Genomic DNA, 204,466 nt, shown 5'->3' with positions numbered 1-204,466 from the left:
ATTGAGAGGTAGAAAGCATAGTTTCTATTAGTAGCCCTTAGGAGGCTCTAGCGGGGAGTCGGGCGGTAGCACAGCAGGTTAAGCGCACATGGCACGAAGCGCAAGGATTGGCGTAAGGATCCTGGTTTGAGCCCCCCAGCTTCCCACCTGCAGGGGAGTCGCTTCACAGGCGGTGAAGCAGGTCTGCAGGTGTCTATCTTTCTCTCCCCCTTTCTGTCTTCCCTTCCTCTCCATTTCTCTCTGTCCTATCCAACAACGACATCAGTAACAACAAAAATAACGACAATAACACAAGGGCAACAAAACGGAGTAATTTTTTCCCTTTTTTTTAATATTCCCTTTTATTGTTGTAGTTATTGTTGTTATTGATGTCATCGTTGTTGGATAGGACAGAGAGAAATGGAGAGAGATGGGGGAGACAGAGAAGGGGGATAAAGACACCTACAGACCTGCTTCACTGCTTGTGAAGCGACCCCCTGCAGATGGGGAGCCAGGGGCTCGAACCAGGATCCTTAAACCGGTCCTTGCACTTTGTGCCACGTGCGCTTAACCTGCTGTGCTACTGTCCAACTCCCAGAATAAATATTTTTTTAAAAAAGAAAGTTCTAGGGAAGGCTGGCAAAACAGCTCCCTGCTATGCCATGCGTATGACCCAGGTTTGAGCACAGCCACCACTGTACCGAAAAAAGGTTTGTTATTGTGGTATGTATCTGGCATGCTCTTGCATACTCGCGCCCCCCCCCCCCCCCCAATAAAGTCAGTCCAGAGCAATGAATCCCTGAGATGACAAAAACTAGGGGTTTAGTTTCTCTTGTGCTTAGTTACCCTTGCCATAGAAATAAGAGTGCACATGATCCTCATAAGGGCCATCTCCTCAGAAACCATATACTAGAGATGGGGTGAGATGCCAGTAGGTAGTCTTCAGGCTATCCCATAGGTATTTGAAAATTACTGAAATTACTGTAGGACCATGTGGTATAGGTATTTCAGAATACAAGTAGGAAAGATTTCTCACCCCAAAAATGCCTATAGGTCAGGACTACCTATATTCAGAAGGTGTTCATAGATTGTACTTTGCAGCCAACACTCTGAACGAGTGTCAGGCTCCCTTTTTCCTGCTCAGATCCTTGGGTTTACAGAGTATAATAGACCTGCTTTCAAACTCAAATTGGTGGCAGAACTAGCTCCTTAAGACCATTTTCCCAATAGGGGCTTCTGTTTTTTATTTGTATTTATTCATCTTGTGTCAGTTAATTTGTCAGTGGCAAATTAAACCTTGTCTTTTCCTTTCAGCCTCCACCCCCCTGGATGTCCTCCCAATACTGCTCAGCTTGCAGTCATGCAGGGAGCCAATGTCCTTGTTACTCAGCGGAAGGGAAACTTCTTCATGGGTGGCTCAGATGGTGGCTACACCATCTGGTGAAGAACCAAGGCCACCTCTGTGCCGGGAAAGACATCACATACCTTCAGCACTTCTCACAATGTAACTGCTTTAGTCATATTAACCTGAAGTTGCAGTTTAGACACATGTTGTTGGGGTGTCTTTCTGGTGCCCAAATTTTCAGGCACTTTTCAAACTTAATAAAAAAACCATGTAATGGTAGCAGTACCTCCCTAAAGCATTTTGAGGTAGGGGAGGTGTCCATTCATAAAATGAATGTGGTTGAAGGCAGCCCTAAGGATCTTCCTTTAATTCCTCTGGAGTAATACTATACCATACTGGTTTTTGCTTTTAGTAATAAAACATCAAATTAGGTTTGGAGGGAACTTTGATCTTCCTAAGAATTAAAGTTGCCAAATTATTCTGATTGGTCTTTAATCTCCTTTTAGGTCTTCAATTTCTATTACTTGTTATAAGTGAAATGCATTAGTTGTCTGCTTTTCCTTTCCCTCCTTTGCCCTGTGTCCTATCTATCCTCACCCCTAGTCTCCCATCTCACCCCTCCATCTCCTTTGAATCAATGGTGCAGGACAGAAAGCCAGTTAGACTAATTCCCTTCTCTCCTTGCACTTTTCCCCACTTGCCATGTTTTAACTAGCTTTTCACAAGGATCCTCTGAAACCCCTTCTGTGCCCCAAGCAAAGATCCCATTACTTCTTTTGCATCTCCTCAGGCAAAAGCGGAGGGTTCTTTTGGACTCTCCTTATAGGTCGTTTCTTTATACATGAACCAAACTCAAATTTGCTTTGGTGCCAGAAAAACTGAGCTTTGTTGAACAAAATGTAATACTGCAAACTGTACTGTAAACAGTTTGTTAAATTTGAGGGGCAGGGAGGAAGATGTATTTCAAATGCCTGATGACTTCAGAGCCAAATTAGGGGGAATTTTTAGATTAAAAAAAAAAATTGGTTACCATTTAATCTCAAGAGTTTCTGATGAAGTCACTGGAGCTCCCAGAATTTCTAAGCTGGCTTCATGGGGCCATATTGAGAATGCCTCATGACCGGATGACTTGAGTCCAGTGAAAGCTTGGTAGGGTGGAGAATATTTCAGGGATCCTTAATATTTTGACTTATGTTTTCTGAAATTGGATTTTATTTTATTTTATAATTTCAGTTCATCTAAATTTTGTGTTCTGTACATGTGATGTTTGACTGTACCATTGACTGTTATGGAAGTTCAGCGTTGTATGTCTCTCTACACTGTGGTGCACTTAACTTGTGGATTTTTTATACTAAAAATGTAGAATAAAGACTATTTTGAAGATTTGAATAAAGTGATGAAGTTGCATTACACCTCACTTCAAGTATTCTTTGCTCAGCTTGTTTTTTTAGATTTCTCCCATAGGAACCATGGCAGTGCACCTGGCTGAGTGCACACTTTACCATGTGTAAGGGCCTGGCTTTGAACCCCCACTCTCCCACCTGCAGTGGGGAAACTCCATAAATGGTGAAGCAGGTCTGGAAGTGTCGCTCCCCTGTCTCTCTCTCCTTTCCCTCTCAATTTCTCTTGGTCTTATCTAATAAAGGTTTTTTCCAGAGATTTTTTTTTTTTTTCATTTTTATTTGAAGGGGGACTCCGCAGGTAGGAAGATAAGACTACCAGTGAAGCATCCTTCTTGCAGGTGGGGAGCAGCCAGGGGCTTGATCCTGGGTCTTGTGGCATGGCAGTGTGTGAGCTCAACTAGGAGCGCCACTGCCTGGCCCCTCATAGATCTTTCTATCTTGCCTAGAATTCAGATAAATTCTGTTGTCATCCTGGTAGTCTTTTTCCTTTGAGATAAATACATGAGTTTGAGGCTAAGATTTGACCATTTTCCATTCTACCTGTACATCTTTTCTTTGTAAGCCCATTTAGATCTTTCTAAATTTATTATATCAGGGGACTTAGAACATATAAGAAATACTTTCCCAATTTTTTTTCCAAGTTTGGCTTGAAAAAAGAATATATTTTAAACCAGAGCATTGATCAGTTTTGGGGTATTATAATGGTGAGGGAGATTGAACCTGGGATTTTGGAACCTTAGGTATGAAAATCTTTTTTGCATAACCATTATACTATCTCCCTTGCCTAGATGAAAATGTTCTAATATAATAATTTGTGTGTAAGTTTAGAGTGATACTCTTTCTCTGTTTTCTGTAGAGAAATACTGGTAACTCCTGGAGTCTCTGATGCCCAGATTGGTTCCTCAGCTCTTAAGCCTTATGTTAGCATGGAATTAAACTTGAACAGTGGAGACCACACATTTCAGACCTCTAAACAATCTGGGTTGCTAATGATTTCTACCACAAACATTAAGCCTTTTAGACATAGCTCATTTTGAGACTACATTAGATCTAAAAAGCTTCCTTGGAATTAATTCAAAGGATACCAACCTGAAAGATGATAGGTAGACTTTTCCAGGTTCCCTCTATATACACAGTGGGTTCAGGAAATTATGGATTTATAGAGATTAAACCAATTATCTCTCAAAATGTACTTTTTTAATGATAGAGACAAATAGGACGAGAAGGAAAGAGCACTGTTCCATTAGTCATGAAGCCCCCTCCCCCCAGCTGGGGGGTGGTAGTGGGGTTTTGAACCTGAGTCATTGCACGTGGTAGTGTGTAAACTCTACTTGGTGTGCTACTGCCTGACCCTTCTTAGTTTATTTTTAGAAACCATTCCTTGAGGTAAGCTTCCCAGGCTCATCTTTGTTCTAAACCCATTAAGATAGCTCAGGAAACTTATAAAAAACTTCCCTAGTGTTCTTTTTGCTTAGGAGGAGAGAACATTATACCAAGGGGTTAAATAAGGTAAAAAAAGAGAAGCTTAAACAGGAATAATTTAAAATGTAAAGGCAATTATTTCTTACACATAAAAATCTAATTTGAGTCAATGAGAAAATTTTAATTCTGATAAAAACAGTCTCATATACAGTTGTTTGGGGCGATAAGAAAAGGCTCAGATTAAAGGATGTAGTATATTCACCAGGGGTGAGTTTTCCATAGTCTTAATACCCCTCCTGGCCTGGCTTCTGAGAACTTCTGTGGACACTGTCCACTGGGGCTGCCACTAGCTGGCCAGGTAGGAGACAAAGGAGCAGCTAGTGGCCCTAACTCTTCATTTGCACCTGTGCAAAAAGCAAAGCTGACTGGGCACATACTCAAATATTACCTGGTATAGACTGACCTTGTTACTCAATCACAAACATCATCTGTATTACAAATGTCTGGCTAAAGACATTGTAAGCAGTGTTCTCCATGTCCCTGGCCCATTAATGATGCTGGCATTTGGGCTGGTGTCCTAGAAGGAGCTTAGATTTGTCCATATCCATTAATGCTTTTCACTGGTTTTAGATAAAATTTCACTTAATAGTGAACCAGCTAGAACTGGACCCTAGATACACTGGTGCCCAGGAATCATTAGATGAAATATTCCTCCTTCTCCCTGTTTTTGGTTGAGTCAGTCTCCATCTGGAGGACGGCACTGGGCTCGCCTTCTGCAGGTTCATAGGTGACATAGCTGCCTTTGTTCTTGTAGAGGTAAAAGAAGATCAAGATCACGACTGAGAGCAGGGTGAGGAAGACCACGGTGATAACAACTTGAAAATGAGAGGGAAGATGTAGAAATGTTTTAGGATTGAGTGTGTCAATAATCTGGGCAACTTAGATGACTCCCTCAATTTTTTTTTTTTTTAATTAGAATGCTGATCTAGTTATCAAGTATCTACTTGTAAATTTGTTTCCCACACAGTTCAACTTCTACACTACATGACAGGGAACTCAGGACACAAAACTTCTGATTTCTGACAAAACTAAAGTCTCTTTTAACTAGTTCCTAGTGATGATTATGATAGAAACAGGAAGGACGGAAACAGGAAATAGCTTATCCCACAACAGGAATTGTTTTCTAAATCCAGTGCCCTCTCTGTAAGTGTCTCTCTGTTCCCACCCATCCTCTTCCTCACATACTGAACAAATCAAGGTTGTCCTCATTCCAACTCACACAGTCTAGTGTCCATGTGCACCTCTTCTATTTGTGGCTACTTTCCAACCTCTCGTTTACTGACAGTGCTTCTAAAAGCAGTGAGTCTGGAGCGTATGTGTATGGAATGAGAGCCTGCATGGGAAAGCGGGCCTGTTAATGGAGTTGGCTTATAATAATGGGATCTTTCCCATGAAGATGAATCCTAATTCATCACACGGGGTTCTAGGCTGTCTCTGGATTGAGATGGTCCCTGATGAGGATGGATTTGGCTCAGCGCCTTTCTTACCTGCAATGAGTGCTGTGCTGGCTTCAGCTTCTGGGGACAGGGCCTCAGTGGGATGCAGAATTGGGGTGGTCATTAGTTCTTCTGGAAAATTGAAAAGTGGAAAAGAAAATGGGGTAAATTTTCCTGTCCTAAGGCATCTTTTTAAACTTCACCACTCCACTTTCTTCCCTATTCTAACATTCAACCCCTTTAGTAAATCTGGGAGTAAAAGCTAGAGAACAGAGGTGAAAGTAACCTTCCTGTATGAAAACCTTTCCTAAGTTCCAGAGTAGATCCTGCAATTTGAAAGGTTCTGAAACAAGGGTTTTTCTACCCTGAAGATTTTCCTCACCTTGTGCTATTGATCAATTATAATTATACATCACAGCTTAAAAACCCTACTCCGTAAGTCATGAACCAGGTGCATGGGAACATTGCAAAAACAGTGGGTCCCAGAATACTTTTTTTTTTTCTAACCTTTTATGAAATCTACTATGCATTGGATAGAAACAAACTGAAAGGGAGGGTGAGATAGAGAGGGAGAGGGAAAAGCAAAAGGGAGAAAGAGATTTGTAGCACTGTTTCACCACGTGTGAAACATTCCCCCTAAAGGTGGGAACCAGGGACTTGAACCTTGGTCCTTGAGCACTGCAACATGTGTGTTCAACCAGGTGTTGCCACTGCCCAACACACACCTTTAAAAGTTTAATTAAATTAATTGACTTATTTAGTGAGAACAGAGCACCGCTCTAGCATATGGGATCTTCTTCTAGCGTTTGCCAGCATATGGCATGATGAGGATCAAACCGGGGCCCCATACATGCAAATCCTGTGCTCTATCCACTTAGCTATTGCCCCAGCTGCCACCAGTCCCTTCTAAGTGTTTACATAGGTTAAAAAGTACCTTAGTTCTTCCCTAGTTAGTATTTTTATGTAAGGGTTTGAAAAGGTAATAATTAAGTAAAGGTTACTGTAGGACAGAAGTATCCTGGGCAAAACAAGTTGGCCAAGACTGAAATCACTCAACAAATAATAATAGCAACACTCACAAGCTGCCAACTCTTTCTCAGGTCTTATGCTAGGTACCCTGGGGACATGGTGAGCAAGACAGACACAGCCCATCTTCACATCACAGATCACAGTTCCTAACAATCACCCAATGACCCTGGCCAAAAAAAAAAAAAAAAAAAAAATCTGGGTACTTAGCCTTTTGTCAGGGGAGATGGATCTTGTCTTCCAGTAACTTCCACAGGAAGTAAGGTTTTAGGGGCCAGGTGGTGGCACACCTGGTTAAGCACACGCATTACAGTGCACAAGGACCCGGGTTTAAGCCACCAGTCCCCACCTGCAGGGGAAAGCTTCACGAGTGGTGAAGCAGGGCTGCAGGTGTCTCTCTGCCTCTGCCTCTCCCTCTTTATCTCCCCTCCCCCTCTCAATTTCTCTCTGCCTCTAATAAGTTAAAAAAAAAAAAAAGGAAGTAGAATTTGAGATGGAAGTTGACTCAGGAGTTAACTAGGCAAAAGAAGTGGGGAGTAAAACTCATTATAAACAGAAAAGTTTGGGTCAAAGCTCCAGACATGAGGACTCAGAGGCCAGTGTGGCTGAAGCCTGTGGTATAAGCACACTAGACACTCACCCATTCCAAGTAAAGTGAAGTCAAGTCAAGGGTGGTGCTCTGATAAGCCTGGGAGCAGTGCTAGGAGGGCTCACTAATATTGCAGGGTCTTTTCACACAGGCCAAGGGCAAGTCTGATGAATCGTCTGGTTCTGCATCAGAGAAAGCAGAGGTGGGCCACGTAAGCACCTTCCTCTCCCAAGATCAGGCCTAATTACTATTTTCTTCTCTTTAAGGATGGTGATACACTCAGGTACTCTGCAGCCTTGGTCAATACTGTATCTCTTGATTCTTTCATTTATTTTCATCTGTTATTTATGAAGGCTATAATAAACTTTGCACAGCTTTATAGTGTGGAGAAAAATGAAAAAAAAAAACAAAAAACAACCAAAATAACCAAATAGGAATTACTATTTAAAATGTCGTTTAAAATGACTTTGTTAATATGCCTAGTGATTAAAAGGGAAGCTGATCTAGGTTTGAATCTTACTCCAGTATGTTTTACTAGGCAACTTAGAATACGAAGCTAAACCCCTCTAGGCCTCACTTCCCTTTCTTCCTACCTATTTGAGAAAAAGAGAATGACCAGAGCATCACTCTGTACACTCTGTCCGGAACTGAAGATGGGCTGTGGTTTCTTGATCTGAGAAACTGTTGGTGGTAGCCTCTAAGAGGACTCCCAGTGATTCCCAGTCATGGTATTGATAGTGTTGTACAAGCCTCTCTGTGGGGGCTGAACGCAGTTCATTTCTTTTTTATTGTCACCAAGGCTATTGCTGGGGCTTGGTGCCTGCATGACAAATCCATTGCTCCCAGTGGCCATTTTTCTTTCTTTCTTTTTTGATAGGATAGAGAAATTCAGAGGGGAGGGAGAGAGACACGCCTGTAGCAGTGCTTCACGACTTGTGAAGCTTCCCCCCTGCAGGTGGGGACTGGGGGCCTGAATCAAGTTCTTGTGCATAGTAGTGTGTGTGCTCTATCAGGTGTGTCACCACTGGGCTCCCTGCCTTTCTTAAACGTTTCAGAACTTAAGAAAAAGGAACAAAGAACCAAGAGGAATAACACCTGTACAAAAGGTTAAATACAGAAGTAAGTTAAGATTCAATTCAACCACTTAACACTTTGCTTTGCATCTGTTAAGTACAAGATGAGCACTGACAGATGCTGGGAAAGCAGCAGCATGTCAACTAGGGACCTGATCATGGAGCTAGGTTTAATGAGTGTTCAGAGAACAGGGGGCTATGACTCCTTAGAAAGAGAATTTGGGAGGGAGAATGATTACTGTTGAGAAAATCTACAGAGGTTTCCAATTATAATAAGTGCTTTAGAAACATAATTATCGATCCTTAATATACTACCCATTTCAAAGCAGGTGTTTTTATTTGCTAATGTGACTCCAGGCTCAGAGAGAACTGAAGTACATGCCTCAGGTTACACATAAAGGAACAGTGGATGAAGCTGAGATCTGAATTCGAGACCACCTGCTCAAAAAAACAAGAAAGATTTGCACTAAACTTAAAATTTTTTTTTTTAAAGTTTCTATTTTATTGGATAGGACAGAGAGAAATTGAGAGAGGAGAGGGAGATAGATAGATAGATAGATAGATAGATAGATATACAGACAGAGAGACCTGCAGACCTACTTCACCACTCATCAAGTGTCCCCTCTGCAGGTGGGAAGTGGGGACTTGAGCACAGGTCCTTGCACATGGCAACGTGTGTGTGCAACTCCCGCATTAACCTTTCATAATATGGTCCTTTGAAACATCAATAGGCAACAGAAGTTTCCAAAGAGTTCAGGATTGTAAAAAAGTTACGATAGGGGGTCAGGCGGTAGCGCAGTGGGTTAAGTGCACGTGGTGCAAAGGGCAAGGACCAGCGTAAGGATCCCGGTTTGAGCCCCTGGCTCCCCACCTGCAGGGGAGTCGCTTCATGGGCGGTGAAGCAGGACTGCAGGTGTCTATCTTTCTCTCCCCCTCTGTCTTCCCCTCCTCTCTCCATTTCTCTCTGTCTTATCCAACAACAAACAAAATCAACAACAACAATAATAACCACAACAAGGCTACAACATGGGCAACAAAAGGGGGAAAAATGGCCTCCAGGAGCAGTGGATTCATGGTGCAGGGACTGAGCCCCAGCAATAACCCTGGAGGCAAAAAAAAAGTTACAGATAAAGATAGAACAAGAAATGATCACAAACAAATTCAGGCTGAGTGGAGAGAGATAAAAAGAGAGAGAGGGTGCTGGGTAGTAGCACATCCAGTTAAGCACACATAGCACTAAGTACAAGGACCTGGGCAAGCATCTGGGTTCGAGCCCACCCACTCCCCATCTGCAGCAGGGTCTCTTCACAAATGGTGAAGCAGGTCTGCACGTGCCTATCTTTTCCCTCCTCTCTGTCCTAACCAACAACAATAACAACAACAGCAACAATAATGAGAAAAAGATGGCCTCCAGGGACAGTGGATTCGTAGTGCCAGCACCAAATCACAGTGATAATCTTGGAGGCCCGAGGGGGGGAGAACCCTGCCACTGTTCCACCATTCATGAAGCTTTCCCTGGTGCTGGTGTTCCTATGTGGTGCTAGGGCTTAAATCCAGGGCTCAACACATGATAAAATGAGTACTGGGGGCCAGGTGGTGAAGTGCCTGGCTGAGTGCACATGTTACAATGCACAAGGGCCCGGGCTCGAGCAGGTCCCCACATGAAGGGGAAAAGCTTCACATGTGGTGAAGCAGGTCTGCAGGTGTCTCTCTGTCTTAATTAAATATATTAAAGTTTTAATCAAGAGATTACATATATGAGAGAGAGAGAGAGACAGACCGACAGAGATGTGGACAAAGACTAGAGCACTGCTTAGTTCTGGCTCATAGTGGTGCTGGAGATTGAACTGGAACCTTTGTTAACTGAAATAAGTCAGTTACAAAAGGATTAATATTTTATGGGCCAACAAAACAGCCCACTGGGATTGTATGTTGCTTTGCCATGCATGTGACCCAGTTTTGAAGCCTAGTCCCCACTGCACTGAAGAAAGATTTAGTGGTCTCTCCTCCATCCCCTTCTCAAATACACACACACACGCATACATATATATAGGCTTAACACATGATAAAATGGGTACTGGGGACCCAGTGGTATATGTATGTACCTGTATACGTATGTATGTGTGTATATATATATTTCCTATGAACCTGGAGGTAGCACAGTGAATAAAGTGATTGGCCCTCAAGCATGAGGTCCTGAGTCCCCAGCATCATATGTGCCAGAGTTTATGCTTATGCTCTGGTTCTCATTCATCCTCTCTCTTTCTCTCCATCCTCATTAATAAATTTAAAAGCATACAGTCATTCACATGAGATATACTGCATAGTAATATTCATAGAGAGAAAGTAGAATTGTGGTATCAAGAGCTGGGAAGTGGGGAGAATAGGAGCTATTATTATTATTACTATTATTTTTCGCCTCCAGGGCTGTTGTTGGAGCTCGTGCCAGCACTACAAATCTACTGCTCCTATGGCCATTTTTTCCATTTTATTGGATAGGACAAAGAGAAATTGAGAGAGGAGAGGAAGATAGGGGAGAAAGACACCTGCAGACCTGCTTCACTGCTTGTGAAACGACCACCCTGCAGGTAGGGAGCTGGGGGCTCAAACTGGGACCCTTGGGTGGGTGAGTTCTTGCAATTAGTACTATGTGTGATTAACCTGGTGTGCTACCACCCAGCCCCTGGAGTTATTGTTTTTTAATATTTATTTATGACAAAGAGCAGAGGAGCAGGGGGTGAGGTGGAGGAGAGGAATGAGAACCCGAACGTCACTGTGGCATATGCCACTCTAGGGGATGGAACGCTTTATCCACTACACTATCTCCCAGGCTGTGGGAGTTACTGCTGAGTGAGTTTCAATTTGGGATGTTGAAAAAGTTTTGGAGATAAGTGGTGGTAGTGGTTGCATAGCACTGAATTATTTAAATTCACTGAACTGTATACTTAAAAATGATAGATTTTGATCTCATATATAATTTTATAAAGATTTTATTTATTTATTCATGAAGATAGAAGGAGAGAGATCCACTGTGCCACCTCCCGGACCATGATCTCATATATAATTTTACCACAATCAAAATAAGCCCTTTTTTCATACAATTTACATTCTGAGAAGAGGAAGAGGAACAATAGACATGGCCTAGACTTTTTTTTTTTTTTAAACCAGAGCACTGCTCAGCTCTGGCTTATTGTGGTGTGGGGGATTGAACCTGGGACTTGAGAGCCTCAGGCATGAAAGTCTCTTTGCATAACCATTATGCTATACCCCCACCCAACAGACATAATAAGTAGGTAAAGGGTACACTATATGTGGTTCTGGAGGTGGTGCAGTAGATAAAGCACTGGATTCTCAACCATGAGGTCTGAGTTCGATCCCAATCAGCACATGTACCAGAGTGATGTCTGGTTCTTTCTCTCCTCCTATCTTTCTCATGAAAAAATTCTAAAATAAATAAAAAGAGTACACTATATTAGATGCCAATCAGTTCTATGTAGAAGAATCAAGGAGAGTTAAGTGGGATGTGGCTGGGAAAGTCCCCAATGAAGGACGTACAGAAGGTGAGTGAGGCAAGCATGCAGAGAGGAACTTTCCAAGCAAAGGGAACAGGAATCCAAGGTAAGGCTAAACATAATATTGAAAAGCACCTGGGTTGTAACAAGCTTGGCATATTACAAGCACAACACAGAGGTCACTTGAAGGGACCAAGAAGGAAAAGTGAGGTTTAAGGGGACTCTATGCCATGGCCACTATAGGTCATGGAAGCACTTAGGAGATATATATCTAGAATGAACCTAGAGCCTCATGCACACGTGATACCTCTGCGTCTCCACGCTTGCCCAATGTGCATTCTATTTTTGTGAGAGAGCAGTAAGACAGAGCAGAAGGCTATCAAAGCAGCACTCCACAATCCAGAGTTCCCTTTGCGCTGTCCTTAGTGTTCCTACCTGGCTCTGGGAATCAAATCTCATATAAAATAACAATGCACATTTAACCCGCTAAGCCACCTCCTGGCCTCTGGATTTATGTTTTAAAGTGGTGTGTTTTTTGCATGATTTTTTAAGTCTTACTTGTTAGAGAGAAATTGGGGGGGGGGGATAGAAAAGGAGAACTGCTTTACTGTTTGTGAAGGTCCTTGCTGCAGGCAGGGGATTGGGGGCTTGAACCCCCATCCTTGCACTGATCCTTGTGCATAGTCATATATGCATTTAACCAGGTGCGCCACCACCTGGTCCCCCACATGAGATCTTTTAAACATGCATATTTTGCTTTAGTAGTTCTGAGGTGAGGCTTGAAATTCCAAAGACTAGACTTTTACAACTCTAGACCACCATGTTGTAAAGAAGCCCAATCTAGACTAATGAAGGAGAAGTCACAAGAAGGGAAACTAAGGCAGCCTAGGTTTAGCCAACAGCCAACTACCAAACATGTGGAGAAAGTTATTTTGGACTTTCCACCATGTTACATCTGCATGAAACAGCACAGGTGAAGTCAGCAGAGGTATGATAGGTCAACTCACTGAATCACATGAGGCAATAAACAGCTATTGTTTGTGATGTGACATACTACAACAGGCAACTGAAACACAAACAGATTTTTGGCTGCAGTGTGAACAGTTGACTGTGAGAAGGTAGGGGCAAGAATGGGAGTGGGTTGTGCTTCATAGAAGTATTCCGCTAACAGGGAAGCTTTTGTTGCACTTTGCATGAAAGCACTGATTGGGTAGCTCAAAGAGGAAGTGACAATTCTGGCCCTAAGAAAGAAAAGGAGTAGGCATGGGCAGAGTTAAGGATGACACCAAGGATGTGAGTCTGAGTAACTGGAGGGAGGGAAGGCATGTGGGAAGGAAGAGCCAGAGTTCAATTTTGGACATGACTGCTTATTAAACATCCAAGTGTAGATGTCAAAACTGGAAGTTTGAGAAGAGATCTGGACTGGAGATTGAAGAAGCCAGCACGGGTCGGGGAGACAGTGCCAGTGAAAGAGCACCAGACTTGCGAGTTGGAAGCCCTTGATTCAATCTCTGGTACCACCACAAGTTCAGTACTGCAGCAAGGCTCGCCACTCTCTCCTATGAAAATAAATAATCTAAAAAAAGTATACTTCCTTAAAAAAGCTTTCTTTCTTTTCTTTTTCTTTTTTTGCCACTAGGGTTTATCATTGGGACTCAGAGCCTGCAAGACTACTACTACTCCTGGAAGCCATTTTCCTTCCTTCCTTCCTTCCTTCCTTCCTTCCTTCCTTCCTTCCTTCCTTCCTTCCTTCCTTCTTTTCCCCCTTAGATAATAGTGGGACATAAAGAGTTAGAGGGGAAGACACACAGAGGTGAGGCCGCTGCAGCACTGCTCTACCCCCTGTGAAGCGTCTCACCTGCAGGTGCTCCCATGTTGTTGCCCAGGGCTGGACCCCAGGTCCTTGCACATGGCAATGTGTGTATTCTACTGGGTGAGGCACCTGCTGGCCCCCAGGTACAGATAAGAGGACCAAAGACTGAGTCCAGAGAGGAAACAGCAAAGGTGACTAAGAGTAGCAGCCCCAGGAGTCGGGCGGTAGTGCAGCGGGTTAAGTGCACATGGCACAAAGCTCAAGGGCTGATGTAAGGATCCCAGTTTGAACCCCAGGCTCCCCACCTGCAGGAGGTTGCTTCGTAAGCAGTGAAGCAGGTCTGCAGGTGTCTATCTTTCTCTCCTCCTCTCCATTTCTCTCTATGACAGCTATGACAACAATAACAACTATAACGAGCACAACAACAAGGGCAACAAAATGGGAAATATAGCCTCCAGGAGCAGTGGATTCATGCAGGCACCGAGCCCCAACAATAACCCTGGAGGCAAAAAAAAAGTAGCAGCCCCCCAAGTCAAGTATGAGAATACCTGATTTTGCGATATGAAGATCATCAATGACCTTAACAAGAGAAGCTTCGGTGAAGTGCTGAGCATAACCCCCTGGTCTAAAGTGGGTTTAGGCCATGGAGCTGGACGGTGATGCACTAGTAGTTCACAGATACAGTGCACAAGAACCCCAGTTCAAGTCCCTAGTCCCCACCTGCAGAAGGGAAGCTTCACAAATGGTGAAGCAGTGCTACAGGTGCCTTTCTTTCTCCCTCCTCCCTCCCAATTTCTCTGTCTCCATCAAAACCAAATAAATTGATTAATAAAAAAATAATTAAAAAATAAAGTATGTTCAGACTGACACGCAGTTCACTTGGATAGTGTGCTGTCTAGGTGTGTGTGCGACCCAGGTGAGAGCCTGGCCCCTGCTGCACTGAAGCAAGCTTGGGTGCTGTGGTCGCTCTCACTTTCTCTCTGCCTTTCTGTATCTAAAAAACAAATCAGTAAAGGGGCCAGGCAGTGACGCACCTGGTTTAGCACTCACAGTACAGCGCACAAGGACCCAGGTTCAAGCCCCTGGCCCCCACCTGCAGGGGAAAAGCTTTATGAGTCATGAAGCAGGACTGCAGGTGTCTCTGTCTCCCTCTCTATCTCCCCTTCCCCTGTCAATTTCTGTCTCTATCCAATAATAAATAAAAATATTAAAATAAATAAATAAAGCGTGTTCAAGGAAAATGTGGAAGGAGAGAAACTAAAGACAGAATAAAGATTCTTTCCTGTAATGGTGAGCAGAAAAAATGAGACCGTAATTGGAGTAGGGAAAGAGTTCAAGTTTTTGCTGTTTTGTTTTTTTTTTGCCTCCAGGGTTATCATTGGGGCTCAGTGGCTCAGTGCTTGCACCACGAATCCACTGTTCCTGGAAGTCATTTCCCCCCCATTTTTATCGTCCTTGTTGTTGTCATTACTGTTATTGTTGTTAGACAGGACAGAGAAATTGAGAGAGAAGAGGAAGACAGAGAAGGGAAGAGAAAGATGGACACCTGCAGACACTTCGCCACTTAGGCAGTGTCTCCCCTAAAGGTGGGAACTGGGGGTTCACACTCGAGTCCTTGGATATGGTAGGTAACAGGTGTGCTTAACTGGGTGTGCCACTGCCCAGCCCCCCTTTCTTTAATAAATTAACTAAATAAATCTTTTAAAGAAATAATCAAAACATTTATTATCCTTATTTATTTATTTATTGGATAGAGTTAGACAGAAATCAAGAGAGAATGGGAAGAGAGGGAGACAGGTAGAGAGGCATCTGCAGCCCTGCTTCACTACTTGCTTATGTGTCTATTGGCTTTGGTTCTCATGATTACTGCAGATGAACAGTGTTTACTGTAGCACTGTTTGCAAATACATATCTGAATGCCCACTGGCAATGGAGTACTTAAAAAATTATAAACCATTTATTCTGGAAAAAAATATATATATATTTGTTTAAAAAAAAAAACTGTGTGGTCCGGGAGGTGGTGCAGTGATAAAGCTTTGGACTCTCAAGCATGAGGTCCTGAGTTCAATCCCTAGCAGCATATGTGCCAGAGTGATGTCTGGTTCTTTTTCTCTCCTTTCTCATAAATAAATAAAATCTTAAAAAAAAACAAACAAAAAAAACTGTGGTAAACACACACACACACACAATCTTAGATCTGCAATTACTGGAACAGGTTATCTAGTTAGATGAAGAAAGAGAGGCAGATAGCATAATGGCTATGCAAAGAGACTTTCATGCCTGAGGCACCAAAGTCCCAGGTTCAATCACCCAAAAAAAGGAGAAGGAGAAGGAGGAGGGGAAGGAGAAGGAAGAAGAAGAAGAGGAAGAAAGTACATTACTAGGATGGTATGTGTAACATTTTCTTGTTGGTTTTTTGCGTCCAGGGTTATCACTGGGGCTTGGTGCCTGAACTACAAATCTACTGCTCTTGGAGGCCATTTTTCCCATTTTTTTGTTGCCCTTGTTGTGCCCTTGTTATTGTTGTCATTGCTGTTGTTGTTGCTGGATAGTACAGAGAGAAATTGAGAGAGGAGGGGAAGACAGAGAGGGGGAGAGAAAGATAGACACCTGCAGACCTGCTTCACCGCTTGTGAGTGACCAGCCCCTGCAGGGCTCAAACTGCGATCCTTATGCCGGTCCTTGCACTTTGTGCCATGCGCACATCATTTGCTTTTTAAGAAGTCAATTAAAATATAAACACATATATATAAAGCACACAAAAGGTCTAGAGGTCTATTCTCTCAAGGGCATGTAATACTTTAATGAACTAACAAACAATAAGAACAAAAAAGGGCTGGGGAGATAGCATAATGGTTATGAGTCTCTTTGCAAATTCCTGGGGTTCAATTTCCTGCACCACCATAAGTCAGAGCTGAGGAGTGCTCTCATAAAAAAAAAAAAAAGCGGGGGCTGGGCAGTAGTGCAGCAGGTTAAGTGCACATGGGGCAAAATGCAACAACTGGCGTAAGGATCCTGGTTTGAGTCCCCAGCTCCCCCACCTGCAGGGGGATCGATTCACAAGCTGTGAGGCAGGTCTGCAGGTGTCTATCTTTCTCTCCTCCTCTCTCAATTTCTCTATGTCCTATCCAACAACAACAGCTGTAACAACAGTAACAATAACAACCACAACAAGGGCAACAAAATGGGAAAAACAGCCTCCAAGAGCAGTGGATTCATAATGCTGGCACTGAGCACCCGTGATAAGCCTGGAGGCAAAAAGAGAGAAAAAAAAAAAAAAGGAAACTAAGTTTAGGAAGCCTAACAGGCTGGAAGTGGGAGATGGTTTTTCAACTCTCTTTTCGTATCTCCTGTGTTCTCATTTAAACAAAGGAATAAAAATGCCCCCTTCTCAGGCTTGGAAAGACTAGGATGGTTTTTCTTTCAGATGGGAGGCAGGGGTAGAGAACCATTAAGGTTTATAACTCCATCCAAATCCTGACTAGCCACAAATGACCTTCCATAGCTGTTTTGTTCACCACCCCCCTTTTTTTTAACCCAGATCCTGGTTGGTTTCTTTGTAACCCTTGTTTCCAGGCTGAATCTCTTATCCCTGAGGCATCAGATCCTTTGCCACCTGAGCCTGCCAACCTACTTATTTGCTCTAGACATGCCCAACAACGGACGGCTCCCCAATTCTCCTTTCCACGGGAGCCTGTCCTGGAATTCTCCTCCCTTTCTCCTTCCTCCTCTTTCATGTTTCTGACCAGGGAGGTGGAGTGAGACCTTAAAAGAAGTATACCATGAGACAGAATAAACACAGACTTTAAAGTCAATTGTGCCTGTCATTATTCATCACATGACCTTGGGAAGATTTCTTAATCTCTGAAAATCTTTTATCTTCCTGGAGGTTCAAACTCAGGTCCTTGCATATATATGCCCAGCCCTCTCTCTATTTCTTTCTTTCTTTCTTTTTAATTTTTAAATATTTATTTACTTATTTTCCCTTTTGTTGCCCTTGTTGTTTTTCATTGGTGTTGTAGTTGTTGTTGTTATTGATATCATCGTTGTTAGATAGGACAGTGAGAAATGGAGAGAGGAGGGGAAGACAGAGGGGGAGAGAAAGACAGACACCTGCAGACCTGCTTCACCGCCTGTGAAGCGACTCCCCTTCAGGTAGGGGGCTGGGGGCTTGAACCGGGATCCTTATGCTGGTTCTTGTGCTTTGCGCCATGTGCGCTTAACCCGCTGCACTACCGCCTGACTCCCCCCCCTTTCTTTAATAAATTAACTAAATACATCTTTTTTTAAGAAATAATTAAAAATGGAAACAGTAGTGACACCTGAAAATAATTATCTTTATTTATTTATTGGATAGTTAGCCAGAAATCAAGAGGGAACAGGAGGAGAGGGAGAGAGACAGAGAGACATCTGCAGCCCTGCTTCATCATTTGCTTATGTGTCTATTGGGTTTGGTTCTCATGAATTTTACGATAGATAAAACCTCAGTTTCTGCTTCTGCAAAATAAGAATAAAGTCTGCTCACAAGACTATGGGAAGGAATAAGGAAGGTGAAAAGTGCTGAGGGCCTAATCCAGACTGAAGACAAACAAGGAGGAAGTCAGTGTAATACTAATATTTTATTTTATTCTCTCTCTCTTTTCAAGATGTACTAGTGAGAAGAAGAGGGAGAGGGAAAGAGAGACAATATCAGAGCATTACTCTGGCATATGTAATGCTGGCGATCAAACTAGGGACCTCATTCTTCAAAGAACAATGTTTTAAACACAGAACCACCTCCCTGGCAGCTATTTAATTTTTTTATACCTATGTAGTTATAAGATACAGCTACCCATACATACACACACACACACACACACACACACACACACACACACACACACACACAGCAATCCCATAATAGCAAATGTTCTAAGGGCCATGAAAGCCAGTGTGGCCTTCACTTTCCACATTCCCAAGTGATATCCTGTATGAATTTTTAAAAATTTATTACTTTATTTATAAAAAGGAAACTGACAAAACCATAGGATAAGAGGGGTACAACACCACACAATTCCCATCACCAGAACTCCCTATCCCATCCCCTCCCTTGATAGCTTTCCTATTCTTTTACCCTCTGGGAGTATGGACCTAAGGTCACTGTGGGATGCAGAAGGTGGAAGGTCCCTGCTGAACATGGGTGTTGACTGTATGAATTTTTTACAGAAAGACTGGGGGAAAGAGATGTTGGGAGTATAGCTAGAGAGGTGGGGCAGGGTGGGGGTGGAAATACAAAATGAGGGTATAAGATTTGACTATCAATTATCCTTTCTTTCTTTCTTTCTTTCTTTCTTTCTTTCTTTCTTTCTTTCTTTCTTTCTTTCTTTCTTTTAATGAGAGGTATAGAGAGAGGGAAGAGAGACCAGAGCTCTGCTCAGCTCTGGCTTATGGTGGTGCGGGGGACTGAACCTGGGACCTTGGGGCCTCGGGCATGAGAGTCTCTTTGCATAACCATTATGCTGTCTCCCCAGCCCAATTATCCTATTTTTCAAAGTACTTGTCTGAGGCTTCTATTCTTTCTCTATTTCTGTCTTTGAACTTACACTTGGTTGGGACCAGTGGGAAGGGAGGGGACTGTGTGTGCTCTAAATTACCACCTCACTCTTATCACTCACTGGATGAAGTCGGTAAGTGCACACTCAAAACAAGTCAATTAAAAGCAATGGAGGGGGCAGGTGGTGGCTCACTTGGTTAAGTGCACATATTACAGAGCCAAGGACTGAGGCCCTGGTGCCCACCTACAAAGGGAAAGCTTTAAGAGTGATGAAGCAGGGCTGCAGGTGGCTTTCTGTCTCTGTCCTTCTCTATCTACACCTACTCTCTCAATTTCTGTCTGTCCCTATCTAATAATAAATAAATAAAAATGTTTTTAAAGTGATTTAAAAAAAAATGGAGGGAGGGGCCAGGCAGTGGTGCACCTGGTAGAGCACACACATTACAATGCCTAAAGACCTGGTTCACCCATAGAACCTTGTCCTCAACTTGGATCAACAATGGTAGAGAATGTTCCATCCTCCAAAGGGAGGATGGACAACATACTGTATGTTACAACTGAGGAAGATGGGTCCTGATATTGGGGCAGCTTGGAACATTCCTACTCATGACCACAGAATGTGAGCTCAGATCTACAGGGGTGCAGAGGTCACATAGGCTCCTAAGCTGAATATGGGCCCCAGATCACATCAAATCAATAGGGGTTACACTCAACACTTATACCCCTTTCCTCTATTAGGGAGCTACTCTCTTCCTTGATCCAGCTTTCTGGTCCTTTTTCCAGCCATGACATCATCTCCCCAGACAATAACTTGGATCCACCTGACTATCAGATTTCAGGCTCAGGGGAAAAAAGAAAGAAAAAAAAAAAAAAAAAAACCCAAAAACTAGTCTAGCCACAGGCCCTTTGGAATATAACTAAAATATGCTACTAGCTATCTAGAAATGGAGGAACCCCCAACTCTTCATCTGCACTATTCCAGCCTTTAGGTCCATGATTGGTCAACAATTTGTTTGGCTTTTTATGTTAACTCTCTTTTCAGCCACCAGGTTCCAGGTGCTAGCACGATGCCGACCACACTTCCCTGGACAGACAATTCCACCAATGTGTCTTGGAGCCCCGCTTCCCCAGTGCCCTTCCCCACTAGGGAAAGAGAAAGACAGGCTGAGACTATGGATCAACCTGTTAACGCCCATGTTCAGCAGGGAAGCAGTTACAGAAGCCAGACCTTCCACCTTCTGTACCCCACCATTACCTTGGGTCCATACTCCCAGAGGGTTAAAGAATAGGAAAGCTGACTAAGAAGATCTGAAAGGGAAACTAAAAGCAGGACCTGATCAAATTGTAAGTAGGGCACCAAAGTAAAAACCCAGTGGTGAGGGGTAGGCATGTAGCTTCCTGGGCCAGTGGGGGGTGGGAGTGGGCGGGAGGGATGGGTCACAGTCCTTTGGTGGTGGGAATGGTGTTTATGTACACTCCTAGCAAAATGTAGACATATAAATCAGTAGTTAATTAATATGAGAGAGGGAAATCAATTGTATGTCTCAAAGTTTCTCAAAAGACAAACTGAATCTTTTTAATATATAGGCTATGTATTTGATATGCGGACTCTCTCAAAAGCCTAGACCAAGTAGATTAGAAGCTTCCAATAGCACAGCTATATACAAGATACTGGGTACTGTCCAGCAAACCATAACAAAGGGACTTTTCAAAGTTAACCCAATTAACAAATAATGTGATGATAATATTAACTATTGATTGTCTTTTTGAACCCTAAGACAGCAGGAACCTCACATCTTCACTATAGAGCCCCTACTTCCCCCAGTCCTGGAACCCTTGGATAGGGCCCACTTTCCCGTATGCATCTCCCAATCCAAACCAAATAACATTGCATCTGCCGATCACAACCTAACCAAAGCAACGATTGCTACCTCAACATGCTTCACCTCAGAATGTATCCAGAGACTTCACGTGTGGAATGACAACCCTTCAGCTTCATTACTCGGGTGAGACCTTTCCTTTAATAGTACACTCTAATTTCATCTCAGGTAGTTCACTTTCTAACAAAGTCCCATAACCTAGATATACACCAGTTTCTGTGAGAGAGAGCTTATGTACACACGTATCCATAAACTACTGCAAAATATATACCTGAAAGCAGGACTGCACTAGAGTTTGCAGTGAGTACCTCCCTAACACTTCCTCTCCACTATTCCAAGCTTGGGATCCATGATTGCTCAACAAATTGTTTGGCTTCATATGTTAACTCTCTTTTCAATCACCAGGTTCCAGATGCCACCAGGATGCTGGCTAGGCTTCCCTGGATTGAAGACCCCACCAATGTGTCCTGGAGCTCTGCTTCCCCAGAGTCACACCCTACTAGGGAAAGAGAGAGGCAGACTGGGGGTATGGACCGACCAGTCAACGCCCATGTTCAGCGGGGAAGCAATTACAGAAGCCAGACCTTCTACCTTCTGCAACCCTCAACGACCCTGGGTCCATGCTCCCAGAGGGCTAGAGAATGGGAAAGCTACCATGGGAGGGGGTGGGTTATGGGGATTGGGTGTTGGGAATTGTGTGGAGTTGTACCCCTCCTACCTTATGCTTTTGTTCACTAATCCTTTCTTAAATAAAAAATTAAAAAAAAAAAAAAAAAAAAGAATAGGAAAGCTATCAGGGGAAGGGATGGGATACGGAGTTCTGGAAGTGGGAATTGTGTGGCATTTTACCCCTCTTATCCTATGGTCTAGTCAATGTTTCCTTTTTATACATTAAAAATAATAATAAAAAAAAGACCTGGGTTCAAGCCCCTGGTCTCCACTTAACAAGGGGGAAGCTTCACAAGCAGTGAAACAGTGCTGCAGGTATCTCTCTCTCTCTCCCTCCTATCTCCTTATTCCCTTTCAGTTTCCTTGTCTCTATCCAAAATAAAAATAAGTGAATAAAATACCACAGAAGAAGAGGAAAGATAGCATAATAGCATAAGATGCAAAAAGACTGATGCCTGAGGCTCTAAGGTGAGAGGTCTACTATAAACCAGTGTTGAGCAATGTTGGGGGGGGGGCAGTAAGGTGGTCCAGGAGGTGGTGCAGTGAATAAAGTATTGGACTCTCAAGCATGAGGTCTTGAGTTCGATCCCCAGCAGCACATGTACCAGAGTGATGTCTGGTTATTTTTCTATCTTTCTCATAAATAAAGAAATACAATCTTAAAAATAAAAGGGCTTTAAGAATTTGAAAGTAAAATGGAGCCATTGCTGTTGAAAACAATATGACAGTTCCTAGCAATTCAACATAAAATTATCACACAATTTAGCAGTTACACTTCTGAATATATTCTAAAAAGAAATGGGAGGAAGGGGCTTAGAGATCTTCTGCACACCCATGTTTATAGCAGTATCATTCACAACAGTGAGAAGATGAACACAATCTAAGCATCTGTTGATGGGTGAGTTGCTTCACCGCTTGTGAAGCAATTCCCCAGCTCCCCACCTGCAGGGGAGTCACTTCACAAGCGGTGTAGCAGGTCTGCAGGTGTCTGTCTTTCTCTCCCTGTCTCTGTCTTCCCCATCTCTCTCCATTTCTCTCTGTCTTATCCAACAATGACAACAACAGTAATAACTACAATAATGAAACAAGGGCAACAAAAGAGAATAAATAAATAAAAGAAGTTAGTTTGGGAAGATGAGCACACCTAAGGAAATAAAAAAACTTCTGATGTTGGAACATATAACCAGAGGAATGGAATTAGACAGCAGGAGTAATTAAGGAAAAGATGGATTTCTAGGAAGCACTCAATAACAACCATGCTAGTGCTTACTAAAGGCACTGGGCTAGGTAGGCATCTTATAGGAGCTATAACTCATTTGATCCTTACAAAAACCTTCATGAGATACTATGAGGAAACTGAAGCTTGGAGGTGAGTTTACTCAAGGTCACAACTTCGGGGGGCAAGGAAGGTATCAGGGTCTCAAACTCACCGTGCATGCCTTCAACCACTTAGCTACACCTCCCATCAAGAGGTTGCAAGTTGTTTGTCGTCATTTCTAGAACTTTACAGTTCTGGGATTTTTCAGTACAGAGAGAGAGAGGGAGAGAGAGGTTACAGCACCAAGCTTCCCACATTGCTATGGGAGCCAGGCTGGAACCTGGGTTGCACAAATAGCAAAGCCAAGCACTATCCAAGTGAGCTATTTTGCAGGTCACAAATTTAAAGTGTTAGTGCCAGGAACTGTCCCAAGTCCACAGACTTCAGACTCAAAGGGCACCAAAGCACACTCTATCTAGCTGCCTTCTGTGTCCTCCTAAGGCTCTTTGGTGTGAAGAGGCAGAGGTGAGTCCTCCGTCTGGATAATTCCATGAGTGCCCCGGGCTGGGGGTGTTGAGCAAATTCTCTGCCTTTTGGATTAGGAAAGGTCTTCACTTACCTCCGGGAGAAGGTGTGGTTGAGAGGTTGGACATTGCCGCCAGAGGATGAGCACCTCAAGAGAGGAGCAGATCTGTAGGAAGAGAGATGAAGGATACAAGAACGAGGTGGCTGGGCTTCTACCAGGGCCTGGAATGGCTGGGGGGAAAAAAAATCACAGGGGAGTCTTGGTGCCTGGTTTCCCTGGATCCCTTCCCTTCTCCATTCTGCCCCCGACCCAGTCCTGGAGAAGCTTGTCCTAAAGTCTTTGAGGTTCCCTGAGCATCTCCTCTGGATTCAGGTACCAACAGAGTTCCGTGTGACCATTTATTTCTACCTGAGATCTTTTTGTTTTACTGGCTCAACCATATTCACCCAAAGGATTCTCAAGGCCACCCGTCCTTCCCCGGCCCGGCGCTGGGCTGAGCGTCCGAGAGGTGGCAGCAGAGAGGCGGGGCGGCAGCACCCCCCCGTCCAACCCGGGGGGCGTCGGGGTACATGGTCTGGGGGTCGGCTGGTGGAGTCGGGCCAAAGGAATGGAAACTGAAAGGTTTCCGCCCCTTTGGGGCCGCCTCTGCCCGTCTGGGATGGACGTGCTGCCCTCGGTTCTGGCCTCATTGTCCACCGCGCCTCCTGTCCGAGCCCCGGACTCGCGAGCCCCGGAGACCCCCCACAGCTAGTCGTACGCGGGGGTCCCGAGGCCGCGCGCCCCCCGCCCCCGCCCCGCCTCCGCCCCCCGCGTTACCAGCGCCCGGAGGGGCGTCCCCGCGCCGGCTCCTGGCAGCCACGACGGCCGGGCTCGCCGCTCTCGGTTTCGGTTCCCGCTGCGGCTGCGGGGCCCCGAGCGGAGTGTGGGAGCCTGGCGCGTCCGGCCCTCCCCCTTCCCCGCCCGGCCGCCGCGCTCACCTTTCCAGTCGGACGGGCCGCCCGCGGGCTCGGGGCTCGGAGCTCGCGGTCCCGGGGAGCCGGCGGGGCGGGGCGGGGCGGGGCGCGCACCCGAGGCCCCCGGACCCCGAGCTGGAGGAAGCGGCCGGGAGGCGTGCGGAGCGGGGAGCGGGCGGCGGGCGGGTGGGGGTGGGGCGGGGGGCCGCCGACTGGGTGGGACAGGAAAAGCGGAGAGAAACCGCCCTCTGCAGGTTCCCTCGGCCAGTCGGCCGGCGCTCCCTCGGGAGGAAAGGCCGCCTTTCCTCCTGCACCGTCGCTCTACTCCTGCCGCAGCGGCTTCCTCCCTTGCCCGCAGGCTCCAGAGGGCATGGCATCTGCGGCCCTCGGGGGGCATCCGCTCCCCCCCAATATACACACACTCCCGGGTTGACGTTATATGAGTTTTCAGCAAATCTGGGAAGTGACATCTACTTGGGTTTGCATATGACTTATGCAAATAGGTCCAGAAGTTTGGAAGCTAAACTTAGTTGACTGGCCCAGCCAGAGAGAGGGAGCCCGGTCCAGATCTTGCTTTGTAGTGAGTTACTCGAAGCGGTGGAGTGTGGAAGGTAAGAGCACCATGGACTTTGGATACAAACAGTCCCAGCCCCGCTGCTTTGTCAGCCGTGCCTTTGGGCAGATGATTTCACGGGATGTAAAATGATCGTGCTTGTGAAGTCATTTCATAGCCAGGGTCTTAGCACGTGGCTAGCACAAGTGCCACATTTCAGCCACCTCTTGACTCCTCTGTGGCAGGAAATGTTTCCTCCAAAGTGAACAACTCGGTGACGCTGGGTGAGCGGTATACACACAGGCTCTGGAATCTGTTCTGCCGTGTCACCTTGACCTTGTTACTTTTGCTTTTACCTGGGGCAATGCCTGTTACACAGAGTTGCTGTGAAGAATGTGTTAATATTTCCAAAACAAATGTGTGAATACATGGAAAATGTTAGAACCTTGTCTAAGCATATAATAGTGATCAACAAATGCTAGCTATTGCTAGCTTGGTTTTCTACTTAGAACACACCTGAAGTCTATGCTTCTTATTTTTGTGAGTTCTCTAGGATTGGAAATTAGTGTTTAGATTGGTTGATAAGTATCGTATATGTGCATGTGGGGAATAAAGACTGAAAGAGAAAAATCTCAGCATAGTATGGGGGGGGGAAGCAAAAACAAACAAAATAGGCAGGGGTAGTTAGTTATCTTCATTCCTAAAATGTCATTTGCTTGGTTAAAAACAAACCTAAAATCAGACCTACATATTTTTTCCCCACCTTATTTTGGGAGAAATGAAGAGTCACTACAGACAGCACCAGAGCTTTCCCTGTGCCATGGTGCTTCCATGTGATGCTGGGCCTTGAACCTGAGTTTTCTGAGTAGCAAGGCATATAACTCACCCTCTATATAGCCCTTGGCCCCTAGATGTGCTTTTAAAGGCATAGCAGGTGAGGCTAGTTAGTGATGAAGCTGGCTGAGTGCACATGTTATCATGCTCAAGGACTTGGATTCAAACCACACTCCCCACCTTCAGGTGAGAAGCCTCACAAGAATCTGTCAGTGTCTCCCTTTCTTGCATTACACCATATTCCATTATGTATTGAAGATTGTTAGGACTATAGACTCTCACAGTCCACCCAGACCAACTGACTCTCTACTGATCTACTGTGTTACTTTCACAATGAAATGTGATGGCTAATAGCCTTTTACAAGCATCTTTTTCTCTTTAGCATGTAAAAGGAAATAATATTTATACAGGTGATAAATGAAGCATGTAGTTGTGGTAAGCTACCACCCCACTATTCTCCAAGGGTTATTTAAATCTCAGAAACAGGAGCTGGGAGATAGCTCACTTTATTGTGGTGGAGTGCACACTTTATCAAGTGAAAGGACCCAGGTTTGAGCCACTGTCACCACATGGGAGCACATGCACAGGGACATAGTATAAGAGATAGTCATCTCAACCCAAGTTCATTGGCTTTCAGCTCTTTCTTGTGTTGCTGCTGAAATGCCATCTTGTAAGTTTTAGCCTTTTCTCTGGACTTTACCATTTTGTAAACTAGGGTAAACAAATTGGTTTCTAGCTAGGACTATCTGTTCAATATAAACACATTGACCCTGAAACCACCAGGAGGGCTATATGCAAGTGAATGTCAAACTTTACAATAGAATAAAAATTTCAACTCTAGTTGTGTCTCTGTTGGAAAAATTACCCTAGGTGCTTTCTCTCCCACCTGACAGTGATCTCCTAGAATGTTCTCTCTGGTACACTCCTCCAAAAGAATCAGTGACCTGAGACAAGGTTCAAGAAAAGTCCTACAGAGAAAAAGCTTGAACTGGTTTCTGCCAGAGGAATGTGGGAGAGGCATTCTGAGCAGATAATAGAGGGTTAGGTACAGATAGGGATCTCTGTTAACAACATTCATTCCCAGTGATGCATTGGATCGACCTTCCCGTGGTGCATCTCGTGAGTACCCATTCATTGGGGAAACTGACGATCCTTCCTAGCCGACTGAATCCACATGGATCCCAGTCACTTTCAAAGCCAGCAACAAGCAGCTCCTGCCAGCTTTCAAGCTGTTGGTCCTGCTCTTCGAGTCCTCCAACTTAATGTTGAGGGGCTGTCCTTTGCCAAACGCATTCTTATTGGTCAATTGGCGATTCAGCATCAGGCAGATGTTATCTGCCTACAAGAAACACATATAGCAGTTGATGAAGCTGCTCGATTCACCATCAGTGGATTCGATTTAATATGCTATAATCTCCATCCTAAACATGGCTGAGCCATCTACGCCAAATCGTGTCTTGCGGTCGTTTACCATACGGCCTCTTCGACCTTCTACGACTCCATTACTATTGGAACTATTCAGCTCGTCAACGTATATATAAGCCTCCCAGTGCCTCATGGGATAACGAGGTCCTGCCTAGCCCGAATCACCCAGCTGTTTACGTTGGAGACTTTAATAGTCATCACCAAGACTGGGGATATTCCTCCACTCGTGCTGACGGCTCTATCTTAGCCAACTGGGCTTCAGCGAATGACCTCTCCCTATTATATGATCCCAAACAGCCAGGCTCTTTTCACAGTGCTAGATGGAATAAAGACTCGTCACCCGACCTGTGCTGGATTAGCACAGTCAACGGCCAAGCCTTTCCCGCTACGAGACAAGTTCTCAAGATCTTCCCGCACAGTCATCACTGCCCAGCTATCATCCACATTGGTCTCCAGCTCCCACTGATTCTGTGCTCGGAGAAACTAAGATGGAACTTTCGGGAAGCAAACTGGCATCTGTTCAGTGATCTTACCAACAAATCTATTCCTGCAATTCCAATTAACTCTATCCCCTCTGAAGATTCCTACAGGCGCTTCCGCCAAGCCATCTTCAAAGCAGCTTCCCAAGCCATTCCTTGTGGGAGACGTGCTAACTATACGCCTTGTCTTGATGCTGAATGCGAGCAACTACTAAAGCAGTATGATGAGTCGGGCGACCCAGATGTGGCTGACCATCTCATTGCCTCCCTGGATGCAGCACGCCAAGCCCGCTGGCAACAACTCACGGAAAGTCTGAACTTCACCCACTCAAGTAGGAAGGCCTGGAAGCTTCTTCATAGTCTGGGTGCCGGTAGCCAACCCCCTCCCGTCTCCCATCTTCCCGTATCTCCAAACTCAGTGGCCAGTCACCTAACTCAAGTTGGACGTGCTAGGATCAACCCAGTCTGGAAAAGAGAAATTTCCCATGAGTGGTCATCCCACTTCCGGTTATCTTGTCCATCTCCAAAAATCTCTCCCTTTACACTGTCTGAACTGGAAGACGCTTTGAAGAGGGTTAAACCGGGAACAGCTGCTGGCTATGATAACATCACCCCAGAACTCATTCTTAACCTGGGCCCCGCGGCAAAGAAGTGGCTCGCTTCATTCCTGTCCCACATCTTGGAATCTGAGTCTATGCCCAAAGTTTGGCGTCGTGCGAAGATTATAGCGGTTTTGAAACCAAAGAAAGACCCAACACTGGCCACCAGCTATAGACCAATTTCTCTCCTCTCCGTGTGTTACAAACTCCTTGAGAGGCTGCTTCTGTCACGTATTTCTCATCTTACAGAGAAATTCCTATCACCCGCCCAAGCTGGTTTCCGCCCAGGAAGATCTACCTGCGAACAAGCCCTGGCCCTCTCAACTTACATTGAAAATGGATTCCAGAAGAATTTAAAGACGGGTGCTGTCTTTGTTGATCTCACAGCAGCCTATGACACGGTCTGGCACCGTGGTCTCCTAGTCAAGATCTCAAGATGCCTGTCTCCATGGGTGGCCAACACTATATCGTAAAACAGAAGTTTCCAGGTACATCTGGGTAACAAGTCTAGCAGATGGAGACTTGTCTCAAGTGGCCTCCCCCAGGGCTCTGTTCTGGCTCCTACGCTATTTAATATTTACATCAATGACCTCCCAGAAACTTCTTCAAGGAAGTTCATCTACGCCGATGACATCTGCTGTGCAACTCAGGCATCCAAGTTCGACATCCTCGAGGAAACACTCATGAAAGACATGTCTCTGATATCTGATTACTGTAAAAAATGGCGACTAATCCCTAGCACTGCAAAAACGGTATCATCTGTTTTCCATCTACACCATGCCTCGGCCTCGCAAGAGCTTAATGTGCAGCTTGGCGGTACGAGAATCCGGCATGAAGCCCAGCCAGTCTATCTTGGCCTTACTCTTGATTGCACTCTGTCATTTCACAAACATCTCATAAAAACTGCAGCAAAGGTGGGCGCGAGAAATAACATCATTGCAAGACTGGCCAGCTCCTCATGGGGCACGAGCGCTTCCACACTACGATCATCATCTCTGGCATTATGCTATTCCACTGCAGAATACTGTGCCCCAGTATGGTTCCATGTCCACTTGGTCAATTCCAAATTATATTCCTCCATGAGGATAATTTCTGGAACCATCCGTTCCACCCCGGTTCCATGGCTGCCAGTTCTTAGCAACATCGCCCCGCCAGATATTCATCGGGATGCGGCATCATCTAAGTTCATTTCCCACGTCTACGCTCGACTGGACCTGCCAATATACGCGGATATCTTTGCCCACCCTGTTCAACGCTTGACGTCTCGTCATCCAATCTGGTCCCCTACGCCTACACTGAACTTCTCTGTTCCAGACTCTTGGAAACAGAGTTGGCAGTCAGCTGAGGTAAAGAACAAACACCTCATCACAGACCCCTGCAAGCATCAACCCGGCTTTGACCTAGCACGTTATGATTGGGCCCTCCTCAATCGCTATCGAACAGGCCATGGCTGGTGCGCCGCTATGTTCCATCGCTGGGGAGCCAGAGACGACCTGAACTGCCCCTGCGGCTACAGACTATGACCCACATAGTCAACGACTGCCACCTCTCCAGATTCAAAGGAGGTCTCGAAACTTTACATCAGGCTCAACCTGATGCTGTTGACTGGCTACGGAAGAAGGGCAAACACTAGAAGAAGAATTCCCAGTGATATTCCCAGCAGTGACTCTGAATGCCTTATATCCAATGCTTATATGGGACACCTAGTAAACTCACTGTATGTAATGTAAGCAACGTGTTAAGTTTTGCTATATGTACACACTCATTAAAATATCACAGTAAAAATTATGAACATTTTTATTACCCAAAAGTTTCTTCCTGCCTCTTCATCATCCCAACCACCACCAGTCATTGTAGATACTGTCTTTTCTCAAAAATGGACTCATTCTTTCTGAATTTTGGTCCATACTCCCCTCCCTGAGGGGAAGAAATGTTAGGGGAAGAAGACTGACTAGAAGGCTCTGAAACTCAGCTTCATCAGGACCCAAGATAGAGAAGAGGAAAAAAAGGGAAGACATTTGGAAGTAGTAATAGGTGTAGGTGTGACCTAGAAAGGAAAAGAAGGCAGGGCCATAGAAAAGTGTGCAAGAATATGAATATATATATGTGTGTGTGTGTGTGTGTGTTAATAGTTATAGAAATAATAGTCAACCTGTATCTGTGACCTGGGAGAACCACTGGTTTCCAATGGAGGGAATGGGGTCACAGAACTCTGGGGTGGGAATGGTGTGGAATTATACCCCTGCTATCTTATAATTTTGTAAATCAATATTCAATTACTAATAAGTAAAATAGTGACAAAAGGTGGTCTTCCAGTGACAGCTTCCTGGAGCGGCAATCTAACCTTTCTGCTGTCGACAACATGAGCTGGTTCTTGCCTTGAAGTCTGGTGGGTCGGCTCCATGAGCTGCCTTGTCTAATATTAATCTAACATATTTAACATATCCTTGTTTCATTGTATCAGATTAGTTTTTCAGCTAGAGAATCCACATATAGTGCCTTCTCTTTATAATAATCATTTCAGGGAAGGGTACCACCGAGGCCTTATCTCTCATGACCAACCCAGATTGTTCCTTAAAACTTGTCTTCATTGGGGGTCAGGCGGTAGCGCAGCGAGTTAAGCGCACATGGCGCAAGCACAAGGACCAGCTTAAGGATCCCAGTTCGAGCCCCTGACTCCCCACCTGCAAAGGGGTCGGTTCACAAGTGGTGAAGCAGGTCTGCAGGTGTCTATCTTTCTCTCCCCCTCTGTCTTCCTGTACTCTCTCGATTTCTCTGTCCTATCCAACAACAATATCAATGACAACAATAATAATAATCACAACAACGATAAAGTAAAAAGGGCAACAAAAGGGAAGGAAGTGGCCTCCAGGAGCAGTGGATTCGTGGTGCAGGCACCGAGCCCAGCAATAACCCTGGAGGCAAAAAACAAACAAACTTGTCTTCTTTATGTCTCCCATTCTAATCTATTGCTAAATTGCGCTCCATCGACTCCCGTTCAACAGTCTGCCTCTATATTTTCCTCTGGCTGCTATTTTTCTAGTAACTAGTATAGTACTTGGCAATGTGTATATATAACTATATATGTTTGAACAAATGAAGACATTGCTCATTATGCTTAAACATGAGGATGAAGATGAGCTGGGGAACAAAGCATACTGATTCGCAGCGGGTTAAGCGCACGTCGCTCAAAGCACAAGGACTGGCAAAAGGATCCCAGTTCAGCCCCCGGCTCCCCACCTGCAAGGGCCGCTTCACAGGTGTTGAAGCAGGTCTGCAGCTGTCTTTCTCTCCCCCTCTCTGTTTTCCCCTTCTCTCTCCATTTCTCTCTGTCCTATCCAACAGCAACGACAACAATAATAGTAACAACACTGATAAACAACAAGGGCAACAAAAGGGGAAAAAATGGCCTCCAGGAGCAATGGATTCGTAGTGCAGGCACCGAGCCCCAGCAATAACCCTGGAGGCAAAAAAAAAAAAGTATACTGATTATGCAAAAAGACTCTCATGCCTGAGGTACCAAGTGTTCAATCCCCAGCACTACCATAAGCAGTGTTGAGCAGTATTCTGGTTAAGAAAACAAAACAAAACAAAAACAAATTCATGAGTCTGTGTATTTAACAGGATGTTCTAACTACAAAGTTACTTTTTACTGTTTTCACAGAAGCAAATGTTAGGAATTTTTTACTCCAAATTTCATGCCGTTTCCATTATGTCCATTTCCTTTACTTGGTGTTCCATTTCTCCCATCCTGCTCAGATCCTTATCTGTACCAGACTGTAAATGCCAGACTGCAAACAGAAGAGACAGTTCTATACTGTTACCCTTTCCCCTGGGTGATGCTTATATATGCTTTTTTTTTTTTTTTTGCCTCCTGGGTTATCACTGGGGTTTGGTGCCTGCCACCCTGAATCCACTGTTCCTGGAGGCTATTTTTTTTTTTCCTTTTTTGTTGCCCTTGTCGTTGTTGTGGTTATTATTATTGTTATTCATGTCATCATTGTTGGATAGGATAGAGAAATGGAGAGAGGACAGGAAGGCAGAGAGGGGGAAGAGACAGACACCTGCAGATCTGTTTCACCACCTGTGAAGCGACCCCCCCCCCACAGGTGGGGAGCCAGGGGCTCGAACCGGTATCCTTACGCTGGTCCTTGTGCTCTGCACCATGTGCTTAATTAACCTGCTGCGCTACCACCTGACCCCCTTATATATGCTTTTTAACCAAAGAAGAGGGTATGCATTGTTAGCATCTGGAATGAAGACAGAGGACCGTGCCTTGGGCATCATCAGTTACTGTTACTGGCAGGAGGTGGGGTGCGGGTGTGGGTCAGGGATGTGACCAAAGCTTTCTACACATAGGGCAGAATAGGTAACTTTGCCTAAATGAAGAACAGTGTGCTGGGCTGGAACAAATACCTGTGTCAAACAAAGAATCCATACATAATCTGAGTCATAGTTTATTGAACAGTCTGAAAATAAGCTTTTGGCTGCAAATTTTGTAAAATGGGTGGGTAAGCAAAAGGTTTGTTCACTGTCTTCGGAGTGTGCATAGTTATCTGTGTCTTGAACAAGTGTCTGTGCCTATAGATGCTTTTGCTTTTTATAGTCATGCTTGCCTGTATATAAAGCCTTACTATTATTCTAACAGTACTAAAATTGAACGAAATGTTTCATGAGTCTGTTTCTCCTCTCAAGCTTACCTCTCTTCCTGTCTTCCTCCCCTAAGTCTATTCCTCAGTCTATTCCTCATTAAGGCTAGGCCTTCAGAGACCATCAATTTTCAAACTTTGAGAACCTAAAAATGAAAACTGTATCTTGCATCCCTTTGACCTATACATCTTAAGCTCCACTAGCTGAGGAGCTTCTCTGGGGAGGTGTGTGTATGGGGAGGTCACGACACTTCCTCTTCAGAGCTCTGTATTTTGCACTGTAGACACCTGAAAAGGAAACAAGATTGTTTTAGATGCTGACCTGTCCTCCCATCAGCTGAATCAAGCAGGATAAAAACTCAGTTTTCAGGAGTCGGGTGGTAGTGTAGCAGGTTAAGCGCACATGGCGCGAAGCAGCAAGGACCAGAGGAAGTATCCCGGTTTGAGCCCCTGGCTCCCCACCTGCAGGGGAGTTGCTTCCCAGGTGGTGAAGCAGGTCTGCAGGTGTCTATCTCTCTCTCCCCCTCTCTGTCTTCCCCTCCTCTCTCCATTTCTCTGTCCTATCTAACAACGACAACATCAACAACAACAAGAATAATTACAACAACAATAAAAAACAAGGGCAACAAAAGGGAAAATAAATAAAATATTAAAAAAAAGAAAAAACTCAGTTTGCTTTGAGGTAATAAAGCTGGGTTTAGGGGGATTATCATAAAGATGTGACATATTAGTTATTAAATTTTCAGCACCTCTTTATGAGGCTTTTACAAGAAAAAATTTTCTTCTTAGTAGCAAAGTTGTCCTCTGAAGGAATCAGGCATAATGAATTGGGTGAACCTAGTAGGCTTTTTCTCCTTTTGGATGTTCAAAAGTCTGGAACAAACTTTGTGGTCCATCCTCAGTTATCTTATTTTGTAGAATGGATTTTTGCTCTTGCCCAATTCATGGCCCATTTTATGTCATGGTCATTCATACTTATTTTGATGTATTATGTGTATGTTTATATGCTTTCTGTATGTCCCTCAACTCATTTTTGAAAACAAAACAAAACTTTTTTTTAATTGATTGGGGAGGTTAATGGTTTTATAGTACAGTTGTTGACATGTGAGTACCATTCTCATCTCCCCATGCTGTGTCTGCAAAACCTTTTCGCCTCCAACTTAGATCCATCACGCATTGGGACCCCAAAATCCCCTCCTTCTCCCAGCCTGTTCCATTTCCTCCTTCCCCAGAGACCCTTGCTTCAGTGTCTGATATAAATTCTGACATAAATATAAAATAAATACTTAGGAGATAGGGTTAATGTATGAGGTCAAGAGTTCAAGGCCAAGTACTGAGGAGCAGACAAAAAGAAATGATAATGTCCCGGTTTGCTCTTGGTTTATCAGGCTCCCATCTGGTTTTCTTTGCTCTAAGGATATTGTTATATATATCTAAGAATATTATATATAATATCATATAATATATAATATTATATAATATATATTATATATAATATATTACATAATATATCTAAGAATACTGCTGGATTCTTGTAGCCCATAGCGATAATTCAAGCCAGTAATCAAATCTCTATCTTCCCAATGCCCAGACTTACTACTTATCTTGTTCTCTGTTTAATCTCATCTCCTTACTTCCTCTTTTTTTTTTTAAAAGAATTTATTTATTCATGAGAAAGATAGAGAGAAAGAACCAGACATCACTCTGGTACATCTGCTGCCAGAGATCGAACTCAAGACCCCATGGTTGAAAATCCAGCGCTTTATCTACTGTGCCACCTCCCAGACCACACTCCTTACCTCTTCTTGAGGCTCAGGTGCTATGCTGCTACTTTCTTCTGGAACCACAGAGACATGATCTTGGTTCTACAAAAGGAAAAGTTCCACCAGTGAGTATGGCTCAACCTCTCCAGCCTTTTGGCTTAGAAGGGATTTTTATAAATTGTAATGCCTTACAATTTATAAGGGTCAAAGAAAATAAATACATAGGGCAAATATACAATGCTATTTCACTATATCATAAAGACACCAGAGAAGGTGTTACTATCATTCTTTTTCACTGATTAAGAGACCAACATTGGGGTGTGGGTGGATAGCATGTTGGTTATGCAAAGAGACTCTCAAGCCTGAGGCTCTGAAGTCCCAGGTTCAATCCCCAGCACCACCATAAGACAGAGTTGAGCAGTGCTCTGGTTAAAAAAAAAAAAATCAAGATTCAGAAGGTAAAACTGGGTCTTTGGATTCCACAGCTGTTTCCATGACTAGACATCTTGTGATCTATGTGACTGTGTTTGCATGCTTAAGAATTTGTAATGGTATGAATATATAGTTCTTTTGTTTGTTTGTTTTACCAGAACACTGCTCAGCTCTGGCTTACAGTGGTGCAGGGCATTAAACCTGGGACTTTGGAGCCTCAGGCATGAGAGTCTCTTTGCATTACCATAATGTTATCTAGACTCACCCTAGGTCTTTCTTTTTCCTAAAGATTTGTCTTTTTTTAACGCGGTGCTGGCCTTGCACATATAATTGAGCGGCCTGGCCTCCCTGCCCAGCATTTTATTCAATTTTGTTTTTGAGAGGAAGGGAAAAATATCAGTGTACTTACTGCCTTACCTCCAAAGAGCTCCCTTTGTACTTACTGTCCATGGTGCTCCCATGTGGTGTCAGGGAATAAACTTAGGGTATCAAACATGGTAAGGTTTACCCATGAAACCATCTCCTTGCCCCTAAAGATAGGTTTTTAAACTACTACCCACCACTTTTAGACTAACTTGCCTCAAAGATGCACTATAACTCTGACAATTATAGTCTATGATCAGCAGTTAGACAAACCAAATGCTATAATGATTTTTTTTTTTTGGGAAAAAGTTCTAGGCTGTGAGATGAGAACCCAGGGTGTGGGAAGGCCTGTGTAGGCTAAGCCAGGGGACAGGCTTGCTACTCAACAGTTTAGAATTAAATCTTTAAACACTGAAGTTTGATTCATACATTATAAAATTCACCCTTTTAGAGTCTAGTGCTTTAGCCACTGTGCCACCTCCCGGATCAAAATTCACCCTTTTAAAAGGGAACTGATTTCTAAGAGGGAAAAATAAATAAATATAAAAATATTAATAAAAAAAGATGATATTGTGTTCTCTGGGCCAAAATGGGTAGAACTGGAGGTTAACTGCTTACTGAAGTAAGTAAGGAGGTGCCGGATGATTTTATTCACATGTGGAATATGGAGAAATGCGGCACATTACAAACAGAAGAAGATAGTGAAGAAGCAGAAGCCGCTGCCACCAAACTCGAAGACTTTCTGAGAACTATGGTGGAGGTGGGTGAAGTGCGGAACTATATCTCTGGAATTTCATAATCTTATAAACCACTATTCAATCACTAACAAAAAATTCAAAAATAGGGGCCAGGTGGTGGCGCACCTGGTTAAGTGTACACATTGCCGTGTGAAAGGCCCCAGGTTCAAGGCCCTGGTCGCCACCTGCAGCGCTACAGGTGTGTCTCTGTCTCTTCCCCTCTCTATCTCCTCCCTTCCCTCTCAGTTTCTCTCCGTCTCTATCCAGTAATATAAATACAAATATTGTTAAAAATAAATTGTAGTGATTTAAAATCTGAGAAACTGCAGGGCAATGTGACTCTAATGATGACTTAGATGGAGGTTACAAAAGGAAACAGACACTCAGTCAGATTCATCCTCACCTGAGAGTTCACTGAGGTAGGCGAAGTACTGAGTTCTGGGTTCAGATTGTCCGTGCTTTCCTTTTCTTTGACCTTAGGAGTTCTTACTTGTTTTTCTGGTAGCTGTGGATCATGAACAGACTCTAAGGAGGCCTGAGGACTTGGAGTCTCAGCTCCCAACAAGGCCGTGGGGCTGCTGGGTGAATCCCTTTCAGAGGCTGTAGGGCTAGTGGGTATGCTCCCTGAGGAAGACCTGGGGCTGGGAGTGGTTCTGGGTGGAGGAGGCCTACTTGGGGGTGCTGAGGCCCTCTGGATGGATTTCTGTTTTGGCTGTTCAGAACCTTCACTTGAGGTTCGGTTTCGAAGGATTACTTCTGGGGGAGATGAAGGCTGCTCTGTAGGGCTCGAGGTTCTGCCTGGTGATGGAGCTGGAGAGCCAGGGAGAACTTCCTCCTGAGACTCGCTACTCTGACTGGGAGCAGGTCGGGCCTGGGTTAGGCCATTGCAGGTTAGCTGAGACTCTTCCTCCTCAGAAGAGGAGCTTGCTTCAGACTCTTCATCGTCTGTTTCCTCCTTACTTATGGGCTCTTCTTTGTTCTCAGCACTGCCTTCTCCCTGGGCCGGATCAGGAGCCAGCTCTTCATTTGCTGAGATAGATCCCCTCTCACTTTTCAGATAAAGTGAAGAAGGACTGGTAGGTGACATAAGAGGACTAGACACCGTAGAAGCTCCAACTGGGGAAGAGATGACTAAAGAGCGCCTGCTGCTACTACAGAAGAGAAAAACATTCAGATTTAAAAGAGCTAAAATCCAGAAGTAATCTAGACCCTCCCCGAACAAATGATAACACAATATTTTCCCTAGGGTAAATAAAGATTCATGATCGTGTGGTTTATGTATGTGCAAATTCACTTACTCCCTAAAGATGTGTAACCCCCAGATCAACACAACTGGTGTTTCTATAGTCATTTCCAGACACCCATAACAGATGAAAAAGGAAGGCAGGTGAGCATTTCTTTTTCTTTTCTTCCCTTTTGTTGCCCTTGTTGTTATTATTGTTGTTGTTGATGTCGTTTGTTGTTGGATAGGTCAGAGAGAAATCGAGAGAGGAGGGGAAGACAGAGAGGGAGAGAGAAAGATAGACACCTGCAGACCTGCTTCACTATCTGTGAAGCGACTCCCCTGCAGGTGGGGAGCCGGGGCTGGTCCTTGCGCTTTGCACCACCTGCACTTAACCTGCTACGCTACTGCCCGACCCCAGGTGAGCATTTCTAATGGTTAACACCCTGCCTTGATTCAGCAGTCACACTGGAAATGTGTCCTTTGTACTTTTATTTATCTATTTATTTATTTATCTTGCACTGATGTGATTTTTGTTGTTGTGATTTAGCTGCTTAAACTGTTCTCCAAGAATGGTGCCAAAGTGCTGTCAAAGAACAAGACTGTGATGTGCCTCAAAGAGAGAAAAAAAAATGTTTGACAGACTTTGTTCTAACATGAATTACAGTGTTGTTGACTGTGAGTTCAGTATTAAAGCATCAATAATATAAGTGTTTTTTTTTTTTTAAAGAAACCAGAAACATACACAAGACAAGGTTCTCTACTGTTAAAAGTTAATGAGAATTTTGAGGGTTGGGAAGATAGTTCAGTGATTCAGCATAGGATGTCTGAAGCTCCAGGTTCAATTCCCAGCACTGGTATATGCTAGAGCTGAGCAGAGCTCTGGTCTTGGTCAGTCTCTCTGTCTCTCTTTTCCCCCTTGCCACTCCTTCCTTCTCTCATAAAAACAAACAGACATTAAGAAAAGAAAGGAAAATGTTGGGATCAGGGGTTCACAGGAATCTAACACTGTGTTACCCCTAAGGAGCAATGGTTCAACATTCACTAACTCAGTGCTCATTTGTGACTTCATAGAAGACACCTGCCATAAGTAACAAAAGCTGATTATGGTATTTATTGAGTGTGCTGGATGTTGTGGAAGAATTAAGAAATCTGGCAACATCACATGCAGCAAGAGTAGAGAGCAGTGAAGGCTTTGCACTGCTGGCAGGTTACAAATTGGAGCAATCACTTTGGAAAGCAGTTTGGCAAGGGCAGTACCTACTAAGACTGACAAAACCCAAAGACACAGAGACTATGACTCAGCAATTCCATTCTCAGTATACACCCTAAAGAAACTCTTGATTGTTTGCAAAAGAAATATAAAACGTAATTGTTTTGAAAAATTGGAAAACAACCCAAATGTCCTTTATCAGGAGACTAGTGGACTAGTCATACAATGGCATCCTTTAATAACAGGGAAGATCAGAGTAGTGTCATGCAACAAGGTTAAGTCTTACAGACAATACTAAATTAAGAAAACAAAAGAACTCAGAGGGACATATGTCTCCCACTGTGGAAGAAACCTAAATGCCCATCAATGGATCACTGGATAAAGAAGTTATGGGATATATACACATTCATATTTATCAATGGAATATTACTGGGCGGTTTCAAAAGACGATATTGTATCCTTTGGAACAAAATGGATGGAACTGGAGGTGATTATGCTTAGTGAAGTAAGGAGGTGTAAAAAGCTAGCAGATCTTGAGAGCCTGATGGTAGCGCAATGGGTTAAGTGCACGTGGCACAAAGTGCAAGGACTGATGAAAGGATCCTGGTTCAAGCCCCTGGCTCCTGGTTCAAGCCCCTGGTTCCCCACCTGCAGGGGAGTCACTTCACAAGCAGTGAGGCAGGTGTTTGTCTTTCTCTCCCCCTCTCTGTCTTCCCCTCCTCTCTCCATTTTTCTCTGTCCTATCTAACAACAACATATCAATAACTATAATAATGAAAAACAACAAGGGCAACAAAAGGGAAAAAATAATAAAAAAAAAGTTAGCAGATCTTTTTGCTCAGATGTGAAATATAGAAAACTGAAACACATGAATGAAAAAACCCCTCAGAATTAGCCGAATTTTAAACTACCTCAAAGACTGTGAGGACTATAGTGGTTATCAGTGGAAGTGGGTGTAGGAGACAGAAATGTGCTGTGATATGGAACTATATATCCTTGTAATTTAATAATCTTGTAAACCACTCTTAAATCACTAATAAAATGTTTAAAAACAAAAGACACAGAAGAAGGCATACAGTATAATTACATTTGTAGAAAAGCTTAAAAATACAAAATATATTTTCTGTGTGTGAATATATATAATTAAAAAGTAAAAACAAATGATGAGAACAGTAAACATTTAAGATAATAATTTTAATGACTTAATATATATGTGTATTTTATTTATTCATTTATTTTGCCTCCAGGGTTATCACTAGGGCTGGGGTATGTGAGAACTGAATCTACTGCTCCTGGAGGCCTTTTTTTTTTTTTTCCATTTTATTGGATAAGATTGAGAGAGGAGGGGAGATAGAGAGGGAGGGAGACAGAGAGACACCTGCAGACTTGCTTCACCCTTTGTGAAGCGACCCTCCTTCAGGGGGGATCCATCCTTGCATGGTCCTTGAGTTTCGCACTATGTGTGCTTTGCACTATGTGCACTTAACCTGGTGCACCACCTCCTGGCCTCCCAAAATATATTTGATTTACTTATTTATTTGGGATAGTGACAGAGAGAAACTGAAATGGAAGGGGGAGTTAAAAGAGGGAGAGAGAGAGGAGAAACAACTGCAGCACTGCTTCACCACTCATGAAGCCCGAAGATGGGGACCTAGGGCTTGAACCCAGGTCCTTGTGCACTGTCATGTGTGCACTCTACCAGGTGCTCTACTGCCTGGCCCTGATATTAATATTTTAGTGATTATTATCTTCTTGGTAAGATTTATTTGCTTTAATTTATGAGATACATATAGAAAAGCCAGAGTATTACCCTGACATCTACAGTGCTAGGGAGTAAATTCAGAATCTCACAGCTGTGAGTTCAGAGCTCTAACAGTTTTGGTGTGGGGCAGAAGAAAAAGTGAGTGGGGAAGAGACATGGAGAACTTCAGTTCTTCAGTTAGATATATTAGTTGTTGATTTCTTAAATTTGATGACAGATGTATAGCTACTTTTTAAATTTTTTCCTTTTGTTGCCCTTGTTTATCGTTGTTGTTATTATTGCTATTGTTGTTGTTGTTGGATAGGACAGACAGAACTCAAGAGAGGAGGGGAAGACAGAGAGGGGGAGAGAAATACAGATACCTGTAGACCTGCTTCACTGCCTGTGAAGTGAACCCCCTGCAGGTGGGGAGCCGGGGGCTCGAACCAGGATCCTTACTCTGGCTCTTGCGCTTCGCACCATGTGCGCTTAACCTGCTGCGCCACCACCCAGCTCCTTTACTTGTTTTATTCTTTTTTTCTTTTTTCTTTTTTTTTTTTTTTGCCTCTAGGGCTATTGCCAGGGCTCAGTGCCTGCCCCACAAATCCACTGTTCCTGGAGACCATTTTTCCCCCCTTTGTTGCCCTTGTTGTTGTTGTTTTTAATCACTGTTGTGTATATTATTGTTGTTGTTGCTGTCTTTGGATAGGACAGAGAAAAATTGAGAGAGAAGACAGAGAGGGGGAGAGAAAGATAGACACCTGCAGACCTGCTTCACCGTCTGTGAAGCGACACCTCTGCAGGTGGGGAGCCGGGGGCTAGAACCAGGATCCTTTCTCTGGTCCTTGTGCTTTGCGCCAACTGCACTTAACCCACTGCACTACCGCCTGACTCCCTATGATGATTTTTTATGTAGGAAATTAATTAAGAGCCTGGCACTGATCTCACTGAGTGACCTCCCTGACTCAATTTTTTTAATTCTACATACTTAGAGAAATGCCACAGTATCACTTCACTGTCCGTGGAATTACCTTTGATACTATTCATGGTGCCTCATACATGGAAAGGCATGTACTTTACTCAATGTGTTAGCTCCTGAATCCTGTTGTGTTATTATTTTTTTTTACTTCTATTTATAGCTGAAATTACTCATTAAAGGAGGAAATCGCATGGGGGCATAATAGAAACAATAAACAACATGCACATGAATAAAAAGAAAAGTCTGAGTTTGAATTAGAGATCAGAGTTCTGAATATGTTCTCACACAGGACAAGCAGAGCAGAAAAGAACTTGCTTACCTTGACAGTCCCTTCACTACAAAGACTTTGTTGGAATGTTGCTTGTCCAGTTTGCTCATCACCTCATAGAGATTGTGGTTCAGCTAAAGTCAGCAAAAAGAATGGGAGGCTAGCCAGATGGGAACTTGAGATAGGTTTACCCTTTTTCTCCTTTTATTCAGACAGCTCCCCAGAGCGAAAATCTCCCTCCTTTTCAACTTTAAACTATAAAATTCCTCCTACTCTCTAGTATTAGTTCCCAGGGTCCTATCCTGACACCCCCTCTTCCCTGTCTGTGTCTTATGTCCTATCTCTCCTATCAGATTAGTAGTTCCCTCAAGGCTGGGTCCATAACTGATGTTTAAAGTTCTAGTTTCCATCAGGTGACCCAGGTAATGAAAACTCATTGTTATATTAACTAGATAAATTATAATTTAGCCAAAGAAACTGTAGAGAGGAATATGTGTAAACCTGTAGTATAATTAATACCACAACAGAAGGAATTTTACACTCCCAGGACTAGGAAAGACCCGATGACAGCATGTTCTATGACTGCCTCTCTCTAACCAGGACTGGGCCTACTCAAGATCAACTACCCAAGAAACTAAGCTGGGCTTAAATATTGCCTAATGACCTGTGTTTAAACACTACTCTCCTCCCTCCCCAGCAGCAAATGACAGATATTTCACAACTTGGTTCCCTATTTCAGGTTCTTTTTTAGGTCTCATTTATTCAGTTGAAAATGAAGCCTGAATGCACATTCAGTCGTTCATGTAGCTGGAAAAGGCCCTCTGGTAGTATTTATATATGCTTTCAGATGGTTCAACACAATAAGTTAAGTGTTATTATTCACAGTGAGAAAAAAGGGGGGAAGTGTGGTGCCAATATGTATAGTTGATGAGGCTGTGCAAAACAGGGATACTTTTCACTGATTAGAAAACCCTACCTGCATATTTAAGTTGACCAGATTTCTCTCACCTTGCTCATCTCCTTGTAGAAGACGTCCCTCAAGTTGGAAATGTTTTGAAAGATGGTCACATAACAGCCAATTCGACTACGAAACAACAAAATACATGTGAGGGATGGTAACAAGGACTTCTTTGTGATTTATTTATTTATTTATTATTGTATAGAGAAAGAAAGAACTTGAGAGGGGAGGAGGAGATAGAGAAGGAGAGAGACAGAGAGACACCTGCAACCCTGCTTCACTACTGGTAAAACTTTCCCTCTGTAGGTGGGGGCCAGGGGCTTGAACCACAGGATTTCTTTGTTAATTAATTAATTAATTTGTTATTTATTTATTTAACAGAAAGAAAGGGGACATAGAGAGGGAAGGGAAAGGAAGTGAGATACCTGCAGTATTGCTTCATCATTTGTGAAGCTTCCCTCCTGTTAAGTGGGGACTGGGGGCTTAAACCTGGGTCCTTGCATATTGCAACATGAGCACTATACCTGGCACACCACTGCCTGGCCCCATGAAGACTTTGAAATGTAATGTCAGAGCCTAAAGCCAAAGACAACTACTGCCAAGGTTTCTCAGAGAACAGTTCCTTATATACTAGACTCAGGATTTCTGGGGTCTATCTGACTGTCTCAAAAGCAGGTCTAGAGTCCACTTATCTCTCAGGAAGGACAAATGAGACACTATTGGCCTAGGATGATTAATTCTCTAATTTCATGAAATTATCTGATTTGGGTTCTAGATACTGAAATTGACATAAAAATGCTTTGAAGACTTTAAAATTACAATAATAATAATACTTGGACTTTTATGAAGCTGGAACTATACTAATGAAATTTTGCTACAGATGAAGAGGAGAACCTTATATTTAAGGAAAGTATTAGATTTAAATTCTATTTGGAGTCACATAATTAATGTTTTAGAATACATGTATTCATTTAAAAAGCTTCATTTTATGTAGACTAAGGCTAAGTGATAACAGAAAATGCTCTGACTATAACTGTATTTTACATTACAGAATATTTTATACTACAGTGAAAATAGAATTTCAGTTCAGATTCCTTTTCTAATGTGAAAAATCACACCTAAAACACTTTTACTTGCCATGAAACAGGCATCTTAATTAATGGAAATAATCATCCCATGGTATATCTTTTTTTTTTTTTTTTTTTTACTACCACTAGGATTATTGCTGGGGCTCCGTACCTGCACACAATCCCACCACTAGGATTATTGCTGGGGCCCCATACCTGCACACAATCCTACCACTAGGATTATAGCTGGGGCCCTGTACCTGCACACAATCCTACCACTAGGATTATTGCTGGGGCCCCGTACCTGCACACAATCCCACCACTAGGATTATTGCTGGGGCCCCGTACCTGCACACAGTTCCTACCACTAGGATTATTGCTGGGGCTCCATACCTGCACACAATCCCACCACTAGGATTATTGCTTGGGCCCCGCACCTGCACACAATCCTAGCACTAGGATTATTGCTGAGGCCCCTACCTGCACACAATTCCTACCACTAGGATTATTGCTGGGGCTCCGTACCTGCACACAACCCCACCACTAGGATTATTGCTGGGGACCCGTACCTGCACACAATCCCACAACTAGGATTATTGCTGGGGCCCCGAACCTGCACACAATTCCTACCACTAGGATTATTGCTGGGGCTCCGTACCTGCACACAATCCCACCACTAGGATTATTGCTGGGGCCCCATACCTGCACACAATCCCACCACTAGGATTATTGCTGGGGCCCCGTACCTGCACACAATCCCTACCACTAGGATTATTGCTGGGGCCCCATACCTGCACACAATCCTACCACTAGGATTATTGCTGGGGCTCCGTACCTGCACACAATCCCTACCACTAGGATTATTGCTGGGTCCCCGTACCTGCACACAATCCCACCAGTAGGATTATTGCTGGGGCCCCATACCTGCACACAATCCCACCACTAGGATTATTGCTGGGGCCCCATACCTGCACACAATCCCACCACTAAGATTATTGCTGGGGCTCCATACCAGCACACAATCCCACCACTAGGATTATTGCTGGGGCCCCATACCTGCACACAATCCTACCACTAGGATTATAGCTGGGGCCCCGTACCTGCACACAATCCTACCACTAGGATTATTGCTGGGGCCCCGTACCTGCACACAATCCTACCACTAGGATTATTGCTGGGGCTCCATACCTGCACACAATCCTACCACTAGGATTATTTTGGGGCTCCATACCTGCACACAATCCTACCACTAGGATTATTGCTGGGGCCCCATACCGGCACACAATCCCACCACTAGGATTATTGCTGGGGCCCCGTACCTGCACACAATCCTACCACTAGGATTATTGCTGGGGCCCCATACCTGCACACAATTCCTACCACTAGGATTATTGCTGGGGCTCCATACCTGCACACAATTCCTACCACTAGGATTATTGCTGGGGCTCCATACCTGCACACAATCCCTACCACTAGGATTATTGCTGGGGCTCCGTACCTGCACACAATCCCACCAATAGGATTATTGCTGGGGCCCCGTACTAGCACACAATCCCTACCACTAGGATTATTGCTGGGGCTCCGTACCTGCACACAATCCCACCACTAGGATTTGCTGGGGCCCCGTACCTGCACACAATCCCTACCACTAGGATTATTGCTGGGGCCCCATACCTGCACACAATCCTAGCACTAGGATTATTGCTGGGGCTCCGTACCTGCACACAATCCCTACCACTAGGATTATTGCTGGGGCTCCGTACCTGCACACAATCCCTACCACTAGGATTATTGCTGGGTCCCCGTACCTGCACACAATCCCACCACTAGGATTATGGCTGGGGCCCCATACCTGCACACAATCCCACCACTAGGATTATTGCTGGGGCCCCATACCTGCACACAATCCCACCACTAGGATTATTGCTGGGGCTCCATACCAGCACACAATCCCACCACTAGGATTATTGCTGGGGCCCCATACCTGCACACAATCCTACCACTAGGATTATTGCTGGGGCCCCATACCTGCACACAATCCTACCACTAGGATTATTGCTGGGGCCCCATACCTGCACACAATCCCTACCACTAGGATTATTGCTGGGGCCCCATACCTGCACACAATCCTACCACTAGGATTATTGCTGGGGCCCCATACCTGCACACAATTCCTACCACTAGGATTATTGCTGGGGCTCCATACCTGCACACAATCCCACCACTAGGATTATTGCTGGGGCCCCATACCTGCACACAATCCTACCACTAGGATTATTGCTGGGGGGCCCCGTACCTGCACAGAATCCTACCACTAGGATTATTGCTGGGGCCCCGTACCTGCACACAATCCCACCACTAGGATTATTGCTGGGGCCCCATACCTGCACACAATTCCTACCACTAGGATTAGTGCTGCGGCTCCATACCTGCACACAATTCCTACTACTAGGATTAGTGCTGGGGCTCCATACCTGCACACAATCCCACCACTAGGATTATTGCTGGGGCCCCATACCTGCACACAATCCTACCACTAGGATTATTGCTGGGGCTCTGTACCTGCACACAATCCTACCACTAGGATTATTGCTGGAGCCCCATACCTGCACACAATCCCACCACTAGGATTATTGCTGGGACCCATACCTGCACACAATCCCACAACTAGGATTATTGCTGGGGCCCCATACCTGCACAATCCTACCACTAGGATTATTGCTGGGGCCCCATACCTGCACACAATCCTACCACTAGGATTATTGCTGGGGCCCCATACCTGCACACAATCCTACCACTAGGATTATTGCTGGGGCCTCATACCTGCACACAATCCTACCACTAGGATTATTGCTGGGGCCCCATACCTGCACACAATCCCACCACTAGGATTATTGCTGGGGCCCCATACCTGCACACAATCCCTACCACTAGGATTATTGCTGGGGCCCCATACATGCACACAAGCATACCACTATGATTATTGCTGGGGCTCCATACCTGCACACAATCCTACCACTAGGATTATTTTGGGGCTCCATACCTGCACACAATCCTACCACTAGGATTATTGCTGGGGCTCCATACCTGCACACAATTTCTACCACTGGATTATTGCTGGGGCCCCGTACCTGCACACAATCCTACCACTAGGATTATAGCTGGGGCCCCATACCTGCACACAATCCCACCACTAGGATTATTGCTGGGGCCCCATACCTGCACACAATCCTACCACTAGGATTATTGCTGGGGCCCCGTACCTGCACACAATCCCACCACTAGGATTATTGCTGGGGCCCCGTACCTGCACACAATCCTACCACTAGGATTATTGCTGGGGCCCCGTACCTGCACACAATCCCACCACTAGGATTACTGCTGGGGCCCAGTACCTGCACACAGTTCCTACCAATAGGATTATTGCTGGGGCTCCATACCTGCACACAATCCCACCACTAGGATTATTGCTTGGGCCCCGTACCTGCACACAATCCCACCACTAGGATTATTGCTGGGGCCCCTACCTGCACACAATTCCTACCACCAGGATTATTGCTGGGGCTCCGTACCTGCACACAATCCCACCACTAGGATTATTGCTGGGGCCCCGTACCTGCACACAATCCCACCACTAGGATTATTGCTGGGGCCCCGTACCTGCACACAATCCCACCACTAGGATTATTGCTGGGGCTCCATACCAGCACACAATCCCACCACTAGGATTATTGCTGGGGCCCCATACCTGCACACAATCCTACCACTAGGATTATTGCTGGGGCCTCATACCTGCACACAATCCTACCACTAGGATTATTGCTGGGGCCCCATACCTGTACACAATCCCTACCACTAGGATTATTGCTGCGGCCCCATACCTGCACACAATCCCACCACTAGGATTATTGCTGGGGCCCCATACCTGCACACAATTCCTACCACTAGGATTATTGCTGGGGCTCCATACCTGCACACAATCCCACCACTAGGATTATTGCTGGGGCCCCATACCTGCACACAATCCTACCACTAGGATTATTGCTGGGGCCCCATACCTGCACACAATCCTACCACTAGGATTATAGCTGGGGCCCCGTACCTGCACACAATCCTACCACTAGGATTATTGCTGGGGCCCCGTACCTGCACACAATCCTACCACTAGGATTATTGCTGGGGCTCCATACCTGCACACAATCCTACCACTAGGATTATTTTGGGGCTCCATACCTGCACACAATCCTACCACTAGGATTATTGCTGGGGCTCCATTCCTGCACACAATCCCACCACTAGGATTATTGCTGGGGCCCCATACCTGCACACAATCCTACCACTAGGATTATTGCTGGGGCCCCATACCTGCACACAATTCCTACCACTAGGATTAGTGCTGGGGCTCCATACCTGCACACAATCCCACCACTAGGATTATTGCTGGGGCCCAATACCTGCACACAATCCCTACCACTAGGATTATTGCTGGGGGCCCATACCTGCACACAATTCCTACCACTAGGATTAGTGCTGGGGCTCCATACCTGCACACAATCCCTACCACTAGGAATATTGCTGGGGCCCCATACCTGCACACAATCCCTACCACTAGGATTATTGCTGGGGCCCCATACATGCACACAAGCATACCACTATGATTATTGCTGGGGCCCCATACCTGCACACAATCCTACCACTAGGATTATTTTGGGGCTCCATACCTGCACACAATCCTACCACTAGGATTATTGCTGGGGCTCCATACCTGCACACAATTTCTACCACTGGATTATTGCTGGGGCCCCGTACCTGCACACAATCCTACCACTAGGATTATAGCTGGGGCCCCATACCTGCAAACAATCCCACCACTAGGATTATTGCTGGGGCCCCATACCTGCACACAATCCTACCACTAGGATTATTGCTGGGGCCCCGTACCTGCACACAATCCCACCACTAGGATTATTGCTGGGGCCCCGTACCTGCACACAATCCTACCACTAGGATTATTGCTGGGGCCCCGTACCTGCACACAATACCACCACTAGGATTACTGCTGGGGCCCAGTACCTGCACACAGTTCCTACCACTAGGATTATTGCTGGGGACCCGTACCTGCACACAATCCCATGACTAGGATTATTGCTGGGGCCCCGAACCTGCACACAATTCCTACCACTAGGATTATTGCTGGGGCTCCGTACCTGCACACAATTCCACAACTAGGATTATTGCTGGGGCCCCGTACCTGCACACAATCCCACCACTAGGATTATTGCTGGGGCCCCGTACCTGCACACAATCCCACCACTAGGATTATTGCTGGGGCTCCATACCAGCACACAATCCCACCACTAGGATTATTGCTGGGGCCCCATACCTGCACACAATCCTACCACTAGGATTATTTATGGGGCCTCATACCTGCACACAATCCTACCACTAGGATTATTGCTGGGGCCCCATACCTGTACACAATCCCTACCACTAGGATTATTGCTGCGGCCCCATACCTGCACACAATCCTACCACTAGGATTATTGCTGGGGCCCCATACCTGCACACAATTCCTACCACTCGGATTATTGCTGGGGCTCCATACCTGCACACAATCCCACCACTAGGATTATTGCTGGGGCCCCATACCTGCACACAATCCCACCACTAGGATTATTGCTGGGGCCCCATACCTGCACACAATCCTACCACTAGGATTATAGCTGGGGCTCCATACCTGCACACAATCCTACCACTAGGATTATTGCTGGGGCTCCATTCCTGCACACAATCCCACCACTATGATTATTACTGGGGCCCCATACCTGCACACAATCCTACCACTAGGATTATTGCTGGGGCCCCATACCTGCACACAATTCCTACCACTAGGATTAGTGCTGGGGCTCCATACCTGCACACAATCCCACCACTAGGATTATTGCTGGGGCCCAATACCTGCACACAATCCCTACCACTAGGATTATTGCTGGGGGCCCATACCTGCACACAATTCCTACCACTAGGATTAGTGCTGGGGCTCCATACCTGCACACAATCCCTACCACTAGGAATATTGCTGGGGCCCCATACCTGCACACAATCCCTACCACTAGGATTATTGCTGGGGCCCCGTACCTGCACACAATCCTACCACTAGGATTATTGCTGGGGCTCCATACCTGCACACAATCCTACCACTAGGATTATTGCTGGGGCTCCATTCCTGCACACAATTCCTACCACTAGGATTATTGCTGGGGCCCCATACCTGCACACAATTCCTACCACTAGGATTAGTGCTGGGGCTCCATACCTGCACACAATTCCTACTACTAGGATTAGTGCTGGGGCTCCATACCTGCACACAATACCACCACTAGGATTATTGCTGGGACCCGTACCTGCACAAAATCCTACCACTAGGATTATTGCTGGGGCTCCGTACCTGCACACAATCCCACCACTAGGATTATTGCTGGGGACCCGTACCTGCACACAATCCCACGACTAGGATTATTGCTGGGGCCCCGAACCTGCACACAATTCCTACCACTAGGATTATTGCTGGGGCTCCGTACCTGCACACAATCCCACCACTAGGATTATTGCTGGGGACCCGTACCTGCACACAATCCCACGACTAGGATTATTGCTGGGGCCCCGAACCTGCACACAATTCCTACCACTAGGATTATTGCTGGGGCTCCGTACCTGCACACAATCACACCACTAGGATTATTGCTGGGGCCCCGTACCTGCACACAATCCCACCACTAGTATTATTGCTGGGGCCCCGTACCTGCACACAATCCCTACCACTAGGATTATTGCTGGGGCCCCATACCTGCACACAATCCTACCACTAGGATTATTGCTGGGGCTCCGTACCTGCACACAATCCCTACCACTAGGATTATTGCTGGGGCTCCGTACCTGCACACAATCCCTACCAATAGGATTATTGCTGGGGCCCCGTACCTGCACACAATCCCACCACTAGGATTATTGCTGGGGCCCCATACCTGCACACAATCCCACCACTAGGATTATTGCTGGGGCCCCATACCTGCACACAATCCTACCACTAGGATTATTGCTGGGGCCCCATACCAGCACACAATCCCACCACTAGGATTATTGCTGGGGCCCCATACCTGCACACAAGCATACCGCTATGATTATTGCTGGGGCTCCATACCTGCACACAATCCTACCACTAGGATTATTTTGGGGCTCCATACCAGCACACAATCCTACCACTAGGATTATTGCTGGGGCACCATACCTGCACACAATTCCTACCACTGGATTATTGCTGTGGCCCCGTACCTGCACACAATCCTACCACTAGGATTATTGCTGGGGCCCCATACCTGCACACAATCCCACCACTAGGATTATTGCTGGGGCCCCATACCTGCACACAATCCTACCACTAGGATTATTGCTGGGGCTCCATACCTGCACACAATCCTACCACTAGGATTATTTTGGGGCTCCATTCCTGCACACAATTCCTACCACAAGGATTATTTCTGGGGACCCATAGTTGCACACAATCCTACCACTAGGATTATTGCTGGGGCTCCGTACCTGCACACAATCCCACCACTAGGATTATTGCTGGGGCTCCATACCTGCACACAATTCCACCACTAGGATTATTGCTGGGGCCCCATACCTGCACACAATCCCACCACTAGGATTATTGCTGGGGCCCCATACCTGCACACAATCCCTACCACTCGGATTATTGCTGGGGCCCCATACCTGCACACAATTCCTACCACTCGGATTATTGCTGGGGCTCCATACCTGCACACAATCCCACCACTAGGATTATTGCTGGGGCCCCATACCTGCACACAATCCCTACCACTAGGATTATTGCTGGGGCCCCATACCTGCACACAATCCCTACCACTCGGATTATTGCTGGGGCCCCATACCTGCACACAATTCCTACCACTCGGATTATTGCTGGGGCCCCATACCTGCACACAATCCCACCACTAGGATTATTGCTGGGGCTCCATACCTGCACACAATCCCACCACTAGGATTATTGCTGGGGCTCCATACCTGCACACAATTCCTACCACTAGGCTTATTGCTGGGGCTCCATTCCTGCACACAATCCTACCACTAGGATTATTGCTGGGGCTCCGTACCTGCACACAATCCCACCACTAGGATTATTGCTGGGGCCCCATACCTGCACACAATCCCACCACTAGGATTATTGCTGGGGCCCCATACCTGCACACAATATCTACCACTAGGATTATTGCTGGGGCCCCATACCTGCACACAATCCTACCACTAGGATTATTGCTGGGGCTCCATACCTGTACACAATCCTACCACTAGGATTATTGCTGGGGCTCCATACCTGCACACAATCCTACCACTAGGATTACTGCTGGGGCTCCGTACCTGCACACAATCCCTACCACTAGGATTATTGCTGGGGCCCCATACATGCACACAATCCCACCACTAGGATTATTGCTGGGTCCCCGTACCTGCACACAATCCCACCACTAGGATTATTGCTGGGGCCCCATACCTGCACACAATCCCACCACTAGGATTATTGCTGGAGCCCCGTACCTGCACACAATCCTACCACTAGGATTATTGCTGGGGCTCCATACCTGCACACAATCCCTACCACTAGGATTATTGCTGGGGCTCCATACCTGCACACAATCCTACCACTAGGATTATTTTGGGGCTCCATTCCTGCACACAATTCCTACCACTAGGATTAGTGCTGGGGCTCCATTCCTGCACACAATCCTACCACTAGGATTATTGCTGGGGCTCCGTACCTGCACACAATCCCACCACTAGGATTATTGCTGGGGCTCCGTACCTGCACACAATCCCACCACTAGGATTATTGCTGGGGCCCCATACCTGCACACAATCCCACCACTAGTATTATTGCTGGGGCCCCATACCTGCACACAATCCCACCACTAGGATTATTGCTGGGGCCCCATACCTGCACACAATCCCACCACTAGGATTATTGCTGGGGCCCCATACCTGCACACAATCCCTACCACTAGGATTATTGCTGGGGATCCATACCTGCACACAATCCTACCACTAGGATTATTGCTGGGGATCCATACCTGCACACAATCCTACCACTAGGATTATTGCTGGGGCTCCGTACCTGCACACAATCCTACCACTAGGATTATTGCTGGGGCTCCGTACCTGCACACAATCCCTACCAGTAGGATTATTGCTGGGGCCCCATACCTGCACACAATCCCACCACTAGGATTATTGCTGGGGCCCCATACCTGCACACAATCCCACCACTTGGATTATTGCTGGGGCCCCATACCTGCACACAATCCCACCACTAAGATTATTGCTGGGGCTCCATACCAGCACACAATCCCACCACTAGGATTATTGCTGGGGCCCCATACCTGCACACAATCCTACCACTAGGATTATTGCTGGGGCTCCATACCTGCACACAATCCCACCACTAGGATTATTGCTGGGGCCCCATACCTGCACACAATCCCACCACTAGGATTATTGCTGGGGCCCCATACCTGCACACAATCCCTACCACTAGGATTATTGCTGGGGATCCATACCTGCACACAATCCTACCACTAGGATTATTGCTGGGGCTCCGTACCTGCACACAATCCTACCACTAGGATTATTGCTGGGGCTCCGTACCTGCACACAATCCCTACCTGTAGGATTATTGCTGGGGCCCCATACCTGCACACAATCCCACCACTAGGATTATTGCTGGGGCCCCATACCTGCACACAATCCCACCACTTGGATTATTGCTGGGGCCCCATACCTGCACACAATCCCACCACTAGGATTATTGCTGGGGCTCCATACCTGCACACAATCCCACCACTATGATTATTGCTGGGGCTCCATACCTGCACACAATCCCACCACTAGGATTATTGCTGGGGCCCCATACCTGCACACAATCCCACCACTAGGATTATTGCTGGGTCCCCGTACCTGCACACAATCCCACCACTAGGATTATTGCTGGGGCCCCATACCTGCACACAATCCCACCACTAGGATTATTGCTGGGGCCCCATACCTGCACACAATCCTACCACTAGGATTATTGCTGGGGCTCCATACCTGCACACAATCCCACCACTAGGATTATTGCTGGGGCCCCGTACCTGCACACAATCCCACCACTAGGATTATTGCTGGCGACCCATACCTGCACACAATCCTACCACTAGGATTATTGCTGGGGCCCCATACCTGCACACAATTTTACCACTAGGATTATTGCTGGGGCCCCATACCTGCACACAATCCCACCACTAGGATTATTGCTGGGGCCCCATACCTGCACACAATCCCTACCACTAGGATTATTGCTGGGGCTCCATACCTGCACACAATCCCTACCACTAGGATTATTGCTGGTGCCCCATACCTGCACACAATCCCTACCACTAGGATTATTGCTGGGGCCCCATACCTGTACACAATCCTACCACTAGGATTATTGCTGGGGCCCCGTACCTGCACACAATCCCTACCACTAGGATTATTGCTGGGGCTCCATACCTGCACACAATCCCTACCACTAGGATTATTGCTGGGGCTCCATACCTGCACACAATCCTACCACTAGGATTATTTTGGGGCTCCATTCCTGCACAGAATTCCTACCACTAGGATTATTGCTGGGGCTCCATTCCTGCACACAATCCTACCACTAGGATTATTGCTGGGGCTCCATACCTGCACACAATCCTACCACTAGGATTATTGCTGGGTCCCCGTACCTGCACACAATCCCACCACTAGGATTATTGCTGGGGCCCCATACCTGCACACAATCCCACCACTAGGACTATTGCTGGGGCTCCATACCTGCACACAATCCTACCACTAGGATTATTGCTGGGGCTCCATTCCTGCACACAATTCCTACCACTAGAATTATTGCTGGGGCCCCGTACCTGCACACAATCCCACCACTAGGATTATTGCTGGGGCCCCGTACCTGCACACAATCCCACTGTTCCCAGTGGCCATTTTCTTCCATTCCCCCTCCCCCATAAGGAAATTTGACAGGACAGAGAGAAATTGAAAGGGGAGGGAGAGAAAGAGGGAGAAAACTTCCTGCCTGCAGGTAAGGACAGGAGGCTTGAACCTGGATCCTTGAACATGGTGGTGACATGCATGCTCAAGCTGGTGTGCCACAGCCCATCCCCTCCCCCCATGTCTTATTTCCTTTGTAAATCTGGATGTTCATGGATCAAGGCCATTTTCCCCTGAATACCGATCATTACCTATTATAGAGAACAGGCAATTCTTCTAGTAGTTCCTGGTTCAAATCTTCAAACACAGTCTGAGCCTTGTTGAACTCTTCCTCTGCCTGGGTAGTAAAAGAAACAGGATACTCCTCTTAAATCTTAAACCAAGGCTAGATGGTGCCTCCTCATCCTCTTCTCCCCCACCCCCACCCCCACCCCAGAACTAAGTTCATCTGAAATCATGCCTCTCCTTCCCTACGCCCATACACTTCCCAGCCTAGAGACTTTGCTCTTACAATATTAAGAAACAGGATTTCCTGAATGCTGGATGCCATATTTATCATTTCCTAAACCCAGCTTGGTCTAACCACCTGCCAGGCAAAGGGAAGGCCAGGAAGGTTTTATCAGGTTTAATTAATTAATTAATTAATCAATCAATTATTTTTTATTACCAGAGCACTGCTCAGCTCTAGCTTATGGCAGTGTGGGGGATTGAACCTGAGACTTGAGAGCCTCAGGCATGAAAGTCTCTTTGCTTAACCATTATGTTATACCCACACCCTTTATCAAGTTTTTTTGTTTGTTTTGTTTTTATACCTTGGCAGTCTTGGCCTCATCTTTCTTCTTGGCGTTCTGCACTGCTTCCAGGTGGTGTCGTGCACTGTCATAGTCCACAAGTTTCCGACCCCTCTTGGCAATTCTTTCCTAACCCAGAGTCATAAGGAAGGCCATAATACTTACTTTTTAGTAGCCAGGATGCAGGTAATAGTATCAAATGGGGAGGCAATATTTCTGGGGTCTGTTAGAAATTTTCACTCTCTCTCTCTTTTTTTTTGAAGGTTTTATTTATTTATGAGAAAGATAAGAGGAGAGAAAGAAACAGACGTCACTCTGGTACACATGCTGCTGGGGAATGAACTCGGGACCTTATGCTTGAGAGTCCAGTGCTTTATCCACTGCACCATCTCCCGGACCACAAAATTTTCACTTTCTAAGAGGGTTTTGTATCCAAGGAATCACCCTCACTATCTGAAAGTATAGGGATTCTCAGAAGGAGGTAGAGTAAGGGGCAATTTCTTTCAGAGCCTTAATAGCCTTATATAACTCTGTAGTATTACCTTAAACTTCACATGCTGAATATAAAGTGTTTTGAAAATCTCAGAGTACCATACAATAGTAGATTGTTATTAGCAATGAGAAAGTTCACTCAGTCTCATCCAAACTACAAATTATATAGGGAAAAAGAAGCAAACTACACAGTTGGTCTCATCCTCTCAATCACAGAATCTGAAAGAATCTTAATGATTATCTGGTTCAACTTTATATACAATACAATATATGAAGCTTCTCCACAAAGGAAATATGTCGTAGGAACTTTAGGAACTAGACAACTCAATACCTCATAGTACATTTCATTTATATTTGGAAAGCATTAACAATGAGAAACTTTATTTATTTTTATTTACTTATTTTTAATTTCTTTAATTGCCACCAGGTTATTGCTGGGGCTCTGTGCCTGCACGATGAATCCATGGCTCCCAATGGCCATTTTTCCCTTTTTAAAATTCTTCCCTTTCTATTTTATTTGATAGGAGAGAGAGAAATTTGATAGGGGAGATAGAGAAGGAGAAAGATAAGACACCTGCAGACCTTCTTCCTGGCTTGTGAAGACCCCCTCTGCTGGTGAGGAGTGGGAATTGAACCTGGGTCCTGCACATGGTAATGTGTGCACTCAATTGAGTGTGTCACTGCCTGGCCCCCAATAATGAGAAACTGAAGTCAGGCTCCTTCTAATTCTTTCCTATTAGTCTAAAATCAGCATAGTGCCTGACAGAGTAGATGTTATATAGATATGAGCTTAATGAATAAATTTTCTTTTTTTTTTTTCTGGAATAGCTTAGTATAGGCTGATTTCCTCTTTTGCTAAGCAGACATTTAAATCATTGAAGATAACCATAAGATTCCTCCAAGTTTCCTCTTCTCTACGATAAACATCTTAGTCCCATGAGCTGTTTCTCACAAGTGAGAGTGATGCCACTCTAGAACTCAATCAAAACCAAGTTCAAGGGGTCACCATAAGGAGCATGCCTTGCCATATAAGCAGCCTTCTTAGAAGGGCTAGCACTACATGGGAAGGTCACAGTACCGTGAGGAGCTCCGGAACTGTGGTATCTCTCCTCTCTCTATGTGTCTCTTTCTATCTTAAATAAAAGGAATGAAAGAGTTGGTACAGGAGCAGTAAAATTATGTACAAGCAAGGCCCTGGCAAAAAACACGTTTGCGTATACACACATAAATCACATTCAGTTTGCTGAAATCTAAGTCTCAACATAACCACAACAGTTTATTTATTTTATTTTATTTTAATTTATTTATTATTCAATAGTGACAGAGAGAAATTGAGACGAGAGGGGGACACAGAAAGGGAGAGTGATAGAGAGACACCTGCAGCCCTGCTTCATCACTCGTGAAGCTTTCCCTCTGCAGGTGGGGACCAGGGGCTTGAACTCAGGTTCTCAAGCACTGTAGCTCGAGTGCTTAACTAGGTACACCAGCGTTTGACCCCACCATAACAGCATCTCTAACCCTCCTCTGTAACCTCCTGTCTATGCTCAGCTTTAATCCTTCTCCTTTCATTCATTCATTACCATGGGCTCTAACTCTGCTTACTCATAACTCATTACTTACTAACTCAATAAATTCTCTAACATATATGGACCATTCACAACCCATCCTTGATTCTGTAAAGTACCTTAATCTCACTGAACTGGGCTACGTAGTTTTCCATGGTCCTCAAAGCCTGGTCAGCTAGTTTCTCTTCATAGTCTTCCCAAAGGAGATCATTATTCTGTGGGTGGGTGAAAGGTAAAAGACAATAGTGACGACTCTACTTTTATTTATTTTTTCTATTACCAGGGTTATCATTGGGGTTTGGTGCTAGTATTATGAAATCACCGCTCCTGAAGGCCATTTTTTTCCTTTTTTTTTTTTAATTGGATTGAACAGAAAAATTGAGAGGGAGGGGGAGATAGAGAGAGAAAGAGAAAGAGAGATACCTACAGGCCTACTCTACCCAGGCCCCTGAGCATGATAATGTGTGTGCACCACAGCCTGTCCCCTAATACTTTTTTTTTTGGTTATCACTGGGGCTTGGTGCCTGCATGACAAATCCACTGCTCCTGAAGGCCATTTTCCCATTTTTGTTGCCCTTGTTATTGTTGTTATTGCTGTTGTTGTTGGATAGGACAGAGAGAAATGGAGAGAGGAGGGGGAGACAGAGAAGGGGAGAGAAAGACAGACACCTGCAGACCTGCTTCACCACTTATGATGCGACCCCCCTGCAGGTGGGGAGCCAGGGGCTCAAACCGGGATCCTTCCACTGGACTTTGTGCTTAATGCCATGTGCACTTAATATGCTGTGCTACTGCCAGGTCCCTGGGACTCTACTTCTTAACAGAAACTGAAAATCAAGTCAACACCCAAGTTCTCCCTGTAAACATCTATCTTCTGAGAGCATTGAGGAAGAGACCTGAAGAAACAGTTCCTCCCTAAGGGAATGTCCTATAGGAGACTGGACATACGATCAGATAAGGAACAGGGACTCATGCTCAAAGTCTTAGATTCAGGAGCTTGGAGGATAGAGAAGTTTGAGAATATATATAACTGTAACTTTTCCAGACAATTAATTGGGCTTTGTGCAAGTAAAACTTACGTAAGATTTTAATGAAAGGAAGAAGTTAAAAAACAGGAATCCAGAGATTAGGGAAAACTTGTTTTATTTTACCACTCATGACTGAGAATATTTACATATAAAGTTCTCTCTATCTAAATCTATTATTATGAGAGACAGGAAGAGAGAGAGAGAGAACACAAGAGCACTACTCTGCTGTTTGTGATACCAGAGGCCAGGGATCAAACTTGGGACCTCATTCATGAGAGTTCAACACCTTATCCACTGAGTCACCTCCTAATTCTGTCTTTGCTGTGTGTCTGAATTTGAATTCTCATTTTTTAAAATTAAGACTCCCAAATACAGACTAAATCTTCTGCCTATAAAGAAGGGATAGGAAGGTAAATTTGGAAATTGAAATCTCAGTTCAACAAAGGAGCTACTTTATTTAAACTGGTAAATACCTATGAGCATTATGTGAACTCTCTTTTTTCCCATATGCTTAGATGGAGAAGCTGAGATGAGGCTCAGAGGCTCTTCAAGTTCTGAAGAGCTGTCAAGCCCAGAACACACTTACCCCTACGATGGCCTCTAGCTCTTCGTGACCTTCCCACTCGGAACTGTAGATCTCCTGTAGAGTTTCTGATACTCTTTTTGAACTTTCATGCATCACTGAAAGGAAAGATTCGGTCTTATACAGCTTTATTTCAACAGCACAAAGTCAGAAGGTCTGGGTTACAAGTAAGGGAAGCTAGATTGAAGTGTGAGAGGAAAAGTTAATCTTTCTTTCTTTTTCTTTCTTTTTTTTTTTTCTTGCCTTCAGGGTTATTGCTGGGGCTCAGTGTCTGCACTATGAATCCACTGCTCCTGGAGGTTATTTTCCCCTCCTTTTGTTGCTCTTGTTGTTTATTGTTGTTTATTGTTGTTGGATAGGACAGAAAGAAATCGAGAGAGGAGGGGAAGACAGAGAGGGGGAGAGAAAGACACCTGCAGACCTGCTTCACCACTTGTGAGGTGACCTCCCTGCAGGTGGAGAGCTGGGGGCTCGAAGTGGGATCCTTACGCTGGTCTTTGTGCTTCGCGCCATGTGTGCTTAACCCGCTGCACTACTGCCCAGGCCCCCAAGTTAATCTTTTTTTTAATATATAAATTAAAAAAATATTTATTTACATATTTATTCCCTTTGTTGCCCTTGTTGTTTTTTATTGTTGTAGTATTTATTGTTGTTGTTGTTATTGATGTCGTCATTGTTGGATAGGACAGAGAGAAATGGAGAGAGGAGGGGAAGACAGAGGGGGGAGAGACAGACACCTGCAGACCTGCTTCACCGCCTGTGAAGCGACTCCCCTGCATGTGGAGAGCAAGGGGCTTGAACCAGGATCCTTACTCCGGTCCTTGTGCTTTGTGCCAAGTGTGCTTAACCCACTGCACTACCCCAAGTTAATCTTTCTATACCCACAAAGGTCTAACAGGCAGGGACAAGTAAGTGATAAAAACCTTGAGCATGGCTATTTTTTCCCCCAGCTACCCCAACCTCTGAGTAGCAACATAAACATCCTCTGAATTCTCTGGTGCTGCAATACTCACCTTTGACTGCACTAAGAAAGTTCTTCAGGTCCTTGTATAACTTGTAACCTTCTGCCTAAAAGAGAGAAGTGTCTATGGTAACATAAGATGCTCCAGATGCCAAAGTAGGAAAGTAGGTCAAAAGCAAAAATGAACCCTGGAATTCCTTTAAATATTTGCATATTGTGCAGACCCATGTGTATACTGTTTAAAACCAGAAGGGGCTATTTGACACTTCCATAAAATGTGCCTTCTACTCTTCACTGCACAGAAAAGCCCGGTTTTATCTCTGTGTTTTGGAATTAAGCCTCTTGATCAGTGTTTTCCTTTATGCTCTTATTCTCCTCCTCCTCTTCCTCCCCCTTTCTGAGGAGACAGAATGTACATGTTTCTGGTGGTGGGACTATGGGGTAGAGTGGAATAGGACTGGGTGTCATTTTATTTCTCTGACCTGTCTACCCTCCTCTGAAGTGTTGCCAGTATGAATAATCCTAGCAATTTTCTTCATGAGAGACATGACAATCATAATAATAGATTCTCGGGAGTCGGGCTGTAGCGCAGCGGGTTAAGCGCAGGAGGCGCAAAGCACAAGGACCGGCGTAAGGATCCCGGTTCGAACCCCGGCTCCCCACCTGCAGGGGAGTTGCTTCACAGGCGGTGAAGCAGGTCTGCAGGTGTCTATCTTTCTTTCCTCCTCTCTGTCTTCCCCTCCTCTCTCCATTTCTCTCTGTCCTATCCAACAACGACAACAACAATAATAACTACAACAATAAAACAACAAGGGCAACAAAAGGGAATAAATAAATAAAATAAATATTAAAAAAAAATAGATTCTCACTTGTTTGGAATTCAAAAACTTGTCTCTACCACCAAGCAGCAAGCTACTCCACTTCTCTGATTTTAGTTTCCTCATTTTTAATGCTAAGTGAGGCCATTTCTAGTTCTAAATCTTGTGATTTTATCAGTATTGCTTTCTGAACTCTTGTCAAATTCTTGGCAGCACCATAAAATCTTGAGTTAGACTTTCCCACCCCTTATACAAACAGTCCCAACCCTCAGTTAATGAGCCAACCACTTACTCTGGAAGCTGTCCTAAGCACTCAGATAGAAAATGCTATGTCCTAAGAAACTGGGGTATGAAGAGGGAGAAGATGGTCCCTGTCCTGGGGTTTGAACTCCTACTTGCTAAAGAAAAACAAAGTCAAAGAAACTCTAACATTCAGCAAAACAACTGTAAATAATATGACTAAATCCCAAAACAACTGCTGAGAGTACTTATCAATTGGGCATTCAAGAAGAACAGATGAAGCTGACTACCAGATATTATTTACTTTGTGGACATGGGATCTGGAAATTCCACCACTCCTTATGCATATATAAACACACACACTTGAGATTTTACTTATTACATATGAAAAAGGGAAGGGGCTCACATGAGACAGAGAGAACCAGAGTACCACTTTGGCATAGGGTGCTAGAGCTGGCACTGAAAACCTCAGGTCTGCAAGTCTGATGCTCTATTAGTTGAGTCATCTCTCTAGTTGCTAAAGAGAGGTAGGGAAGGAGGGAAGGATACCATATTACCATTCCACTCTCTGTGGAGCCTCCCCCAATGGTCTGTGATGCTCCCCAGTGGTGCTGATTCTATCCAGAGGACTCACTAGGGTAAATCCTACCCCAGGCAAGCAAGCTCCCAGATCCTTAGATTTGATTTTAAAGGAAATTAGTTAGTAATTTGTGTGCTTTACTGGTTGTGTCACTACCTGGGCCCTAAAGGAAATGATTTGGAACAAGTCTTACTTCAGAAATGAGATTAAATTTTGTTTGTGGAAAAGAATGCTTCCTATGTAGTAGGTTTTGAAGAGAGGCAAAGGGCGAAGCAACCAGAGCCCTCAGGAAAAATTATCTATGGAAACTGAATCAGGCACCTGTGCAAGTGGCAAGGCCTTTTTGAACTCAGGCTGGGAAATTTGGGGGTAGTATTTATTTATTCATTTTGATTTCTTTATTGGGGGATTAATGGCTTATAGTAGACAGTAAAATTCAATAGTTTGTACATGCATAAGAATTCCTAGTTTTCCACATAGCAATTCAACCCCCACTAGGTCCTTCTTGGCTATCATGTTCCAGGACCTGAACCCACCTTACCCCAGAGTCTTTTATTTTGACTCAACAGGTAGTGCTGGGAAATTGTGCAGATGCAGTCACATCTGCCATGTTGTCCCCTCGGGCTACTGCTAGTTCCCGTGAGAATTGGGACATTCTCGGAGTGCCTGTTCAGCCATGTTGTGCCCTCAGGGCATTGTCTACATCCCCGCGATATTTGGAGTGCTTTGGTCACTCCTCCCCCCTCCCATTCTCATGAGAGTTATTATCCTATCCTGGAGTGCTATGGTTACTCCTCCCCCTTCCCATTCTCACGAAAGCTACTCCTATAAAAGCCCTTCTTCTTCCGCACCTCGTTCTCTTGCCAGCGCTCCACTCTGGTGTTCAGATGCAGGAAAGGTTACTGCGTGAGGCGGCCATTTTCACTACCTCCACGTGGCCCAACATGTCTCTCTAGCTCCCAACTCTGAGGTGCCAGCGCAAATAAAGATTTGTGTTTCCTCTTTGCTCTGGACCCCCTCTCTTCTCCGCAGCCCGCGCACAACAACATCTGGCGCCCTACGTGTCCCGCACTCACGCCCGGCCTGAGGTCCAGAAAAGCCACCCAGACTCTGTGGCCCTGCGTTTCCCCCCACCATGGTATTTTTTCCGTTTTATGAGGAGGTGTCCCAGTGATTCTATCCTTCTCTCCTGGGACAGGCTTTCAATCTCAGAGACGCTTTAATTTTCGCTACACCGTGGGTTCTCATGGCTATATTTACTATTTTCAGGATATGTACAAGGCCTCCTGCCAAAAGGTTAAGTGATCTTGAGGCTGAGATATGGGAGTTAAAGGATATTTGCTTAAGACTTAAACACCCTAAGCAATCTGCAGTCAGCCCCAAAACCACTGCCCCTGGAGACACGTGTCTGCTTTCTTCTGCAGCGGCTTCTGCTTCCTTGACCCCTCCCCCCTGCTGCCCCTGCAGACACGTGTTCGGCCACTTCTCTGACTCCTCCTCCCGCTGCCCCCACAGATACTGGTTCGGTTTCTCTTGCTGCGGCTTCCGCTTCTTTGACTCCTCCCCCTGCTGACACCTCATCATTAAGAGACCCTGTGGCTTCCTCTCCTTCGACTCCTCCCCCTGCTGACACCTCATCATTAAGAGACCTCGTGGCTGAGATATGAGAGTTAAAGGATATTTTTTCAGCATTTAGGGACCTTAAACCATTTGCAGTCCACCCCGAGAGCTCCATCCCTGTAGATAAGTGTTCAGTTTCCCCTGCCACTATAGCACCTTCCACTTCCGTAGATCTCTCCCCAGTGTCATCGAACCAAATTCACACCTTCCTGGTAAATGTGGCCCCAAGTAGACAAAATCCTCAGGTGTGGCATCCATACTCCTCCAAAGCGCTAAGAGAACTCAGACAAGCTGTGAAGGAGGATGGAATTCATGCGCCATGGACCAAGTCCATTTTAAGGAGTTTTTACCAGCACCTTAACACCCCCCAGGACTGGAAAGACCTGGTTTGTGCTGCACTTCCAGACCCCCTCTACCTACAGTGGACAGCATACTTCCGTGATGAATTCTCTAGACAATCTCAGGAAAATAGTAACAAACAGATAGCATGGAATTTTGATGCATTGTTTGGAGCAGGAGAGTTTGAATCTGGAACTCAGCAGGCAGAAGCTAAGTTTCCAACTGGTTATTTTGAACAGGTACACATCTGCGCAACACAAGCATGGGAAAGGGTGACCCCAACCAATGTAGATTCCTCAGTCCCTATTAACTCTCTTCACCAAAACACTGATGAAACCTTAGCAAATTTCATCTCAAGGGTGAGGCAAACCTTAGAGAGAAAGGTTTATAATCCTGAAATCCTCTCTTTCCTCCTGCGTTCTATTGTCTGGGATGGCATGATACCACAATTCTGTCAGGCATGCCTTAGTCTTAAACACCTACACCCAGATAATTGGATTTTAGCGACACAGGAACTTACATCAGGCAATTATGGGGCACCCACTATGACACAGGTTTATGCAGTTACCCCACGTAATCAAAACGGGGCCTGCTTTCAGTGCGGTCGCCAAGGACATTGGCGTAACCAATGTCCTGATAAGCTGCAACCACGCCTCCAGTCAGGGCAACCCCGCCTACAGTGAGAGCAACCCCGCTTTCAGTTAGGGAGCCAGAAGCCACGTAAGGTGTGTCCCAGATGCCGTAAAGGGTTTCACTGGAAGAGAGATTGTTGGTCCAAATTTCATAAAGATGGCATGCTCCTGAATGGTACAATTTGGGGGCCTGAGATTTTGTGGACTACCCGTTTTAGAACGCGGTCACCCTACTATGACAGTAAAGATTGAAATATTCCTTTTAAATTTTTGATTGACACGGGGGCAGAAAAGACGATTTTAAGGCAAGCAGAGGTTCCCCAAAATTGGGAACTCCTCCTGGGACCTCGTATACATGGCGTTGGAGGGGTGACCCAATCCTTTCTCACACGAGATTCGCTCATGTGGGAAGACCCAGAAGGTTCTACTGGACACTTCCACCCATTGGTAGCTGATATTAGCACCAACCTATTGGGCAGGGATCTTCTAGAATGTCTTGATGTTAGGATATCCACAGATTCCTCTGCAGAGCATAACACCCGCTCCCGCGAGACCAGATCTAATCAGCATCCCCAATACTAAATGCCACTGTTCGTAGCCAAACACCCCGCTTAAGCTGGCTTTCTAATAAGCCTGTCTGGGTGGAACAGTGGCCTTTACCTAGGGATAAGCTAGAAATTTTAAAAGAGCTTGTTCGAGAGCAGTTGTCCTTGGGACACATTCGTCATTCTCGAAGCCCATGGGATACTCCTGTCTTTGTGATTAAAAAGCGCTCGGGAAAATGGCGCATCTTCCAAGATCTCCATGTAGTTAATAAAACCATGCAGGTCTGGGGCTCCCCCCAAAGGTGTTTGCCTCTTGCTTCTGCAATTCCCACGGGAATTCCAATCATAGCTATTGATATACAAGATTGTTTTTTCTCTATTCCCTTGCATCCACAAGATTGTAAACATTTTGCCTTCTCTGTTCCTTCTATCAATAACGCCAGCCCTGCCGACAGATTTGAATGGGTGGTGCTGCCCCAGGGAATGGCCAATAGTCCTACAATTTGTCAAGAGGCTATTAAATCTGCCCTTTTTCCATATATCCATAAGGCCCTTAATGTTTTTCATTACATGGATAACGTAATTAATATGGGGAAAATCAGATACAGATCTCTATGCCTTATGTGATTTTCTCATTCCTGCATTAAAGAAAAGCGGCCTTAATGTGGCTCCTGAGAAGATACAGCTAATTCCTCCAATATCTTTTTTAGGTTCAGAGATTTCTTTAATGCAAATTCGTCCCTTAAAACCTAATGTCACCTTTCCTTCTAACCTTACTCTTGCTTCTTTACAAAGTTTTCTTGGAAATTTAAATTGGCTTAGGCAGTATCTTTATCTGCCTACAAGCTGCCTCCAACCACTGTTTGACCTGTTAAAAGGAAACAAATAGCCCTCCTCAAAACGTAGGTTAACTCCTGAGGCCTCCTCGGCACTGGAAAGGGTTAACCAGGCCCTCCAGGACATGCACCTTGTTCGATTCTCCCCCTCTGCTCCGGTAAACCTTCTAATCTTTAACTCCACCCCCACAGTAGTAGGGGCATTGTGGAAGAACCATGGGGTTCTTGAGTGGCTTCACACACCAGTAGGCGGAGCTCCAAGACTCCTCACTGAGATAGACGCATTAGCATTCATGGTTCGCCAAGGAAGAAATAGGTCTGTGCAGGTCTTAGGGAAAGAACCAGATTTAATTATTCTGCCCTTTTCTCTCACAGATACAGAGTGGCTCATACGCCATCATTCCCACTTTGCCATAAGCTTCGTGGGGTTTCTAGGACAAATAGATAACCATTTTCCTTCTAATAAATTGATAGCTTCTTTACCTCTTTTGCCTCTACTAGCACCTAAACTTTTCTCTCGAGATCCCATTCCTTCTGCTCCTACAGTCTTCACTGATGGTGGAAAAAAGGGAGCTGCTGCCCTCATATATTACCCGGACAAACAACCCCCTAAACCTCTCTTTACTGAGCTTCCTGAGAATTCCCCTCAGTACAAAGAACTTTATGCTGTTTTCCTTGCATTAAAAGCTGTACCAGAATCCTTCAACCTTTTTTCTGACATTGTGTATACTGTTAACTTACTTCCATGGCTTGCTCGTTCTTATGTGAAAATTGATGACAACCCACTTTCCCCTCTCTTGATTCAAATCGCCTCTATGCTCTCTTCTCGAACCCAACCACTATATATTCAGCACCTTCATTCCCACAGCCCTCTTCCTGGTTCCCTGTCCGAAGGGAATGCTGTAGCTGACCGCTTTGCCTCCACAGGAGCTCTCCTAGTCTCTGTCTCTGATCCTGCTGACTTTCATTCTCTAACCCATGTTAATCTTAAAGGCCTTCGAGCTCGATTTCCTGATGTTCCTTTACCACAGTTAAAACACATCCTAGCTACATGCTCTTCCTGTGCAAGTCTCATAAAAACACCTGCTATTCAGACTCTTGGTGTTAACCCCCAGGCTTAAAAGCTAATGCTATTTGGCAAATTGATGTCACCCACATACCAAACTTTGACAAACAAAAATATGTGTTTGTCTCAATTGATACTTTTTCTAAATTTATGTGGGCAACAGCTCAGACAGGAGAAAGCTCTAAAAAGCTTATAAGCCATATGCTCTCCTGTTTTGCTGTGATGGGCTTACCTCTTCAACTGAAAACTGACAATGAACCTGTGTTTACCAGCAATTTAAAGATTTTTGTTCCCTCTGGAACATTACTCATATCACAGGCATTCCCTATAATCCACAGGGACAAGACATTGTTGAGAGGGCCCATCAAACCCTTAAGGCTCAATTAAATAAAGATAAAGGAGGAATGTACCCCCCCAATATCCAGCTAGCAAAAGCCTTAACTACGTTAAATCTCTTTAATATTTACAATAACTCGGACTTACCTCCTATTATTCTTCACTGGCAAACACCATCTACTCTCCCATCTATTAAGGTCAAATGGAAAGACCCACTCGATAAAATCTGGAAAGGGCCTGACCCTCTATTGACCATGGGAAGAGGTTTTGCATGCATTTTCCCACATAATTACTCTAAACCTGTCTGGGTTCCTGCCCGCCATGTCCGACAATACCCTCATGATGGCACTGTTATCCCTGAAGAACAAGAAATACAAGAGGACTAGCTGCAGGATACATCCCAGGACCCATAATATGACATGGCAGAACCTACAAAAGTTGGCTCACAGAGCCCTCTCTCCTACCCCTTCCCTGAATGTCTTATGTTATGACTGGCCAGTTGTGTTTTGTGAGTGAGTGTGTTGAATGACCAAAAATTTTTGTATGACCCATCTGCTCAGAGTACTCTAAATGTTAAAACCATTGTCACTAACATGTGTTAACTCTCTAAGTAACCTGAGTCTGTTTATAGTCCAAAGTCAATTATAGTAAACCTCTAACTTGTTACAAGTTTTATTTTTTTTTTCACAAGTAAGTGATTACAGCTATCAAGCCTTCATATGAGGAATCATCTGTTCATATGGTAAGGTATTAAACTGTAAGAAGTTCCTCCATATCCAACCTATGTGAATTAACAACATTCACATATTCTTGTACACTTAACTGGTGTATCTTGTCTTGCCACCATAGGCCTGCCTTTGTCAGCCAATAATTTAAAGATGTTTCCCTTTATAACATCACCCATGCCACGGACATCCTTTACTACCCCCAAAGACAAATGGCTGTTCCCCTGGACATCACATCCACTGACTGCTTCCCTTAGACTTAAGATATGATCCCACTTCTTCATACCAATGGATACATTCCCCCTTCCTTACCTGTCTACCCTTAGTTGTGGGACCCTAGCTTGTTTTACTTCTTCTACTCACAATAGGTCCTATAATTCTTTTTTTTCAACATGTTAATTTATTTATTAATAAGAGAAGAGGAAAGAGAAAGAACCATATATCTTTCTGGTACATGTGCTGCCAGGGATCGAACCTGGGACCTCATGCTTGAGAGTCTAACGCCTTATCCACTGTGACACCTCCCAGACCATGGTCCTATAATTCTTAACAAGCTCATGGTCTTTTTGTAGCAACAGATTGATGCCATAAAGATGCAACCTATACAAACTCACTATCATAGGCTGGACATGGCAGAATATTGAGTTGCTGTGGAGGATTTGCCCCCCTCCATCAGAACGTCCACCATGTAGAGGGCTGGCTAGCCAATGACGGGTAAGAGGAAACTAGTGCTATCCAGTCAACCTAAGACAGGGCACCTGGTACTACTGGGCAAAAATGACCAGGTGTTCCAATGACGGGTAAGATGGAAGGCTGATCCCCAACCTAAGACAGGCACAGTCCACCCTGCCACAAAACAAAGTCCGCCAAACATCAAAACATGATATAAGACAGGGGGACATGTGGGGAGCCACATGTGCCCTCAAGGTTGCTATTGGCATGGCCATAGAGTTTATGTTAAAAGGTAGTACTGGGAATCGGGCAGTGGTGCAGCGGGTTTAGCGCAGGTGGCGCTAAGTGCAAGAACTGGCTTGAGGATCCCAGTTTGAGCCTCCGGCTCCTCACCTGCAGGGGAATCACTTCACGGGCGGTGAAGCAGGTCTACAGGTGTCTTTCTCTCCCCGTCTTCCCCTCCTCTCTCCATTTCTTTCTGTTCTATCCAACAACCACAATATCAGCAATAACAACAATATAATTACAACAATAAAACAACTAGGGCAACAAAAGGCAAGATACCAAAAAAAAAAAAAAAAAAGGGATAAGATAGTTCCTGCCTCCCTACACCTTAGAGTCTTTGTTAAAAGAGAAGTTCTTTTTCCCCATGAATATATAATAATAAATGAATAGGAAAGATACATCCCCCAATACTCAGTTGGCTAAGGCACTAAACCTCTTTTTCTATAAAGCATTCAAATTAGATGCCCTGCTAACCACGAGAAGCAGACTGTTTGTGTTTCTTCCACAGGAATCCCGGAAAAAACCATCTGGACTCCTGCACACCCTGACATCACGACTAGATGGCACGACTACAGTGGCACACCCCCCCGAACCCCTAGATGTCACCTGACGCGATCTGAAGAACCTGATTCACAGACTCCAAGGACAGAACTTTTTTACTGTCTGTCTGCCTTTCCTGTTTCTGCTTTGCCTGTCACGTTTTGGCGGTTCCAGCTCACAATCTACAGAAAAGCGGAATTCCAGAGGCTGACCTTCCTCATGCAGCATTTCATCCCCTGCCATTTCTTCCCCTAGTCGCCTACTTTGGACTGAGACTTCTATTGGACTTGCTGGTATACCCTTTGGACACTTTAGACAATTTTACAGCAGCTTCCTTCCCTTCACGTTGCTGGTTTTTCATAGACTGAACCTGAGTAGTTCATAGACTTTACACACTGTTGCCCTGGGCATTAGATAAAAGGAAAGGGGGAGATGCTGGGAAATTGTGCAGATGCAGTCACATCTGCCATGTTGTCCCCTCGGGCTACTGCTAGTTCCTGCGAGAATTGGGACATTCTCGGAGTGCCTGTTCAGCCATGTTGTGCCCTCAGGGCATTGTCTATATCCCCGCGATATTTGGAGTGCTTTGGTCACTCCTCCCCCCTCCCATTCTCACAAGAGTTATTATCCTATCCTATCCTGGAGTGCTATGGTTACTCCTCCCCCTTCCCATTCTCACGAAAGCTACTCCTATAAAAGCCCTTCTTCTTCCGCACCTCGCTCTCTTGCCAGCACTTCACTCTGGTGTTCAGATGCAGGAAAGGTTACTGCGTGAGGAGGCCATTTTCGCTACCTCCATGTGGCCCAACCTGCCTCTCTAGCTCCCAACTCTGAGGTGCCAGCGCAAATAAAGATTTGTGTTTCCTCTTTGCTCTGGACCCCCTCTCTCTCTTCTCCGCGGCCCGCGCACAACAAGGTAGTATTTATTTTACTTACAAAAAAATTCTTAAGTTATATGCTTGTTTTGCTATGTATGCAACCTAAGTTTAAGCTTCCAGTCTCCACAGCACTGAAAGAAGCTTCAGTGCCGTGGTTTCTTCCCCTGTGCCATTCTGTGTCTATTTGAAAAAGTCAGCCTGGAGTTACAAAGCACCATTACAAAAAAAAAAAAAAGTTAGATGGATGGGGGATACAGTGCACCAGACTTTTATTCTTGAGTTCAAGTCCCTAAACCACCATAAACCAAAACTGAGCAGTGGTCTGGTGTCTTTCATTAAAACAAAACAAAACATAACAAAACAAAATAAATAATCTTAAAAAAAGTTACCTACAAGCTGACCTTAGACAGTGAGAGGGCACATGTCCAGCCGGTATAGCTTCTGGAATACTTCACCTTCAGTTTTCTTGACCTTCTTGTTTATCTAAGACTTATATCTAATTATATTGTCATTGTTTTTCTCCTTAAGCTTTGAGAGCCTACAGTACTCTGGTACATGTGCTGCCAGGGATTGAACTCAGGACCTCATGCTTGACAGTCCAGTGCCTTAGCCAGTGTGCCACCTCCTGAATCACTATTTCCCTATTTCTATTTAAGCTCCAGCATGTACATGGTGCCTGGTGTGCAGTAGACACCCATGACATGCTTATTTAACTTACCAAGAAAGGTGTTTTCAAGCATGTTCTAACACAGGTTTGCTAGGGTAGCTGTGCTATTCTCTCACTTAGGACAGTTTTCCATATATCTTTTTTTCTGAATATTTATTTATTTATTCCCTTTTATTGCTCTTGTTATTTTATTGTTATAGTTGTTACTGATGTCATCGTCACTGGATAGGACAGAGAGAGGAGAGAGAGGAAAGGAAGACAGAGAGGGAGAGAGAAAGATACACCTGCAGACTTGCTTCACCGCTTGTGAAGTGACTACCCTGCAGGTGGGGAGCTGGGGGCTTGAACCGGGATCCTTATGCCGGTCCTCGCACTTTCCGCCAAGTGCACTTAATCCGCTGTGCTACTGCCTGACTCCTAGTTTTTCATATTTATTTTTTTTAAAGTGGCTTAGTGATGTTTTTAATAGTTTTTATTATCTTTATTTATTGGATAGGGGCAGCCAGAAATAGAAGGGTAAGGGTTGGATAGAGAGGAAGAGAGACACCTGCAGCACTGCTTCACCACTCGAGTAGCTTTCCTCCTACAGGTGGAGACCAGGGACTCGAACCTGGGTCCTTGCGCATTGTAATGTGCGCTCAAGCAGGTGTGCCACCACCCAGCCCCAGTTTTTCATATTTCTAAGCTAATTCTACTTCAGTTTTCTTCATTTTAAAAAGAGATTTATTTACTAGTGCAAGAGAGGAAGGTAGTGAGGGAGAAAGAATGAAACAGAACGTCATTCTGGCACTTGTGACTTGGAACCTCATGCTTGATTTAGTTACTGTGACCACTTCATGGGCTGTTTCACTTCATTAAAAAAGAAAAACTAGGGAGTTGGGAGGTAGCATAGTGGGTTAAGCACAGATGGTGCAAAGCACAAGGACCAGCGAAAGGATCCCAGTTCGAGCCACTGGCTCCCCACTTGCAGAGGAGTTGCTTCACAAGAGGTGAAGCAGGTCTGCAGGTGTCTTTTGTTCCCCCTCTCTGTCTTCCCCTCCTCTCTCCATTTCTCTCTATCCTATCCAACAATGACGACATCAAGAACAACAATAATAACCACAACAATAAAGCAAGGGCAAAAAAAGGGAATAAATAAATTAAAAAAAAAAAACGTAAGTGGTCCAGGACGTGGTTCAGTGGATAAAGCATTGGATTCTCAACCATGAGGTCCTGAGTTCGATCCCTGGCAGCACATGTACCAGAGTGATGTCTGGTTCTTTCTCTCCTCCTATCTTTCTCATGAATAAATAAATTCTTTAAAAAAAGAAAATATATTAATTTACTTTAATATCAGAGAGACAGAGACAGAAACATGCCAAAGCACTGCTGCAGTAGTGCTGGGGATCGAAAGCTGAATCTCTGGAGCCTTGGATATGAAAGGCTGGTGTTATACTGCTTCATATCTTCCTGGCCCTCTGACTCTACTTCTTATTCTCCTCCTTCTCCTTCTTCTTTTGCCACCAGGGTTATCACTTGGACTCATTGCCTTGACTATGAATCCATTGCTCCTGGTGGCCATTTTTTCCCCCCTTCTACTTTTATTTGACAGGACACAGAGAAATTGAGAGGGTACGGAAGATAGGGGGAGAGGAAAATAGACTCTTGCAGACCTGCTTCACTGCTTATGAAACATCCTCCTGCAGGTGGATAGTGGGAATTTGAACTTCATTCCTCAAATACATTTCCCTCCTGATGTGGGTTTGTAGAGAGAGTTCTGAGGGGATTATCTCATCAGATCCTTTTCCTTCATCTCTTACCCTTTTTACCTTCATTTCTGTTTTGGAATATTGATCCTCAAAGGCAGAGAGGGAGAGAAAGGACTAAGGGACAGAGTAGGCTATAAGTCAGAAACCTGTTCTTTTCATGCTGGACTTTGAAGTAGAAAGGTAACAAGAATTAAGAAGAGGCTCTGTGAGGCCTTTTAGTGAGGTACAGTGAAAGTCTGAATCCTAACTCTACAACTCTTGATTTATACTGTTACCTTGATTAAATTACTTCCCTCTTAAGCAGATCCTATTCCTCCTTGAACAAGTTAGATCTCAGTGCTTGCCAAATGCTGTTCTCAGGCTACCTGCTACTTAGAAAACTTAATATAAGGGAATTAATTCCCTAGTTTACCTCTGGCTGTTAGTATCATACACAAAAAGGAGACAACAAGATACTATATGTCTCCTGATGAAAAGAATGTAACATCCATAGTAACAATAAGCATTCTTGCTATTGAAACAAATAAAACCAAGTCTATCTTGTGAAGTCACTAAAACTACTATCAACTTACAGCAGAGACAGAGGAACAAGTTAACCAATACCCCTGAGATTCGGGTGGTGGCGCACCTGGTTGAGTGCTTATATTACAATGAGCAAGGACACAGGTTTTTTTTTTTTTAAAGATTTTAAAAAATATTTATTTATTCCCTTTTGTTGCCTTGTTGTTTTTTATTGTAGTAGTAGTAGTAGTTGTTGTTGTTATTGATGTCATCATTGTTGAATAGGACAGAAAAAAATGGAGAGAGGAGGGGAAGACAGAGAGAGGGAGAGAAAGATAAGACACCTTGCAGGCTTTCCTGCAGGTGGGGAGCCGGGGGCTCTAACCGGGATCTTTACACTGGTTCTTGCACTTTGTGCTACATGTGCTTAACCCACTGCGCTACCACCTAACTCCCTAGGACACAGGTTTAAGTTCCTAGTCCCCACCTGCAGGGGAAAGCTTCACAAGTGGTGAAGCAGTGCTGCAGGTGTCTCTCTGTCTTTCTCCCTCTCTACAACCCCATTCCTCTCAATTCCTGGCAATCTCTATCCAACAAATTAATAAAGATATTAAAAACAAAAACTATGATACAATTAATATTATGAATTCTGACTGAATTTTTCTTTATTATTAAGAACTTATGGGGGTCAGGCAGTGGCATACCCAGTTAACCATATATATAACTCAGGTTCCAGCCCCCACTCCCCACCTGCTGGGGGGCAACTTCATGAGTGGTGAAACATGTCTGCAGGTGTCTATCTTTCTCCCTCTCTGTCTCCCCCTCCCCTTTCAATTTCTCTCTGTTCTATACAATAAAAGGGAAAAAAAAAGGAAAAAATGGCTGCTGGGTGCAGTGGATTTGTGGTGCTTGTACCAAGCCCCACTGATAACCCTGGTGGCAAAAAAAAAAAGACAAAAACAATTAGGGTTGGGGAGATAGTATAATCTTTTATGCCTGAGGCACAGGAAGTCCTAGGTATAATCTGTGACATTACCATAAGTCAGAACTGAGCAGTGATCCGATTAAAAAAAAAAAAAGAGGAAGAAGGAGAGAGGAAAGGGGAAGAGGAAGATAATACTGGACCAGGGAGAGATCTTATTAGTAGAACACACGGCTTGCATGTATATAATCCCAGATTTCATCCCTTGCACTGCATATGCCAGAACTAAGAAATGCTCTGGCCTCTATCTCTCTCATGAAAAAAAAAATTATTGCTAGGGCTGGAAATATAGCTCAATGGTACAACATACCAGAGACAGAGAGGAGAGCTAGAGAAACAGAGAAGGTGAGACACCACACAACACATTGTTTCATTGTTATGAAGCTTCCCCTAGTGCTGTGCATGGTGCTCTCATGTGGTGCTGGGGGTTTGAACTTGGGTCCTCTTATATGGCAAAGTGTGTGATCTGTTGGGTGATCTATCACCTAAACCTCTGTGATTGTGTATGTATGTATATATGTGTGTGTTGAGTTGTCAGAAAACACACTTTTACAGAAAATAAAACACTAAAATATGTCATGACTTTTCTGACAAGCCAATATACATGTATGCAGATATATGTGTGCATATTCATCTTTAGAGACTGATAATGAAAGTTTTATGAAGATACGATCTCTAGAATTTTCTTCAAATAATCAAGTATAAAGCAAAATATGTTGAGGCGTGAATGAAACAAGATTCACAGGAGTTGATAAATTATTGAAATGGAATGATGGATTTGTGTGAATTCATTAATTTTTTTTAATCATTGGATAGAGACAGAGAGAAATACAGTGGGAAGGGGAGATAGAGAGGGAGAGAGGAAGAGAGAGACATTGGCAGCCCTGCTTCACCACTTGTGAATCTCTCCCCCTGTAGGTGGGGGCCGGGGCTTTGAACCTGGATCCTTGTGCATTGTAACATGTGTACTCAGCCAGGTGCACCACTGCCTGACCCCTATGTGAATTTATTATATGAATTTTACTATATTTGTTTATATTTAAAATTTTTATGTTCACATTGACTACACACACCAAAATTAAACAAGAGGATTAGCATGACTCTTGTGCAAGACAGACATGCAAATTCATGAGGCATTCCATGTTCTGTTTATTTTATTTTATATTTTTCTAACAAGAGCACTGCTCAGCTCTGGCTTATGGTGGGGCATGGCATTGAAACTGGGACCTCAGAACCTCAAGCATGGAGATCTGTCTGCATAATCATTATGCTCTCTCCCCATTTATTTATGTTAAAGAATTTATTTTATTTGTTCATGACAGAGATAGGAGAAAAGGGAGAAAAAGACCCAGACATCACTTAGATATGTGCACTGCCTGGGACTGAACTCAGGACTTCAAGCTTGAAGGTCCATTGCTTTATCCACTGCACCACCTCCCAGATCATGTGGCATTTTCAGAAACTAGTTTACTGTGGCCTGGGAGGTGGTACAGTGAATAAAAGTCTGGGCTTTCAAACAAGTTTGATTCTTGGGATGGAATGTGCCTGAGAGAGGCTTGTGCATGTTCTCTCACTCTCTGTGGCTCTCTCTCTCATAAATTAATAAATGAAAAATCTTTAAAAATTATTTCTGTAAAATCTGAGAAATTTTACACATGTACCAACAACTGTACTTACTATGAACCACTAATCACCCCAATTAAAAAATTACAATCTTGTGGGGAATCAGGCAGTAGCGCAGCGGGTTAAACGCACATGGCGAAAAGTTCAAGGACCGGTATAAGGATCCCAGTTTGAGCCCCCGGCTCCCCACCTGCAGGGGAGTCGCTTCACAAGTGGTGAAGCAGGTCTGCAGGTGTCTGTCTTTCTCTCCTCCTCTCTGTCTCCCCATCTCTCTCCATTTCTCTCTGTCCTATCCAACAACAACAACAATAGCTACAACAATAGGGCAACAAAAGGGAATAAATATTAAATAATTAAAAATCTTGTAAACCAAGGTTGCTTCAAAAAAAAGTAAGATCACAAATAATATTTGGTAATTTTAAAGTTTGAGAGGTATATTTTTGGTGATGTAACTACTAAGAATATTGTATAGACTATGACAATACTAGAATGATTTTTCATAAATTACTTTTAAAATATAAAATAATGGGAGTCGGGTGGTAGTGCAGTGGGTTAAGCGCACATGGCGTGAAGTACAAGGACCGGTGTAAGTATCCAGGTTTGAGCCCCCTGGCTCCCTACATGCAGGGGAGTTGCTTCACAAGCAGTGAAGCAGGTCTGTAGGTGTCTGTCTTTCTCTCCCCCTCTCTGTCTTCCCCTCCTCTCTCCATTTCTCTCTGTCCTATCCAACAACAATGACAACAATAACAGCAATAATAACTACAACAATAAAAAACAAGGGCAACAAAAGGTAAAATAAATGATAAATAAATAAATAAAATAAAATATATAAAATATTTTTTCTGTATTTGAAACTTATTAAAACAAGTTTAAGTGTACAGTTTCCTTGAATCTACTACCAAGGTTTTGCATTTAAAAATACTTCCCGGGGGTCAGGTGGTAGTGCAGTGGGTTAAATGCATATGGTGCTAAGTGCAAGGAACAGCACAGGGATCCCAGTTTGAGCCTCCGGCCCCCACCTGCAGGAGAGTCACTTCACAGTTGGTGAAACAGGTCTGCCGGTGTCTATTTTTCTCTCCCCTGTCTGTTTTCCCCTCCTCTCTCAATTTCTCTCTGTCCTACCCAACAACAATGACAGCAACAACAACAACAACAGTAATAACAACAATGAATATAAACAAGGGCAATAAAGAGGAAAAAAATAGCCTCCAGGAGCAGTGGATTCGTACTGCAGGCACCAAGCCCCAGTAATAACCCTGAAGGCAAAATAAATAAATACAAATAAAATAAATAAAAAATACTTTCCAAATGATTCTGATACAAAGTCTACTACTGAATTATATAGTTAATCTTTGTAATACTGTAATTCTCAATAGTTATTTTCCATGTAATTAACTGATATCATACAGTAGAGAATTTGGATGGACTCTGTCCTATTCTCTGGGAAATAATCTCTAAATCCTTGGGATTTCCTGTGGAGTGTCTTTGGTTACTCGTGATGGGTATCTCAGACCATATACCTGAGTTTATGCTAAACAAATGACTCAGGATGTTGGCTGGTTTTACTGGAAAGATGAGTCAGGTGAGGGTTGGGGATTTGAGACAAGTTATAATGGTCTAACTTCATCAGAAGGAGGGGTACGGAGCTAGTGATCAAATTAAATCATGACTAATTAATAAATTCACAATAATTACTCTGGACACATGAAGTTCAATTCAGTTCAGTTTCCTGGTTGGTAACATTACATGTGTCATATCACCCTGGAAGGATGACATAATCTAGAGATAAAGAAGCTTCCCAAGGTTAGGCAGTGGTGTACTTGGTTGAGTGCACATATTACCATGAGAGAGTACTCAGGCTTTAGTCCCCAGCCCCCATCTGTAGGGAAGAAGTTTCACAAGTAGTGAAACAGTGATGTGGGTGTCTCTCTCCTTCTCTATCTCCCCCTCAATTTCTCTTTGTCCTATCTAATTAATTGATTAAAAAAGGAACCTTGGGTCCATACTCCCAGAGGGATAAAGAATGGGAAAGCTATCAGAGGAGGGGATGGGATATAGAGATCTGGTGGTGGGAACTGTGTGGAGCTGTACCCCTCCTATACTATGGTTTTGTTAATGTCTCCTTTTAAAAATAATAATAAAAAAAATAGGAAAGCTATCAGGAGAGGGGATGGGATATGGAGTTCTGGTGGTGGGAACTGTGTGGAGTTGTACCTTTCTTATCCTATGGTTTTGTTAATGTCTCCTTTTTTAAATAAATAAAAAAAATTAAAAAGGAGCTTCCTATATGGGATCTTCTCAGACTTCATCTGAAGCATCTGATTTTTCTCCCATTTTGTTGCCCTTGTTGCCTCTGTTGCTGTTATTGCTGTTGGTGGATAGGAGAAAGAGAAACTGAGAGAGAGGAAGACAGAGAGGTGAAGAAAAAGATAGACACCTGCTTCACTGCTTGTAAAGTGACCCCCCTATAGGTGGGGAGCTGGGGCCTACATGTGATCCTTGCACCAGTCCTTGCACTTTGTGTCATGTGTATTTAACCCACTGTGCTACTTCCCAGCCCCCATGATTTTTATACTTTATAATAAAATTTACTTCTAAGTACAGTTCTTTAATCCCTTCTGGTCAATTATGGAAGCTTAGAGGTAGCATAGAAATTCTGTAGCTTGCCACTGGTATCTAAAGTGAGGACTGTGCCATTTAACCTGTGAACTTTGACTTAATTCTTGGTATTTAGTGTCAGAATTACATTGTAACTGGAGGATCATTTAAGTTAATAACTCTCTTCTATTATAAAAAGGGGGATAGGGGGGTCAGGTGGTGGCACACTTGATTAAGTGTACATGTTATAGTGTACAAGGACCCAAATTCAAGCCCCTGGTCTCCACCTGCAGGGGAAAAGCTTTGCAAGTGGTGAAGCAGTGCTGCAGGTGTCTGTCTCTCCTTATCTCACACCCTTCCCTGTCAATTTCTGCCTGTCTCTATCAAGTTAAAAAAAAAAAAAGGGAACTGTATAGTTCTGGGCTGGTGTAGGAATGAAACAAGTGTGTATAAAGCATCAAGCATGATGCCTGGAACATGGAGTGTGGGATAATTGTGAAAGCATGGTAAGAGCAGGGAACTCCCATCATAAAGATGGAAGTCTGAAAAGATAACCCACCTGTCAGCCTCTCCCTTTCAGGGGTCGAACATGGAGGGAAAAGCTTTCCTGACTCAGTTTCTACTTGTCAGTCTCCCAAGCATCACAAAGACCTACACCCCCTAACACTTAACTCATTCCCTTGTTACAAACCAAATGGTTGCCTGCTTAAAGTTCACTATAAGTTCACCATCTCTGATCATATACAAACTATACTACATCACCCTACCCTGCCAGCAGGATAATAGGAAGGCCCACACTCCATTTCCTCGTTCTTTGATCACATATACTCCATATATCAATATTCTGCTTTTCTGTTTACCTCTCCCTTGCTGTTATAATTAGCATGTTTTTCTAAAGACCTTCAGTTAATTAACTCTCTTACCCAATAACCACTAATCATCCCTGAACTCTCCTCTACTCTTATCAATTCTCTTCATTCCTTGGATCCTTCACCATGAAGGTTCTGACCTTTAGAAACCCATCATTATTGTCACATGTGAAAAATGTCCTTTGTTCCATTCTGCTATTTAAACCCTGCCTTCTGTATAATAAATTGGATTTGTTCATAGCTGAATAATCCTCTGGTCTCTATGTAGTTCCTAGCACTAGCATGAGAGACCAGCCCGGCTCACTCTGCTGTGAGGCCACCCACGCGAGTGCCAGCAACAGAGAAGGTAAGTCAAATATTATATGAAAAGTTAACCTTCTGTTATTAACTTATTTTTTAAAGTATATCTTTTTTTTCCACATAAAATCAATCACCCATCACAGAACACCACAGCATCAGAGGGAGAGTGCCATGGATGACAGAGCAGTGGTTGTAGTGTTTCTCTTTCATTATCTGAAACTAGAAGAATGATAAAATTGGTACTAGAGAAGTGGAATTATGCATGCATGAGACACCAAGACCATCACCATCACCTCTACCACACACACTCGCAACTACCCATAATGATAGTGCAAATCAAAGGTTCAATGAGAATTTATTTGTTGATGAGAATAACGAGTGAAAGATATACAGGTGTCATTTTAGAACAAAAGGTTTTAGGTGGGGTAGATGTGATAGGTAAGAGGCAAAAAGGAAAACATGAGGCCACTGAGATGAGAAAAGCCCAAGGATAGGAGAGGGGCACCAGGAGGAAGTGAGTCAGTCCAGAAACCAAAGTGGCAGTAGTTGATTTGGACTTGGTGATGTCACTATGCCCTGGTGGAAATCCCTGAAAGAAACACTTGTAGGATGCCAAACCCAAGGTGAGCAGGAACATTTCCACGGTCCCCAAGGGAAGAATGAACACCCTAAGTGGAGGGTGAGTTAGCAGGAATGCTTGCTGGATTGTAGAGCCCACTGCTTTTCTGTCTCTCTGTCAGTCCTCATGTTTTCTTTGTTCTTTCAAGTTCATTTTTACTACCCTCCAGATTACCTGTTGATGGTAGAAGTTGTTGGCACTTTGTTCAAACCGTTCATCTTTGGTTTCTACAGCCTTTCCCAGCTTCTGCAGTACCTGGGGATAGAAGTCAGAAAGGCCCATAAATTATAGTCAAACCTCTCCTCTTATTGATTTTTTTAAAAAGAAATATTTTAATTTTATTGATTACATGTGAGAGAAAGATGCACATGGGAAAGAGGAGAGAAAGAAGTCAGAGCACTCAGGTACATGAAATTGCTGGGGACTGAACTTGGCAGCTCAGATATGTGAGCCCAGTGCTCTACTAGTTGGGACGTTTCTCCACTCACCTCATATGGTCCTGGTTTATCTCAGAATTTCAGATGCAGTTAGATAGACATAATCATATTAGTCTAATAGAATTTGGGATGTGGGGGTCGGGAGGGAGCACAATGGGTTAAGCACACATGATGTGAAGCACAAGGACTGGCAAGGATCCCGCTGGAGTCCCTGCCTCCCCACCTGCAGGGGGGTCGCTTTATGGGTGATGAAACAGGTCTGCAGGTGTCTATCTTTCTCTCCCCCTCTCTGTCTTCCTCTCCTCTTTCTATTTTTCTCTGTCCTATCCAACAACAACAGCAATGGCAACAATAACAACAACAAGGGCGGATTCGACTTCCGGAGGCGGAGCTACGAGCAGCAGATCGCTTTCTCTCCTCTCCTCTCCTCTCCTCTCCCGGATCAACTAGGAATACCAAAGGAGACCACCCGGACCGAAACAAGACAGGACTAGAATGACCACAGAAACCCAGTAAATCACCCGTGAGTACAAACACGCGTGGCTGGTGACAGAGAGGAGAGAGGGGCCTAAGGAGAGATTAAGTGACTGCTAACAGTTCCACAGTTTGTCAGTGGAGACACCACCTCCAGTCTGCTCCACCAACAAGGGGACAGCTGAAGGGAGGAAAGGACTCCCCAGAGACTCACCAAGTGCAACTCTGAGTCTCCATTGCTACTACCCTCAGAATCTGGAGCAGCAACAGGGAGGGACACCAGGGCACAGAGATCTAACCAGGAAACTCAGGAGAAGACCTATACCTCGGTGGCATAGCTGAAGGGCTGTGAAAGTCTCTTTGCATAACCACTGGATTATCTCTGCCACACCCTGCTTTATCTCTTGGTCAGGAGTCATTGATTAAGCCAAGAAGCCTATTGATAGTTTAAAAGCCCTCAGGCTACCATAGCCTACAGGGGGAAAAAAAAAGGCTTTTACACCACTGAACTCCAACTCAGGGATTGAAAAAACTGTTAACTTATATAAAATGGTTAAAACAACAAGAAAAAATATTGGAGACTCGAACCAGGACAAGAGTCCAGCTAAAAGTCCTCCAGAGGGCGAAGCACAAAACAACGAGTTCAACATCCAAACATTAGCTAAGGAAATAATAACAGGAGTGAGTAAAGAATTTGAAAAAATTGTAATCAGAAATGCAGGAACAACAAATGAGAATATGGAAGAAAATTCTAATTATCTCATGGTTATTAGAGAGCTGAAAGCTGAAATTGCTGAGCTAAGAAGGCAACTAGCTGAACAAGCTAAAACAGTATCAGAGCAGGGCAACAAAATAGATGAACTCCAGAAAGCAGTAGAGGGCAGAGAGAATAGAATCAATGAGGCTGAAGACAGAATTAGCAAGATTGAGGATGAATTAGAGACAACTAAAGAAGAAGTAAGAGATCTCAAAAAGAGATTAAGAGATGCTGAAAACAACAACAGAGTCCTATGGGATGACTTCAAAAGAAACAATATACGCATTATTGGCTTACCAGAGGAAGAAAGAGAAGGGGAGGAAGAAAGCGTTCTCCAGGCCATAATAGCTGAAAATTTCTCTAGTCTAGACAACACCAAAGACATAAAGATTCAAGAAGCCCAGAGGGTCCCAAACAGAATTAACCCAGACCTAAAGACACCAAGACATGTCATACTTAGATTGGAAAGGAATAAGGATAAAGAAAGGATCCTCAAGGCTGCAAGAGAAAAACAAAGAGTCACATACAAAGGAAAACCCATAAGATTAGCAGCAGACTTCTCCATACAAACACTACAGGCCAGAAGAGAATGGCAAGATATCTATCGAGTGCTCAATGAGAAAGGCTTTCAGCCAAGAATACTATATCCTGCTAGATTGTCATTCAGACAAGATGGAAGCATCAAAACCTTCTCAGACAAGCAACAGTTGAAGGAAGCAACCATCACCAAGCCTGCCCTGAAAGAAGTTCTGAAAGGTCTCCTATAAATAGACCACCACAAATAGGACATATATCAAAACACTCTAAAACTCTACAAGAATGGCGTTAAAATATCTTCAATCTTTGATATCAATCAATGTGAATGGCCTGAATTCACCTATTATAAGACAGAGTAGGAAGATGGATCAGAAAACACAACCCAACAATATGTTGTCTACAGGAAACTCACCTAACGCAACAAGACAAACACAGACTTAAAGTGAAAGGATGGAAAACTATCATTCAAGCCAATGGCCCACAAAAAAGGGCAGGAACAGCTATTCTCATATCTGACATGATAGACTTTAAAATACATAAGATTAAAAAAGATAGGAATGGACACTACTTAATGCTCAGAGGATCAGTCAATCAAGAGGACTTAACAATTATTAATATCTATGCACCCAATGAGAAGCCATCTAAATACATCAAACTTCTACTGAAAGAGCTACAGCAATATATTAACAGTAACACAATCATAGTAGGGGACTTCAACACCCCACTATCTCAACTTGACAGATCATCCAGGAAGAAAATCAGTAAAGACATAAGGGAGCTAAATGAAGAGATAGATAAACTAGAACTATTGGACATTTTCAGAGTCATTCATCCCAAGAAACTGGAATACACATTTTACTCAAATCCACATGGATCATTCTCAAGGATAGACCATATGTTAGGCCACAAAGACAGCATCAGCCAATTCAAGAGCACTGAAATCATCCCAAGCATCTTCTCAGACCACAGTGGAATTAAACTAACACTTAACAATCAACAAAAGATTAGTAACAGTGCCAAAATGTGGAAGCTCAACAGTACACTTCTTAACAACTTCTGGGTCAAAGAGGAAATCAAGGAAGAAATCAAAATGTTTCGAGAGTTCAATGAAAATGAAGACACAAGCTATCAAACTATTTGGGACACAGCTAAAGCAGTCCTAAGAGGGAAGTTCATAGCTATACAAGCACACATTAGGAAACAAGAAAAGGCACAAATTAGCAGCCTGATTGCACATCTTAAAGACCTAGAAGAAGAACAACAAAGGAACCCTAAAGCAACCAGAAGGACAGAAATTACTAAAGTTAGGGCAGAAATAAATAACATTGAGAATAGGAAAACCATACAAAAGATCAATGAAAGTAAATGTTGGTTCTTCGAAAGAGTAAACAAAATCGACAAACCTTTAGCCAGACTCACAAAACAAAAAAGGGAGAAGACCCAAATAAATCGGATAGTAAATGAAAGAGGAGATATCACAACAGACATTGCAGAAATTCAACATATCATGCGAGGCTTCTATGAACAACTATATGCCACCAAGTTAGAGAACCTGGAAGAAATGAATGATTTCCTAGATACCTACCAACTTCCAAAACTAAGTAAAGAGGAAGTGGATAACATGAACAGGCCTATCACAGCTAATGAAATTGAAACAGTTATCAAAAATCTTCCCAAAAATAAAAGTCCTGGACCAGATGGTTTTACAAATGAATTCTACAAAACTTTCAAAGAAGAACTAATACCTCTACTTTTAAAAGTCTTCCAGAAGATTGAAGACACTGGAATACTCCTTGCCAGCTTCTATGAAGCCAACATCACCCTGATACCAAAAGCAGAAAGGGACACAACCAAAAAAGAAAACTACAGACCAATATCTCTGATGAACATAGATGCGAAAATATTGAACAAAATTCTAGCCAACCGGATACAGCAGTATATCAAAAAGATTGTTCATCATGACCAAGTGGGGTTTATCCCAGGCATGCAAGGTTGGTTTAATATACGTAAATCAATCAATGTGATCCACCACATCAACAAAAGCAAGACCAAAAACCACATGGTCATATGAATAGATGCAGAGAAAGCCTTTGACAAAATACAACATCCCTTTATGATCAAAACACTACAAAAAAAAGGAATAGATGGAAAATTCCTGAAGATAGTGGAGTCTATATATAGCAAACCTACAGCCAACATCATACTCAATGGTGAAAAACTGGAAGCATTTCCCCTCAGATCAGGTACTAGACAGGGCTGCCCACTATCACCATTACTATTCAACATAGTGTTGGAAGTTCTTGCCATAGCAATCAGGCAGGAGCAAGGAATTAAAGGAATACAGATTGGAAGAGAAGAAGTCAAACTCTCCTTATTTGCAGATGACATGATAGTATACATGGAAAAACCTAAGGAATCTAGCAAGAAGCTTTTGGAAATCATCAGGCAATACAGTAATGTGTCAGGCTATAAAATTAACATTCAAAAGTCAGTGGCATTCCTCTGTGCAAACACTAAGTTAGAAGAAATTGAAATCCAGAAATCAGTTCCTTTTTCTATAGCAACAAAAACAATAAAATATCTAGGAATAAACCTAACCAAAGAAGTGAAAGACTTGTATACTGAAAATTATGAGTCACTACTCAAAGAAATTGAAAAAGACACAAAGAAGTGGAAAGATATTCCATGCTCATGGGTTGGAAGAATTAACATCATCAAAATGAATATATTACGCAGAGCCATCTACAAATTTAATGCTATCCCCATCAAGATCCCAAGCACATTTTTTAGGAGAATAGAACAAATGCTACAAATGTTTATCTGGAACCAGAAAAGACCTAGAATTGCCAAAACAATCTTGAGAAAAAAGAACAGAACCGGAGGCATCACACTGCCAGATCTCAAACTATATTATAGGGCCATTGTCATCAAAACTGCTTGGTACTGGAACATGAACAGACACACTGACCAGTGGAATAGAATTGAGAGCCCAGAAATGAGGCCCCACACCTATGGACATCTAATCTTTGACAAAGGGGCCCAGACTATTACATGGGGAAAGCAGAGTCTCTTCAACAAATGGTGTTGGAAACAATGGGTTGAAACATGCAGAAGAATGAAGCTGAATCACTGTATTTCACCAAATACAAAAGTAAATTCCAAGTGGATCAAGGACTTGGATGTTAGACCAGAAACTATCAGATACTTAGAGGAAAATATTGGAAGAACTTTTTTCCGCATAAATTTTAAAGACATTTTCAATGAAACGAATCCAATTACAAGGAAGACTAAGGCAAGTATAAACCTATGGGACTACATCAAATTAAAAAGCTTCTTCACAGCAAAAGAAACCACTACCCAAATCAAGAGACCCCTCACAGAATGGGAGAAGATCTTTACATGCCATACATCAGATAAGAGTTTAATAACCAACATATATAAAGAGCTTGCCAGACTCAACAACAAGACAACAAATAACCCCATCCAAAAATGGGGGGAGGAATTGGACAGAATATTCACCACAGAAGAGATCCAAAAGGCCGAGAAACACATGAAAAAATGCTCCAAGTCTCTGATTGTCAGAGAAATGCAAATCAAGACAACAATGAGATATCACTTCACTCCTGTGAGAATGTCACACATCAGAAAAGGTAACAGCAGCAAATGCTGGAGAGGATGTGGGGTCAAAGGAACCCTCCTGCACTGCTGGTGGGAATGTCAATTGGTCCAACCTCTGTGGAGAACAGTCTGGAGAACTCTCAGAAGGCTAGAAATGGACCTACCCTATGACCCTGCAATTCCCCTCCTGGGGATATATCCTAAGGAACCCAACACATCAATCCAAAAAGATCTGTGTACACATATGTTCTTGGCAGCACAATTTGTAATAGCCAAAACCTGGAAGCAACCCAGGTGTCCAACAACAGATGAGTGGCTGAGCAAGTTGTGGTATATATACACAATGGAATACTACTCAGCTGTAAAAAATGGTGACTTCACCGTTTTCAGCCGATCTTGGATGAACCTTGAAAAAATCATGTTGAGTGAAATAAGTCAGAAACAGAAGGATGAATATGGGATGATCTCACTCTCAGGCCGAAGTTGAAAAACAAGATTAGAAAAGAAAACACAAGTCGAACCTGAAATGGAATTGGAGTATTACACCAAAGTAAAAGACTCTGGGGTGGGTGGGTGGGTGGGGAGAATACAGGTCCATGAAAAATGATGAATGAAATAGTGGGGGTTGTATTGCTAAATGGGAATCTGGGGAATGTTATGCATGTAAAAAAAAAAAAAAGAAGTAGAGACGCAAAGCAGAAATTGACTGAGTTTGGAGTATGGCACCAAAGTAAGAAAGCAGAAGTATACTAGAGTTTGCAGTGAGTACCTCCCTAATACTTCCTCTCCACTTTTCCAAGCTTTGGGTCCATGATTGCTCAACAATTTGTTTGGCTTTGTATGTTAACTCTCTTTTCAGTCACCAGGTTCCAGGTGTCATCAGGATGCCGGCCAGACTTCCCTGGATTGAAGACACCACCAATGTGTCCTGGAGCTCAGCTTCCCCAGAGACCCATCCTACTAGGGAAAGAGAGAGGCAGACTGGGAGTATGGACCGACCAGTCAACGCCCATGTTCAGCGAGGAAGCAATTACAGAAGCCAGACCTTCTACCTTCTGCAACCCTCAATGACCCTGGGTCCATGCTCCCAGAGGGATAGAGAATGGGAAAGCTATCGGGGGAGGGGGTGGGATATGGAGATTGGGCGGTGGGAATTGTGTGGAGTTGTACCCCTCCTCCCCTATGGTTTTGTTAATTAATCCTTTCTTAAATAAAAAAACAAACAAAAAAAAAAAAACAAGGGCAACGAAATGGGAAAAATGGCCTCCAGGAGCAATGGACTCATAGTGCAGGCACCAAGCCTCAGCAATAACCCTGGAGGCAAAAAAAGAATTTGGAATGTAACATGATGCTGAAAAAAGAAAAACATTTTGTAATTCTTCTTAAATCGAGGAATTCTATGGGGTATGCAGCAGTATGCTAGGGATATATATATGTATATATCAAATAAAGAAGGTATAATATCCTTAAATGACATTGTTATTTACAGTAGGGTTTTTTTTGGTAGGGGGCTAGTAGGGATAGAGATATATTAAAACAAAGATTAATGAAAAGGTAGTAAGGTGGCTCAGTCATTGAACATATGCTTTGGATGATGAAGCTCTGATTTCCATCCCTGACACTGCATAGAACAGAGGAGTGGTGCTCTGGTCTTTCTCCCTCAAAAGTTTTTTTTCATGAGAAGAATGCAAAATGTGCATTAATTTGATATGATTTTTATTTATTAAATTTAAGAAAGAAGAAGAGGGAGGGAGGCAAGCCAGAGCAACACTTTAGAACATGTAGTACAACCGGGGATCAAGCCAGGAAGCTCAGGCATGAAAAACTGAGCTACCTCTCCAGCACACATGTGCATTGATTTTAAGTATACGGCGTGAGACTTGAAGTGGTTTACCACTCAGGAGACACTTTTCCAGTTACAGCAGCACGGGTGTCTATAGAACCGGGCTAGGGAAGTGAGCCTTGTACATTTGAACAAGCTAGTACATATACAATGTGCAAGGATCCAGGTTCAAGTCCCTGATCCTTGCCTTCAGCGGGGGGATGAGTCATGAGTTTCTTTTTCTCTCCTTCTGTCTTCCCTTTGTATTTCTCCCTGTTGCTGGGGGTGGGGGGTGCAACAGGAACGGTGGAGTCATCATGCAGGCAATGGTGGTAAAGCAAAGCAAAAAACACTCAGCTATAAATTAAAGCTATCCATGTCCATTAAATCTCTACTGGAAACTGAGAGTCAAGCATCATCCTTAAGTCTCAGTGCTCATGCAAAGGACATGGCATAAAAAAGATATAGTACATTTTCATAGGAAACATTCATTTATAAATAATTCCTTTTTAAAATTTTTTATTTATAAAAAGGAAACATTGACAAAATTAAATAGTGATTTATATGACTGCAAATTGATAGGCGTATACATAAACACCATTCCCACCACCCAAAGACTGTGTGTCCCCCCCTACCCTACCCCAAGCCCCATGAAGCTGAACATTCACCCTCACCCTCCACCCAGAGTTTTTTCTTTGGTGCCCTACTCATAAATAAGTAATTTCTTTTTTTTTTATTTCTTTATTGGGAAATTAATGTTTTACATTCAAAAGTAAATACAATAGCTTGTACATGCATAACATTCCCCAGTTTCCCATATAACAATACAACCCCCACTATGTCATTTATCATCCTTCATGGACCTGTATTCTCCCCACCCACCCACCCCAGAGTCTTTTACTTTGGTGCAATATGCCAATTCCATTTCAGGTTCTACTTGTGTTTTTTTGTTTTTTTTTTTCTTCTGATCTTGTTTTTCAACTTCTGCCTGCGAGTGAGATCATCCCATATTCATCCTTCTGTTTCTGACTTATTTCACTTAACATGAATTTTTCAAGGTCTATCCAAGATTGGCTGAAAATGGTGAAGTCACCATTTTTTACAGCTGAGTAGTATTCCATTGTGTATATAGACCACAACTTGCTCAGCTACTCATCTGTTGTTGGACACCTCGGTTGCTTCCAGGTTTTGGCTATTACAAATTGTGCTGCCAAGAACATATGTGTACACAGATCTTTTTGGATGGATGTGTTGGGTTCCTTAGGATATATCCCCAGGAGAGGAATTGCAGGATCATAGGGTAGGTCCATTTCTAGCCTTCTGAGAGTTCTTCAGACTGTTCTCCACAGAGGTTGGACCAATTGACATTCCCACCAGCAGTGTAGGGAGGTTCCTTTGACCCCACACCCTCTCCAGCATTTGCTGCTGTTACCTTTTCTGATGTACGACATTCTCACTCAAAGGAGTGAAGTGGTATCTCATTGTTGTCTTTATTTGCATTTCTCTGACAATCAGAGACTTGGAGCATTTTTTCATGTGTTTCTAGGCCTTTTGGATCTCTTCTGTGGTGAATATTCTGTCCATGTCCTCCCCCCATTTTTGGATGGGGTTATTTGTTGTCTTGTTGTTGAGTTTGGCAAGCTCTTTATATATGTTGGTTATTAAACTCTTATCTGATGTATGGCATGTAAAGATCTTCTCCCATTCTGTGAGGGATCTCTTGGTTTGGGCAGTGGTTTCTTTTGCTGTGAAGAAGCTTTTTAATTTGATGTAGTCCCATAGGTTTATACTTGCCTTAGTCTTCTTTGTAATTGGATTCGTTTCATTGAAGATGTCTTTAAAATGTATGCGGAAAAGAGTTCTGCCAATATTTTCCTCTAAGTATCTGATAGTTTCTGGTCTAACATCCAAGTCCTTGATCCACTTGGAATTTACTTTTGTATTTGGTGAAATACAGTGGTTCAGTTTCATTCTTCTGCATGTTTCAACCCATTTATTCCAACACCATTTGTTGAAGAGACTCTGCTTTCCCTATTTAATAGTCTGGGCCCCTTTGTCAAAGATTAGATGTCCATAGGTGTGAGGGCTATAAATAAGTAATTTCATGTAGTCAGAAAGTCCTGAAATTTCTGCCAGAAATTCCCATTTTGGAAAAAAAACACTGCTGGGTGGTGGTGGTGGTGGTGGTGGTGGTGGTGGTGGGTAGATAGCATACTGATTATGCAAAGAGATTCTCATACCTGAGGCTCAATAGTCCCAGGTTCAGTCCCCCACACCACCATAAACCAGAGCTGAGTTGTGCTCTGGTAAGAAAACAAACAAACAAAAACACTGCTGTCCCCCAAGTCCTCAACTACTTCAATCACCTACTTCTCTTTCCTACTCCATCAAATCCTCACCATCTCCATCTATGAAAACCATGCTATGCTTTCTGATCTTCATGCCTGGCTTTAGTCTGAAATTTTACTGCCTCTCATCTGCCTGCTGTAGTAGGTTAGGCCCAAGATGCTTCTTAAAATATTTTAGTGACTCATCTTCCCAATACATTTTTTAATCAAATGTCCATTCACTGTCTACAAATTGTCAGTAGCACTTCTAGTTTCCTTCGTAAGGCATTCTGTTGCTAGTTGGAGATACTATTCCTTTTGGAGTGTCCTTCCTCATCTTGTCTGTTAGGCAAATATCTAAAACTATGCAATTCATACTCTATCCTTTGTGACATTAATGGTATTTACTTCATTCCATAAACTGAGTTAATCACAACATTCTTGTAACTTACTTTTGCAACTTCTATACCATGCATTTCTTCTCCTTTCTTTTTCTTTTCACCAGCTTTAGCTTATGGTAGAGTTGGGGATTGAACCTGAGACCTCTGGTGCTTTAGGCATGAGAGTCCTTTTGTGTATCTATCATGCTATTTCCCAGCCCCCTATACTTCTATAACTGCTTCATTACTTGTACCTATTTGCGTCTCCTTAAAAACTCTGAGCTCTTTTGAGGATTGGGCACTGACCTTACTTGTTTACATTTCCTTGTACTTAGGAAATAGATATTTATTAGGAAGGAGAATGAGACTGGTTTAGGAGAGGATGGATGGACTGAGCCTGGAAATAGTATTTTGTTAGATTGAAATGGAGTACAAAAGGTGTTATTTCAGTCAAGGCACATCCATCAAAGTACTAAGAATAAACAAACTGACATGTAGCATCATGAGGTCACTCAGCATGATTCAGGGCATGCTACAGGGAGTGATGAGTAAAGAAGCTAGAGAGATTAGAGTCTCATTGTGAAGGACTCTGAATCACATATAAGAGTGCCCAGATTCTGGGAGTGAGGCAGGCAGCATGTAGAAACTGTCACCCAAGTGTCTCCATTCTTAATCTTGGTAACATGTGTGTTCAACCAGGTGTGACACTATCCAGCCCCTTCATTCTTAATCTTTAATCTTGGTTCTAGCACTTCTTACTTTAGAGCTCTCTATATAGTGGTTAAGATCACAGGCTTCAGAATAAGACAGACAGATGTCCACATCTTCGCCTTCCAATTACTGGCAATATGCCTTTGGAAAAAAAATCACTTAAAGGGGCCAGGTGGTGGCGCACCTGGTTAAGTACACATGCTACCACGCACCTGGTTAAGTGCACATGCTACCACGCACCTGGTTAAGTGCACATGCTACCACGCACCTGGTTAAGTGCACATGCTACCACGCACCTGGTTAAGTGCACATGCTACCATGCACAAGGGCCTGGGTTGGAGCACCCAGTCCCCACCTGCAGGGGAAAGTTTTGCAAGTGATGAAGCAGTGCTATAGGTATCTCTCTGTCTCTCCCCCTCCTTATCTCCCCTTTCCCTCTTGATTTTTGGCCGTCTCTATCAAATAAATAAATCTAATAAAAATTTTAAAAATGAAAAAAATCACTTAAATATTGGAGTTCATTTTACAGAATGCTTCATCTTTCCATAAAGATAACATTATTTCCCGAAGATGTTGGGAGAATAAAATGCTACATGTGTAAATTGCTTTCACAGTGTGACCTGATAGTGAGTAATCAACAGAAATCTGCTATTCTGGAAAAGTGCAAGAGACTGGCACACTTTAGTGATGGCTTTTCTGGTCAGTATCAGGCTACCCCATCATCTGGGGCTCTAGTTAGGGAATCCTTGGATTCCCATGTAGATATAATGGGCCTAGATCTCTAACAGATCCCTCTTCCACTATCACTGGTCATTTCCATCAAGAACATCATCATAAGCCGCCCTGTGGGCCTCTCCGGGACCTTGCCCTCACTCTAGAGCAGCAATGATAGGTGCTGCCCTACTCTCTGAAGGGAGGCTGGGTCAACCCACTCTACCACTTGAGGAAGGCTGGTTCTGAAATGAGTACAACTAGAATGGTACTAGTTGTGACCATGGACTGCAAGTTCACACTGACAGGGACTCAGGTTAAACAGTCTTCTGTGCTAAATATGAATAGATATGGGCCCTAGGTCAGATCAGTAGGGTTAAAAGTTAATGGTATTTATATACTTTTCTCATATTTTGCAGCTACTCTCTACCCTAATCCAGCTGTCTAAGTTCTGTTCTCAACTCTGACACCATCTTCCCAGACAATACTTTTAGTCCACCTGCATGTTAGCTATTAGGCTCAGGCAAAAATTAATAAAGTCACAGGCCCCTCGGAATATACCTAAAATAGACTTCCTAGATTCTTCCAATACGAAGACCCCTATTTTTATCTGCTCTACTCTAATCTTTAGGATCCTGTATATGAAACATTTTGTCCTGCTTTGTATCTTACCACCTTTCAGCCACCATGTTGCAGATGCTACCTTAATGCCATCCTGACTTCCTGGGGAAGATGACCTCACTAATGTGTCCTGGAACCTCACCTCCCCAGAGGTCTCTCCCACGAGGGAAAGACAGAAATAGGCTGGAGGTACGGGTCAGCCTGCCAGTGCTCATGTCTAGGAGAGAAGCAATTACAGAAACCAGACCTTCCAGTTTCTGCACCCCATAAAGAATTTTGGTCCATACTCCCCGAGGGAAAAAGAATAAGGAAGCTTCCAGTGGTGGGGATGGGGCACACAACTCTGGTGGTGAGAACTGTGTGGAATTGTACCTGTTATCTTACAATCTTGCTAATCATTATTATTAAATGACTAAAAATTTTTTAATCTGCTATTATCAGTATCTAGTTCTACTCCCATATGAATACCTGTCATTATTATTATTATTATTATTATTATTATATGTGTTTGTCTATACCTATATATGTGTTATTCTCTATCTCCAATTCCACTTCACTAACACTGGGTTCTGAGTATGTTAGTCATCTTCTGTAGCTCCTCCTCCCATCCCTGCAAGCCTGCCCACAACAAGAAAGTTACAAAACCACCTTGTTTAGCGGTAAGAGCAGCTTTCACTTCCTTCCTGCTACCCCTCCCTTCCTTTGCCTCAGACCTGGGTTCTTAAGTGGAGTGGACTGAAAGGGTAGGTACGAGTCAACTTACTTTAGAGTCAATGTGGTGGCCAGGTGGTAGCACAGATTAAGTGCACATTTTACCTAGTGCAAGGACCTGGGTTCAAGCCCCCGCTCCCTACTTGCAGGGGGTCTGCTTCACAAGTGAGTGGTGAATTAATGAGCAGTGAAGCAGGTCTGCAGGTGTTTATCTTTCTCTCCCTCTCTCTATATCCTCATTCGCTCTCAATTTCTCTCTGTCCTCTCTAATAAAATGAAAAAAAAAAAAAAAAGGAAAAATGTCCTCAGGAGTGGTGGATTCATAGTGCCAGGCACCAAGCCTCAGAAACTGGAGGCAAAAAGAGGAATCAAAGTAGTAAATAGCACATCTCAGAAGCAGATTAATATCCCCAATACATAAAAACATCAAGGCAAAAAGGATTGGAGGATGTGGTAGCATGTGTCCTAAGGGACACATCTTCAATTCCCAAAGTGAAAAGAAGAGTATTAACATCCTAGAAACAAAACCCTCTAGCCATGGACTAAAGTCTTGTTGCCGTGGCAACAGGGTTATTTATGTGTTTGGACACTGTACATGTTGTATATATATTCTTCCTTGAGGGAAGGATATTCCAGATACTCCACAGATGTTCATTGAAAGAATAAATGACTCTTTTGTACTGTGGTGTGAAGGAATGAGCCTATGGCCTCACACGTTCACAACACCATTTCTAGACAGCCTCCTTAGGACAATTTCTTCAACCTTGTTATGTCAGGGAGAGGAGAACCCATGGGTGTGCTGTTACAGTCTGTGGTGCTTATTTAAAGCCAGCAATACTCTATTTGTCAAGCTTTCTTCCAGCCCAATAAATTCTCCTTTGAGGTCACATCCTAATAGAAACCCAGGTAATGCCAATCTCGTAAAGTTTTCTTGCCTTTAGAATTCTGCCAAATTTTGCTGAGTTTAGCAACTGAGAAACTAGAATACAGATATTTTGAGAGAAAGAAAATATGGCAAAAACCTAAAACTTGGTGGATACAGGTGAAGAATATGCCAGTATTCACTGACTTCTCTTAACTTTTGTATAGAGATGGGAGGATAAAGCTTTAAAAAACTTTTAAAGAACTGCATATATGTTTTGTGGCCACAGGTCCTCATCATAGTCATTTATCATATTTCAGTTCATTCGATTTAGTTAATGTCAATGGGCAATGACTATTTCAAAGCTACTACAGAATTTTATTTTAAGAATTGTCTTAGGGAGGCCAGGTGGCAGTGCACTGGGTTGAGCGCACGTAGTAGGAAGTGCAAGGAACTGCCCAAGGATCGTGGTTTGAGCCCCCAGCTCCCCACCTGCACGGGGGTCACTTCACAAGAGGTGAAGTAGGTCTGCAGGCGTCTTTCTGTCTCTTTCCTCTATCTCCCTCTCCTCTCCCAATTTATCTCCGTCCTATCTAATAAAATGGAAAAAACAGCCTCTAGTATAGGTGGATTCCTTGTGCAGGTACGGAGCCATGGAGGCAAAACAACAACAAATAAATAAATAAATAAATAAATAAACAATAATGTTCTTAGATGCGATAGAAGTATATAGCAATGAAATAAATCTTTATTTTTAGGATATGCTAAAGTCTGCTCTTTTTTATATGGGTCGACTATACTTACTATACTTTCCAGCCTTTCCCCTACCATACCCTGTGCTCAAAGTCAGATGTATTTCTCTCTATCCTGCCTAACAAGATTTCTAGACTCCGTGCCTTGCTCATACCTCATCTGGAATACTCTAACCACTTGCCTGAGGAACAATCACCCATTGCCCCTATCTCAAACTCAGGCTCCACTATAAAATTTCCTCCCACTTTTCTCAATCTTTCTGACACACGATCTTCAGGTAGGTCACTTACTTTATTTAAAACAAAACAAAATAGAACAAAAAATAGATTGTAAACTTCTAGCATGCAAGGAATGCCTCTTGCTCATCTCTAAATCCCCCTAGATCCAATTCAATCTTTAGGACAAAGATTTTTTCTTAAATAATTATTGATTGAGTCCTCTGGAATACAAGCTAAATACAATTCAATGTAGGGAAAAGACCAGCAAAGAATCGGTAAACAATGTCTTTTTTTTTTTTTTTTTTTTGTGGAGGCGGGTGGGAAGGGATCTGACAGGTTTGCCCCTGAGAAATCACAAACAGATGGTAAAATCATTAGTTTAAAATCTGAAGATATATCCCACTGTAAACAGAAAAAAAAAACCAGTTTGAATTCAGTGTTGAGTTTGGGTGGGAACTAGAAAGTAAGAAGACAAATACTTCACCTCCATTATATGTAAAAGTCACCAGACTTACTCATAGCTTTTCAGAGGGTGTGGCTTGAGCAAAAGGAGAGAGAAGATCAGCAGGAAGTGGGGAGGCACAGATGTTTGGGTGGTTTGGCAGGAACCTTGTAAAGAAAGTAGACTTAGGTTGGGATCCAAAGGCAAGAAAACTGGGTTTCAGTGATAATTTGACCGCTTGTCAATCTCTCTCTTTCTCTCTTTTTTTTTTTGCCTTCAGGGTATTGCTGACTACAAATCCACTGCTCCTGTCGCCTTTTGTTTTTTTCTTTGGATAGGACAGAGAGAAATTGAGAGAGAAGAGGAAGATAGGGAGACAGAAAGACATCTGTAGACCTGCTTCACTAATTGTGAGGTGACCCCCCCCCTGAGGTGGGGAGCCAGGGCCTCAAACTGGGATCCTTTAGTGGGTCCTTGCACTTAATACTATGTCAGCTTAACCTGGTGAGCCACCGCCTGGACTCCCCCCACACACACACACTTGTCAATCTCTTTGAGCTTATTTTCCTCACTTCTAAAATTGGGATACTTATAACATGCTTAATGGATTGAAAAGATGAAGTTAGATTCTATCAGGACAATGTTAGCTCTGTAAGGGAGGACTCGGGATTTTCTATTCCTGTGCTTCACCCTTAGTTGGTACTTCAGTAAGATGATCACAGCTAAATGCTAAATTTATCTATAGAAAAATCTGTCTTGGGAGAACTACTGCAGTCCCCAACAGAGGGGATGGGGACACAGAACTCTGGCGGTGCGAACAGAGTGGAATTATACCCTATTATCTTATAACCTTGTAAATCAATATTCAATCACTAATAAAAAAAGTATAAAAAAGGAGTAATTTTTCTATAGAAAATTTACAGTCCCAGGAAGTCCTTTCTTTTAACTAACTCACTACTCTTTATCTTCCCAAACTCAAGAGCCAGTGAGATAGTTCACATGGAAAAATACCTGCTTTGCCCCTGGCCTCCGTTGCACTGAGTGAAGCTTCAGTGTTGTGGTCTTTCTGTCACCCTCTAATGGAAAATGTCAGCTCAGCATGGTGAAAAACCCCTAGTTTCACAACAAAGCAAAACAAAGCAAGACTTCTTGACCTCAAGGTCTCCAGCAGACTGAGTTACATTCCAGGCCTTTTAACACAAAGTCCAGGTAGCACCTACTACTAGTGTGTCACCTGTACTGCTCCAAGTTCAACCTACTTGTCCTTATGTCTAAAATTGGGTTCAGAGTATGTTCTTGTTTTCTGCATAAACCTAGGAGCTAGTACTCCAGGTTAACTTTGAGTTTGCTCCTTTCTCTGCCTCCTTTGGCCAGTTCTCATCTAGGGAAATCTTTAATTCAGGATTCATGAAGCCCTCTCTCCTCACTTTGATGTCTTTACTGCACTGAGTTCCCGGATCATGGGATATCAACTCTGTCATCTCTCTGGTTCAGAATCTAAAGCCCAGAGCAGGTATATTATTTACCTAAGACTTCTATATCCATGCTTAGTTAGGAAAGGAGAGAAATTCCAAAGCAAGTCATAGTGTTGATGATAGGCTAGATAAGGACAGAAAGTGAAGGATTAAGGTAAAAATAATTAGTGTCTTTTAAAAAAATAACTATTGGGGCTGAGTGGTGGCACATCTGGTTGAGTGTATAGGTCACAATGTGCAAGGACCTGGGTTCAAGCCTGCAGCGCCCACCTGCAGGGGGAAAGCTTTGCAATTATTGAAGCAGTGCTGCAGGTGTCTCTCTGTCTCCCTCTCTCTCACCCCCTTCCCTCTCAATTTCTGGCTCTCTCTACCCAATAAATAAATAGGTTAAAAATTTTGGGGGGCCTGGTGGTAGCACAGTGGGTTAAGTGCACATGGTGCAAAGCACAAGGACTGGTGTAAGGATCCTGGTTACAGCTCCCAGCTCCCCACCTACAGGGGAGTCGCTTCACAAGTGTGAAGCAGGTGTGCAGGTGTCTATCTTTCTCTCCCCCTCTGTCTCCCCTCCTCTCTCCATTTCTCTCTGTCATATACAACAACAACAATAGCTATGGTGACAATAATAATAATGACAACAACAAGGGTAACAAAATGGGAAAAAATGGTCTCCAGGAGCAGTGGATTCGTAGTGCAGGCACCGAGCCCCAGCAATAACCCTGGAAGAAAAAAAAAAAAATTCTTTAAAAAAATAACTATTATCCATGATTTGTTTTGATTTTTTTTTTTTTTTGCCTCCAGGGGCTCAGTGCCTGCACCACGAATCCACTGCTTCTGGAGCCTATTTTTTCCCCTTTTGTTGCCCTTGCTTATCATTGTTGTTGCTATTACTATTCTTGTATTGCTGTCTTTGTTGTTGGATAGGACAGAGAGAAACCGAGAGGAGGGGAAGACAGAGAGGGGGAGAGAAAGACAGACACCTGCAGACCTGCTTCACTGCTTGAAGCGATGCCCCTGAAGGTGGGGAGCTGGGGCTCGAACCTGGATCCCTATGCTGGTTGTTGCGCTCTGCGCCACGTGCACTTAACCTGCTGTGCTACTGCTCGACCCCCTCAAATTTTGTTTTTTGTTCTTGTTCTTCTAATCCACAGTGTAGCTAGTTTACTCCTCTTTAGTGCCCTGTACATAGATAGCCCCTACACTTCTTCTAAAAGCAAGACCTTCCTATGTGCTCTGTTCTCTATCAGACTTGTAGCAAGACATCCTATGGAGAGATTAAAACTCTGATTAGAGGTGAAGTTAGGGTAGGGTCAAGTAAGAGAGTCTGGCTAAACAAACATTTTCCTCTGCTCTATCACATGACACAGCAACTTCCTCAGACAATGATAGAAAAACTCTATTTTTTCTTCTTCCCCCACCTTCCAGCAATTCTGTTGATAATCTCATTTGGGAGAGCTTGTACTTTCCTGAGTTGCACCCTTTTGGCTTCCTATACCATCTCATACCATCCCATATCATCTTCCCATACCATCTCACCTACCAGGGTGTTGACGGGTGGAGAGCAGAGGTTCAGGTGAGAAGCAAAGCCACCTACCAGGTTTTTCCCTTGGACAGGAAGACATAAAAATGCTGTGTAGAGAAGTGTTCCCGTAATCTACTATAGGCAGATACCTTACAGGTGACAACCAGTTTAAAAGGTTAGTGCTGGGGTAAGGCCATACAGGGCAATCTGATGGACTGCTACTTTTATCTCCAGGAGGAGGACATTAATAAGAAAGCGGTGGTACAGGAAGCAGATATGGGTTACTGCTTACTTCAGTGTAAACACTCACAGGCTAGGCAGGGTCAGGTACTGAGAGAATTAGGCTGATTACTCTAATTTTTTTTTTTTTTTAACCAGAGCACTCACGGTTCAGCTCTGGCTTATGGTGGTGCAGGAGACTGAACCTGGGACTTCAGAGCCTCATGCATGAGAGTCTCTTTGTATAACCATTATGCTATCTACCCCTGCCCTCTAATATTCATGGACGAGACCAAGCTGGTAGTCAGGGACAGCATAGCTGGCCATTGCCATCCTATGTCTTAGGGGTAAATAATCCATTTCTGAACCGTCAATTTCATCAGCTGTCAAATACCATCCTCTCTGAATTACCAAGGCAAAAGCTGGTCTACAGTCAGCCACCAATGCTGATTCTTCTTTCACCTTTTCTGGGTTAGCCTGAGCGATAAGGTTTCTCTCAGACTGTGTCTCCTCGCCTCTCTTATCCTTGGCCACGATCGGCGGATGCTTTCTTTCCCCCTGAGCGCTGCCCCTGTGAAGAGAAGCCTTCCTGCTCCCATCTCCTTGGAAGACAAGGGCCCCTCTTCAGCCCAGCTCTCCCGGGCCCCTCACCAGCCAGCTGCGCCCTCTGCGAGGCCCGGCGCCTACCTTCTCCTGGGCCCTGCTGAACTTCTTCTGCACCTGCTTGGCAAAGAGGCCCGCGGCGCCGCCAGACTTGCCCTCTGCCATCCTGCCGGCTCCCCGGGGGCCGCCTGGCCTGTGGTTTTCTGGTGGCCCCGACAAGGAAGTGAGGCTTCCCGGCATGCATCGCATCCGGCGATGGCGGCAGGGCTGGGGGCCGAGGCCACCTCACCGGGCCCTGCTCCCGCGTGACCTGCACGCCCCGCCCCTAAGGCCTCCAGGCCACCTTGATGGTTGACCCCAAACCGGTGCCACGCGGCTGCGTCGGTGACTCCATGAGGTCTATACTGGCAGAAGGTGACCCATTTGCAGGTCCACCCAGCACCCAGCACCCAGCACCCAGCCTGCAGCCCCTCTAGGCCCAGCGCAGCCAGGTCCGACGAGGTCCCCGGCGTCCGTCCGGCGAGCCCAGGCGAGCTCAGCCCAGGCCTGCCCTCAGGGCGCACGCACTCTAGACCCCCAGTAAGGCTCTCCAGGGCTGGGGTGTGGCAGCCCCCAGCCTGCTGAGCACTTTGCAAATGTGGACCTAGACGATGGTTCAGAAAGCCAGTTAGCTGGAAAAGAACTGCAACAAAAGGTGAAGACAATAGGGATTTCCCCACATTTATTGTATAAGAAACTCCTGTTTCACCCAGATGGGTATGTATCGCTTGGACGCCTGATAAAATGGGTTTCTTAACTCCACGTTGCAGGTTTTTTGTTTTAGCTCTTATTTTTTTTTCCTTTAGGTTGCAAAGTTAGAACGCCTCTAAGCAGCCAAGAGCTGGTAGGGACAGCATGGAAAGGTGACAGGACAACAGGGGTGGAGTTGAAAGGGAGGAGCAACTCTGCTAGAGGTAGAAACAGGTATCCTTAGGAAAAGAATGTTTAGAAGAATGAAGAGGAAAGTATGGAAGGTTTCGCTGAGGACTGAGAATGGTTAGAATAGCACAGTATACTGGATGCCAGTGACTGGTAAAATGTGAAGACAGACTCCATGTGAAAGTTACGGTGGGGTTGCTGAGATTATAATGTTCTCTAGGGAAGAGGTCTCCAGCTGGAAATAACTCCCTGACGTGTGTCAAGGAAAAGCTAGGAATTAAGCATTTTAAATTTGGAATAACCTTTTACTGAAAGGCTTTACAGTGACGTAAAATTTACTGAAGGAAAGGAAAAGAGTCAAAGTATGCTTTCTAAGGAGTGCAGAGGGAAGCTGGAGACCTGAAACAAAATTTGGAGATCCCTACCTGCTCTTGGTTTTCTTAAATTCTGCCCAAACAGACCTATGTCACTCAGGATGAACTGTATGGTAGGCATTGCTGGATGTTGGCAAGCCAAAGATGATTAAAAAAAAAAAAAAAGATTTACATATTTGTAATGAAAGAGAGTGAGAGAAAACCAGAGTATCAGTCTGGCCCATGCAATGCCAGGGATCAAACTTGGAACCTCATGCATACAAGTTCTATACTCTGCCACTGTACCACTTCTCAGGCTGCTAGGATGAATTTTTAAAATGTGATCCCTGGTGACCCAGCAGGTGGCTTAGTGACTTAAGTATTGAACTCTCAAGCATGAGGTCCAGGCATTTGCCATAGTGATGCTCTCTCTCATCTCTATTTAATTAACAAATAAATATTTTAAAAGTGCAATCCGGTGACACACCTAGTTGAGCACAAGTGTTGCCATGCACAGGGACCTAGGTTCAAGCCCCTACTCCCCATCTGCAGGAGGCAAGCTTCAAGGTGGTGAAGCAGTGTTATAGGAGTGTCTCCCTCTCTTCCCCTTCCCTCTCAATTTCTCCCTGTCTCTATCCTATAACAAATAAATTATTTTAAAATGCAATACCCTGTGGATCAGCCTGCCAATGTCTATGTCCAGCAGAGAAGCAGTTACAGAAGCTAAAACTGCTTCTGCACCCCAAAAAGAATTTTGGCCCATGCTCCTAGAGGGAGAGAAATGTTAAGGAAGATGAAAAAAGGAAGGACACTTGGAAGTAGTAATAATTGTAGGTGTTACGTAAAAGGAAGAGAAAGCAGACCATAAAAAAATGGGCAAATATATATGTGTGTATATATATATATATATATATATCCCATATCTGTGATCTTGGGAGAACTATTGCAGTTTACTGTGGAGGGAGTGGGGACAAAGCACTCTGGTGGCGGGAAAGGTGTGGAATTATGCCTCTAATTGTTTTATAATTTTATAAATCAATATTAAATCACTAATAAAGAATTTTCAGAAAAATGCAGTCCAAAAAATGCAACCCCTGACTTCAAGATGCTTAAAGTTGAGAGATACACTGATAATCATGATTATGATTGTTGTAATGTAATTAATTCACGTACAGAGATGGATATAACAATTTCAGATGATCCATTATTAGGGTTTAGTCTGGATGCTATTCTGGGGATGAGCTCAAGGGGTGGTTAAAGAAAATAGAGGTTCTTGATGTTAGTTGGAGAGAACCTCAGTGGATGGTAATATTGTGGGAACACAGAAGATCACTGTGGTTGTCCGGGAGGTGGCACAGTGGATAAAGCATTGGACTCTCAAGCATGAGGTCCTGAGTTCAGTCCCTGGCAGCACATGTACCAGAGTGATGTCTGGTTCTTTCGCTCTCCTCCTATTTCTCATTAATAAATAAATAAAATCTTTAAGAAAAAAAAGACCACTGTCGTAGCATATGTGTTATTTGCAGAAGGAGGTTGCTTTAGTCATATACTCTTCAGCTGTATAGCCCAAACCATTGCTTTTTTTTTTTTTTTTTGTCTCCAGGGTTATCACTGGCACTCAGTGCCTGCACTACAAATACACTGCTCCTGGAGGCTATTTTTTCCCTTTTGTTGCCCTTGTTTATTATTGTTATTGCTGTAGTTCTTGTTGGATAGGACAGAGGGAAATCGAGAGAGGACAGGAAGGCAGAGAGGGGGAAAGATAGACACCTGCAGACCTGCTTCACCACTTGTGAAGCAACCCTCCTGCAGGTGGGGAGCCAGGGCTCGAACCGGGATCCTTTAAGCTGGTCCTTGAGCTTCGCACCATGTGCACTTAACCTGCTGTGCTACCACCCGGCCCCCAAACTGCCTTTTATGACAGTTTTAGTGTCAATTTCTTGGGAACTGAAATTTATGATCACCAAATAATGTAGCATTTGAGCACAAACAGTCTTTGGAAGTTAACTGTTTAGGGGAAAAGAGTCACAGGATAGTGACTTGCTCAGTGTTGTTCTGCTCCTTACAGGAGGCACTGAGATGGGAGGAATACAGTCATCCTGATTCCAGTCGAGCTTTTTATATCATATGCATTGTTCTTGGAGACTTCTGCCAACATAGCAACCTACACATTCCAAGACTGGTTCTAGCTGGTTCTCCAGCTAGAAATGAACTACTCTGGTCTCTTATACGGTTCTCAGTGATGGCTGTGAAAGGCTGCTTCTCATCCTCTTACACTTCTCCTTTCAGTTCCCGCTTCACTGTATTCTAGGCCACTCTGACAGACTGAATCTTGGCCAGGATAGTACAGAATTAGCAGCTTCTCAGTCTCTGTTGTGTATAGAGCCCTGGATCCGGTTGCTTAATTTAGTTCCACCTTTGAAGTGCTGACTCACACTTTCAGGCTCTGCATTGTAGTTCTCCTCTTTCCCTCAACCGTTTCTTTTCTTCTTCTTCTTTTAATATTTATTTATTCCTTTTTTGTTGCCCTTGTTATTTTATTGTTGTAGTTATTATTGTTGTCTGTCTTCATTGTTGGATAGGACAGAGAGAAATGGAGAGAGGACGGGAAGACAAAGAGGGGGAGAGAAAGACAGACACCTGCAGACCTGCTTCACTGCCTATGAAGTGACTCCCCTGCAGGTGGGGAGCCGGGGGCTTGAACCAGCATCCTTACGCCAGTCCTTGCACTTCATGCCATGTGCGCTTAACCTGCTGCACTATCGCCCGACTCCCCCTCAACCATTTCTTTATTATCTTCTTTTCTATTCTTTCCTTGCTAGTCTTATCCATAACTTATCACTTTCTTTGTCTACTAGCATCTGACCTGCCATCTAGTCCTATATTCCTATCTCCATATTTTAGTAATTGCTATTACCAAAATGATGCCACCAGGTTGAGTACCTGTTTTAGTCTTTAAAGGGGGAAACAAAAGAATAATCCTACAGTCTACCTGGGAAAGTCAGGGTATATTTAACTACTTGGGAACATTTTAACAGTACTCTGTTCTTTGAATGTAGCAAATATTGATATACTAGGTTAATAGCTAGGTAGATTCTAAAACGATCCAAAAATCACTATGCAAAACTTTTTCTCCTTTTGCTTAGTTTGTGAACTGGTAGAGGTGGAGCAATGGGAACAACCAGTCCAGAAATGTGAAATGCAACTTTGGTCCAACTCCTTCCACTAGAAGGCTTACTTACAAATAGAAAACACAGAGGATGGTCATGTAATTCAATTTTATTTGCTTTTCTGTGTTTGGCTTAATGGTCTCTTAGAGTGTTTCTTCCTTGACGGCTTCAAGTCAGTACTGTAGATCTCAAGTCATCTTGGGGAGACAGTTGTCCTCACAGAGATGTTCAGTTATAGGCAACGACCTAAAGGAAAAGCCAATTATTCTATTGTGAGTAATTTCTGTTTACCACTGTCCTTTTTAAAAAAATATATATCAGGGTTGACCCTGTGCTGGGTTTATAGGGAATTGAGAGGTTGGGGAATAGGACAGGAAGTAGGTCTCCTCCATGTCAGAATGATTCAATGTTATAGGCATAGACCTCAGAATTAGTGGAAAAGGACAGACTTAAAAAATATTATGTTTTTATTTTATTGAGTAGACACAGAAATTGAGAAGGAAAGGGGAAATAGAGGGAGAGCAAGAGAGACACCTGCAGCACTGAGTCACTATTTGTGAAGCTTCCACCCCTGCAATTGGGACCAGGGGCTTGAACTTGAGTCCTTGCACATGGTAACATGTCACTCAACCAGGTGTACACCACTCAGTCTCAAAGAACAGACTTTTCAACAGTTGGGAGTCAAGACGCAACCCATAGACTTCAGAATGTGTTTTAAGGCTGGTGGGCACAGATGGGACAATTATAAGCCTCTACCACTGTCTCAGTGTAGGTAGAGTCTCATCTATCCCTCAAGCACTGTTTAAGGTAGAAAAAGAATGCTCTCCGAAGGGAAGAGCAAATTCTTACAATGCCATTAAAATAACTGGTGGAAGAGACTGTTGATTTTTTTTTTTTCTTTTCTCTCTCTTATCCAGGAACTTTTAGGTATTTCTGGAGCTGTTTTTCCTTGTCTTAGATCCAGGACACCACTGATATGGGTCTGGTGCAGATCTGCTGTTGTTATCAGTCTTACCCTCAGCAATAAATAAACACGATGGTGAGTCCTATTTACTGTAAAGGGGAATGTACTCGGACTGACAGTGTTATTGAGGGAGACTACACTATGGAGGGGGAAGGAGTAAATATGAACATGGTGAGGAAGAGAAAGACTTCCCCACCCAACTTCTGCTGTTCAACCCAGCCAGGACATGGGTTTCCAGTTGACCCTGTTTCAACCCATCATTTGGGAGGACTCACATTATTAATCCAAGAGATATAAGCAGAGACCCGTGTGAAGACTGTGGGCTTCCTGGAGACATTACAGCCCTGGCTGGATACAAAACTGGTCACTCCATGGATGGTATACTGGCCATTCACCATGCAATGGAGAGGGCCTCCAGAGTCACCCTGCAGGGAAGAGAAACACAGTCCTAAAACTCCAAATCATTTGCTTTTTAGGTATTTGCTTTTGACTACATCCCATTTGTAAAGTCCATTCCTGTAAAATCGTATAGTTTTGATGTTCGAATTGAAATCTCCACTTCCTTCAGATTGCCACAATTAGGATGGATTTCCTCTAAACAACTACAGTTGTTCTTTTCCTTTGCAGTATTTATGTCCTGTTCTGCCTTGTATTTTAATTTCATAATTTATTCTACCTCCCACTTATATTTGTGAGCTTCTTGAAAGCAGAAATATGCTTAACTGCTAGTTTTCCTCTCCACAAATGCTAGTAATAGACCTTTGAACTTCTTAAGCTTAATAGCTTTTATTGACTGAAATTGACCCTTGGGTGGAGGGGGTGGATATTCTAAGGATTTCTTTCTTTATTCACAGCATTTAAAGACTAATTGGCTTAGTTAGAATTTAGAAACAGTGTAGGTAGTCAGCACATGTAAAGCTAAACTGGGATGAAGAGGGATAATGTGATGTAGCGGACAGTAGTTATACATTCAAGCTTAGAATCAAAGGAACCTGGATTTACAGAGGACCTTGACACTTTTTTATTAAGTATTTTAATTTCAGACATACTAGAAACTATTTCTCTGGGTAATTTACTTAACATAAAAGAGGAGGCCTAAAGATAATGACATTCCCCAATAAAGTGGCCTTGTAAGATCACTTGACAGAGCAGTTCCTCATAGATGTACAGCCACTAAGGCTCAGAGCTACTAATCAGCTCTTTACCACTCTACTCTGAAATAAGAACAGACAGTGAGTATTACTGAGCATCTGGGTCAGAAAGGCTCTTGGGCAGAGGGTAGATAACATAATGGTTATGCAAACAGACCCTCATGCCTAAGGCTCCAAAGTTTCAGGTTCAGCCCCCCCATACCACCATAAACCAGAGCTAAACAGTGCACTGGTACAAAAAAAGAAAGGCTCTTAATATAAAAATAAAGATCAAACCAAAGAGAAAAAATGAAGGCAACAAAGATTATGTAGGGAGAAGAAAGCAAATATTAAAACTATAATTAGTATTGCATCTATGATAGAACAAAACAGCATGCTATTATGTTCTGAAGAGAACATTCAGAAAATAAAGAGAACTTTTGGAAATTATTACAGTAGAAATGAAAGATTGGAAGAACTGGAAGATAAAGAAGAATAAACAACATAGGAGGGCCAGTTTAGGATTTGTGTTTAGGATTTTTTCAAATTTGTGAATTTGAAAAATTCTCTTTTTAATTTATTTTTATTCCCTTTTGTTGCCCTTGTTTTATTATTGTAGTTATTATTGATGTCGTCATTGTTGGATAAGTTAGAGAGAAATGGAGAGAGGAGGGGGAAACAGAGAGGGGGAGAGAAAGATAGACACCTGCAGACTTGCTTCACTGCTTTTGAAGCGACTCCTCTGCAGGTGGGGAGCCGGGGGCTCGAACCGGGATCCTTACACTGGTCCTTGCGCTTTGTGCCACCTGCACTTAACCCGCTGCACTACTGCCTGACTCCCTGAATTTGAGAAATTCTATAAAGAGAAAATTAAATAGGAGGGGAGGAAATCATCACCAAATAAACATTTTCTAAACCAAAGGTCTGAAGTATCCAGAATGAAACAATCTACTAGGCATTACTCATATAGTGAATGCAAATAGGCCCATACCAAGACACTAGAACACTAGGGTCAAGAGAAGATAAAATGAAACACAAACTATTGGAGTGTGTGGGACTGAATTAGTGATAAGGAGAGTATATACTTTGCAAATAAAAAGATAATTATTAACTCCAGAGAAAACAAAGTTATGTAGGAAATAAAATTGCAGCATGAATACAATGTGGTCATGAATAGCATTTTGCATGATCATAATAAACAATATTAATCTCACTAAAACTATTTGGGAAGTTGAATCAGGGATTAGAAAAATTTATACTTAGGGGGCAGGTGTTTGTATGTAAAAAAAAAAAAGACAAATTTACATCTCCCCCTCAGTGCCTGAAGTAAAAAATTAAGTATATACATATATATTTTTTTTTTTTTCTTTTTTGAGAGAGAGAGAGGAAGAAATGGAGGTAGATTCTAAAGGAATAAGCTGACTAGAGTTCAAAGGGGTCCTCTCTGGTGCAGAAGAAAGAATACAATGAATAGGCAGAGACTGCTAGAGGACTAAGAAAAATGTAATGTGTTCAACTCTCTTATTAAGCCTCATAGTTTTGCTAGCTTAAGCAACTGAATTTATACAGCTTCAGTAAAACTGAAAACCTAAAAAAAAGAGAACTAGGGAAATAGACCAAAAGTTCAATTTGTGGATAGTTCTTTTAAAAGGAACTAATAATACCCCACCCCAACTACAGTTTAGGAGGTATTTTCTTTAGGTTATTACATTCAAGTCAAAATCTTTTTCATGCAAATTACAATCAGGATTTGAGAGTCTTTCTCTGCTAGAAGACAAAAACAATGATACTATTGTCTTATGCTAATTGTTCAGTCTAATTTCTACTTCAGGAGTAAATAGATGCATAATACAGAACACCTGTCAACCCCCTAGCTACCCAGTCTGCATATTCATTCAAGTTCATTTGCACTTTGTTTTCACCCTTCCTGTTCAAAGCCAACTCTGCCTCTGCTCTTGATTCCATTATCTTCTTTCTCCTCTGAGATCTTGTGCCATCCATTACTCTCTCTCTTGCAGTACCCATCACTCCACTGAATGTTTTCTTGCCATAGTTAAACTATTGACTCCTTTTGGTTTCTCGTTTCCTTCTAATTCCTCTTTCTTAAATCCTTGCGGGTTCTCTGTCCTCCGCCTAGTCTTAATGCTTTTAAGAATTTACCAGTATTCTTCCCCTAGCTCTCTGTTCTTTTCTCATTTTACAGTTTTCCCCTAATGTTTGTGTGAGGTGGGGGTGAGGTCTCATTTGCTACTAAAATCATCTATAGTCTAGCTCCACTTTCTTGTATCGAATTCCTTACTGGGTGATTATATTTGAATATCCCAATGAGATCTCAATTTCAACTTGTCCAGAACCAAAAAACCACCTTCCTTCATAACTCCTATGACTCTTGTTTCATTTGAGGCAACAAACCTCTCTCCCATATCACTTAATCCAGAAGTCTGTCTAGAAGTCTGACTTAAGACTGTCCTCTTTACTGTCTTAATTCAGGCTCTCAAATTTCTTGCCTAGACATTTGCAATAGTCTCCTAACCAGCTTTTCTGTCAGTGATGTCCTCTTTAAAATGTGCTTGTCATAAGAGAATGTTGCCAAAGGCAAACTTGACACTATGCTGTTCTCCTTTTTAAAATACTCTTCAGGGCCAGGTGGTTAAGCACACATAATACCATGCATAAGGACTGGTTTCGAGCCCCCATTCCCCACCTGCATGGGGGACACTTCATGAGAGGTGAAGCATGTCTGCAGGTGTCTCTCTTTCTTTCTTTTTGTTTTTACTTCCAGGGTTATTGCTGGGGCTCAGTGCCTGCACCATGAATCCACTGCTCCTGGAGGCCATTTTCCCCCCTTTTGTTGCCCTTGTTGTTGTAGATGTCGTTCATTGTTGGATAGGACAGAGAGAAATGGAGAGAGGAGGGAAAGACAGAGAGGGAGAGAGAAAGATAGACACCTGCAGACCTGCTTTACCATCTGTGAAGCGACTCCCCTGCAGGTGGGGAGCTGGGGGCTTGAACTGGGATCCTTATGTGTGCTTTGCGCCATCTGCGCTTAACCTGCTGCGCTAACGCCCAACCCCCGTGTCTCTCTTTCTTTCCCCTTCTGTCCATTCTATCTAATAAAAAGATTAGGGGAGGGAAAAAAAGGGAAAAAATGGCCGCTGGGAGCAATGGATTTATAGTGCCAGCACCAAGCTTCAAGTGGCAATAAAAAAATAATAATAACAAGTCCTGGTGGCAATAAAAAATAATAATAACAAAACATTCTCCAATGGTTCCCTAGTGCCTGAGGGATAAAATGTGGGCTCCCAACCATGGCTTCTGAAATTCTAAATCATGTAGCTCCACCTTGCTTTTGGTGTTACCTTCTATCATTTGCTATAATGTAATAATTTATGTCTTAATCCTGGACCAGCATACTATTTTTGAAAAGGCCAATTAGGCCCAATGGCTTTGCAGTCCACAGTTCACATAGTCTCTGTCTCAATCATTCAACTCTGCAAAACAACCAGAGTAAGATATAAATGAGGGGTGGGCATAGGCAGCATAATGGTTATGCAAATAGACTCTCATGCCAGAGGCTCCACAATCCCAGGTTCAATCCCCCACACCACCAGAAGCCAAAGCTGAGCAGTGCTCTGGTATTAAAAATAAAAAATAAAATAAGTTTAAAAAGAATATTTATAAAGAATGTAAATGAGTAAGTATGGCTGTGTGCCAATAAGGCATTTTTTATGAACATTGACTATATACATATGCATACTGATACATTATTATTTTAGGCATCTCACACATGCTTAATTTCACTGCTCTGGGCTTTTTTTTTTTTTTCCAGATAGAAAAACAAGCAGATAGGTGGAGAGTAGATAGCATAATGATTATGCAAACAGACTCTCATGCCTGAGGTTCCATAGTCCCAGGTTCAATCCCCCTGCACCATCATAAGCCAGAGCTGAGCAGTGCTCTGGTAAAAAAAAAAATTAATAAAAAAATAAATAAATAAATACAAAAAAAAAAAAAACCAAACTTCTCACAGGAAAAAAAAAAAAAGAAAAAGGAAAAAGAAAAACAAGAAGAGATAGACAGGAAAAAAAATCATAATAATTAAGTCTCCCCCTAGTACCCTGGTATTGCCTTGATAATCCCCTCCTCCTCCCCTGCTTCTTCGTCTTCCTTCTTCTTCTTTTGCCCAAATCATTTACAGATGAGAAATCACTCTTTGCTTATGGGCCACACACAGATAGGCAGCAGGCTAGATTTGGAGACATGTGGGCTCTGGATTCTGTTCCAGGAGTAGGTAACACTCTGTACTTTTCTACATGTTCTAAGTTGTTTCTTATTAAATACTTTTAAGGCTGCTCCCTAATTCTGAGTATATTTTCCTCCTTTATTTTGATCTGACTTTCTTCTACATAGTCGTCAGGACTTACTGACAGACTCCACTATCTTAGGGAAGGTAAACCTGACTTCAGTATGTAGAGGTGTCTATCTTTGGGAATACCACATAGCCTATGTATATCTTTCTCATTACATGTAACCGCATTGTATTACAGTGTGCTATCATGTCTGCTCTACCCATTCCTCCCACAGTCTCTGGGTCTAATTAATCTTTGTATTTCCAGCACTTAGCCCAGTGCCTGGCATATAACAGATAATCCAGAACATGTGTAAAACAGCTTTAAAAACAATCTGTACTTACATTAAGAAATCTGTAGGAAATTTTATCTATTACACATGTAAGCTATTATAAAACCATTCTGCATCCCCATCTTTGAACATACTTACCTGTCTGTACCTCTGTAAATACTGCTGGGGTAAAGGAGTGGTGATGAAAGAGTTACAAGAAAAGTTGGGATTATGAGAGAGGAGCTACCTTATACAATTACAACAACCACAAAGACCAGCCCCATTGTAGCCATCAAACACTTAGGTCATGTGGCCCAGGAAGTGGTATAGTAGATAAAATGTTGGACATGCAAGCAGGAGGGCCTGAATTCTATCTCTGGTATTGCATATACCAGAGTGATGCACTGGTTCTCTGTCATAAATACATAAGTCTTAAAAAGACTTAAGTCTGGCTGGGGTAGATAGCATAATGGTTATGCAAAGAGACTCTCATGCCTGAGACTGTAAAGTTCCAGGTTCAATGCCATGTACCACCATAAGCCAGAGCTGAGCAGTGCTCTGGTAAAAAATACAAGAGAGAGAGAGAGAGAGAGAGAGAGAGAGAGAGAGATTGAGAGAGATGCAAAGAGGGAGGGAGGGAGAGAGATGGACCATATGACCAAGGCTTCCTTCAATGCTGTGGGGGTTGGACTTGAACCTGATTTGCATCATGGCAAAAGCAGCTCACTATCCAAGTGACTATTGCATTTTGCCAGCCTGAGGGGAGGGACTTGATACTTGAAGTGTGCTCACCTGGCATCCAGAGCGAGCTCCATCTCCGCCAGCACACACCATGGTGTTCTTCACAGTGGAGCCCCAGTAAGAAGAGCTGGAGCAGATAGCATAGTCCACAGTGGGCAGGTAAGCCTGCTGCAGAGTCTGGGCCAGCTGTCCGTTGGCTGAAGAGGACACACACACAGGAGGTTAGCTCCATGTGCTGTCCAGGAGAAAACCTGTCCAAATCCTGCCAGATGCTCCCAAGACTAGATGAAAGCTGAACTCCGGACAAGCTTGTCTCTGCTCAGTGCATGCCATACATTCTCTTCTTTGCACAGAAGCTTTAGTCTTCTTCCTCCAGGGGGTCATCCTTGACTTCTGTTCTCAGGACCCAAACCACCAATTCTACTCTTATTTTTCCTTTTAACTCACAGATACCTTAGTTAAATAACCAGTATGGTCTTATTTGTTGATAACTTATCACTCTGCCCTGCTTCCTCCTTGCATTGTAAATCCCATAAAGCAGAACAGGGACTGTGCACCCTTGTTTTCATTTCTTCAGGTTTTTCTTTATCTGGCACTTTGATTTCAAAGCCTTCACACATGAATTATTTCTTTGGATCCTACAACAATCCTTTAATGTTGTAGATAAGGAAACTGAACCACAACGGCATGAAGTAAACCAAGAGCAGAGCTAGATTAAATGCATTTCTTTCTCTCTCCCTCTCCCTCTCTCCCTCTCTCTCTCTCCAGGTCTTCCTAGTAGACTGGCTGTTCACAATAGACTTGCCTCATGTTGACTGATGGCTGATAGATTCTGTGGCAGGTCTGATGTCTCTACCCTCCTTAGCTATCTCTCATATATATATATAACCACTTTATTTATTATATTTGATAGGACAGAGACAAACTGAGGAGGGTGTTAGAGAGGGAGATACAGTGAGCCACCTGCAACACTGCTTCACCACTCGTAAAGCTTTCCCCCTGCAGGTGGGGACCAGGGGCTTGAAGGTGGGTCCTTGTGCACGGTAATACATGTGCTCAACCAGATGTGCCATCATCACCTGGTCCCTCCTTAGGTATTTCTATGGGTAGCCCACTACCTTTGTATATTTTCTGAATCTTCTCATGAAGTCTGCCTTGAGTTCTTTGGACCTGCAGCTACTCTGGGTTCATTCAGTTCAACCCACAGCCTCAGTGACTATCCATGGTAGGTAATAGCATGGTTGTAATGACATCCACAGTGGGGACCAGACCACCTGGGCCTGGTCAAAGCTAAGCTAGTCATGACCTTGTATAGGATCTTTAACTTCTCTGAACTTTACTTCCCTCATGTATAAAATGAAAGTCAGGCACCAAGTAGTTCTTGAAGTAAATTAATTTTCAGTTACACGCATTTATAGACCTGGGAACTATCTCAGTGGGAAAGCATAGGTCTTGCATGCAGGAGGTCCCAGTTTCAATAACTGGCACCACAAATGCCAGGGCTGAGTGGTGCTCTGCTCTCTCTTATCAAGAATAAAAATAAAATTTAAAGAGTTTATAACTTCATTACCCCATGACCCTTTTTTTTTTTAGCTAGTTTTCAATTATTTATTTATTCATTCATTTTTTGTTGCCAGGATTTGCTTACTTTTCCAGATAGAGATAGAGAGATAAAGAGATAGAGAGACACCACAGCACTGAAGCATCCTTCAGTGTGGTGGGGGCCCATTCCTGAGCCCTGGTCATGCACATGGCAAAGCAAGTGCACCACCCAGGTAAGCTATTTTGCCAGGCCTGCACTGGTTATTTTATTGTCCATACTTTTGTTTCCTGGTCTTTGGCTATGAATGCCCAGGGCTATAGAGAAATACCCCTCAGAATAGCAATTATCTAGCCAAGGTGCAGATGGTAGGTGGTGCTAATGCAGGTTACTTACTTCTGGTTCTGCCCCAGCCTGTGATATAGCAGGGACTGTTGTTAGGCAGGATGGTTCCCTCCCGTGGCAGAACACCCAGCTGGACATAGCTGTTGAGGGTAACACTCTGGGCCAGGCGCAGCAGGGCGATGTCATAGCTGCAGGGGAAATGAGACTGCTCACTCCTGGTATCAGGTCTTCCTTCAGGTCAGCCTAGGAGTAGGCCCTCTCTACTGTCCTTATAGCATTGGAAACCAGTGACTTTGACTCCGTAGGGAGGGTTGGATTGTAAAACATTATATGTATAACAGCACCACCTGCTGGTGTGATCATGGTGTTATAGTAGGGCTCTGATACCTGCAATCCACAGGTGTGGAGCTTACATTTTTGAGTTCTGTATGGGAATCAGAAAAGAGAGGATGATGCGATCTTGCTAATAGAGACAACTTAGCATAGAAGAAAGATGTGAAATGTTGCATGGTTCTGAGGGCTCAGTAGAAATATTCCAGTAACTTGAACCTATCTTCACCCTTCCACACTATAGAATTAACCACTATTTTAACTACTTCCCTTCCCAATATTACCACCTCAGTCTTGTAGCCCCCTCTTTCTTTCTTCCTTCCTTCCTTCCTTCCTTCCTTCCTTCCTTCCTTCCTTCCTTCCTTCCTTTCTTTCTTTCGCCTCCAGGGTTAGTGCTGGGGCCCGGTGCCTGCATACGAATCCACTGTTCTTGCAGCCATTTTTTTTTTTCTGATTTTTTTTGGGGGGCAGGCAGAGAGAAATTGAGAGGGGAGGAGGAGATAGAGAGGGAGAGAAAGATAGACACCTGCAGGCCTGTTTCACCACTTATGAAGTGACCTCCTGCAGGTGGGGAGCCGAGGACTCGAACCAGGATCCTCACGAAGGTCCTTGCACTCTGTACTATGTGTGCTTAGCCCCGTGTACCACCACCCAGCCCCCTAGGAGTTTTCTCATGTAAGATTTGCTTTATGAAATTTGCTTCTTCTGATTGAGTCTATTCCATGTAATGAATAGTAAATGACAAGAAAAATGGCCCACAGTGCCCCTACCCGGCCGCCACGTTGTTGCTGTTCCAGTAGGGGTGCACCACAATCCTCTGTACGCTCACATACTGCTCGGTGCCGTCATTCTGGCTCAGGTTGTGGTCTCCAACCACCACACGGAAGGTCATCTGACTGCAGTGAGAGAAGGAAGCCGTGAGCAATCCAGAGGATTCACACCTTCTTTCCACCTTAGAGAAGCCATGCTACATCTTATCTTTAGGTCAGGAGCCTGTCTTATCGGCCTACGCAGCAGAGGGATGAGAGGCCCTGGATGATGAGGAAGTAACAAACTTTCTCATCCCCTAATTTACTAACTTGTGGGGTTCATGAGTATCAGCAACTTTGTTTTCCCAACTTAGTAAGCCAAACATATACTGAATATCTCATGGCTTGGAGAGGTGGGGGTGAACATAAACCATTAATTGCCCCAATAAAAAAATGGCGCTCAATTTCCAGAAGTATTTTATATATATATAGCTTCCCCACTACGAGTGGGGACTGGGGACTTGAACCCAGGCCCTTCAGCACTGTAACATGTACACTCTACCAGGTGCATCACTGCCTGGTCCCCATCCAAAAAGATTTTTGAGGGACATGTAAACATATAAACGTCTACATCAGTGGTTCCTAAAGCATCCACAGAATCTGGAAATTTGTTAGAGATGCAACCTGAATCTACTGAATTAGAAACTGCTGGGTGGGGCTCAGCAGTCTGCCTTCCAGGAGATCCTGATACATGCTCAAATTCGAGAACCACTGCTCAAGGCAAATATGAAAGAATGGTTACCAGCCAATGGTGAGGGCCTTAAATATTTACTCACTTAATCCTCACAAGAAAGCGACAAAGTATTAGTATCCTGTTTTAGAGATAAGAACATGAGGGCTTTGAGAAGCTAAATTGCTCAATGCCGATAGCTTGAAGAAGGTAGAATAGATTTTGAACTTGAACTTGCCTAACTCCAAAGTCTGTTCTTTTTATTATATTCTGTTACATCCTCAAAGCTCTTCCCAAGCATCCCTTTAGCATCTCGCCCTGAGAAACCAAAGACACATTTTCCTCCAGAAGGGCTAAACTCTTTCCCTCCCTGGGACTCAGAAAAACTTCTTTTTTTTTTGCCATCAGGGTTACCATTGGGGCTCCATACCTGCACTATGAATCTACTATGCCATTTTTTTCCTTTTTTTTCTTCTTCTTTCTATTTTTATTTTATTTGACAGGACAGAGAGAAATTGAGAGGGGGGAAAGGAGACAGAAAGGGGGAGAGAAAGATAGACACTTGCAGGCCTGCTTTACCACTCATGAAGCATTCTCCCTGCAGGTGGGGACTGGAGGCTTGAACCGGGGTCCGTGTGCATGTTGATGTGTGCACTAAGCAGGTGCACCGCAGCCCAGCCACAGGGAAACGGGTCTTTGTTTTTCTCACCTGTCTACGCAATGAGCAGCTGTCATCACCCAGTTCTGCCTGATGAGAGTTCCTCCACAAGTGTGATACCAGTTACCTCCAGACAAGTACTGGAGGGAAATCTAGATGGGGAGGGAAGAAAAGAAGGATAGTTTGATGTCTCTTTTCTTTCTTTTTTTGGTAAAGATTTATTTAGAACAGATGAGGGGGAGCAGAGGGTAGACAGCATAATGGTTATGCAAAGAGACTCTCCTGCCTGTGGCTCCAAAGTTCCAGGCTCAATCCCCTGCACCACCATAAGCCAGAACTGAGCAGGGCTCTGGTTAAAAAAAAGAAAAGAAAGAAAGGAAAGAAAAGAAAAGAAAAGATTGCTCAACAATTTGTTTGGCTTCGTTTGTTAACTCTCTTTTCAGTCACCAGGTTCCAGATGTCATCAGGATGCCGGCCAGGCTTCCCTGGCCTGAAGACCCCACCAATGTGTCCTGGAGCTCCGCTTCCCCAGAGACCCACCCTACTAGGGAAAGAGAGAGGCAGACTGGGAGTATGGACCAACCAGTCAACGCCCATGTTCAGCGGGGAAGCAATTACAGAAGCCAGACCTTCTACCTTCTGCAACCCTCAATGACCCTGGGTCCATGCTCCCAGAGGGATAGAGAATGGGAAATCTATCAGGGGAGGGGGTGGGAAATGAAGATTGGGTGGTGGGAATTGTGTGGAATTGTACCCCTCCTACCCTATGGTTTTGTTAATTAATCCTTTCTTTTTTTTTTTTTTTCTACCAGAGCACTGCTCAGCAATTAATCCTTTCTTAAGTAAAATTAAAAAAAAAGAAAAGAAAACTAAAGAGAAAAAAAATCTAGAACAGATAGAGAGTGAATTTCACCTAAGACAAAGAGAAGTCAGAGAAACACTTCCACTATGTGCAGTGCTGGGGGTAAAGCCAGGAAGCTCAGGCATGATGCTCCAGTGCTCTAATATTTAAGCTATTTCCCCAGTCAGGTTGTTGTTTCTTAAAAGGCTTTGTCCCAAACTACACATTAGCTCCTTAAATTTCTGCCATCCTTCCAAACACTCTCCAAGTTTCTGGGCCTGTGAATTGTAGTTGACTGGTTAGTTGTAGCTACTAGCAGTGACGGTAAGAAAGTATGAGATTAGCAGGAAAAAGTAGTCCATTGTTTGGTGATATTTGCTGTGTACATGGATGGCAGAGTAAAAGTTTACTGTATTTGGCATTGTGACTCTAGGTTGCTGCAAAAGATCCTGGAACCAAAGTCCTTCTGTTTTCATTCCCTCTTGGCAGGGAAATGTAGCCATGAAATCGCTCCATCATCTGGGACCCACAAGTTTAGATTTCTAGAGCATCCCTCTGAAGTTTTCTTCCTTTCCTCCTTCCTTCCTTTTTTCCTTCCTTCCTTCCTTCCTTCCTTCCTTCCTTCCTTCCTTCCTTCCTTTCTCTCCTTCTTCCCTTTTGTCTTTCTTTCACCAATTTACTGGGAGGTTACTGGACACTGTTAATGGCTTACAGTATAGTTGCTGGTCCATGAATACAACCTCTCATCTCCCTGTAATAGATGTCTGTGGCATACTCACACTCTCAAGAGATTTCCAAGATAAACCCTGTCTCCCCTGCTTCAGGGGATACTGAGAAATACCTCTTGAAGGGGCTGGATGGTGGTACACCTGGTTGAGCACAAACATTATAATGTGCAAGGACACAGGTTCAAGCCCCCAGTCCCCACCTGCAGGGGGTGGGAGTTCCATAAGTGGTGAAACAGTGCCACAGGTCTCGGTCTCTCTCTCTCCCTTCCCCCTCCCTCTCCCTCCCTCCCTCCTAGTCTCCCTCTCCCCTCTCTATTTCTATCTATCCAAATATATATAAAAGTCTGTAAGAAATATCTCTAGAATGCATATTTCTATCAGTTTATATCTTTTTCCACATCCATAATACCTAGTAGCTCTACTCCAGAAAGTTGGGTCTCTAAACTTGTAAATTGAATTACAATCTAACTATAGTGATTCCCCTCAAAGTGTGACTATTCACCTGCTAATTTGCTAGTTTTTATGTATTCTGAATTGCTTCAATCAGACAGCTGCTGTATCATGAAAGTGGAAACTTCAGTCAAATGAGCAACGTGTGTGTGTGTGTGTGTGTGTGTGTGTGCCAAGTTATGTGGAGCTGGAGGTGTGGGTCTAGCACAGTCTTGCTAGTGTGGCACAAGTGGTGTTGCTTGGAGCACAAACATGAGTGTGGCTGGTATGTAAATCTTCCACCAAGCCTTTTGCATTTAGAAAAATTAACCTAAACTGGGTTCCACCCATCTTTAAAATGTAAAATTCAGAATCCAGACGGAGAGTTTTCTGTGAATATCTGCAAACTTGCATAATAGTGTGTGTCAGGCGCAAGCAGCTCTCATTTTGCTGGAGGACTGGGATATGAAAGAACACCCACCTGAGAGGGCCAGGAATTCCTCCGAGCCTCAGTCCCTCCGACTACCCGGGCATTGGTTTCCGGAAAGTCCTGGGTGCTGTGTCCTTTGTGGAACAGAAGAAAAGTGAGTGATGACTAAGCATGGGGTCAACTCAGGGTTGGGGTGGGGGGTGGCAGTTGTGCTTTGTCTGCACATCCACAGTTCCTCCCTAGCAAAGAGGCCCAGCTGTGAGTTCTCAGAACCCTTTTTGAAAACAGGGGAGTTTGAGTGGCTTCTGCTTCCCCTCCCTACCTTTTCCCAGAACTCTGGCATGCTATGGAGAACCATCACCCGGTCACCCAGAGGGCCTCGGAGGGTCCTGTGATCTCAGCCTTATTTTGGGGATCATTCCTTGACCGGAGGGGGTTGCCCATGAAATGCTTTGACAAGATTCTTGGGGTAAAAGGAGAGCAGTGCATATTCCAGCCAGGCACTGGCAGGGATGCCGCCCTATCAATAGAGTTGCTGAGAAGTGGAGGCCTCAGGAGGATGCATCTTTCTGCTTCACAGAGACCTCCCAGCCAGAGAGGTCTGTATTTAGAGTGGCCCTGATCTTTGCTGTCATGGATTTCAGAGGGTGAAATTGTTGCTAGATACACAGGCAGTGTCCCATTCTACTCTGGGACAGAAAGCAGGCCTGGGCTTAGGGATAGCTTTTAGAGCTTCTTCTTCTTTTTTTATATTTATTTTTCCTTTTGTTACCCCTTTTTAATATATTGTTGTTGTAGTTATTATTGTTGTTGTTATTGATGTTGTCGTCAGGACAGAGAGAAATGGAGAGAGGAGGGGAAGACAGAGAGGGGGAGAGAAAGACAGACACCTGCAGACCTGCTTCACTGCCTGTGAAGTGACTCCCCTGCAGGTGGGGACCCGGGGGCTCAAACCAGGATCCTTACTCTGGTCCTTGTACTTTGCACCACCTGCGCTTAACCCACTGCACTACCGCCCAACTCCCCAGCTTTTGGGGCTTCTTATTCCAGTCCCCCTCCCTCTGCAACTTGGGCCAGAGCACTCACCATAAAGGACCAAGGAGGCAAACACCAGGAAGCGCAGCATGTTGCCAGCAGAGTAGACCACTGCCCCCTTGCCATGAACCAAGCCCTCTTTATACTCCCCTTATCAACAGCTTTGCTGCCCTTCTTCCTGCCAGCTGGCAGGGCTATGGGTGGAAGGCAGGGAAAATCACAGGTGACTTGGAAATACAAATGAAAAGATTTCTTTTTCAAGTAAACTAATTTATCTGTTGTTCAAAGACTGCACGAGGTCAGCACCAAATTAATCATCTGCTTTCAGTTGAAAAGCATCCAACAGACTCAGGAATAAGACTGAGCGTCAGGACTGGCTTTCTTCTCAGTGTGCTCCCCTCATGCTTGTCATTGCCTTGCATCCTCGGTGGCACTACATGTGCAGAGACCTAGCCTGTGTGCCCAGGAAAACACCCTGTGGTGGAGCTGGGAAGAAGGAGTAGTTAGTTGGGACTGGATGGTGCTGCATTCTGCCCTGCACAAAGATCCCCCCCATCTTTGCCTGCAGGGGGCAAGCTTCTGGTGCAGCAAAGCAGTGCTGCAGGTCTTTCTCTCTCTCAATTCCTGCTCAATTTCTCTGTTACTGTATATAAAAAAGAGAAAATAAAGGCCATCAGGAGCAGTGGATTCATTGTGCAGATACTAAATCCAAACAATAACTCTGGTGGCAATAAAATAAATAAATATATAGAGGGGAGTCGGGTGGTAGCGCAGCAGGTTAAGTGCATGAGGCGCAGAACGCAAGGACCCATGTGAGGATCCCGGTTCGAGCCCCCAGCTCCCCACCTGCAGGGGAGTCGCTTCACAGGCAGTAAAGCAGGTCTGCAGGTGTCTGTCTTTCTCTCCCCCTCTCTGTCTCCCCTCCTCTCTCAATTTCACTGTCCTATCGAACAACAACATCAGTGGCAACAATGACAATAATGACAACAAAATAGGAAAAAATGGCCTCCAGAAGCAGTGGATTCACAGTGTAGGCACTGAGCCCCAGCAATACCCCTGGAGGCCAATACATAAATAAACAAACAGAGAGTAGTTATCAAGAGAAAGAGTGTAACGTCTGCCTGCCCAGAGGGAGTAGGACATGTACCCAGGATGCAGACATGGATATAGATGCAGGGAGAGAAAGGGCCTTAGGTGCAATGGGAATAATTCTGAGGTAGAAAGGTATTAAGAGATAGGTTTGGGGGGGCTGGGTGGTAGTGAACTGGGTTAAGCGCATATAGTACAAAGCACAAAGACTGGCACAAAGATCCCAGTTCAAGCCCCTGGCTCCCTACCTGCAGAGGAGTCGCTTTGCAAGCAGTGAGGCAGGTCTGCAGGTGTCTGTCTTTTACTCCTTCTCTGTCTTCCCCTCCTCTCTCCATTTCTCTGTCCTATCCAGAAACAACAATGAAAAAATGGCCACCAGGAGCAGTGGATTTGTAGTACAGGCACCAAGCCCCAGTGATAACTCTGGAGGCAAAAAAAAAAAAAAAGAAAAAAAAAAAGAAAAAAATTGGGGAAGACACTATGGAAGGCCAAGAAGAGAACTCCCATTAAAGAGGGATGTGGTGTGAATGGTGGGTTAGAATAGTTAGCCCTCAGGGTAGGGAGATGGCCTGAGGGAGGCTGAAGGAGAGAGCAGGAAGTGAGAACCAAGAGGAGGAAGTCCTGCAATCAAATTAGCAGAGGAGGAAGAAGGGAGGTGCGGTTTGTCTGGAGGCGGCAGAGGACATTGAGCTAGGACACCCCAGAGTAGAGGGCTGTGAGTGGAGGAATGATTTTGGCAAAGAAAAGTTGGAAATCCTGGGGAGTCGGGCGGTAGCACAGCGGGTTAAGCGCACATGGCGTGAAGCGCAAGGACCGGCCTAAGGATCCCGGGTTCGAGCACCCCGGCTCCCCACCTGCAGGGGGGTCGCTTCACAGGCGGTGAAGCAGGTCTGCAGGTGTCTGTCTTTCTCTCCCCCTCTCTGTCTTCCCCTCCTCTCTCCATTTCTCTCTGTCCTAACAACAACGACATCAATAGCAAAAACAATAATAACTCCGACAACAATAAAAACCAACAAAGGCAACAAAAGAAAAATAAATAAATAAATAAATAAATATGAAAAGTTGGAACTCCTTAAAAGAGACAGGAAAGTCACCTGGCCCACCAGGGCTTTGTTGTCTAGACATTCCTGAAATCAGGTTTCTTGGCTACAGGTGTGGAGAAGTTTCTAAAGGCTGCTGGATGGAGTCCTGTACAGACTGTCTGTCACCTGTTAAGTTACATGTGCTGCTCATGGGAGTCACACTGTGATGGCTCAGGTAATCTGGAGGGTCCCCTCTGCAGCCCAGCCCCCTGAATTTTTTTAATTATTTTATTTAGTGGTCTGGGAGGTGGTGCAGTGGATAAGACATTGGACTCTCAGGTCTGAGGTCCCGAGTTCAATCCCCAGCTGCACATGTACCAGAGTGATGTTTTATTCTTTCTCTCTCTCCTGTCTTCCTCATAAATAAATAAAATCTTTAAAAATATTTAATTTAATTTATTATTGGATAGAGACAGAGAGAAATTAAGAGAGGAGAGGGATATAGAAATGGAGAGAGGACGACACCTGCAGCCCCACTTGAGAAGCTTTCCCCCTGCTGGTGGAGACCAGGGGCTTGAACTCGCGTCCTTGCACACTGGAATGTGTGCGCTTAACCAGGTGCACCACCTCCTGGCCCCTCAGCCTCCTGAATTCTAACACCAGGTAGGCCTCAGGGAAGAGGGCTGAGCTGGGTGGGCAACCCTCTGGTTGGCCTTCCTGCCTCCTCTGGGAAGTAAATGAACAGTTCTAGTCCCAGGTGCAGAATCCAAGAGGACACTTTCTGACCTCCTAAAGGTTGCTCCTTGACAGTGCATATTCAAATGGAAAAGTCTTCTTTTTAAATTTTTAAAAAGTATTTATTCCTTTTTGTTTCCCTTGTTTTATTGTTGTTGTAGTTATTATTATTGTTGTTATTGATGTCGTTGTTGGATAGGACAGAGAGAAATGGAGAGAGGAGGGGAAGACAGAGGGGGAGAGAAAGATAGACATCTGCAGACCTGCTTCACTGCCTGTGAAGTAACTCCCCTGCAGGTGGGGAGCCGGGAAACTCGAACTGGGATCCTTCCGCGGGTCCTTGTGCTGTGCATTATGTGCACTTAACCCGCTGCGCTACTGCCCGACTCCCCAAATGTAAACTTTTTCTAAATGAAATATTTACTTAATTTGTTGAGGTTTAATGAAGTATAGCACAGTTGTTGACACATGGGTACAATCTAATTTTTGCCCCCCTTTTATTGGGGGGATTAATGGTTTATAGTCAACAGTAAAATACAGTAACAAAAAACCAAAATACAGCAGTTTCTACATGTATAACATTTCTCAGTTTTCCACATAGGTCCTCCTCTAGGTCCTCTGACATCATGTTCCAGGACCTGAAGGCCCCGCCCCCCAATCCTTTACTTTGGAGCAATACACCAAATCTAGTCCAAGTTCTTTGTGTTTTCTTATTTTTCAACATCTTCTTTTTAAAATTTGTTATTGGTGATTAATTATGATCGACAAGATTGTGGGGTAAGGGGTACAATCCATACAGTTACCGCCAATAGCATGCCATATCCCATCCCCTCCATTGGAAGGTTCACTATTCTTGATCCCTCTGAGAATATGGATCAAAGATCTCTAAGGGGCGCAGAAGGTCAGAGGTCTGGCTTCTGTAATGGTTTCTCCGCTGGACATGGGCATCGGCAGGGGGTATGGATCGACCTACCAATGCTAACCTAAACTTTTGTTTTTTGCCAATGTAAACTTTTAAGATAAGAGTCAAGGTCATATGCATCTCTCTACCCTTGGCCTAGTTCAGAGAGCTCAAACCTATATTTGCTTTAAAGTTAGACTCTTGGCATGAGGAGATGGTTCATCCAGTAGAGCACTCGACGCTAACAAGCACGGGACACTGGGCTTGAGGCCTGGGCACCACACGGGAGTATCCTGGCATCAGTGAAGTTCCATGGATGGTGGAGTGGGGTAGTGGTATCTTTCTCTCTTTTCTCTCGATCTCTAAAATAGAAAGAATGAAAAGTTGACCCAGGAGCAGTGGTTTCATGAATGTGTGAGACCCTGGTGCCATGTTAAACAAAACAGAACAAACAGGGGCTGGGTGGTAGCATAACGGGTTAAGCACACATGGTGTAAAGCACAAGGACTGGTGTAAGGATCCCAGTTCGAGCCCCCTGGCTCCCCATCTTCAGGAAGTCGCTTCACAAGTGGTGAAGCAGGTCTGTGGGTGTCTGTCTTTCTCTCCCCACTCTGTCTTCCCCTCCTCTCTCTATTTCTCTCTCCTATCCAACAACAAACAGCAACAACAACAATAAAGCAGCAATAATGATGAACAACAAGAGCAACAAAAAAGGGAAGGAAAAAAAAGGCCTCCAGGAGCAGTGGATCTGTAGTGCAGGCACCGAGTACCAGCAGTAACCCTGGAGGCAAAAAAGAAAAAATAAATAAATAACAGAACAAACAAAAAAATACTCAGCTTTTTAGAACTACATGTAAGATGCTCCCAACTAGTACCTAATCTACATGTCTGGCCTCAGCTTTCATGCTAGCCTGACTCTTTTACTCTCATTGTTAGGATTAGGCATAGACAGTGGTTTTGGCTGAAATTTTGCAGTGCTGCAATCTTAACTATAGAAATGCATTCTTTGAAAATAAACAAACACAAAAGTGGTATATAAGGATGTGGGTTTTTATCACGAAACTATGTGTAGGATAGTTTGTCACAAAGTTTATTCAAAATTGAGGGAAAACCTTACCTCAATAAGGTAAGGTTAAAAAATCGGATTTAACAATTTAATGGGATACTCAGTAGCATCTAAGAAGAATTAGACTTCAATGAACTGACATGAAAAGATGCACTTAGGGGGTCGGACGGTAGTGCAGCGGGTTAAGCGCACATGGCATAAAGTGCAAGGACTTGCGTAAGCATGGCGGCTCCAGGCTCCCTACTTGTAGAGGGGTCGCTTCACAGGCAGTGAAGCAGGTCTGAAGGTGTCTGTCTTTCTCTCCCCTTCTCTGTCTTCCCCTCCTCTCTCCATTTCTCTATGTCCTATCTAACAACAGTGACATCAGTGACAAGAATAATAATAGCCACAACAATGATAAGATAACAAGGGCAATAAAAAGGGGGGAAAATGGCCTCCAGGAGCAGTGGATTTGTGGTGCAGCTGTGCACCGAGCCCCAGCAATAACCCTGGAGGCAAAAAAAAAAAAAGATGTGCTTAAAAAATTAAATGGGGGTGGGGTTGGGCCGTAGTGCAGTGGGTTAAGCGCATGTGACACAAAGCACAAGGACCCGCACAAGGATCCCGGTTTGAACCCCTGGCTCCCCACCTGCAGGGGAGTCACTTCACAAGTGTTGAAGCAGGTCTGCAGATGTCTATCTTTCTCTCCCCGTCTGTCTGTCTTCCCCTCCTCTCTCCATTTCTCTCTGTCCTGTCCAACAACGACGACATCAATAACAACAGTAATAACTACAACAATAAAGCAACAAGGGCAACAAAAGGAGAAAAAACTTAAAAAAAATAAATGAGGAAATCAAATTGCTCACGACATTGTACCATGTATGTATCTTGGTGGGGAAAGGGTTGGGAGGGTTTCTACTAAACTGTAATTACTTGTAGAGAATGAATCAACAGGTATGGCAGCATTGTGAGGATGGAGTTCACTTTTAAAATGCATATAGTTCTGCATCATTTGAGTTTTCTACAGCATTATTCTTGTAATTAAAAATAAGTTTAAAATAAAGGAAAAGAAAGAGAGGAAGAATAGCAAAGAACAGAGCCAGAGAGGTGGCAGGATTTGATTCAGTGTTGCGGTCACTATCCCTCTTGATGTGTCTCTATCTGAATGAAAGAGTAAGCCTAGTAGTGAGACAACATCATGCAATATACCAGCTCCACCCCCAGGTTTGTTTATTTGTTTTTTAAGTCTGGGACATTTCACTATTTTAGACAGTGACATCAGTGCTTCTCAAGTGAAAATAGCTCCCCGGAGGGGACCAGCATTCAGTACCAAGGTAGGCCAGGAGACAGTCCAGGGCTAGACTGGCATCAGGGTTTTGAGCAAGATTTCAGCATGCTTTTAAGTTTTTAGGTAAGTCCGAAGAATGATCAGAGAATGGATGTGAAGGAAGAGAATAGGTGTTGTGGGGCGGGGTGGTGGCACACCCAGTTGAACACACATGTTATAATGCGCAAGGAACAGGGTTCGAGCCACTGGTACCCACTTGCAGGGAGAAAGCTTTGTGAGTGATAAAGCAGGGCTGCAAGTGTCTCTGTCTCTCCCCCTCTCTGTCATCACCTTCCCTCTTGATTTCTGACTGTCTCTATCCACTAGATAAATAAAGATAATAAAGGTCAGTTTTGGTTCTGGGGAAGGCTGTGGAGCTTGTGTTCCAAGTCCTCCCACCATACTCAGGGCCCTCTCTCCCCTCAACTTCCTCCCTTCTCCTTTACCTTCCTTCCTTCCTAAATAAGACCTGCTGTCTAGTTGAAGTTTGTGGCCCTTTCTCTCTTCAGCTGCATCTGTCACTTCACATGAATTACTCCTGGTTGACCACGCTTGGGAGAGGCTATTCTGCTTTGGGGTCTGGGTAAGGAACCATCTCCCCCACCCCCACACACACTCCTGGGCAGCACCTAGGTTGGGCAGATATCACAGCATCAGGCTGGAGAGCTGTTGGGTAATGCTCCAGACAGCATGAGGGATATTGTCATAAAGGACACATAATCAGTGCTTGGCAAATGTCTGCATGTTTAACGCAACCAAGAGAAGGGTTAGGCTTAGAGTTAAGGACCATGGCTCTGTATGGCTCACAAGATTGATTAGCATGGCATTTGAAGCCTTCTCAGTGGGTTAATACACTGTGAAGGTGACTCACCCTGTGGGCATAGCAATCCCAGTACTGTCAGGGGCCCACAAAGATACTTCAGTTTCTTATAAAACCAACAGAAATGGGGCTGGGTGGTGGTGTACTCAACTGAGCACACACATGATCATGGATCCCATGAAGGCAGGAGTGCCTAGGAATATGGTGCTGATTTTCCAGCTTCAACATTCATGGTTCTCTCACCCTTTAGACACTTCTATTTTGGTATTCAAACTTACTCTTACCTTCTTGTTCTGCTTTTTCAAATATTTTCTTTCTCTTTTCCTGTCTGTCACTAGGGTTATCACAGAGGGATGGTGCCTGCAAGGCTCCATTGTTCCCAGTGATATTTTTTCCCTTTTGATATAGGATAGGAGACATAGAAAAATAAAGAGCTAGGGAGAGAGGGAGAGAGAGAGAGAAGGGACACCTGCGGCCTGTGAAGCTTCCTCCCTGCAGATAGGGTCTAGGGTCTTCCTGTGTACTCTACCCAGTGAGCCACCACCCAGCCCCCAAGTGCCACCCTAACCCCTGGTGCCTTTTCTTTTTCTTTTTAAATCTTTTTATTCTGTTGGCATGCTTCTAATTCTGCTTCTAAAAACCCCTTCTGTTTCATTTGGTTTAATCCCCCCTGCTTTACACTGCATTCTATTTACATAACCACTGCAGGGCATTGGTTTAATCCCCTCTGGTTCATGATGTCCTTTTGCTCCGCCCCCTCTCCTTGTCACACCCTGATTTTCACCAGTCACTTTTCTCTCCACCCTCTCTACATCACATCCTGTTCACACCCTACTTGGAAAGTATATATAAGGGCAGCATTGTTCGTTTTAGTTTAGTTTAGCTTGGCTTAGATTGTGCTGCGTCCTGCATGAATAAAGAGATACTGCCTACAGCTCAACCATGAGTCCCGGGTCATCTGTCTCCCGTCAGTGAAGCTCAGCCCGATATTATTCATTTAAAAAATTTTTGAATACAGAGAGAAATTGATATGGGGGAGAGAGAGAGGGAAGCAGAGAGACACCTGCAGCCCTGCTTCACCACTCGTGAAGCTTTCCCCCTGCAGGTGGAGACTAGGGGCTTGAACATAGGTCCTTACACACTGTAATGTGAGCACTTAACCAGGTGTGCCACCACCTGGCCCCCCTCATGACTTTTCTCAGGCTAGATTGTTGCTTGTGTGCGATCTTAGTGTATGGAGTCTTTCCTTAGGACTCATCCTTTGAGGTCAAAGTTCAAATGTCACCATCATCATGAGACCTTCTCCAGTTTTCTTAAGCGTTAGGAATTGCACCCTCTAACTTACTTAGCACATCTCTGAACATCTCCCAGATTGCCATGACTTACTTACATGTCTTTTTTTCCCAGCTAGAGTGTTAAGTTTCTGGGACTGGAGTGCTAGCTCACCTGGTAGGGTCCATGTCTTGCCATGTGGACAGTCCAGATTCCAACCCTGATACCACATGGGAGTACAGTAACACCAGGAGAAACTCTGGTATTATGGTCGGTCTCTCTCTCTCGCATATAAAAAGTTTCACTGAGTGGTGAAACTGCATGCATCAGGCCCTGGCTCTGAACACACACACACACACACACACACACACACACACACACACACACACACACACACACATATGTCAGTTCCATGAGGGAAGAGCCTCATATCTATGTACATGCTTGACTCACAATTTATAGGTTAAACTGAGGAACAGAGACTATTTGGGGATGAAACAGTGGCTGTGCCCGGGAGATAGTATAGCAGTTGATGCAACAAACTTTCATGATTGAGGCTCAGTGGTCCCAGATTCTGTTCCCATAAACCCAAGCCGAGTGGTGTTCTAGTCTTTTCTGACCAGAGACAGTGGCTATGACAGAACTTCTCAGACATGTGGTTCTTCATAGGCCAAAGCAGCTGATTCTCCAAATGGACAAACTAAGGGATAAAGCAGAGCAGGAAGGTCCCAAATGCAAACTTCCTTTACCAATACCATCAAACCTTTATTTCCACTAGATTTTCATGTACAATTCCTTTTTTCTTTTTTTTTTTTTTCTGGAAATTTTTTCCTTTCCCAGAAAAAGGTCACAACTGGACCATGTCTTTCTTTCGCTTTGTCTCTTGGGTACTAGACAGTCTCCTGTAGTGAGGGCTTGTGCTGGAGGGAGAGGTAGCTCTGGTCCTTGGCGCCCTCCTGTGGTGATGCCCAAGATGACAGCCTGCTCCTGGAAATCAGAAACCATCCCTCAGGCTTAACCTGACGCTGTTGATTGGCTACGGAAGAAGGGCAAACGCTAGAAGAAGAAGAAGGGATGGTGGTTGGGCTCTCTGACTCAAACCAAGCAGTCCCGTGTGCTCAAGTCCAGCTCGCCCAGAGAAGAGCTGACATGTTCATCAGGTCTGCTCCATGTGGGGACTTTATGAGAGCACAGCAGATGAGGCCAGTCAGTCAGCTCCACATGAGGTCCCTACTTCCTCACACTCCCTGGAACTTGGCCTCATCTTCTAGCCTCAGGGCTGCCAATACTTTGCTGTGTGGCCTTGGACAAATGATTTCACTTATCTGGCCTTGGCGCTCTAATATAAAACTGATAGAATTAAGTAATGTTTTTCAAACTGCTTACAGACTTCTAGAAGTTCAGGGGCTGGTTGGCATTGAACTCTCCCACCCTCAATTTTCACCCATAGCTACTTGGTCTTTTATCTGTATTATGTATGGGATTTGAGGTGGGGGGAGGGGATAGAGTTCTGTAACCTAAACGTGAAGATTACTGGTTTCCTGGGCTGTAACATTAACCTCCCAGGATTCTCAAATGTAGTCTCCCTCAGAGCTACTTGCTTCATTCGAGGCTTGATGGACACCAGCCACCCAGAAATGATCAGAATGGAGGGAAAAGAGGGTGGGGAGGCTGATGGCTGGCTGTTTAGTGTTTTTGTGGTATGGAGGAAAGCTTTCTGGTTAAGTGTTCAAGATGGACCCCAGTCACCCACTAGCTGTGGGACTACAGATGTGTGTGTGTGTGTCTGTGCGCGCGCGTGTGCGTGCCAGGAACCAAGCCCAGGCCTTCACATATGCAGAGCTTGTTTGTAACATGACTTTGGTCCTCTATTTCCAATGGGATTATTATGCAGATAAAGGCATAAAGGTTTCTTGTCAGAGTACTTTCTGTAAACTATAAACAATTCTACAAGCTAGTGCTACAAGCTAATATTACAACTTGTAATATTAGCAAAGATGACTCTCTTGGACTCAAATTCTTCTGTTATGATACACTTTCACCAAATGTTGTGGATGCTCTAAATGACCAGGGATTCAGTACCTGGTTGCAGTAGTTGGTTTTTGTTTTTTGTTTGTGTGTTTCCCCTTAAGTTCATCATTGCTGCCCTGAGTTGTTTCCCGCTACCTTCTCTGCTTTGAAAGTTTTTGTCTTTAGGGCAGAAGGAACACTCCAAGCCAGTGTTCTAATGGTCCTTTCCACTGGTGTGGGTCCAGTGTTGTTGCAAGGAGTAAGAAGGTCCTGCCTTAACAGCCAGTGAATTCAGAACTCCATCTGTAAGGCCTACACAGACATTGATGGTCAGGGCCCTATATGAAGAGCCAGTGCTGGTGGGAATCACTGGGATTGCAAGAAGCCATTGCTGGTTTTGTGTCCTCAGATGTCAAGCAGGTCCCAGATCCTCTATTCCTGAAGAGTTGGTCCTAAAATATGGCATAACAAAGGGTCAGCCTGGGCCTCAGGCCTATAACATTGTTATTCAGAAACTCATAAGGCACATAGAACATTTGCAAACTCTTCTCTTTAGATTTCAGCTACTCTGATGGGATGTGTTCTGAAAAATCTACCTGCACCTAGTGCCAATACCCCAACTCCCAGCTTTACTCTGTGTGGCCAGAATAAAAGGAGGCAGGACAGTGGACTAACTGAAAACATACTTTCAGGCTCCCTTTCTTCAGATGGCCAGTCTCAAAAGAACTGGACCAATGCCATTGCCTGCTTTTATTGTTATTCAGACTCTTCCCTTCCCAGTACCCCCAAGGTTCAGTTCCTCCTTTCCTACACCAGGGACTAGAGTTGGACAAGGACACTCACTGGGTGTGCTGGTTTGGATGCAGTACTATAAATGTTACATTCTGTGTCCCAAGGCTATAATGGAAAGTGCTATAATGGAAAGAACCCTGTTTTCAAGCCTAACCTAGTTATATGTCCTAGGTCTGCCATTTATTAGTGATGGGTGCTGGGGCCAGTCACAAACTCTCTGAGCTTCAAGTGGATCATCTGTAGAAACAAGGGCACCCTCTGCTTGAAAGATAAACCATCCTAACACATATGAGTGCATAGCCTTGTGCCTGGCACAGAGGGCAGCCAAGAACCATCAGTGACTCTTCATCTATTCGGGTTTGGCCTAAAAATATGGAGCCATGACAGAGCTGTCCATGGATCTCCCCCCATCTGTATATCAAGCGGAACCAGCCATTCCTAAACATGACTTGGGTCTTGAGAGCCCTGACTATGACTGAAACCATAACTCTTCATACCTTCTACAGTGCCCTCATGGTATATCAGGAAGAAGATGCAGAAACTAAGGCAGGGAGCTGGTCAGGGCCTCAAGTTCTTGACTCTGAACCTTTTGGGCAGCTGACTCACCTGAGTCATTTCCCATTCCTCGTCCTTGGGCACCTGGCTATTTTTGCCAGTGAAGTGACAGCTTCTAAGGCCCACAGTGCCAGCAGTGGCATGCAAACACAGCTGCTTTGCAATGTTATGGCGAAGTTCCTTCTGGGTTGTGTACTCAAAGTACTAGAAGTCAAGAAAAGAGGAGACCTTGAGGGACAGGTAGAGAGTGTACCCACCACCTTCCAAAGCTCTTCACCCCAAGATGCTAATCGCTGATGGCCTCCCAGGGAGGTAAGTGAGAGGGTGAGGCTTAGCAAGACTTTAGTGTTCACGATCACCTACATGATTTTTTTTTTTTTTACCTCATTTGGATAATTCTGGAATAATAGTTTACCAGATTTTCCTTAAACAAATTAAATTTTATTTTCATGGAACGCAGACCTCATGTATATGTGATCCCATAGCTTCAGGTTACTTTTCATTCAGATAGAGACACAAAGGGAGGAGAGATACCTCAGCACCAGAGAGCCTATGTGGTGTCAAGGCTGAAACCTGGGTCATGTGCATGGCAAGGCAGGTACCCCACTTGGTGAGCTGGCTCTTTGTCCCAAAATTAAATTTTAACTTAGCATTATTTAAATATTATCTGTAAATTTATGTATGCCAGTTCCTTTTTTTTTTAAATAGTAGGTGACTACTAATGTTAAAATGTTAATGTACCACCTAAAATTAATATGCAGACCAGTGGCACAGGAAGTCACTTTAGAATAACTATCTGCATTTGCATGCGGAGACAGTCTGTTCAGTGTCCCATGTCACTCCTTTACTTGCTTCTGGTGCCTCTTACCAAAAGGTGGGCTATCAGAGTAGATTGAGGGATTTTTTACAGGGAAGGGAGACAGGGAGAGTTAATCCTCAGAGAAGAACTGGGGCCATTATAGGGAAGGAGTCAATTTCCTGGATATCAGCAGGTAGTTGTTCTTGGTCACTGCTGGGTGTTAGAATCAGAGGAATAGGGGGCTGGGCAGTAGTGCAGTGGGTTAAATGCACATGGCGCAAAGCAGAAGGACTGGTTTGAGCCCCCGGCTCCCCACCTGCAGGGGGTTGCTTCGCAGGTGTGAAGCAGGTCTGCAGGTGTCTATCTTTCTCTCCTCCTCTCTGTCTTTCCCTCCTCTCTCAATTTCTCTCTGTCCTATCCAACCACAACAGCTATGACAACAATAACAACTACAACAAGCACAGCAACAAGTGCAACAAAAATGGGGAAAAAATGGCCTCCAGGAGCAGTGGATTCATGGTGCAGCCACCAAACCCAGCGATAACCCTGGAGGCAAAAAAAAAAAAAAAGAAAAAAGAAAAAAAGAATCAGAGGAGTAGCTTCTGGGCAGGGGAGGGTTAGATGTAGGTGATAGAAAGTGCTAAATAAGGGGTCCAGGGGCTGGGTAGTAGTGCACTAGGTTAAATGCATGTATCATCATGCTCAAAGACCTGGGTTCAAGCCCCTCTCTACCAGCAAGAGGGGGGTGGGTTACTTCACAAGCAGAGAAGTAGACCTGCATGTTTCTATCTTTCTCTCTCTCTTATTTTCCCCTCCCCTCTCAGTTTCTCTTTGTCCCATCAAATAAAATAGAAAGAAAAAAAAAAGTGGGTGGGGATAGGTAGCATAATGGTTATGCAAAGAGACTCTCATGCCTGAGGCTCCAAAGTCCGAGGTTCAATCCCCTGCACCACCATAAGCCAGAGCTGAGCAGTGCTCTGGTAAAAAAAAAAAAAAAAAAAAAAGTCGCTGGGAGCAGTGGATTCATAGTGCAAGTACCAAGCCCTAGTGATAACCTGGTGACCAAAAAGAAGAGGGGGGGGAGGGAGAGAGAGAGAAAGAAAGAAAAAAGGAAGTGCTAAATATTTCCCACAGTTTCCATAAAACATTTAGCTGCTGGCATCCTCCAGCAAACCTCTAACTTACAGCCACCCTTCCACCCTTCTCTAGATGGCATCTCCTCCTGTATGAGTCCCTCTCCCTCATCCTCAGGAAAAGACTGTTCTGCGTGGAGAAAGGAGGCCTGTAAAGAGGGGAGGCACCCAAGAGATTGGCTACTCTTGGGCCTGCCATACCTGGTTGCCTCCGAGGCCGTGGCAGGAGTACATAATGAGAGGCTTCCCTCCATGGTTGTTTTCACCCACATCCAGACATTGATTGATGCCAAGGTTCTTGATCTGCAGAATGATGAGCAGAGAAGGAAACCAGGATGGCACAGCCAGGAGTTATTTTAGTTTGTGACATGGGCTCCAACTGGAATAAATGTGCATGCCGAGGTCCCCAGGCTCCCGTTGTCATTTCCTCCTCTGCTCTTCTTCTCTGGTCACAGGCCCAGGTGCCTGGAGTTACTAGCAAAGAGAGGCGCAAGCCCAGAGGCTGACAAGGGCAGGCTGGGCAACCTCTCTGGGTGGCAGTTCCCTGGGAGAAGCCCCTGGCACATGGGAGTTTGCTTAGAAGCAGAGGCTCTCCCACGTGTGATCTTCAAGCCATCCACATCACCTGGGGATTTGCTACAAATGCAAGAGATCAAGCCCTGCTCCAGTTCTGCTGAATAAGCAGTCTGTGCTTTATCATGCCTTCCTGGTGACTGATGTGAGTTAATGTTTGAGAGACTCTGTCTGTGTTTTTTCCCCCCTATTATAATAATTTTTAAAAAAATATTTCTAAAAGCTCCAAAGTGGCTTTTCAATTCTCCTTCTGGATGAAGGAGTATGGTGAGGAAAAACCAACTCTTGTTTATCACTCCTCTGTGGGACAGGTGATCCTGAACTTCTCCAGGGCTCTGTGACAGAGGGCAGGCAAGGTGGTTCTCAAGACTCACGGCTCCAAAGGAGGTGGGCTTCAGGTCAGGAACAAACATCTCAGGGTAAATGTTGTTCAGGAACCAGGAAAAGTTATGACAGTGTAGTTTTTCCCTCAACTGTAGTCGTTCCGAAATGTCGCCGAAGGATTTCTGTCAACCAAGTCACCCCCTAGAGGTCAGTTTCGCCAACCTTGACCTTCTCTGGGTGGAGCTAACACAGACAGCCCTGGGTTCCTGGGCTTCCTGTTTGCTCCCAGAGTAGGTCTCATGCTCATTTTGACTCAGTCTCACATCCAACCCCCAACCCTGTGTCAGGACTTTGGATCCCCCACTCCTACCCATAGCCCCCATACTCTCTCATCTCCTGTGACTTCTCAGCTAGTTTTCTCCAGCTCCCCAGTTCATATCCCTTCAGAGCAAAGCCAATCCTTATGTAAGAGAGTCTCCCTTCAAATATCTCCTTCCTCTCACCTCCTGAAAAAAGATGCCGAGACCCTTCAGGTAGGGATGACAAAGGATTCTCATTCTCTAAGAATCATAATCTGGTCTGCCTGAGCTCTAGCTCCCATGGTCTGAGGGGCAGATGGAGGCATGGGGTAGTAGAAATGGGTGAGCCTTTACCACAATGCTTCCTGTAAACATTTCCTGACCGCTGTTTCCTCTCACCTCTTTAGCCATCTTGGCTGCCTGCAAATTTCGTCGGTAGAAAAGTTCCTTGTAGTTATCCATCCAGACCTCTGCCAGGCGCACTTGGTTGCGAGTGATGACATTGATGCCCTTGGGAAAGGTGTGGGGACTTTTGGTCCGGAACACATGGCCTACCACGGAGCAGGGGATGATCTCCAGCTGGCCCCCACACTGCCACACCTGCCACAGAGGATAGAGGATGAGACCTTCAGAGCTTGGGTGGGACAATCTACCCCTAGAAACTCTCTTCTATACCCAGATCAAGGTCCAAAGACTCAGGGAAATGTTACTGTCTTCTCCCTTGAAGAAAGGCTTCTTCCTCAATCACGACCATGTTTGTCCTTGACTCTCTGCTGCTGATTTTGCAAATGGAAATCTGCAGGGTCCTGAGAATCATCAGGACTCAGTTTGCTTATTTTTACCAGAACACTTTCAGCTCTGGTTTATGGTGATGTAGGGGGTTGAACCTGAGACCTAAAGCCAACTTATTAAAGTCTTTTGCATAACCATTATGCTGTCTCAGCTAGCCCTCCAGGGTCCAGTTTTGTGACTTGACTTTTTGACATGGAAATATGCTTTAATCAGCTTATTGGAAACTCAAGCTCCAACAGACTCATGGCCCAATCAGACCAGCAGTGCATTAGTTCATAGCCGGAGAGGCAGCTGCCTGGTAGCTTAACGTTAGAAGCACACAAGCTTCTAAGAGGTTGGACAGAAGTCAGAATCTCATGAATGAACCTAGAATAGGAATCCTGGGAATTACTGTTCAGTTCTCTTTTCTTAGGCTTTAGGACAGGAGGTGTGTTGTTAATTATAGTGGTAACACATTTATAGCAATGACTATCAGTGATGTGCTAAATATGCGCCTGGCACTGAGAGGTAGCTTCATAAATAAGCTTATTTACTTACTAACCACTTCTCTACTGACCTGGGAATTTGTGCAGATTGCATGGAGAGGCCATCTTTTCTTCCTAACCTAGTCCCTGCTTCACCAAATTTCTGGACTCCTTCTTAGTTCAGGGCCCACCAGAATTTGGGCCACCCTCTTCTCTTGCAGTTGTAGGGAACTTATTGAGCCTGGGATAAAGAAGTTCCAGAGGCTACCAGGACCGGTGTCCTCTGGAACTTGAAAAGGGGAGCCTACCTTTTTCAGAAAAAGGACAGTGATTGCTTCCTCATCTGTTTCTGCCTTCACCTTGTCTTTCACAGACATCGTCATATACGATGTCAACAGTGCCCAGGTGTCCAACCACTGCTACTCTTATTATACTTCCCTCCTGAGGGGTTCACCTAATAGTTTGTTTCAGGTTGTTGATCTTATTGCCAAAATCCTCCTTCCTACTCTGTAGAGGGGCAGAAGGAAGGCAGAACAGTGACAGGAAGCAGCTTTTGCTTTTTTTTTTTTTTTCCCCTCCAGGGTTATCCCTGAGGCTCAGTGCCTGCTGTACCAATCCACTGCTCCTGGAGGCCATTTTTTCCATTTTGTTGTTGTTGATATTGTCATTATTGTATTATTGCTGTTAGATAAGACATAGAGAAATTGAGAGAGGAGGGGAAGACAGAGGGGGGAAGAGAAAGATAAGACACTTGCAGACCTGCTTCACCGCTTGTGAAGCAACCCTGCTGCAGGTGGGGAACTGGGGGCTCAGACCAGGATTCTTACACTGGTCCCTGTGCTTTGTGCTATATGTGCCTAATATGGTGCACTACGGCCTGGCCCCTCTTAAATTCAGTTCCAGTTGTGATAACCCTGAGTCTGCTGCTGCCTGAGAGACAGTCTCAGACTGCCGCTGGGAGGTTGTGGTTTCCCCGCCAAGTCCTCTTCAGTCTCACCCGGAAGGACATTTCCACGTTCTCCCCTCCCCAGATCTCCATCTGATTATCATAGGTACCGATGTGTTCAAAGTAAGACTTGGAAATGGAGAAGAGGCCACCAGCAAACGTCGGGGATCTGGAGAGACAGAGGGAGAAGCATGTGTATCTTCTAATGGGAAGAGGAATGGGAACCACATGCGGACAGCCGTACACTGATTGCTAGTGCCTCTTAAATGCCTTTCTTCCTCCTTTCCCTCCTCTCTTTTGGAATGTGCAACCCTTCTTCCACTCACTCACTCACTCACTCACTCACTCACTCCTTTAGCAGATGATTATTAATCTTTTACTCTGTCTTCTGGACCTTTTTGGAACAGGCTGAGAAGAGTTATAATTACCATCTTTTCTTCTAAAAAGCACTAATTTGCTCTTCCAAACAAGGGTGTATTTAACAGTGACCGCCAGAGCCTCTGGCACATGTTAGACAGCTACGAAAGACAGACAGAGGCATTTCCCAAGAGCCCAGTCTAGCTGTGAGAGTACAGTTACCTTTATTTACTTTTTTTTTTTCTCCTGCGTTATTGCTGGGGCTTGGTCCCTGCACTACGAATCCACTACTCCTGGAGGCTATTTTTCCCATTCTGTTGCCCTTGTTGTGGTTATTATCGTTATAGAGCTGTTGTTGTTGGATAGGACAGAGAGAAATCAAGAGAGAAGGGGAGGACAGAAAGAAGGAGAGAAAGACAGACACCTGCAGACCTGCTTCACTGCTTGTGAAGCAACCCCCTGTAGGGGGGAAACTGGGGGCTTGAACTGGGATCCTTACACCGGTCCTTGCGCTTTGCGCCATGTGCGCTTAACCTGCCGTGCTGCCGCACAGTCCCCTTCATTTGCTTTTTGGCAGCAAAGTTTCTGGAGCATTATAGATTCTCAGTTAGCAGCAGCTTATGGAAGTAGAATTCAAATCATGAGTGAATGAATATCACCAGCTGAACTGACACCATTTCTGTTTTAAGGTTCCTGGCCCCTGTCGAGGCTAGAAAGGCAATTTTAATAGCAAACTGCTGCTTAATACTGCATGAGAAACTTTAGCTTCGGGGGAAAGCTACATTGAGCAGAGGAGACCACCAAGAGGTGCTCCTGAAAACAAAGCAGGAGGTGGGGTGAAATCAATCTCATCTTGCACTAAAGGGAACATCTGGAGGTTACAGAAGACTCTGGATCTCAGATAAAGGTAGGGAAGAGCAGGCCCAGGGAGAGATAAACTGAGGGAAACACCGCATTCCTAGAATTTAGATACTGGGTTGCTCATAAAGGGACCTAGGCTAACAGCTGAAGAAGGGTGTGGGAGCCGGGCTGACAAAGGCACACACAGAATCATTAGCTGTTGCTATCTGTGCTGGCCCAGGCTTGCTTGCATGGAGTTTTGCTGCCCTCAGTGGTTGGTTCCAGGTAGTACAACAAAGCAGAAAGAGTAAAACTTCTGTAAACCTAGGATGGATCAGTTGCTTTACAATTAGGATTTAATCAGTTGGACTTATCTGTGAAGGTTATACAGGAGCCTGACTGTAGTGTATTATCCAGTGATTGCTCTTTTTTTCTCCAAAAATTTTATTTATTTATTTACCAGACAAAGACGGAGAGAAATCAGGAGAGAGGGGGAAGATAGAGAGGGAAAGAGACAGTTGCCGCATACTTCACCACTGGTGAAACTTTCCTCCTACGAGTGGGGATTGGGGCTTGAACTTGGGTTTTTGAGCATTGTAACAGAGCCTGTGATTGCTCTTGTCACTCTGAAATTAGCTCCTCTAGTCACTTCATGGAAATAATTTAAATTCAGGCCGACTTTCTGCACTGTTGTGGCCTTTCCAAGCGATTCTCAGCCAGCTCAAGTATGGCCTGGAGAAGCTCAGAATCCTAGGACTCCCGCTGAATACAGTGGAGCTAGACTACTTCCTCTTCAGGGTCTCCTTGACCTGGACTTGAGAAGTCCTCCAAACCTGGAAGCCGCTGACAAATTACCTTCGAGGATAAACCATACAAGGGCAGCCTCTGGAACTTGCCTGCTTTTCCTGTCCCACTTGCTAGGATCCCCTGGGTCCTTCACCGTCTGCTCCTAGCTTTCTACTAGATTTCAGAGTGAGGATGGGAAGGAACTGCCAACAGGCCTCCAGAGTCAGGTGTTTGAACCAGGAAGCAAAGTCACTCCTCAAACACTGGAGCTTTGTCTTTGATTTGTATGGTCCTTGGACATGAGGTGGGAACATCAGTGATGGGTGAGGGCCAGGAAACATTTCGCCTGACCCTGCCATTGTCTACCTAGTTCCCACTTTAGGGGAGGGGACTCTGTTCGTATACACACTAAACAAAGACTGTGAAACTAGGGTGTTCTAATTTTTTTTCTTCTGCCTTCTCCACCTCCCCCCCCCCCCCTGCCCTCCTCTGCTGTCCATTCTTTTACTTCTCTGATGGTTTAGGATCCAAACTGGAAAGAGCAAAACACCAATCCCTCCCCTCTTCTTCCCTCTCTTCCCTTCCCCCCTCTCCTCTCCCCTTCCCTCCCTTTCCATTCCTCCTCTGCCCTCCTTTTCCTTCATCTCCCTTCTCTTCTCTTCTCCTTTTCTTTCCTTCTTTCTTTCTTCCTTTCTTTCATTTTGTCACAGGGTCATTGCAGGGGCTTGGTGCCTGCACAACTCCACTACTTTGGGTCGTTCTCCCCCACCCTCTTCTGTTTTTTTTCTTTTTGACAAAGGGTGAGAGACAAAGAGAAGAGAGATACCCGCAGCACTGCTCCACTGTTGTTGAAGCTTTCCTCCTACAGATAGGGACTGGGAGCTTAAACCTGGCCCCTTGCTAATGGTAGCATGTGCACTCTACAGGGTGAGCCACCACTTGGCCCCTTTTCTTTGCTTTTGTCTGTTTTTTCCCCTCCCTCCCTTTCTCTCTCCCTCCTTCTCTTCCTTTCCTTCTTCTATGCTTCCTTTTCCCCTTCCTTCCTTCCTTAATTATTGCTACCAGGGTTATTTCTGGGCCTCAGTGTCTGCACTACAAATCCACTGTTCCCAGTAGCCATTTTTTATTTTTATTCTTTTTCTTTTTTACTTTATTGGACAAGACAGAGAGAAATTGAGAGAGGAGGGGAGATAGAAAGGGAGAAAGATAGACACCCACAAACCTGCTTCACCTCTCGTGAAACATCCTCCCTGTAGGTGGGAAGTGGGGGATCAAACCTGGGTCCTTGCACATGGTGATGTGTGTACTTAACCAGGTGCACCACTGCTGGGGCCCCTTGTCTGTTTTCTTTCAATTAATTATTTTTTGTTCATTGCTGATGCTTCACAACTCCCCACTGACTTTTTCCGGATAGAAAAAACAGAAACAGAGACAGAGGATCAGAAACAGAGACAGAGTGTGGTAGGGCCAGGCTTGAGCCTGGTCATGACAAAGCAGGTGCACTATCCACGCGAGCTATCTTGCTGCTCTCATTTTCTTTCAGTTTGTTCTCAGTCCTTTAAAAAATGGTGACCTAGGAGGACATGCTCATTTTGATCACAATGGGAACTCAATCAGGGCCTCCACCCACCACCTCCCAGCACCTCTGCACCAGTCACATCCTTTTGTGTGCAAGGGGTACATGAGATAAAGAACGAGAAGCCCTTGGCCCAGTGCATGGCACACAGCTGTAGGTGTGAGGTGGTTCAGTGCCACAGTGTAGAGCCTGGGCTTTGGGCCAGAGGGGCTGAGCTGGGTTTCCCTGTTTTACCATTTGCTATTCTCCACTCTCTGAGGTCATTTTTTTTTTTTTTTAATCACCAGGGCCTTTAGGGTTTTCACCTATAAATCATGGCAATAAGGGTTATATAAAATATGGCACATGCTTAATAGAGTGTGTAATAAATGCTGACTCAGGGGCCGGGTGGTGGCACACCTGGTTGAGCGCACATGTCACAATGCACAAGGACCCGGGTTCAAGCCCCCTGTCTCCACCTGCAGAGGGAAAGCTTCGTGAGTGGTGAAGCGTTGCTGCAGGTGTCTCTCTGTCTCTCTCCCATCTCTACTACCCCCTTCTCTCTTGATTTCTGGCTGTTTCTATCTAGTAAATAAATAAAGATAGTAAACAAATTAAAAAATAATTAATAAATGTTGACTCAGGACAGCCCTGGTCTCTGGAACCAGGTGTACCTGGGGTACCAGAGGCCATGTTGGGGGCTCCCCAGACTGGGGTCCTTACTTGATGGGGTAAGTCTCATCCTTGCGCCTCTGCTTCTCATCTGGAGGTAGAGCCTCCCAGCCAAAGGTCAAGCTCCAGTCAAAATTGCCACGGCTATGGACTCTGCCCCTCTGGACAGGTTTGGAGAACTGGAAAGTGTTAAGGTTGATGGTGACGATGTCTGGGCTCACCACTGCAGTCTCATCCTCCGCAATGCGAGCCAGGAGGGGCTCCAGCCAGCCATGGAAGCACTCACCTACAGGCCCCAGAAGCAGGCAGCAGTCAGAGTCCTTGTCCTGCCCACAGCTGAGCATATGCCCCACACAGGGGCAGGGGAAGCCCTCCACCCATTCCCTAGTTCCAGAGGAACACAGGCAAGTTCCACAGCTGTGAAGAGATCACCTGAGAGCCTCCTCTTCTCCTCCAGCCCCAGCCCCCTTGTTGTCATGCCCCATCAAAGGGGAGAGCAGTGAGAAGAGAATGGAGGTCTGTGGGGAGGAGGGTAACATGGTTAACTCACATGATCCAGAAGCACAGAGAAGGCCCAGTGTTTTCAGGGTTCCCAGCCTCGCCATGAAATCAGCTTTTCCCACTCCAGTGTGGAAGAATAACAATCCCTTCCATTTATCTACCTCTCTGCAATTTTCTTTCTATATTTTTCCCTTTACTTGATAGGACAGTGAGAAATTGAGAGGGAGGGGAGGTGGAGAGAGATAGATAGATAGATAGATAGATAGAGAGAGAGAGAGAGAGAGAGAGAGAGAGAGGGCAGCAGCATTATTTTACAACTTGTGAAGCTTCCTTCCTGCAAGTGGGGAGCAGGAGCTTGGGCCCTTGTTCACTGTAATGCGTGCTCAACCAGGTGCACCACCTCTCAGTCCCTGACAATCTTCTTTCTTTCTTTCTTTCTTTCTTTCTTTCTTTCTTTCTTTCTTTCTTTCTTCCTTCCTTCCTTCCTTCCTTCCTTCCTTCCTTCCTTCCCTTCCCTTTCCTTCCCCTTCTTCCCTTCCTTCATTTCTCTCTCTCTCTCTCTCTCTCTCTCTCTCTCTCCCTTCCTCCCTCTCTCTTTCTAGATATGTTCAGAGAAGCAGAGAGAGAAAGTGAAAGAGACCATAGCACTAACGCTTCCTTCACTGCAGTGAGGACCAAGCTTGAACCTGGATCGCACACTTGGCAAAGCAGCGCATTATCCAAGTAAGCTATTTTGCCGCCCCTCTTTTGAGATTTCCAATGAACTACGTACATATGCTCAGAGTAGCAGTTAGGTTAGTGAGATGGGTGCCCTCACTCACATTTTACAAATGAGAAAGTTGAGGCTCAAATAGTGGCAGAGCCAGAAAAAGAAAAAACAAAAAAAGCCAGCTCGCCTAACTCCAAGTTCAGAGAAACTTCTCAGTATTTGTGTCACTGATTTTAGGGAGCTGGTTTTCTCCTCGACAGTGGTGGGGTGGTCTTTTGGTTTGGGAAAAGAGAGAAAAGTTTCTCTGACCTCAGTGGGCCTTCAGGAAAGCTCCACAGAAACCAGTTCTTAGTGGTATCAGGAGGCATCTGTTAGCTCAGAGTAAGACACAGACCAGGGGTGCAGGGAGAGGAGTAGGTGGGGGCTCTAGAGCAAATGCCTAGCAATTCTGTGGGGGGGGGGGGTCACCAATTGCTTTAGTGCTGTATGTTTTCTGATAAAGTGCCCTTGGGACTGGGATGACAAAGGGGTAGAGAGTGAGTGCCAGGCCTCCTTCACTCTGGAAAGAGTGAAGCAGAAAGCAACTTTGTCACCCCGCCAGGGAAGGGGAGGTCAGATGACACCCAGGCCCCACGGTGCCAGGCTGGCACTCTTACTCACAGTGAGCATCCAGGAAGGTGAGCACCTCTGCCTGGGCCACGCTGGCCCCCAGAAGCCGGGCTGTGATCAGTCCCTTCCGTTCTTCCTGCCGCACCACGCGCACCACCTGCAGCTGCTTCACGTACTGCTCCAGCTGCTCCTTTAGATAGTCTGGAAGGGACAACGCCATTGCTGCCGACTCACCAGTGGACTGCAGCCTTAATCCCTCTGGCCACTGAGTCCTGAATCTTAAAAGCTCCCACACCTACTGCTCTAGCCAACACCACAGAAGCCAGAGGAGGGGATCCTGCTTGTGGCCAGGCATGGCTGTGCAGGGCCCATCCTGGGCCTGTCCACCTTCTCCAGTGGCCCAGCCAGAGCCTCAGGCTGTGCTTCTGTGACTTCAAATTCAGGATAAACTTTATTTAATTTATTTTTCAATTGTTTAAATTACTTTTATTTATTTATTTATGGGATAGAGACAGCCAGAAATTGAGAGGGAAGGGGTTGATAGAGAGGGAGAAAAACAGAGAGACACCTACAGCCCTGCTTCACCACTCACTGCTTCACCCCCCCTGCAGGGGAGGACCGGGTCTCAAACCTGGGTCCTTGTACATTGTAACAGGTACATTCAACCAGGTGCACCACTACCCAGGCCCCTCTTTTTAATTTTTTTTATTAAGGATAAACTTTAAAAATATTTTATTTGCTTTATTTCAATGAGCTAGCTAAGGATAAACTTTTGTTAAAGTCTCTCAAGCCTCTTTTGATCTGTGTATCCTTTTAGTTACTATCTTTCAGAACTGTGATTCTGGCCTCCCTTTCTTCCACTTCTGGTAGTTATCAGTCATTTCCACAGTGTCTGATTCCCAGGCTCTTCAAAATCAGTTTGTGGGACTGGGGAGACAGCATAATGGTTATACAAAGAAACTTTCATGCCTGAGGCACCAAAGGTCCTAAGTTCAATTCCCAGCACCACCATAAACCAGAGCAGTGTTCTGGTAAAAACAAAACAATAAAAAACAAAATTAGTTTTCCAGATAACGCAAACACAAATATTACTCACTGAAGTGATACTTTCACTCTCTTATTGCTCCGTATATACTTGGAATTATTTTTCTTTCATCTTCTTTCTTTCTTTCTAAGATTTACTTATTTGGGGTTGGAAGATGGTTCACTTAGTAGGGCGCGAACTTTACCATTCACTACAGCCCAGATTTGAGTACCACACAGGAGCACCATGCAATATGCAATGACAGGTGCGGTGATATCTCTCCCTCTGTATCCCACTCACATATTTTGAGAGAGAGCGAGAGAGACACCACAGTATCAAAGCTTCCATCAAGGGCTGGGCTTGAACTTGGGTCGTACACATGGCAAAACAGTACACTATCCAAGTGAACTATTTCACCAGCCCTTAACTTTAATTTTTTTTATAGGAAAAGAAGGGTAGTGAAGTTATATATATGAAAAAGCATCCACTGGGGCAGTGCAATTGTACAGGCACAAAGTCCTCATTTTTCTGTTGGTTAGTCTACAGGAGGATTAATCATCCTGAATTTCAGGGGAGTGGGGAGAGCTTTCAAAGCAAGGGGTCTCTCATGAGGTCTCCAGCTTCTTTGGAATGGGATCTTATTTCATGACCCTGTTATTTAGTCTGAAATCTTCAGAGCACTAAAAGTAGCTCTATTCTGAAGGAGTCCATCTTGAAACTTTTTTTTTTTTTTTTTTTGCTTCTAGGGTTATAGCTAGGATTCGGTGCCTACACTATGAATCCACTGCTCCTGGAGGCTATTTTTTTTTCTTTTTGCTGCCCTTATTGTTTATTGTTGTTATGATTATTATTGTTGTTGTTATTACTGTCATTGTTGTTGGATAGGACAGAGAAAAATTGGGAGAAGAGGGGAAGACAGAGAGGGGAAGAGAAAGATAGCTACCTGCAGACCTGTTTCACTGCCCATGAAGCGACCCCCTGTAGGTGGGGAGTTGGGGGCTCGAACCAGGATCCTTACTCTGGTCACCATGTGCACTTAGAAACAGTTTTTTAATCTTGTATTTCAATAATTGCTGTTTGTCCTGTCTGTGTCACTGCAGGGCCTGAGATCAGTTTTATGAAGGTGTGACTGATATATTTCAGTCTCTCTCTTTTCTCTCTCACACACATCCAGTTACTTGTATACCACTCAGTGGCAGCCACTGAACTAGGTGCTTTTATGTTGACTTTCTTATTTAACTTTCCCTATGAAGACTAAAATGTGTTAAAACAGAGAGTATTATCCTCCCTGCTGAAAAGAGAGCTCATCGAGCAGGGCATATACCTTGACATGTTCCTGGCCCATGTTTGAGCTCTGGCACAAGAGGAAGTTCTGGAACTGTGGTATCTCTCTGTTTGAATGAAAAAGCAAAACAGAGTAGTGAAATAGCACAGACATGAAGTAGCACATGCATGCATACTCACGCGTGTGTGTATACCCACACACTCTGAAGAAGTAAAAGGAGGAGGAGGAGCAGGAAGAGGAGCTGGTGGTAGAGGAGAAAGAAGAAGGAAAAGCTTCCTGTGGCAGCTTCAAGCCAGCACTCTCAATCAACACCTGCTAATGCTCATGTGTCAGACACTTTCTCAGGCAGGGAGGGGCCTGGTTTGTCTTGTCCTCAAGGTGCAGTTAACCTCCTAATTCAACTACGCCCCAAGCTCTGATTCTAACAGGAAGGAGGGAAAACCCCCAACAAGGAGCCTCACATTCTCAGTATTTCCCCTGAGAGCCTGCTGCTTAACCCTGCTCACAGGATGTTCATGGTGGTCGAGATAAGGCCCAGGCAAAATAGCATAGGAAGTGGGTGTTGTGGTAAGAGACTGAGAAGCACTGAGCTGTGAACCTCAGGGAGGCATGAGTTCTACTAAGCCCTTCTTCCACACCTTCCTTCCAGTCTCAGGTAGGTAGTCTAGACCCAGTCTAGACCTTTCTAGAGAGGAAGATTGCTCCCATAAGTGATGCTTCTCCTGACAGCCCCTCTCTCATCACATCGCTGGACACACTGAAGACACTGAACACACTGAACTCTGGGGTGTCCCAGAGTTGAGAGCAGGTAGTCAAGAACATCCAAATAAAATGGACATGGACAAACTGTGAAGACAGTATTCAAAGTGGAAAAAAAAAACAGTCACAAAAGGACAAATACCTTATGATTCAACTTATATGAGGTCCTTCAAGCAATGAAATTAAGAGACAAAAGTAAAGTAGCAGGGGCCAGGCGATAGCGCAGCGGGTTAAGTGCACATGGCACAAAGCACAAGGACTGGCTTAAGGATCCCGGTTTGAAAACCCGGCTCCCCACCTGCAGGGGAATCGCTTCACAAGTGGTGAAGCAGGTCAGCAGGTGTCTGTCTTTCTCTCCCCCTATGTCTTCCCCTCCTCTCTCTTTTTCTGTCTCTCCTTTTCTCTCTGTCCTATCCAATAACAACAGCAGCAATAACAACAACGATACACAACAAGGGCAACAGAAAGGGAAAAAATAGCCTCCAGGAGCAGTGGATTCCTAGTGCAGCACCTAGCCCCAGCAGTAACCTTGGAGGGGAAAAAAAAAAAAAAGTAAAGTGGCGATTGCCAGGGGCTAGGAGGAGAGAGAAAGGGGAATTATTTAACTGCTAGTTTGAGTTTGGGATGATGAAGGAGTTCTGAAGATGGGAGGTAGAGATGGTTGTACAACAACGTGAATGTATTTAATGCTAACGAATGGCACACTTGAAAATGGCGAAGAGGATCAATTTGATATTATGTTTTTACTACGCACATGAGAAATCCAGCTACTGACCAGCTCTTACAAAGATCTCATGATTCTGTCCTCCTAACCTCTCTACCCTTTCTTTTTCTTTCTTGTTTTCTTTTTTCTTCTTTTTGCCTCCAGAGTTATTGCTGGGGCTCAGTGCTGGCACTATGAATCCACTGCTCTTGGAGGCCATTTTCCTCTTTTTATTAGACAGGACAGAGAGAAACTGAGAGAAGGGGGAGATAGAGAGGGAAAGAGAAAGAGAGACAGATGCTGATCTGCTTCACCACTCATAGTTTTCCCAGTGCAGGTGGGAAATGGGGGCTCAAGCCCAAATCCTTGCACAGGTCCCTGCACATCACACTATGTGCACTTCATGGGGTGCACCTCCACCCAAAGCCCTCTCATTGCCTTTCTTTCTTTTCTTTTTTCTTTTTTTGTTGTTGTTGTGAACAAGCTTTATTAAACCAGACACATCCAAAAAAGCCTAAACTCCAAAGCTTGGAAACTTTTTTAAAAAATGTATTTATTTATTATTAGAGACAGAGAAATGTATTTATTTATTATTGGATAGAGACAGAGAAATTTATTATTGGATAGAGACAGAGAAATTGGATAGAGACAGAGAAATTTATTTATTATTGGATAGAGACAGAGAAATTATTGGATAGAGACAGGGGGAGAAGGAGATAGATAGACACCTGCAGCTCTACCTCACCACTTGGAAAGCTCTCCCCTTATAGGCGGGGACCAGGGGCTTGAACTCAGGTCCTTGTGCACTGTGGTATATGCACTTAACCAGGTGCACCACCACCTGGTCCCCAAAGCTTGAAACTTCAGACATGCTACATGGCTCTAACAACTCTGCAGAAATCAAGTGCCATAGGTGGGAAACAGGTAATGCTGGTGTCAGAGGAACAAGGTCTCCCGACCTTTCTTAACTCAATTTATACTAGTGTTTTTTTCTACATCCTTGCCCATTTCTTGCCTGTTTTTATTTTACTATTTATTTATTTTTCTTTTGCCTCCAGGGGTATCGCTGGGGCTCAGTGCCTGCACTAGGAATCCACTGCTCCTGGAAGCTATTTTTTCCCCTTTCTGTTGCCCTTGTTGTTTATTGTTGTTGTTGTTATTATTGTTGTTCTTATTGCTGTTGTTGGAGAGAAATCGAAAGAGGAGGGGAGGACAGAGGGTGGAGAGAAAAATAAACACCTGCAGACCTGCCTCACTGCCTGTGAAGGGACTCCCCTGCAGGTGGGAAATCCTGGGCCTCGAACCAGGATTCTTTTTTTTTTTTTTTTTCCTCCAGGGTTATTGCTGGGCTCGGTGCCTGCACCATGAATCCACCGCTCCTGGAGGCCATTTTTCCCCCTTTTTGTTGCCCTAGTTGTTGCAGCCTCGTAGTGGTTATTATTGCCATTGTTGACGTTGCTTTGTTGTTGGATAGGACAGAGAGAAATGGAGAGAGGAGGGGAAGACGGGGGGGGGGGAGAGAAAGATAGACACCTGCAGACCTGCTTCACCGCCTGTGAAGCGACTCCCCTGCAGGTGGGGAACCGGGGGCTCGAACCGGGATCCTGACGCCGGTCCCTGCGCTTTGTGCCACGTGCGCTTAACCCACTGTGCCACTGCCCGACCCCCTCGAACCAGGATTCTTATGCCAGCCGGTCCTTTGCGCCATGTGCGTTTAACCCGATGCACTACCGCCCAGCCATTCATTCATTCATTCATTCATTCATTCATTCATTCATTCATTCATTCATTCATCTATCAGAGCACTGATCAATTCTGGCTTATGGTGGTGCAGGGGATTGAACCTGGGGCTTTGGAACCTCAGGCAAGAGAGTCCCTTTGCATAACCATTATGCTATCTACCACCACCTTAAATATTTTATTTAGTCACTTTTGAATAGAGAAAGGAAGAAATTGAGAGAGAGGAGAGTAGAGAAGGAGAGAGACAGAGAGGTACCAGCAGCACTACTTCACTGCTCGTGAAACTTCCCTCTTGCAGGTGGGGATCAGGGGCTTTAACCCCGGTCCTGAGCTTGGCAGCATGTGCACTCAACCAGGTGAGCCACTGTCTGATTCCTTGCCTGTTTTCTATCCCAATAACACCCTGAGCATCAGGGCTTTCCCATTAGCTGTTCTCTTTATACAGGAAACTCAGACTAACCTTCCTGACTACCTTCTTGAAGAGAACCCCTACATGACCGTGACCCACTTTCAAGTACCCCCCGCCCAGCAACAAAGGAAGCTTTGGTGATATATTCTCTCTCACTCTTTCTCTCTCCTTGCCTCTCTCTCTCCCTCTCTCTCTCTTTCTCTCTCTCTCTCTCTCCGTCCCCCGCCCCAACCAGTCACTTGCATTCTTTCTCACCTTCTAATTTAACTTCTTCACAGCACTTACTATTGCCTGAAATTATTTATTTCTGTGTTTCTTATTGCAAGAGTAATATCTAGGAAGACAAAGGTCTGGCTTAGCCTGCTTGCTGCTGTACCCCTGAGCCTGTAGTTTTTTTAGTAGATAAAAAAAAAAAAACTTATCAAGCAAGTCAGCAAACTTCTGCCTTTATTTATCCTCCTCTTATGGACTCACCCCATCTTCTTCAACTTCTGAAAAAATTAGAAAAGGAAACCAGAAAATCTTTACTTGTAGGGAGGACTTCTCTATTTTTAGTTAAATTTTAAAAAAATATTTATTTATTTATTCCCTTTTGTTGCCCTTGCTTTTTTATTGTTGTAGTTATTATTGTTATTGGTGTCGTCATTGTAGGATAGGACAGAGAGAAATAGAGAAAGGAGGGGAAGACAGAGAGAGGGAGAGAAAGACAGACACCTGCAGACCTGCTTCACTGCCTGTGAAGTGACTCCCCTGCAGGTGAGGAGCCAGGGCTTGAACCGGCATCCTTAGGCCAGTCCTTGTGTTTTGCACCACGTGCGCTTAACCCATTGCGCTACCGCCTGACTCCCAAAAAGACCACTCTTTTAGTTTGTTTTTATTCAACTTTTTTTTGCCCACCTAGGTTCTAGTCAGCTTCAGATCTAACTTCAAGTGGGAACATGTTCCTGATTAATCCCTTGGGAAGGATACAAGTAGAAATAAACAAGTGGAACACCCTCAGATAGAGACAGCATGAGTACTCTGGGAGTAGTCCATTCACTGGCCCAGATTTGGATACTGTACTTGGATACCGTTTTTTTTTCACCAGGGCTTCACTGCTCTGGGCTGCCTTTTTCAGAATATATATGGGGGGAGGAGAGAGGGAGGGAGACACCACAGCACTGAAACTTCCTCCAGTGAGTTAGGGGCAGGCTCAAACCTGAGTCACACAGATGGCAAACCAGGATATGATCCAAGTGAGCTATCTTTTGTCAGCCATGAGACATATTTTTGAATCCAAATCAAGTCTCACTACTGACCACTTTCCATTTCTTGGTAGGCTGATGAAACTGACATATGGGAATAAAGTTTCTTTTTCTTATTATTATTCTTATTTCTTATTTTATTTAATTTGCATAGAGAACCAGAGAAACCAAGAGGGAAAAGGGATGTAAGGAGGGAGGGAGGGATGTAAGGAGGGAGGGAGGGATGTGAGGAGGGAGGGAGGGATGTGAGGAGGGAGGGAGGGATGTAAGGAGGGAGGGAGGGATGTAAGGAGGGAGGGAGGGATGTGAGGAGGGAGGGAGGGATGTGAGGAGGGAGGGAGGGATGTGAGGAGGGAGGGAGGGATTTAAGGAGGGAGGGAGGGATGTGAGGGGGGAGGGAGGGATGTAAGGAGGGAGGGAGGGATGTAAGGAGGGAGGGAGGGATTTAAGGAGGGAGGGAGGGATGTGAGGAGGGAGGGATGTGAGGAGGGAGGGAGGGATGTAAGGAGGGAGGGAGGGATTTAAGGAGGGAGGGAGGGATGTGAGGAGGGAGGGAGGGATGTGAGGAGGGAGGGAGGGATGTGAGGAGGGAGGGAGGGATGTGAGGAGGGAGGGAGGGAAGTGAGGAGGGAGGGAGGGATGTGAGGAGGGAGGGAGGGATGTGAGGAGGGAGGGATGTGAGGAGGGAGGGAGGGATGTGAGGAGGGAGGGAGGGATGTGAGGAGGGAGGGAGGGATGTGAGGAGGGAGGGAGGGATGTGAGGAGGGAGGGAGGGATGTGAGGAGGGAGGGAGGGATGTGAGGAGGGAGGGAGGGATGGGAGGAGGGAGGGAGGGATGGGAGGAGGGAGGGAGGGATGTGAGGAGGGAGGGAGGGAAGGGCCTGCAGCACTGCTTCACCACTTGTGAAACTTTCTCCTGCAGATAAGATCCAGGGGCTTGAACCCAGGTCCTTATGGTAACCTGTGTGCTCAACCACCTGACCCAGAAATAGTCTCTATGTGAGAGAAAACAAGAAGATATATGGAAACACCCCCTCAAAATCTGGGGTATACGATCACTATAGAGGCATATTCCTAAGTCATGAAACAAATGTTGGGGTGGAGGTGATAAAGCAGCTGTATCTGTTGGAAGTTATGATTCAAATAATATTGAAGACTTTGAAAACCTCCTGACTTGCATCTGGGTGGTGGTGCACCTGGTGGAGTGCACATGCTACCATGCACAAAGACCAAGGCTCAAGCTCCTGGGCTCTACCTGCAAGAGATCTCAGTCTCTCCTCTCCCCTCTTAATTTCTCTCTGTCTTATCAAATTAAAAATAAATAAAAAGAAAACTCGTGACTTGCATCACTAGTCTTCCCTTCCTTTCTTCTTCCTTCCTTCCTCCCTCCCTCCCTCCCTCCCTTCCTTCCTTCCTTCCTTCCTTCCTTCCTCCCTCCTTTCTTCCTTTCTTTCTTTCCTCCAGGGTTATTACTGGGGCTTGGTGCCTGCACTATGAATCCACTACTCCTGGTGGCTATCATTTTTCCACTGTTAGTGGACAGGACAGAGAGAAACTGAGCGAGGAGGGGAAGACAGAGAAGGGGAGAGAAAGATAGACACCCGCAGACCTGCTTCACCACTTATGTAGCGACCCCCCTGCAGGTGGGGAGTCAGGGGTTTGAACTGGGATCCTTACTCCAGTCCTTGTGCTTCGAGCCATGTGCGCTTAACTTGCTGCACTACTGCCCGGCTCCCTGCATTACTAGTATTTCTTAGGGATCTAGGGGTCCCTGGGATGAACTGTCATTCACTTTAGTTCTGACCAGCAGCAAGGAAGGTAGAGGTGGGAGAAATCAGGGAGATATAATTGCTCTCAGATGCTTCTACCCTGGGTTTCACAGGGCCCTTCTCTTCCGCCATTCCTGTCCCTGCCAGCATTCCTTGCTTCTTCAACCACCTCCTCACTCCTCCTCTCTCCTCAGGAACTTTTTCACTGAGTGTTGTGTTCACCTCTTGACTCTGGTTATGTGTTTACTTCCTTCCATATCTAGCGCATCCCCTCCAGGAGAGAGTTCATCCTCAGCCTTCCTAGGGAAAGAGCAGGGCTTTCATTTCTTTCTCTCCATTTTTCTCTTTTCCTTTTTTCTATCTTTTATGTATTTATTTTTAAACCAGGACACTGCTCAGTCTTGGCTTTCGGTGGTGCTGGAGACTGAACCTGGGATCCAGAGCCTCAAGTATGAAAGCCTTTGCCTTAACTGCTGTGCTATCTTCCTGGCCTTGGCAGTGGTTTCCAGTACAGGGAGATGTCTTGTTTGGGGCACAGTAGATGCATGGGTTAGGAGGGCCAGCTTTCAGAAACTGGGTGTTCACATGGCTGTTACAAAAGTAACCTCTGGCTTTGTCCGGGACTACCATGTGACCATCAAGAGTGTGAGTGAGTTCCCCTTCTCTTTCTTTCTCGATCTCTGTCTCCTTTTCATGTTCTAACATGTTTTGTTTTCAATAAAGTTTAATTTACCTGAAAAAAAGGTGACCTCTGTGTCAGGTCTGTTCCCCAGGCTGGCACTGGGCTTCGTCTTGTCATCCTCCCCCCCACCCGAGTATCAGGTGCCCATACACTCAAGGTCACAGAGCAGCTGCCAGCGGCCTGGATGGGGAATGGAGGATGGAGTGTGGCCATGGTGTCTCAGCAGAGACACAGCTCTTGTTTGTGTGTGTAATGTGCACCAGTTAATCTGATCAGTCGGCCAAGCAGGAGATTTTATCCCATGTAGACTATAGAAACTTCTGAGGGCATTTTCCCTCCGTTTTCTCCAGTAAACTGAATGTTACTGAAGTACCTCCAGAGTCCAGAAACCCTTGAGGCAGGCTTGTTTGTTCTAGGGCCCACAAATCCCCTGAATTACAAGCAAAACAGTGGTAAGTACACACAGTTGTAATCCTGCTCTCTTCGGGAGCCAGGCATAACTTTCAACACTTTCTTCCAAGGGATGGGCTTCTGGGGCTGGGGGAGAAGTGTCCTGAGCTGTCCCAGTGTGAGAGGGGTGGTAGCTGATACCCTAGCTCTGACAATCATTCCCCTGCTTTGAAACTTCGTTCTCAGCCACTCCCAGGCTCCTGTCATCTCTGCCAAATTCCTTGTCCCCTCCCTTTCCACAAGCCTAATCTCTCTGCTTCTGGCCCACCAGACCCTCTGTGGCGTTGCTATCATTTGTTTATCTTCACTTTGTAAGTGTGGCTGCTCAGTATCTGTCCTTGCTGGGACACTGTGAACTCCCAGAGACATGAATGAACTCAGCTCCCCCCCTGCCTGAGTCTGCTTTTCTTAAAAAAATGAGAACTTTTATTTTAAATTAAAAAAAAAAAATCAGTGTGTTAAATTATATTTTCAAGTAAAAAATTAAATGACATCTATTAATAAAAACATAGGATGTGGGGGGCATGCCTGAAAAAAATGTGGGGAGCACTTGCTGTACCCCCTATGATCTCTTTTTGTTATCTGGGGTTTCAATCATACATGTTCCCACCAATCCTGGGCCAACTCTTCATTCAGACAGAGAGGAAGGGAGACTCACCATTGCCCACTTTGGAGCTTCCCTTGTGCTGTCTCCCACATGGGGCTAGGGCCCAAACTGGGCTGGGATCCACATGGAAGGACAGGCGCCCTACCTGGTGAGCTATCTCTTCAGCCTGCCCTATGATGTTCTGTTTGTCTTTCTTATTCTTAAGAAGTACAGGGCCTCCCATGTGCAGGGCCTGTGCTCTACTACTGAACCATCTCTCTAGCCTGAGCTTTCTCTCTCTCTCTCTCTCTCATTTATTAAAAAAAAAAATTTTTTTTATTGCCACTGGGGCTCCATGCTAGCACTACAAATCCATTGCTTCTGGTGGCAATTTTTCCTCCCTCCCTCCCTTCCTTTCTTTTCGTTTATTAGAACAGAGAGAAGTTGAGAGGGGGAGGGGGAGAAAGAGAGACACCTGTAGACCTGCTTCACCACTAGTGAAACATCGACCCAGCAAGTGGGGAGCTGGGACTCAAAACTGGGTCCCTGTGCATGATTATATGTGCTCAACTGGGAACACCACCATCTTTTTTCTTTAAGCCTCACCTCTAACCCCAGTGGCAGAAAGGAGACTGGAATAGGTGGGGAGAAGTGGGAGTTCTAGTGAGCGGACCCTGAGAATATGCTGGCAAATGTGGAGTTAGTTCCTGCCGTCCATGGGGATCATGGACACAGTGGCCAACCCTAGACTTCGTGTGCCCCTGGGAGGAGAGCTGAGCTCCTGGAGACCCCAGTGTGACAGCACACTGGCCCTATTGCCCATCCCGGCCCTGGTCCTCGGTGACTATAAGAACTTCCTTTATAAATTTATTATTATTTATTTATTAGATAGAGACAGAAATTGAGAGGGGTGGGGGAGATAGAGAGGGAGACAGTGAGACACCTGCTTTACTGCTCACAAAACCTCCCCCGGCAGGTGAGGACTGGGGGTTAGAACCCAGGTCCTTGGACATTGTAACACCTGTACTCAACTGAGTAGACACTGCCCAGCCCCAGGGCCTTCTGCCTCTCTGCCAGTGCTCTGAGTCACAGTCACTCTTCAGCTTTGACACCTGTAATCATCCACCATTCTCTTCTAGATTAATCCTTTTAACCTGGCAGGAGCTTCATTCCAATATCCTTTTCGTGTCATTTCCTAGACAAACAAGCTGCTGCCACAGCAAAGCTCTCCATGGTTCACAAACACGCCTCTATGTCTAGGTCTCTGCTTATGTCCTGTTCTCTCCCAGGAATGCCCCTCAGTGCTTCTCCTTGCTCCCTAGATGCTCGTCCGACTCTGGTTCGGTCTCACTAGGCTTTAATTTGGCCATACCACACAGAAACACCACTTCCCGGCTACACAGTCCTACAGCACACTCTTCCCACACGAACAGTGCAAGGAATTGAATGCTCATGGGAAACTTTACCCAGTGCTCAGCTCTTTCTGACAAATGAATTATAATAGCTTGCTTTTTTTTTTTTTTTCTCCCCCTCCAGGGTTATCACTGGGGCTCAGTGCCTGCACTATGAATCCATTGCTCCTGGAGGCCATTTTTTTGCTGTTGTTGTTGTTGTTGTTGGATAAGTCAGAGAGAAATCGAGAGAGGAGGGGAAGACAGAAACGGGGAGAGAAAGACAGACACTTGAATACCTACTTCACCACTTGTGAAGTGACCCTCCCTACAGGTGGGGAGCCAGGGGCTTGAACCGGGATCCTTACACTGGACCTTGAGCCATGTGCACTTAACGTGGTGCACTACTGCCTGGCCCCTTAATAGCTTGTTTATGACCTATACCTGGCCCCTTGTCCACCCTGTGAGAGAGCAAATTGTCTTTGTTTGTATGTTGTGTGTGTTTTTTTCCAGAGCACTGCTTAGTTCTGGTTTATGGTGGTGCTGGGGATTAAACCTGGGACTTTCAGTGAGAGTGTTTGCATAACCATTGTGCTTTCTCCCCAACTCAAATTGTCTTTTTTTTTTTTTTTTTTTTTAAGAAGAGGAAACTGAAGTTCAGAGTGGCTAAGTGTGTTGCCCAAGGTCACAGAGCCAGCAAAAGTCAGAACTGAGGTGTGAGTCCCTGGGGATTGGACTCTCAAGTCCATGCTATTCTGTTCCTTAGGGCTGTGAACAGAGGTGTAAGTGGCCATCTGATCTATAAAGCTGTTAGCCATTTCATGATGAGATCTCACGTGTCATGGTATCTGTTCATCCTAGACCACTGCCAGGCACAAGTACTTGGTTGATATTTGTGGAATTGCTTTGCAAGGCACAAGCAACCCGATTTATTTCCCTATTACCAACTGTAGCAAAAATGACATCTGAGGTGAAAACTGCAGAAGTAGGAAAATGACCTAGCAGGAAGGAGACAAAAGGGAGCTTTGTCCCCACCCTCCTCCTGACCTCTCTCAGTATTTCTTTCCTTCCTCTCTCTCTCTCTCTCTCTCTCTCTCTCTCTCTCTCTCTCTCTCAGAACCTGAGCATCACGCATGTGTGCTTTCACTGCTCTCAAGCTGCTTTTCCATTCATATAGATAGTAAAGAGAGACAGAGAAAGAGGGAGAGATGTGATAGTACTGGAGCTTTCCCTGGTGCCACAGAATCTTCCATGTGGTGCTGGGGTTCAAACCTAGGCCACATGTGGCAAGGCACCCTACCCAGTGAACTATCTCTTTGGGCCTCTCCCAGCATTTCTGACTTGGGGTTGGACTTGGCAATTCTAAGGTAGCCTTAGATGCCAGAACTGCAAAACTTTTGGTAACACATGCACTCAAGCAGGTGTGCCACCACCTGGCCCTCTGCAAAGCTTTTGTTATTATCTGGGTGACATGTGAATGAAGGTCAGGCTTCAGGAACATGGTTAGTGTGCTCCCCACAGCCCCCTGCCCCCACACACGCAGATGCTTCCTGACCCACCTGCCTTCTTCCTGCCCTTGGGCCTACTCCCTTGAGAGACACTGCTCTCCTTCCCAGTTGACACCCCAACCCTTCTCAGCCTCACCGTCGGTGCTGGCATCATCCACCAGGATGATTTCCTTCAGCAGGATGGCGGGGCTGGTGTGTAGGACACTGTATACGGTTCGCAGCAGTGTGGACCAGGCCTCGTTGTGGAACACAATAATGACACTGGTGCTGGGCAGAGGAGGGCAGCGCCGGAACTTCTGGTCGACACATCTGGAAAGATGGGAGTCAGGTCTGGCTCTCTAGGTTCTGGGGCCCCAGGGCAGGAGGAGTGTGTGTGAAGAGCTCTGTCCTCAGATTCCAAGGCCACCCTCCTTTCCCTGGAACTACTTGCTCACATTCTCTGTGGCAGCTGGGAACAGCAGCTCCCCATTCCTGGCCTGCTCTGTATTTGCACAGGTCCCAGCCAACCCACGCCAAAGCCATTCTCTCCCAGAACTGACTCTGTGCCCCAGCTGCAACACTGACGTCTCCCCCGGCCTCCCCATGTTTTTCATCTGCTTTAGGAGTTTCCAGGGCAAGCTTTCTTCTTCAGGAACACACGTACTGCACAAAGTAGACTGTGGTCCAGAGGCCCCAGAAGGATAAAGGTAAAGGGTAAAACTGACACCTGAGGGGGCCGGGCAGTGGCATATCGGGATGAGCACACACATTACCATGCACAAGGACCTGGGTTCGAGCTCCCAATACCCACCTGCGCGGGGGAGGGGGGCGGGGGGAATGCTTCACAAGTAGTGAAGGAGGCCTGCAGGTGTTTTTCTCTCCCACTCTATCTATCCCATGACCCTCTCAATTTCTCTCTGTCCTGCCTAATAAAACAAAAGGAAAAACAAAAAGGAAAATGTAAGCGATGGATTCATAGTGCTGGCAGTGAGCCAATGCAATAACCCTGGTGGCAATAACCCTGATGCAAGAGATTGAACCTGGTACCTCAGGGCCTCAGGCATGAGAGTCTGTTTGCATAATCATTACGCTATCTCTTCCACCCTCCTTATCTCTATCTTTGTTTAAAAATTCTATTTATTTATTTATTCCCTTTTGTTGCCCTTGTTGTTTTATTATTGTTGTTGATGTCATCATTGTTAGATAGGACAGAGAGAAATGGAGACAGGAGGGGAAGACAGAGAGGGGGAGAGAAAGATAGACACCTGCAACCCTGCTTCACCATCTGTGAAGTGACTCCCCTGCAGGTGGGGAGCCGGGGGCTCGAACTGGGATCCTTAGACCGGTCCTTGCGCTTTGTGCACCATGTGCGCTTAACCCGCTGTGCTACCACCCGACTCCCCTTATCTCTATCTTTACCCACTCCAGCTGCTCTGTATGCCTGACCATGCTTCACTCTCCATCTTGGCCTGGGGGTAGGCATTTGCGACTCTTGGAGCTCAAGGAAATCAGGAACCCTAATACCCCTCTATAACCCTGCTGGCCACAGCAGTGTCTCATGAACCCTTCAGAGGAGAATTCCTTGCTGAGGTGCTCCTGAGAACCCCAACTAACTCTACATTCTAGGACTAGAGTACCTGGTCCAGGCCTGAGGAAGCATAAACTGGGAGCGCGAGGAGTGCTGCTATATGAGCAAAGGTCCAAATGGATGTAACAATTATGTCAGAGAAGACAAAGCCTTCAACTTGGGGCTGGGAGACACCATGGTGGTTCTGCAAAAGACTTTCATGCCTGAGCCTCTGAGATCCCAGGTTCAATCCCCAGCATCACCATAAAGCCTGACCTGAGCAGTGTTCTGCTGTCTATCTCTCATTAATAAGATATTTTCTTTTTTAAAAAAAAATCTTTAACTTGGGGAGTCAGGCAGTAGCATAGCGGGTTAAGCGCACATGGTGCAAAGTGCAAGGACCAGGCATAAGGATCCTGGTTCAAGCCCCCGGCTCCCCACCTGTGGGGGGGGGGGGGTCGCTTCACAGTCTGTCTTTCTCTCCCCCTCTCTCTCTTCCCCTCCTCTCTCCATTTCTCTCTGTCCTATCCAACAACGACGACATCCATGACAATAACAATAAAACAACAAGGACAACAAAAGGGAATAAATAAATAAATATTTTAAAAAAATCTTTAACTTGAGGACAGTGTGAGCACATTTTCTATGACCACATTAGAAAAAGGTGATTGTAGTTCAAAGATCTAAGTGCTGCTTCACTGCCCAACTTCAAACACCGGTTGGAATGAGTGCATGGCCCTGTGGGCCTTCGTCAAAGGAAACCAGGTATGGGGATGGTCTCAAGCAGCTGGGTGCCCACAGAAAATGCCCCTTTCCCAGCTGCTCAGCACCAGAGCCCCATAGTCTCCACAGACAAGCCTCAGCAGAGGGCAGGGCTACCAGACCTGGGGCCTAAAATGTATCCCTCCCTATGGCATGTCCAGACTCCATACCTTAAGACACCTTCAGAATTGTAGTTTATGCCCACAATATTCCCTGGCTTCTGACCTAACTGTAAGACTCTGGAACCACAACCCTAGGCCAAGGCAGGATCAGGAAAAGTGAGAACTTAAGAGGAAATCCTTGCCTGTGTTCTAAAATCCCCTTTGGGGCTTTACCTGGCTCAGTGCCCACAGCCATGGCCAGTCACAACTTTGACAGAACCCTAGCCACCCCACAGCTCTGTGCTACTCACTCAGGGGGCCGGGTGTCTGGCCCCAGGGCCCTCTGTAGGGAGATCCGGTCACTGGCAAAGGCATTGAAGCAGTGCTTCTTATAGCCCCTTTCCTTCTCCTCCGTCTCCAGGGGTGTCCACTCAGTCTTCTGAAATGCTTTCCCATCAGCCCCAGGGCTATTGGGGTCCTGTGGTGGCCGTTCCCAGAAGGGCTTCAGCTCTGCTGGGGTATAGAACCCGGGGAGGCAGGACTGGTTTGTGGAGACCAGTGTGGCCTGGGGCTCCGGTGCCCTGATCTGGAGTTTGGGCACTGAATCCCTGAGGTTGTTGACAGCACCCTGCATGAGGTCCAGGATGTGATCCTTCTGGCTCACCAAGGACCTCAGCCACAGCTTCTCTATGGCCTGTTCCTTGCTGCTGACATCCCTCTGCAGGACGAAGAGAAAGAGCACGAAGGCGCTGCCCACCACAGCCAGGCGCAGGGGCATGTGGCGTCTGCAGAACAGCTTCATTCTCTGGAACTAGCGGGGACCCCACTGGGTCAATCCCAGTGCTAGGCCCAGCTTTGGAAATAGCTCAGTATATCACGGTGGCCACACCTTAGGGCTTCAGCCTGAGAAGAGAGGAAGTGGGGAAAAAGAAATGACACAAAGCAGAGATGGGCAGGGAGTTGGGGCTGGGGGTCAAGTCCAAGCTCTCTGGCTGAATGATGATACTTACATAGTCTGATTCAAGATGAATCTGGTAGGCTGGGAGGTGGCTCACCCAGCAGAGTATACACCCAGCTGTGTGTGAGACCCAGAGTTCATGAGCTCTGGGAGCCCCATGGATGGCACCTGCAAAGTTCCATGGATGGTGGAGTGGCATTGTGGTGTCTTTGCTCTTAGTCTTTCTCTCTCTCTGGTTTCCCAAAAGAAAGGAAAGGAGAGTGGTCTGGGAGGTGGCGCAGTGGATAAAGCATTGGATTCTCAACCATGAGGTCCTGAGTTCAATCCCCGGCAGCACATGCGCCAGAGTGATGTCTGGTTCTTTCTGTCTCTGCCTATTCCTCATGAATAAATAAACACATTCTTAAAAGAAAGGAAAGGAGAGAAGAAGGAGAGAAGTGAGGGAGGGAGGTTATTCAGCAGTATCGTGCATGTGCAAGACCCGGGAACTGTATTAAAACAAGGAATATGTGATAAAGCTATAAAGAAAACTAGATGGGGGCCTGGCAGTGGTGCACCAGTTAGGTGCACACAGTACTATGCACAAAGACCCAGGTTTAAGCCCCACTCCCCACCTGTAGTACAGACACTTCACAAGCAGATTTCTAGCTTCCTCTCTCCCCCTCCTCTCTCAAGTTCTCTCTGTCCTATCTAATAAAATGGAAAAAAAAAAAAAAAAGGAAAAAATGGCTGCCAGGAGCAGTGGATTCATAGCGTTGGCACCAAGCACCAGTGATAACCCTGGAGGCAAAACCAAAAACAAACCCCAAACTAGATGAATTCTGAGACCTATGTTTCTTGGAAGGGAAGATAAGGTGTATGACTAGAAGCACATGGGGATCTTCAACATAAAGTGCCTTTTCTTAAAAGTGATGGTGGCTATCGGTGACTATGCCACTCTCTATCTTTTATAAAATTTCTTCTACCTCTACTCATATCTAATTTTAAAATTTGCAAATGAATCAGTGGTCCTGGAGGTAGTGCAGTGAATAGAGAAAGGTACTAGGATGTCTGAGGTCCTGAGTCTGATCCCCAGCATTGCATGTGCTAGTGATGCTCGGTTCTCTCTCCCTTCCCCCCTCCTGATACGTTAACAAATAAATACCAAAAAAATCTACTTATTAATGAGAGAGAGAGAGAGGAAGGGAACTGGAGCATCACTCTGGCATATGTCCTGCAGGGGGGTCAAACTTGAGACCTCATGTTTGAGAATCCAGTGCTTTAGCCACTGCGCCACTTCCCAAATGCACACATTAAACACACCTTTAACAAATAAGAATATCTCAGATTCTATGATAATGCCTTCCAAGCAGGACTGGACTTTGGTATTCACCATTTTCTACCATCCACCCCATGGCTCAAGGGATGAATGTTTGTGAAACTTTCTCTGGAATGCTCTGGAAGCATAAGGCTCAAGTTAACTTGCTAGATGTGAGTAGCAATAAACCTGGGCCCAGATCCAGGTTCTGCCCTGGGCAGTAACAGTAATACCCTCCTACCTCTTGGGGTTGTTGTAGGAATTAAATTCAATGAAATAATTCATGGCGAGGCTGTCACCATTTCTGTACACTGTACATTCTCAAAAAAGTGTTAGTTTTTGTCATTAGCAGCAGTGTGACACTTGGACAAATTACTTAATCCCACTAAGCCTCAATTTCCCCACCTATAAATTGTGGGTAATTAATACTTAACTCATAGGGTTGTGGTAAGGATTAAATCAGAGATAATGTTTCTGTACTAGTGGGGAAGTACCTGGCATATGCTAAGTCCTTGATATCAATTATTTCTATTGTACTTATGAATAATTCCCTGCTCAGCTTCCCAGCAATTATCCTCAAGCACCTAATTCTTGGTCTGAGTCACTTACCTTGCAGCATATTTTGCTTAAAAGTAACTCCAGCCAAGCTATTGAGTATTGTTTGAAAACACAAGCTTGTGGTTGGGGAGACAGTTTAGCAGGTGGAGCATATTCTTTGGGCCCAGGCTCGATCTCCCCTCCAGTCACCGCATAACAGAACAGGATTCTCTCTCACAAAATAGATCTTTAAAAAACTGAAACAAATGCAAGCTCTACCGATGGAGAAGTTGGATATCCACGGTCACTTGGCTCTGGGGAGCATGTGTTGATCACTGTCTCAAGGGGAAGCTGGGCAGTGCCAGGGTCCATCCCTGGCACCACCAATTGCCAAAGCTGAGCAGTATTCTGGCTAAAAATAACGTGTGGGGGATCGGGGAGCTAGAGGGGATCAGGGTTCACCCTGGGTTGTGGGGGGACACATGACTTTCTTTTGTAATAGCAGATTTAACATCAGTATCAAAAATAAAAATAAAATGGGGGGTCGTGGGGAAAACAGCATAATGGTTATGTAAATAGACTCTCATGCCTGAGGCCCCAAAGTTCCAGGTTCAATCCCCTGCACCACCATAAGCCAGAGCTGAGCAGTGCTCTGGAAAAGGAATTTTTTTTTTTTTTTTTAATAAAATCAAATCCTGTTGAGAGTCTGCTTTGTATTATGTGCCACCTTGGAGATAGGAGCCAGGAGAATTTTTATTCTGCTAGTATTGATTGCATGCTTGGTGTAATCCAGGTGTCCTGCCAGGTGAAGGAGATGCAGAGATGAAGAAACCCAGCCTCTAAGGAGCATGCAGTCAGTTGGTGGAATCAGATTTTAAACGGAGCCCAGCCAGAAGACACTATGAGAGAGCCAGCCTTGGGTGCTGAGGGAACATGCTGGAGGCTCAGCTGGTGAAGAGGGATGGCATTTAGGAAAAAGACTCAGCAGAAGAGAAACTTGGGCTGAGCACTTAACCCACAGGCAGGAGGTGAGCACGTTTCGGGCTGGGACAGCATATATAAAGACCCACCAATGGGAACAGTATGAAATGGGCCTGGAGAGGTGGCTGAAACCTATTTATCATGCCAAGCAGTTTGCCCTTGACCTGAGGGATGGGGAGAAGTAAAGGCCCAGTGGGAGCTCACCATCACTAGGAGAACAGTATAACAGCTTGTATGGAGTGTGTAGCAGGTAGCTGAATGGCCAGTTAAGAGGGACTTGGGGGCACAGAGGAGGCTAACTTAAGATGGCAGCAGTGCGGTATGGAAGGAGGGTGTAGTGCTAGGAAAAGCCTTGGCTGAAGGGGTGGGACAATTCACCCCAGATGTGACATAGACAAGTGTGAGACAGTCCTTGCATCTAAAGGATTTTAAGTTTGAGTTTTAGTGTAACAGGTCACATTTGGTCCAGGGAGCACCTGTCTATGGAGGACAGAAGATCAGGGAAAAGATCTTTCACCAAATATTCTTTTGTACTTTGAACCCTGGCTACGTTATCTAGTAAAAAAACAATAAAGCTAAAACCTTCTCATAGCATATGGGTAAATGACAGGTTGAGAAAGGCAGTGTGAAGAAGGCCTGGAGGAGGAAATGGGGAGAGGGGAGCTCAGGTTTACAGGCAGCTTATTGACTAAGAGTGGAGGAATGCTGGCCTACACAGGGCTGCCTGAGAGAGACACCCCAGCAATTTGGGAACTACCCCCATCTAAGCACAAAGAGGCCTGCAGCAAGCATGGGGAAGTGTTTTCCATGACAGTATAGAACCATCCTGAAGGCTATATTCACTCTTCCTGATCCTTTCCTCCTTCTCTCCCTCCCTCCCTCCTTCCTTTCTTCTTTCCTTTCTTCCTTCCTTCCTTTCTCTCTTTCTTTCTAAAGTTTTATTAGTGATTTAGTAATGGTTAACAAGATTGTAAGCTAATAGGGGCATAATCCATAGAGTTACTACCACCAGAGGTCTGCGTCCATCCCCTCCATTGGAAACCTCCCTATTCTTTTTCTTTTTCTTTTTCTGCCTCCAGGGTTATCACTGGGGGTTGGTACCAGCACTATGAATCCACTGCTCCTGGAGGCCATTTCCTCCATTATGTTGCCCTTGTTGTTATTGCTGTTGCTATTATTGTTTTTGTTGCCACTGCTGTTGTTGTTGGAGAGGACAGAGAGAAATCGAGAGAGGAAGAGAAGACAGAGAGGGGGAGAGGAAGATAACCACTTGTGAAGTGACACCCTGTTGGAAGATAGTTCCACTGTCCCGGAAAGTCCAGGCCATTGTTTCCATGAGGTCCGAGCAGGTTGACCCCTGGCTCTCCCTCTGGGTCAAGACAAGGGCAGGTTCCCTTGACCTCATGAACTAATGATGGATGGCTTCTCCAAAGTGGGGGCTACCTTTCTGTACATGCCCCTTCTCTCCCCTTAAAACAAAGGCCATGACTTACTGTACATTGTGTTTGGCCAAACTTGCAAAACCACCACAAACTCCTGTTACTCAACCTCCACCTCCTCCCCTCGCCCTGAGATGCCTGTAATTTACCCCCCAGAGAAATATGCATTGTGAAGCTTGTGATCGAACCTTGTATGGTAACTTTCTACTTGTGATCAAATAGTTTGCAGGTCAAAATGTGACTATGCATTGTGTTGCTTTGTGTTTGGGTTAATGATTACCTCAACCTTCTCCCTGGGTAATGGGTATATGTAACTGCTTTCTCTTTCAATAAACGAGTTGCCCCACTGAGGCTCTCCCAGAGCTGACTGCTTGTCTCTCTGAGCACTTTGCCCTCAGCATGCACACGGAACTACCCCAGGACTCCCAGGGGCTGCTCTGACTCTCGCCTCCCCTGGCCAGGGGGGTGGGGGACCTGGAGCAGCCAGCCTGCAACACCCCCTGCAGGTGGGAAGCTGGGGGTTCAAACCTGGATCCTTATGCTGGTCCTTGAGCATTGTGCCATGTGCACTTACCCCATTGCACCACTTCCTGGTCCCAATTTCCCTATTCTTTTTTTTTTCCTCTCTCTCTCTTTTTTTTTTTTTTTTTTTTTGCCTCCAGGGTTATCACTGGGGCTTGGTGCCTGCACTACGAATCCACTGCTCCTGGAGGCCATTTTTCCCATTTTGTTGCCCTTGTTGTAGTTGTTATTGTTGTCATAGCTGTCGTTGTTGGATAAGACAGAGAGAAATTGAGAGAGGAGGGGAAGACAGAGGAAGAGAGAAAGATAGACACCTACAGACCTGCTTCACTACTTGTGAAGTGACCCCCTGCAGATGGGGAGCTAGAGGCTCGAACCAGAATCCTTACACCAGCCCTTATGCTTTGTGTCATGTGTGCTTAGCCCACTGCACTACTGCCCACCTCCCCCAACTTCCTTATTCTTTATCCCTCTGGTAGTAAGGACCAAAATTATTATTGTTATTTTTATCCAGGGTTATTACTGGGGCTTGGTGCCTGTACTAGTACTAATAATCCATTGCTTCTGGTGGTCATTAAAAAACAACCATTTTTCCATTTTACTGGAAAAATGTATATAGGATAGAGAGAAATTGAAAAAGGAGGGGAAGATTGAAAGGGAGAGAGGAAGATAGACACCTGCAGACTTACTTCTCCACTTATGAAGTGTCCCCTCTGCAGGTGGGGAACTGGAGGCTTCAATCTAGATCCTTGCACTTGTCCTTGTGCTTAGTACTGCGCACTTAACCAGATGTGACACCACCCAGCACCCTGGCTCAGAATTCCTTATGAGGTGCAGAAGGTGGAAGATTTGGCTTCTGTAATTGTTTATCCACTGGAAATGGACATTAGTGGGTAGATCTATACCCTGGCCGTGTCTGTCTTTCCCTAGTGGGGTAGGGCTCTGGGGAGGTGAGACTTCAGGACACACTGGTGAGCACTCTATGATCCTTTCAATCTTTCCACTACAGCAAGAATGAGCATTGGTAAGGGCTTGTCAGCTGCTGTCAGGTGCTGAAAAATTCACCTCTTCCAGGAAGAATCAACCAAGTCACATGGCCTATGAGATGACACAGTGGATAAATCACTGGACTTTTAAGCACGAGGTCCCAAGTTTGATCCCCTGCAATTGCATATTTCAGAGTGATACTCTGGTAAGACCCCCCATAAATAAACGGATAAATAAATAAATAAAACCTTTTTATTTTAAATCACTCCAATTTCCTTTTCCTGGCACAACCTTGTGATCTCTTGAAGTGAAGTTTTACTTTTGTTTGTTTTATTTCTTGAGGGGGGGGCCACATAACTAGGGTTAAATTGAGCCCTCCCCAGGAATCTGCTCTCTAAATGCAATCTGGCTATGGCTTCCTCTGCTTGAAGCCTGAAGTTCCTCAAGGTACTAACCACATCCTGAAATGAAATAAGACACCTGTGATTAGGTCTTGAAATAAAGGTCTCAGTCTCTGGCTTATTTGCTCAGCCAACAGTTATAGAAAAGAGTCCCTTAGACAAGATACATAATTCCAAGACAGCCCAAAGAGTTTGGGGTCAAGAATTCCTGTCCTGTATGTAGGAGCCAGTTCCCAGCAGTGTAGGTAGCCAGGTCAGGGAGGTCACTCCTCTGCTAGCTTGTGGAAGGAACAGCTCCTGTTGTAGTACTCTGTTTAGTACAGAGTGTCACAGGCTTTTCTCCCAGTGTTCCCTGTGACTCTCAGCTCGGGGCTCCCACAGGCTGTTCTCCAGCTCCACTGTTCATGTCCCACAACCCTCACCCACTAAGTTCATTCGGCCTCTGCTGAGTGTTTATTCACAACCCTTTTGCCTTCTCAGACCACCCTGGTTTTCTGTACTGAGTAGAGGCTAGAAATGTTCTTCTTGCCCAACCAATGTGCCCCAGCACCTCACCTTCCCAGAGCTCTCCCCAACTAAGGAAAGGTAGAAATAAGCTGGGGGTATAGAGCCACCTGCCAACACCCATGTCCAGCAGAGAAGCGATTACAGACCTTCTACCTTCTGCATCCCCAAAAGAACTGGTCCATACTCCCAGAGGGGGAGAAATGTTAGGGGAGGATGACCAGAGGGCTCTGAACTCCAATTCCATCTCCTACTGCTGGCCCCTTAGCAGACCTTTAATATACCTCCCCTGGCCTCATCACAACCTACCTGGTGTCAGAGGAGTACTTTCTCTCATACTTTCACCTCTTCACTGCTTGCAAAGTCTAATCGTAGTTGTACAGGTAGTAGGTATTCCATGAACTCATGTTAAAAGAGATGAGACCAGGATGGTTTAAGCAAAGTGTTCAAAGCTCCAGTGACAAGCAGGCATTGTCTTCACCAAAGATGCTTTGAATGCACTTACTGTGAGTACTGGAGCTGGGTGATAGGCTCACCACTTTGAGCAGGGCTATCTGTGAATCCTCCTTTTACAAGGGAGACCAGGGTGATGGGGAACTCCTCTTAAATGTCACAGAGCTCATAAGTCCCAGGAACAGGTACTAAGCTCCCAGCTCCCAGACCCTTGGAGGTCATGGGCAGGGCTGTTTCCTGAGCTTTGCCCCATTTTGCTCAGACCACCTTCCCCACAACACATTTGCCCTCTCTCCGCTCCCACCTAGGATTACAAATGCTTTCAAGAATGCCAGCATTGGAAGTCGCTGGCAGAGTTTCAGCTTTTGTGAACGTCCAGGTCAGCTGCCCAGAACACGCCCTTACTGACGAGGTGGCCTCTGTGTAACGAAGTTTCTTTCTATTTATCAAGTTGCCACTCACCTCCGGGAGACGTGGCAGCCAGGAAGTGAGCAGCCTGCGACAGCACCACAGGGATGTTTGCTCAAGTTACTGAGATAGACTCAGGCTCAATCACAGGTTCCTTCCAAGAGATGACTGTCACCACTCTCACTGGGGGTACAGGTGTGTGGAGCTAGACATCATGTCTGGGAAAGAACAGGGAAACTCAAGCTACTGACTGGGTAGGGAGCTGAGACACCATCTTGGAGAAGCTTTTCCCTTTTCCACATGGACATTTTCAACTCTCTCCCCATCAAATGCAGCCCTTACTTCATTTCCCCTGTTTGTTCTCCAGCTGCCAACAACAGAGCAAATTATCTCCTCCAAACCTTTCCTCCTACCTCTGGCCCTTTTGATTATAGATGCTGAGAGGGCTTCACTTTTCTCTATAATTACACCTTCAAGACACTTCATCCCCTGCCCCCTCCCCCAGACTGTAATACTGAAGCTTATTTTCCAGAAAGCTGTACTGAAAGTTATTTCCATAGTTCATCTATCAAGTTTTTCCCTCCCAAGTGCATCAGGATTTTTTTTCTATGTGTACATAACATTCAAAATAATCCAGACATGGATTTTCAGTTGAAAAATTCAACTGTGCGTGCACTATATACCTAGAAGCGCTTGGCATACAGAAGGTGCTTAGCAAATATTTGTTGGTGTATTAAAAATTAATAAAAGTCACTGAAAATCAAAACGATGTGTGACTGAACAGGAAATCCAATAGCTTACAGGTTTTCCACTGAAGGACCTTCAGGCCCTGACAGACAAGGCAGGAATGTGTCACTACTTCAGACTGAGCTTGGAGACAACTGTTTTCTAGGAATTCTGGAAGGAGGAGGAACCCAGATGGGCATGGCAAGGGATTCCCTAATCAATTAGGAACTCTAGTGACATCCAGGTTGTATTTGAGAGGAGAGGGTTAGGGAGGCGGTGAGGGGGAGAGTTGGAAGGGTTTGAGGGACAGGGTGGTAGTGCACTCAGCTGAGTATACATATTACAATGCACAGGGACCCAGGTTCCAGCTCTTGGTGCTCATCTGCAGGGAAGAAGCTTCACTAGCAGTGTTGTAGGTCTCTCTCTCTCTCCTTATCTCCTTTGTCTTCCCCTTCCATCTCAGTTCTCTCTGTTTCTACTCAATAACTAAATCACACACACACATACACACACACACACACACACACACACACACACACACACGTAAAATAAAGGGTTTTAGCAGGTACTGAGTTTTTGGAAAACATGAACTTATCTCTAGATTGGAAGTAGGATGGTATATGGGGCAGAATTGGAGGTTTCTTTTCTTTCTCCTGGCAGCTGGACTTCTATGACAGACCAACAGATAGTCAACATGTCACACCCTCAACTGTCAGGGTCTGCAACCTGCCCTTTAAGCTGGTCAGTCTCCCCAGTTTCCCCATGGCAAACAGTGGCAGAGTAATCCTTGAAACAGTCCCTGCTCCTGCCCCACTTCCAGGCATGTACTTTTTAATCTCCTCTCAATGTCCACTCCACGCCCACTCCTATGTCCTGCTGATTCATTCCACGCCTCCTTGGAGCCACCTCATCCTCTTTATTCTCTGGACCGTCATCTGTGACTGTTTCCTTATTGCCCAACATCTGGATGTAGAAAGAAGCTGCCTGTCAGCCACCTTTGCTGTGAGCCTCTCTCCCCCTTTCACACTCAGGACAATTGTATTCAAATACTCTTAATTCCTTATGTGCCACTTGATTGTAGTAGAAACATGGCCTGGCAGCTTGTTTCCTGGTTGCTACTCAGCCTCACTATCTTTCCTTCTTCAAAGTCTTTCCCATTTCTTTTCTCTTTTATATTCTTACTAGAAACTCCCCTCTTCTAATAAGCCCTCTTCAACTAAGGTGCATCTTACTGCCTTCAAAATCCAGGTGTATTTGTTTCCAAGACCCATTACCCACATTCTCTCCTCTCCATGGAGGGCTTGCCCATTGGATCTTACAGGGATGGGAGAACCAACAGAGCCAGGCACATCATCATCTAGCTTTGGCTTTCTTCCTCCTTCCCAATCCTTAAGGCCTGGTTCACCATGTTCTAACTCCAGATGCTTTTCCTGCCCAGTCTGCCCAGTCTCCCAATTCCTGTAGCGTCCTTCTGCCCTGAGGTCAGTGGTTAGGGTTCTGGCTTGTCAGTCCTCTGTTCTCTGTTATATGTTGAGCTGAGGGTAAAGATTCAAATATCCACCAAGGGCCCAGGGTCAGGGGGCAAAGTACAGAATAACCTGACATCCCAGAGTTCTCAGGTGCTACAAAAGAGTCTTCTAACAGTCCTGTTTTTCTTCCCAACTAAACCCATCCTAGTTCCCTGCCCAAGGCTTTTTACACAACACAATCATAACATTGAGCTCAGCACAGAGACAGGCACTGCCCTGCACTTGACCTCTCATTTGTTCAAATCTTCACTGTCATTCCTATCAAATGAGGATGGACATTTTCCAGAGTCAGGCAGAGAGGGCTGTGTGGAGAACTGAGTTATCCCAAGCTCATAATAGTCATTCACTCTCTGGATCACAGATGCCCTCTGTGGTGGCAGCTTCACTTAGGCTGGGGTTATCAGTATGTGTCTGCTGAAGTCAGGTGAGGATTGTGACCATTTTAAAGATCATCATCTCTCCAGAGCTCTTCCCCACTACGGAAAGATAGAAACAGGCTGGGAGTATGGATCAACCTGCCAACACCCATGTTCAGTGGAGAAGCCTTCTGTACCCCATAATGATTCTGGGTCCATACTCCCAGAGAGATAAAGAATAGGAAAGCTTTCAGTGGAGGGGATGGGATATGGAACTCTGGTGGTGGGAAATGTGTGGAATTTTACCCCTCTTATCCTATGGTTTTGTCAATATTTTCTATTTTTTATTTTATAAATAAATTTTAAAAATGATCACCACTATCGTGCCAAGTCAGGTAACAATCACCACCTTTTTTGCACAGAAAGGAACTGAAGCATGTGAAGGTTCAGTAGCAGAACCAAAGTCACAGAAGGGTAGGAAGAAACTAACAGAGGCAGAGTTCACGCTCAGGTCTAGGTCTCTTCAAAGCCCACCTGCCTTAACCACACCAGTTGCCTTGCGTTTTGACTGATGTTTGGAGCATTGCCAAAGCACTTTCATATGTACCTTTTCATTTGTGCTCCACCTAAGGAGTGTTTATGTGATCTGGGCCAGGCTATACAGCTTAATTAGCAGCAGAACTGAGTCAGCCGCCTCCCTCCTTACTCTCTCAGCCACCCTGAGAGGCTGTAGGCTCAGGGGTAGCTGTCCTATCTGAGTCCTGGTTTCTGTTTTGTGCTGTAGTTACATGCACTAAACCCAGGGTCATATGTTCTGCTCAGATCTCTTTCAACTGAAGTTGGATCAAAATGGTTTGATCTCCGATGGTATAAAGGCCAGGGGTGTTTCTATGCCACTATATGGGAGTCAGCTGTCCTGCCAACCTCGGGCAGTGAGGCCCAAGGAAGAGGCCATCTTGAACCTCCAAGGATCCAGCAATTCCAGACTGCTGCTTCTCTCTGACAATCCTCTCATGCTTTCAGCCCTGGTCCCCTGGAAATCTTTCTCTCCTAGCTCTGGGTGCATACAGGGCCGGGCACTGCTGAGTGCAGGAGCTGCCCTGGCTTCCCTTAGAGTCGCTTGTCTTGCCTTTTTACCCGGTCTGTGATGAGCAGAGACATGGTTCATCTATGGGAGAGAACAGTGCCAGGGGAGTGCTCAGGTATCTCTGGGAAAGTGAGTACCGCTTCTCTGGTGCATTCATAGCTGATAACCTCACCCAGTACCTGGGCATTGTGCTGGAGGGCCCAGAAGGGAGCTTAGTGCTAAACTTTGCCTGACAGAGGGCGTCTGTCCCCAGGGTATAACAAACTGGACCTCCACCCCAGCCTGGACACACAAGTGTCCTGCCCTGCCCTCTGTACACCTCAGGGTCTGGCATGACAGGCTTTGAGGGCAAGTATCAAACTGTTTCTCCATTTGGTTGGCCTGGGGCTTGGAACAAGTGACAACAAGTGACAAGTGCTTAATCAGGAAGTTGGTAACAGTCACAGTCATGAACACCCATCCGACCGCGCCCCCCACTCCCTGCGCCCCCCCACCCCCCCCAGCTCGAGCCCAGCAGCTCCGCTGCGCTGCCCCTCTGCTCAGGGGCGACGTGGCCCTGCGGAGGGACCTTCTCTGACCGCTTCTCGCTGGGTGACCAAGCACGTCTGGAGAGAGGTGCGGCACTGGGGGCACTGGGGGCATTGGGGGGTGCAGGTGGGCGGGCGGGGGGCGCCGCAGAGCCCCGGAGAGAGGGCTGTGGCTTGCCCCTTCCCCATGCCAGCGCTCCCAAGTTTCCAGGGCTGAGAGCGTCTGCCTCTCTGAGGTCCGCGCAAAGGCGGCGACGTGGGGAGGGGGGTCCCCACCACCGTGGTGGTGGCGGGGGGCGGAGACAGGGGGCGGACTGACCAGACCCCATCTGTCCCAGCCCTTTCATTTTACTGTCGAGGGTGAGGAAGAGGAGGGGGGAGGGGTGACCTCGACGGGAGGAGGCTCCCGCGGGAGCGCCCCGCGCTTCAGGGTAGGGGGTCCCGCAGGGTGGGGGGCAGCTTCAGCTCCTTACCTGCCCCTGCCGCGGAGATGCGCCGCCTCGCCACCCGGCAGCTCGCCGCTCCCGGCGGGACACCCTGGAGGGCGGGGCCGGGGCGGGGCGCCAGCCGCGGGGAACTTGCCCACCCACCCCGCCCGCCCCGCACCCGGGTTCCGGGGCAGCGCCGTCCGGCATCCCATAGCCGAACCCCCATCCACGGAGGGCTCCGCGGCCGGACTCGGGGAGGGTCCCAGCCACCCCCAAAGGCGGCAGGAGCCCCGAGTGCGGGGAGCCCCGAGGGAGCCCGAGCCCGCCCGTGTCCGCCCTCCCCGGCAGGGCGGGTTTGGGGGCGCCTCCCCTGCAAGCGGCAGCCGGGACAGGAACTGCGGGGCTGAGCTCACCCAGCCGGCAGCTGCAGTTTGGACCCGAAAAGCGCGGGAGGCGGCGGCGGACCACCAGACCCGGAGTGTCGCTGCTCAGCGTGGGTCCGAGAACCCGCACAGGCACCATCAACAGGACAGTCATTAACGTTTTCTTTCATCGCTGTCTTATTGGAAAGGTTGATGCTTTGGCTCCATTCCTGACCCAATAAACCAAAACTCTAGGGATGGGGCTCAGCAGTATTTTTCAAAAGCAGTAGCCTGGAGGTGGTGCAGTGGATAAAGTGTTGGACTCTCAAGCATGAGGTCCCGAGTTCAGTCTCTGGCATTGCATGAGCTGGAGTGAGTCTCTGGTGTTTTTTCCTTTGCTCTCACCCCCACCCCCCTCGCCAACCAGAGCCTGCCAGGTGGCACAGTGGATGGAATCCTGGACTCTCAAAAATGAGAGCGTGAGCTCAACCTTGGGCAGTGCATGTGCGGGGTGATGCTTTCGATGTCTCTTTCTCCTTTAGTTATCCACCATCCAGGGCGTCTGGCGGTAGCGCATCGGGTAAAGCACACATGGCACAAAGCGCAAGGATCGGCTTAAGGATCCCGGTTCGAGCCCCCGGCTCCCCACCTGTGCGGGGGGTGGGGGGTCGCTTCACAGGCAGTGAAGCAGATCTTCTGTGTCTATCTTTCTCTCCCCCTCTCTGTCTCTCTGCATTTCTCTCTGTCCTATCCAACAACAACGACAATAATAATAGCCACAACAACTTATAAACAACAAGGACAACAAAAAGGGGATGAAGCCTCCAGGAGCAGTGGATTCGTGGTGCAGGCACTGAGACCCAGCAATAACCTTGGAGGGAAAATATTATCCACCATCCAACCCCCCAGTTTGCCAGATGAGTCTGCTGCAGCAGTGCAAGCCACTCACCCACCCCTACAGTTCAGAGATGCTGGATGTGATCTTTTTGGCCCTTTTCTCAGTAGTAGACAAGGTGGTTTTGGAAGTTTTCTGGGGCAGCAACTCAGACCACCAAGTCTGTTTCTCCTGTTTTGGGTAGTTAATTGAATTTGTATTTTTAAGTCACTGAGACCTGGGAACAGCAGGTACGTGAGCCTGTCTAAGCAAGAAGTGGGAAAGAGAGGGGAAGCCAGGAGAAGATGAACAGTTGGATAAATGTTAAAAAAAAAAAAAAAAAAAAAAGTCCAGGGAGAGAGCATAATGGTTACACAAAGACTTTCGTGCCTGAGGCTCAGGGATGTAATATGGTTTTCAGATCTGGGACTCACCACAGGATGAGGCTGTTCAGTAGAAAACTGGGTTATCAGGGATGGAGGCTGGAGAGGACTGACCAGGGAGCACAGAGACCTTGCCCAGCTCCACCAGGTCAGGGCAACAGTGGGGACTAAACATTTCCCAGGAAGTCCAGGGAAGTACCCAATACCTTGTGAAGGTCACTCATCTCCTGAACTACTAGTAGCTGAGGACTCCTCATCCTCACCACCTCCCCACACACTCCGTTTCATTCACATAAGACTCCTTCTGGGCTTTCAACGCCTACAGAGACTTTCTGCAGTTTTCCTTGATGGTCCATTTCAGCCCTGCTCCTGACTCAGGGCTCATGGTCCTAACAAGTGCTGCAGCTGCCACCATTCTTGTTGATTTTTACTTTTATTCTTTTAAGCAGAGCACTGCTCAGCACTGGCTGGTGGTGTCATGGATTGAACCTGTTATCTCTATGGCTGCAGGAAAGTCTGCTGTGTAAACACTCACTAGCCTGGCACTCCTGGGGGGGGGGGTGCACTAGCATCCCAGACGCAAATTACTCACCCAGTTTGACTTCAGCTGACTCTGACTTTAACTGTAACTCTGTGTGCTCAGAATAATTTGCAGAGGTGTGTGTGTGTGTGTGTGTGTGTGTGTGTGTGTGTGTGTGTGTGTAGGATATGTGGCCTGTCCCTAACCTGTCAGGTGCTCTCTGGTCTCTCAGGGCAGGAAGCACAGTTAGGGGTCCCTGTCCTCTGCCACTGCAAGTTGGCAACCTCATCCTGCCACCACTGGCATGGCACTTAGGAAATGTTTTTGTCTGTAGCCCAACCCCACTAGGGAAAGATGTAAACAGACTGAGAGTATGGATCGGCCTGCCAATGTCCATGTCCAGACGAGAAGCAATTACAGAAGCCAGACCTCCCACCTTCTGCACCCCATAAGGAATTCTGGTCCATACTCCCAGAGAGATAAAGAATAGGGAAGTTTCTAATGGAGGGGATGGGACATAGAACTCTGGTGGTGGGAACTGTGTGCAGTTATACCCCTGTTACCTTACAATCTTTTTAATCATTACTAAATCACTAATTTTAAAAGTGTTTTTGTTTGTTTTCTTGTTTTGTTTGTTTTTCTAGAGCACTGCTCAACTCTGGTTTCTGGTGGTGCTGAGGGTTGAACCATAAACCTCAGAGCCTCAGGCATGAAAGTCTTTTGCAGAACCATTATACTGCCTCCCTGGTTGGAGTGTTTTCTTTCATTGATCAAGTTGCTTAAATACTCAAGCACTATAAAAAAGGGGGGCAGGTTGTGATGAAAGACCCTTTTCTTCCCTCCTGAGCCATCAGCTGCACACACACACACACACACACACACACACACACACACACGCACACACACACCATCATCTCTGCATGTTCACGGCCGAATCACTAAGTTCTTCTGCAGAAGGTGCTGGAACTCCACACACCTCAGGAAGTCCCATGCCTATTTTTCTCTTGTGGCCATTTTAGCTTCTGGTTTGGGGTGTTCTTAGTTTCACTTTGCATATCAGTGTGATGCAGAGGTTTCCCCCTTGGGCAGAAGTGTGGTGGGTGGAGCACATCAGTTGAGGCAGGTTCGAGTAACTGTGAGGTCACTGAGCCCCCATCAAGTGCCTGCTGTCCACACTCAGTCTCTGTGCAGGAGGACACACACACACACACACCTGTCCCCCTCCCCCAGGAGGGCAGGGCACAGAGAGGTGCTGGCTCATCTCTGAAAGAAAAGCTTGCAGAGGAACTTGCCAGAGCTCCCCGCAGGGTTAGGAGGGTTAGGGGAGCAGGCGTGCTCCCTGCCACAGTAGCTGCATCACTACACCCCACCACCCCACCCAGAGCACACTGTCCTGCAGTCGTAATGAAAGGAGTTCCTTTAGCCTTCTTATATCTTAGCCTCCTGCACAGAGGCCTGTCATCTGCCAAGCTCTAACCACAGAGGGGTGGGCCAGCTGTCTCCTTCTCTGTATGCTCTCTTGGAACGTGGTTTCAGCTCTTTCTCCATCATCAAGCCACACTTATTTCTACAAATTACTATTAATTTAAGCAAGGCAGCTTCAAGCCACGATTGGCGATACTGTGACAATGGAGCATTCACTCATTGAGTGAAAGGCTGAGATGCAGACACTGAAGAGGCAAGTCCCCTAAAGGCTTCTGGATTGGAAAGGAACCAGCCGCATCCTCAGGAGAGCACGTCCGGTGCTCCACCACTGAGCAGTCTCTAAGTCAGTCTCTAAGTTCCTTTGTTTTGCAAAGTTAAATCAGAGTCCTATTTTTTTTTTTTTTTTTTTGAGATGACAGAAGGCCTAAAAATGCATCTGGGGAGGGTTGAGGGAGGCCAGGAGAGTGCTCTTCAGCCTGGAGGCAGAGTCTGGCTACTGGTGTCTTTCTTGAAACTTTGAATCAGATCCAGGATGGCTCTGAGGTAGTCTCATCTTAATCAGAGGATCCCTCTCCAGGCCCAAGCACCTTTCAGGTACTCTTTTCCATTTTCCCCTCATCTCTCTCTCTCTCTCTCTTTTTTTTTTTTTTACTTAAGAGCTATTTTCTTACTATTGAAGAGGCAGCTTCATGGAATCAGAGAGAGAGAAGCTGGAGGACCAGCCCAGCACCTGTAGAGACTCAGTAATTCCAGCCCTGCCCCTGCAGGTGCAAGTATTTCCCTCACCCCTCTCTAGCTCAAGACGGAAAGGGAAGGAAAGGGAACTTGTAAAGGTTCATCATAGTGTGGGATTGGGAGATAGCTCAGCCTGGAAGAATACTCACTTCTACATAGGTTTAAGCCCCAGCCACCACATAAGGGCACCGGCATAGGGGAAGCTTCCAAAGAAGCCGAGCAGTGCTGTGGCCTGCCTGTCTCTCCCTCCCTTCTTCCTCTCTGGCTATAGTCATCTCCCTCTGCCCCCTCTCCCCTTTGACTTGCACCCTTTCTCTGAATTAAAAGGACAAAGAAGTTGATTATGATTTATGGGATTTATCAGATGTGCTCAAAAGATGTGCTCAGGGCAAAATGATAAATAAATAACAAGAATACTTAAAGTGAATTCATTCAGCACATGATATGAGAAACAACAGTTTTGTAAATGATTTGTACAGTGGACATGTTAAAATCCATTGGGTGGAAAGTCTGAGTCTCTCACATTTCAGAAAATCTTAGAAACAAGCCAAACGGTGGTGCTTTGCTGCTGCTCTCTGACAAGCTACAAAGCACATGTGAATAAACAGAAACTTGAACTATTAAGGTATCCTTTCGAGAGTAAAGACCTGGAATTGCATTTAAAAAACAACAGAGGGGCTGGGTGGTGGTGCACCTGGTTGAGTGTACACGTTACAATGTGCAAGGACCTGGGTTCGAGCCCCCGCATCCCACCTGCAAAATTAAAGCTTTGTGAATGATGAAGCAGTGCATCTGACATCTCTTTCTCCCTATCACTCCCATCCCTCTTGATTTACGGCTGTCTCTATTCAATAAATAAATAAATAATTTTTTTTAAAAAAAGAGCATCCACGAGGTGTCAGTGGTGGAAAGCGTGTCTTGAATGTCCAAGGGCTCAGGGCCCAGAGCCCAGGGCCTGTCACCACATGAGAGCGGCTGCCCAAGTGAGAGTTACCAGGCTTGGAGCCGTGCTGTGGTGCCTCTTCTCTCTCACTAGCTTTCTCTTCTTCTACATACATCTTCCTGTCCTGCTTTTCCCTCTTCTCATTCACATCCTCTATCCAAGTTTTAAGGGCAAAAAGCGTGGATCAGGGTCTAATCCCAGAGATTCGATGAAGACGGCATAGTCAATAAATAATTAAAAGAATAAAAACAATTTCTGAAGACAATTTGTTCAACAAATCATAAGGAAGACTCGTTTTCTGAGTCATTTACACTAATCACAATCAAATCTGTTCAAAGCCAGCTGCGAAATGACCGCCGACAAATTGGATTGTGGTCTTTTGCTGCCACCTCGTGGGCATGTTTCAGAATGCATATGAATGGGGCAGAATTCGCACTCTCAAAGCCAATGCCTTTCCCTTTTGAAAAGTAAATCAGATTCCATAGATTTCATAATAAACAAACAAAAAAATAAATAGGACTGAAAAATCTCTGCCCTATATACCTAATAAGAGAGTTCAGGCTTGTGCTCTTCCCCCTGGAGGCAGAGCCCCAGCCACCAGAGTCTTGAAACTTTGAATCAGATCCAGGGTGGCCCTGAGGGAGAGTCTCACCTTTTCTTTTTTTAATTTTTTTAAATTTTAATTATTTATTTATTTATTCCTTTTTGTTGCCCTTGTTGTTTTATTGTTGTAGTTATTATTGTTGTTGGATAGGACAGAGAGAAATGGAGAGAGGAGGGGAAGACAGAGAGGAGGAGAGAAAGATAGATACCTGCAGACCTGCTTCACCGCCTGTGAAGCGACTCCCCTGCAGGTGGGGAGCCGGGGTTCAAACCGGGATCCTTATGCCGGTCCTTGTGCTTTGCGCCACCTGCGCTTAACCCGCTGCGCTACAGCCCGACTCCCCTGAGTCTCACCTTTTCAACAGGGACTTCCCGGTTCAGTCCCAGCATCTCCCAGGCAGGTTTCTGCACTGTGCTCTCCCTCTCTTTTTACTTGAGAACTACTTGCGCACTGCAGAGGAAAGAGAGAAACAGTTTCATAGGAGCGGTAAACTGAGAGGAGCCAGGGAGTTAACCCAGCACGTGTGGGTCGGCAGGCCTTCCCGCCTCGCCTCTGCAGGTGCAAGTACTTCACGCCTTCCGGTGCGTGGGGCGGGCGGCAGCTGACCCTGCAGAATGCTGAGCTCGCCCTGTGCTCACACCTGGGCCCAGGCACCGGTCGCAGTATCCGAGCACCTGCACAGGGGAAGCCTCAGAAAACATCAAGCAGGGCCATGCTGTCTTTCCTGTCTCACTCTCCCTCCCTCATCCACCCCCTCTCCATCTGAATCCATTTCCCTCTGTTCCTCTTTCTCCCTCTGTGACTCACATTCTCTAAATTAAAAGGATAAAGGAATCGGTCATAATTGTGGATTCTACCAGGTGGCTAACTAAAGAGATGTAATTGCGACAAAATAATAAATAGGAATACTTAAAGTCAGTTCAGGCAACGCATCACAGGAGAAACAAAGTTCTGGGATAGGGTGTGCAATCCACATGTTGAGAGCCTTTGTGTAAGAAGCCTGTGCTCTCCGTAGTCCAGAAAAAGTGCTTAGAAACGCCCTGAACTATGGAGCTTTGCTGCCATCGTGTGGACACTCTGCAGAATGCACATGAACGGACAGAAATTCACACACTGCCAATGTAGTCTTTAGACAGTCATAAATATACACAGCACTGCATCTAAAAAGCAATAGGGCAACTGCAGAGGTGTCCGTGGTGGAGTTCAGATCCTGAGTGTGTGAAGTCCCACCATGATCACCCAGCCTCCACATGAGAGAACCTGAGGGGGAAACGTCAGAAGAGGTAGAGCCATGCTGGGGTGTCTCCTTTCACTAACGGTTTTTCTACTACACGCTTCTCTCTCTGTTGCCCTCACACGCCCTCACACACACTCACTCACACACACTGTGTAACTCAGAAGGCAAAGAAAGAGAACTAGGGAGACTACATCATGGTTATGCAAAACGACTTTCCTGCCTGAGATTACAAGGTCCCACATTCAAACACTAGCACCGCCACAAGGTGGAACCACAACAGTGTGTCATTAAAAAAAAAAAAAGACAAAAGGGGCCACCATGATCTGTGGAGTCCTGGAGACACCCAATTCCATAGAAACAATCAAGAAATAACTCAGTTAAATAAATCAGAAATAGTTAAAGAAATAAATCAGAAATAACTCAGTAGGAACAATTATTTTTAAAGAGGTTAATTTTATTTGATTCTCTATTTGATTGAGAGAGGAAGGGAGAGAGGCCCAAGCAGTGTCTGGAATGTGTGGTGGTGGCTGAGATCAGACCAAATGCAAAACCTCATTCATACTTGTGAGTCAAAACGTTACCTGGGTAGCACAGGCCTGCCTGCCAGTTTAGACCTTGTGAAGAAGAGAGCGCCCTCTTGTGCAAGTGTTGCCAGTTCAGTTCCATGTGCACCTTCTGCTCTGTGCTTTTCTCTGTCTTTGTGTTTGAGAACTACTTGCTTATTACTTGGGACATACACAGTTTCACGGGAGCCAGAAAGACAGAGGAAACAGAGGACCAGCCCAGCACCTGCGGAGACTCAGGAATTCCAGCCCTGCCTCTGGAGGAGCTGAGTATTTCTCACGCCCCTCTGTGCATCCAGAGAGAAGGGAATCTGTAAGGATTCTTCAAGGCAGTGGCTGGGATGGAAGGCCACTCACCCCAGTTTGCACCTGGCCACCACAGGAGAAGCATCACAAGAAACTGAGTCGGCTTGGGGGGGGGGTCCCTCTTTCCTTCTTTCTCATTTCCTTCACCTCACTCAATCCCTCTCCCTCTCCATCCCCTTCCCTCTCTCCTCCTGTTTCCCATTCTATTTTGCATGCTTTTCCTAAATTTAAAGACCAAATGAGTTGGTCATGATTATGGAATCTATCAGGTGCCTAGTTAAAGAAATATGGTCATGGCAAAACAATTTAGAATTCAATTCATTTGACATGTCACAGGAGAAAAAAATAGTTTTGTAAACGGTTTGTGTGGTTCACATATTAAAATCTATCAAACTTAAAAGGCAAAAGGACTCCCTCAGGACCTGTGGAGTCTTGCCAGTGTCTAATCCAGAAACACAGTAACTGTAAAGTATATAAATCAATAAATGTCAGTAATAGCAGTTGTTTCTTTTAAAGTGTCAATGAATTTTATCTTATTTGAAGAGAATTGGAAGATCAGAAAGAGGGAGAGAGAGAGGAGGCAGTCAGGTCCCTGGTACCTAAGAACCTTGTGCTTGAGAGTCACCACTAAGCCATCACCAGGGCTGCCAGCAACAATACCTAAAACCAATTTGTTCAACTCATCATAGGAATAAGAATCATCTATTGAGTCTTTTATGCAATTTACATGTTAAATCCACTGTGTACAAAAACTGCTCTCAATGATACAACTGTCAGAAACAAATGGATTGTGGTGTTTTTCTGCCACCTTGTGGACATATCGCAGAATGCACCTGAATAAAGAGTCTTTAGATACTGATAGACATAGATGCAACTCCATTAAAAAGTAATAGAGTAACGACAGGTGAGGTGGTGCTCAGTGGTGGAGAGAGGGTCCTGAACGTCTGAGGTTCGAGCACAGTCACCACACCAGAGTTCCTGACCTGCGGAAGATTCACAAGAGACGGAGCTGTGCTGTGGAGCCCCTCCTTTCAGTTTCCCTCTCCTCCTACATGCATTTTCCCGCGTCCCCCTCTCCCTCCACCTGATTCACATCCTCTGTCCAAATTAAAACGTATAAAGAATGCTTCTAGATTATGGAATCCTCAGCTGCCTAACCCTAGAGATACAACGAGAGTGAAATAGTCAATAAACAGATAACTAAAAACAATTTTGAAGATAATTCATTCAACACAGCATAGGAAAGAGAATCATTTCCTGAAATAATTTGCACAAACCACACATTCAAATCCACTGCGTACAAAACCTATGCACATATCGACATAGTCTGCAAAATGGTTGGAAATTAATTGGGGTGTGGTGCTTTTCTGCCACCTTGTGGAAATGTAGCAGAATGCATCGCAGTGGGCAGGAATCTGTACACTCCCAGTATATATAGTCTCCTGATATTCATAGATATACAATAACTTCATTTAAAAAAGTAATGGGGGTCAGGTGGTAGCGCAGCGGGTTAAGTGCAGGTGGCGCGAAGCACAAGGACCGACTTAAGAATCCCAGTTCGAGCCCCCGGCTCCCCATTTGCAGGGGAGTCGCTTCACAGGCGGTGAAGCAGGTCTGCAGGTGTCTGTCTTTCTCTCCCCCCTCTCTGTCTTCCCCTCCTCTCTCCATTTCTCTCTGTCCTATCCAACAACAACAACATCAGTAACAACAATAATAATAACCACAACAACAATAAAACAAGGACAACAAAAGGGAAAAATAATAAGAAGGAAGGGAGTTGGCGGTAGCGCAGCGGGTTAAGTGTAGGTGGCACAAAGCGCAAGGACCGGCGTAAGGATCCCGGTTCGAGACCCCGGCTCCCTACCTGTAGGGGAGTCACTTCACAGGTGGTGAAGCAGGTCTCTTTCCCTCCTCTCTTCATTTATCTCTGTCTTATCCAACAATGACATCAATAATAACAACAATAATAACTACAACAATAAAACAACAAAGGCAACAAAAGGTAATAAATAAATATTAAAAAAATAATAATAGGACAGCTGGGAAGCTGGCTCATTGGTTAAGACCAGAGCTTGAATTTGTGGGTTCTGGATTCAATCTCTGCCCCTGGTGTGCTTGGCTGCTGCTCCAGAGTCCTCTCCTTGTGGAATAGCTATGCAGTGTTTTAAATAAATGGATATAGGCCCAGTGTCGGGACTATACACTGCACAGAAAAGCAGACTATTCTGAGACCATGAGGAGGTAGACAAACACATTAGAAAGCAGCATTCTCAGGAGAAGAGCGACTTTCCTGCTCCTTGGGACGTAGCTTGAACTTCTTTTCAAAGGCCGTGTCTTACACTGATACAATGAACTGAACCCATGCTGTTCCGGTTCTGTTTATTCAGCTGGTGGTCTCAGTTATTGCAAAAAGTTCTGCTCCCTTCTCCAACACGTCTCTTTCTTGTTTTCTAATCACACAGGATGGTTCATCTTTCTCCTACTCTGCACACTGCCCTGGAACTGAGGAACTAGTAGGTTTTCACATTCTTTATATTTGAGGCACATTTATTGTTACAAATGACTACTAATTTGACCCTGTCCAGATAGCACGGTGGCTTCAAGTTACTATTTATGACATTGTATGCATAGATTATTCAAGTACTGTGTGAATGACTTGCACAGACTCAGAGAAGATAAAACCTCATCAGCAACAAGTGTCTCGGCCAGGAGCTATCCTCAGCCTCAGGTTACTATGTCCAGTGCTATGGCATAATGCAAAAACACACAAATGAGCTGTCTCCAAGCTACATTTGCACTTGCCTTTTGCAAAAGTAAATCAGATTCCTAAATGTTTCATAAGCTTGGGAAATGTCCCCCAAATTTGTTCTGCTTTATCTGCCCAGAAAAAGCATCTGGGGAGAGGCTGACAGAGGCCGGAAGAGTGTGTCCATGCTTGGAGGCAGAGCCTGGCCACGGCTGCCTTTCTGGAAACTCTGAATCGGATCCAAGGTGGCCCCAGGAAGAGTCTCATCTTTTTAGCAGGGGCTTCCCAGTTTTTCTCCATAGCACCTCCCAGGCTGCTTTCTGCACTGCATTCTTCTCTGTATTTAATTTGTTTATTACTGAGGAGACAGTTTCACAGGAATCTCCCAGAGAGAGAGGAGCCACGGGATCAGTCCAGCACCTGTGAAGCCTCAGGAATTCCACTGCGGCTCTCCAGCATTGCTCTTTAAATTAAGATAGAAAGGAAATCCGTGAAGGCCCTTCAAGGCATGGCACTGGGAGACAGCCCACCTGGAGACAGCCCTCTTAGCCATGTGAGTGCAGTCAGGTGGGGGCCAGGCGCCGCATGGGAGAGCACCAGCACAGGGGGAGTTTCACAGGAGAATGAGCACTGTCGTAGTGTTTCTCCTTTCTCGCTCTCTCTCTGTCCCCTTTTGTTCCAGTCTGAGTCACACCCTCAGTCTAAAAAAAAAGAGTTGATGGAGTTCTGTGGAATCCACCAAGGCACTAAATCCCGACATACAGCAATGGCTAAATAAATAAATAAGTAATTCTTAAAGCTGATTCACTCAGACATCATAGAAACAACAACTGTTCTATGACAATTTTGTCAATTCACATATTTAATGTATATAAAATCAAATTCTCCATGTTCCACAGAATTTAGAAACAAGTTGGATTGTGGTGTTATTCTGCCACCTTGTGGACACTCTGAAGAATGCATTTGCTTAGGAGGAAATACATAAGCTCCCAATGTATACATTAGATATTAATAAATGCACACCTAACTTCATTTAAAAAATAACAGAGCAAATGCAGAGGTGCTACGTAGTGTAAATCAGGTCTTGAGGGATTCAGATCACATGTTCTAGTACCCAGCCACCACCTTAGAGCTCCTGTACCCAGCAAGCTTCACAAGAGGTAGAGTCATATTGTATCTCTCCTTTCATTCTCTCCTTGACTCTCTCTCTCTCTCTCTCTCTCCTTCTTTTCCTATTTCTTCCATTGACATCCATCTCCCTCTCTGACTTGAACCCACTATAGTAAATTAAAAGGGAAAACAGAATTATAACCATCCATGGAATCTGCTGCGCCTAATTCTGGAATTATGGTAATGGTGAATACTTAGATACATACTAATGATTTCAAAGTCAATTATTTCAAATCCTCATAGTAAAAAGGAACTGTTTCTTAAATATTTTGTGCATTTCACAGAATACAATCCCCTGTGTGATGACCCCTTGCTTTCCACATTCCACAAATGCTTAGAAAGTCTTTGGATTCCTGTGTTTTTCTGCCACCTTGTGGATATTCCGCAGAATGCATCTGAATAGAGAGATTCATAAAATCTAATTGTGTTGTTCAGCTATAGACAAATATACATACAACTTCGTGTAGAAACTAATAGAACAGGGCTGGATGGTGGTGTACCCTGTAGATTGCACATGGTATCAGGAAGGAAGGTCTGGGTTCAAGCCACCAGTTTCCACCTACTGGAAGTTTCTCAGGTGTTGGAGCAGTGCTCCAAGTATCTGCCCTTCTCTCTCTATCAAAAGCAAATTGTAAAAAAACAAAAGTATTAGAACAACGATGGAGATAATTCAGTGGTGGAGAGCAGATCTTGAATGCCTGAGGACTGAGGTTCAAGCACCTGGTCACCACTTAAAACCATCACCACAGGGCAAGCTTCACAAGAGCTCTAGTCATGCTATCATGTCTCTCTTTCTCTTTCTGTTTCTTTCTTTCCTTCTACATACCTATTGCTCCTTCCCATCTCTCCCTCTCTAGCTCTTATCTTCTGTCTAAATAAGAAAAAAAGCAAAGGAAGATGATTAGGATTTGTGGAATCCTGTAGGAGTTTAACTCTGGAGATACTGTAATAGTGAAATGAATTAATAAGTGAATTAACAGTTATTAAAGTCTATTCATTGGGCACATCATAGAAGTGAGAAGCACTTCCTGAACATTTTTGTAATTCACATGTTAAAATCCGTTATGCATATAACCTGTGCTCTGTATTCCACAGTATTTAGAAACAACCTGGATGGCGCTGTTTTTCTGCCCCCTTGTGGACATATGGCAGAATGCATCTGAATTGAGAAAAATTCCAAAACACCTAATTTATTCTTTAGACATAAATTAATACATATATATATATATATATATATATATATATATATATCTTCACTTAAAGAGTAATAAGGAGGGGGCCCATGGTGGTGCATCATTAGTGCATCTATCGCCATGTACAAGGACCTGGGTTTGAGCCCTTGCTCCTCACCTGCAGAGTCTTTCTCCCTCTCTACTTCCTCCATCCCCCTCCCCAGTTTCTCACTATCCTTTCAAATAATATAGAAAAAAAAGGCTACTGGAAGCAGTGGATTCATAGTGCTGGCATGAGCCCTAATGATAACCCTGGTGGCAAAATGAATAAATCAATGATAATAATAATAATAGACAGCCATGGATTAGGGTTAGTGGTGGACAGCAGGCCTTGAGAAACTGAGGTCCCATGCTGGAGCACTCGACCAGCATATAAAAATGTTCACAAGAGGTTGAGACATGCAGTGGGGTCACTCCTCGTCCATACTAGTCTCCTTCTCTCCATATCTTTTCTTTTCTATCTCAAACACTGTTTACATTAAAAAAAGAAAGGAGGGGGCCAGTCGGTAATGCAGTGAGTTAAGCACACATGGCATGAAGCACAAGGACTGACCTAAGGATCCTGGTTCCAACCTTCAGCTCCCCACCTGCAGGGTGGTTTACCTCACAATCGGTGAAGCAGGTCTGCAGATGTCTATCATTCTCTCCCCATCTCTGTATTCCCCTCCTTTCTTGATTTATTTCTCCCCTATCCAACAACAACAGCAATGACAACAGTAACAACCACAACAAGGGCAGCAAAATGGGAAAAATGGCCTCTAGCAGCAGTGGATTCATAGTGCAGGCACCAAGCCCCATCGGTAATCATGGAGGGAGAGAGGGAGAGAGAAGGGGGGGAGGAAATAGTCAAAAGAGAGTGAAAGGAATCCATCAGGATCTGTGGAATTCTTCAGGCCTCTAATTCCAGAAAGACATTAAAGATGAAATTAATTAATTAATCAATTAATTAATAATATTTCTCAAAGCAATTTGTCCAACATATCATAAAAGAAAGAATTATTTCCTGAATAATGTGACATTCACATGCTAAAATCTACTGTGTAAAGAATCCTTGCAGTTCACATCCCATAATATGTTTAGGAATGACCTGGATTGTGAGTTTCCTGCCACCTTGTGGACACAATGCAGAACGCATCCAAATAGAGAAATTTGAAAACTCCCATTGTACTTTTTAATATAGTTTTTCGTTTCTTTTTTACTTCTTAGTAGTTTTTTTCCCTTTTTTTTAGTATTTTATTTATTTATTGGATGGGGACAGAGAGAAATTGGGAGAGGAGGAGGAGGAGATAAAGAAAGAAAGAGACAGAGAGATAACTTGCAGTCCTTCCTTCACCACTTGTGAAACTTGCCCCCAGCAGGTGGGGACCAGGGGCTTGAACCTGGGTCCTGGTGCACTGTAATGTGAGCACTTAATCAGGCATGCCACCGCCTGGTCTCTCAATGTATTCTTTAGGCATTAATATACCCACACTTTTATTTTAAAATAACAGAGCAACGGGGGCGGGGGGGAACTCAGTGGCAGAGAGCAGGTTCGAAGGTCTGAGATGACACAGCCACCACAAGAGAGCACCTCGTCAGGGAAGGCTTCACAGGAGGTCAAGCGGCGCTGTGTCGTCCAGGATATAGGATTTCAACCAGGTCCTGAGGGAGAAGAAAGATAGGAACCACACAGCCAAGCAGCAACAGAAGCAGGGTGTGAGGGGGGTGGTGGAGAAGGGCGTGGATAGGAAAACCTTTCTAAAACCTCTCAGGGTTTTAGAAGTGAGAGATGTACTTGATCCTTTGGAAATATCTCCTTCCTCACTAACAGACAAGAGCATGAAAATAGACTATTTTCGCTCTTGCAACAAGGAGCCCTTGGATTGGTGGAACTTGCCTCCCAGTGATTCCTCTTCATTTTAAAGACCATGGCCTTTCATACAAAGGATGCTCAAGTTACTTTAGTTTAAACGCACAGTGCTATTTTTAGAATTGGAGCAGATAGCTTCTATTTCAGCATAAATATATATATTTTTACATTTTTATTTATTTATTTTTTGCCTCCAGGGTTATTGCTGGGCCTTCACTATGAATCCATTGCTCCTATTGCCATTTCTTCCTTCCTTCCTTCCTTCCTTCCTTTCCTTTCCTTTCTTCTTTCTTTCCATTTTATTGGATAGGACAGAAAGAAATTGAGAGGGGAGGGGAAGATAGGGGTAGAAAGACACCTGCTTCACTGTGATGGGGAGCTGGAGGCGGGGGTCGAACTGGGATCTTTGCGCGGGTTCTTGAGCTTTGTATTCTCTGCCCTTAACCTGATGCACCATCATCCAAACTCTTCAGTATTTTTTTTTTTTTTGCCTCCAGGGTTATTGCTGGGCTCAGTGCCTGCACCGTGAATCCACTGCTCCTGGAGGCCATTTTTCCCCCTTTTGTTGCCCTTGTTGTTGTAGCCTCGTTGTGGTCATTATTATTACCATTGTTGATGTTGTTCGTTGTTGGATAGGACAGAGAGAAATGGAGAGAGGAGGGGAAGACAGAGAGGGGGAGAGAAAGAGAGACACCTGCAGACCTGCTTCACCGCCTGTGAAGTGACTCCCCTGAAGGCGGGGAGCCGGGGGCTTGAACCGGGATTCTCATGCGGGTCGCTGCACTTAGCGCCACCTGCGCTTAACCCACGGCCCCCTTCAGTATTTTTTTAACACTGATTTTAAGTAGGCCGTAAAATGCAGATGAAGTACCTGGAAACAAAGGCTGAAGCAGATTCCCTGAGGGCCTTGCCTTTCCTCCCAAGGAAGTATAAACTTTGGACTCTAAAGCTTGGAAGACCAGGGAGCCAGGCCTTTGCCTCTTCCTTTCCCAGGGGTCCACATGCCTGCACAGCTTGTACCTCCTTCTTTTCCATCTCTGCTTTCTCCCAGTAAGGGCTCAACATGGCTGGTTCTCTTGTGACTCTTCTGTGTAGAAGTCAGTCTAGAACCCCAGGGGAGGGGACTGGGGAATGGCCCCAGTTAATGGTTCCCTCTTCCCTCTACAGGGTCTGTGTTAAATCTGGTTAGTTAAGTGTTAAAACTGAATTGAATTGTATAACATTCAACTGGTGCCAGAGGATTGGCTGGTGTTGGAATCATGCATTTAGTTTCAGGAAAAAGAAATTACACGCATAGTTATCTTACCCTAAAGTAACAGAGACTATGGACACACAAAGCAAATTAAATATCTAGCAAAAAATGTCCTCTTAAAAGTAGTAATGCTGCTCAGCAATTTGTTTGGCTTTGTATGTTAACTCTCTTTTCAGTCACCAGGTTCCAGATGCCATCAGGATGCTGGCCAGGCTTCCCTGGACTGAAGACCCCACCAATGTGTCCTAGAGCTCCGCTTCCCCAGAGACCCACCCTACTAGGGAAAGAGAGAGGCAGACTGGGAGTATGGACCGACCAGTCAACGCCCATGTTCAGCGGGGAAGCAGTTACAGAAGCCAGACCTTCCACCTTCTGCAACCCACAATGACCCTGGGTCCATGCTCCCAGAGGGATAGAGAATGGGAAAACTATCAGGGGAGGGGGTGGGATATGGAGATTGGGTGGTGGGAATTGTGTGGAGTTGTACCCCTCCTACCCTATGGATTTGTTAATTTATCCTTTCTTAAATAAAAAATAAATTAAAAAAAGCAGTAATGCAAATTTTCCATAATATCTCTAGAATGTTAAAAATGTTCTTGAAGCGTTCACCTAATTTCTGACTCTACATCGATACTGTGCTTAGATCCGTCACTTTTAACCAACAGTTCCTATACTTAAAGCAAGATGTTTAAAAAAATTTGCTCCAGAATGTTCTAAGATATTCCATAAGAGTGACTGGGTGGTGGCACACCTGGTTAAGTACATGCATTACAGTGCACAAGGACCCAGGTTCAAGCCCCTGGCCCCCACCTGCAGGGGGAAAGCTTTATGAGTGGTGAAGAAGGGCTGCAGGTGTCTCTCTGTCTCTCTCTCCCTCTCGACCTACCACTCCCCTTTCAATTTCTCTCCTTCTCTATCAAATAAAAAAAAATTAAGTTAAAAAATTTTAAAAAAAAGATATTCCATAAGACATTATTAACTCAGGGGCCAGGCGGTAGCGCAGCGGGTTAAGCACACATGGTAAGAACTACAAGGACCGGAATAAGAATCCAGGTTCAAGCCCCAGGCTCCCCACCTGTAGGGAGGGTCGCTTCACAAGTGGTGAAGCAGGTCTGCAGGTGTCTTTCTCTCTCCCTCTCTGTCTTCCCCTCCTCTCTTGATTTCTCTCTGTCCTATCCAACAATGATGACAGCAATAACAATAACAATAATAACAACAATAAACAAGTGCAAAAGGCCTCCAGGAGTGCAGGCACCTAGCCCCAGCCATGACCCTGGAGGAAAAAAAAAAAAAGAAAAAAAGGACATTATTAATTCAGAACCTATAGTTTATCTAGGAAGAAGTCTTTATATATCAGCAGTTAGGAATGATAACTCCTAGGATATGTCACTGCGCCTACAGAAATAAATGAGTGCCACATCTTAGGTGTTGCTCTCCATGTGCGGAGCTGGGATTCTTAAGCCGGTTTTGAGCTTCGCGCCAAGTGCGCTTAACCAGTGCGCTACCACCCGACCTCCATTTACTTCTTAATGGGAATAGCAAGAAAGAAAATCAAAGGCTTGCTGCTTCGAGAAACACAACTGGATTGCAATGATGCTACCAGGATTGGCCCTAGTGGGCAGCCCTCCCCCCCTCCTTTCTTTCTTTCTTTCTTTCTTTCTTTCTTTCTTTCTTTCTTTCTTTTTTTGCTTCCAGGGTTACTGCTGGGACTCGGTGCCTGCACTTCGAATCTACTGCTCCTGGAAACCATTTTTCCCATGTTGTTGCCCTTGTTGTGGTTGTTTTTGTTGTTATAGCTGTTATTGTTGTTATAGCTGTTATTGTTGTCTGGAACCATCCGTTCCACCCCGGTTCCATGGCTGCCAGTTCTTAGCAACATCGCCCCGCCAGATATTCGTTGGGATGCGGCATCATCTAAGTTTATTTCCCACGTCTACACTCGACCGGACCTGCCAATATACGCGGATATCTTCGCCCACCCTGTCCAACGCTTGACGTCTCGTCACCCAATCTGGTCCCCTACGCCTACACTGATCTTCTCTGTTCCAGACTCTTGGAAACAGAGCTGGCAGTCAGCTGAGGTCAAGAACAAACACCTCATCACAGACCCCTGCAAGCGTCAACCCGGCTTTGACCTAGCACGTTATGATTGGGCCCTCCTCAATCGCTATCGAACAGGCCATGGCCGGTGCGCCGCTATGTTCCATCGCTGGGGAGCCAGAGACGACCCGAACTGCCCCTGCGGCTCCAGACAGACTATGACCCACATAGTCAACGACTGCCACCTCTCCAGATTCAAAGGAGATCTCGAAACTTTACATCAGGCTCAACCTGACGCTGTTGACTGGCTACGGAAGAAGGGCAAACGCTAGAAGAAGAAGTTGTTGGATAGGACAGAGAGAAATCAAGAGAGGAAGGGAAGACAGAGAGGAGGAGAGAAAGATAGACAACTGCAGACCTGCTTCACGGCGGCGAGGCGAACCCCCTATAGGTGGGGAGCTGGGGCCTTGAACCGGTTCCTTACCCCCGTCCTGTGTGCTTAGCCCGTTGTGCTACTGCCCAGTGCCCCCTTCTCATTATTTTTTCCTGATTTTTTTTGGATAGGACAGAGAGAAATTGAGAGGGGGAGGGGAAGATAGAGGGGAGAGAGAAAGACACTTGCAGACCTACCTCACTGCTTGTGAGGCGACCCTTCTCTCCCCCGCAGGTGCGGAACTGGGAGCTGAAACTAGGATTCTTGTGCAAGTCCTAGCGCTTGGTGCTATGTGTGCTAAATCAGGTGCACCACCGCTCGCCCCCCTCCATTTTTCCTCACTCTCACTCTTTTTAATAGGATAGAGAGACATTGATATGGGAGGAGGAGGAGGTAGAGATGGGGAAGGATAGACAGATGCCAACCTGCTTTGCAGTTTGTGAAGCTTCCCGGGTGCAGGTGGGGAGCCAGGTTCGAACCTCCTTGTGCCTAGTACTATGTGCACTTAACTGGGTGTGCCACCACCCAGCCCTGGCCCAGCCCAGCCCAGCCCAGTCCCAGCTCTGGTTTATGGTGGTGTAGAGGATTAAACCTGAGACCTCAGAGCTTCAGACAAAAGGGCCTTTTTCTTTCTTTCTTTTAATTTTTTTTAAATTTGTGTATTATTGGATAGAAACAGAAAGAAATTGAGAGGGAAGGGGGAGATGGAGAGGGAGAGAGAGAGAGAGAAAGAGAACTACCTGCAGCCCTTCTTCACCACTTGTGAAGCTTTCCCCCTGCAGGTGGGGACCAGGGGCTTGAACTCAGGTCCTTGTGCACTGTAATGTGTGTGCTTAATTTGATGTGCCACCACCTGGTCCCACATGAGGGTCTTTTTCCATAATCATTATACTATCTGCCTCACCCAAAATCTATATTATATTTAAAATGACTGGAATTCTCTAAGGCAGCTTTGTTTAGTAGAAAGAAATACATTACAAACCACATATATAATTTTGGTTTCTAGTAGCCACATTATAATGAGAAAAAAGGAACCGTGAAATTATTTTTAACAGTGCATTACCCTGCTACACTCATTTGATTTCATCCAGCTTAAAATCCCATGTAAATATCACAAATGAGTATGATAAACGGTAACAGGGAAACCTGACATAGGCAGTGCGCTGTGACCGACAGCAGATGTGTACTCCGGGAGGTAGTCCAGTGGGGAGCTGAAGTAATGACTGAGATCTTACAAGACAGTGCTCAACATGCTCTGTGGTTAATCTGACATCTAGGACAGAGTAGTCTGTAACCAGAGTAGTCAGCAGTTTGGAGACTGTAGATCTTCAGGTGAATTTAAAATACTTATTTATTTGTTTTCTGAGAGAGAGGGAGAGCGACCAGAGCACTGCTCTGACATGTGTGGTACAAGGGATAAGAGACCTGGGACTTCAGACATGCACTTTCTTCCTGAGCTACCTCCCAGTGCTAGACCATAGTTTTACAGAACCATCATTGTAAAAGTCAACCCCAACACATACAAGCAAAGAACTATGCAGATATCTAGGAAAAACAGTTATGGATTTCTCTAGATGTTCCTAAGAAAACCCGATTTCAGGGTATGTTCTTGTAATTTATTTGAATTCAGTGTAAATTAAAAACTGTCTCAGAAGCATTTGCATTTAGCTCATAATTAATTGAATATTGAATGGCTTGGTGCAAATGATTAAATTTAAGGCCTATGGCTGCAGATGAGGAATTAGTTGGGGGGGGGGGGAGAACAACTTCCTATCACCTCACTTGCCCTAGTCCTCTAGGGTTCCATAGGGGGAAGTTATTTGTGTAAACATTATTCTGTCTCCCTAGTCCAATATTTTTTAATTATACAAATAAATGCTATTCTGGTGTGTGTGTGTGTGTGTGTGTGTGTGTGTATGTGTGTGTGTGTGTGTTAAGCAAAGCACTACTTAGCTCTGGTTTAGGGGATGTGGGGAACTGAACCTGGGACCTCTACCATTAGGCATCCAGTAAACAGATAACCATACTTGCCGTTGTCTAGCCAAACATGCCCACTCTCTCTCAAACTTGCCCTGATCAATACACACTTTTTTTTCTTTTTGATAGAGACAGAGCAATTGAGAGGGAAGGGGGCAGGGGGGAGACACTTGCAGCACTGCTTCACCACTTGCAAGGCTTCCCGTGCAGGTAGTAACTGGTAGCCTGAATCTGGGCACAACCCAGCATAAACCATGCCCAACACAGCGGATTACCACATGCAGATTTGTAGGCTAAGGATGACAACTGTGGCTGACAAGGCAGAAGGGAACTTGTGAAACTTGCAGTGTTTGCAAGGAACAAACTAGTAGGTTGGAAAACTGACTGAACTATATCCCTCTCCTGCTCATCACAGTGATTTTAAGATTTTTCATAGTTAAAATATTATTAAGCAACAGAAATACTAAGAAAGAAAGAAAAAAAATCACAAGAGGCTATGAAAATTAATTAGGAAAAAGCACAAAGAGAAGGCTTTAACGTAGAGTAGATTTTATTAATACAATTCCTCTCATTCCATCTGAACCCAGTTCTGAGAAAGAAAAATTTTCATTTCTTTATTATTAGATAGAGAAAGAGAGAAATTGAGAGAGGAAGGGGAAATAGAGAGGGGGAGAGACAGAGAGACACCTGCAGACCTGCTTCACCATTCATGAAGCTTACCCTTGCAGGTGGGGACCACGGGCTTGAACCAGATTCTTGTGAGCGCTTAACTGGATGCACTACCACTTGGCCCCTAGAAAGAAAACTTTTTTTTGTTTATTTATTTATTTATTTATTTATTTATTTATTGTTATAGTTATTATTGTTTTGTCATTGTTAGATAGGACAGAGAGAAATGGAGAGAGGAGGGGAAGACAGAGAAGGAGAGAGAAAGATACCTGCAGACCTGCTTCACCGCCTGTGAAGAGAGTCCCCTGCAGGTGGGGAGCCAAGGACTTGAACCGGTATCCTCACACCGGTCCTTGCGCTTTGTGCCATGTGCACTTAACCCACTACCACCCCACTCCTAAAAGAACATTTTTCTTCTTTTTTATTTTTAATTAATTAACTAATTAGCGCAGGGGCTGTACTACTCCTGGTGGACTTTTTTAGATAGAGAGAGAGGGAGAGACACTACAGTATTCCCATGCTGTGCTAGGGTTGGAACCTGGGTCAATATGTGTAACAAAGCAGGGGGCTGGCTCCCAGTTAACAGTCTTCACAGCCTAAGTTTTTGTTGTTTTTTTTTTTGACACCAGGGTTATGGCTGGGGCTTAGTGCCTGCATGACTCTATTATTCCCAGTGACTGTTTCCCTCTCTCTTTCTCCCTTCTCTCTCTCTGATAGGTGAGAGATGGAGAAATAGGCAAAGGAAGAGAGAGACAGAGACAAGGGGAGACTGCAGCATTGCTCCTGACATCACTCCTGTGCCAATGAGGACCAGGGGTTTAGATATGTATCCTCTCACATGGTAGTTTGTGCACTCTATTAGGTGTCAACCAGCATCTGTCCCCCAAATTTTTAAAATTTACTTTATATATATAATATATAATATATATGTTATATATTATATATAATATAATATATATATATATATATTTTTTTAACCAGTGCACTGCTCAGCTCTAGCTTGTCATGGTATGGGGAAATGAACCTGGGATCTGAGGGCTTCAGGCATGAAAGTCTGCATAACCATTATGCTATTTGCCCCCTAAAAAAAAAACCCAGTTTTTAAAACTTTTTTTTTGTGAGAAACAGATAAAGAGCAGAACACTGCTCAGATGTGGTTGATCTGGGGATCAAATCTGCAGCTTACAGCTGAGCCACCTCCAGTCAGCTTGTTTTGCAGGATGACAATTATGCTAATATTCATCATTTGATGCTAAATTCGAGGCAACGCTGATAAAACGTTTTTGGCTATTTGGTCTTTGACACACTTTGCAGGAATCTTTTCTGGGTGGAAGTGAATATTGCCAACTTTTGCTACTTACTAGTGGTGGGACCTTCTGCAAGCTATTTAAATAAGCTCTAGTCTTCTTACTTGTAAAGTAGGGGTGGCATTTATTCTTTTAAAATTCTTTTTTTCTTTTTTTTTCTTTTTTTTTTCTTTTTTCTTTTTCTTTTTTTGCCTCCAGGGTTATTGCTGGGGCTCGGTGCCTGCACCACAAATCTACTCCTCCTGGAGGCTATTTTTTTCCCTTTTGTTGCCCTTGTTGTTTTATTGTTGTGGTGGTTATTGTTGTTATTGATGTTGTCATTGTTGGATAAGACAGAGAGAAATGGAGAGAGGAAGGAAAGACAGAGAGGGGGAGAGAAAAACAGACACCTGCAGACCTGCTTTACTGCTTGTGAAGCAACCCCCTGCAGGTGGGGAGCCAGGTGCTCGAATTGGGATGCTAACCTTGGTCCTTGCACTTTGTGCCACGTGTGCTTACCCCACTTCGCTACCGCCCAACCCCCAAAGTTATTATTATTTCTTTATTGGGTGATTAATAGTTTACAGTCGACAGTGAAATACAATAGTTTGTACATGCATAATATTTCCACATAACAATATAACCCCCCATGAGGTCCTCCTCTGCCATCATGCTCCAAGACCTGAACCCTCTCCCCCACCCCAGAGTCTTTTACTTTGGTGCAATATGCCAATTTTTTAAATTATTTATTTGTTGATGAGAGAGAGAACTATTGAGAGAGGGAGAGAGAATTCTAAAGCATCACTTTAGCACACAGAGATCGATCTTATGCCTTATCCACTGCATACCTTTCAGGCCATGAGAGCATTTATTCTTTTTTTTTTTAAGATTTTGTTTATTTATTTATTTATTTACTTGTTTATTTATTTATGAGAAAGCTAGGAGGAGAGAGAGAAAGAACCAGCTATCACTCTGGTACATGTGCTGCCAGGGGTTGAACCTCGTGTTTGAAAATCCAGTGCTTTTTCCATTGCGCCATCTCCTGGACCACGATAGCATTTAGTCTTAACTCCCATAGTTGGAGGGAAAACTAAATTACACACAGTGCTTAGTACAGTGTGAGACCCTTTAAGTACTGAATAAGTTTGAGTCAGTTCGGGGAAACAAACAGGGAACTTCCAAGGAAAAGTGAGCAACCTGATTCAGAGCCTTTCCAAGTCCTCCCATCCACTGTAGGAAGTATTTTCCTTGCAATCCGAATCTCTGCTAGTGGAATTTCTCTGGGGGAACTGACTAGTGAGGGAGTCTTTTCATTTCCCCCCAGAGTTTTGAGTACTTTTCACATTTCCCTACTCACAAGCAATTGTGTCAGTTTGTTTTCTGCTGGCCCTAGGTAGTTTCTGGGACATGGCACAGGGGAGGTTGCGGTCTGAATCCCCATCTATATCAACAGGACCGATGGATCAGCAACAGTAAAACTGCAACTTCCACCTCTGAGAATGTAGTGGTGTGCCCCAGGGAGCAGTGAGCAGGAGGTCTTAGGCCTGGCTTGGCCAGTAGTGGCAGTTCTCCTGGAGGAGGGGGCAGGCTTTTTGGTGTCCTGGGCCTTAGGGGGGAGCAGCGCTCCGATCTGAGAGTGGGCCTGCCGGGGCCTGTCACAGGCAGTGGGGCTTATGGCTGAGTAAATTGAGCTCATTTTCTGGTGATCTGTGGAGGGAGACAAATTTACAAGCATTTTGTCATTCTCAGATGGGTCCTTGGGGGCCCCGATCTTATTTGCATCAGTGATTTTTCAATGAGAGGCTGGTGTGCACCTCAGAGCAATGAGGAAGAGAAGAGGTCCTGCACTTTTGAAGCACTAGTAAAAAATTTAAAAAAATAAAGGAGGGAAGAAAGGAAAGAAGGAGAAAGAAAAAGAAAGAAAGTGGAGGGGAAAAGAGAAAAACGGTCCTGGGGAATCCACAACTACTTCTTTGCTCTCTGTTCAAGTTAGGACAACAGACTGCATAAAGTGCACAGCTGGTTCAATAAATGGGCTCAGCCAGCAGTGACAAATGTGCTCCTAGGTACAAGTTTCCAACCCCAGTGTTCTTTGTTTTTTCTCAGATCTCAAAAAATATCAATAGAGGGTGAGAAAAAAGGAATTTAGGAATGGGGTAGAGGAAAAAGAAGAGAATACATCCAGTGGATTTGAAATGAAATGATGAAATAAGATGTGTTGCTGCTTCCTAGAAATTCTCCTCTCTCTCTCTCTCTCTCTCTCTCTCCCTCAATTCCCAACTCTATGTCAGTAGTCCATAGAGGACAAGGCAGGGGTTGGGTAGAAGTGCAGTAGTTATGAAAGATGAAACCATGGTGGAACACTGTTTTTTATTGGGGGGGGGGTGTGTGGACTGGATTATCTGGGCTGCAATTTTCTTTTAAATAGCAAATGTACCCCCACACCTATGGACATCTAATTTTTGATAAGAGAGCCCTAGCTATTAAATGGAGAAAGGAGGGTCTCTTCAATAAGTGGTGCTGGGAAAATTGGATTGAAACATGCATAAGAATGAAACTGAGCAACTTTAACTCAACAGAAACAAAAGTCAACTCAAATGGATCAAGGACCTGGATGTTAGACCAGAAGCTATCAAATACTTACAGGAAAATATAAGCGGAACACTTTCCATCTAAACCTCAAGGGTATCTTTGGTGACACAAATCCAATTGCAAGGAAGACTAAATAATAATAAAAAAAAATCAATGGGACTACATCAAATTGAAAAGTTTCTGCACCGCAAAAGAAACCATCACCCAAAAAGACCCTTCACAGAATGGAAGAAAATTTTTATATACCAGACATCAGACAAGAGGCTAATGACCAAAATATATAAGGACCTTACCAAACTCAGCAACAAAAAAATAAATGACACTATCCAAAAGTGGGGAGAGGATATGAGCAGAATATTCACTACAGAAGAAATACTAAGGAGATACTAACAGACATATGAAGAATTGCTCCAGGTCACTAATTGTCAGAGAAATGCAAATAAAGATAACAGTGAGGTACCACCTTACCCCTGTGAGAATGGCATACATCAAAAACAACAGCAGCAATAAATGCTGGAGAGGTTGTGGGGACAAAGGAACCCTCCTGCACTGCTGGTAGGAATGTCAATTGGTCCAACCCCTGTGGAGAACAGTCTGGAGAACCTTCACAAGTCTAGAAATGGACCTTCCTTATGACCCTGCAATTCCTCTCCTGAGTATATATCCTAAGGAACCAAATATATCCATCCAGAAAGATAACTGTACACCTATGTTCATAGGAGAACAATTCATAATAGCCAAAACCTGGAAGTAACCCAGGTGCCCAACAACAGATGAGTGGCTGAGAAAGTTGTGATATATATACACAATGAAATACTACTCAGCTATTGAGAATAATGAAACTACCTTCTCTGACCCATCTTGGATGGAGCTAGAAGGAACTATCTTAAGTGAGGTAAGTCAGAAAGAGAAAGATGAGTATGGGATGATTCCACTCATAAATGGAAGTTGAGAAAGAAGAACAGAAAGGGAAACACAAAGTGGAATTTGACTGAGTTTGGAGTGTTGGACTAAAGTAAAAAACTGGATGGAGGGTGAGAGAAAAAGAGGAAAAAAAAAAAAGAAATTCTCTCTCTCTCTCTTTCTGAATTCTTCTTATGTCAGTGGTCCATAGAGGACATGAAAGGTGAAGCTACTATGAAGCACTGTGTTTTTTTTGTTTTTTTTGGGGGGGTGGCATTGTGGACTGTATTATCTGGGGCTGCAGTGTTCTTTTAAATAATACATGCAAGTACCCAGAGCCATGCTGGCTGTGGTGAGAGCCTTGCTCCAAGACCCAGAGAATCAGGGCCTTCCAGAATACAGAGCTACGGCAGAACTTCACCTGTACCAAATGTGGCTGCCTCCGAGCTCCTGGCGGGAGGCTGTGTTGCTGGTATGGACTCCACAACTTTGGGTACAGAGCAGCTCTGGGAGGCACTCCAGGCCACCAGCACAGCAAGGCAGCAGTAGAATTGGCAGCACTTCAGCACTGAGGAAGCCCAGAAGCTAGACCAGGAAGGTGATTATCCTTCCTAGGCCTCTGCTCAGTGAACGTACAGACTTCCCCTTGAGCCTTGGCTTCATCATAACATTCCTAAGAATGTGTAAGCAAGTCATTATGTAAGTAATTCCCAAATCACAGGATAGGAGACTAGTTGAGTTACTTAAAAAAAAAAAAAGCAAAAATTAAACTTACTGTATTGGGCAGTGGAAGAAGAATCTCTATATAAAGAGGTTTTTACCAGATCTCAAAATCTGTGTTGTATTAAAAATCAACATCTGTATAGTCTGCAACTGAGTTCCCCACTGAGAGTCCAGTTCTATCCTTCAGCCTGCAGATGAGCCCTTTTACCTTTTCCCCTCTGATAATCACTTATTTGGTCTTACAGCTGAAAAGTTTGTTTTTGCTTTATTTCCTTCATGCCCCCCACTTTTGCCTCCAGGGGCTCGGTGCCAGCACCACAAATCCATTGTTCCTGGAGGCCATTTTTTCCCATTTTGTTGTTGTTACTGTTGTTGCTAGATAGGACAGAGAGAAATCGAGAGAGGAGGGGAATACAGAAAGGGGGAGAGAAAGACAGAACCCTGAAGACCTGCATCATCACTTGTGAAGTGACACCCCTGCAGGTGGGGAGCAGGGGTTTGAACTGGGATCTTTATGCCTGTCCTTACGGTTCGCTCCATGTGCGCATAACCAGTACGCTACCGCTAGCAGCCCAGTACCCCTGTTTTTGTTTCTTTGTGTCCACATATGAGCAAAAATATATGGTGTTTGTCTTGATTTGCTTCCCTAAGCTTAATGCTCATTGGGCCCACCCATATTGGCACCAGTGGTGGGATTTCTTTGCTTTTTTCAGTTGAAAAACCTAGAAACTGGGCTGGTGAGTCAGCTCACCTAGGAGGGCGCCTGCTTTGCCATGCTTGTGACCCAGGTTCAAATCTTTCTTCTTCTTCTTCTTCTTCTTCTTCTTCTTCTTCTTCTTCTTCTTCTTCTTCTTCTTCTTCTTCTTCTTCTTCTTCTTCTTCTTCTTCTTCTTCTTCTTCTCCTCCTCCTCCTCCTCCTCCTCCTCCTCCTCCTCCTCCTCTTTCTTCTTCCTCTTCTTCTTCTTCTTTTCTTCTTCTTCTCCTCCTTCTCCTCCTCCTCCTCCTTCTTCTTTCTCTCTCTCTCTCTCTCTCTCTCTCCCTTTCTCTCTCTCTTTCTCTCTCTGTCATTATCGCTGGAACTGATTGACTGACTGACTTTGACTTTTTTTTTTCTACCAGAGTTATCACCAGGGAGAAAGCCAGACACCGGTAGCCCTGTTTCACCACTTATGAAGCTTCTCCTGCTGCAGATAAGGACCAGAGGCTTGAACGAAGTCCCTGAACAATGTAACTGTGTGTTCTATTGGACATATCACAGCCTGAGTCCCAGTCCAGGCTCACTTTTTCATATGGAAAGAGAGAGACAGAATTAAAGAGATAGAGAGAAAATATATTACATCATTCAATCTTTCTCCAATGCAGTGGGGGTTTGTCTCGAACCTGGATCTTAAGCATGGCAAGGCAGACTCATTCTCCAGTGTTATTTTGTTGACTCTAATTTGTCTATTTTAAAAACTGCCAGTTCTTAATTGTTAGAGAATCTCTGTTTCTCCTGTTTCTCTTTGTCTTATTCTGCAAGCTTGTTTTGAAAAGCTCAGAGTTGTCTTTATTAACCTCTTTGCTAAAGACTGAGTAGGAGTTGCCTTTGAAGTATTGCTTTAGAAAAGCATCACTAGTTCCTGCTCAGGAAAGCTGAAGATAATTTTTTAATTTAATATTTTATTTATAAAAAGGAAACATTGACTAAACCATAGGATAAGAGGGGTACAACTTCACACAATTCCCACCACCAGAACTCTGTATTCCCCTCCTCTGATAGCTTTCCTATTCTTTAACCCTCTGGGAGTATGGACCCAAGGTCATTGTGGGATGCAGAAGGTGGAAGGTCTGGCTTCTGTAATGGCTTCCCTGCTGAACATGGGCGTTGACAGGTCAACCCATACTCCCAGCCTGTCTTTCTCTTTCCCTAGTGGGGCAGGGCTCTGGGGAAGCAGAGCTCCAGGACACATTGGTGGGGTTGTCTATCCAGGGAAGTCTGGTCAGCATCATGCTAGCATCTGGAACTTGGTGGTTGAAAAAAGAGTTAACATACAAAGCCAAACAAATTGTTGACCAATCATGGACCTAAAGGCTAGAATAGTACAGATGAAGAGTTGAGGGGCCCTCCATTTTGTAGATAGCTCATAGGCATATTTTAGTTATATTCCAAAGGGTCTGTGGCTATACTAGTTGTTTTTTTTTTTTTTTTTCCAACTGAGCCTGAAATCTGATATGCAGGTGTATCCTAATTATTGTCTGGGGAGATGATATCATGGATGGCAGAAGGACCAGAAATCTACATCAGGGAAGAGAGTAGCTCCCAAATATGGGAAAAGGGTCTGAATCTTGTTGACTGTAAACCCCATCGATTTGATGTGATCTGGGGCCTATATTCAGCATAGGAGCCTATGTGACCTCTGCATCCCTGTAGATCTGAGCTCACATTTTGTAGTCATGAGTAGGAACATTCCAAGCTGCCCCAATATCAGGACCCATCTTCCTCAGGTGTAGCATAGAGTATATTGTCCGGCTTCCCTTCGGAGGATGGAACATTCTCTACCATTGTTGATCCAAGTTGAGGACAAGTTCCTATGGGGGCCCACAAAGGGGTCTATTGTGTTGTTCCTGATAGAGATGACCGGTAACAAAGGAGAGAGGGGTTTATTCGAGGTCTAGGCCCATCATGTCTGTTTGGGAATCTCAGGACTCCCCAGTTAGGGCCCCAGATGATGGGGTGGCCTGATAGTGACTAAGGAGTCATTGTTAAAATATGCCAGTCTCTTACCCTTATTCAGTGCTAATTTATGTTCCTTTTTCTCTTTGATTTTACACTTTGTCTTAGAGATATGATTAAAATGTTTTTTTTTTCCTCCAGGGTTATTGCTGGGCTTGGTGCCTGCACCATGAATCCACCGCTCCTGGAGGCCATTTTCCCCCCTTTTTGTTGCCCTAGTTGTTGCAGCCTCGTTGCGGTTATTATTGCCATCGTTGACGTTGCTTTGTTGTTGGATAGGACAGAGAGAAATGGAGAGAGGAGGGGAAGACAGAGAGAGAGGGGGAGAGAAAGATAGACACCTGCAGACCTGCTTCACCGCCTGTGAAGCGACTCCCCTGCAGGTGGGGAGCCGGGGGCTCGAACCGGGATCCTTACGCTGGTCCCTGAGCTTTGCGCCACGTGCGCTTAACCCACTGCGCCACCGCCCGACCCCCGATTAAAATGTTTTTATTTTTGCTCTTACAAGCCACGTGGACTCATAAACAAGGGTCTCCGAAGTGGGCATAACAAGGGACCAACCATTTGAGAATGCTGTTTGCAAGGCTGCTCAGAACTTCAGCTTATTTTTAATTTATTATTATTATTTACAGGAGCACTGCTGTGAACTAACTTGTGGCACTATAGTGGTTGGACCTGGGGTTTGAAGCCTCAGGCATGAAAGTCTTTTTACATAACCATTATGTTGTCTCCTCTACCTTTAGAGCTTCTTCCAAGTAATCTGGTGGTGTTGCAACCAAGAACATGGCTCAGTGGTGAAATACAGTCTTTGCATATATGAGGACCTCAGTTCAGTCCCTTCATTGGGATGGTCTGGTTACTTCTCTCTAAATAAATATCCAAAGAAGCAACAATAATGAAATACCCTCTGAAGAGAAGTCTTGACACAGTGACCAGGTGCTATGGGGGAAGAGTACAGGATGAGTTTAGTGAAAAGGATAGAAAGAGGGCACACTATCAGCAGCTTTCTTTTAAAGACAACATTTAAAAAATTAATATTTATTTATTTCCCTTTTGTTGCCCTTGTTGTTTTATTGTTGTTGTAGTTATCATTACTGTTGTTATTGATGTCATCATTGTTAGATAGGACAGAGAGAAATGAAGAGAGGAAGGGAAGACAGAGAGGAGGAGAGAAAGACAGACACCTGCAGACCTGCTTCACTACTTGTGAAGAGACTCCCGTGCAGGTGGGGAGCAAGGGGCTCGCTCAAACCAGGATCCTGACGCCGGTCTTTGCACTTCACGCTTAACCCGCTGTGCTACCGCCTGACTCCCAAGACAACATTTTTCTATAAGCAGAGAATCAATCATATAAATTTATTTGCAATGTTAAAATTTTCATTTATTTCTTAGGGTCTCAGGCTTGCTAAGCAAAAACGCTACTATTGAGTTATTCACCAGCCTTGCTGCCAAATGCTTCTCTTTTGCTAATAAGAACTTAATGCTTTAACACAAAAGGCTGGAAAAAAAAAAAAAAAAGCTGTGTCAGGCCACAGAGATGGTTTCCCAGTGTGAGTAACTTCTTTGAAACCTTGAAGAGAAGTAAAACCCTGAGTGAGGACACTGGGACCAGAGTAGGCACCCAGGGAGTATTTCTAGAGGTGCCGCCATCCTTCACTCATTTTTTTATTTATAAAATGAGATATTGACAAGACCATAGGATAAGAGGGGTACAATTCCCATCACCAGAACACTGTATCCCACCCCCTCCCTTGAAAGCTTTCCTGTTCTTTATCACTCTGGGAGCACGATGAACCTAGGATCATTATGGGTTGCAGAAGGTGGAAGGTGTGGCTTCTGTAATTGTTTCTCCACTGAACATGGGCGTTGACAGATCAATCCATACTTCCAGCTTGTCTCTGTCTTCCCCTAGTGATGTAGGGGCCTGGGGAGGTGGGGCTTCAGGACACATTTGTGGGATCGTCTGCCCAGAAAAGTCCAGTTGGCATCATGGTAGCATCTGGAACCTGGTGACTGAAAAGAGTTAATATATAAAGCAGAACAAATTGTGACTAACCATGAACCTGAAGGCAAGAATATTGCATATGAAGATCTTGGAGTGTCCATTTTGGAAAAAGCTAGTAGGTTTATTTTGGGTATATTCCAAGGGGACTATGACTTCATTAGTTTTTACCTGAGTCTGACAGCTAACATGCAGGTGAATCTAAGGTATTGTCTAGGGAGATGGTGTCATAGTTGGAAAAAGGACTAGAAAGCTGAATCAGGGAAGAGAGTAGCTCCCAAATATGGGGAAAGTATCTAAATATTGTTAACTGTAAACCCCATCGATTTGATCTGGGGCCATTGGCAGCACAGGAGCCTATATAACCTCTGCATCCCTGTAGGTCTGAGCTCACATACTGTGGTCACAGCTAGGAACATTCCAGGCTGCACTAATTTCAGGATCCATCTTCCTTGAGTGATAGAGTATGTTGCCCAGTCTCCCTTCGGAAAATGGAACAGCCCCTACCATTGTTGATCCACACTGAGGGCAAGGTTCTGTAGGGGCCCACAGAAGGGTCCATTATGTTGTTAATGATGGAGATGACCAGTGACCCTGGAGAGAGGACCTGTCAGAGGTCTAGGCCAACATGTCTGTGGGGGAATCCCAGGAATCCTTGACTAGGGCCCCAGGTGATGGGGAAGCCTGGTAGTGACTAGAGTCATCATCAAAGTATGCCAGTCTCTTGCCCATATCCAGCTTTTGTAGTCCTTTGTCTGACATGGTTAGCTTTGGAGTGACTGAGGGAAGTGAAATAGGAAGTAGGTGAGGAAGGTATCTAGGTCTAAGTAGAAACTATTTAATGAGGTACTTTACAGTTGTTTTTGGTTTTTTTAGGTCTTTTTACTTTCTTGCTGCATTTATTGACTCACTGCAAACTATTGTGCACTATTTCTTTAAGATGTATATTTTCCCATAACTTATGGATACATGTATGTATACATAAGCCTTCACCTATTTTTAATGGTTATTCCACAACCAGATGCTAGAGGAGAGGCACGGTGGTTATGAAAAAGACTTTTGGGGGTCAGGTGGTAGTATAGAGGGTTAAGTGCACATGGTGCAAAGTGCAATGACCGGCATAAGAATCCTGCTTTGAGCCCATGCCTCCCCATCTACAGGGGGTCACTTCACAAGTGGTGAAACAGGTCTGCAGGTGTTTATCTTTCTCTCCTCCTCTCTGTCTTCCCCTCCTCTCTCCATTTCTCTCTGTCCTATCCAACAACGGTGACATCAATAAAAACAACAATAATAACCACAACAACGATAAAACAAGGGCAACAAAAGGGAACAAAAATAGCCTGCAGGAGCAGTGGATTCCTGGTGTAGGCACCAAGCCCCAGCAATAACCCTGGAGGCAAAAAAATAAATAAAAAATAAAAAGACTTTCATAAAGCAGGGGTAGATAGCATAATGGTGATGCAAAGAGACTCTCATGCCTGAGGCTCCCAAGTCCTAGGTTCAATCCCCAGCACCATCATAAACCAGAGCTAGTTAAAAAAAAAAAAAGACTTTCATGCTTGAGGTTCCAAATCAGTAAATGGGACTTAAGGGTCCTGACAGAACTTCTCTCAATAAAAGGGGAGACCAGAGCTATTAAATAAATAAATAAATAAATAAATAAATAAATGTCATTGTATATTATTATCACAGGAATATTTTACCTCATTC

At 44.8% G+C, this 204,466-nt stretch overlaps 4 protein-coding genes and 1 long non-coding RNA gene across 19 annotated transcripts; 1 reads left to right on the top strand and 4 right to left on the bottom strand.

Annotated features, from left to right (window-relative positions):
* Positions 1-4,306: 4,306 nt before the first annotated feature.
* SMAGP (small cell adhesion glycoprotein) lies at positions 4,307-25,064 on the bottom strand. Of its 6 annotated transcripts, none has more exons than XM_060195339.1 (4): positions 24,502-24,951; positions 23,618-23,689; positions 5,697-5,777; positions 4,307-5,024 (listed from the first exon to the last, which is right to left on the bottom strand). In XM_060195339.1, the coding sequence occupies exons 2-4, from the start codon at positions 23,649-23,651 to the stop codon at positions 4,846-4,848; spliced, it is 294 nt and encodes a 97-aa protein (XP_060051322.1). In that variant the 5' UTR covers positions 23,652-23,689; positions 24,502-24,951; the 3' UTR covers positions 4,307-4,845. The 6 variants fall into 6 exon arrangements, 5 of the variants coding, with proteins under 5 accessions (XP_060051322.1, XP_060051320.1, XP_007537759.2 ...); XM_060195337.1 differs by having other exon boundaries at positions 23,618-23,754; positions 24,502-24,919; XM_007537697.3 differs by lacking the exon at positions 24,502-24,951 and adding an exon at positions 24,341-24,495 and having other exon boundaries at positions 23,618-23,754.
* A 7,744-nt stretch (positions 25,065-32,808) lies between these two features.
* BIN2 (bridging integrator 2) lies at positions 32,809-99,813 on the bottom strand. The gene is made up of 12 exons (XM_060195360.1): positions 99,565-99,813; positions 80,458-80,538; positions 60,317-60,371; positions 59,307-59,401; positions 57,812-57,907; positions 55,657-55,764; positions 55,096-55,181; positions 42,743-42,818; positions 41,786-41,868; positions 36,715-37,462; positions 34,816-34,881; positions 32,809-33,304 (listed from the first exon to the last, which is right to left on the bottom strand). Exons 1-12 carry the CDS (start codon positions 99,727-99,729, stop codon positions 33,275-33,277), a joined length of 1,689 nt encoding a protein of 562 aa, XP_060051343.1. The 5' UTR covers positions 99,730-99,813; the 3' UTR covers positions 32,809-33,274.
* LOC132539519 (uncharacterized) lies at positions 79,628-164,993 on the top strand. 4 transcript variants are annotated; one of them, XR_009550858.1, is made up of 6 exons: positions 79,628-79,710; positions 103,898-104,019; positions 104,839-104,960; positions 121,433-121,537; positions 161,663-161,897; positions 164,821-164,993. It is a non-coding gene; the product is annotated as an uncharacterized LOC132539519 (long non-coding RNA). The 4 variants fall into 4 exon arrangements; XR_009550857.1 differs by lacking the exon at positions 121,433-121,537 and having other exon boundaries at positions 164,821-164,989; XR_009550856.1 differs by lacking the exons at positions 121,433-121,537; positions 161,663-161,897; positions 164,821-164,993 and adding an exon at positions 116,172-116,407.
* On the bottom strand, positions 104,027-121,052 carry CELA1 (chymotrypsin like elastase 1). 2 transcript variants are annotated; one of them, XM_060195363.1, is made up of 9 exons: positions 120,529-121,052; positions 119,243-119,385; positions 118,208-118,290; positions 115,780-115,880; positions 114,362-114,487; positions 113,313-113,449; positions 111,428-111,573; positions 105,161-105,310; positions 104,027-104,167 (listed from the first exon to the last, which is right to left on the bottom strand). In XM_060195363.1, the coding sequence occupies exons 2-9, from the start codon at positions 119,280-119,282 to the stop codon at positions 104,150-104,152; spliced, it is 801 nt and encodes a 266-aa protein (XP_060051346.1). In that variant the 5' UTR covers positions 119,283-119,385; positions 120,529-121,052; the 3' UTR covers positions 104,027-104,149. The 2 variants fall into 2 exon arrangements, with proteins under 2 accessions (XP_060051346.1, XP_007518308.1); XM_007518246.2 differs by lacking the exon at positions 120,529-121,052 and having other exon boundaries at positions 119,243-119,926.
* On the bottom strand, positions 129,230-171,333 carry GALNT6 (polypeptide N-acetylgalactosaminyltransferase 6). Of its 6 annotated transcripts, none has more exons than XM_060195351.1 (12): positions 166,619-166,944; positions 166,013-166,305; positions 158,389-158,980; positions 155,805-155,977; positions 142,170-142,319; positions 140,351-140,585; positions 136,141-136,258; positions 134,287-134,487; positions 133,639-133,770; positions 132,893-132,994; positions 130,811-130,963; positions 129,230-129,864 (listed from the first exon to the last, which is right to left on the bottom strand). In XM_060195351.1, the coding sequence occupies exons 3-12, from the start codon at positions 158,877-158,879 to the stop codon at positions 129,751-129,753; spliced, it is 1,869 nt and encodes a 622-aa protein (XP_060051334.1). In that variant the 5' UTR covers positions 158,880-158,980; positions 166,013-166,305; positions 166,619-166,944; the 3' UTR covers positions 129,230-129,750. The 6 variants fall into 6 exon arrangements, with proteins under 6 accessions (XP_060051334.1, XP_060051335.1, XP_007518306.1 ...); XM_060195352.1 differs by lacking the exon at positions 166,619-166,944 and having other exon boundaries at positions 166,013-166,105; positions 166,209-166,536; XM_007518244.3 differs by lacking the exons at positions 166,013-166,305; positions 166,619-166,944 and adding an exon at positions 171,263-171,333.
* Positions 171,334-204,466: the final 33,133 nt, after the last annotated feature.

This window comes from Erinaceus europaeus, chromosome 7, assembly GCF_950295315.1.
Source record: "Erinaceus europaeus chromosome 7, mEriEur2.1, whole genome shotgun sequence".
In the NCBI taxonomy this organism is placed as follows: domain Eukaryota; kingdom Metazoa; phylum Chordata; class Mammalia; order Eulipotyphla; family Erinaceidae; genus Erinaceus; species Erinaceus europaeus.
Note: the sequence above shows the minus strand (reverse complement) of the source record. Positions and strands in the feature narration are given on the sequence as shown.

What these genes read in the sequence shown, in the direction of transcription:
- SMAGP (XM_060195339.1), bottom strand. Translation starts at nt 23,651, where the DNA reads ATGTCCAACCTCTCAACCACACCTTCTCCCGGAG. An exon ending in AACCACACCTTCTCCCGGAG is followed by an intron (nt 5,778 to 23,617) that starts GTAAGTGAAGAC and finishes TCAATTTTCCAG; the next exon opens with AAGAACTAATGACCACCCCA. An exon ending in CAGCACAGCACTCATTGCAG is followed by an intron (nt 5,025 to 5,696) that starts GTAAGAAAGGCG and finishes CTCATTTTCAAG; the next exon opens with TTGTTATCACCGTGGTCTTC.
- BIN2 (XM_060195360.1), bottom strand. Translation starts at nt 99,729, where the DNA reads ATGCGATGCATGCCGGGAAGCCTCACTTCCTTGTCGGGGCCACCAGAA. An exon ending in CTTTCTTAGTGCAGTCAAAG is followed by an intron (nt 59,402 to 60,316) that starts GTGAGTATTGCA and finishes CTTTCCTTTCAG; the next exon opens with TGATGCATGAAAGTTCAAAA. An exon ending in CACCTGAGCCTCAAGAAGAG is followed by an intron (nt 33,305 to 34,815) that starts GTAAGGAGTGTG and finishes TTTCCTTTTCAG; the next exon opens with GTGTCTACAGTGCAAAATAC.
- CELA1 (XM_060195363.1), bottom strand. Translation starts at nt 119,282, where the DNA reads ATGCTGCGCTTCCTGGTGTTTGCCTCCTTGGTCCTTTATG. An exon ending in GGAATTCCTGGCCCTCTCAG is followed by an intron (nt 115,881 to 118,207) that starts GTGGGTGTTCTT and finishes CTCCCCATCTAG; the next exon opens with ATTTCCCTCCAGTACTTGTC. An exon ending in AGGCTGGGGCAGAACCAGAA is followed by an intron (nt 111,574 to 113,312) that starts GTAAGTAACCTG and finishes TGTCCTCTTCAG; the next exon opens with CCAACGGACAGCTGGCCCAG.
- GALNT6 (XM_007518244.3), bottom strand. Translation starts at nt 158,879, where the DNA reads ATGAAGCTGTTCTGCAGACGCCACATGCCCCTGCGCCTGGCTGTGGTG. An exon ending in CACCTTCCTGGATGCTCACT is followed by an intron (nt 140,586 to 142,169) that starts GTGAGTAAGAGT and finishes TGGGGCCTGTAG; the next exon opens with GTGAGTGCTTCCATGGCTGG. An exon ending in GATGAGACTTACCCCATCAA is followed by an intron (nt 136,259 to 140,350) that starts GTAAGGACCCCA and finishes CTGTCTCTCCAG; the next exon opens with ATCCCCGACGTTTGCTGGTG.